Here is a 226,433-nt window from a genome sequence, read left to right as displayed (position 1 = left end):
CAAACTAGTGGAACTGTACTCAAGAAAACTATAGCATACTACTCAGTAAAACAGAGGTCTGTAAGAGTAGAAAATTTCATACAAATAATCTGTTGTTTACTGTGGGAGTTATAAGGGCCACATTTCACAGCTAAACCATGACCCAAAAAATTTCAACTCTCAATATCTTCTCAACTAATAGAACTGTACTCAAGAAAACTATGTCATATAACTCAGTAATACTGAGTGTGTTAGAGCAGAAAATTTCATACAAATAATCTGTTGTTTATTGAGGGTATCATAAGGGCGCCATTTCACAGCAAAACAATGACACCAAAAAATTTCAACTCTCAATATCTTCTCAGCTGATGGATCTGTACTGAGAAAACTATAACATACTACTCAGTAAAACAGAGTGTATAAGAACAGAAAATTTCATACAAATAATCTGTAGTTTACTGTGGGAGTTATAAGGGCCACATTTCACAGCTAAACCATGACCCAAAAAAATTTCAACTCTCAATTTCTTCTCAACTAATGGATCTGTACTAATGAAAACTATAGCATACCACTCAGTAAAACAGAGTGTGTAAGAGTAGAAAATTTCATACAAATAATCAGTTGTTTTTAGTGGGAATTATAAGGGCCACATTTCACAGCTTAACCATGACCCAAAAAAATTTCAACTCTCAATTTCTTCTCAACTAATGTATCTGTACTCATGAAAACTATAGTATACAATTCAGTAAAACAGAGTTTGTAAGAACAGAAAGTTTCATACGAATAATCTGTTGTTTACTGTGGGAGTTATAAGGGCCACATTTCACTGCTAAACCATGACCCAAAAAAATTTCAACTTTCAATATCTTCTCTACTAATGGATCTGTACTCAAGAAAACTATAGCATACAATTCAGTAAAACAGAGTTTGTAGGAACAGAAAGTTTCATACGAATAATCTGTTGATTACTGTAGGAACTATGAGAGTCCCAATTCACAGCAAAACCATGACCCAAAAAAATTTCAACTCTCAATATCTTCTCAACTAATGGAACTGTACTCAAGAAAACTATAGCATACTACTCAGTAAAACAGAGTGTATAAGAGCAGAAAATTTCATAGAAATAATCTGTTGTTTACTGTGGGAGTTATAAGAGCCACATTTTACAGCTAAACCATGACCCAAAAAAATTTCATGTTTCAATATCTTCTCTACTATTGGATCTGTACTCAAGAAAAATATAGCATACAATTCAGTAAAACAGAGTGTGTAAGAACAGAAAGTTTCATACGAATAATCTGTTGTTTACTGTGGGAGTTATAAGGGCCACATTTCACAGCTAAACCATGACCCATAAAAATTTCAACTCTCAATATCTTCTCAACTAGTGGAACTGTACTCAAGAAAACTATAGCATACTACTCAGTAAAACAGAGTCTGTAAGAGTAGAAAATTTCATACAAATAATCTGTTGTTTACTGTGGGAGTTATAAGGGCCACATTTCACAGCTAAACCATGACCCAAAAAAATTTCAACTCTCAATATCTTCTCAACTAATAGAACTGTACTCAAGAAAACTATGTCATATAACTCAGTAATACTGAGTGTGTTAGAGCAGAAAATTTCATACAAATAATCTGTTGTTTATTGAGGGTATCATAAGGGCGCCATTTCACAGCAAAACAATGACACCAAAAAATTTCAACTCTCAATATCTTCTCAGCTGATGGATCTGTACTGAAGAAAACTATAACATACTACTCAGTAAAACAGAGTGTATAAGAACAGAAAATTTCATACAAATAATCTGTAGTTTACTGTGGGAGTTATAAGGGCCACATTTCACAGCTAAACCATGACCCAAAAAAATTTCAACTCTCAATTTCTTCTCAACTAATGGATCTGTACTAATGAAAACTATAGCATACCACTCAGTAAAACAGAGTGTGTAAGAGTAGAAAATTTCATACAAATAATCAGTTGTTTTTAGTGGGAATTATAAGGGCCACATTTCACAGCTTAACCATGACCCAAAAAAATTTCAACTCTCAATTTCTTCTCAACTAATGTATCTGTACTCATGAAAACTATAGTATACAATTCAGTAAAACAGAGTTTGTAAGAACAGAAAGTTTCATACGAATAATCTGTTGTTTACTGTGGGAGTTATAAGGGCCACATTTCACTGCTAAACCATGACCCAAAAAAATTTCAACTTTCAATATCTTCTCTACTAATGGATCTGTACTCAAGAAAACTATAGCATACAATTCAGTAAAACAGAGTTTGTAGGAACAGAAAGTTTCATACGAATAATCTGTTGATTACTGTAGGAACTATGAGAGTCCCAATTCACAGCAAAACCATGACCCAAAAAAATTTCAACTCTCAATATCTTCTCAACTAATGGAACTGTACTCAAGAAAACTATAGCATACTACTCAGTAAAACAGCGTCTATAAGAGCAGAAAATTTCATACAAATAATCTGTTGTTTACTGTGGGAGTTATAAGGGCCACATTTCACAGCTAAACCATGACCCAAAAAAATTTCAAGTTTCAATATCTTTTCTACCAATCGATCTGTACTCAAGAAAACTATAGCATACAATTCAGTAAAACAGAGTGTGTAAGAACAGAAAGTTTCATACGAATAATCTGTTGTTTACTGTGGGAATTATAAGAGTCCCAATTCACAGCCAAACCATGACCCAAAAAAATTTCACCTCTCAATATCTTCTCAACTAATAGAACTGTACTCAAGAAAACTATATCATACAATTCAGTAAAACAGAGTTTGTAAGAACAGAAAGTTTCATACAAATAATCTGTTGTTTACTGTGGGAGTAATGAGGGCCACATTTCACTGCTAAACCATGACCCAAAAAAATTTCAACTTTCAATATCTTCTCTACTAATGGATCTGTACTCAAGAAAACTATAGCATACAATTCAGTAAAACAGAGTTTGTAAGAACAGAAAGTTTCATACGAATAATCTGTTGTTTACTGTAGGAACTATGAGAGTCCCAATTCACAGCAAAACCATGACCCAAAAAAATTTCAACTCTCAATATCTTCTCAACTAATGGAACTGTACTCAAGAAAACTATAGCATACTACTCAGTAAAACAGAGTCTATAAGAGCAGAAAATTTCATACAAATAATCTGTTGTTTACTGTGGGAGTTATAAGGGCCACATTTCACAGCTAAACCATGACCCAAAAAAATTTCAAGTTTCAATATCTTCTCTACCAATCGATCTGTACTCAAGAAAACTATAGCATACAATTCAGTAAAACAGAGTGTGTAAGAACAGAAAGTTTCATACGAATAATCTGTTGTTTACTGTGGGAATTATAAGAGTCCCAATTCACAGCCAAACCATGACCCAAAAAAATTTCAACTCTCAATATCTTCTCAACTAATAGAACTGTACTCAAGAAAACTATGTCATATAACTCAGTAATACTGAGTGTGTTAGAGCAGAAAATTTCATACAAATAATCTGTTGTTTATTGAGGGTATCATAAGGGCGCCATTTCACAGCAAAACAATGACACCAAAAAATTTCAACTCTCAATATCTTCTCAGCTGATGGATCTGTACTGAAGAAAACTATAACATACTACTCAGTAAAACAGAGTGTATAAGAACAGAAAATTTCATACAAATAATCTGTAGTTTACTGTGGGAGTTATAAGGGCCACATTTCACAGCTAAACCATGACCCAAAAAAATTTCAACTCTCAATTTCTTCTCAACTAATGGATCTGTACTAATGAAAACTATAGCATACCACTCAGTAAAACAGAGTGTGTAAGAGTAGAAAATTTCATACAAATAATCAGTTGTTTTTAGTGGGAATTATAAGGGCCACATTTCACAGCTTAACCATGACCCAAAAAAATTTCAACTCTCAATTTCTTCTCAACTAATGTATCTGTACTCATGAAAACTATAGTATACAATTCAGTAAAACAGAGTTTGTAAGAACAGAAAGTTTCATACGAATAATCTGTTGTTTACTGTGGGAGTTATAAGGGCCACATTTCACTGCTAAACCATGACCCAAAAAAATTTCAACTTTCAATATCTTCTCTACTAATGGATCTGTACTCAAGAAAACTATAGCATACAATTCAGTAAAACAGAGTTTGTAGGAACAGAAAGTTTCATACGAATAATCTGTTGATTACTGTAGGAACTATGAGAGTCCCAATTCACAGCAAAACCATGACCCAAAAAAATTTCACCTCTCAATATCTTCTCAACTAATGGAACTGTACTCAAGAAAACTATAGCATACTACTCAGTAAAACAGAGTCTATAAGAGCAGATAATTTCATACAAATAATCTGTTGTTTACTGTAGGAGTAATGAGGGCCACATTTCACAGCTAAACCATGACCCAAAAAAATTTCAAGTTTCAATATCTTCTCTACTAATGGATCTGTACTCAAGAAAACTATAGCATACAATTCAGTAAAACAGAGTGTGTAAGAACAGAAAGTTTCATACGAATAATCTGTTGTTTACTGCGGGAACTATAAGAGTCCCAATTCACAGCAAAACCATGACCCATAAAAATTTCAACTCTCAATATCTTCTCAACTAATGGAACTGTACTCAAGAAAACTATAGCATACTACTCAGTAAAACAGAGTCTGTAAGAGTAGAAAATTTCATACAAATAATCTGTTGTTTACTGTCGGAGTTATAAGGGCCACATTTCACAGCTAAACCATGACCCAAAAAAATTTCAAGTTTCAATATCTTCTCTACTAATGGATCTGTACTCAAGAAAACTATAGCATACAATTCAGTAAAACAGAGTTTGTAAGAACAGAAAGTTTCATACGAATAATCTGTTGTTTACTGTAGGAACTATGAGAGTCCCAATTCACAGCAAAACCATGACCCAAAAAAATTTCAACTCTCAATATCTTCTCAACTAATGGAACTGTACTCAAGAAAACTATAGCATACTACTCAGTAAAACAGAGTGTATAAGAGCAGAAAATTTCATAGAAATAATCTGTTGTTTACTGTGGGAGTTATAAGAGCCACATTTTACAGCTAAACCATGACCCAAAAAAATTTCATGTTTCAATATCTTCTCTACTATTGGATCTGTACTCAAGAAAAATATAGCATACAATTCAGTAAAACAGAGTGTGTAAGAACAGAAAGTTTCATACGAATAATCTGTTGTTTACTGTGGGAGTTATAAGGGCCACATTTCACAGCTAAACCATGACCCATAAAAATTTCAACTCTCAATATCTTCTCAACTAGTGGAACTGTACTCAAGAAAACTATAGCATACTACTCAGTAAAACAGAGTCTGTAAGAGTAGAAAATTTCATACAAATAATCTGTTGTTTACTGTGGGAGTTATAAGGGCCACATTTCACAGCTAAACCATGACCCAAAAAAATTTCAACTCTCAATATCTTCTCAACTAATAGAACTGTACTCAAGAAAACTATGTCATATAACTCAGTAATACTGAGTGTGTTAGAGCAGAAAATTTCATACAAATAATCTGTTGTTTATTGAGGGTATCATAAGGGCGCCATTTCACAGCAAAACAATGACACCAAAAAATTTCAACTCTCAATATCTTCTCAGCTGATGGATCTGTACTGAAGAAAACTATAACATACTACTCAGTAAAACAGAGTGTATAAGAACAGAAAATTTCATACAAATAATCTGTAGTTTACTGTGGGAGTTATAAGGGCCACATTTCACAGCTAAACCATGACCCAAAAAAATTTCAACTCTCAATTTCTTCTCAACTAATGGATCTGTACTAATGAAAACTATAGCATACCACTCAGTAAAACAGAGTGTGTAAGAGTAGAAAATTTCATACAAATAATCAGTTGTTTTTAGTGGGAATTATAAGGGCCACATTTCACAGCTTAACCATGACCCAAAAAAATTTCAACTCTCAATTTCTTCTCAACTAATGTATCTGTACTCATGAAAACTATAGTATACAATTCAGTAAAACAGAGTTTGTAAGAACAGAAAGTTTCATACGAATAATCTGTTGTTTACTGTGGGAGTTATAAGGGCCACATTTCACTGCTAAACCATGACCCAAAAAAATTTCAACTTTCAATATCTTCTCTACTAATGGATCTGTACTCAAGAAAACTATAGCATACAATTCAGTAAAACAGAGTTTGTAGGAACAGAAAGTTTCATACGAATAATCTGTTGATTACTGTAGGAACTATGAGAGTCCCAATTCACAGCAAAACCATGACCCAAAAAAATTTCAACTCTCAATATCTTCTCAACTAATGGAACTGTACTCAAGAAAACTATAGCATACTACTCAGTAAAACAGAGTGTATAAGAGCAGAAAATTTCATAGAAATAATCTGTTGTTTACTGTGGGAGTTATAAGAGCCACATTTTACAGCTAAACCATGACCCAAAAAAATTTCATGTTTCAATATCTTCTCTACTATTGGATCTGTACTCAAGAAAAATATAGCATACAATTCAGTAAAACAGAGTGTGTAAGAACAGAAAGTTTCATACGAATAATCTGTTGTTTACTGTGGGAGTTATAAGGGCCACATTTCACAGCTAAACCATGACCCATAAAAATTTCAACTCTCAATATCTTCTCAACTAGTGGAACTGTACTCAAGAAAACTATAGCATACTACTCAGTAAAACAGAGTCTGTAAGAGTAGAAAATTTCATACAAATAATCTGTTGTTTACTGTGGGAGTTATAAGGGCCACATTTCACAGCTAAACCATGACCCAAAAAAATTTCAACTCTCAATATCTTCTCAACTAATAGAACTGTACTCAAGAAAACTATGTCATATAACTCAGTAATACTGAGTGTGTTAGAGCAGAAAATTTCATACAAATAATCTGTTGTTTATTGAGGGTATCATAAGGGCGCCATTTCACAGCAAAACAATGACACCAAAAAATTTCAACTCTCAATATCTTCTCAGCTGATGGATCTGTACTGAAGAAAACTATAACATACTACTCAGTAAAACAGAGTGTATAAGAACAGAAAATTTCATACAAATAATCTGTAGTTTACTGTGGGAGTTATAAGGGCCACATTTCACAGCTAAACCATGACCCAAAAAAATTTCAACTCTCAATTTCTTCTCAACTAATGGATCTGTACTAATGAAAACTATAGCATACCACTCAGTAAAACAGAGTGTGTAAGAGTAGAAAATTTCATACAAATAATCAGTTGTTTTTAGTGGGAATTATAAGGGCCACATTTCACAGCTTAACCATGACCCAAAAAAATTTCAACTCTCAATTTCTTCTCAACTAATGTATCTGTACTCATGAAAACTATAGTATACAATTCAGTAAAACAGAGTTTGTAAGAACAGAAAGTTTCATACGAATAATCTGTTGTTTACTGTGGGAGTTATAAGGGCCACATTTCACTGCTAAACCATGACCCAAAAAAATTTCAACTTTCAATATCTTCTCTACTAATGGATCTGTACTCAAGAAAACTATAGCATACAATTCAGTAAAACAGAGTTTGTAGGAACAGAAAGTTTCATACGAATAATCTGTTGATTACTGTAGGAACTATGAGAGTCCCAATTCACAGCAAAACCATGACCCAAAAAAATTTCAACTCTCAATATCTTCTCAACTAATGGAACTGTACTCAAGAAAACTATAGCATACTACTCAGTAAAACAGCGTCTATAAGAGCAGAAAATTTCATACAAATAATCTGTTGTTTACTGTGGGAGTTATAAGGGCCACATTTCACAGCTAAACCATGACCCAAAAAAATTTCAAGTTTCAATATCTTTTCTACCAATCGATCTGTACTCAAGAAAACTATAGCATACAATTCAGTAAAACAGAGTGTGTAAGAACAGAAAGTTTCATACGAATAATCTGTTGTTTACTGTGGGAATTATAAGAGTCCCAATTCACAGCCAAACCATGACCCAAAAAAATTTCACCTCTCAATATCTTCTCAACTAATAGAACTGTACTCAAGAAAACTATATCATACAATTCAGTAAAACAGAGTTTGTAAGAACAGAAAGTTTCATACAAATAATCTGTTGTTTACTGTGGGAGTAATGAGGGCCACATTTCACTGCTAAACCATGACCCAAAAAAATTTCAACTTTCAATATCTTCTCTACTAATGGATCTGTACTCAAGAAAACTATAGCATACAATTCAGTAAAACAGAGTTTGTAAGAACAGAAAGTTTCATACGAATAATCTGTTGTTTACTGTAGGAACTATGAGAGTCCCAATTCACAGCAAAACCATGACCCAAAAAAATTTCAACTCTCAATATCTTCTCAACTAATGGAACTGTACTCAAGAAAACTATAGCATACTACTCAGTAAAACAGAGTCTATAAGAGCAGAAAATTTCATACAAATAATCTGTTGTTTACTGTGGGAGTTATAAGGGCCACATTTCACAGCTAAACCATGACCCAAAAAAATTTCAAGTTTCAATATCTTCTCTACCAATCGATCTGTACTCAAGAAAACTATAGCATACAATTCAGTAAAACAGAGTGTGTAAGAACAGAAAGTTTCATACGAATAATCTGTTGTTTACTGTGGGAATTATAAGAGTCCCAATTCACAGCCAAACCATGACCCAAAAAAATTTCAACTCTCAATATCTTCTCAACTAATAGAACTGTACTCAAGAAAACTATGTCATATAACTCAGTAATACTGAGTGTGTTAGAGCAGAAAATTTCATACAAATAATCTGTTGTTTATTGAGGGTATCATAAGGGCGCCATTTCACAGCAAAACAATGACACCAAAAAATTTCAACTCTCAATATCTTCTCAGCTGATGGATCTGTACTGAAGAAAACTATAACATACTACTCAGTAAAACAGAGTGTATAAGAACAGAAAATTTCATACAAATAATCTGTAGTTTACTGTGGGAGTTATAAGGGCCACATTTCACAGCTAAACCATGACCCAAAAAAATTTCAACTCTCAATTTCTTCTCAACTAATGGATCTGTACTAATGAAAACTATAGCATACCACTCAGTAAAACAGAGTGTGTAAGAGTAGAAAATTTCATACAAATAATCAGTTGTTTTTAGTGGGAATTATAAGGGCCACATTTCACAGCTTAACCATGACCCAAAAAAATTTCAACTCTCAATTTCTTCTCAACTAATGTATCTGTACTCATGAAAACTATAGTATACAATTCAGTAAAACAGAGTTTGTAAGAACAGAAAGTTTCATACGAATAATCTGTTGTTTACTGTGGGAGTTATAAGGGCCACATTTCACTGCTAAACCATGACCCAAAAAAATTTCAACTTTCAATATCTTCTCTACTAATGGATCTGTACTCAAGAAAACTATAGCATACAATTCAGTAAAACAGAGTTTGTAGGAACAGAAAGTTTCATACGAATAATCTGTTGATTACTGTAGGAACTATGAGAGTCCCAATTCACAGCAAAACCATGACCCAAAAAAATTTCACCTCTCAATATCTTCTCAACTAATGGAACTGTACTCAAGAAAACTATAGCATACTACTCAGTAAAACAGAGTCTATAAGAGCAGATAATTTCATACAAATAATCTGTTGTTTACTGTAGGAGTAATGAGGGCCACATTTCACAGCTAAACCATGACCCAAAAAAATTTCAAGTTTCAATATCTTCTCTACTAATGGATCTGTACTCAAGAAAACTATAGCATACAATTCAGTAAAACAGAGTGTGTAAGAACAGAAAGTTTCATACGAATAATCTGTTGTTTACTGCGGGAACTATAAGAGTCCCAATTCACAGCAAAACCATGACCCATAAAAATTTCAACTCTCAATATCTTCTCAACTAATGGAACTGTACTCAAGAAAACTATAGCATACTACTCAGTAAAACAGAGTCTGTAAGAGTAGAAAATTTCATACAAATAATCTGTTGTTTACTGTCGGAGTTATAAGGGCCACATTTCACAGCTAAACCATGACCCAAAAAAATTTCAAGTTTCAATATCTTCTCTACTAATGGATCTGTACTCAAGAAAACTATAGCATACAATTCAGTAAAACAGAGTTTGTAAGAACAGAAAGTTTCATACGAATAATCTGTTGTTTACTGTAGGAACTATGAGAGTCCCAATTCACAGCAAAACCATGACCCAAAAAAATTTCAACTCTCAATATCTTCTCAACTAATGGAACTGTACTCAAGAAAACTATAGCATACTACTCAGTAAAACAGAGTGTATAAGAGCAGAAAATTTCATAGAAATAATCTGTTGTTTACTGTGGGAGTTATAAGAGCCACATTTTACAGCTAAACCATGACCCAAAAAAATTTCATGTTTCAATATCTTCTCTACTATTGGATCTGTACTCAAGAAAAATATAGCATACAATTCAGTAAAACAGAGTGTGTAAGAACAGAAAGTTTCATACGAATAATCTGTTGTTTACTGTGGGAGTTATAAGGGCCACATTTCACAGCTAAACCATGACCCATAAAAATTTCAACTCTCAATATCTTCTCAACTAGTGGAACTGTACTCAAGAAAACTATAGCATACTACTCAGTAAAACAGAGTCTGTAAGAGTAGAAAATTTCATACAAATAATCTGTTGTTTACTGTGGGAGTTATAAGGGCCACATTTCACAGCTAAACCATGACCCAAAAAAATTTCAACTCTCAATATCTTCTCAACTAATAGAACTGTACTCAAGAAAACTATGTCATATAACTCAGTAATACTGAGTGTGTTAGAGCAGAAAATTTCATACAAATAATCTGTTGTTTATTGAGGGTATCATAAGGGCGCCATTTCACAGCAAAACAATGACACCAAAAAATTTCAACTCTCAATATCTTCTCAGCTGATGGATCTGTACTGAAGAAAACTATAACATACTACTCAGTAAAACAGAGTGTATAAGAACAGAAAATTTCATACAAATAATCTGTAGTTTACTGTGGGAGTTATAAGGGCCACATTTCACAGCTAAACCATGACCCAAAAAAATTTCAACTCTCAATTTCTTCTCAACTAATGGATCTGTACTAATGAAAACTATAGCATACCACTCAGTAAAACAGAGTGTGTAAGAGTAGAAAATTTCATACAAATAATCAGTTGTTTTTAGTGGGAATTATAAGGGCCACATTTCACAGCTTAACCATGACCCAAAAAAATTTCAACTCTCAATTTCTTCTCAACTAATGTATCTGTACTCATGAAAACTATAGTATACAATTCAGTAAAACAGAGTTTGTAAGAACAGAAAGTTTCATACGAATAATCTGTTGTTTACTGTGGGAGTTATAAGGGCCACATTTCACTGCTAAACCATGACCCAAAAAAATTTCAACTTTCAATATCTTCTCTACTAATGGATCTGTACTCAAGAAAACTATAGCATACAATTCAGTAAAACAGAGTTTGTAGGAACAGAAAGTTTCATACGAATAATCTGTTGATTACTGTAGGAACTATGAGAGTCCCAATTCACAGCAAAACCATGACCCAAAAAAATTTCAACTCTCAATATCTTCTCAACTAATGGAACTGTACTCAAGAAAACTATAGCATACTACTCAGTAAAACAGAGTGTATAAGAGCAGAAAATTTCATAGAAATAATCTGTTGTTTACTGTGGGAGTTATAAGAGCCACATTTTACAGCTAAACCATGACCCAAAAAAATTTCATGTTTCAATATCTTCTCTACTATTGGATCTGTACTCAAGAAAAATATAGCATACAATTCAGTAAAACAGAGTGTGTAAGAACAGAAAGTTTCATACGAATAATCTGTTGTTTACTGTGGGAGTTATAAGGGCCACATTTCACAGCTAAACCATGACCCATAAAAATTTCAACTCTCAATATCTTCTCAACTAGTGGAACTGTACTCAAGAAAACTATAGCATACTACTCAGTAAAACAGAGTCTGTAAGAGTAGAAAATTTCATACAAATAATCTGTTGTTTACTGTGGGAGTTATAAGGGCCACATTTCACAGCTAAACCATGACCCAAAAAAATTTCAACTCTCAATATCTTCTCAACTAATAGAACTGTACTCAAGAAAACTATGTCATATAACTCAGTAATACTGAGTGTGTTAGAGCAGAAAATTTCATACAAATAATCTGTTGTTTATTGAGGGTATCATAAGGGCGCCATTTCACAGCAAAACAATGACACCAAAAAATTTCAACTCTCAATATCTTCTCAGCTGATGGATCTGTACTGAAGAAAACTATAACATACTACTCAGTAAAACAGAGTGTATAAGAACAGAAAATTTCATACAAATAATCTGTAGTTTACTGTGGGAGTTATAAGGGCCACATTTCACAGCTAAACCATGACCCAAAAAAATTTCAACTCTCAATTTCTTCTCAACTAATGGATCTGTACTAATGAAAACTATAGCATACCACTCAGTAAAACAGAGTGTGTAAGAGTAGAAAATTTCATACAAATAATCAGTTGTTTTTAGTGGGAATTATAAGGGCCACATTTCACAGCTTAACCATGACCCAAAAAAATTTCAACTCTCAATTTCTTCTCAACTAATGTATCTGTACTCATGAAAACTATAGTATACAATTCAGTAAAACAGAGTTTGTAAGAACAGAAAGTTTCATACGAATAATCTGTTGTTTACTGTGGGAGTTATAAGGGCCACATTTCACTGCTAAACCATGACCCAAAAAAATTTCAACTTTCAATATCTTCTCTACTAATGGATCTGTTCTCAAGAAAACTATAGCATACAATTCAGTAAAACAGAGTTTGTAGGAACAGAAAGTTTCATACGAATAATCTGTTGATTACTGTAGGAACTATGAGAGTCCCAATTCACAGCAAAACCATGACCCAAAAAAATTTCAACTCTCAATATCTTCTCAACTAATGGAACTGTACTCAAGAAAACTATAGCATACTACTCAGTAAAACAGCGTCTATAAGAGCAGAAAATTTCATACAAATAATCTGTTGTTTACTGTGGGAGTTATAAGGGCCACATTTCACAGCTAAACCATGACCCAAAAAAATTTCAAGTTTCAATATCTTTTCTACCAATCGATCTGTACTCAAGAAAACTATAGCATACAATTCAGTAAAACAGAGTGTGTAAGAACAGAAAGTTTCATACGAATAATCTGTTGTTTACTGTGGGAATTATAAGAGTCCCAATTCACAGCCAAACCATGACCCAAAAAAATTTCACCTCTCAATATCTTCTCAACTAATAGAACTGTACTCAAGAAAACTATATCATACAATTCAGTAAAACAGAGTTTGTAAGAACAGAAAGTTTCATACAAATAATCTGTTGTTTACTGTGGGAGTAATGAGGGCCACATTTCACTGCTAAACCATGACCCAAAAAAATTTCAACTTTCAATATCTTCTCTACTAATGGATCTGTACTCAAGAAAACTATAGCATACAATTCAGTAAAACAGAGTTTGTAAGAACAGAAAGTTTCATACGAATAATCTGTTGTTTACTGTAGGAACTATGAGAGTCCCAATTCACAGCAAAACCATGACCCAAAAAAATTTCAACTCTCAATATCTTCTCAACTAATGGAACTGTACTCAAGAAAACTATAGCATACTACTCAGTAAAACAGAGTCTATAAGAGCAGAAAATTTCATACAAATAATCTGTTGTTTACTGTGGGAGTTATAAGGGCCACATTTCACAGCTAAACCATGACCCAAAAAAATTTCAAGTTTCAATATCTTCTCTACCAATCGATCTGTACTCAAGAAAACTATAGCATACAATTCAGTAAAACAGAGTGTGTAAGAACAGAAAGTTTCATACGAATAATCTGTTGTTTACTGTGGGAATTATAAGAGTCCCAATTCACAGCCAAACCATGACCCAAAAAAATTTCAACTCTCAATATCTTCTCAACTAATAGAACTGTACTCAAGAAAACTATGTCATATAACTCAGTAATACTGAGTGTGTTAGAGCAGAAAATTTCATACAAATAATCTGTTGTTTATTGAGGGTATCATAAGGGCGCCATTTCACAGCAAAACAATGACACCAAAAAATTTCAACTCTCAATATCTTCTCAGCTGATGGATCTGTACTGAAGAAAACTATAACATACTACTCAGTAAAACAGAGTGTATAAGAACAGAAAATTTCATACAAATAATCTGTAGTTTACTGTGGGAGTTATAAGGGCCACATTTCACAGCTAAACCATGACCCAAAAAAATTTCAACTCTCAATTTCTTCTCAACTAATGGATCTGTACTAATGAAAACTATAGCATACCACTCAGTAAAACAGAGTGTGTAAGAGTAGAAAATTTCATACAAATAATCAGTTGTTTTTAGTGGGAATTATAAGGGCCACATTTCACAGCTTAACCATGACCCAAAAAAATTTCAACTCTCAATTTCTTCTCAACTAATGTATCTGTACTCATGAAAACTATAGTATACAATTCAGTAAAACAGAGTTTGTAAGAACAGAAAGTTTCATACGAATAATCTGTTGTTTACTGTGGGAGTTATAAGGGCCACATTTCACTGCTAAACCATGACCCAAAAAAATTTCAACTTTCAATATCTTCTCTACTAATGGATCTGTACTCAAGAAAACTATAGCATACAATTCAGTAAAACAGAGTTTGTAGGAACAGAAAGTTTCATACGAATAATCTGTTGATTACTGTAGGAACTATGAGAGTCCCAATTCACAGCAAAACCATGACCCAAAAAAATTTCACCTCTCAATATCTTCTCAACTAATGGAACTGTACTCAAGAAAACTATAGCATACTACTCAGTAAAACAGAGTCTATAAGAGCAGATAATTTCATACAAATAATCTGTTGTTTACTGTAGGAGTAATGAGGGCCACATTTCACAGCTAAACCATGACCCAAAAAAATTTCAAGTTTCAATATCTTCTCTACTAATGGATCTGTACTCAAGAAAACTATAGCATACAATTCAGTAAAACAGAGTGTGTAAGAACAGAAAGTTTCATACGAATAATCTGTTGTTTACTGCGGGAACTATAAGAGTCCCAATTCACAGCAAAACCATGACCCATAAAAATTTCAACTCTCAATATCTTCTCAACTAATGGAACTGTACTCAAGAAAACTATAGCATACTACTCAGTAAAACAGAGTCTGTAAGAGTAGAAAATTTCATACAAATAATCTGTTGTTTACTGTCGGAGTTATAAGGGCCACATTTCACAGCTAAACCATGACCCAAAAAAATTTCAAGTTTCAATATCTTCTCTACTAATGGATCTGTACTCAAGAAAACTATAGCATACAATTCAGTAAAACAGAGTTTGTAAGAACAGAAAGTTTCATACGAATAATCTGTTGTTTACTGTAGGAACTATGAGAGTCCCAATTCACAGCAAAACCATGACCCAAAAAAATTTCAACTCTCAATATCTTCTCAACTAATGGAACTGTACTCAAGAAAACTATAGCATACTACTCAGTAAAACAGAGTGTATAAGAGCAGAAAATTTCATAGAAATAATCTGTTGTTTACTGTGGGAGTTATAAGAGCCACATTTTACAGCTAAACCATGACCCAAAAAAATTTCATGTTTCAATATCTTCTCTACTATTGGATCTGTACTCAAGAAAAATATAGCATACAATTCAGTAAAACAGAGTGTGTAAGAACAGAAAGTTTCATACGAATAATCTGTTGTTTACTGTGGGAGTTATAAGGGCCACATTTCACAGCTAAACCATGACCCATAAAAATTTCAACTCTCAATATCTTCTCAACTAGTGGAACTGTACTCAAGAAAACTATAGCATACTACTCAGTAAAACAGAGTCTGTAAGAGTAGAAAATTTCATACAAATAATCTGTTGTTTACTGTGGGAGTTATAAGGGCCACATTTCACAGCTAAACCATGACCCAAAAAAATTTCAACTCTCAATATCTTCTCAACTAATAGAACTGTACTCAAGAAAACTATGTCATATAACTCAGTAATACTGAGTGTGTTAGAGCAGAAAATTTCATACAAATAATCTGTTGTTTATTGAGGGTATCATAAGGGCGCCATTTCACAGCAAAACAATGACACCAAAAAATTTCAACTCTCAATATCTTCTCAGCTGATGGATCTGTACTGAAGAAAACTATAACATACTACTCAGTAAAACAGAGTGTATAAGAACAGAAAATTTCATACAAATAATCTGTAGTTTACTGTGGGAGTTATAAGGGCCACATTTCACAGCTAAACCATGACCCAAAAAAATTTCAACTCTCAATTTCTTCTCAACTAATGGATCTGTACTAATGAAAACTATAGCATACCACTCAGTAAAACAGAGTGTGTAAGAGTAGAAAATTTCATACAAATAATCAGTTGTTTTTAGTGGGAATTATAAGGGCCACATTTCACAGCTTAACCATGACCCAAAAAAATTTCAACTCTCAATTTCTTCTCAACTAATGTATCTGTACTCATGAAAACTATAGTATACAATTCAGTAAAACAGAGTTTGTAAGAACAGAAAGTTTCATACGAATAATCTGTTGTTTACTGTGGGAGTTATAAGGGCCACATTTCACTGCTAAACCATGACCCAAAAAAATTTCAACTTTCAATATCTTCTCTACTAATGGATCTGTACTCAAGAAAACTATAGCATACAATTCAGTAAAACAGAGTTTGTAGGAACAGAAAGTTTCATACGAATAATCTGTTGATTACTGTAGGAACTATGAGAGTCCCAATTCACAGCAAAACCATGACCCAAAAAAATTTCAACTCTCAATATCTTCTCAACTAATGGAACTGTACTCAAGAAAACTATAGCATACTACTCAGTAAAACAGAGTGTATAAGAGCAGAAAATTTCATAGAAATAATCTGTTGTTTACTGTGGGAGTTATAAGAGCCACATTTTACAGCTAAACCATGACCCAAAAAAATTTCATGTTTCAATATCTTCTCTACTATTGGATCTGTACTCAAGAAAAATATAGCATACAATTCAGTAAAACAGAGTGTGTAAGAACAGAAAGTTTCATACGAATAATCTGTTGTTTACTGTGGGAGTTATAAGGGCCACATTTCACAGCTAAACCATGACCCATAAAAATTTCAACTCTCAATATCTTCTCAACTAGTGGAACTGTACTCAAGAAAACTATAGCATACTACTCAGTAAAACAGAGTCTGTAAGAGTAGAAAATTTCATACAAATAATCTGTTGTTTACTGTGGGAGTTATAAGGGCCACATTTCACAGCTAAACCATGACCCAAAAAAATTTCAACTCTCAATATCTTCTCAACTAATAGAACTGTACTCAAGAAAACTATGTCATATAACTCAGTAATACTGAGTGTGTTAGAGCAGAAAATTTCATACAAATAATCTGTTGTTTATTGAGGGTATCATAAGGGCGCCATTTCACAGCAAAACAATGACACCAAAAAATTTCAACTCTCAATATCTTCTCAGCTGATGGATCTGTACTGAAGAAAACTATAACATACTACTCAGTAAAACAGAGTGTATAAGAACAGAAAATTTCATACAAATAATCTGTAGTTTACTGTGGGAGTTATAAGGGCCACATTTCACAGCTAAACCATGACCCAAAAAAATTTCAACTCTAAATTTCTTCTCAACTAATGGATCTGTACTAATGAAAACTATAGCATACCACTCAGTAAAACAGAGTGTGTAAGAGTAGAAAATTTCATACAAATAATCAGTTGTTTTTAGTGGGAATTATAAGGGCCACATTTCACAGCTTAACCATGACCCAAAAAAATTTCAACTCTCAATTTCTTCTCAACTAATGTATCTGTACTCATGAAAACTATAGTATACAATTCAGTAAAACAGAGTTTGTAAGAACAGAAAGTTTCATACGAATAATCTGTTGTTTACTGTGGGAGTTATAAGGGCCACATTTCACTGCTAAACCATGACCCAAAAAAATTTCAACTTTCAATATCTTCTCTACTAATGGATCTGTACTCAAGAAAACTATAGCATACAATTCAGTAAAACAGAGTTTGTAGGAACAGAAAGTTTCATACGAATAATCTGTTGATTACTGTAGGAACTATGAGAGTCCCAATTCACAGCAAAACCATGACCCAAAAAAATTTCAACTCTCAATATCTTCTCAACTAATGGAACTGTACTCAAGAAAACTATAGCATACTACTCAGTAAAACAGAGTGTATAAGAGCAGAAAATTTCATAGAAATAATCTGTTGTTTACTGTGGGAGTTATAAGAGCCACATTTTACAGCTAAACCATGACCCAAAAAAATTTCATGTTTCAATATCTTCTCTACTATTGGATCTGTACTCAAGAAAAATATAGCATACAATTCAGTAAAACAGAGTGTGTAAGAACAGAAAGTTTCATACGAATAATCTGTTGTTTACTGTGGGAGTTATAAGGGCCACATTTCACAGCTAAACCATGACCCATAAAAATTTCAACTCTCAATATCTTCTCAACTAGTGGAACTGTACTCAAGAAAACTATAGCATACTACTCAGTAAAACAGAGTCTGTAAGAGTAGAAAATTTCATACAAATAATCTGTTGTTTACTGTGGGAGTTATAAGGGCCACATTTCACAGCTAAACCATGACCCAAAAAAATTTCAACTCTCAATATCTTCTCAACTAATAGAACTGTACTCAAGAAAACTATGTCATATAACTCAGTAATACTGAGTGTGTTAGAGCAGAAAATTTCATACAAATAATCTGTTGTTTATTGAGGGTATCATAAGGGCGCCATTTCACAGCAAAACAATGACACCAAAAAATTTCAACTCTCAATATCTTCTCAGCTGATGGATCTGTACTGAAGAAAACTATAACATACTACTCAGTAAAACAGAGTGTATAAGAACAGAAAATTTCATACAAATAATCTGTAGTTTACTGTGGGAGTTATAAGGGCCACATTTCACAGCTAAACCATGACCCAAAAAAATTTCAACTCTCAATTTCTTCTCAACTAATGGATCTGTACTAATGAAAACTATAGCATACCACTCAGTAAAACAGAGTGTGTAAGAGTAGAAAATTTCATACAAATAATCAGTTGTTTTTAGTGGGAATTATAAGGGCCACATTTCACAGCTTAACCATGACCCAAAAAAATTTCAACTCTCAATTTCTTCTCAACTAATGTATCTGTACTCATGAAAACTATAGTATACAATTCAGTAAAACAGAGTTTGTAAGAACAGAAAGTTTCATACGAATAATCTGTTGTTTACTGTGGGAGTTATAAGGGCCACATTTCACTGCTAAACCATGACCCAAAAAAATTTCAACTTTCAATATCTTCTCTACTAATGGATCTGTACTCAAGAAAACTATAGCATACAATTCAGTAAAACAGAGTTTGTAGGAACAGAAAGTTTCATACGAATAATCTGTTGATTACTGTAGGAACTATGAGAGTCCCAATTCACAGCAAAACCATGACCCAAAAAAATTTCAACTCTCAATATCTTCTCAACTAATGGAACTGTACTCAAGAAAACTATAGCATACTACTCAGTAAAACAGCGTCTATAAGAGCAGAAAATTTCATACAAATAATCTGTTGTTTACTGTGGGAGTTATAAGGGCCACATTTCACAGCTAAACCATGACCCAAAAAAATTTCAAGTTTCAATATCTTTTCTACCAATCGATCTGTACTCAAGAAAACTATAGCATACAATTCAGTAAAACAGAGTGTGTAAGAACAGAAAGTTTCATACGAATAATCTGTTGTTTACTGTGGGAATTATAAGAGTCCCAATTCACAGCCAAACCATGACCCAAAAAAATTTCACCTCTCAATATCTTCTCAACTAATAGAACTGTACTCAAGAAAACTATATCATACAATTCAGTAAAACAGAGTTTGTAAGAACAGAAAGTTTCATACAAATAATCTGTTGTTTACTGTGGGAGTAATGAGGGCCACATTTCACTGCTAAACCATGACCCAAAAAAATTTCAACTTTCAATATCTTCTCTACTAATGGATCTGTACTCAAGAAAACTATAGCATACAATTCAGTAAAACAGAGTTTGTAAGAACAGAAAGTTTCATACGAATAATCTGTTGTTTACTGTAGGAACTATGAGAGTCCCAATTCACAGCAAAACCATGACCCAAAAAAATTTCAACTCTCAATATCTTCTCAACTAATGGAACTGTACTCAAGAAAACTATAGCATACTACTCAGTAAAACAGAGTCTATAAGAGCAGAAAATTTCATACAAATAATCTGTTGTTTACTGTGGGAGTTATAAGGGCCACATTTCACAGCTAAACCATGACCCAAAAAAATTTCAAGTTTCAATATCTTCTCTACCAATCGATCTGTACTCAAGAAAACTATAGCATACAATTCAGTAAAACAGAGTGTGTAAGAACAGAAAGTTTCATACGAATAATCTGTTGTTTACTGTGGGAATTATAAGAGTCCCAATTCACAGCCAAACCATGACCCAAAAAAATTTCACCTCTCAATATCTTCTCAACTAATGGAACTGTACTCAAGAAAACTATAGCATACTACTCAGTAAAACAGAGTCTATAAGAGCAGAAAATTTCATACAAATAATCTGTTGTTTACTGTGGGAGTAATGAGGGCCACATTTCACAGCTAAACCATGACCCAAAAAAAATTCAAGTTTCAATATCTTCTCTACTAATGGATCTGTACTCAAGAAAACTATAGCATACAATTCAGTAAAACAGAGTGTGTAAGAACAGAAAGTTTCATACGAATAATCTGTTGTTTACTGTGGGAACTATAAGAGTCCCAATTCACAGCAAAACCATGACCCAAAGAAATTTCAACTCTCAATATCTTCTCAACTAATGGAACTGTACTCAAGAAAACTATAGCATACTACTCAGTAACACAAAGTCTATAAGAGCAGAAAATTTCATACAAATAATCTGTTGTTTACTATGGGAGTTATAAGGGCCACATTTCACAGCTAAACCATGACCCAAAAAAAATTCAACTCTCAATTTCTTCTCAACTAATGGATCTGTACTAATGAAAACTATAGCATACCACTCAGTAAAACAGAGTGTGTAAGAGTAGAAAATTTCATACAAATAATCAGTTGTTTTTAGTGGGAATTATAAGGGCCACATTTCACAGCTTAACCATGACCCAAAAAAATTTCAACTCTCAATTTCTTCTCAACTAATGGATCTGTACTCAAGAAAACTATAGCATACAATTCAGTAAAACAGAGTGTGTAAGAACAGAAAGTTTCATACGAATAATCTGTTGTTTACTGTGGGAACTATAAGAGTCCCAATTCACAGCAAAACCATGACCCAAAGAAATTTCAACTCTCAATATCTTCTCAACTAATGGAACTGTACTCAAGAAAACTATAGCATACTACTCAGTAAAACAAAGTCTATAAGAGCAGAAAATTTCATACAAATAATCTGTTGTTTACTATGGGAGTTATAAGGGCCACATTTCACAGCTAAACCATGACCCAAAAAAAATTCAACTCTCAATATCTTCTCAGCCAATGGATCTGTACTCAAAAACACTATAGCATACCACTCTGTAAAACAGAGTGTGTAAGAGCAGAATGTTTCATATGAATAATCTGTTGTTTACTGTGGGCCTAATTTTACAACAAAACCATGACCCAAAAAAACTTCAAGTTTCAATATCTTCTCTACTAATCGATCTGTACTCAAGAAAACTATAGCATACTACTCAGTAAAACAGAGTGTATAAGAGCAGAAAATTTCATAAAAATAATCTGTTGTTTACTGTGGGAGTTATAAGGGCCACATTTCACAGCCAAACCATGACCCAAAAAAATTTCAAGTTTCAATATCTTCTCTACTAATGGATCTGTACTCAAGAAAACTATAGCATACAATTCAGTAAAACAGAGTGTGTAAGAACAGAATGTTTCATACGAATAATCTGGTGTTTACTGTGGGAATTATAAGAGTCCCAAATCACAGCAAAACCATGACCCAAAAAAATTTCAACTCTCAATATCTTCTCAACTAATGGAACTGAACTCAAGAAAACTATAGCATACTACTCAGTAAAACAGAGTGTGTATGGGCAGAAAGTTTCCCACGATTAATCAGTTGTTTATAGTGGGAATTATAAGGTCGCCATTTCACAGCAAAACCATGACCCAAAAAAATTTCAACTCTCAATATCTTCTCAACTAATAGAACTGTACTCAAGAAAACTATGTCATATAACTCAGTAATACTGAGTGTGTTAGAGCAGAAAATTTCATACAAATAATCTGTTGTTTATTGAGGGTATCATAAGGGCGCCATTTCACAGCAAAACAATGACACCAAAAAATTTCAACTCTCAATATCTTCTCAGCTAATGGATCTGTACTCAAAAACACTATAGCATACTACTCAGTAAAACAGTGTGTGTGTGTAAGAGCAGAAAATTTCATACGAATAATCTGTTGTTAATTGTGGGCCCCATTTCACAGCAAAATCATGACCCAAAAAAATTTCAACTCTCAATATCTTTTCTACTAATCGATCTGTACTGAAGAAAACTATAACATACTACTCAGTAAAACAGAGTGTATAAGAGCAGAAAATTTCATACAAATAATCTGTTGTTTACTGTGGGAGTTATAAGGGCCACATTTCACAGCTAAACCATGACCCAAAAAAATTTCAACTCTCAATTTCTTCTCAACTAATGGATCTGTACTAATGAAAACTATAGCATACCACTCAGTAAAACAGAGTGTGTAAGAGTAGAAAATTTCATACAAATAATCAGTTGTTTTTAGTGGGAATTATAAGGGCCACATTTCACAGCTTAAACATGACCCAAAAAAATTTCAACTCTCAATTTCTTCTCAACTAATGTATCTGTACTCATGAAAACTATAGTATACCACTCAGTAAAACAGAGTGTGTAAGAGCAGAATGTTTCATATGAATAATCTGTTGTTTATTGAGGGTATCATAAGGGCGCCATTTCACAGCAAAACCATGACCCAAAAAAATTTCAACTCTCAATATCATCTCAGCTAATGGATCTGTACTCAAAAACACTATAGCATACTACTCAGTAAAACAGTGTGTGGAAGAGCACAAAATTTCATACGAATAATCAGTTGTTTACTGTGGGAATTATAAGAGCCCCATTTCACTGCAAAACCATGACCCAAAAATATTTCAACTCTCAATATCTTCTCAGCTAATGGATCTGTACTCAAAAAAACTATAGCATACTACTCAGTAAAACAGTGTGTGTAAGAGCACAAAATTTCATACGAATAATCAGTTGTTTACTGTGGGAATTATAAGAGCCCCATTTCACTGCAAAACCATGACCCAAAAATATTTCAACTCTCAATATCTTCTCAGCTAATGGATCTGTACTCAAAAAAACTATAGCATACTACTCAGTAAAACAGTGTGTGTAAGAGCAGAAAATTTCATACGAATAATCAGTTGTTAATTGTGGGCCCCATTTCACAGCAAAACCATGACCCAAAAAAATTTCAACTCTCAATATCTTTTCAACTAATGGATCTGTACTCAAGAAAAGTATAACATACTACTCAGTAAAACAGTGTGTGTAAGAGCAGAAAATTTCATACGAATAATCTGTTGTTAATTGTGGGCTCCATTTCACAGCAAAACCATGACCCAAAAAAAATTTCAACGCTCAATATCTTCTCACGTAGAGCCACAATAGATCCATAGGGGTCGCGGTGGCGCAGGCCTTGAGGCCACCCAAATTTAATCTTCTCACGTAATGGATCTGACCCCAAGAAAAGTATTGCATACTACTCAGTAAATAGAGTGTGTAGGAGCACAAAATTTCATACGAATAATCTGTTGTTTACTGTGGGCCCCATTTGCTATAGTTTTCTTGAGTACAGTTCCATTAGTTGACTGGATATTTAGAGTTGAAATTTTTTTGGGTCATGGCTTTGCTGTGAAATGGGGCTCTTATAGTTCCCACAGTAAACAACTGATTATTCGTGTGAAATTTTCTCTTCTTACACACTCTGTTTTACTGAGTGTATGCTATAGTTTTCTTGAGTACAGATCCATTAGTATAACTCCCACAGCAAATGGGGGGGGTGATGTTTGAATTCGCTGATTGGTCGTTTAAGAAGGGGGGTAAAGGTGGTGTCGACGAATTCGCTGATCAATTGATTAAGAAGGGTGGGGAAAGGGGCGTGACCTAAAGCTCTCGTCCTAGTTCCTGATTGTTGATTAAGAAGGGTGTGGGCGGGGGCGGTGTAGTCGAATTTGCTGATTGGTCGTTTAAGAAGGGGGGTAAAGGTGATGTCGTCGAATTCGGATTGCCTGGGAGAGCGGCCATCTTGCACAATCTAGGTGTGTCGATGATTGATCAATAAGGAGGGGGTACGGGGCGTGGCCTAAAGCCTTTGTCGAATTCGTTGATTAGTCAATATGGAGGGGGGGCGTGGCCTAAACTCTCGTCGAATTCGATGATTATTCAAAATGGATGGGCGGGGTATGGTTGGGCGGAGTGGGGATTGCGGCCATCTTGCACTAAAAGGGTGCACATTTTAGGTTTGCCAGAACCGCCATTTTCCCTCTATTATCAGTCGTTCACAATTTTACAGAATTGAGGAGCACTAACATGCCAAAGTTTGAAATATTGTGTTGGAATACTATAAATTAAGGAAATAAATCAAGTTAGACTGTTATACTACATAAAAACTATTCGTTTTATTTTATTGATAATATCATCTTCAAAGATTCATTAGAAACAAATTTATATTTGCAATAAACAAAATGATTACTTGAATTTGAATTATGAACTTGATGTTTCTAACAAATTCTTCACCTTTCATTATTTTATGATGACATGTCAGAAGTTAGCATACATTTTTTTTAATCTTAGAATGTTCTTTTTGTAATTCGAAGCGTGAGATATTAATACGCCTTTCGATTTGTAGAAAATCAACACCTGTTGCAAATTTAAATACATACGGAAATGCTATGAAACATTATTTCTATTTTCTGCTCTTTTTTATTCAATATGAATCAAACTGTGATGGCCATAATTTGCTGTCTTGCCTGATAAATGACCCCTCATCCTCTCAAAGTAGTATTTTTTTTTGATGGCTTTAATAACATAACAGTTTTGTTACATTTGAATTAGTTCTTGTTATTATTATTACTTTTATTTTCAACAAACACGGGAAGAGGATTTACGGTACACCAATGTTCTGCAGAACATGCTTTTAGAAGCACTGGTGTACGTAGATGTTCATTAAAATGAATGTCTGTACAAAATAAATGAGTAAATAAATAAAAAATGGTTATTACCAACAGTTGTTAAGGAATCGCCTAGTTTTTAATTTTCAATTACCATACAGGTATCTTGGACGTGGCACGGTAACTCATACTATTAGCAACTTTTCTATCAAATAAAAAAGAAGCTGCACGCTGGACTCAAACTAGGGATGGATTCCTCCACTTGCAAGTAGGAACTTATAACCACCTTTTATCTGTCAATCTTGATTTCTTGAAAAGAAGAGGTCCTTATTTCGATACCGATTTTCGATTAAAATGCAGTCAAATTAGATCAAATATCTTAAGTGATCCGTTTTTGTGCAAGATCAAAAACAATTGATTTTGTTTTGGAATTCGAAGCTATTTAGATATATTTCTCTCAGTTCTTCATAAATAGGGCAAGAGAAAATGGCTGAGGTTGTTGTTTGTAGTCATCACTACATAAACACACTGTTCCACTTATATTTAATCCTGTTTTAACATTAAATAACTAATCGTAGCTTATTAATTCTCTGCCAACTAATCATTTCTTTTTTGTTTTAAACTAAACTCTTCCATTAAATAATCTTTCACATTGACATTGTTTTTAATAGATTAATAAATTGGTTAATTGGACTGTAACTGGAATCCGCTCGGTATCTTCTGATAACAATCTTTTTTTTTTTCACTGCTTTTAGAAGCGGCCGATTCACTTAATAGCATCGTGCTCCAACCACATCCTCTCCAAATCTGTTTCAGATAAATACTTTAGAACACCAGTTGAATTGATTTCCTTATCTGTAGTAATAAAGACCTGCTAAACAAATTTTAGGCAGCCTATTACAGTGCTTTAATATTAAATGAAACCACCAATTTAATTTTTCTTTTTTTGTTACTTTTAGTATATATTTAAGTAGCTCATGTTTTCTTAAAATTATATAGCTTACAATGGTATTTTTGCAGTGTTATACTGAAGATGTTGAAATTAGTAAAAGTTGGGTCAAGCATTCCCATGAACCGCATAAAAATATTCGTACATTGTGCATAAATAATGCACAACTCTTTTAATAAATGTTATTAAAGATGACAAACGCAAAAATCTACAGAGGGATTGAGGGGAATATTCCTCAACTGTTTCTGATCAGTTTCGGATTATGGATGAAATCAATGAAAATCAATCAATTGCTTATTGCATTTTCCATTTTTGAATTATTGTACACACACACCGACCAACTAGTAAAATCCACTTTTTTGTACTCCGAGACCACGTGTAACTTGATGAATAAACGTTTTTCGAGTTCAAGGCACCCCAAAACATATATTTTCTCTTAAAAGCGGAAATTTTTTATCAAAACCTTTAAGTAAACTGCTCTTTCCAGGTAGCCCATTTAACAGATTTGCGCATCACTTCAAAATTGAACATTCTGTTATGTTTCGTAATCAATTTATTCTAAAAAAACACTCACTTAAGTCTAATTTAAGGAATATAATTTTCTGATTCAGTAAACCTCGCCACATGTGTGTAGTTCCGGTGTCAACGCAAGAAATTGCTGTAATCAAACATGATCGCCTACATTTCCGGTCTAACGGCCAAGACACAGCCTTATGATTGCACAGTGAACTTGCATTATACTCAATCAGTGGCGACCATGCATGTTTACAATGTTTCAAAACTATGCAAATCTGCTGTGAATTTTGATGTTTTTTTTTTAAATGAATTATATTTTATGAATTGCATAAAACACTTATGGTAAAGTACATAATTATCCACATTATCTCTTGTGGAAAATAAGGCCTGCCTGAAAAGTAGGTATTTTGGTTCCAAAATAACCTAAACCACTGAAGCTCAAGAGGGTCTTACTGTTACATAGAGATTATATTCTAACAAGTATAACTTCGTTTTATTCTGAGTTTCATAGTGTTTACACCCGACAGTTACTCAACCAGAGGTTTTGTTAAAATTTACATTTCACACTCTCGACATACATAAAAAAAAAACAGAGTGATTTTAATAAGCTGAATTGTGCTTAGTATTGAAAATTATTATAACCTCGATCTAATAACTGAATGGTACTTGAACTGGCGAACAAAAATAAACTCAACTGAATGAACTACTGCGCAGAGATTGCACTTATAACCAGAACATGCGACATCTAATTGTCTAGGAGCAACAAGTCTGCTATCTGGGGTTCCACCTGGATAGTAGGATAAATTAGAACCCAAATATTCGACAAAGACAGAACTGGGAATACTACTTGGACCAAATTCCAGAGTGAACACGTTTACAAAACTTACGATCTACAAAACCACTTCTACGACCTATATGGACATATATGTTACACAGATTTGTAGATATCCGTCAAGCTGTCTAATAATCTGAGAATATACTCCTTTTAATTCATCAAACTCCTCCGAAGCGTCACTGCTACTTTCGCTGTTTCCAGTGATTACCTCCTTAAGGATCTCAACCATGACTGGCCAGGTTTCACAAGCGTAGGAGGTCAGTGGGGGGCAGACCAAATAGTACCTTAGCTTCTTCTCCTTTCTATCTCTAAATCTGATCTTAATAATATCTAATGTATGTATTATACACCCGCAAACCCTTTTCTATTCTTTGACTAATTTCCACAGTCAACCTTTCTCTAGGAAAAAGGAAAACGTTTGTAAATAAAAAACTATTCTATTCTTTCACCTATTTTCATCAATATGATTTTCAAGTATTGAGCAAGTTTTTAGAATATACTCAATTAATCCATTCTTTGAAATAACTGTGAAAATAACACTGGATTTGAAGAGCATTCAGGTGAATATTTTACGAGATTCGAACACAGACAAGTCTGTTCATAAAAAGCAGTACAATAATACAAAATAATTTTTAAATCTATAATAAAAACGTATGTTCGCCAAAAGTGAAGTATTTGGGACTGAAACTGTACAAAAGTCTAACATTCACCCATCATCAAAACATCAATAATTGAAATGTACTAATTTTTTCGACCTTCCCACTTCAAAATCGAATTTCTAAATTAGATTCCAGCAATAACTCCAAAAATAATTGATGATAGTAAGCACTAGTAATAACTTATACTGACAGGTTCTTTTTAAGACAAAACAGAGTGAAAACTAGCTAATGAAACAAACTGGAGCATAGAATGTCAGTATGGTATACAAATATTAAGTTATTAAAAATATCCTTGCAAATTAATGTTGTTTCAAAATGCATTAGGTTTTTTAAACATCCTTTGTTTAATTCTAAAAAAAAAGGTTTAATTAAAATCTCTTAAAGTACGTATTATTTACTTTAGTGGCAAATTTATCTGGTACTCCAGCATTTATTTTTATTTTTAATTTATTTATTGCAAATATGTACGATTGGATGTCAAATATACATAATTCAGATTTGACAGCTTACTGCTCATAAAGAAAAAGAGATGGTGTGAGTTGTATAGTTATTTCAAATTTTTAGAATTGTAACAATTGTTTAGCTCTCAAATTATATCCACTCTAAAATAATAGACAAAATTGCAACGTTATCTTATGAAAAATGTAATTATACTTTCAATTGGTGTAAGTAAATTTACTGTAGTTCTAATCCCTTAGAAATTAAAACCATTTTTATAATAAACAAAAAACCAATGGAACATTAAAAAAATTATAAAATTGCCGTTTTATTGTAGACGGTTGGGAATGACTTTTCTCTATCGAAATGAGCTGTACAATCAACACCTTTACTAAAACCTTTTCAATCAAGTTCGCCCTGTATTTAAAATTTGAAGTAGATCAGTCAACTAGAGGTATGACTTCTTGATTCTTGAAGAATCTATGTCATAGCGTTGTGTTTGTTGTTAGTCGAATGATCGTACTCTTTAAACTTGAATTAATTAATAGAAATTAAGTAGATGAGATCTATATATCAAATTGACACTGAATTTTAAAATCATGCTTAAGTTCATAGTTCTCCATTGCACTACTAGATTATGCCCCAACTACATCTTTGTAAGAACCTGCTTTAACCCGAACACCATCTATATTTCTTTGACGAAACTAAACGTTCGCAGAAAATGTGCCACTTGTACTTTGAATGCACCCAATGAGAGAATGTCGAAGTATTAAGAGTGGTTTGTCTTCTAGTAAAGCCTTTTTAGTCTTCTCTTTGTAAGGCAGAAGACTAATACGGACGGCTAAGAGTAACCAATGCCATCAAATGATAGCCTAATGACCACTTGTCGATAGCGAGTAGTTGACACGCTCAATAGTCAATTTAATTAGGCAACTTTGCAGCGGCAATCAGCTCCCATTGTGCCTGTAATTCGACGATCCCTGGCTCACAATTACACTAATGAGCCCCCACTCCAAAACTTTCTGATAATGCAAGAATTATAAAAACCATTCGGCTTAACAAATGTCCATAACTTTTAATTAAAAAAGTGGTTCCCAAGTTGAAACTGACAGAAAATTCCTGTCACTTAGATTTTCTTAGCACTTTGTGGTCACTAATTGGGATTTTCGGCAATTCATCTAATTTTTGTTAATAGGGAGCACCGCTGCGTGCCTTGCTTCGCTGGTTATCCATTGGCCTTCTACCGTTTTTCGGCCCAATACAAGATCGTATGCAATGTATTAAATGTTACATTTAAGAGTTTCAAATTAAGAAAATAATTATTACAAAGATGATCTATCTTGCCCATTACTCAGAAAGATAACTAAATTGTTTTTACTCTTCTTAAGAAAGAAAGTAATGTTATCGTGCAGCGTTTCTCTTATGAGTTTAACACCAGAAAAATCTGTTTAAAGGACTCCTGAGTAAGAAAAAGTGGTTTTTACTAAATGATCTGTGCGTTTACGAAAGATCCAATTTAGTCGCTTAAGTGCCAACAGAAGAAGTAGTATCACGTAGTGTACACAAAATACTGATTTACAAAATAGTTTTTCAGTTTTTTACGATTTTCTTAAAAAAAAAAACAGTTCCTACAGTTTCCTTTTAACTAGTCACACTCATTGGATCAACCTCTTTTTTTATTTGGTTTACTAATAACTCCAAAAAACTGTTTTTAAAAGTGTTTAAAAGTGTCTTTCCGGTATGTTTGTGTTTTGAGAGTAAAATATTTGCGCCCGTAATAGAAACTGAAAAAGTAGCTATAATGTCCAATAAAAATTATCTTTAAAGAGAAGCTATCCTCAAAAGAGTATTTTTCTTCAAATAACCCACAATTATTTCAATATCTTTTACAACTTAGCAACATAAATCACTTTCAAAAAAAAAAACGTAAAAAACGAAGGTAGACAGGATAAAATGAATTGAAGAATTAATTGTGTGTCCATTCGCACGATTTGCCGACTGTCGCAGTCCATCTGTCACAACCGGCGCGTCTCACAGCCGTCTGGCCACTGTTGTATCTATCATCTATTGATATAATTATTTGGCCACTAAGCTTGGTCTGTCAAAATAGATACCAATGTATACCAAAAAATACATTTTGTGCGTTTTAAATTTCCCTTTTTACGAAGTTAAAGAATCAATTGGAATTGTATAGCTTTTTTTGTTTTCGAGTTTTTAGCTGAAGCAAAATGTTATTGTGACCCCCATCACATTTAGAACAAAGAAAAACGGTATATTTGAACTAAGTTTGCATCGATTCTTTGGATACTTTAAATGCTGAGGATTCTTTACTCGAAAGACAACAGATTTTAACAAGTAGCTGTCTGTATTGAAGTTACACAAGTGATACTTATTACTTGTTATATAGATGGCGAGACAGTACAATATGGCACGTTAGAGAACACCTTACTATCCCCTCTCCAAAAAATAATCCCTTTAATCGGCCTTTTTTAAAAATTGTTTTGAATAAAAGATACAGATATATTTGTACACCATTTTTACAATTAGTTGAAAGAAAATCGTCACAACTGTTTGAGAGAAAATTACAAAAAACAGAAGAGTAAACTGGTTCCCGAATTTGACCAAACCTTTTTTTTAGTATCCTCGCTTAGTACCTAAACGAATTATCAAATTTGATTTTTTTTTTTTTTTTCAAGTTTTGGTGGATACATACAAAAACGCACAGATGAAGAAAGATAGGCTCTACAGCTAGCTGTTAGATGAAGTCTTGGCGTTAATAGAAATGCTCCTCTATACAATGTCAATTTAAATTAATATATCTGCAAAGTCCTGCTGAACAAAAAATGTTCCAATATGAAAACTAATACAGTAAAAGTTACGCAACAGCTGATTAACTCAGATCTATCTTGGAATCTGTTACACAGATAACCGCAACTCATTAAAGTTATTCAATTATTTTTGCATAATTACATATCATTTTTCCGCGAGGAAACCCCCATCAATAGAGGAACATCTTATTACAGGTAAATTACAATAGATTGCTTAGCTAATAGATTGTGAGCGCAATGGCAAATAGTGCTTAATTATATTTTTCCAGCTCTCCTGATATGAGATCATCGTCCATCAGCCGTCCAATTTACCAGGACACAACAGGAGGATGTTACATGAGTAATATAATACATAATTTACTCACAAAGCAGACACTAGTTTTATGACGATCCTAGATAAGTGAATGGAACGTTGAAGACTATTTGAAACACTTGCATCTAACCCAGAAATATTGGTTTTATCATTTTAGTGTTAAATCATCCATATCTTGTTCTCTACAATCCCAATTAAGGAAGAAAAAAAATCTGAAGTATTTTTTAATATTTCAATCAAAATTAAATACTAAAGTTTTACTTTTAATGTCTAGCAACAGAGTGAAATCTATACTTCATGTATTAGATGTGAATTTCAGTCACTATTTATTCAATGATTTCTAGCCTAACATCTAGTTGCTCGGGAAGTTTTCGAAGGAGTTATTTATATTTATTGAATGAAAGCAATTTTAAATATTCAAGGTTATTCATTAAATAATTGACAAATTTTTATGCAATCGTCCATTTTAATTTGGTATATTTTCCTTTAAGCTGCATTAAAATTGCAATATGATACGAGTATTTTTCTGAACAAAAACAAATTATGTATCTAATAAACATGATATTATTGTGTGATTATTTCAAGCTTTCGTAAACTTTGTTTCGTGTAGACGCTAAACCTTATTTTATTGAATTTACCTTAAACTTATCATACTGATCGTAATTAGTTAAATATAAACCTTTCCCGTAGGGGAGGAAGTGGATTAGCCATTTCTTTAGGGATCTTAGCGTCCCTGCGGGTATCCCAGTCTAACAACACAAATAACTGTTAACAACTAACACCCCAAACATGCACAATATATACATAGGGGCCTTCAAAGGTAATTACTATGCAACTATTTGGGTTTAGTGAACTCGAGATTTAGCTAGCTAGTTTCCAGTCATAACTCACACTGAAACATTTAACATTTTACAGATGCTTTCATTTGTACACAAACACTAATACGTTAAGGAGCCACAATAGATCTTTTAGATCATTTCCTTTTTAATCTACAATCTAAACAAATAAAGCCAATATCCAAATAGAAGTTTGTCCTTAAAGTTGAGGAATGTAAAGAATATTTCAGATAATGTAAAGATTCGCTGGTGCAATATACGGAGAAAGCTAAAGATTTTTCAATACTCTTTATGCCTATATAATATCTTTTTTAATAATATCTTGTTTACAATTCCTGGCTACGAGTAATCAATACTTTTTTCTGATACAGTACTGTTGATGCTGATACTTCAGAGCAGGTATTGTTATTAAATAATTAAAGTACCATAAACAGTGCAAATTTCTAGTTGAGAAAACTTAGAAAATATTTATAACTTGCAGCTAACCCCAACTCCAGCGGTGCTCGAAGCCCCGCGGACACGAACAACTTGTATAGGCTAAGGATTATAGGTAAATAAGTGAATAAGACAGCCTTTTACTTCTATATAATCATCCCTTTAGCTTGCCAAGTACCATATCTCGAGAATCAAACCTACCCACTGCTACCTAAGATATGAATTGTTGTTTAACTTTGTAAACCAATTCCATTGGCGTACTATTCTCAGTGCTTTATCCGTCGGAAATGGTTTACGATATCTGAGCATCCTTGGAGAAGCGCTAAATTACTTTTTTAAGGAATTATTTTTCCTTCTATGTAACATCCCTCACTACTTCGTCTGATGTGAAACTGGTCACAAAGATAATTCGTTTTGTGATTTCGGAAAGCCGACGGCCCCGCGTCCTAGAGGTTTTCCTGTAGCACCTCAAGTTCTAAATGTTTATTGTCTACGGAAGTTTGATGCCTATGGAGGGCACCTTCTACTACCAATAAGGCTGCACAGTAAATTTAGCCAAAAACGGTGAATATAAACCAAAATGTGCTGGCAGAAGGTAATTTATTATTGACATCAATACAGTATTATTGAAAAATATTCCAAATTCGTAATTTAAATGCTCATGAAACGTAGCGTTTATTCTAAAATTGCCTTCCTATAATAATTGAACAAAATTAAACAACAATTACTAAAATGAAGCTCCAAACTACAATCAATTTTAAAGATTAACCAAATCTTGACGTCAAAGAGAACGATCAATTTAGTCTTTAATTTTATCGAAGCTATTTTAAAGTTTAGTAAGTTTGCTTTTCAATCTTACGGGGAATAGCCAGTAAAGGAGTATTCGCTACAATAAAATTATATCACGGGCAGTGCAGAGTGATAAGAATAGATTGCGGGTAAGGCTACAATTTAATAAATGATACACCAGAAAAATAGGAAGCAAAAGGAAACGGGACAGAGTATGGTACGATATAATCAGGGCCAACCTTAATATAAGGCCAGCAAACAACATAAGTCGAAGAGAACCGGTTGAGATAGTACGGTCATTAAGAATGGACTAGAACTCGCCAGTCAATCGCTGGCAAAAAGCCCATGGCCGGCCAAGACGGACAAAGAAGCAAGGCGTTAAGGATGCTTTCCAACGTAGAAAACAAGATAGAACATAAATAACAATACAGAACATAGAGCAGTAACATAGAAAATTCTATTATTAAGATGGTCATAAGGCCTAAATAATGCCTGGTGATGAGGCCATACCTCACACTGAAATCGCATTTTAAAGGTATACCTGTATCCATATTTTACTAAAAACTAGCCTTATATGAAATTTTAAGGGAATGTTCCAAATTAAAGTTGTAAATATACAAGAAAGCAATTACTTTTAAGGAAAGAGATTTAGAAATAGAATAGTTCTACAGAAAAAAGAAAAATTGATTGAGAAGAGTGAAAGCAAATTGAATAGAATTAGTAAATCGATAATCTGCACGATTACAAGGAGTAAGAAACTAAAATTTTTGATTTTTTATTGAAAAAACTCACTTTGGTTTTGTACACCCCCGATTATTTGGGCAAAAGCTCTACTCATAAGACTTGTCTACTACTAAGGCGATCGCAAACCACGCATTTTCAGTAACATTAAGTACAGAACCAGGAAATGACAGTAGGTAAAACTAGTGTAAGCCGATAATATAGTGAATTGTAAGACGGGTCCACAGAGAGCAGCACTGTCCAATCCGACAGCCCCATCGTACACCATTTAAAGGTAATTTTCTATTTCCAGGAGTCTTGAGCTGACTTCTAAAATAGGTACATTAGCGTTAATGCAGCGGTAACAATCCCTTTTAATAAATAAATTGGTTCTCATTGCAGAGTAGAAGCTGAGTGAATATGGCTTACTCATGGCTACGTGTCTAATTAGCCTACAAATCTAGCCTATTGTTCAAATACTTGGGAGTTTTCAGATCTAATATTCAATAACTTTCTTTAAATTCTTAAATTGTAATCAAATATTTTACAAAAATTCAGTTTCTAAAACCGCTTAAAAATAATGTAAATACCACTTCACTAATTTGTTTTAATTTTCCTTTTTCTGACTCTTGGCAGAGACAATTCTCTAATTCTGTTGTACTATTAACATTCTACAGATAGTCTATACAGAATGTTCAACCGGAAATACACCATTTTAGTTACGAAAAAGTGGATTTTACTGATTGTTTCTACAGGTTTATATTGGGCCATCTTAATAAAATGTACCACTTATATTAACGTTGTTGGTAGAATAATTAACTCAATGTCTCCTGTTAATTACAGAAATATTGTAAGTTGATTTGCAGTAGGAGAACAATATTCAGTTTCAAATTGTAATACCTAATTTCATCGAATTATCATCCAACTAAGATTCTCTTAAATTTATTATGAGACTATATGCTGATGGTAAATTACATACAGTAAGCACAGAAGAAGCCTGATGGGTAATTCTAGTCTTCACCTAGGACGAAATTTTTGCTCAATTATTGTAATAAAACAAATTCCATAGGTCTATTATATGGTCTATTTGAAAGCGATTGTCTTAGCGGTCATTTAAAAAAAAAAAAATCACTTTGCGTTTAATTATAAATTTATAAACTTTGCAGAGACTTCGTGTCTTGCCACAGATTCCATAAACTAACCACTGCTACCCAAATCAGCTTCTGGAGAACGGATAGATTGAATTTCTAGCCAAGCAAAGTACTGTATTGCTGCAGGTGACCACAGTTCGCAGCTAATTGGTAGCGTGCACAGTGCATTGAGCAGGAAGGAAGCACATTCATGAGCTCACTGGGCATAAGGAAAATTAGACAGTAATTAGGTAATTTCCCCAGCAAGCTTGCACTCCCTCCTCGTCCAGGCATTTAATCTTGAATCTTTCCTCCCGCAGCAAATTGCCATTTTTAATGCTAACCACGATCTCAATAACTTACGTAATATTAAGAATTATTTGAATTATATTATTATCTGAATTGAGGAACTTTCCACACGATCTCCACACGATGACAGTTAGCCAGTTTTCTCTTGGAAAATCTCTAAAATGAATTTCCAAGTTAGAAAATGTAATTTATTTATTTAATCGGTATTGATTGAAACCATATTTCAAGCTGATAATAAAAAAATAAATAAATAACTGGTTAATGCTTCTTAAGTAATTGCAATTTTTTTTTTTTTTTTTTGGCAGGGCTTAATATACGAATACAATTATGTATCGTGGACGGGTAGAAGAAACAGAAGCATATGTTTTACAATTAACATTTTTTTCAACCCAATAAAAGTTGCTATACGCGAAATTCGAAATGGCGATTTAGAATTTACAAATGCACCCTTCATAACCACTACACTAACATCAGCCCTGTTATCAAAAAAACAAAACGACATATTACCTTTTTTATCGATTGATCTAAGTGCAGACTGTATATTTCTGTTATTAGCGTAACCATAAACAATTTAAAATTAAATTGCTGAAAGTTCAAATATATCTTTTAAAATTCCATTAGAAGGACTTCGGGTATAATGTTTCGATCAAAATTTGTCTTCCGGTACAGTCAAATAACGTAAGTTTTCAGTTTCTTACATTTTTGTATTTTACTAGTAACTTGCTATTCTGGAAGAGGCTATCTTCCATAGTGCCACATTTTTTTGTAATGTACGGTCCTACCACTTACGTTGTTAAAAAAGTAAGTTAAATTTTTGCTTAAAATCGAGTATGAAAATTTCTCGAATGGAAGAAGCCTTTTTTTTTTTGCATCAATGGATTGTTAAATTTTTCAGAAAATGGTTTCCTGGGCTTTTCTGAAAACAAATGTACACATTGTTACATACAGGCATATAGATTTATAGTTTTTCCTTTTTCAAAAATTATTATTATACACAATTTTGGGCACTACTTGCGAAGTAATTGGAATACGCTTTTCTGTAAGGTTTCAGTTTAAAGTGAAATGTACCGTTTTACAAACTGAGTAATGTTGGTGAGAATTAAATATGACTCAAATGTTCTATCTCTAGAATAAACTATATTTTTTCTCCAAAATTTTTACTTTTGACTCTTCCCTAAATGTGCCGTTTCCGTGCACAATTCTATAACTAAGAATCAAATACATTGTTCAAATCCCGAATTAGAAGAATATCTGTTTGAACGGCTGATAGACTTTACTGAATAATTCGGTATTCAGTTTTTTGTATTTCCCTTGAATATAGAAGGATCCAACGAGTTATGTTTTAAACTTGTACATCTTGAAATGCATATATATTTTCCGAAAGAATTGCATTTTAGTTTAGTTATGCCTCCACACGTTTTCTGCAAACTTAGTTTTATTAGAGAGGGCCTGAACAATAACTGAAATCATGTAAAATTTAATAAAACTTAGAAGTTATAGTGAACAATTGTGACTAGCTTAAGGTTATAGTTAGAAAAAGTAAAGTTTTAGCATAAGATTTTTTATTGCCGGTAGAAGAAAACTTGTCAAATTTTCTCCAGAAAATACACGACTTTTTGGGATATTGTGGATGTTTAAAAAATGGTTTTAACGCACAGTCTCATTGTATATATGTTGGTATTAACAGAATATATCAAACAGCTAAAGGTAACAAAGTGCTGAAAGATTGACTGAATTCCTTCCTGATACACATGGCGCTTCCGACTCTTCCTGTATTGACACTGAATGTAGTTTTTCCTGCTTTTCTTGAGATTATTACTTATATTTCCAGTAAAAATATTTCGAATGGTTTTCAGAAAATTGAAACCATTAGATTCCACCAAAAACGCTACTTTAGAACAATGTAGAGTTTAATCAGCGTATTATTGTATATTAAGCAACATTTAAATCATTTGATAATGTGGTTAGTTCCGTAGTGCTAGATAGAATATAAGATATTTAAATTATTAATAAAGTTCCAATTTTGTAGAAAGAAGAAGAAGAAGAAGAAAGAATTTTGTAGAAAAATTTTCAGATTTTGAAATTTTCCGAAATGTGGCTGCTCTGTCTAATAATTTACTGAGAAGTCCAGAAGAATCTGAGAATTCGATTTGTGATTAGTAGATGTACATATTCAGGGGAGAACCGTAGAGAAAGATCTAACCATAAACCTTAGGTAGATATTTTGCGACTACGAATTCGGCGGGATTTGATGAGATGGTGAACTAGATTTATGCAGAGTACACGTTTACATGGTACCTACCCAAGAAACTCGATCTCTTGGCCTTAATTTTCGAATTCTTCGGTTATATCTAGAAAAACAAGCTTATCTAAAGGGTACTTCGCCTATACATAATGAATCGAAGAAGACGCAAGTTCACAAAATCTTCAAAATACTAGCGCTGTTCTTCAGCAAGACTTCATAATCAGATCCATTTGACAGTGAGTTTAGCACAATCAACATACAATTTGGAAGTGACCAAACATAGTACAAAGAAGTCTAATGATTTCTAACAGTGGGTAACCTACGTGAGTTTCGGCAAGCTCAAATTTTGAATTCCGTTTTGATGTAGCCGTCGGCTTCTTTTACTGAGGATTCTGCCAAATTCTGTCTGTTGGCATCTACTATCATGTACATTTTTGAGGAGCAATGTTCACTTTTGGGGAGCTTTTGGGAGAGTTGGGTCGTCTGGATTTCCCAATTGGGGCCGACATACCAGTATTGAGTATTGACAGTGCTTACCTTGCCCATGTAGTTCATCTCGGAAGGCAGAAGGTCGGCCAGCAGCAGGGCCTCGTCGTCTAGGGCGGTGACCAGCGAGTCAGTACAGGTGTTGGTGTTTTCCAAAGAGATCTTGATCTCATCTCTACAGAGCCGAGGTGGCCGCGGCTCCTCCACCGACTGACAAGACAGCCTACCGTTCGGCACCTTCCCCTCCTTCCAAACCCCCTCCTTCTCCTTAGGCGAGCTGCAACAATAACATACCCTGGAGTGGGGTAACAAGTCTTAGTCTATAATACTACATTTACATTTCAATCTACATGGTGTACACAATCCAATCCAATCATCATTAGTTTAGCCAAACCACTCAATTAATCCTACTAACTCAGCTACTTTTAGAATGTTCTAAATCATCTCCTCTAGTTCCTTTAAACTAAACACATGCACTTCTCTCATTTTTATTTTAATCAAGGAAAACTCAATTTAGGGCTATTCCCGGGGAGAATTAAAGTGACGGCTTCCTCTAAGGTGCCATTTCAGTACATTGTACGATTCCAGCACCAGTATACTAATCAGCAATAAATGTGTTGCGAAAACACATTTTTCTTCTCAGTTTTTTGAGTATTTTCACGGCAATGACAACGCGAAAGTTTTCTAAAATGTGTTTGATCACAGCACTAAATGCGTTAAGTTAAAAGATAAATTGTTATTCGATATGTTGCCTAAAAGTTAGAACAGACAATACCGTTTTGGTTAGAATTAGGCGACTGGAATTTGTCAATTTATCGATGTTAATTTTTCAGTATTTGTGATTTACTTAAAATATTTTAGGGCAATAGTTTTTTGCTTCACAATATGTGTATTTACAGAGAATTGATTGTTAGTTAAATTAATATTTAGTTCATTTGAGGATAGGTGTAACGCAGTAACTATGAAGGAAGAAAAGAATAATGCCCATTTCAGTCATTACTTTTTTTTATTATGCCGGGTTTTCGACTTAGGGACTAGATCATCTTCAGGGCTAATTGACCATATGGTATTTTTACATTGTTATTCTAAAGTTGCTGTCCTGTCTCCTTATGAACTAATCAATCCAAAAACGATGAACAATAGTTCGTTTTTAAAACCCGATCAGGTTTAGTAGTTCTCAGGTATAAAATAGCAATTACCTACTTATTTTCACTTAATTTAATAATATTAACAAATAGGAACATGGTTGTCCGTACCATTTAGCAATTACATTAGCACAACTTAATCTGGGCACAGCCATTTTGTCATGCGTTTTTATTAAATCTATCAAAGAAACTAATACTAAAAAATACTATCTACTTTCGCTTAGTTTCTTAGCAGTTGTGGCATTGTTTCACAGAATTCGTTTACATGTTTTTTACTTTTCCATCGTTCTACATTTTTTTGATCTCATTTGACATCATAACAGTCTGTTAAGTCTTTTAAGATGGGCAAGATTCTTAAAAACACAAATTTAAAATATTTTAAGTCATCTTAAAGGCTTGACTTGGAGCCCACGTACAAGACTGAAATGAAACGAAGTAAAAAAAAAAACGTACCTATTCAAACGACCATTGTTGAAACGCTATACACGAACCGCAATTGGGACTTATGTACTCGCGGTATGGGCTTAAGCCAAGAGTTCCAAATCCACCGTCTCCAACCCGTTCAATCAAAAATACTCCGTTGTATAACTAATGTTCCTCACAATCCATTCCGAACTCCATATCCCAATCAAAGACCTAATCGGAACAGTTATCACTAAGGAACGGATTTTTATGTATTTAAAAATGCCAAATATTTAACTAAAATATGCATTTATTTTCGTCAATTATGTGGAAAATATGTGATTTTCTTAAAATATTTTCTGGAATATTTAAGTAAAATGGACATTTTTTTTTATGAAAATGGATTTTTTTTGGGGGGGGCAAGTTATAATTATTTATACAAGAAAAGAATATTTTTACAATTTATAATAATTTATTAGGAACAAAATAATTTGTTTTTACAAGTTATAATGATTTATACAACAAAGAACATTTTTACTATTTATAAAAAGATGTGTTAAATTTTCAATTTTGAAAACTTCACTCTTCGAAATTGTTTGCAACCACATGAAAGTTCAAATGTTGGAACGTAAAGTGACGACGATCTGGGCGTAAGATGGATTTGTAACGACTAAAAGATCGTTCAACATCTACAGATGTTATAGGTGCCTTGCTGAAAGAAGCTATCTCGTTGGTTGTAAAGGGTACACGATGTTCTGAGGTGACTTCTGTTCCACTGATAATATCAGAAATCTGGCAGATGGTCTCCCACCCTTTGTTCTTGCTCAGTACTTCTACCAGTTTTGATCTGATCAGATCTCCCTTACTCCCAGGTATTCCTTCCACCTTTTCGATGACTTTTTTAACGTTGGACACGTTTTCTGTCAGTCGAACATTTTGGGACTCAAGTTGGGTAATGGCTTGTGCAAGAAATACGCAATTGTCAGAAATGAATGCCAGGTCGATCCTTAAATTAGGTTTCTCGAATAAAGACTTGGCTGTATTTATCGCTACTGCTTCGTCTTCGAGATGTGAAAGGACATTCTTGATTTTATTGTAGTTTTCATAGTAATACTGAGCTGCTTCCAGCCAAGTACCCCATCTTGTCAATATTGGTTCTGGTGGAAGGCACAAGTCTGGATAGAGATCTTTTAGCATTTTAATGCGACTTGGTGCTTTTAAAAACACTTTTTTAACCACTGTGATTCACAGTCTGTGGTTCACAGTTCCTGTCAACCACCTCCCAATTATGAAAATATGCCCAAAATGAAAAATATGTACATATTTTGATTAAATATGTACATATTTTGATTAAATATGTACATATTTTGATTAAATATGTAGAAATATTTATTTATTTTAATCAAATATGTATAAATATGCGATAACATCCAAATATGTGGAAATATGTGAAATAAAAGTAGGCTCAAACGGCTTAAAGAGTGTCAGTATGAATACTTCTAGTTGAAAAACGTCTGTAAATTGCCTAGAAAAAAATATGTAAATACATACGAATCCGTTCCCTAGTTATCACTAATCCCACTTCTTTCAAAGTGCATCATAACAATCCTTTTCATCTCTAGCTTTCCTCAGCATCCATTCCTAATAAACCCTTCAACGTCTGAGGCGCCAATGGCCGCGCGATTTTCATTAATTTTCTAGAAAACTTGCCTCTCTCCTCCCCAAAACGAGGATCTCTTCCTATTGGCTGACTTTCTACAAACACTCGTTGTCGGGTCACATGGTTAAATCAAATAACGAATAACTAATTTGAATACTCTGCAACTTTTCTCTGATTTTTTTTTTTTTTTTAGTTACGTTGGTTACGTACCTCAGTATAGATAGACCTATTTGTGAGAAATCAAAATTCCGATCTATAATCATTTTAGAGGCATTCCCAGGGTAAACTGTGCCGATTTGAAGCCAGCATTTGAGAGTACTACTTCTGTTAGAAGCTCGAGCTGTGCATTGTCCAACAGAACCATTCAGCGACCTAATCGTAATGGATGCAGTAAGAGATAAAGATGAATGTGCAATAAGTTGCCGACAGGGTTCCGCAATCAGTTGACATTGAAAAGAAGCTCTCATATCACATTTCCAGCATTTTATAATTGGATGTGTTAAGAAAGGCAAGTATCTGGAAGTCTGCTTGCAACTAGAATTACACAGAGTATTTATAGCGAACTGAGCATAAATCAATAACCCAGAAATACTGGCCACATTGCCTGTCTAGCTCTGCCATGTTTATTCAGTCCGCAAGGTAACTCGGCTAGCCCCCACTACATGCACTAAATTTAAAGGCAATGAATGAAATTGGCACATTTATATTGTTTCTTCTACTTTCTCTTAGCGCTTGTGAAAAGGAAGTGTTGTAATCGCAGATTTTCCAATTTGTGTTTTTTCGAAAATAAATGTTTTGAGATACACTGATTGGTTCAAAAACAATTAATATTAAATTGATTCTTTCGAATTATACGGTATGTGAGCATAAGTTTATTGCATAAAATCGCGGAGAGTTCGAATTAAATATTTGTAGAGAGATGTTACTAATGTAAACAAATGTAAGAAATGTTATTGATGATTGATTCATTTATCAAAGGGGAAGAAAGATTATAATGCCAATTTCGGTCATAATTTTGTGTGTTTATGTTATTTGCCAAGCCATATCCTAAGTACTGTAAGTTACCAATGCAAATTCAACAATGTTGTAATAAGGTAACGAGGTAATGTAAATTTAAGTGATAATCTATGCAATACAAACGTTCACTCGTTTATTGAGGCACTACAGTATTATAAATGTGTAAACAATCTTTTTAAGGTTATACAAAAATAAGTGGTTTCAACAACTTCGAATCAACTTGTAGAAACGTGTTCCTTCAGCCCTGACGATAACCTAGATAGTTCGAAAGCTTGGCACAATTAAAACAAAAATTCGGATTGAAATTACCATTACAACATTCTCTTTCCCTTCTTGATTACAAGTATTTGCAATGTAAGTAGTGCACATTGTATTTTGATATTCAATCGGAAGTAAACGGTTTGAGATCCGCTGAACACGAAAGCGTGGGTCTGTCTGCGCTCAACATAAAGAAACTTTGGGTAAACTTTGCACTTATACAATATCTAAACTTTTCTTTCGGACATATTTCCAGGACATACGATTAAACACCCTTCCGTTGTTGACTTCCATCTCATGTGCTAATTCACCGTACTGCATCACTTCCTCATACCAGTGAGAATTAAATACATAGGTAACCAGTGTGAAGATTGAATATGAGATAACCCTAGACAAATTAATAATGAAAAGTAAAATAAAAGAATCATGGAAAACTTACGAGAGAAATACCTCAATAAACAACTGGCACGAAAACTAAATTCTCTGCTTATATTGAAGGAAGTGAACAGTGGTAGACTCTTGTAATATGCGATCTAATACACACCATACTCATATGCAATACATCTCATTGCTCAGACGTACCTAAACTGCATTAGGTAACTTTGCACCAGTGAAATGTGAACTTCCATGCTTGAAACTTTCACAGTTTAGTTACATTAATCCAAGCAATTTTAAATGGAAAGAGAGGCCTACACTATGCATCCTTGTCATTGTGTTCGTTGCATTGTCATTGCAATCAAAATGCGTTTTGATAGTTAGGAAATTGTTTTGCCTTTCAAATTCCTGATTGTGATTCCAACTGTTCATTGTGTATCACATCTCTATAATTAGGAATCAAATCAGTGAGTTTTTGAGGCAGAAGAGGCTAGCCCATTGATTTCTGATTGCTTGGGACGTGAACAGATAAGGGTCAAGGTTTGAAGACAAATTGGATGAGCTGTAGAATTAGGTATTACCATCCGAAGTGTTCATTATTGTCGAATTGTATATTTCTTTAATCTATTATCTCTTTTAACGCAAATAGTTTAACCACTTAAAATGTGATAATAAAAAGACCATTTTTGTTTTGTATTCTCTTAATTTATTCACTAACGAAAAATTTATATAGATGCCTTTTGTTTTTTCTAAAAACTGGGTGGGTGACAGCGAGAGACACATAGAAATGTAAATCATTCAATTTGAATAATTGTCGGTAAGTGCGGCAATTATCTGGTGCCGTGCAGAGACAGTGGGATGTACGATATAGTGTGCAGACCGAACCACCAGGGATCACTATCCTTGCTGAAGCCACTCCAAACTATCATTCCCAATTAGCCTAAGTAACTCCGGGTGGTTGTTCTAATTGTTACACTTAGTGAAAATTACCATTATTTCGCGTGACAAAAAAAAAATCCAAACTTGTAGGAGAATAACTTTGGAATTACTGAAATCAATTTTAACATATTAATCTCTTTATGCATGTGTAGCCGATAGAACCGAGTTTAGCTGTAACGTTCGTCAAAGTGTTTCTTTAGAAAACTGTAAGTTACTTCAGACTTTAGTTCAATTAATCTGTTGGAAAAGTTGACTCTGGCGACCTCCTGAAACAGGTTGGTCAACGTTGAATAATGCAAAAATCATTTCCATTTGCTACAATAGAACAATTTGGGAAAACATTTATTTAAGATTATTTATTCCCCAAGAACTTTCCTTTACAACTAGATAGGATCTAGTCAGATGTACAACTTTTACAGCTTGTTCAATCATAAACACAAATTTGTGTAGTAACATCCTCTTTATAACACACCTTCCATAAGACAATAGAAAAAATATATCAAAGAACCTGATGACATTGATCATTTACCTTCACTCTAATGTCCCAGACTTGACTCCATCCGATTAACATTTGTTTTAGTCCAAAAGCACCCTTTACGTGAGAATATTTAAGAACTTCACTACAGTAGAAACTGGTGAGAAGTTTTTTGACTTCTAAACCAAGAAATATTTCACCCGGCAGAAAGAATACCTTGGGACAATCAATCAAAGGTGATCAAAAAAAGGATCTACGCAGAAGTACAGAGTAAACCAAAACGTTTCAAAATGCGTTTTGAAATCTGATTATATAAAAATTTCGAGTCAAAACAATGTCAGTTGGCAATGAGTGTACTTTTACGGAGAACATGAGTAAGAGCAACTACCTATCAAAGAAACTCACCAGGTTCCAACTTGGATATTTATGATAATTTAAATGCTTGCTACAAGTGGGACCCGACAATAAAGTCAACTGAAATTACAACTTCATAGAGTTAAAATTACGCATTTCTAAACAATAATATCGTTTAAACAACAATGTAATATTAACAGGGCGAAATTTATGGCTGAATTCGGAGTATGAAGAAAATCAGTTACCAAGAAGTACAACTTTACAAACTAAAATTACCAAGCGTTCAATGAGGAAACATTTTACTTGTTAAGTCACAAAGCAAAATGTTGATGCGATTAATAATAAGATAATTAAATCAAGTGTTAACTGGACGAGTTGTAGACAGATTTTCTCCATAATACCGGCGTTCTAAGGGAGCCTTCCCTCTGGTAACGATTGATTTCATAGAAGAATGGTCAAGGAATCGATTGGAAAAATAGGTCGGTCGAATTTCCACAAGGGCATCCACGAGTTCTATTGACTATAAGGCCTTTGATCTCTTGTAATTCATACTTACTGTGAATACACATTTTTATTTTAGAGATAAATAATATATACATATATCTACTATTTGAACAAAACCTGTGATCTTTTGAAAGAAAGTTATTTCTCTGATTGTTGAGTGTGTGAACAGAATATTTAAAACAAAGTTACTAAGTTAAAACTTGATATACCATTTGAAAAACATAAAACGTTCCCGAAACTAAAAGTTAGTCCAAAATCAACCTTTACAACTTTGCAGAATTGATTAATACGTATTAAAATTTATCACTTTTATTTTTAAAATTGTCACAGGAAATTTATTCTAAGAAAACTCCCACCTTCATCTCTTAAAGAGCTACTTCCGGACAATTTACTCTTACATCATCTACATAATATCAATTAATCTTAAAAGTATTGCAGAAATGATGAGTTTGAAAACAATCCGATAAGAGTAATTTTACAAAATATAATTGTGAACTAAATTTTGTTAATTTTTGGATAACGGCTCTACTCATAATAATTTCAGTAACTGCTATTATCAAGCATTATTTAAACAACACTTCCCTTTGTAAGGCTTAAGGTAAATTAATTATTTAATTATTTGCTTTCATTTTTGAAAGGTTGTAGGAGGAGTTGATATATGCTTGAATATAAAATCTAATGGAATGATGTAGACCAAAGGTAACTTAATTCTTAACCATTAGCTAAGGCATAATAATAAATTTTTTAATGAAATAATAACTTAAGAATACATCCATGCCAAACTATTTATGTTTTTTCTCTATTTTATGTTTATTTTAATTTTTTGCAGCACTCAAATCGTAAAATTAAATCATTCTTTCACCACACAAATTTCTTAATTTTAGTAAATTTATTGCATAATAATATTTATAAGTCATATTGAATAAGTCATATTATATAAGTGAAGGGATATGAAATGAAAAATATTATAATTCTCCTTGGGAGAGAGGAAAGACTTTGCACGGCGACCTCAAAGATCTACGATATTGTACCTCCTACACTACCACTTTTTGTACCAGATGACGGATAAATTTCAAAATCTTTGAGGGTTCCAAGAATGGTATATTCTCCTCCAGCACTTGGAGATTTACCCAGGCATATAAATCTTTCTTGAATAATGGCTGTGCAGTCAGTTAGAAAGTATACTGAAGTTTTCTCCATCTTTAAAAGCTCAATGAGTCTACAATACCCCTATAGGAAACCAGTCAGTAGGCGAAATCTTTATTTATTCAGGCCGAGTCATGCCTCAAATCTGTCATTTTCTTTTATACGCTCCATTTTCTGTTATAGTTAGAAACGTAGATATGCCAATTAATAAAAGCTAAACCACAGGTTAATGACAAGTAAACTATGAGGATTTCGTTTCCGTTATATGTAGCTCTGAAAATAACTTAAAGAGCATTGTATTTTTTTATTATCACAACAGATTAGTAAATTCTCTGGACAACGTCCAAAATCGTACTTCTAAATGTTTACTTTCTTCCTTCCTTATAAGAGGAACTATTGTTTTCATTTAGGTTCTTTATTTTGATTTTTTACCAAAAACAAATCTTTAGACAAAGACTTAATTTTTTTTTTTTAAACGGTTTTGTGTGTGAGAGGACTTGAAAGTGGCCATTACTGAATTAATTTTTTAGTTTTTTGCTAGTTTTTCGAAAACTACTCTAACTATGGTCCTTAAACATCCCGGGAAATGGATATGCCACTTTTTCAGTGATCTTACCGTCTTTCAGCCGAATAACTCAAACCAACAGTGACATATCCTAACACTCCACAAAACACTGATAGGGACTCGAGAGTTAGCCGATGATATCTTGTATTTGGGCTTAGTGTTAGACAAATTCTAGCTCTTCCTCACATATAGATTGTACTTTTCACTAGAGCTCGTATTCTATGAACAAACACTGACAATTAATCATTTTAGGTCGCAGAGGATTTAGTTTTTGGTCGACTCCCTCTACAATCTATCCACTTTTAAAGTTGTATGCACGTTTGTATTCAGCGCAAACGATTTACTTTCAACTTCTACAAACAATAAGACCTCTACTTCCATCACATTTATTTGAAACATTCTTCTATCAATTTCATTTTTAGAAAAGTTTTGGTTGGGGTAATTTTAGACATTCCTCTAAAGTGCCAGTTTGGTGTATTAGTTATAAGCTGTACCGGATTATTGGAGCGTCAAAACTAAAGACAATAACTATTATACTTTGAAAAGGCTAAAAAAAAAAAGCTTTTAATTCTCATTAAACGTCCCTAGTGAAAGAGCCAGATTGAAGAATGTATAACCACAAACCACCGCAATAGTAAAAAAAAACCACAGCAATATTTCAAACTCTAAAACTTGTGAATATATTGTATTGGTTTAGTGACAGTATATTAAAAAATATTAAAAATATTAAATTAAGGATTCAAATTGGCGAGGAATCGGTCCAAATAAAAACAACAACTCGTCTTTTTGCCAACGTTTCGACAAATATATTGTCTTCTTCAGGGCCTGGATATTACAAATACAAAAATACAAACAATTTAAAGAATTTAAAATCAGTAATACAAAAATAAAAATAAATAAATAAAATACAATAAATGTTTAATATAATTATTGAAATTAATTGAATTTATTTATTTTTATTTTTGTATTACTGATTTTAAATTCTCTAAATTGTTTGTATTTTTGTATTTGTAATATCCAGGCCCTGAAGAGGGCAATATATTTGACGAAACGTAGACAAAAAGACGAGTTGTTGTTTTTATTTGGACCGATTCCTCGCCAATTTGAATCCTTAATCTAAAACTGGTGAAAGAAAACAAAAATCAAAAAAAAATTTCTTCTTAATCATTCAAATTTCAGTAGTTAGTTCTGAAATTAAAATTACTCAAATTCGTTTTTGTGTTTTGAAATCATTAAGTTATATTTGCTATTATTTTGCTGTGTGAAACTCCTTGAAATTAGTAATAAAATATCATTGATTTAGTTGTAAAATTAGACATTTTATTTAATTTCTCGTTAAATACTCCTCTGTTGGAAGTAATTACTGCTTGTTATGCCTAGATTTTTTCCTCATTCCTGTGTTGTAATGGTGGCCACTCAGAGGTAGCACTCAGCGACTACTTCTTTGAGTTTGTTTTCTACATTGGATGCATGGCACCTAGAATTGGGTGACTGGTGGAGGTCATTCCTCAGACTTTTGAAAATCTTAGGTGACTCAAGTCAAGGACTTATCTCATAGGATAAGTGTGAATTGAAGTTGTTTACACATATGTACATATAGGCTATATAGCCCAGGGTGGCTACGGATGGTTTAAGTCTTAAAGGGATAGTTTTAATACCCCTGAATAAGTGGTTTTTACAAATTGCTTTTAGGTATGACTTAAAAATCGGCAATCGCAAAATGATCGCATTCGATACCCATTTGGTTTACGGATCCAACGATTTTCCTAAACAAATGCATGTAACTATTTTACCCATTTTTTGAAATGTTTACCCAGGAAATTCATTTAAAAGCAATTTTGAAAGAGGGATGAAACACCCTCTAATGGAGCATTGCAGTGTGATGTAGTCTTATCACCTTTATAATATTATAGAAATAGTGCCACTTACTATATGACTTTTGAGTTACTTGTCATTGTCTAGACCAGAAAGTTGTCAATTTCCATTCATACAGGGTTTCATTTGAATTTGACCATAAAGTATGCTAGATCAATCATTATGGTTTGAAACTTTTCCGGTGAACTTTTTCGGGTCTTTGGGTCACTATGATTCACGCTTCTTACAGCAGAACCATTTTATTATATTGAATTTTAACATCAATAAAGTCAACTAACTTTTTATTACTAATTCTAAGTTGACAGGAAATTAAATTAAGTAAGTTGCAGCAGGATAAAGTCTTGCGAATGAATATACACAAAAGATTTATTAAGAATGTATTTTTATTTCTCTTTGCTTGAGACAAATTATTGCTTTCGGGTAGATTTTATTAAATTTGAGTTTTCATTGGGGATACAACTCTTTAGGTCCAAGGAAACGAAAAAGTGATTTTTAAAAACAGTTTACCTTGTAGACCTTAACTGTAACTTAAATGCAGAATAATCGCAAATTCCAGTTAAATATTTCGATTAGATGTTTCTAAAGTATTCCACAATTAATTTTTGAGATTTTCTTAAAAACGGCTCCTAAAATTTCCAGTAAACATTTCACAAGTGTTAATCTGAAACTGCATTTTCAATTTATTTGGGAAAATTCATTTTAGCGTAGTGCCTAAGAATGGATTAATATTAGGATTTTCTCCGAAGTGAGGTTCCAAAATATTATTTAGTACGACATTTGCAGAGAAAAGAACCAAGTTATCTGCTACAATTTCGAACGTAACAGAATCTGTTGCCCGGAAGTTTGTCTTTACTGGAGAATTTTTAGTTTTATGCGGTCAGGGCTTTGACAATGTACTTACTATATTCTACAGTACAGTGAGTAACAATAGATTCATCACTCTTATATGAAATATCATTCCAGGAAAGTCATATTTGAAGAGGGAAAAATGATGTTAGGTTTTCCTTAAAGTGACTACAGTGTACTAAGAATTAAATGTCATGAAAATATTGCGAGTTGGATAAAAATCATTTAATCAAATGTAAACCCTTCTTGAAGTTTTTGGGTGGATTTTGCCTTACTTATACTGAACACTCTTTTGTAGGCTTATCACTTTTCTTTTAATTTTTTCTTCTCTTTACCCCCTTTTGATTCGTGCTGATTTTCTATTTTGAGTTTTTATCTGAGTCAGAGTTTTGATGAGAAAATTGTATTTAGAAATTGGTTATGGTTGTCAGTATCACTCACAAAGAGAAAACCGCAAAAAGTTCTAAATTTTTATTTTGTTTAGTTGATTCTGCAGGATCCTACAAGAAGGATTTGGTCAAAATCGATCATCAGAGTTTACTAAAACAGTTTTTAAGTTTTCTATAATTTTCTAAAATGGCTCCAAATATTTTCTTTAAAGTTTGTAAGTTCAAAATACATGTAGATCTCTAACTTTTATTGAGAACGTTTTTTTAAGAAAATTTAATTTATAGGCGTTCTAAAGGAGGCGTGACTATGATCCCCTTTAGAATGCTAATTCAGTATATTGCACAGTTCTAACTCATGTGTAGTGTCAATAATAATCAAATTCGTGGTTACAATATCGAATCCTGACATTTTATATCGAGTTCTGACCGAAACTGCGAATTTAATGAATAATTTTTTCCTTATCAGTGAGGGTTTCCAGAATTTTTGGCTATTTTCTGTAAAATGGTTCGAATGATTTTTTTTTAGGTGAATATACAAATTATTCACTACTCACAAGTAGGTCTACAGTTTTGTGTAATGCAACCTACCAGGTATTCATTTTAGGAGAGTTCCGGCGGAGTAGAGATTTTCATTTTTTTATCTCGTTTTAGTGGGTTCTGTGATAAACTCTGAGGATACCATGCTTCCTTCAAGTATGTTTCCTTTTTTTTATGGTGAAGCTACATTGTGTGTTGAGATTGTCTACGCTAGGACTTACTTGGGAGCTAGATTGTGACTAGTTTCTGACTCGTGGTCGTGCGGACTGTACTGCTGTTGCTGCGAGGAAGGCTGGCGAGGTCTGCGGAGACGCCACAGGGCATCTCGCACCCGGTGCAGTCCGTGTCTGGCCGTCTTATCTTCGGACTTGCAATACCGGCTCCTCACCACTCACGTACTTAAATTTTACTCCCAAAAAAGTACTCCAAACTGGAGGTTTGACGCTACCTCCGTGAAGAGGTCCCCGGGTTATACCACTCCAAACTTACTATTCATATTTGTGGTTAATTTAATTTTTATTTGTTCAGGTTACTTGCTGCGTCTGTCTGACTTGGTATTCAAAATTAGAAAAGTAAAAAATAAAAAAATAAACTTAAAAAAAGGGAAAAATTCGACCCGTTTTCCACACAAAAAGAAAAGTCCCCTTTTTATAAAAGAAAAATTAGAAAACTGGGCCCCCAGCTGTTTTCTTAAAAGAAATGCATATTTCTCTGGACCCCTAACTTAGCCCCTACTCTTCAGAAACTGAAGTTTTTACTCGGCTTGACTGGGCATGCCCGACTTGTCGTCAAACCGAACTGCGCAGTGCCACACTCTACTTACACATCCTATATACACATATATAACATCGATTCTATCAGTAAAAACTCTTTCCAGTGCCCTTACACACTCCGTCTTAACTTCAATTATTACAATGTTTATACAATATTCTTTACACTAAACGAAAAATGTGTACCTCTCAAATACAGTTGGTTGGAAACTTAGTTACTTACCAAGTTTGTGGCTTAGATTTAAATTTGGATCTACGTAGTCAGGTAGCGAGTGACTTCTCCCCCTTGAACTTCAACAACACTCCCCTCCCACTTTTATTTATTTTCTAATTGTTTATACAAACAGGCTCTAGTCTACACCTTTTGCCACAAAAAGCTTGAAATTAAAAATAAATAAATAAAGTATCATAAACTAACAAAAATTAAAATATGCCTACAAATAAGGAAAATTACATTTATAAAATTAGATGTTTTTTAATTGTGCTCCAGAGTGGAGGGGTATTACCCCCTCCATTACCATTGCCTTACAAAGTGCCCGATACATTCTCGGTGCCATTCCCTTGAGCCATCGCCAGGTATATAAGGCAGGCTCTGTAATAACGAATAGAATTAAAAAATAAAATCTGCTGTAAACATTCACATCACGACTTTCACACTGTTTAAATCAGTACTCACTTTCCTCAGCAAAGTATGGGTATGTAAACAGGTAACGATTTCCAAAATGAAATGGCACGGATGAGTAGGCTGCACTCCTGATCAAACGAACATAACAATTTTCTTAGAAGAACGAGAGCGGTTAAGCCGGTGAATGTACGGAGGAGTTAAAATTGAGAAATTGAAGGATATAGGAAGGTTTTTGAAATTCAATGGCGTGGAATGGGGAGGCTCCAAAGAAGAAATGGCTGCGGAATTCAGAGAAAGCCACTTTAACGATAAGTATGACTGGAATGTGTGAGGGCCTCTGGGATCTCGAAGGTAAAATAGTTCATTAAACGTTTTAATTGGCCTTCGAGAGCCTCCAGAGAGGCCTCTATAAACCATACACCCATATTCAAAATTGGAAACCATTAGAGAAGATACGAGAAATTGGAGGGTTGACGAAGCTGATTTAACGTTTTAAGGGTAAGGATGGACCGTTTGGATATTTGAGCAACATGATTCTGCCGGGAAAGATATTTATCAAATATTATTACAAGATGTTTAACGGAAGGAAAAACTGGATCGAGGGTGATCAGGACAGAGTAGGAAGATGAGAGTGAGATTTACCATGGGTTTGATACCGATCAGTATGGCTTAGTTTTAGAGACATTTAACTTAAGCATGTAATGATCGACCCAATCTGATGCAAATCAGTCCTTCCTGAACTTTTGAAGAGACATTTTGCATTTTTGAGAATAAAATAAAATAGATCTGGAAATCATTAGAGCAGAAGTGATTTGACAATGTTGAATTGAGGTAGGAAAGGAGTTCATACAAAGAATGAAAAGTGTAGTTTTTTTTTGTTTTTTTTTTAGATCTATGTAGTATACATAGTGTTTTTAGGTGCCGTAGAAAACGAGACATTAAAATATGTCTCAATCCTCTTAAGCTATAGATGTATAATATTGGTCCACATAAAAACCTGTAATATTTTGTATAGTTATAAGATATATCGCTTAATAAGTAATCGATCTTCGATGCAATCCATGAATCGATTTAGTCTTGGTAGATTAGACTTCCAACACAGTTCTGTTTTCTCAGGTTACCAATCTGTCCGGTAGGACTATGTTTTATTATGCTTTTGAAATGAAGCTTCACTTCCTATTTAGAAAATTGCCGCATTCATAATATTTAAAAATGGAAACATCTGGAAGGGAAAAAACTGAGCATTTACTGGTCCTAAAAGGTATGTGAAGGATATTTTATCTGTACTTACTTTATATCAATTTGAGACCATATCAGTTTTGAGTTTTCAGTAATGCGACTTACTCGTCCCTCTTTGGCAACATCTCAGATAGTGACCACAGAACCGAGAGACCTTCCTGGCACATTACTCAATTCTTATCTCAAGAATGAAACAACATCGGTTGCCGGGGCGGAAACATTAGGATCTTCTACTCTGTTATTGCTGCCTCAGTGTTTCGGAAATATATATCTCGGCGAAACGTTCACCTCCTATATGTGTGTACACAATATATCTAGCCAAGTAGCCAAGGATGCAACCTTTAAAGTTAGCTTGCAAACAAATACGAACACAATGGATCTATCAACAGTGCCACTTGCCTCGAATGATATAGAACCAGGAGCTACGGTTGATCAGGTGAGAGAATTAATGTATTTGTAGAAAATATGTATGACTTGTACCTTCGTTGTCTTGGAGAAGGCAAGATCTTGCACGTTCAGAAGTACCTTTAAATGAATACAATAACATTAAATATCTACCCAGAGTGGGGGCAAACCCTCCGTGTACTCTTTTAACTTTACCAGAAAAAGAAAAACATTCAAATTTGGAAGTAAGTAGATCACTGTTTAGCATCCAGACTGTTATGTTCGCACACATTCTCGTAATCTATTATATAAAGAAACTCATTCTGACTGAAATTCACGCTCCCGATTAATTAGTCCTTAGTTCGTAACCAACCAAGGACTTGTTTAGAGTCCTAACCCTTCTCAATTGCGAAAATAGCTGGGACCTAGTTGTCGGTGTTGAACGTTAAAGCGGTCCTTAGTATCATAGTGTGAATAAGTATGAGAAAAGCTTAAAAGACACGACGCTGCATTGAGAGACTGGTATGATAAGGCATTATAGTAGAAATCAATGAAACGAAATCCGATAAATTGAGAGGTCACCTCATAAAACTGGTCTCAGAGAAGATAGTACTCACAGTAACAAGGTACAAGATAGTACAGTAACATGGGTATTTATTGCGCGTTTCAAAGATTTGGATTATGGTTTGTTTGTTAATTGTTTTCCTAAATTTTAAATACGTTTTACATTAAGAAAAATCTATGAATAAGCTAGCTGTAAAAAAGCTTTTTTGGCAAATTGGTCTTTGAGAAAAAGACAACAATATGTTGAAATATTTGTGGCAAAAAAAAACGACGCTGGAGAAGAAGACATTCGTAGAAACACACCAGAGAAAGGAGAACAGATACGTCCATTTAAATATTAGATCCCAACCTGCCACAGAAGTGGTGGGCGGACTGCTTCGAGCATATGATCACAAACTTATTTTTAAATTATATAAAGTATGCACAAATTTACTTCGTGAATCTTTTCTTTTTAGTGTATGAGCCTTGTGGTTCCCCCAAATTTCCCTAAATTAAGTGTCCGCTAATCCTTCCCTGTTCAATCTATTGTATTTACATACATTGGAAGGTATTAAGATCGCTAGAAATTTTTGATGTAGAAAATCGGTCATTTGTCCGTTTTTTGTGTGAGTATTTGTCGCCAGATTTGTTTTACTCTTACGAATGGGGCATAACCCCTGGTAGGTGAGCGCCAAGTATTTAATTTTTAAACCATATCACCAAATTAGAATTCATCTAGCATTATTTATTTAATTAAAGAACTGATTTGTATTTCATTTGTAGCTAATAAACCACGAGGTGAAGGAGTTTGGCGCTCACATCCTCATCTGCGAGATTAACTACTACTGTGGCAACCTAACAAGCGAACCTCTAACTTTTCGCAAGTTTTTTAAATTTGAAGTTCTAAAACCTTTAGATGTTAAAACGAAACTTTACACTGCAGAATCAAATGAGGTTTATCTTGAAGCTCAAGTGCAGAACATTACCTCTGGATCACTTATTCTTGAAAAAGTCTCGCTAGAAACTTCAGAATTATTTCGTGGTAAGGGCTTGATATCTGTTATTCAATGAAATAAAGAGAGTATGAAGCGCTAATAGCAAATGTATAAGGGAAAGTAAAATGGTTCCGTCGATTTGATAAGCTAAATTTGAATGCCTTATCTAGTTGCTGAACTAAACACATGCACCGAAGTTGGTGACCTAGAAGTGTCGAGTATGTCTTCAGGAGACAGCCGCCAGTTCTTGTACAGCCTTACTCCTGTCTGTGATCATCTCGCCAATGTCAAAGTTAGTATTTTTTTTCTTTTTTTGTTAAAAGATCAATGCCATTCCGAACAGGGCTACAGACATTGATGACTTATCTTTGTACGCAGGTTCTTTCCAAAACTACTTACATCGGCAAGTTGGATATAGTGTGGAAAACTAATTTAGGTGAGAAAGGTCGACTTCAGACATCCCAGTTGCAGAGAAGTCCTCCCGATCTGGGGGAAATTCATTTATCAGTTGACCAAGTACCGGCTATAGTCCTACTCGAAGAAGCTTTCAATTTCACATTTTCACTATCTAACACCTCGTAAGTTTTAGTGCGTCAATTATTTTGTGTTGTAATTCTTGCCAGCGGCAGATACTGGTTTGATTTCTGTCCTATTAATTGGGTCATTGGAGTGTGTGATAGTCTAGATAGAGATAATTGAAGTCAAGCTAAGATTAAAATAATCAGTGAAGTCACACTTCTAGATGACTGATTTTACCAAGTCTTTGTATTAGATGAGCACTAAAATTAGATTTTTTCCCTCATCATATGCGCCTAATACTAGTATTTTCGGAGTAACCTCATCATATCAAATAATTTGACAAGTACGTAGTACTTCCTTGTATAGATGTGAGAGGAAGAAAAAATTACAGTTTGTGTTTCTAAAGAAGGAACCTCTTCTGAATCCATCCCCAAGTCTGATTTTTACAAATTATTTTAAAATGAATATGTCACTATTATTTTCATGAAACACCGTTCGGTTGAAATCTTAGCACTCTTAATCTTAATATTCTGTAGAGTGGTTCAATGGCTCCCACCTTTACATCTTTGAAAAAGTATAAATTAGGTGAGGACAGTGTTGCATAAACTATGTTACAACTCAACTGCTGCTTTCTACCAACTTCTAAAAAATCAACCGAACGGTGTTTCATGAAAATAATAGTGACATAATACTAATAGGAGAAGTGGATTCATTGGCGAAACGAGAGGCAGGTCAATGCTTTAATTGCCACTAAACGTGTTTCCAGTTGGTGCAAGGGCGAAATTTGTGAAAAAGGTTTGTGCGTTTTATAGAACTGTGAAAAAGTAATTCATCATGAATTCGTGCCTGATGGACTTTCCATCCACTTCTACAACGAAAAAGTAGATAGAACGTACTTAAAACACCCCACAAGATCAAACTAGATAACACTCGGTCACACTCCTGCCAAAGTATGGGAAAAGTTTGTTTCATGGCATTCAATTTTTTCATTATCATTATTTTAATGGTACATAGTATGTTTCTTTGAGGTAGCTATAAATGCTGCGGTTAAGACCAGTGTTGATTAATTTTAATTTCCATCAGAATTCCTTTTGAGGTAGAAATATATTTAATGTTGAAAGAGATATTCACCGGAAGATGAACTTAGACTCCCCTCTAAATTGCCATATTGTACGATTTTAACTCCTCTATAAATGAATTACCATCAACTTTGTAGCTACATTCCGTCTTTAAAGAATCGTGATGTATCAGAATTGGGAATTTCCTGAAGGGTTTTTAGGTTCCCGCAGTTTTATCGAGAAAACAACACCAGCATTTTTTTTCCAAAAACTTATCTGTTTTTTTAAAAACCTATCACTTTTGTTGGGAATTTATGCGTAATAATTGGTTCATCGAGAGAGCTAGTTTTCCTCCCATTCATTAAAAAGTGCTGATTTCATTGCAGTAAAGGTTGCCTCACCTGAATAATTCTGAATATGTGTATTACAATAAGAGATGTGAATGTTTCATACCAGAGTTTCCAATGAACCTGCATATTACTGTTTATTTCTAGTGAACGGACAATGGAGATGGTTCTGTACCTAGACAAGTGTTCTAATTTCGCATGGTGCTCCTCGTCCGGCAAGACGGTGGGAGTTGTGGCGCCTGGACAGTCAGTGTCAATCGTAATCAAGATTATTCCACTTATGCTTGGTTTACAGGTAAAGCATATAATGTAAATACTTTGTTGTGATTCGTGATATTACAGGAAGATCTCCACAAAATTAATGAAGTGAATTTCGCATAAAAGAAGCAGTACCTGAAGGTGCACATAAAGAAAGTATGGTAGGTACTTTCTTTTACTAAGGGTTGGAAGTTTAATAAAAGAAGAAAATTTACGTAAATTTGTCATATGTGAGAAAATATTATTACGGCAATAAAACTTGATCATAATCACTCAAGGACATGAGGTAAAATAGTAAAAGAAAAATAAAATAAAATCGATTTTGAGGGAGCTGATAAGAAGGTACACACACGAGTATATATATTGTATGTATCTGTACATAATGAATTGGGCAAAGTGCATCCTGCCTATTATCGGAATGGTAAATTAAAATCTACAGCCATTACGTGTTAAGTCTACTTTATTACTATTCCATAAACAACTCAAGCACCCTCAACCAGTTCTTCGGGAAAGTTAATGATTAATCCGTATTTTTTAGAGCATATCAGGCATACGAGTTGAAGATCCATTTCTGAAAAGAATGTACGAGTTCGACAACGTGTCTAGCGTGTATGTAGTGCAATCTCTGTGATCGGCAGCTAATATTACAAATAATTCATTTTTAATGATCAAGGTAAGTTGCTTTAATTTGCAATTGTTCATTTACTTTTTCTTATTTCCATTGTATACTTGTTATTTTTTCAAAATTTAGTTTTTATTGTTACTGTATGTTTTGGATCCGAAATAAAGGAAATCATTTTTTTTTAAATTACCAAGCCAACAATTTATTTGTTCGAAGAAAATTTATTTTGAGGCGATTATACTGGAAAGGCTAAAGTTGTAACACATCTGTTTGTGGATGTATGTAGGCGTATTCACTAATGTTTGATAATTCTTCTAGAGGATATTAGATATTAACTTCTTTTAAAAAGCAGAGAATCATGTCATCTCATTGACCATTTATTTTGATCAATCTGTACATCTGCGACAACTAAAAATGAGTAAATTGCAGTAAGAGTAGTCGACTGAGAATTAATTTTTGTTTCAATAGGTGAAGGCAGGGGTACTGAATAGCTCCAGGTGCTGTGAAGGCGTCTTCATTTAAGTGTAACAACAGAGAGTGAAACTTGGTACTTTTTTACAATTACAACAAATACAGAGATACTTCGCTTACTATTAAGGTGCTTTGCCTAGTTAGAGGAAATCTCAAGCGCTCTGTACAGAATATTCATTTTCGCTTAATTATTTGTTTTAATTTTTGAAGTTTTATGTATCACTTATAAAGTGCTACACTATAACGCACTTTGACAAATGCATTTACATTTGCTGAAGGTTCTAGCAAAAAATGTCCCTTTCAAAATGCAATCACGCTGTTCGAAATGTAAGATGAGCATTGGTACATTAATTTACGCCTTTCGCAATAAACTCATTTCAGCCAGTTTCAGCATTAGCTGAAATTCCACGGACATGCGATGACATTATAATAGATGTACGATTTCTTAGGGCATGACATCTAATAAATCGGTCTTCAAGTGCTCCAGTTACTTTCGGTTGACCTCAACCTTGTCCAGCCAGTGCAAAGGCCTGTTTGGTGATTAGGTTTGGATGATTCTAGTAGAGGTTGGTCTCAGACAAGTCAGTAGCTACTGACTACGTCCAATTTTACTAGGACTGTATGTTGAGTTTTAACATTTTATTTAGAAATAATCTTTATTTTTTGGGGGGAACAAGAATTGCTGAAAGAGATAGAAGTTCAGTGAGTGTGAACAAAGTTCTTGTTTGTAATCGTTTCAAAATATAGTAAAGTGCAATTTTCAAAGTGTGTCATTTTCTTTGTAGAGCAGTGTATTTCTAGTAAGACTGCATGATATGATTTGTATAGATAAGTTTTTAAAATGTAAATCCTTGTAAAATGTATCTATATTGTAAATATGTTGAAACATACCAAATAAAATATCTTTAATTCTCAATGTAGATGATAGAAGTGGCTATAAAGTCAAACCCACTGCGGTCTAAATGATCAAGTGACAGTGTTTTATGGATAATGTAGTTACCTTTTTGGAGAATGTAGAAGTTATAAATGTGTAAGGGTGCTTGTATATTATTTTAGAGGTTGCTTGTGGGTGTTTCTAAGCACAAATTCTTTTCCCACAATGCATAGTATACGTATGTCAGTGAAAGAGTATTAACAAGGATTCTTTCATTCCTCCTCAGGAAAGGTAACCCTTTTCAGTTTTCAGAAGCTTGATTATTCATCTGTTATCAGGTCCAAGTCCTACACCTCAGCTAATACCAAGTTTAGCACAAAACTCCAATTCCGGGCCTAATCCATAATAGATTCGCAGAGCTGAAGAAACAACCAAAGCTTCTTCACCGCCATCATCCTGATCTTCCTTTCCTCACAATCCCTAACAGTCCGATTATTCTTATTCTTTACGGTGTGTAACGCCTCCAAATTCATGTCATATTATCAGTTAATATTTGCGTTTAATGCTTAGTTTCAAAATTTTTGAATACCTTCTTTTATGGGCATTGAGAGTAAGGAATCCAGCAATAGGGTTGCTGAGGAGGAAAGAAAAGAAAAAACATACAAACAACGTAGAAAGCACAGCTTTATAAACACCAAAACAACAAATCAGAAATTCTGATATAAAAGTCAGTTCAATTTATGTTCTTTAATAAAGTAGAGAGGTGACTCCACCAAGTGGCAATTGCAATTTGAGGATCAATTTCTCGGTTCCAGCACTAGTCCTCTAGTGTCAGTAGGGTACATAAGTATATTATACACTTGCTTTAGGGGCTGGACATCGCTCTTGTATTTAAGCTTGAAGTTCTGGAGAATCTTGGCCATTGCGATCAGCATACTCTGTTCAGCATATCTCCTTCCTACAAGTTCATCAAATTACAATTCAAGTAAAATAATTATGTTGCATAGTTTGGGAGAGAGGAAGCAACTAAATTATTATAGAAAAAAAACTAATTGGCTCAATTTAAGCCTATTAAATCTCTGAATGAGTTAACTTAGTCGAATAGTGTTGACGTAAGTTAAATTGCTTTTTCGGGGAAAAAGTTGCTGGTGGAAGATGTAAACAATTGTGTCGGATTGGCAGCACATTAGTGAATTCCTAAAAGTTTTAGTTACAGTTAATATTATATAGACAGTAATATTACGTGCAGAACCTTGATATCAGAAAACCTAGTAGAACCTGAACCACGTATAAAACCATATGAAATTTGGACGGCGCTATATTTACTGAAATTCAATAGTAAACGCTGTGACAAAAAACTAATAAATCATATTGAATTCATAGGATTTTTAGTGAGAAATTTTAGAATTATCACGTAAACTGCAAGTCAAATTGAGGTTCCTGACATTTGTACTTACAGACATTCAAAATTTATTTTTGCTGTATTTACAGTGAAATAAATAACATATCAATATAAATGATAGAGCTGTAAAATGTTCTGATTAGTCACTTCACAGGCATGCTAGAAGTTACCGCTTTCTTCAGTGTTACATAGGTAGTAAATCTGAAAATTCTATTCATTTGGCACATTATAGATATGCTCAAGGTTGCATACCATAATTCCCTAAGAACTCCAAAAAAATCAATTTTCCAAGGAAAACTAAATGCATAAAAGGAAATATAGGCAGGTTTGTATAGATAGTAGCAGTACTATTCAGTATTGCCGGACTTCCAGTTGAAGATTTACCAACGTAACTAGGATTAGAAACGAATATAGTGTAAAAGAAATTTGAGCTTACTTTGAGTTGAATTGATTATTGAATTGAAAATCTTAAGAGGTAATATGAACTGCAAATGCTGATGGTTTTCTTCAAAGAGTTTTGTTGACAACTGAAGACGGGGAGGATTTTGTGAGGGGAGATGGATGAGATTCCAATCAATACATCAATGTACGGACTGCAATGCCTACTCAACTGAGGTATGAACCTCAGAGCAAGAAACATCTTGATGAGAACCATATTCTAGAATTCCTTAGCGAAATGGACCTGTAGAGGTGCTACTACAAAACAAAATCTGTAAACTCACCCTAAATAAAATGTATACATACCGATACATGTTCTTGTGCCATGCCCAAATGGTATCAATATGAATGGATTAGCTTTTTGGCTGTTCTCACTTCTGGACCATCTTTCCGGCAGAACTTCTGATGGCCGATAGTACTCCTTGTCAGATTTTAGCAGGACAACCATATTCAGGTTTACATGTTCCTAAAATATTTACCCTTATTGTTTTTAATTTAGCAGGTGACACAAATATTAAAATTTTGTCTTTCTGCCATTTTCTGTTTTCGAGTTATAAGACAGACACATTCACAAACCATTTCAAAACCTTTTTTTTCATATTCAGCGTACTTCAAAATATATAATTCCAGTAATATGTCATTAGAGAAATTCTGCACGAATGCAACATTTCTTCTAACAAGAGATAAAAATTAAGTCTAAATTTCGTTGAGGTAGTTAAGTGAAGTGCCGACTAAAGTTCATATCGGATCCAATAGTGGAGCTTAATAGAACTTCCAAGTTTTTTCTGACTTCGGGGACCTCAAATATTCTTCAAAAATTCAAGTTATGGATTTATGAACATAAATGACCTTGAGATGTGGTCAGAGGCGAATACCAAGCACTTGACTGTAAATTTTTCATAAATAAGATAACATCTAAGACAAGGAAACGAATTCCAATATCACATTCGTCTTACTTTGATGGACCACTCCTCTAACCAGTTCAGCTATCGCAGTGAAAACTCGATTTCATAAATTTAACACGTTCACAATACTTGTAGTAAGTGAAAGTTACACCTTTTTTTTAACTCAAATTGTTCATTTTCATGTATGTATACAGTTTTCAAGGAAAGGTGAATTCTATTTCTTACTTCTGCAGGAATGTGGTATCCTGAGAGGTCCAGTCCCTGATCCAAAATTCTTGAAATTTCCGTTCCATTAGGATACAATCTGCAATATAATAACTCAAAATTAGATGTGAAACAATAAGATTAATATCTACTGGAATGATTACTTCTAATTGACAACTTTGCTGTAAAAATTTAATCATACTGAACGTTCAGTTATTCCTAACATGTAATTCAGGTGTCGTAAGTAAGAAATGAGTTTAATTAGAATATAAAGTTTAAAGAAACTCTTTAATTTGTTAGTTGAACGTTAAGACCATCTGAAAATATCTGATGCGAAACACTCGCATGATTTTCTCTTATTCTGTAAAGAATCACAAAATTCCGTTTAGTAGATTTCGGCTGAAAAATGCGTAAAGGAGGTGATGTTAGTATCCAAACAAATTCGAGCTTAATGCAGTATGTTCACATTCATACCCCCACAGACCATTGACTAGCATGTACATGTAACTTCCAAAGAAATCACAATTTTTGAAATTTCGCTAAAAGGTCACAAAAAGCTTACCTCAAAGTTTCTTTTATTAAACCTCTGGAATAGATCAATTTGTCTAGTGTTTTTGAGGTAATCGGAGCATCCTTGCTGACAAACTTCGAAGTTTCTTCATATACTTTCTTCTGTATCTCAGGCTCGTTAGCCATTATGTACAGACAGAATATGGTGGTAGGTACAATCTATAACATTATTTTGTTTAAAGTATGGAATTACTGTTTAAAGATTATGATAATGCTACCAAGAGAAACAAAAAACTTGGAGTGAAACGCACAGTTTTTACTACAATTCTATCTAAAAGTTCTATTCGTTCTTCAAGCTTTAAATTTTTTACTAAATCATTGGTTCACATAACAATTTACTAACTTCTTTGTGTCAATCAATAAGTTTGTTATAAAGAAGTTGGGCGATAGCAAACAAAACTGAAGAGATAGAGAAAAAAAAAGAAAAGAAGGAAACAAATCACCATCTAAATCGACATGAGAAAATAATGTATTATTACATTACAGTGCGGTATCAATCCTCGCAATGTGAGAGTAAAGTTAAAGTAATACTAGTATCATCTTCGTTCTTTCTATATAAAATAAGGTAGATCTCAAGCATTATTACCAGCATCAGTGATGAGGTTTACTGGTTTTATAGGCCGTTATCGGCGCCTATAATACGAAGGTTTTATAGTGTTATCCGATAAGCTGTTTTGCGACTTTGCTGAATAGATTTTTCAGTTTTCCGTGTTCTCAAGAACAGCTCCCACTTTGCGCTTTCAAAGGCAATCTTAACACAATGTAAGGTTATTTCAGCTTATAATATTAAACTTTTAATTATACGTAGGTCTGAAGAAAATTGGGTAAGTGAAATTAGATTTTGGAGGATAGCCATTCTGTGTATGTGTACATATATATATATATTTATAAAAGATAGCATTTTTTATAAATATTAACACTAACTGATACAAACATAGGCCTATCACTTTTTTGACACATTTTTAAATTATTTGTAGGAAACCTGTGTAGGATTGTCGTGCGAGTTTATAGAAGGAAAGAAAACAACAGAAAGCAGTATGTTCACATACATACCATTGGCTAGCATGTACTTGTACTTCCAGAGAAATCGCAATTTTTGAAATTTCGCTAATTAGGTCACTAAAGGCTTAAGCGATTGTAACTCTAAGCCTGAACTTACAACTTATTTAATATAGTGTACTATTTCACATGTAGTAAAAGAAAATGTGTAAATTAGAATTGTAATAACTACACTTATACGAAATTATTTAGCGACAATCTGATATTAATCCTGAATGAAGATAGACTTACAGTGGACAAACTGTCAGTGAACAAGGACTGCATCAGTACTAGGATATCCTTCCTTGTGAGAGTTTTATTGTTAGTCAGTTGCCTCATGAGGTAGTAGGAATCTTCCTCAGCGTCCTCTGACAAAGGGTTCTTATCAATTGCTTCTAAAGCCTCAGCGGTGAATCTTTTAATCTCTCTAAATATTTAATATATATATATATACATTCGGTGAATAAAAAAGAAAACCTAGATTATATAAAATGTAAATTTTTTGGAAAACTTGTTGTGAGCAGATGAGAGAGATGACGATCTTTAAATGATTAAACAATTCTCTGTTATACTTTTCACTTTAGACGAGAAAAAAATACAGACTTTTTTCGCGTTGGTTACTGTTTTCTTTGGATAAAAAATAACTTTTTTCGAATTTGATTTGAACGGCAAATATTCAGGCTAAGCGTGTTTGAAGAAGATACGAGTTACCGATACACTGCGTAACAGTCGTATTGTAACCAAAGATGATACTAACGTTTTGTTTGAAGTAGACCTTCTCAATCATTTTTACATAGAGTAACTTTACTTTTCCAAGAGTTAACAGAGGGCTAAAAAGAATCAATATCCAAAAACCAAATTAGCGCATGCAAATTTTGTTCTATTTATGTTTGATTATCCTCGTTGAACAAGATTTAACGCGCAGACCGTCATTTGAGAAGGCCTACATTTTCTTCCTGGGAGCTTCTTACAGCCCCACAATACGGTGAGATGAACATTGTTGTCTGTAACGGAAGAACACTGTCCGGAGGCCGGCAGTGCACTGAATAAGTCTCCAGGTGCCAATAACTTCAGAGGTGCCTGAAGTTTAAAAAAAAAAATCGGTGATTGATGAAAAATCTGAAAACTGTAAAAACCACGACAAAAGTGCTTGTAACGGCGAATAGAATCACAGAAAAAATCTGCTTCCTGTTTTTAATAAAAGGCATGGTTTTCCTAGTTTTTGTTTTTTGTTGTTTTTTTCAGTTATGGTTTAATTTATTTATTTTCTAAATAGAATAATTTTTAAAATATATCAATATTTCTATTTTACTAAATTCCATTATGCAGCTCACCGACTGTCAGCCTGAATAATTACAGATCGCATGTGTCTAGTATGACTAGTACTACTAACTTGATGATATGGTTTTCTGATTCCACCAGGCAGTTCCATTTTGGTAAATTGAAGTATTTGTACAAGCTAGTTGAGAATCTGAGGTGGGTAGACATATAGAAGACAGCACGGTTGGCCTTCAGTATGGGATCTGCCACTTTCTCATTCTCCTCCAAGAAGCCCATCCTTTTGCCAAAGCACATAGCTCCTGCAGCTAAATTAGATTTTATCAACATTTAAGTTTATGGGTAAAAATAAAACAAAGTGGTACAGTTCAGTAAGATTTAAAAAAAAATAATGCTACCAGTTGAACTTTGAACATGGTCACATTTCAGCTAATACTAGGGTTCCATTTTACGGGATACTTTTTATTTGCGATGGATTTACATAAAAAAATGACGTTCTACTTTTCCTTTAAACCTAGTACTCACACTACGCACATCTGGATCTAGTATTACTTTTGTTTCCGGGAAAATTCATTCGAGAGGATTTCTGAGAGAACTGATGCTATCTAAACCGTCATTTCTATTAATATGTATTACTTTCCTGATTTTTACATAATATTAATACCATATTTGTGGTATTTCAATGGATCGGAAATGCGACTTTACTAAATAATTTTTGTCCAATATTTCTTTTTTGTTTTGTTTTAGTATTCTCAAAACACCTACAACTATGTTCTTTATACTCCATTATCCCCATTAAATTCATCGCTATGGAAATGTTACTGAAAAATTTCTTTTAAGCGTATTTCCAAATTACATTTAGTAAACATTTGTAAAAAGTTTAAAGAAAATGGGTAAGTTAGACACAACTGCAGTGAGAAAGAAAGTTCTCAATAAGAAAGTAAAAGTGGTATATATTAATCTAATACACCTCTCTTGAATACAAAAACGAAACCAAACAGAAATTGGGGAAAAAAATGCATATGTATGATGGTTAAAAGTTCGCAATGGAGACGGAATACCACTTTTTTTACGTTTGAAATTATACAACTAGTTTCCGGTCAGTTCTCACGACATTGTCATGGGGACAATCTGCAGTTAAAAAAAAAAAATTTTAAGTGCATACACAACTTCATAAATGTTAGTTATTTAATAGAAGTCTCCAGATAAATATAAACATATATATTTCGCCATTTTGCTAGGTAAAAACAAGGCTTACATTCTAGAGTCCAAGCTCCCAAATGTGTCATAAAATTTGGTACTGTGTTGTCTTTAGTTCTGGATGACTTTATCTTCTTAATAAGAGCATCTGTGGCGGACTCGATGCCACCTGTAAAATGCGCCATGCCGCTTCGTGTCAGCATAATAGTTTTCAGTGCGTTCCTCAGCTTGTACCATTCTTCACCGTTGCTGTAAACGTAATAGATATGTACTAGAATGTATGAGAATGTCTCATAATTTATAACGGCTCAAACAAAGTTTTTTTTTTAATAACTTGAAATCTAGCTTAGGATTTACATAAATAAATCAGCTTCAAATTCAAACTTCTTCGGTGACTGAACATAGTGTGACATAGATTAGCAGAAGTCTTACATTTTTCTTTTCAAGTTGATTAATAAAACTCTGATTTATGAAAATCCGAAACCGGTCAGAAATTTAGGAAACATGCTTTGTAGTATCGGTTAAAATCCTGTGAAATGCTCATAAAAGGAAAAAATTATCAGACAAATGTAGCAACCCGACGGAGGTATAGAAAAAAGCTCTTTGCTTGAATTCAAGCGGAAATATGTTGGGTGCCGTAACCAATCATTCACTGCTCATTGCTAGTATCTCAAATTGCAACTCTAGTAATGTGACTACTTACCATTTGTGCTCTCAGTTTTGTGGGAAATGATTTCTCATAAACGTATTAGTTACGAAAAGTAATTAAGCTACCATTAATTGGTAATGGATTGCACGGGTCTGCAAAACACCTGAGAAGTTATGATAGATACTTACGTGTTTCCAAGCCCTAAGGAGGCGTCAGTTTTTTGCCTGAAAAGCTGCACAGTCTCCTGCAGTGGTCTGATCTCCGGGGTTCTGCTCTCTGTCGCGTAAATAGTGCTGACGTCGTTGGGTGAGAAGAGGTGGATGATGCTTTCCGCACCGAGTCTCTGCTTGACGACCGGCCCGTACTTGGCGTGCAGCTGGTCCAGCGTCTCATGGTAGTTGCTCTGTTCATCTAGTCCTGCATTAAATTCCTATTAGATTAATGTAATTCTAAAGAGACGGACCCTTCGTAGGGAGAATATCTCAACAGAGCCAGTCACCTTACTTTGGGCATTTATTTTTGTATTTTCTCTAAAACGGCTCTAATGATTTCCTTTAAATTTTTCTTGATGTACAAAACATACGTCAAGATGCATCACTTTTATTTAAAACATTTTTCTGGTAAGGTTGAGTGGGTTATACAGTTCGCACAAAACAATCTCCGATAACCACTCCCTCAACATTTTTTTTAACTCTCGACAAAAACTCACTGCTTCTTAAAGCACAGATCTCATCACATACGAATTTAAAGTAGATCATGTTTTCACTATATAAGTTTTATTAGCAACTTTTTGCCTGCAAAAAGTCTAAAATTGAAGAGATGCGTTCACCAGAAGTTCGTCTTGGCTAAATTATTCTTCGGTTTTTGGCAATTTTCACTAAAATGACTCAATTGTTTATTATACTTTTCATATCCACTTAATACCTATAGAATTATCATTTTTATTTGAAACATTATTTTAGCGAATTAAACTTTAGTGGATTTCGGGAGGGATGTTAGGCTTAAAAGTGAACTTTTACGTTGGCGCCATTGAGTATTACTGAACCCGTTGAGATAGGCCAGTAGAATTCTCACGCATACCAGTCAAAATAGTGGCCTTCATAAACTGAAATGAGATGTTACTTTACCACGTAAGGAAAGTCACTAAAGGTAACGCGAAAGCATTGAATGTGCTTAAATCCACAGCGCAAGGGCTTACGAAACGGGTCGTGGAACGTTTTCCATTTAAATCACGCATTTAGGTGGAGCATGCCAGTTTTGTAAAATGTGATCAAAATTGTTCGCTTCTGTCCGGTGACTATGAGATCAACACTCAAAAATATTCTCTCGGTTGAGTTAAAGTCCTCTTAACGCTAAGAGGAATTATTGATGGATTATTGTTGGAGGAAGAGAAATTCTTCTTGTAGAAGATTACGATAATTTTAAAGCAATTTTCTTGAATGACAATCTCTAGGATTACGTAGATTTCTCTAGAAGTTTTTGTTAGCTTCGGTGCCACCAGAGGAGGCCACATTGAGGTTATGGTCAAGTAGAAGTATCACTTTACAAAATTGATTTTCCAGTTATATTTTAGAATTTTCTCAAAAATGGTTCCTACGATTTTCTTTAACTTAGTGGGCTAATTGCACATTCGTTCATTTATAACTTTTATTGGAAACATTTTTCCAGAAAAATTTTATTAAGGGCATTTCTGGGAAAGAGGGTGGTTAGGTTTTCTTCTAAGTTATACTGTTTATTGAATTTGATTTTCACCTGCACAATATAATAATAATAATTTGAGTTGATGAAAATTGGCTGACCGAGAGTGCTACTTTACCGGATAGAATTTTCCGTAATCTAAGATTTTATCGCAAACGGCTCCTACCAATTTATAATATCGTGTAGATTACAAAAATTGCAGTAAGAGAAAATCAGGTGTGTTTTTATTGTTTAGGGCCGGGGTGAGCAACCTTTTTAATCAATGGGCCAATTTAAATTTTAATTTTTTTTTTGCGGGCCGCACATAGATTAACTCTTACTAATAATTTACGAAACGTCCGTATTGCATGTTTGAACAAGTCACCGACAAGTGTGTATCTCGTCACAAAAAAGTCGCGCAGACGCGGCGCGTTCGTATTGCATGTTTAAAAACGTCGTCGACAAGTAACTCGCCATAAAAAAATATTTCGGTTTAGTATGTACTACCATTTTATTATAATTAATTTTATAACAATATATTGATGGGAGAAAGTCGATAAAATAAATTCAATTTTAGAAATGCTTGGCGGGCCGCGTGTTGCTCATCCCTGGTTTAGGGTGTTACTTTGGTAGTCAATCAAATGTTTAGTTGCGCTATTACAAACTTAACAATGACTAAATAATGTGGAAGGAAGAAAGGACCGAAGACAAACCGACTTTAGAATAACAGTGTAAAAATGTTATCTGGTCAATAATCCCTGAAGATGACCTTGTCCCTACTTCGAAAGCTCGGTAAAATAAGAAAATAATGACTGAAATTAGCATTATTCTCTCTTCCTTCTGGATTAATGAATCAGATTCCAAAAAAAATGAACAATAAATTATGAAGAATTGCATCATACTTACGTCAGGTGAATACTACTTTTTTGTAAATAGAGCTTTGGTATTTAACGCAAATAAGGCCTAGAAGCTATGAAATCGTTCTTACCTAGTTTGTAGCGCCATAGACTGCCAAGAAATGGTAAGTTGACAGGTCCTGGTATTTTTCTAGTACTGCTTGCTCTTTTTAGATATTTTAACATTGTTGTTTTGGTAACTAAAGGAAGCTAGTAGCCAAGAATATTGATATTATTCACTATCTGTAATAATTATCAATCTATCGTCTTATTGGTAATCAAATATTGTTTTCTCTCTCACTCTCTCTTTTCTTCATTATCAGCATCGTTCTGGACCAATAGAACCTTTCATTACTAGATCTAATAACTTCTTACGTCATAGATGTCAAACAATTTCCATCTAACGTGAATTATGTACTGTCACTTTCTCTTACTGAAATTTGTTCCACTTATATTTTCTCAAATCTTGACATTTTTTTTACCAAATGTTTTTGTTGCTTTATGAAAATAGAAAAAAAAGGAAAATGAATCGCACTCTCTGCAAAATGAATGCCTTTACAATGTGTTTTCTGCGTTTTCAAGAAAATTAGGAAGAAAAAATAAACAATCTGTTAAGTTGATTTCCACCATGAGTTATATCTAAAAACTTAATTTAAAGATATTGTGATAGTAGCTAAACCAAGTACCAAATTTGAGCTGAGTATCAGTATTCATTTTTAAAATGTTCTTTTAACACATGCAATTACAAAAAAAAAAACTTTGCAATGTTCAACTTCGAATACTTGGCATTATTATCAACCTTTATCGGCAAGTAAGAAATATGTAAATGGTTCGAAAGTGTTGTTCTACTATTAAAACCAAGAATGTTAATATTTGTACTCAGTGTAAGATGCCAACGACTGTGTAATCTAGCCTTCTGTTTGTTGGGCTTCCGTTTCTTCATGCCTTTTTGTTCTCAGAACGCGTTCTAGGACCTGAATCGATTTTAATCAGAAGTGCTTCCATCGCATGACCTGGAATATTAATGCACTTTCATGCGAAGAATATGATTTGCAACCTCGTTTTTCTGAGAATATTTTAAAAATTGTTATCCATAAATTAGTGTTTTCCAAATGAAAGATGCTTAAGGATGTTAATGAACATAAACATTTCGGTTTCATATCTTCTTTCAATAAAGCCTCATCTAGGCCAGTAGGTACGCTGAACCGTGTGCATAGTTGGATCTATCAGCGTTTGACTCCACCACCTGCGAAACTGAAAATGTTTAAAGCAGTATGCCTGGCCATACTCTATTTCTTTTGTGTAGTTCAGGATTAGATAAGAAACAAACAACTTAAAAACCTACAGCGATTCCTTGTAATTATACACTCCGCCCTCAATTCCTCCCAATTGAATACGGCACTCCAAAACTTGAGTTGGGCCAATATTTTTTATTGACAACGTAGCTTCATTTCAAATATATTGCTGAGATAATATATCCTGACCACAGATATAAAAAATACTCTTTGCATAATAAGAGTGGAATTAGTAATGTGACGAATATTCACTGCCCCTTTGTCACCTTAGCCTCATTCTTTTGCGGGCTGTAATTTGCTGGCATACTCTATAAAGTCGGATCTACTAATCGTGAGGAGCTAGGATGGAGAAAAAATCCTATTCCTGCGGCACAACTGTTCCTAGAAGCAGTCAATAGAGACGATATGATACAAAAACATTTCAATAGCCGGGATTGAATTATTACCTACCCCAAAAAAAATCTTGTTACATCATTTTAGTTTTATAATGGAAGAACATTGGATAAAGATGAAATAATATCATAAATGACTGACAATGTAATTTAAAACCAATTTATTTATAACCTCTTTGTACATACATAAAAAAAATTCTGCTTGTGCAGCACAAGTAGGAAAGGATATCCAATTGTTTGAATGTCACATGTACAATAAAATATACTTCAATTTCATATACACAACTAAAAACATATCTAAACAAAACAGAAAATTATGAAAAATTAAAAAAAAATCAAATAAATTAACGTGCACAACTTTAAAGATTTCCATTTTTAAAGTAAAATTTAACAGACATGGTTTGATATAACAAGCTACTTGGTAGAAAGTCACTGGTTATAATTATTCAAAAAAAAAATGTCTAAAAAGTAAAAAAAAAACGAACACACAAATAAAAATTCGCAGTACTAAAATTCGCAGTACTTTTGCCTTACTGCTCGTTAATACGAAAGTGTTCGATCGTGTCAAATTTTTTTTCTGTCTAGAAAATTTTCAACTTATCTTTTTTTTATATCACTACCCGTCTGAAACTAAGGTTTGGCCAAAAATCCGTAATCGGAACGATTAAACAATTTTTTTACGGCGGAACTGAAGCGAAAAGGCCATACTTCCTCTTTTGACAGCAGTAAGAAAAAGTCAACAGAGTGAAGATAAAGCGGTCAGTGGTCAGTTAAACTAAGAGAATTTTTGTTCTTTTTTCAAAACAGCGCTTTTTTATTTTGAATACTTCAAATACCAATTTTATGTATTCAAGTTAAATCAATAGAAAAAAATAATAATAATAAGAATACATTAAAATCTCTTGCACTCCTGAGATGAGGCCGCTAAGGGAAACAATACAGAAAAAATGCGTTCTACAATTTCTTTAGCGCTGAAACAAATTTAACTTGTGTTAACATACATACAAAAACTTAAAATAAATGAATAAATTTTTAAAATGAGTGCTGAGTTTGAACAAAAAAAAAAATTTAATTGAAAGTGGTGTATTTTTCGTATAAGTTTTTACTTTTAAATTTTAAACTTTTTTCTTTTTTGATGAAATTACACTTGTATTCATTTCGTTTAAAATATTTTCAACCTTCTACTGCTGGCATAAATTAAATCTGAACTTTTAAAACACGGTTCTCTTAAGACTTACAATAGCCCGAAATACAACCTTAAATACCCTATTCTTTAAATCTTAACCCTTTCAATCTGGTCTGGCGAAAGATTATTCCCTGTGACAAGATAGTTGGGTGTTATTTCCCTACTTTGTCCTGCAGACTCTCGAGGTTTTTGCAGGACATTTGAACATTATCATTTATAACTAATCTAATTTATTCAGAAGTCATATGTGAAATTAAATTTAAAAATTTTGTAGGTAAAAATTAAAAAAGTTCAGTTGAATATATAATATTTTTATTTTATTTTTTCAAAGCTACGGACCTTATTGTATGGGCCCCATTACTTAGAGATGTCTCCTCGCAATCTCTTTAACGAATTCAATCAGTGCTCTAGGATAAACTCCATGGGACTCCCAACAACCATTCATAACAAGACCTGGACGGATCTCTAAATCAGCATCTAATACTGTGCCTGTTAACCCAACGAGCTTATTAAAAGGTGAATACCGTGCATCTGTACCACAACTACAAATTAATCATGTATATGAGCAAAACTAAACGCTAAAAGCAGGCTCAGGACTAATGAAAAGTGAGCGTGAAGCGTTTATTTTGGTAATCTACTCCAACTTCTTATGAGGATTAAGTTGGAAAATGACCCCATATCCCAGAAGGACCGGCACCCAACAGAAGAACATCTTCAGAAGAAGACCCCCTACATCACTCAATAAAAAAAAAACATCAGAACTGTCCCAAAACTATTATTATTTTTAGACAAATTATTGTCACAAAAGATATAGAAGCTGTTTTTGCATTGTAACATACACAATTTCTGCAATTCATTTCATCCTCCTTTAAATAAGTGATAAATTGCATATTAAATAAGTAATTTAATGATACATTAAAAAAGTGATACATTGCACAAAGATGAAGAACCCATCTGCAAAGTGGCACTTTCGGTTGAGGAATTTACTTTGCTTAATCACTGTCAGGTCTCACGGAGGTTCTGAGACAATATATAGTATAGTTTCCTGCAATTTTTCGTTATATTACACAAATAAAATTCATTTGTGTGCACACACAAATTTGGACTCAGGAAAAAAATATATGTTCTGGGAATACTCGAATTCAAAAATTTTGCTTGTTTACCTTCTCAGGAAGTGTAAAAAGTAGCAAAATATATATATATATATATATTTTTTCAAATAATTTACACCTCAACGAATATTTAATACGACTTTATGAGACCAAATAAATATTATTAAAAATAAATGAACAGAATAAATACGCCGTAAGTTCTAAGAAGAATAAAACTTGCATAAACAAGAAGGGTCTTAAACGTGCTATTGGGAGCCGCAGTTTACAGGAAAACAGGAATTGATAACTATGCTAAAAGGTTGATTATCATGACTGTACTATGAATACACCAATTATTCATCACTGCGTAACAATAACAAATTGAAGCATCAGATTTTCTTAGTTTAAAGTACGTAAAAATCAGCGCATATAAAAATAAAAATTCTCTACACTCAACTGATTGATCAACTCCTGATGATGGATGAAAGTCCGATACCGGTCAGAAAACAAAAAACATGCATGCTACTGCGAATAAAATCGGCGATATGCAAAAATATTAATATAAGTTTACTGTAGAACCTTATAAATACTCCTAGTAATCCAATAACCATTGATCCTAAAACCAACTATTGGGCCACGAAAAGTGACTTAGGAGACCAGCTTAAAAAGGATAAGAACCATAGAAATTGTACACTTTCCTTAAAACAACAAATACGTAAGTTCATTTCTTTTATGCGTCTTTAATTTATAAAAATGTTTCTATTAAAGACCCATCTCAGAGTTGTGACTAATTCGCATTTTAACTCGACCAAATTACAGTATGTTGTTAGCATGAACATGATTTTAAACGTGCCGAAATGTTGGCTTACTCTTATTTTCTATCTAACTACACAATATAAAGTATAACCTCTATAACATGCGATAACATCACTGCATCAAAATAGAAAAGAGTGCAAATGGTTAAAAAAATATACATATGAAGTACTTAAAAAAATCTTCTTTTTTTAAAAGTGTCTTTCTCCTTTCCTTTTTTTTACAGAAAAATTATTATGAAAATTGAAGGAATTTTTCTGCCTGCTAACAACTACTTCATTCATCTACTATTTCTCAAAACTTGTTAATTTCATATAAGTATATTTAGTTTTAAAGAGCTAAAATTAAAAAAACAAAAATTGTTACAGCACACTTATGAGTACTCCTTTTAAACTACTTCCTTAGATGAAGTAGTATGTCAATATTGAAGAAGCGCGGGGTTCTTCAAAGAGAATTAAAAAAAATGAGCGCTAACTTTAATTTCAAACAGGGTTACTGTTTCAAATAATTTTAGGGGTAATCATGATCAAACAAAGTAAGAGCAATATTAAAATTAAAAGCAGATTAATGGCTAAAAAAGAAGTGTTATTGAGCACTTTAACAAGAGACACTCTTAAAAGAAGTGTAACTAGTTATATCGTACTATTGTTAAATATTGTACTATTAGTTATTAACAAATAGTCAGCGAGACGCAAGAGGACACGAAACTACAAGCCACAATTTTAAGAGATTGGGTAAAGAAGATCTTCGATCCTGCAATGTCAGAATTTGAACTAGGTTCAGCATCCATCTAAAGAAATGATAAAAGGAGAAAGGATTATTAAATAGTCGATTTTATAAAAGTATGGAAGTTGTATTTCACGGGACTGTGTAGTCGGTCTGAAGAGCTTACCAAAAAATTATTATAATTTTTTTTGGTTACAAAATTAATAAAAAAATTATGAAGTACTCACAAGCATGCTTACCTTCTCAACCGGAGTTTTGGTCAAACTATACACTAAGTTCTGATGTTAAGGCAGACATGGCTAAATTAAATTAAAATTACCTCCTCGACAACCAAACTTGTTAAGGAGGAGGATGCACTCGGCAAAATTACCACTGAATACCAGCCGTTTTTGAAAGTACTTCTCGGCTCCCTCTCAACCAATTTTCTTTTTTCTTCTATTTAAAAACATGCCCTTCATTTTTTTTTTGCGGTAATATTTCCTAATAACTGTAAAATGAATGCAACACAAATTTTCGGAAAGTTCGGGATGCCTAAGCACAAGTTATTTGTTTTTAAAACTAATTCATATGATTCTAGTCTAACTGGTAACGAACCTGTATTTAAGAAATAAGATCCACGGATACATGTAGGGTAAAGAAGGTACTTTCCTATATACACGAACGTACATACACACACACATATATATATATATATATATATATATGTGTGTGTGTGTGTGTTACATATATATATCGGACGACAGTTACTTTTTAATAAGTAATAAATGAAAATCCAGGTCATGACCAATACCATAAAGCTGGTTTGTTCAGCCTACTATGGGGGAACGAATATTTTTGTTAATTTCAAAATAATGTCAAATTCTTCTGGAGCTCATCCAAAAGAATGAAATTCCTAGTATCAATTAGGCAGTTTAGTCTGTTCCAAGAATTTTCAAAAGAAGTGAGAGGCGTGGAGAGCTGACCGAGCCAGAAGATACTCCTTTCTGAGGCTGACTTAGCTGAGTAAACTCTTACGCAAATTGTTAAATTCGTTTATTCCTGAGCTACGATCATCTTTAATGTTTCAAATTATTCAAAAATGTCTTTTTTTATCACACGAAAAATCCAGACATTTATTACATTTCAGTTTTTGAGAGCACATCCTTCCCCTTATACAAAGTCTTTGTTACACAATTTTTAATTCAATTTTCACTTTCTTCCAAATAAAACTAAACGTTGAATTTTGAAAGTAACTTCTTCAACCAAATATTTTTCTTTCTTAAATCTTCCATTGGTAATATATTATAAAATGTACATTTCATTATAAAATAATTATAATAATTTTATATATATATAAAAAATTAATAATTTCCTTTTTTTTTACCGATCTTAAAATTTGATTCAAGATCCTCGATCAGATGTAGTACTTCCTTGCAACCATCTCACCTGCGTCGCTGGTCCAAAACCCCAACTATTCTTAGCAGCGATTCTGAAGATGATCGCTGGCTTGGATGTGGTATCTATACACGCTTCTTCTAAAGCAGAATTTGGTACAACCGCTTGGGTAGCCGGTCCAAGATATACACGCATGAAGCCAAGTTGCTGGCCCTTTTCAGAATAAATAATTGGAAACTAAAAATGCAGAATGTAAAAAATAATTTTAAAGGCGGGCACATAAGTAATGTGGATATTATTACTATTAATACTTGAAAATAAAATGTGAATGGACGTAAAGTTAATATCTTTGCGACCACCAAGCTAATGAAAAACTAAGAGTGAACACACACACGACTTTTATTAAAAAAAAAAATTATTAAAACATTACAATTAATACCACAGTTGTCAATGCGCACATATTTATTTATATATATATAAAGTATTCATATATATATAAAGTTTAGTCGACCTTAGCAACAATAGTTATAGGGCATACAGGAGAGAGAGCTTAGAATCTAAAGGTGGAATACCAGTAGCGTGCTTTATTTTCTCCATCAAATAACTTGTAAAGAAGATTTAAACGTACAGCAGACCCGCACGTAAAATCATTTTTGTGGAAAAATATTTCAAATCAAAGTGATAGGAAAATTCCAAAAATAGTTAACACTCCAAGTTTAAAACAACAGTTGAATCCGAAAAATGTTCACAAAACTGATAGATCTTACACAATCCATTTCTTTCAACTCTAGTAACTTTAGAAATCTCATAACTTTTAAATGATTTGAAGAAGATAGTTTGTAGATTTTTACATTATTTTGATGGGGCACATTAAAGGGTAGCTTGATATAGTAGTTTCTCTGTATACTGTACTGCTTGGGTAATTCAGTGGCTAGATTCAGTAAAGTATTTCTTAATATTGTATAGGTAGACCTGATACCAGTAAATTGTCTTGACTTAACAGTCAATCCACAGTAACCTGTGGATTGAATATGTTCCTTGAGAACCAGCAAAACATCTACATAAGGATGGTGAACAAATTAAATAATAAATAAGAGAAAACTCTATACAAAGTATAGAGATAAAAGGAATCCTGGAAAATGATATACCGTTTGAAAGCCCATTAAACAAGGAAACTTTGAACATTGTTAAGATCTTCCTTCGTTCGATGACTTTAACTATATTACTGTAATTTCACTAAAATATAGTATCAGTGTTAGGTCAGGACACACGCTTTCAATTTAGGCAAAATTTGACTCAAATTTTTGAATACATGAACTAAAAGAAACTGTGACTGCACGGCACTACGAGGGTCGTTTGAAAAGTCCGTGCAAAAATAAAAACTACTTAATTTTTTGGGGTAAACCTTTTTTATTTTTCAACATAGTCTCCTTTTAGGCTTATACACTTCGTCTAACGCTGCTCTAGTTTGTTGATCCCTTCCGAATAATAGGATTTGTCCAAGTCTGAAAAATAGCCATTCGTTTCTGCAATCACCTCCTCGTTTGAATAAAATCTTTTTCCCGCCAGTTATTTCTTCATATTGGGGAACAAATAGTAGTCCGAGGGAGCCAAAGTCTGGAGAAAAGGGGGATGTGAAACGAGTTGGAACCCTATTTCCATTAATTTTGGGACCACAACTGCTGAGGTGTGAGCTGGTGCGTTGTCATGATGGAAAAGGACTTTTTTGTGGGCCAATCGTGGGCGTTTTTCTTGCAGCTCGGTTTTCAAACGGTCCAATAACGATGAATAATATGCACCTGTAATAGTTTTACCCTTTTCCAGATAGTCGATGAGGATTATTCCTTGCGAATCCCAAAAGACAGTCGCCATAATCTTTCCGGCCGAAGGAACGGTCTTCGCCTTTTTTGGCGCAGATTCCCCCTTGGTAACCCATTGTTTAGATTGTTCTTTGGTCTCAGGAGTGTAGTGATGTATCCATGTTTCATCCACAGTGACGAAACGACGCTTAAATCCCTGCGGATTCTTCTGGAACAGCTGCAAACCGTCCTTGCAATACTTCACACGATTTCGTTTTTGGTCAAGCGTGAGCAATCGCGGCACCCATCTTGCGGATAGCTTTGTCATGTCCAAATGTTGATGCAAAATATTATGTACCCGTTCATTCGAGATGCCCACAGCACTAGCAATCTCACGCACCTTCACTCTTCTGTCAACCATCACCATATCATGGATTTTATCAATGATTTCTGGAGTAGTAACCTCAACAGGGCGTCCAGAACGTTCAGCGTCACTTATGCCCATATGGCCACTCCGAAAATTTTGAAACCACTTATAAACTGTTCTTATCGAAAGTGCAGAGTCACCATAATGTTTATCAAGCTTCTCTTTAGTCTCCTGAGGCGTTTTGCCTTTCATAAAGTAGTGTTTAATCAACACACGAAATTCTTTTTCGTCCATTTTTTGAAAATCACTCGACTTCCTCGATTCAAACGAATGCCAAACACAAAGAAATAGACCGATCTGGCTGAAACTTGGTGTGTGTTCTTCCAAGAGATGCTACTAACTGAACATAACCTCGATACGCGCCAGTGGTGCTATCTCTCTGACTTTGCACGGACTTTTCAAACGACCCTCGTATAACAGGTCACGTTAAGATTGAAGTTTTAAAAAAAAAACGTTTCTATATCTACAAGCGATTTGGAATCTTCGGTCCTTCGAATTAATAGGCATTTATCGAAATGCGCCACTTTTTTTTTCATTGGAGTAGTGTAGTTTTAAAGTTACAAACCTGTGTGCTGGTGTTATTTTTTATGGCTAAACAAACGGAATAAGCTGTGATTTTGCCAGAAGTATTGCTGTCCGGTGGTGCCCAAGATATGACAGCGCCATCTGAACATTTAGAGATCTTGATGGCCGATGGTGGCTCTGGGACACGTTTATAGAGCAGCACATTTTGCTGAAATTAAAGACAAAACAAAAGATATAGAAACAACTTTCCGGATGTTTCTTACTGCAACAATCACAATTACATATTACAAAAAATTCCTGTTCACACCGACTTTAAACTTCAATTATCACTTAAATGCTGAGTACATATTGTACTTTTAAATCTAAATCTATGTTCCCTCAAAAGAACCCAAAAAGTGGTTAGCATTTAAAATGAACTTATTTGTCAGTCTCACGACTAGAATAGTTAACCTAAGAATTTGCCGAAATCCTTTCCATACGATTTCTGCGGCTTGCTTCATCGGGGCTAGATAACGTATGCAACCGTTTTTTTTTTAAACAAATACTAGTTTATGACCATCAATTAATTCTAAATTTTTTTCTGACCATAGTTCACTGATTTACAAACTGGTCATCCAAGGTTTGCTAATATAATACCTGAAGCAACCTACCTCTTCTCTCTTCTTGGCGGGTGGATGATGTTCCATAGGAAGTTTGGCCAGGTCGGGAAGACTGGCCTCCTCAGAGGGTACACTTCTAGGCTCAGCGGCACCCGTGTCGTTGGCTACAGGAGTTGGCTCCTCTTCTTCGGGCTCCTCGTCTTCGTCCTCGTCCATGTGCTCCTGCGAATCTTGTACGCCGTCCATCAGCTCCTCAGCACCCCCGCCCCCGCCATCACCATCACCCCCTCCTACATCATCGCTGCAATCCTCAGATTCCATCTCATCTAGAGAGGGGTTCTCACTGATTTGACTGCCTTCCAGAGAAACCCTAACTACTCCTTCCGCCTCGTTGTGCGAGGACAGCTGTTGGCTCTTCAATGCAGCTGTCGCGAGGGTAGTTAGCGCGTCTGCCGCAGTATCCTAAACAAATAAGTTTAATGAAGTACTAGTTCTTATGAACAACCGAACTAATTCATTAAATAAATGTAAACTGACAACTGAATAAATCTATATTTATCTATATTAATCCGAAGATATCTGAGAATTGCATTTATTAGCAGCAGAACACCTGACAGTGTCCTAAAAGTGAATCAACAATTTCTAAACTGATGTTTATGCTATTATTTGATGTTATTCAGATAAGCAATTTACTATTAAACGAGTTTGTATATCTGTTTGGATCTGGCAGCACTGAGGACACTAATTGAGGATACTAAACGTTCGTGACTTCTGGTAAGAACTCTTTCGTAGAGATTCGTGAACAGAGACTCAAGCGATTGCAAAAACGTAGAGCCTGTGTAAGTGGTTCATCCCTTTAAATAAAAAACGTCTGAAACCAGAGCTCTAACAAATTTAATTACACACTATCGAACATTAAAATAAGTGTAAGATGATATCATTTATAGATATAGATTCTAGTTCATTTTTGTTTTTCTCACAGTTTGAGTTTTATTTTGCATTTCCTAGCAACAACAGCAAAAATCATTAAAATTTTTGGTCCTCCAACCCGAACATAATCAACAATTATAGAAGACAGTCAATCAAGTAAAATTAAATATCTGAATATAGCTAAGGAGACCATACCTCCTTTATTAAAGAGGGCAGTCTTTTATTTCACTGCTCCGTTCTCTAACTTTATTTATTTTCTAAAAGAGGCCTTTTGTGATTTATTTTGTAAAGTCGACGCCAAGTTTTAAAAAAATTCGAATATTTTCATTGGTGTGGACGAATGAAAAAAAAAAAACAACAATTAAAAGTGAGCACAATAAAAGCATGTACTTCCGTCAAATACAACTTACAAATGAACGTATGGAATTTTATGACTTTTTAAAGCGTGAACCAGCGCTATTAATAGAAATTAATTCTACTGAAAAGTATCAAAATTAATTATTTAAATTTTTACAATGTGTATGTTTAATAATTAGGATGGTTTAAAATTGTATTGTATGTACCGTTGTACGGTACTATTTTCGGAATAGTGTTATAAACTTATGAATTTTATAAGGTATTTTTTTATTTTATTCGATATGTCCTTTATTTTCCCCCGAATAATATAGTCCCTGTAGCTACAGCAGTGTACTGCTTAAATGCAGGTACAGAAAGTGGCGCGAACAACGATCAGTGGTTGTTACCCTCTCCAAATCCATATTCCATTATTTCGGTCCCTTTGATCTTATACAATTTTTATGCTTAAAAACTTTCCTTTCAAAACTTTATTTGAAAATGGATTAATTCTCTGCTTGGATTTCTTTTTATTCTTAAAATTAATGCATTAATGTTCAATGTCTCTTAAGTCAAAAGAATAACTAGAGAGGCATTCTGAGACAAAAAAAAAAAGATCACACCCAAAGAAACGCTGGAGAAACACTTAGGAGAAGATCTATCTAAAATAGGAGTGACCAAATGGAAACGAAAAGATCAAGACCGAAAAATTGAAGAGAAATTTCAAGTTTACGTATGACCGCAGAACCAGTTACTACACCTCAAAATTGAACGGCTCTTGTTACATTGATCACTACCTTAGTTATTACAGATTTATTCAACGATTCGCTAAGCGAAAGCATAGATTCAGCTTCAGAAAGAGAAGACGAGCCCTGCGAGGTTAAATTGTTCTGCTGAAGAGGTTCACTATCGTCAGGCGTCAAAATTGAAAGCTGGCTTAACAGTTCGTGCGAATTGATTTCCTCGTCTACTTCCATTTCGTCCACATCTCCATCGATGGTGCGCATCTCTTCGTCTCGGACACCTCCTTTCGCGTCACCAACATTGTTATCTGAAAAGTTAAATGACAAATAATTAATTTACAAGACGAGTCAAACTCCCAGTATCTTAAGAAAACTGCACTTTGTGGCACTACCAGTACTGCCATAAAGCTGTGCCCGGTAACAAATAGGTGACAAGTAAGAAACTTGATTTAGACCCCTTTTAACGAAATCCCTGAATATTCTGCTTGGTGTGACTTGTGATAATACGCTTCAATACCCAGAACTACTTTAATCAGTCCCCTAGCAGATATTTCTGAGATGGTTTTGTTGCTACTCGTAATTCTTTATTTTCTAAATGAGTATCTAAATCTATAAAAAAGAGTATATAAATCTATTGATCTGCTGGCTACATAACTTATTATGAGAGGGTCTCGCGGTAGTGAATAAAGTTAAGTAATCGCCTATTTTTTAGGCGAAGCTTTACGTTTAACTACCAATTAGGTGTCGTGGACGGAGGCGGAAGTTCATACTTCACTATAAACAATTTTTCGTTCCAAATAAAAAGTAGTCATAAGCGGGATTCGAACTTGGGATCGCCCACTAAAAAAGCCACGCTCTTGACAACTAGACCAACACCCGCCCCTCGCGGTAGTGAATAGTAATGATATACAAACATACTTCCTTTGTCATCCAGTCACGAGATAGTGAAATGAGATACGAAATTCATTCAAATTGAAAAATTCATAGATTAAAGCATTTAATGCTGTTCTGATAAGTATCTCAGCTAAAGCTAAGCAATTCAAATTAATTTAGATTACTTATTACTAGAAATTTAAATTCCTTAATTTAGAGATATTTATCAGTACTTTAATAAGTATAGCTAGATAAAAAAAAAAGAAAGAAAAAACATCGTCAGACAAAATTAAAATCAAGTAAAGTCGCATAGCGGTCATCTGATTTTCTTCAAATTTCGAGAATTTAGAAATACGTTTTAATTTTTTGATATTACTATCCATGTTTTAGAAACACATATTTCATCGAAACACCCACAACAAGCTTCTTGGTAGCAGCGCCTAAGGATCAGGAATAGCACTTACGAATACCTTTCTTTAAGTGAGTTTTCAGAATAAAACATTTCATTAACAAAATGAAAAATTAAGCTTGTTTGGAAAGTTAAACAAACAAAAAATCGGGAGCCATTTTTGAGAAAATAAGAAAAAAAAACACATTTTCAACAGATGTACTTTAACTTTGAAGTATTATAGCCCATAACAATGTCTTTTTCGGACTGCAAGGATCTCGTTTTAATACAAACTCTATTTTGCAAGTTTGATAAAATCGCTTTAATATTTGATTAAATATGAAATTCAAGAAAAACAACACTTGCAAATTTGTGGCTGGGTCTCGGCTGCAATTCTGGTCTGGAGTGCTTGATTCTCATCAGGCTGGATGCCGTTGGCCTCGTCCGAAAACAGGACCTTCGAGAGATTATCTTGTTGTTGTTCAATATCCTCACTGCGGTCACTAGAATGTGTCTGCGAATCTTCAGGAGTCATGCAAACATCGTTGTGAATACTTCCGTTCTGCTCTTTCTGTATTGATTCACACGAAGGTGAGTCAATAAGGCCGGCTTCAGCGGCCAACGCTGTCAGAGCTGCATCTGAGGCTGGACCGACTGTGGCACCTGTATATTTCAAAAAGGTTTTGTTTGAAACAATAAATGTAACTGATGGGATTATTACCCCATTTTAGATGGGGGGTCTTGATTTAAATACACTTTCTGCATAGCTTCTTTGGGAATGATTTATTTATCAAAGATTTAAACTGCCATCAGCTTATCTACACATTTCCCTGAAAACCCATAAAATGCAGATATGTTGTAGAAAAATGTTTCAAATAAATCATTATATACATATACAGTCGAAACCACCACAGATTTTTTCTGTACCACAGAGAAAATTTAAAACACTTGGAAACACGTTTCACAGAATTTAAAATTTCCTGGATGAATGCTAATGAGCAGCATTAAATAATAAAATCAGTTCAAGACAAGAGGCGTTTCGCCAATTCGAACCCGAGACTTGTGTACCAAACTTGCTCGCTATCACTCAGGTAATGTCATCCCTATGCTGGCTATTCTAAATGTAGTTGAAGTACTTACTTGGTATTGTAGTTGTTGCGGTAGTTGGTTGTGGCTTGGTGGTGAGCAGTACCACTCTGTTGGCCGTAGTAGTGGCCGGTGTGGATACTTCTGCTGAGCCACTACCTATCGAGCCTCCCCACACATTACTGTTCTGCACTAATGTCATCGTCTTCTCACCCATTTGTAGACGTAAATTCTTTAAACCACTCTGCGCAATTATACTAATTTTAAGCAGCACACTTATTTAGAAGAGAAAAAAAACGCATTAACTTTGCTAAATATAAATTAGAAACGTTCAGGTACCTGAGAGTTGGCCTGCTGTAAAATATGGGATGCTGAGCTGAGCGCTGTTTTCCCAGTGATAGTCACTGTCTTCGAACCCCCGGCGCCAGGCACTGTAATAGTGATCGGCTTACCCAAAGCAGTTGATGTGCCGCTACTGTTCGTAACCACAACCATTCTCATCGGACCGCTGCCACCTACACCCACATAAGCTGTGTTTAATATTTATCTATTCACATATTTCTAAACTGCTAAATAAGCACAATTATTTAAATAAATCTATACATCTGCAAAACACACGACTTTCCCTTATTGTAATTTATAGTTACAATTAACAAAACAACACTGAACTTAGAAAAGTTGTACTTCAAGTAAACTGAATTTTTTAAAAATTTAGACCACACTAAAGTGGAAAAAAAATATAAAGAAACCTACTTATTCAAGATATAATCATTACCGATCAGCCTTGGGAAGGAATTTAAAGCAAACGATGCAGAGCTTTCTCCTGGTTAATCCGAACCCTTTCGAATCCGTCTGAGGAACGAATGAGTGAACTCAAACGAGTTACGTTCAATCTCCTTCGTTTGGACCTTTCGCTCAAACCAGAACTCGCGAAAGTTATAAATCGTAATGATATTGCAACTGTACTGAAAGCTGATTAGAAGCCTCAAGCTTTATGAAACTATCTTAACGAAACTATCTCCTAACTCGTTATTCGCATTGTCTTACAGACCTCCTGCTAAAACGGTCTATCCGATGTGCCAAAACCGAAAAAAATACGGCCTGTTTCCTATGGCGTTGCACATATGTAGTTAGGTATACTGTTGTAAGAGCACAATAAATCGACAATTTTCTGCACTTCTTCCAACTGATTGTTGGAATAGTAGTAGTGTTCTCCCTACATGGCGATTCACCATTATAACGCAAAAAAAAAAAATCGAAGAAAATAAAAAATAATCAGATAATTTTTGTGATATGTCTATAATATAAAGTTCGCTACACAGGATTTTGAACTGTTATAGAGAGATATCTCTAATTTCTTAGAATAGAGATACATCTCGAACGTACAAAAATCAAAATCTCAAATAAACAGGTTTATTAAAATAAAAAATAAAAAATGGCATTTACAGAAAGTTTAAAGAGAAATTGCAAAATTAGTAAATTAATAGACAAGACAAATATTTTAAACTAATTAAATAAGAAAATATACTCACAAAAGCCAAATTTTATCATGCAGATAAAAGATGTAGTAAGCGGTACCACCTCCCAGACATTGCAAGCGGGGATTAAACAGTTAATATATGCTGCAGGCACTAATGCTTATCACCAATCATACAATTTACAACTTGTAATCAAAACTTCATGTTTCACTTTGGTTGGGTTTCCCCAATGTTCAGGCTAACAATTAAGCATTATAATTAACATGCAAAAGCTAGACATCGCGAAATTAAACATCGACTACACTATTTAAACCAATATAGACCTGTGTATCTCATATGCTTCAGTGTGTTCCCAAAAAAACATGCACGAAGTGTCAGTAATGTATAGTAAGAACTGACGACCCTGTAAAAAAAAAAAAACTGGAAAGATAAAAACAAAAAACCCAAAAAACACTTTTTTCTATCAAGAAATATGTCTTTTTCTGTCTTGGCGTAGTACTCTAGCTTATTCTAACCACGAGTTCAGAAGGACCCCCTTTAAACGATGTTTTTGTTTAACGCGCTTTTTCCGTAGAATTTTATAACATACATTGATACGTGCTTTTTTAAAACCAATTGATATATTAATCTAAACCGAAATTTAGATTAGTATGAATTAGTTGCTTCGATACTTTCTATGAGGATAATCGACCTCTCCTCTTAACGCAGTTTAATTTAGATGTTATAAGCACTGACCTGAGGCCGATAGTGCGCAAAAAAAATGTTCCTTGAATTAAGAAAAAATAAATAACTCCTAATAATTTAATTGAAAAAGGTTTATAATTAATTAATGAGATTTAGGGATTAGCTCAGTGGCTAGCGCTATTGAGCGAGTTCATAGCTACACTGGGGTTAGCCTCCTTCTTCAAAAGAACCCAACGAAAACCCTTCGAAACTCAGGTGGAGTCAGGAAGTGTTAGACTCAGCTTAACATGACTAGATGTCGTGAGATTGTACAAAGAGAAACCTCGCCCAGTTTAGGTTGTAGAGAGGTTGTGATAAAAAAAAATGAGGTACTTCATTTCTGAAACTTCAGTTGCCCATAATATCAAGTTTTTTGCTTATTGCTAACCATGGTGAAGAGAAGGTAAAGAAGAAAGAGGTGTTTCCCCAAAATATGTAAACATTTTATTATCTTTCAGAGGATTTTTATAACATAAATTACAAGAATTTAGAATAAACATCAAGTAAATAAGCTGAATTAATCTCTTTAGTTTGTTAGACTAGATTGGACACTAAACTGGGCGGAAGCTAGTCTGGGATCCTCTTCTTTGCCGCGCTGACTAGCATTAAAGTCTGATTTTTTCCGTATGCAAGGACTCAACATTTTTATCCTCACCGTTGATCACCTCTTTGATAACCACAGAGTCATCAGACACCTTACTGCCACAGGTTCTCTTCTTTCCGAATGCAAGAATTTCCTCACCAGGACCATCTTTCAAAGTCGCACCTAATCTACTCAGAAAGCCGTACTTTTTTTCTTTATAGCGACTTTTTAAAGCATGGTGCTTTTCTCTTCGCTTACATGTCTTCTTCTTTTTCTTGGTCTCCTCCTTCGTAATGACCTTATTATAATTGTCCATACTTCGTTCAAGCTCTTCTAGATCAACTGTGTCTATCACGTCTTTTTGTTTGCAACACTCGTCTAATGGTGACGTGGTACAAACCTCTGTCACAGAACTGAGCATAGGGTCATCACACTCTTCTAACCACAGTTTATTTAATACATCCTGTTTGTCTATTACTTGCCTTCCGCCACTCATTGGACTTACTGCTGTCTTCAATCCGACTTCCCAATTTCTATCTAGTGCTTCTATCGTGGCCCTTGTATTAGCTTCCAATTCTTCTTCAAAAGTACTAACATCTATTAACTCTTTTGAGTCCCAATCAAAAATCGCCCTCTCTATAGTTTTCAAAAAAACAAAACATTAAATTAAATGATTAATAACAATATAATTTTATCTTTACTGTAAATGAAGAAAGGTGTAAGCAAAATGGCAAAAAAATAAGTTTACTCCAATGTACGTCTTGCAACGAAATAAATGCAATTACGACCTAAATCACATTTTTTTCAGTTTTGTGATTATTTTATCTGAAATCATGTTTGATGAATAATAAAATGTTCTGTTTTAACTCCTTCAGATTTCAGATTTTCATACTTCCTGACAAATTGGTTCATTACGTAGGTGTAGTGACTGATTGAGCTTTTATCACACACTACACTTCCTATAGAGATGGCGTTCATTAAGATGGCGTAGAGAGACTACTGCTTAAAAAGCTTCCGTCACAACTATACTGACACTCTTAAGAGATTAGTTCATGGGTTTATGTAAAGAATTCAGACTTTCACTTATAAAGCGTCTTCACCTCACTGACTCTTCAGAGATTAGCCATCAGGTTTTTGAGAGAGAACTGCCACTTACAAAGTGTCAGCCACAACTACAGTGACTAGAGAAGTTTGATCATCATGTGAAATTGTCTGCCACTTATAAACCGGCATACGACACTGAACTGCAAAAATTATTTTATCAGGATTATAAGTGTAACGCGACTGCCCTTACAAGCATCTGTCATGTTATCACCACAATTGGTTCATTAGGTTGGTCTACAACGACTGCCACTTATAGAGCCGCCGGTCACCTACTACACAGATTTGATTTATCAGGTAAGTGAGGGATTACTGCGATTTATAAAGCATTTGTCTCACAAAGCAGTTCTTAATTATATTGTTTAATGAACATCACTATGTATCTTGACGAGTAAGAGGGCCGCGGCGTTTAACGCACAAGGGAATAAAAAACGCTCGCCTACTAACTAAATTTGGAATGAATGAGTGCAAACCAGTGAGTACCCCTCTTGATCCTAACTTCAAAATTTCTAGTGAACCTTCTGATGATAAAAAATTAGAGACAAGGTGCAGACAACTTATTGGGTCATTAATGTATGCTATGATGGGTACCAGACCAGATTTGAGTGCAGCAATAAGCATACTTAGTCGGTATCAAAGCAAAGCAAATGGAGATTTGTGGTTAGCACTGAAATGAGTTCTGAGATACATCAAGGGAACTATTCATTTTAAACTTGAATACAAGCGCAACGAGCTTAATAAAAGTGTACAAGGCTTCGTAGATGCAGATTGGGCAGGTAATTTGGATGATAGAAAATCTACAACAGATTTTGTATTCAAAGTTTTTGGTTCATGCGTCTCGTGGATTTCGAGAAAGCAATCTCCTGTAGCACTATGTTCGACGGAAGCGGAGTACATGGCGATAAGCCAGGCTGCTAGTGAAGCATTTTGGTTGAAGAGTCTGCTGGAAGACTTGCAGGCAGAGTGGTCAGGGCCTATAGAACTTTTTGAAGCCAATCAGTTCGCCATAAAAGTAACGAAAAATCCTGAAAACCATAACGTATGAAACATGTGGATATAAAACACCACTTCATAAGAGAGAAAGTCGAGGACGGAATAATTGATATCTTCTATATTCCCAGCAAAAGTCAAGTAGCAGATGTGCATACTAAACCTACAGGAAAGTCGAAACTTAAGGAGTTCTGTAATGATGTGGAACTAAAGAATACTGAAGAATGAATTCTTTATATGTCATAATAATAATAATTACATTGAGGGAAAATGTTAAGTATCGAAGTGTGCAATGTTAATTATTGGGTTATAGTGCGGGAATAAGTTGGGTTAATAACAAGTAATTTATATTGGATATAGATATGAAAGAGACGCTTGTGTGTTGCCATGTTGTATTGTTCATGTAGAATAGTAATTTTATATAATAAGTGTTTAAATCGTACTGTGTCGTAGTATAAACCAGAAGCCTGTACTAACTAATTTTAATCCATTTTTATTAGTATATGTGCCCGTTCTCCAATTAATTGAATTAGACTTCTTTAGTATATGTTTGTCTGTAGTAAATTTTTGTAAATCTTGTAATTCTGTTAGCCAAAAATTATAGAGTGGTTGTGTTGACAGTGTGATTTGAGTGTTGTGTTCTGTTCTTTAGCTATTTAAACCGAAATCAGAGGTTTATTCATATAAATTCTAATACCAAGTATTTATTAGTACCACATTATTCGTAAGATACACTGAAATGGCAGAAAAGGATCTAATTTCAACCCTCACCACAACAACCCTGCTGAAATAAATTTTGCCACAAAAAGTTTAAAAAAGTAATTATAAAAATAATTATAAAAAAAAGTGAGTTATAAACAAAATTACTGGTATCGTTTTTAGAAAATCAGTACCAATAAAATAAGAAAGTCAAAATGTTCTGAACTCTTGGAAAATGGGATTAGGGTTGTCTGTTGTGATAAGCGTTTGAGTTGACGTGAACTGTCTGCTATTTAAATTATTTGTCCACTTAAAGTTATACATTATTTTCTAAATAAGAATTTAATTAAACAAATTAAAGCTGCACACAAAATGCAAATAAGGAAGTTCAATTTGTGAGGAAAGCAGAGTGCTCACTACAAGCTCAAATAAATACCATTCTCCTGGAATCAAACTCTAAAATGATCGAAAACCTAAACTATAATTCATGCAACTAATACTCATTTGGATTTAAATATGTTACTCACTAAATATTTACATGTTTTATGTACCTAATAACATGCATAAAGCAAAATAAGATGCAACTCTAAACATATATTTAACCAAACCTTTCTCACTGTTCTGTGTGGTAGTGATTGTCTGGACGGGGCGAATTGGTGAACCAGAAGTCACCACAATGTACTGCTGGCCTGACGGCATGCGTAGGCCGGGTGGTTTGTTGATTATGATGGTCTGCTGCTTGTGGCCCTGGTTCACTGGTTTACCTACCGTTAACATGTTTGATGGCACTGTCTTCATCGTCGTCAACATTTTGGCATTGCCACCTGCATTTAAAAATACAGATAAAGTAAAAAGTGTCCAACTTTCTTTTATTGCTATCTATAGTATAACTGACACGCTGTCTCAAACGTTTAGTTTTCTTCAAATAAATGTATTTTAGGCAGAGATATCATTCTTTCTCTCGCAGGTATAGATGGGTATAAATTGATAACACTGTAGTACACACTTCCTTAACCATGAAATTCATGATTCACCAGAATGCAAAAACCAATTAAATTCACAATTTTTGAAAAAATGTTTCGAATAAAAGTATAAGCTGGCATACAGTATAAGAAAGTTCAAGAAACTCACTGGGGCCATTTTATGAACAAATTCCCTTTGGGGAAATTGAGATTTTTCTCGAAACTCTATTCTTAAAGTTGAACTCTCCGTTAATCAATTTTACACAAGAGTTAAAATTACAGCGATGCTTTCAGAATTACATAACATTATATAGCGGCTAATTAGAAACATGTGGTGTTATAGACTAACATGTCCGTTAGTTCTCTGATGATTCTCTAAAAAATCATTTTTCCTAAAAAAATGTTCAAAATAAAAATGATCAACAGTATTAAAAGCGATTAAATAGTAGATTAATGTACTTTTGGTTAGATAAATAGTATAAAACAAAATTAAAGAACATCGACACACTATTTTCGAAAAAATGCAAAAAAAAAAGGTTCTTTGATATCTCAAGAAGATATTAAATGTATAAAAGTATTTAAGGTGTCTTTCGGATTGCGGCAGAAAGTCTTTGTAACAAAATGGACCATTTTACATTAAGGAAATCACGAAGTTTACATTGAAGGTAAAAATCCAATTAAGAAAATCGGGTATGATCACCTACACAACTTTCTTTTATTGCAGTTTTGGTAATTAAATTTTCTTGTAACTTAAAACTTGTACTAAAAATTCATTTGCCTTCAATATTATGGTATTACATGTTCACTGTAAAAAATCATTAAACAAAAAATCTATTCAGATAAGTGCCACTTTCAGTCAGCCGACTATCCTTGAATTTGTAATTTTAGTAACATATTTAATCCTAATTGACACTTAATAGGTCCTTGCATAACTCTGAAATGGCTCGTAAAAGGGAAGTCCTCCCACCTCTAAAGCCCATACGTAAGTGCCTTCAATTGAATTTTCCCAGAAAATGTTAAATTAAAATTATACATCTACTTGTGAGCAAAAAGATACCAAATTTTAAGAAAATCATAAGAGCCGTTTCCGAGAAAATCTCAAAAAATCTCTTCAGTAAAGCGGTTCTTTCGGTTGGCTTATACCTTTGGCCACACCCAAGCGAAATGTTTTCCGTTACTTTTCATTTCTGACTTACATGGATAAACACCTACTCACAGGAAGAGTGAGAAACCTATTTGTAATATCCTCTTACGAACTCAGGGGACCTCCAAACAGATAATGCAAATGAAAACTCCAAATCTCATGTCTGCATGATTCGAATACTTTTTTTCTTAAGACAACTGACCCTCTTCGCTATGAAGATAGAAAGTAAACAAGGTAAAAGAAAGTAAACTACAAGCGCCCTTCATAAAATTAATTTTTTCAAGAAAATTTAAAAAATTGTAGAACTACTTGTAGCAATAAGTACTTATTTAAGTTTATAGAAAGTGGTAGAAGCCGATGTAGATATAACATCAAAAAAGCTGGTACGAAACGTTACACGTCTCTAGCTCTTACCGTAATTTACGTACTTACCTTTTCTGGAAATAATCACTTTTCACGAAACAGTAATTCACTTTAATATTATACACGTTATATAGAAAGGTAAATTTTTTTGTTTTCGAAAAAATTGCTAAAAACTTTAAACTTCAAAGGCGACTCAGTGAAATGGTCTTTCCGGCCAGCCAATTTTCTTCAAATTTGAATTTTTGGTTACACATTGAATCTTTATTAGTATTTAATAGGTCACAAATGCAATAAAAGAAAGTTACAAATTACGATAAGTCACTTCTAATAAATGTAAGTAATTACCTTGATTAGCATTAGCACTAACTAATTTGACAATAGTGGCGCCTTGCGGAATTCCCTTTGTTACGGGAGATGTGGTTGTACCAGGCTTACTTTGGATCAGACTCACTTTTGGCATCTGCTGTTGAATGTAAATTAACAGGGTAAATTTCACAAAATCGTTTTTAAAAAATAAAGGCGCAAGCCTTTAAAGAAAATGCACTTAGAAATCAAAGAACTGTTTAACATGTGTTCTTTCCATTTCTTTCAGCTCTGCAGGTTCTCAGAAAAATGATGATTTATGGGAGCAAGTGATCCGAACTCTAGTTGCAATTTACGGAGGAAAACATAACACCACTTTCTAATTTACACTGGTCATCCGACTTTACCAAATAGGCCCTTGAACTAAAGAAAGGTTCGGGTCGATGGAGAACATAAGCATTTATCACATTTATGTAGAATTCTAAAAGAAAATGGCTGAATATTGGGCGAAGTCATCATGCGTCCAATCCACAAAACATGACGCAAAAGAACTAGTGTGGAATAGCATTGTCTACAACAGAGCTCGTGGCGAAAAGACTACCTGCTTATGCCGATGAAGTTGTAAGGTAATATCAAATGGTTTTAGGAGAACCGTTTCACAGCTGACCTCAGCAAAATGACAGAAAAGCTATGGAATGTAATGTCACTTTTACCTTCTACCTGTTGACATCAGTGGCATGCGACAGCGTAGCCAGAAATTAACTTTGGATCGGACTTAGTGACTAGGACGTATAAATCATTCGGGTCGTTTTCCGAGCATAACGCTTCGTAGACATTCCGAGGGTTGTCGGCTTCAAGAGACACCTTGTTTGAGGTGGCTTGAAGTCGTTAAAACGGACTTAGGCACGTACGAGTGCGCAGATAAGTTTTAAGGCTACCGACCGAGAGAGAGGGTCGGAGACAGCTGCTAGAAGAGGACCAGGTCTTGTTTATACTGTAGTGCCCCAGAAATAGATAGATCGTGCATACTTCGTAGTTTCTGTACCGACAAACCGCAGAATTCTTGAGTTTTCCTACATAGTAACATGTAGAAAAATGACCTCTACTTACTGCAACAGTCATGCCTTGGCTTGTCTTAACAAGCGTCACTATCTGACCCTGAGAAACTGGCTTCTGCACGAGAATCTGAGACTTAGGTGTAGTCGGTGTCTTGATGATTCCTCGAGCCGGCGGAGAGCTAGCTGGAGTGGACATCCTAGGGCTGAGAGTCAGCGAACCTGTATTGCCCGCAGCTACTTCTGCAACATCACCTATTTTTAAATTAATTGCAAAGTTTTTTTATTTTCCTTCGAAGTTTAGTATAAAAATATACAAAGGCATATAAATTCAATCTAAAGGAAGATAGAAATATCTGGTGTGAAGCACTCTTATACGAATGTTTTAAATTCAAATTCAAATTCTAACACAGATTTTCCTTAAATTTCTATTTTTACTAACTTTTGACTTCAACAATTAGATTCATTTATAATAAAACAGTAATTTTAAGTAAAGAATGAAGTAAAAAAAAACTGTCTAACAAAGTTACCCTTCCGGTCAAGCCCCATATTTTCTCAAGATACAAATGAAATCGTAAAGTGTCATATTGGTTTTCCAACGATACACGATTTCAGTAAAGCCAGAACCGTTGAGGTGTTAACATTAGTAGAGAAAACGCTTGGATGTCGTGGAACATTTTGCACAAGTTAATCGGAACTCCTAACTAACTAAACTAATTTATAATTTCAATTTAAGAGTGCCGCAGTACAGCAGTTGGGTAGATTTCCAACTATAGCAACTGTCTTTTGGGTACTCACAGATAACATGCTTTCATTACAATATTTAACTGTTTTTGAGGAATAACTCTGGTGGGAGAGAGTAAAACCAGGTCATCTGCTTATAATAACATTTCAACATCTTTACCCTTACTTAATAAAAGACCAAGTGAATTCAGATTGTTAACAAAATTGACAATGACTGATAAAAACAAAAAAAAAAAAAAAAGAAGAGGACTCGAAAATCTCGCCCCTAAAATACCCCTTCGGACAATGAAATTTTTAAGTACAAAAGAACTGTATAGTTGACTGTTTGAGAAAGTTTATTATTTGGTTACCTGCCACAGCGGTTATCATGGGCCGAGGTACAGCAGTGCGCACTTGCTTCAGTACAGGTCGCAGGACTGGTCGAATTACGGGACGTGGTGTTGCAGGACGGGTGGTGGTTGCAGCCTGGGTGGGAAGCTTGCTGATGCCGATGGTTGCCTTGGGCGGCTGGGCTCGCTGCGTGATAGCCGGTATGTGGCCGATCGATGGTGTTAGAGGTACGTCGTACCTATTTTCAGGGAGGAGCGGAACAGAAGTATTACAAAAAAATTAAGTATATCAAATGGAAAATTGCTGCTAAAAAAATAAAAATTCTTTTTTCATTATTTTTTATTTTTACTTTTGAATCTGGAGCATGTAAGCGTCGGCGCATGGAACAGAATTCCAGCAGACTTCGAGTGCATTGGTTGTGGCCTTGACTAATTGCACCCTGCCCATTACGCTTGGCTTATCCACCTCCAAGTACCACAGATCCTTGCAGCAGACCTGTGTACAGCATCGATCACGTGAAACAAACGTCGACGATTTCATAGCCTGCCATGAAAAGTAAAATACATAAAGCCTTTCCGACATGCACCAATGTTGAACAATTCAATACTTGTTTTTCAGAAACTTATTTGTAAAAAGACCGACCAAGAGAAAAACGAGATAAATGCAGGGCTTTTTTTCTGACAGCACGCATTACTTACACTTTAAAAGAAAAAAAACTGACACGTACAAAGGGAAAAGCTTTATAGAGGCACAGCACAGGCACTTTTGCTAGCGGCTCAGAATCACATTCTGAGTGACAACAGACAACTTGCCACATTTATTTTAATGCAACGCTCTATACCTTTACTAAATGCTAGGATACGTTTTTCAGTTCCGCAACTTCTACGCCTCTACAAAAAAATATAAAATCCGTAGCGTGATATTTCCAAGAAAAGCGAAAATACTTGTCACTCTGATGGTAAAGTTGATACCACACATAATGATAGGAAGGTATACAGTAACTTTAGACATGGCAACTAGTAGTGTCGAAGAAATTTCTAAATATAAGTAAAAAAAGGATGAGGATGGTCCTTTAAGCGAACTTCCCTTGTATCCAAACCAACACGCCTACACTAAAAAAAAAAATTCGTCGGAGCCAGCGCTCCATGGCTTTGTCGAGAGGATAGAATCTACCCGGAAGCAAAAGAGTTTGCCCTGTGATATAGAATAGACAATTGATAGAATACCATTCCACAGTTTGCCACCCCTGTATTAGCGATAGCAGATGATTCCTGCTACTAAAGAGGAAGTATTCTGTTTTCATAAACTTTTACATAATAGAATTCTTTGCATCGTGGATTTTTGAGGACATAGTTAATTGTGAGGTTGAAGCTATATGTCGGATATGTTAAAACTCGAAGAGTATTAGAAATGAAAACAATGGTGAGTACCACCACCTTTTTATTTCTAGAAAAAAAGCGCTGCGAAAATAAATTATAAACTTAATATCATGTTTTTAAACAAAAGGAGTTATTAATAAAAACAGAAGTAAGTAGAAATAACACCAAACGAGATTCATTCTTCCAGCAATTTAAAAAATAAATAAATTTAAAAAAAAAGCACCCAACTCCAACCAATAAAAAGAAATAGTTACCTACAACTTTACAGCTTTGAAAACAAAAACTGAAAATAAAATCAAGCATTTTTTTTTTTTTCTTTATGGGATTACAATTTAACCTGATTGTTCCAAGCCTTTCTATAACCGTCTCGCCCTGACCAGATATAAATGCGGCAGTTAACCACCACAGCACAGTGACCAGCTCGAGCTCTTGGCACGTTCTCCTCTGCACAGTCCATCGTCAGATCTTCCCACTTCATCTCGCCTGCAAGAAATTAAATCTTTGTAAAAACATTCTAACGTTTATTAGGTAAGTAGCGGGCAAAGAGCTTAAAAGTGAAAACCAATATAGGCATAACTCTCTTATATTAGAATTACATTACAAACTACACCAAGTTTAAACCAATGTACAGCATAATAATAATAATAATAATAATAGTAATAATAATAAAATAATAATAATAATACGATACGTTTAGGGAAGGGATTAGCTATGAGGTTAGCATACTGGACTCCCACGCGGAGGTCCCGGGTTCGAATCCAGCAGCTGACCCTTAGATTTTCTCTTCCTAGGAGCTTCTTACAGCTCACTGCCCGGTGATGGACAGTGTAGTCTGTAACGAGAGAACACTGTCCGGAGGCCGGCAGTGCACTGGAAAAAGCTCCGGGCGCTAATAACCTCAGCTGTTGATGCGCCAAAAAAAAAAAAAAAAAAAAAAAAAAAAAAAAAAAAAAAAAAAATACGATACGTTTCTACTAATAAACTAAGTTTACAAAATTATTATTATTATTTTTTTTTTTTTACAGAAAATAGGCGCAAGTTGACTGAAACGTATGGGAATAATTTTGAATGCATGCACTATTGCCCCTCCACTCAATAAGAACTGTTCTAAGAGACATTTACAGTTTTCTGTTACATACATCATATTATATTACAGTAATAAACAGTACACACTGTATAAACTAATGATTTTTTTGGATTAATTTTTTATTTTTCCAAGGTATTCAGCTTTTGCAACCCTAATAAGACCTAAAAGCTGAGGCCATTTCTTCTTAGGGTTGTCGACGATGCTGTAGTGAGTTCTATGTGTAATAGATCTGGATTAGGGCTCACTTTCAAAACCCTTTATTGTTGTTTTTCTAAAGAGTTGTATTTGGGCCATTGGGGTTTGGATAGAACAGGGCTTGCAGATGATTAATTATGATTATGCTGACAAGCTGATTTTTACGCAATCATAATATTTTCTCCTTGTTTATTTATTTATTGTTATAAAAAATAAAACTATACAATAGAAAAAAAACTTTCTTCTTGTAAGACACACTAATAAATTTTAAATAACCAGGCTGCGTAAGAAATAATTACTTAGATTACTTACTTAAATTCAAACATGCCAACTGATTAGTACATTTCCACTCTTTTTCATGTGTGGATACTTTCAGATCATCCAAGACCAACGGAACCCATCCGCCGAAAACATACATCTTGTCGCTTACCACACAGGCGGTATGTAGTGATCTAGGAAGGGGCTGAGTCCCTCCCACGTCAGGTTTGCTCCATGTCATTGAACCTAAAATCCAGCGCATTACGCATTAGAAATGCAATATCATTTAGACGTGAAAGGTTTAGAAAGGCGCAAATTAAGATGTGTGCGATGGACACTGCACGCTCGTAAAAACTGAAAAAAATAATTGTACGGTACCAACTGGCATTAAGACTTTATCAGCACTGACCTCTGATTAAGACGTGTGATGTAAAGGTTAATAAACGTACTTTCAGTACAACCTTAAAGAAAATAGCTCTAGAAAAAAGTGTTAAGTTAATGAAATTAATTGTAAAACAGGATTACTTATATCTAGTATCCAGAGATCGCCCAATCTACATCCAGACATCCCGCCATATATGATCAGCTTGGCATTTCCATTTTCGTCATAGTATGCGACTGCGGTGTGAGATTCCCTTGCAGGTGGGACTGGTCCGTATGTGTTGGGTGCATCCCAGATGGTTGTACCAGGTGACTTTAATTCTAATGTGTACAAATCGTTTAGATATCTAAGAACAGAAAGAGAAAAACTTCATAGTTTAAAAGTGCTTAACATAAAACTTGTGAAAGCGGTTAGATCAGAAATAGAAATAAACTTATAAACTTTACCTGGGAACATTATTCCCCCTTGCATCATCACAATCATTGGCTAGACCACCAAAAAGGTACACTTTATTACCAATTAAAGTAAATGAGTGACCAAGTCTTGGGCATGGTGGAGGGGCATATTTAGGCATTCGGGGGCGCAATCTCTTCCATTCCCATCGACTTGCCTGGTAAAAATAACAAATGGCACATTCAGAACAATAACTTATTGCTAGAGAATTGAATAAAAGCTATGTCTGTCTTGAAAAACATGTAAAATCTTATTTTTGAAGGAGACAGGCTACAGGCATATTTTTCTAATAACCTGAAAACAACCTTTTAAAATCAATTTTTCTGAGAAAATGTTTTTCTTAAAATTAAGAGATACGGTGTCCAATTTCAGACATAAGAAATTACAACAACAAAAAAATCACCCAAAACATGAAGTTTTATGATGGAAAATTTTCATGAATTACTATTTCAACTTTTGGAGAAAATCCTCAGTTCGAATCCCGCGTGAGCTACTTTTTATATACTTAAATTTTATTTTATCTACTCTACCAACTTTAAAGTGCACATTTAACGCATATAATTTAATATGAAGCGTTTTCCTTAACAAATATACAAATAGGAGATATCCAGAGAAGTCCAGTCATAACATGCCTCTAAAGTCACCTGTCACTACTAAGTACTATATTTATTACTTATTGCTAAGAACACTAAACAGCATTATAGAACGTAAAATATGAAGAAATACTGTTTAATGCAAGTATAATTTTACAATATAGTTTTTTGAGTTCTTTGAATTTTCCATTAAACTGCGCCACCTATTTTCCCTTAAATTTTGGACTAATTGCACTGATATAAATTTATTTTTTGGAACATTTTTCGATAAAAAATATTTTTGGGGAGAGTTCAGAGGAATCTGAGAGTTCCGTTTCATCCATCGTACAAGATTAATATAGGAAAATAAACCGGACAACGCAGAAAAGACCCAATTATAGACCTTTGATTCCCACAATTTATTAATATCAAAAGAGAACTTTATTTTTAATTTAAATTCGCACATTTTTTGTTTATGTGGTCCAATTTGTTTATGTTTGCCTTCTTGCTTATATTTTATTGCTTACAAGAAATTCATGTTACATTCAAAGGCAGTTAGCCTTAAAATAAGTAGGCCACTTAGGCCCTACTTCTTTCATTTTTTCTTTTAAAATTAAAACGATATGTTAATATCCACTCACCTGTAATTCATAAAGCTCATTGGAGTATTTGCCGTACTCAACCATGCCCCCGAATACAAGAATCCTTGTGTTGTCCACAACAAATCCATAGGCAGCACATCCTGGGGGTATGTCCCCCTTCATAGACGGTATGAACCATTGGTTTGTTGCTGCTCACAAAAAATAAACATAGTTAATGCACAAGAGTTCCAGACATAAAACAAAACTGATATGAAACTCTCGCCCACAATGATTAGACCGCAATAAATACTCCACATATATCCTTCTGATACGAGGAGTAAGAGAAAGTAAAAATAAAATGCCTCAATTTCAAACGCGCTTAATGCCCAACTGCCGTGCATATGGGTGGAGAGAAATTATTAAAATTAATTTTCTGTTATGAAGAAGAAAAGAATCCATTGACCTATCTTAGCGGTCCTCGACTCAACCTATCAGCCTATGTGCTACCATGCGCTATTAATTACACGATGTAACTTACTTACAAATGTTCTTCAGAACGTAACAACATGGTAATACCCTCTAAGCACCTAATAAATCTAAGGGTCAGCAGCTGGATTCGAACCCGGGATCTCCGCGTGGGAGTCCAGTATGCTAACCTCATAGCTAATCCCTTCCCTTATAATAATAATAATTATTATTATTACTATTATAACAGACATATCAAACTAAAGTTTTCATAACTGAACTTAATATGTAAAGATTAAATGCCCGATTAAGGTTATATTCTCTTTTAATAAACTTTTGTAATAAAAATCCCTTCTTAAATTTGGGGCCAAGAGCCGTTTTTTGTTTTCCAAAGTATTCAAGTCTTTATCAAGCATCAAATAGCTCAACGGGAAGTGTAAGTTGTCGAGTACAAAAAGTACTTGTCGAGTACTTGTTCAAGGATAGTTCACTTTTAGACGAGAAACTGTATCTTAAAATGAAGAAATCAACTTTGATTACACATTTCTTCCCCTAATATTTTGACAAATATTGTCTGCTTTCTTCAAGGAATAAATTTAGGTCAATATATATATATATATATATATATATATATATATATAACTGAGAAGTCCGTTATTTTTCCACTTCTTGAAAATAGAGATAGCAATGCTGTCTCTAACTATAGGGGGATCTGGTTCAATATCATCGGTAAAGAGTACACTGAATTGTTGTTGAATAGAATGACTGATTGGGCTAATAACGGAGCGCTTAAAGCATTCCAGGTGGGCTTTAAACCAAATTAAGTAGTAATTACTAGACCACATATTTACTAGAGTTAACTTGATTTAATTGAAATTTACTAAAAGACAAAAAGTCAATGCCTTTTCTATAGAATTTTCGGCAGCTTTTAATATGGTTGGCCTTCATTCTCTTATAATAGCAATAATAATAATTATTATTATTATAATTGTTATTTTTTTTTATTATTATTATTTAAGGCGCGTCAACATCTAAGGTTATTGGCGCCCGGAGCTTTTTTCAGTGCACTGCCGGCCTCCGGACTGTGTTCTCTCGTTACAGAAACACTGTCCATCACCGGACAGTGAGCTGTAAGAAGCTCCTAGGAAGAGAAAATCTAAGGGTCAGCAGCTGGATTCGAACCCGGGACCTCTGCGTGGAAGTCCAGTATGCTAACCTCATAGCTAATCCCTTCCCTTATAATAATTATTATTATTATTATTACCATAACAGTGCTTAATTTACAACAGATACAAAGATAAAATTAAAGAGAAAAAACAACAATTTTCATCATGGATATAATAAAATCCGTCTGTCGAGTTACTACTATAAACACAACAAAATAATTCATTATCGGCAATGTGAATCAGCAGAACAATTATAGATAATATTATATTTAAACATCAGGAACAAATTTCATAGGAATTCCTCCATGATCAATTTCCTATACTGCAAAGCTGCCTTCAAATATTTACACAAATTGTCCCAATTTTTTCCATCAAGTAAATGACAAACAACCTCCTGTACTAACTCCCCCCCTCCGTTATTTTAATCTATATGGAGCCAGGGTTGGGCATATCCCAATAAAGTGAAAAACATCTTTAATTTCAAATAAATTACAGTACACATTTGCCCACCCTCTTTACTAAAAGGCTTTTATTTAAGGTACAAAATTCGGATCTGGCCTGCATAATAAGTTGTGCATCATAAAATGTAATACTATGGTCATAATCTACTCCGTATTGCAGTCTGGGATACAGTTTTTGATATTGTTCCACCCTTGTACGCGACCCCATGTTACCTTTCTCTTGTTATTGTAATGCCGAAATGAAATTATTTAAAGTGGTTCCCCTGTTAGCAACCTTTCTATTAGGGATTACGATTTCTGTAGTTGCAAGTACACTTTTGCACATCCTTCCCACCATAGGACCTTATTTGCAATTATTCGTTTGGTTTTTATTTTGAGGAATCTGTGATTCGAGAACTTGAGAAGTTTTAAAATACAATTCAAATGTAATTTCAGTATGAAAGTTAACATTGAATGCAATCCTGACTCTCCTGATGATGTAATTTGAAATGTATATTACCAGGTAGTCGGAACAACTTAAAAACAAAACAAAAATGAAAAAAACTGTAATTTTTCCAATGGGTCATATCGTTTATATCCCTAGATCTGAGCAGCATGGCACATTACAATGCGCGCCGTCACATAAAACTCGTTTAATTTTGATCGAGGGGAATTTTTTTGGGTTACTGAACAACTTATTCCAGTTGCAATTGATCGCGAATTTAGCAGAACTCTATTGATCTTTTAGATGTAGATCAAATGCCATAGATGGTGCTAAGTTGACCCCTAAATATTTATAATTACCAACAATCTCAATATTCACCCTCTCATTATTTTACTTTTCCAACTTGGAATGTCTACCTCCCCTTCCCCTACAGATTATTACTTTTGATTTGTCCAGGTTAACTACCAAACCCCACATTTTTTATCGGGTAGAGTATATCATGAGGATACTGAGAAACTGTTTACGTTTGATATTAAAAATATATTCAGATGCCTATGTTTGAACCTTCTTGTTTTATAAAGAGAAAGGTGAATTTTTTCCCTATTTTATACACACTCTGAAAATGCACCACGATTACATTCTCCGTTTATTTATAATAGACTCCCCAAAATTGTCGTCTCACATATGACCATTAAAAATGTAAACTGGTTAGCACATTTAAAGAAATTACTCAAGATATGTGGGTTGCAAGTGGAGTTAAGCTTAAAAAAATCTCAATGGAGTAGCGTGTTCAGCCTAATTCGTGAAACTATTAGGTCCCAATTTGAAAATACATTTAGAACAGGAGTTGAGAAGAATGAGCGTTATCCTTGGCGTTCAATTTAGTGAAGCGCTATTATTTCACTAGTCGTATACCACTGATATACTTCAAGTGGTTAATTATAAGAGCTTTAGCAGGTGAGTTCAATTTTGGAGATTCACCATTTGATAATGTGGATAAAGATTACTTTGATTTATGTTGTTCGCAATTAAATGATATAATTTATCATTTTATTGCTGTCTTTCCAAAATTGTCTGCTGAAAGAGTGGAATGGCTCAAGAATGTGCAATTAACGGGGGAAGATATGAAGACATGTAATGGTACAGACTGGTTTTCCCTGTCAAATTTTTGTGTTCTGATGGCTGATGTAAACAGTTCACAACAGGGGGATTAATTATGATATAATAGTGTCACACTTCTCTTGATTAAAAAAAAAAAATATCATAATTAAAAGATTGCCAAAAACTAACGATAAGTACACTTCAAGGATGAGATGAATGAAATAATAAGTTTAGAGTTATTAAACCTATGTGTCAAATAACCAAATAGTTACGTATTTTACTGGTATTTCTCCTATTTGGGTATTCACTTTTAATCCTGTGAGGTTAGACTAAAGGAGAAAACAATTATACCCAAAAAAATTAAGAAAATTAGTTTGGAGTTATGCTTCAATAGACCAAAATTCACAAACTTAAAAAGCAGTAATCACTCCAATGGTGATAAACATGCAGAAAATTATCTTGTTTTTGACAAAAAATATAAGAAAAAAATAATAATCTCACGTAAATATAAAAATTCTGCATCCAACACAAGTTTTTAAAGAAAAGTAAACATGGAAAGAAGTTTGGTGTTGAAAACAACCCTAGCTAGTTCCCAAAATCGTCCATAGGTAGCCTCTTTCAATATTAAATATGTAAACAGAGTCACTCGGGCAGAGCCATTTTTCTTTTTTTTTCAAAAATAAAAATATGCATATTACCCCAACATTTTAAATACCGCAAAAATTATATACCAAAAAAAAGGTTAAATAACATAAATTAATAAAAGCCACTAAGTTTTAAATAAAAATTCGGGGAAATCACTTCATTTAAAATACTATACAACTAACTAAACGGACGTATTTATGAAGATGATATTCACCAGTGTTATAGACGTGTAATTCATCGACTATTCCTTCGTTGCCGCCTCCAAACACCACCATAAGATCTTTGATGGCGACAGCACGGTGTCCATGCCGGGGTCTCGGTTGAAAACCAGATGTATCCGCAACTCTCTTCCACTTGAGCATGGGAGTCGCCATACTTGTTTTGCTAAACGGCGACCTTAGCTTCTTGTGCCTGTAGTACCAATCGTAGCAACTGTAACAAATATCGTATAGGTTACTCAATGGACAGGGCGTCCCGCCATGATATTTCAAGTTGACAACATTTCTTACTGAAATATACCTCACAGTACTAAAAAAAAAAAACTTTTTTAAATCATCTTGATCAAAATAACATCACCAAATATATTGTTATTTGACAAGTCAGAGAACCCTATTAATTGCGCTTCTGACTACTTAGTGGCCCTCACTCTTTAAATTCTTGAAACCTAGCAAGTAAACCGAATCGGAGTAGTCAGTGTTCGGCATGAACTAAGCGATCCTGATTATGGGATTCTTAGTTTAAACAAATAAAATGACTTCGCATTCCAACCATTAATTTATAAGGGCTTAACGGCTAATTACACCATTATGTGTAGTAAGTTACAGCATTGATCTCACGGTCTAGTACAGAATAGCTGACTCTACAGAATAATCATATAAAATCTCTCATTATTGTAAAACACATATAAATAAACCAAAGCTGTCGTAAGGTACTTTTTTCCAGTTTTAAACTTATTTATAAATGCGCTCTGTGTTTTCTATTGGCATAATTGTAGGTAGGGAGTTGGAAGCTCAAACTTTAGTATTAACACTTTTCTAATGAATAAAAAGTAGCTGAGAGTCACTACACCGGCAATCTACTACTTTGAAATCCGGCCCTTACAATAAATTAGTTTGCACAAAGGTGTCACATATGTCGCTTAAGATTTTCGGAATAATTGTTGTTAGAAAGACTGGTCCCAGACTGACTGGTGCTGGTAGCAGAAGTAGCTGCTATTTGCCATTTGAAAACATCTTAATATAATTTAGATTTCAATTAACATGATTTCCGAGAATTTGTTGGGGCTACGAAAATTTAGAAGCGACCGTTTTTCTGAGCTGGGATTCTAGTCGAAATACTTGTTACCAATTTGAGCTGAAATAGGGAGAGGAGTTCTCAGGCGATTTTGGGTATGAACTGGGTGATCCCATCCGATCCTTAGAAGCTAACTCAGTGGTGCACACCAGGTGCTGCTTTGGCATGTAACCCATCTATCATTGTAACTTACAGCTTTTGGGCGTGAGTGTGAAACCTAAGGCCATCCACTAGCCTCTGCTGATCAAGGCAAATGCAAACTTCAAATTGGATCCCATGGGTAAATGGTGAGTTTCGAGCCGGAAAGGCAGAGTATCCATGCCGACTCAATTTTATGATATGCCTTTTAGTATCACTTCTTCATACATCTTCTCAGAGTGGGAATAATTACCTCGTATCTCGTAAGGATGGCGCTGCAATCGTTTGACTCGTAATTGTAAGATTGCAATGTATGGCATTTAGCTCTTTGAGACCTCAGTATACCTTGCAGTCTTAGAGAGTTAAGCCACTGTCAAAATATTATTCTATCGGTTATTTACTTTCTCTTGCGCTAAAACAAAATACAATATTCATCCAGATTTTTAGAATTTGAGTTTTCACCATAAATCAAGTTTTGATATTTCCTGTTACGGAACAATGGTTTTTAGAGTATATTGGTTTGGTGTATCCTCCTAAATTCCAAAACTGAAATCGCAAACATTCGATTTTTTATTCTCGTTTAGATGCTACCCGATAGACTCGGCAAAAAAGTTTTAGTCAGACTCAGCCGAACGTAAGTTTTTTACTGAGTCCTTTCAGTGTTTTAATTTTTCAGAAAACAGTTCAAAAGATTTTGTTCAAAAATTATTTCAGGGAAAGGGTACGCCCTATAAAAAGGGAGAGTTAATCTAGCAGACTTTATACGCTGAACAACGGTGAGCCTTTTTGATATAAAGTCAAACCTACTTTGGATTTGCATTCACTTTTTATACAAATCTAGTTATTTGGATTTAAATATTACACAAAGTTGTTTTCTTTATCAAGAAAGTTGATGAAAATTGAAAGAAAAGTTCAATAATCTTTTTCAATGTTTGAGAATTTTGGCTACTTACTTTATTCTAAATAAACAACCTCCCCCCCAAAAAATGTATCACTCGAAAGAAAGAAATTTAAAGGCTTGAAACTTGGACAATTTATTTATATTAACTTAGTAGTAAAATGTTTTATAAGTGAAAAAAAGTACAATTAAAGAAGTTTGTAGTTTATGTTACAAAGATCTCAATGCTCAATCAACATACTAAGTTTTGTGGAAATTTTACCCAATAAAAAAATTAGTCTAGAATCTGATGAAAAAATATATCTTGCGTTACGCCAAGAATTACCAGAGGTAGCGTTACGCGCAGTTAACCGGCTTTAAAAGGGTAATAATCGTCAGTAAACATGAAGCAGACACTTCCTTCTCGCATCGTTTGAAACGAAACCATTCGTCTATGCTTTAAGTGTGTAGTTGGAATCTACCTAGTCTGAGGAAGACTCCAACAACGCTTTTCTGGAAGTAAACGGCCTTGGGGAAAGTAATAGACGCGACGAATGAGTTTAAATTAGAGGTTTTGGATGAATTTAATAAATGACAAGACAGTGGGTGATCGTACCGATTTAAAGCCGATAGAACATATACGGGATATGGCGGATAGGTTCTTAAGATGTTTCCTTTCATAAGCAAACGACATTGAGGAGCTGCATCACCTTACAAAGCCTAGGGTGAGGAAGCCACAAAGGGCATCGATCACACGTTCAAAGCATGTCTTATAAATTTTTTACCGTGGAGACCTAACGAATTATTCAATTTCTTTTATTGTAGACCGGCTACATGACGGAGACCATCTTGTTGAGTGTGAGGTACAAGCTTATTTAAACATCACTTCAAGTGAGTAATACGTACACGAACGAGTTTATAATGTGCTACCAAGCTTCCGATGTCGGAGCACCAACGACGCAGAAGATTGAAACTAAAAAGTAAATGATGAAAGTTACAGACATATCTCTACTTTTTCGGTAAGATCAAGAGTAAGGCATTCGATAAAAAAGAGCAAAATGTCATTCTCTGGTAACTCCAAAATGAATTTTCCACAGAAAATGTTTTAAATAAAACTCTAAGTACAAGTACCATGTTCAGCACTTCCTGTTACCTAATATTCTTCGAACTTAATGAATCCATTGAGCAAAACATTTATTCTGTAACAAGAGATAGATTCAATGAAGTGTCCTATAAGGAATAAATGTTTTTCAAAACGCATCTACTTTTTAAAGAGTATATAGGGGGTTTGATCTTAATACATTTATTTAGGTCTATCACTTCTAATTTGTTAGGCTTTTTTTAGAAAATACATTTTTTTTATTTGGGGGGGGGGGTGAAATTAACTTTTTGCTTACAGAACTACCACTAAAGTTAGCTTTAAAAATATTTGTTCTAAGATCCCTGTGAATTGATATTTTTTATACCTAATGAATTTGGCAAAATATTTAGTTCTTATAAATTCCTATAAAAGTGTAAGAAGTGATTAATTTTATGGAATGGGTCATTCTTTATAATAGAGCCCAATGTCACCCTAGCGGACCACCCCTAAAAGGAATTTTCCATGGAGAATGTTTCAGATAAAAGTGATAGGCCTCAACACTTGTCTCAAGTTTATTAATTTACACTTATGTTGAACTAAGATTCTTCCAGTTTGGAATTTTTGCAAAAATTTATTCTGAATAATATCACACAAGTGTTAGAAACGTAAATTATTATTGAAATCAGGGCACTTTAGGGATAAACCTACCACCCCTCCATCTACCACGGAACCCCCTAAAAATAAATTTTCTCCTAGAAAATTTTTTCAAATAAAGGTGATAAATCAAGTAGTATGTTTAGGAATACTAACTCAATTTGAAATACTAGATTTGAAATGAAAATCGAACTGAGAGTGTGGGCCAGCTGTAGGTGTACCTGTGCCGGGCCCCCACCAGTGCCTGATGTCATCACTTGGCTTGATAATGTACGGTATGTAAGATGGCGGAGTGAGCTGGTTAGTGTGTCCACCAATATCCCGTACGTTTTGAATGGATTTAATCAGCGGACTATGCCTAGGAGACGTAATGGAGAGATCCCTTTGCCCGAAGGTTGGGATTTCGCCCGTGATTATGATGGAAAAGTCTATTTTATTGATCATAACAGTAAGAAAACGACCTGGATAGATCCTAGGGATAGGTAAGTGAATTTTTCATTTCAATAACAAAAGGATTCATTACAATCGAATTTTTTCTAGCACCCCTAAATAATTTTAATTATTTCTTTAACAAGCCGTGATTCACACCTTTGTATAAAAGTGCCTTAAAAGAACTACAGTAAAAAAGTTTTAATTAAGCTAATTAATCCGCAAAGAATTTTGTTTTTGTTCACGCAGAGATATTTGTGTGATAGTGCTGCCGTCTGTTGCAAAACATTCCAAACCTGTTACCTCAATATATTTTGCACTATTAATTTCTTATAAACCAAGTAATAATCGTAAAAAACGGAGTCGTACAATAAAATTAACGTAATTTTGCGCCCAATTAAAATAATTTACATTAAAATTACTTTTTATTTATTCATAAAAACAACAGTTTTTGGAGTAATATTAACCGTACTATGATAATAGTTGATAATGGTTGTCTTATAAATGATTTCCAGAGATATTTACTTATGATTTATGTTGAATTTTAAAACAACAAATTGAGAACAAATGTAACAACTTTCGGGTATAGAAATAAAAAACGGAACAGCCTACCTGTTTAAAATCTTGCCGTTATTGGCCTTTAGAAAGAGTGGACTCTAAGGGGAAATGTGCAAGGTGCAAATCTCGTTTCTGACCTCCAAATTCTATCTTACCTGTTTGGTAACGTAGGCAGACCCTGGACAGGGATTCCTCTGAAAATTGGACGCTTTTTTATGTTATTTTGTTCCACGTAAGTACACTCTAATCGAGTGGCTCGATGCTGAGTGTGAAGATCAAGACCACAGACAAACCTTCGAGAGTTCAAACAAAACTTCGTTCAACTTCATGCGATTCATTTGCTCAAATATGAATATCATAGGCATTGAGAGAAAGTTTAAATGATCTAGGCTCTCTGCTCTGAAATACCTCACTTTGTAGCGTTGCACAATCCTTAGTACCGCACTTGGGCTGCATTGTAATAAGCGTGCAATTTATCTAAATAACTTGTTCTCTCTTCAGCATCATTTCCCGTTGACCGCTTCAGAGCGATCAGACACATTGTGGCCAAAAAAAAGTTGCCTGGGACATTTAGAAAAATAACTGAGACATTATTTTTGCATATGGAACATTTTTCTACTGGGATTAGTAGAACTTTTAAAAATTTTCTGTTTCGCTTATCTCTCTTAACATATAATATATAATAGTACAAAATTTTGTCAAAATAGTGGCGCCATAATAAGCCAGTAATAAATGGAAAACTAGAAATTCCGAGAAATTTTATAATCTGTTCTCATACCCTCTTGTTTACGCCGTCTTTACATTAATTTCCCTTTTAGAATGAACTAAGTGTGAAGTCTTGCATATTGCGAGTTTCATTATTGGGCATTAATGACTAACAAGCCGAAAAAACTGGCTCCACAATAGAGAGAAGTTAAAGCCAAGGAATGCCATCATTCAAAGAAGATTTGGCAGCCTGGGTCCCTGAGGATATTATTTAATTATGTTACTGTTCTGATTTGTGAAGATTGGAAAACAAAAATGATAAATGAACTTGCTTAATTATTCTGCTCAAATTCCTTAGGCTTTGTGATATTTACTCCATATACTTAAGAGTAAATATCATAAATAGAAAATTCAATACTACATCCCTATAAAAAAAAAAATTATTGACTTGACGTTGGCATTAGTTAATTTATAATTCGATTTTTGAGGTTAAAGTAAAATAGTTGTTTAATTCAGTGGATGTTATGAGTATTAAATAAAACAATAGTTCAATTCTGCTGTGGCAACTAATTTTTGAAATATACTGGTATAAAATTTGTTTGATATTGCGCCTAGGCTAGAATCTAACATATCAAACTTATAGGGTGTTCCGTTCTTTTCGTCTTCACCCAAAAGTGTAAGAGACTATAATGTATGGAGTGGTTAGAGTAATTATAGGATTCGTGTAATTCTTTAGTTTATTTCTTAAAAATTTAGTGGGAACGAACACGACTTTTATTTTGCAATTTTGAGAATTCGAACTACTCTAATTATTAAAATATTAAAATTTTTACTACATGTTAGTTGGTTACAGTGTTAGGTACGTCACTGTAACAAAACGGTATGTTTAAGAGAAGCGTGGCATACCTACCTCGAATGGTCTAAAATCAATGCTGTAGGAAAGAAAAAGTCTCGAAAAAAGTGATAGGCCCCGATTGTGTGAATAGATAGTATACCATAAAAAGGATTTCAATCGTATCAAATTTTCGAAATCGTATTTTTGTTTGGAAATACAAGATTTCTGTTAGCCAGAACTCGAAAAAAGGTTTATAGCACACGTACTCATCGAGTGTGTGTGGTTACAGAACATCTCCAAAGACTGAAAATCGCAGTTTCTCTTAAAAAACAAAATTGGTATTCTGTTTTGGCACTATCGTCGTTTCTGGCTTAAGATTTCGGTGATATTATTAAAGAATTTTTCAGGTTATTGTGATTGTCTTGAAAATTAATCCAATGAAACTTCCAAAACTTGAAACTTGAAAGTGAAATTTTTAATACTGTTTACTCACCTAAATAACTTTTGCTTTTTCTGTAACATTTTCCGGAAAAATTGGTTATTGGAGTTTTCAGACAACTTCAACTTTTAACATTTTTTAAAGTACCCCCGTTGAACAAGTTACCGTTCGTCACAGTATCCAGCAACTTGCAGCACAATAGCAAAAGCATATCATGAATTCAAAATTTGAAGAAAATATTTTAAAAGAAAATTTGACTTTACTAATTAGCTTCTAAAGCCTCCTGAAGGGTAGTGTTCGAGGCTTCAAAGCCTTCAAATTATTATTCTCACTTCCAAAAAGAACTGCATATGTGTAAGAGGATGTGATAACTTGTGGAATTCGGTGTGTCGTGAGCATTCGGGCTACGTTTATCGTAAAGCATGTGATTGTTTCAGAAAAAAACTGCATTTATGTGATGGTATAGGCAATATCTGATATAAAATCTTAAGTGAGCAATATTTTCTTTTTTCGAAAAATAATTAGGAAAGGCTAGTGTAGGATACAATTAAAAGGTAATGCGTACTGTTTTTCTTCTTTTTTACACTTTTGTTGACCAGGAATTTTGTAATTTGTATTCATAATAATAATAAAAAATCTTAGAGCACTCTTTTAAACAAATTTCTCCAGAAAAATGTTTCAAATAAAAGTGAGTGGTTGCATTAAGCAGGTGGTAGCACACCAAGTTAATCCAAGTACATGTTTTCCTTTTAGAGAAAATTTAAATACTTAAATGTTATTCTGTATAATCCTAATTCCGGTTCACAATTGGCGTCAAATTTGGGATTCTACAACGCTCTTATTTATTTATTTTTTTAATGATTTAAGGCGCGTCAACATCAGTGGTTATTGGCGCCCGGAGCTTTTTTCAGTATTCTCTCGTTACAGGCGACACTGTCCCATCACCGTACAGTGAGCTGTAAGAAGCTTCTAGGAAGAGAAAATTTAAGAGCCAGCAGCTGGATTAGAACCCGGCATCTCTGCGTGGGAATCCAATACGCTAACCGCATAGCTAATCCCTTCCCTGCTCTTACTATTATTTGAAATCAAGACTGCGGTACAGTACATTGTTTTAAAGGTGCTCTTAAGAGGGAAGCCCACGTTGACACTCTAATTCAAAGTCATCTTTTTTATAAGTTTCAGATACCCCTTAATAACACCCTTTATTCCCCTTCACCAGGCTCGTAAAGTTTTTTTGTTATCAATTTCTCCAGTTAAGTTTATTGAATTGAAAGATATTCCACGTCAAAATTGATTTCTCCATAAATTTCAAATAAAAGTGCTGAGCCTTTATATGTATCTCTAGTATACTTTATTTTCAATATTGGAACAATTTTGAGAAAAACACAACAAATTGAAACTTTGTTTCAGTGCACTTGGTTGACGGATTTCTGCTAAAACCTCCTTGTCCAGAAACGACAATATTATGAAAACGGAATACTAAGTTTAAGCTATTTTTAAAAGGTGTATTTCCTGTGTAAACACAACTTTGAAAATGTGACATGATTTCATATTTTATACTTACAGTGAGTAAGAGAAAGTAAAAATTTAATTGAATATCAGAATTTATTGTGTAGAATAGTTTTCGGAAATAAACATCTTAAAAAAGCCAACCTGCAGAGATATTTCGTAGAGCACAGTAAAAACTTTTGCCATAATAATCCATTTAAATTGCCCTGAAATAGATATGATTTATGACCTACTAGGATTGCTATGGATTCACAAGCGTGAATGAATGCTGTTACTAGATCTCCCATTTGTTGTAAATGTTAAAATTGCAAATATATAGTTTGAACATTATTCAAGGATAAATAAACTTGTTAACTCTTTTCAGGTACACCAAACCTCAAACATTTGCGGATTGTATAGGGACGGAGCTGCCTCTTGGATGGGAAGAAGGTTACGATTCGAATATCGGCGTGTACTATATTGACCATGTGAATCGTGAGTAGTCCGTTATTTAATTATTCTTTTTTTTCTGATAAAGCTAAGAGTAAGTATTTTATACAGATTTTAAAATTTGGAAAAACAGTTCGAAATATATTCATGTTATGAGGTTCCTTGAACGTGATAAACCAAAAAGTACGATAGTTATAAAAATCAACCTATAAAAAGAGCATGTATTGCATTCGATGTTCGATTGGGTCAAACGGTTATCCCTTATTGGTTTTTACAACGTGTTTTTGTTGTGCAAGTACTTTAAGATCGCCGTTTACACCGAAAAAAACTGATTGTGTTCAGCTTATTTGCACCCCTTTAACATAACCTCCTTAAAATCAATTTTCACAAAATTCATTTGAAATAAAAGATGCAGATTTTCGTGTTACATTTTTCACTGAATAAAGAAAAAATGTGCCATTTTTTATTTATATATAAAAAAAATTAGAATGGCAACCAAACTTTTTTGTGGCAGAGGTTTGGTTATATCGATTAATTTTTAATTTTAAAACTATTCTTTCATCTAGAATTAAAAAAATCACATACTTAATGAGATTGCTTCTGAGAATATGTTATAAAATAATTTAGTCAACATGATCTCTTTAAACTACAAAACTATCGTTAATACTTTCAACTTCGGGCGGTTCTTGGCAGTTTCAGGTCAGAAGAAACGTGAGGTTGGGTGCTAATCCGGGGTGTAATATCTCGTCAAGTCCAGGAAAACAAGTTTTTCAAACTGAGCTAGTTGCAGTACATTTGTACTTTTGAAATTAAAGAAGATAATCGATTTAACAGTCGTAATTTTCTCAGACATCCAGGCGGCTCAATTGGCTATAAAGTTCTACGTGTTAATCAAGGAGTGTAGTACAAAAGCGGACATTTAGTACAAAAGCGTAGTGAGACGACACTATCTAGTCTGGAAACGTCCTTGAGTTGTCCTCAAAGGGATTCATTTATGGCGAAGGGGCGCGCCTCAGTGGTACATCCAATAACGCGTAGGAATAAAACTAAGCGAATTATCAAGTTAGAACTTTCAATTATTTTCACATATGACTTACGCTGTAATTCAAGAGCAGCACGAATATCAAGGCTTGAAAGAGTAAGAAATAAGAAAGAAAATGAAAACTTACAAAAATGTGCTGCAGAAGGTGGAGAAAAAGATGGTACGGCCATATAAAAAAATAATGGCAGAATGGCTAAGGAAATCTTAGCTAAGGTTACATGGGATAGATCTAGTTGAAATCTGAAATTAGAAGAAATATTTGGTTGAGGAAAACCTTAGTATTGAGAACTTCCTTAAACAAAAAAATTATGCTATCAAACTCAGGGCTCCCAAAAATAATACTTTCTCTTTTAGGAATTTACATTCTAAACATGATAAAATGCCAGAAATTACCTATTTTTGGTAGAATTAGATCACATAAAGTTTGCGTATTTTAGTGATGATCACATTTTGTACTTGTAAAATTGTAACGAAAATAATTTCTAATTAAAGAGTCTGTCTTTTATTTTAAAAAAAAAATTATAGAAACTTCCAAAAAAGATAATTCTTTTACGCATGCGCCTTTTATAACAAATTTCTTACTGAACTGCTTCAAAAGGATAAATTTTTAATAAGCCCTAATTAGAATGTAGTTTCATGCCACTTTTAAGTTCTAAAAACTTAATGGGAGACTTAAAAAACATAAAACATAATAAAATTGTCAACTGAGTAATATGGTTTTAAAAATTCATTTCGTACATTATAGGTTACTTGCGGGCTACATAAAATTGGTTGGTTTATTGGATTTATTAGATTAGTATAGAAAAAAGTGAACAATAGAGAAGTATTGCAAAACATAGTATGTAATGCACATTTATGGCATTTGATGTGTATCTTTGATGAAATCCAAAACTGAAAATTTACCTTATAGATTAATAAAATTTTAGTGAAAAAAGACATGCGATTAAATTAAAAATAGGAAGTTAGTAAAAACATTAATTACCAATTTTTGTACTCTGAGACATGGTGTTCAGAGAAGTAGCTGTATGTTGTTAAATAATCGCTGCCGTAAAACAGTCCTCTTCTAGCCATTTTGAAAATTAAAATTATTCTCAGAACGCGGGTTAACACTCAAATGATTTACGCTTTCGTAATGTACCGGTAGATGGCTCCATGACTGCCAACGTTTGAATTTAAAAAAAAAAAATCTATTTAGCTTTTTTTTTCTAAATTCCATTTTATTGACACGGTTGGTAATATAAGCAAAAAAAAAAAAAACCTGATAATAACAAAATAAAGTTCTTTAAAGTAGTATAACAATTTACAAAGATACGGTGTATTTACATTAAAATGGAAGTTTGCCCGCGCAAATATATTTCTTTCTAAACAACATATTTTTTATTATTTTGATTTTTGCAAGAAATTAAAACGCTATTTTTTTCAAACTCCGTATTTCAGCAACACATTTAATTATCGTAAAACTTCCTATTAATTTATTATCAAATTAAGCTTGATAGGTTTGCATATAGGTTATACCTTCGAGGAAAGCGTATTCTCACTCCTCTCCGATAACTACCTTAATGAATTTTCCGTGAATTATGTTTTATATGCAAGTTATAGGCCTTCACGTATGCAATGAGCATTCATTGACTATAGGAAATCAGTCGTACGTTGTCTGAAAAAATAAAGACAAAACCAAAAACTAATCCTTAGAGCATAATAACCCATAGGTTCATAGCCTTCCCCCCCCCAAAAAAAACAATCCATGAAGTTTGATCGATTTTGACGAAATGCTTTTGTCAGGTCCAATGATGTCATTGTGCGATTCGCCCTAATGTATTCCCTTGAAGCGCGACATAAACAGTAAATTTTAACTGCTAAAGGTTTATGTATATGCAGAGTCCGTTATACATAACAACTTTGACTTTTAATTTTAAATTGAGTTTTTTTTTGCAATATTACAAATTGCATCGTGTAAATCTGCTACAACCTTAAATCGACCTGGATAGAATCTTAGATCCCTCTCTCATGTTGGAAGTAAGCAAAATAACTTTAATAATAGGTTATTTTTGCAAAATTTATAGATTAACGAAGAATTAAAGGTAGATAAATATCCATTTTCTCCAGCAAAATCAAATTACTGTTATCCTTAAAGGTTATTTGCTAGAAATTTGAATATTGTCAGCACTTAGGTAGATTGCAATCGTCTTAAAGTGCTAATAAATTAATAAGGTAATAAGTACTTGAAAGAAACCGTTTTCAATTCTTATATCCTTAAAAAAGTTCTGAAGGTTGTAATTAATAAACAATTTTGTGAACGAATTATTTTTTATAGAATGTACCCAGTTGGAAGATCCTCGTCTTGAATGGAGAGCAATTCAAGAGGCCATGCTTCGGGAGTACCTACATACAGCTCAGGACGTTTTAGAGGTTTGTATTAAATAAATTGATCATCTGTGTCAAAATCATTCATTTGACTTCGTTTTACTACAGTAGAATAGGTGGTTATTCTTACTATAGTTTCCATAGTGTTTTGTTAATACTACCTGCTTTTAATATCAGTACTTTGGAGGTATACAAAACGAAGTCCATTTTCAAAATTTAATTTTTTTAATGTTTCTAATACAATTTTTTTTTTTTTAATTACACAACGAGCGTCTATGTTACTTATTATCCACCAAAATAATTCCCGTGAGCATATAAGTAAAAAACCGCAAACAAATCTTTCATTTGCTCTCCTGTAAAAAATTAAAAATGTGGTATAGTGTTGTATACCTCCTAGGTACTGATATTATTAAAAGGAAAAAAGCGCTTTAAATTGTAGCTACCTCTCTCAGTTGGTAAGTATGTATCTCTCGCTCGGAAACCCTCTAACAAATATTTTTTTATGAAAAAAATCTAGTTAGAAACGACTTCATAATAGCATATATATGTTATTAAATTTCATGAAACGAATAATTTTTAGCAAAAGGTAGTTGAACTCGATATTGTATATATTCGCTCTAATGGAACTATTTTCAAAAATTGCATTTATAAAAAATCAGGGAAGGGAGTAGCTCAGGGATTAGCATATTGGATTCTCATGCGAAGATCTCGGGTTCGAACTCATTCGCTGGCCTTTAGATTTTCGCTTTTTAGAAGCTTCCTATAGCTCACTGTTCGGTGATGTATGGTGTTGTCTGTAACGAGAGAACACTGCCCGGATGCTGACAAGGCACTGAAAAAAGCTTTGGGCACCAATAACCTTAAATTTTGACGCGCCTTAAATTAGAAAAAAAGGGAATGTGGCACCTTTTTTCGTCAGCCGATTTTCTCAAAATTTGTAATTGTGTTCATTAATACTTGTTTCAGGCCAAGAAGGAGATTTACGACATTAAGCAGCAGCGACTTTACCTGGCCCAGGACGAGTACAACCACCTTACCAACGCGCTCAACACCTCGCGAACCTCTTGTAAGTTTTAGAGTTATGCATTTTATCTTCACTCTCGTTGAGTACACATTATTAGCTACAAATTTTAACGTTCGAGAAAATATAATAACTTCTTCTTTGAATTTGAAATAAATATACCTTATTGAGTTCAAACATTTCATTTTTTGGCAAACACCGTGGTAACCGACCCAAATCCCCAACTGGGAATGAATATTTACTGAATGGATATTTCAGTTTTTCAATTTGACTTATCTTTGGACGATCATAAATCAGTGGTGTCCAATTTTCGAAATGGAGTTTGCACAGGAAATACTTGTTTTGTGGTCCCCTGATTTTTTTGTTTTGTTTGTTTGTTTTCTTTTTTTGTAATGCATGGTATGTATGTATGTTTTTACAGAATATCACTTAAACATAAAGAGAATAAAGCTACATCTTGTTATTACTTTTTGGCTCTACTGTAATTTCCGATAAGGTTTTGCATAGATATACTTGAAAACAGAATTAGACGCTAGTGTAGTAACTTGGTGAGAAAAGTGTATTATGTATTTACTAAAAAAAAAAAAATACTAGTCGTCCTTTAGGCTCTAAATCAGTTGCTTGTGTAGCTAAACATGGTCAGTAAAATTCAGTTTTAAGTCAATTTGTCAATTGGATATGTTGTTGATCGATTTCCACGTGCATCCAATAAGAGGAAGAAAAAGTGGAACGCATAGATTTTTTTTGTGTTGTATTTACCACTACTATAGAAATTAAAGAGTACTAATATTTATGCGTGTATGTTAGTGTGTTCGACATCCAGCAATGCCAGCACGAAGTATGATCCCGACCTTCTGAAATCAGATGTAGCCTTGGCTAAGAGTCGGGTCTCCAGGCTGAAAAGGGAACTGCAACAAATCAGAGCAGAGATGTCTTGCACCCAACGTGGTGTTGAAACTCTTACCTCGTAAGTAAATTATCAAAAGAACTCCAATTTATGTGTATTTATGAATGAGTGATTACTAACTCCAAAATTTACTGCAACTTTTGTTTCCCTTTGCGAATATGGTTGGTTGATTTGATCGAAAACTGACAGAAAGTTTATTTTTTTACGTAACATAAGTAATTGTAGTAATAGTAAATTAGTTATTGAAATAATCTCTGGTCACCAATGATCTCAGTTGTTGACGCGCCTTAAATTAATATATAAGTACATAGTAAATGGGGAAATGATAAGGTTTCAGATGTATATGTACGATCTTAAGCAGTTTCACCCAACAAATAATTCATTTAGAGCGCTTAATAACAGTTCTCTCGTGATATTCGCATTTCATTTGGACTCGATAAGTGTAAAATATTAATTATTTCCATAGAGAAGTGTAAACTGTCATGTGAGACTTACACATGAGGAATGGATAATTGTACTGTATTATTTTACTCAAGATCTCAAAACAAAAAATAAATAAATAAGGGCTTTATGCAGTAAAGAAAGCAGTTGTTAAAGAGTTCCTGGCGTGTGCGAGTGAGCATGTAAAATTGATTCAAACTCAAGAAATTTGTTTGACAGATTCTTTACAGATTAGTTCAAAATCTTGTCAAATACTGGCTTAGAAGACTTCATGAGAGAAAATAAGGGTTGTACTAACAAAGTTCACTAAGAATCCGAGAAGACGAACATACTGAGATTAACCTTACTTTCAGCTAAAGGAGGAGTGGTTTAATAGGCAAAAAATCTTCTGAACAGAGAGTTAGAGTACTCTCAGCAAACAAAGCAAGAATCTCCTATACATCAAAGTGCAAACCTGCGTACTCGAGCTAGAAATTATCGGACGCAATGTTGAGATACGTAATTACTGACAAGGGGGATAAGCGAAGAGAATAGTACAGTATGGGGCAAGGAAGGTACCCCATGATTTGGACCAAGTTGGCATAGAAGGGTGGAAGTATGTAAAAATACCTCCTGAAGACTAAGGGCTTCCTTCCAGCTGTTTAAGATTGAGTGATAATAAAGAAAAAGATCTACTGCAAGCGTAGAATTAAAAACAGAATAAAATATTAAGTTTTAAGCTTGAGAAATAGTGGATTTCGTTGATAGTTTACCCATCATAGCGCTTATGTTTTTCTTATTCACTTTAAATGCACATGTCTCTCCCTTCATTCGCTGACTCCAGTCACTATTATTCATTCTACAAAAATGTTTTACAGGAGATTCAGAATGTCCGCTTCATAGCTCGAACTCACATTGTAATTTATACCACGCTATCCTGAACTTTTTTTTCTCTCTCTGGCATTCATTCATTGAGAATTACATCCTTTGCAGGGCATAAAAACAGCTTTCTGCCTTACATCAATAAGCATTCAAACATTCATTATTTTGCTGCTAAAACCAGCTAATTTTTAAATTATGTTAATTGTTGTCATGTAAGTGTTTAAATCAGATTTTTGGTTTGTTTTACAGTGTAGGTGAAAAATTAAATGGAGGTTGTTACAATATTACTGAAGCTCAAGCAATGGTTGCTGAAGTGCGGGAGATCCAGAGGTCACTGTCGTCTGGAGAACAGGAGCGAGGGGAATTGATGAGGTCGCTGGCCAAACTTAAGGATGACTTAACTAGACTACAACTTGGTGAGAGTTCACCAGATGTGTCCACACTGTCACTTACATCTCCAACTCTGCCGAACACTGCCGACAAATTATCAACCGCTTCGCAGACAGATCTGTCTGGAGAGGTAGCTGTATATGTACCAAAAAATGGTTTCAGTTTGTTTGTTTATTGTGCTTAATAGTAACTTCTTGTCTAGCTGGTACCTATAGGAACCCGACTAGCGGCCATGGCAAGAATGAGGCTGGAGTATGACGAGGCCAGAAAGAAAATACAGTCAATTCAGCATCAACTTGCAGACCTCGAAGAGAAGGTTACTCCTGGGCAGGTTGAGAGCGACAAGGACAGGTATATCACGCTACATTCAGAATTTTTCGGATTTGTCTTAAATCTGGAGAAGCATGGCGCTAGAGAAGTGGGAACTCTTAAAACTTAAGCGAGTTTTTTTGTTTCTCTTGTTGCAAAATCGGATCTCACTTGCGCAGTTTTAATTAAATAGTATCCGAAATAAGAGTACACTGTTATTACAGACTGCTGTTGTTCCAAGAGAAAGAACAACTTCTACGAGAGTTAAGGAGCATTACTCCGCACACGAGGAGCGATGAAGAGATGATAGACATCCAGAACGAGATCCGCAGATTGGAGCAGGACTTGAATACGGCTCTCGAGATGTCCAACAGAGCAATTACAGACAGGTACATTCTTCACTCACGCAATTTTCCCTTAAAACAGTAGGACAAGATTGCAATATGTCTTGAAAGCACTGAGAAAAAGTATATAAATGCTTAGGTTATTTTTATTAATTATTCTCTATTGTTATTTTGTGCCCAGATTGCGTCTACATGAAGAGAAACAAGTTCTGCTTGGTGGACTTCGTGACGCTCTACGAACTATGACTTCGTTGGAATCTCAGCTCCGTTCGCTTTCGGCGTCCACACTTTCTGTAAGCTCGAGCTCCTCGCTTGGCTCCTTGTCAACGACTAGTTCTAAGGGCTCCCTTTCTTCTTCACTGTCCTTTACAGACATCTATGGACCTCCACAGTGTTACTCTAGCTCTTCGGACAAACCTGTGGACATGGTGGATCTGCATAACAGGCATGTCTTTTGTTTAAAACTTTGTGTGACATAGATTAGGTTTTAAAATTGAAACTAGTATTTCTGGTTCCTTAGTTGTTTAAAGAAATTCTGAAAATATTTTCAAGAGAATGGTGTTCTAATTGTCAGATTTTTGTCCAATACCTTTGTATTGAATGCGGTGTTAGTTTTTAATAGAAGTGTCAAGTTGAGCTCACTGTGTTCTTTCAAGAAACCCGAGTCCACATTGACCCTCAGTTCAAGTGATGACTGATTGATTTTCTTTATGATTACTTTCTCTTGTTCTTTAGTTACTGAAAATTTCAGCATCTATCTTTTTGTGGATAGATATAATAATTTTTCATACTAGCCAAACGTTTCGGCGCTCTAAGCTCCATAGTCTGTTTTTAGTGAAGACTGTGAAGGTAGGCTTTATATATGTATAACAATAATACAACAAAAGTAGTCTCCATATTCAAGAGTATTATTATTATTATTACATTCAGCACATCCTTATATGAAAACTGAATTATTGTATAAATTACGCGTGCGTGCTGAAACGTCTGGCGATTTCATAAAGGACGATTTTTCAAGATGTTATATCCAGTAATGTTGTTGTTACGATGTGTAAAGCTCTTAGTGTGCTGGCACTTATTTAATTTGTAAATATAAATACAAAAATAAACATCTAAAGTTGTGAGAAATTTTGCTGCATCAATTTGTAGATTTTGCTATGCCCCATCTCTTTGAGAAGTATAGCAAAAGTTCCAATCATAATGCTGATTTTTGTTTTGAGTATTGAACTCCCTACTGAATAAGTCTTCTCGTGCATCCATTGCTTGTCGATGTCCAATCCTCTGCGACTATAAAGTTAAAGAGCGAGATCTCATTAAAATCACTGCTCTAACAAAAAATTAGCAGTAGGTGCTAAACATGTGCTTAAGCTTTCTACGAGAAGGGAATATAACTACTTAATTTATTTGACAAATGAAGGAGAAAGCATCTAAAGAAATAATTTTATGAATGTCTGTTTTTTATTATTTTAATTTTCTAGGGTTGAAAGGCTTCTAAGGGGTGAAGCTTGTGGACTTCCACCGGCCTACGAAGCACCTTTAGCGTCTTCTCAAGATAGCCGCCCTACACGGTCACCTCCTCTGTCACCTATATCTGAGATGTCGCCTACCCCACCCATTGCTTCTGTATCGGCAGCAGTATCTGATGAAAGCGTGGCTGGTGACTCGGGAGTTTTTGAAGCTTCTCAGAGGACACTGGACGTACCACTGGACACTGCGCAAGTCCAGCTTAAACTCAGGCGAGTAATTTTAATTGCAGTTAGATTCTAAGTTCATTGTAGCATAATAATAAATACACTTATGAACTCAAAAGTTTATAGCAGCTTTACTAACTGATCAGTCCTTGCTCACAACTTGAGAAGCTAACATCGTTTTCGGCACAACTGCAAGTCAGTTTGATACATCTTATTAATTTATTACACGTTCCCTAAGACTTGATAAGGTCTATTTTCATTCCCATTTCATATGAATTCTCAGACCTGATTTCAGTGTTATTAAAACATAACTTGTAAAATTCCTCTGGAATAAGGCTTTAGCGTGAGATCAGATTGTGCAACTTTTTGCGTTTATCAAAGCGTTAAATTAAGAAGCTGAGTATTTTACTTCACGTCAAATAATGTTTCTTTTTAAAAAGTGCCATTTTACTGAATCTATTTTATAATTCCCTATTATTTTCTCGAAAATCACTTCTATACCTTGCTTTTCCACTTTCTCATATAAGAGGAAGTATTAAGTCTTGTACCAACCTTGTTTTAAAGAAAATTCATTTTAGGACTCTGGAAAAGAGAGAAGGCTTACTCCAGAGTGCTTACTGAATTTTACGGTATATATCTTAAGTTAACATTCATTCTCATTGAATATTTGGTAAAAGTTTAAGTTTGAAGGAAGTATGATTTCTTCAATGATTTCCTAGCTTACGTATGAAGTGTATTCAGAAGACCGGGGGCTTTTGCTTGAACTCTTTTCGTGAAAATTGATTTTCGGGGAGGTACATTGGACATACGTCACTCTGACCAATTATAAAATAAAATCATTCATGAAATAACCTACATTATTTATTTTAATTTGTTATACATATGCAATTTTCCTTTTTAAAACTTATAATAACTTCTACTATGATAAAAACAAGTAATTAATAATAATAATAATAATAATTGTTTTATTTTTAGTTAATATATATACATACCTAATCTTATAACCAGAAAATCATATTTACACAAAGCATGGACAGCAGTCCATCTGCTTGACCAATTCAAATTCTATTTAAAAATTTACAATTTACAATGGCAGTTAAACTTACCGCATAATTTCAGTTATATTCTATGTTCATATATTCTAATAAATAGCTTGTAAGTGTTATATTCTTGTATGAGAAAGCTTCTGTACTTCCATGCTCTAATATGATAATTATATAACTTATCCCTGTCAGACCATTTAAATATTCTATACACTCTTGATTCAGTTAACGCTTTCTTTCCAAGCCATCTTACTCTGAATTCAGATAGTACAGTGTGATTTGTTCTGCGGGTTAAATAATAATCTAAACTCGATTATTAACAAAGAGCACAATTTATTTGTCCTATTACACTACGTTACACATACGTACATATTAAAATATAACCTCCCCTCTTCAATCTCGCTCCTCCAGCCCGCGCCACAGTCGCTACCCCTGACAGACACTTACATAATGAAAAGTATCTTCAATAACCGACTGGTTACACATGGAACACAAATGAATAGTTTCATCTCTAGCAACATTAAAATTCAGATTTAACAACTGTCCTCTTAATTTGAAAATAACTTTAATAAAATTTATTTTAAATTTATCAGAAAAATAATTGAACGAGTAATTATTATTTATTTTCAAAAGTGAGAATTTACTGAACTCAGCGTCCGATAATTTGCTTACGGTTGACGGATAGAATAGACACTATTGTTATTCATATTTTGTCATGTTTGTTTAAAGGTATCCTTGTTTAACAGATATTCTTCCAAAGAAAGTACCCTTCACATTGGAATAGAGAGGGCAAGAAATTTGGCAGCCTTGTACATACCGGATCAAGCTCAAGTGTAAGTTGTTTTCATTTATTTTGGCACTTCTTAATAGATTTTTGTCCAGTTTTTGACAATGTCTGGTAAAATTTAAACCAGCAAAACTATGCCTGATCTTTGAACTGCAGAGGTGCATATCACGTGAAAATCTAAGGGTAGGATTGTTGATTGATTCAAACTTGGTAATCGAATTCAACTTTGTATTGTTCCGGATTATTCTTATATATGTGATTTCATTAAGTAGTATAAGTCTTTGATTTAGAATTATTTTTAGTGATATTTAGTATCTTTCAGTTTAGTACCTCAGATATTGCATCTTATTGCGATTACCAAAACGTTAAAATAAAAAGCTAAGTAAGTTCAAAATAAGTATTTTCTCCTTTGCAGTTTTATAAAAGCTGCTCTTCTACCTGGATCTTCCCAAGTGACCAATTTCTGTTCTACGAAACCTATCTCCGAACTGGACAGACCCAGATTCTCCGAGAGTTTCTCATTGCAGGTTACACCGAATAAACTGTGTACAAAAACTTTGCAGATCAATGTGTGGTCACTTGCGCCACAAGGTCATACGGAATGTCTTGTTAGTACATTGCTTTATTATTTTTATTGTACAATATTTTAGTCATTTGAGATAGATTTCATTGCGGGTTGTTTCTGACCAACCTTTTATTTAAAAGAAATATTTATAAATTTTCTTACAATAACTTATCTTTTCATTTAATACTTTTTTACCGTTAACAATACAGGGCTGTGCACAAGTGAGTCTGGCAGACTTCAGTGCTGAGTGCGCCCTGGTTAAGTGGTACAACATTTTGAGTTTCAAGATGATGGTAGGGGAAGAAATCAGTCCTTCCAGTAAGATAGTCGCACAAAAGGAGGAGAGTAGCGACGAGTCAACTATCATCTCATCTCAGACGTCAACGTTGACAAGAAATCAAGGTATATTTTTAGTTTGACAGTGGATTGGATGGTTTTACAGATTATGAAAATACATCAAGCTGAATGAAATCTTCTTCACCTCCTCTAAAAACGTAGCTACCAGTTTTGGCCTAACATTTCTTACACCTCTTTCTGTGCCTACAAAATCCCGTAATCAAATCTGTCAGCACTCAAAAGCCTTTTCGAACAGTCCCTAAAGATAACTTCAACTTTTATTTGACATTTTTCTTTTTCGCCATAAAAATTGATTTTATGGAACAGCGATTTTAGATGTGCAACTTGCACTGCCAATATTACTGGAATTGACGACATCAGCGTTCTACGTAAAGTGCAATATTAAAAAGTCTGTAACATTTTAAAATATAATGTCTCATGAAACGTTCTTTACCACTTACATTGGTTGGCAAGTATGCATTTCTTTTCTTTAGCTGTCAATCAAATGTTTGTCCAGGCTATGGAGAAACTTCACAAGGAGTTAGTTCTAGACTAGAACAGTTAGAAAAAGAAGACCAAAAGAATCATTTTGATTTCGAGGCCGACCAGGACGAGGAAGACGAAGATGACGACGATGAAGTCGATGTAGATATTGAAGAGGGTATCGAACTAATATATAGAGATCAACTTAATCAGGTAAGAATATCCACTGTTTGGGCTGTCTTTTGTTTTTATCTTGTGAAACTATTTTGAGTCATAATCCTTATTTTTAATTTTTTTTGTTAGCAATTAGGCAACCATGAGGATGGATTGCATTCCGATATTATACTGGAGGATAGTGCAGACGATGCTGCCTCATATAGCTGTAAGGAAGACAAGGAGACGAACACGGAGTGCGTGTTTCTGCCGGAGAAAGGCTCCAAAGGTGGCGTGCAGCACATCATTAAGAGGTCGCAAACTTTTTCGCCCACTGCCACCAATCAGTACATCTGCAGGGTAATTCTACTGATAGTATCGTTAGGACTTATCAGTCAGTTATCAGATTATTTAGTATCATGTAGTAGATTTTCATTTATAGAAGTACGATAATTTTTCGTGAGCTTCACACTTTTTTTTTATTTCTTACAGCTGAACCGAAGTGATAGTGACAGCTCAATGCCTTTATATTCTCGTCGGACGAGTTCTGGTATGACTTTTGAACGTGGCACGGTCGAGAGGAGATCAGTTCGATGGCGAGGTGGCCCGGCCGGCGGACCACCGCGGCCTCTGCACTCGCGTCCTCCTCGAACGTCACTGGACCTAGAACTTGATCTGAGAGCACAGCATACTCGGCTGGACCAATTGCAAGACGATCTGGCTAGGCTTAGAGTGCTGAAAGCCAAACTAGAAGTTGCTAAGGAGAAGGGCGACGTGGAGGCTGCAGCCTGGTTATTGGACGATCAGCACTTTCTCTCTCTTATCGCACAGGTAGTAATAATTAGAAAGACTAATATTCTTTATTAAAAGAAGATGATGGTAGGTTAGTTTTATAACCACATATGTACAGATTGTGTAGTTTCTCGTGAATGAGGAATGGTTAGGGTGTCGTTTAAAAACTTGTCCTGAAGAGCCATTACTGCGCTAATGGCAGTAATTGAAGCAGATAAGAATAATAAATAAGACTAATTATTCTTTAGTGATTTTGAGGATTCTTTAGTGATTTTGAGCATTCCATGTTCAATATCGTGTCTTTTTATTAAGTCCACACTAACTGAAACCTTGCTTATGCAATTTTCTGGGAATTCTTGCTATTACAGATGAGAACATCTGTGCTGGAAAGAATAAGAGTTAGGACAGAAATTATACAACCACTTGATATTTTGAATCGAGTACAAAATTACCTGTGATGCCTTGATTGATTATGTATATTTTTTTCACAAGTCGTTAACATTATAGGCTGATAAGAAGAGTGCAGACGAGAAGAAAGTAGAAAAGCTACTGAAGAAGACATCGAAAGAAATTTACAAATTGCGTAAAAGTAAAACCGGTAAAGGAAAACCAGACCTAATAAGCTTTAAGTAAGTAACTTTGATAGTCACGTAAATTCATGTTTGAATTAATTTAATTTAATTTTTAATAGTTGAATGAATTGTGAGGTGTAAACTCTGAAATCTAGAGTTTTTAATCAATCAATAAAACTGCTTTTAAGAAAAATTGAAAAAGTGTTAGGTCCACAATGCTGGATAATAGCTTTGATTTTATGTTTGAAAAAAACTTTGAGAATTTTGAAACAGAAAAATTTGTTTTTTTTATTACAGGATGTTTTGTGTGTATTTTTCAGAGAGAAGATGGCCTTCTTCACACGTCCAACAGTGGGCATCCCGCTTGTTTCTCTGAGATCGCTGGACGTAGATTTGGAAGACCAGCCTGCAGAGCAGATAGCTCCAAGCTCTGAGTCCAGAATGCAGGACCCAGCGAGCTCGGTGGCCGGCCTCAGGGTGCACGTATGATATAGGAGGGTGACTCTTACTCTCCCCGTCCTCTCCTTTTGATATGGACATAATAATATGGGATCCCATAGTGATAATTCGAGCAAGGAAAAATTGTGATATTATAGTTGGGCGCGCGCGCATATATATATATATATATATATATATATAACATTAACACTCAAACACACACAGAGACATATATTTATATATAAAAATTATGATCTTAAAATTAAATAAATAAAATTTCTATTAGATTAATTTTAAAAAAAAGAAAACATGTATAATTTGTGTAGAAATTAATTTTTTTTTTATTTTGTTTAAGTGAGTAAACACAACAAATTATGATTACTTCATACACATATAAGTTGGAACTATGCCCGATAACAACTCGGCTTTTGTGAGCAGACTGCAGCTTACATGATTCTTCTTAAAGGGTAATCGTTTGTTCGTCCCACAGTTTTTAAAAAATTAATTTCATTAAGGGTTTTTCTGAGAGGCCAGCGCTATTATATCAGCTTCTCCATTTCTTCTGTTCGTACAGGAGTCTGAAGAGGTACTGACGATCCCAGTTAGTTTTATAACCACATATGGACAGATTGTGTAGTTTCTCGTGAATGAGGAATTGTTAGGGTGTCGTTTAAGAACTTGTCCTGAAGAGCCATTACTGCGCTAAGAGAGTCTGTCAACAGTACAAATAGGTCGGTAATCTATATAAAAATTTAAAATTCCCAATAGTTTCTGCTTATAGAAAGTGGGAGGAATTTTCTCTTTTTTAAGCACTCTCAAATCCAACCAAATTCGTTAATTTCTAACCCCTCCGCTTGAATATTCTTTAAGCTCTGACGCCTAGTGGACGCGTCCGCGTACTTTCCTGTAGAAACTAGAGGTCTTCAGGGCTTTCGACTAAAGTTGGAAACAACAAACGGGTGAGGGTTGGTTTCCTCCATTTTCCAGTGTAGTACGTCAATGATAATTGCTCTCGCCCAGTTGAGGTGGGAGAATTCCCGCTTTTAAATAGAGGCTTTGAAGGGGGGGGGCTTGTTTGAAAGGCACCAGTAAACAATCTAATGTCTTCATTATAAAGTTTAGCCACCATCTTAAGCCGTGACCGCTATAAATTTGGGATCCATAGTCTAATTAAGAGCGGGTGAGGCAAGTAAAAAAGCGCTTTAAAATTTCCTGTTCAGTTCCCCATTCGTACAATGTTGCAATGATCTTTGATCTTGTAGCATTCTGTGTTTGCCCCCTTGCATGTCTGTTTGGTGACTGAAGGCAAATTAATGTGAGAAAAGGGCACTTCTCCCAATGTTGTTCAGCTCACATATGCGAACACATGCTGTTTTCGGTGCCGTAAGAATGAGGAAGCACAGTTGGAAGTTCTCTTGTGAGTCGAAACGTAACTCTGTTCGTCCTTCGCCTATTTACTCTCCTGCACTCAATGAAATCGACAAGAAGCGAGTCGAAGCACATGCATTGAGATCTTCGACCACCTTGTTATTCTTACTATGTGCTTGATCCGAACCTTCTGCTAATACTGCCTGCTTGATACTTTACATAATCCTTAAGTCCGTACTTGGACTGCACTGTGACAAACTCTGTAATAGATTGGTAATTTGTGGCACTTCTTCCGACACCACCGCTTGACCATATTATTCCGATTTTAAATTTATGTAAGGTTTTTATAAAATAATGTCTAAAAATTGGTTCTTTATGAGAGATTTATCAGAACTAAGTGATCAACAAAACAAATTTAGAGAACTTTAAACGTGTGACTCAATTAGCCAAGATGTTCCATTTTATTTTGTCTCTTATTGTGTAGAATTTTGTTCAGTTAAAACATTTTTACTAAAAGCCTACTTTCAAGAAGATCTGGTCTTTTAAAACTGTAGTGAATTTAACAGGAAAGAGAATGTCGTTAAAGACGCACTGTTATTATTATTATTATTATTATTAATTTTATTTTATTATTATTTTTTTAAAGAACTACCTCTTAGTTGTAAGTGTGCAAGTCTGCTCATCTATGGCCCGGTTGCCCTAAAATTGTGTACCATTGTCATTACTTTCACAAATTTTGTAACTTATTTTGGGTAAATTATTTATTTATTTACAATATAACTTGTGTTAAGTAATGGCGAATGAGAAATCGGTTGCGCTGTGCTAGTCAGCAGGTTGGAGCATGCTTAAGATATAGTCTATTTTTGTGAACATATGTATACTCTTTTTTAAAAAAAAATATCTGATATTAATTTTTTTAAGCAAAACCACCGTAGTTCATTTAGTTATAACTGCTTTTGGCGATTGTGAATTATGATGGCAACAACGTGGTGGACACCCTTCTTTCTTACAACCTTCCTAGCAATGTAGCTTCAGAATTTATCTTCCCCTGTTACTTAAATATTTGATATATTACTCCCTTGTTAGCTTTCACCGGGAGTCTAGTAATCGAAAGATAAGTCATCTTTTATCCAACTATGCCACTTGAGCCTTTCCTCTGTATAACTTAAGATGATTCCTTACGCTATCGATGTTCTGCATGAATGATTTCATAAATATGGTTATTAATTAAGCTGCATCTCAAATAAAAATTTTATTAAAATAAACCAAATGTATGTTCCCTTGTATAAATCAAACTCATTAAAAATAAACCAACTTTGAACAGCCCTTCCTTAGTCCAGCAGTGTCCAATTAAAGGTTTTAAGCAGTACTCTGAGAGATAATTATTTGTTTTCTGCCTCAAAATTGATCCACTCCTCCAAAGCTGTATAAACTAACATTTATTTATTCAAATAAAATAATCCACCTTAGTGTACGTGCTCATTTCGGATTGTGCTTCGCCAGACCTTGGTATTTATCAAATTTAAAACACGCTTAAACACGACTGACGCGCTGAATGAACATTTGAAATCGGTTAGAATAAAAAAAAAAGTATATCTTAATTTTACCATTAGCTAAACAGACTAGATAGACATCCTGCGATAATTGTGTGGTATCTCGCTAAACAGATTCAGAAGTCATCATCCCAAAAGAAGTCACCGTACGATGTATGTTCTTTTAAAATAGTTGATGAAGTTTAAATAAGACTTGTTATTAGGAGCTTTTGACGATCTTGGTTGAGCCTAATCTGGTCTCTCTTTGCAAAGACCTGATGATAGACCCAGTAGAAGGTGGTCTTTCATTAGAACAGTATTTTACAAAAGTAATCCATGACCTTAAAGTAGACCTACCCCGAAGGGTTCGCCAAGTGGGTTCCATCTTAACTCACATTCTTTGCATTGTTACTGAATGATAACTATTACTTTTGAACTAGTTGTATAATTTGAATTGATTATCTTTGTATAGAAAACAGATTATTTTACATGATGCCTAACTTATAATTTCTACTGTGTAAATACCTTTAAAATTAATTTAATTCGTGAAATAATTTTGTTTATTGTTACTTCTTGTTAATATTGTTGGCCATACTTCTTAAACTTGCATTCTTTGTTTTATTGTATAGTGGTATTATTTTATTATTATTACAGTTTGAACTATTGTTATAATTATTATTATTACTATTATTATTATTTTTTTTTAATTTATTTTATTTTCTTATAGGGCGTATATAAATGTATATTTATTCGTGCTCAAATCGGATATATTTTGATAATTCGATTTCTGTTTTCTTTTGAATTCTATTTGCATTAACACGTTCACTGGGGTATGTAAACTTATGTTGATGAATACCTGGTTGGATATATATATATATATATCGATATATATATATATATATATATATATATATATATATATATATATTATATATATCGATATTCTAGATAGTACTTGGATTTTGTTCGACATTAGCACATTTATATTCTTTAATTATCAACCGATTTCTAGATTTTCATTCATCTTCAGAAATTGGTGCGCCAGATTTTTGAAAAGAATTTCGACTTCCACCAAACAAAGGTTCTGTGATATACTACTTTATCACGAAATTTTTAATTTTTTAGTTTTATTCTATGACTTCTTTACTCTGTGAGACCTTTCTCAATTTTCTCTTCTCAAACATGAATTATTTGAACTTCTACACTTAGTCTTGGGTTTCAACTTTTATATATAAGCATATAATTATATGTATATAATTATTTATATATATAATTTAAGGCGCGCCAACAACTGAGGTTATTGTCGCCCGGAGCTTTTTTCAGAGCACTGCCAGCCTCTGGACAGTGTTCTCTCGTTACAGACAACATTGTCCATCACGGGGCAGTGTAAAAAGCTCTTAGGAAGAGAAAAACTAAGGGCCAGCAGCTGGATTTGAACCCGGGATCTCCGCCTGAATATCCAATACGCTAACTTCATAGCTAATCTCTTCCCTGCGTCAGCTCTTTTTTGGCTAGTCTAACATTTCTAAATTGTCTCATATTATTTCCTGTTCTTGTTTTTCCTTTTAATTCTCCTGAGGTGGGATCTCATCTTTATAGTTTGGAATTCATTTTTATAGTATGGTGGTGAAATGTCAAAGGTCGTTCTTATATGGCTTATAAAAACGGAAGAAATGGTCTCTTGTGAAAACAACAAATGAAAATTAGCCTTTAAGGGAATGGCAAGTGATGCATGACTGCACTTCATATTTAACAATAAGTTTTGTATTTTATTATTGTATTCATTTCGACGTCATTATTCAAATTATTCAATCCGAAATTGAAGATTTAATTTTAAGTGGACTCCTAAAAGATAATTAAAGCACCAACGGACCTATTGGTTGAAGTGTATGGGACAGGCTCTGTCGAACGAACGCTATGCAAAAAACAAAATTAAAATTGAATTCAAAACATTATGAAGAAATTTGGCCTATTTTTATTTAAAACAGCGTATAATTCGATGGGAAATTGTGATCATTGCTTTAGGCGAAAGCGTGTTTGATTCTTTCTTTTAAAATGGCCAACTAATTTGAAATATCATTGGAAGTTTTACGGTCCATAAGAATCGGACGTTCAGTGATTGAAACAGCTATTTTAGTCATTGCGACCCCAGAGCATCCACGCTAGGCAGCGTACGGCAATGTTTCCTAGCAAGCTACAAGTTTTGGTCTCTTGATTTAAAGTTAGCAGATGTAATACCATCTCCTTATACCAATAACAGCTTACACCAACTTTTTGCTGCACATTGATACTAGCCTTAATCGGAAATGAGTTAAATGCAAAAAAAAAAGGTGTTAAAAAAAGTAAACGGAAGTGAATATGATTAGAAAATACGATGAATACGATTAGTGTAAAGGGAAAAGAGATGGAATATTGATTTTGCATCATACAAAATTTACATCATTATGAAACATGAAAGTATATTTTCTAATCGTTCTGCATTAAATTCGAGTTTTGCATGCATTGTGTAGTTAGGTGTGAGTTAGTAGGCCGACACTGTAAATTTAGGAGATGAAGAGAACATAATTGTCATTTATAAATATGTGAATGCTTGTTTAAAATATAAATTGTATTAAGGTAAATATTAGATATATTTTTAAATTGAGTCGTCTATTGGTTGCAACTAGCCAATCTGGGCAGTGAACGTGTTCTACGCCGGCTGCACAAAGTTAAGAACTAATTTGCTGTGAACCAGCAGAAAACTTGTATCAATCAGTGAAGTGCCGCATAGCAATAACATAGTTACAAAAATAAAGATACGTAGTTTGTTAAGAGTTCACCAAATTTGGTTATGTTATTGAAACAATGTGTATAAATTTATTTTACTATATGATGTTTAGAAGTCTCGAGTACAGTTAATATATTTCTTGTAATATATGTACATAATTCATACTTTATTTATCTCGAATATTTTTTTTTCTTTTTGAGTTAATTCGTTGTATTTTACTATATTATTATTTTTTAATTTAATATTTAAATTCAAATACAATACATGTTCCAAACAGTTTTCTTTTCTCTAGTGTTATCTATATTAAATTATATTTAAAACTTCATATTAAAAAAAATAGCGCTTCATTTTCCGAGATCATTGGTACATACATGGAGCCTTCCATCATTTCGATAGGACAACACTGTCGCGGTAGTACTTTCCTCTCAGCTATTGCGTTCCCATAGTTATATAGTTATACATAAAAGTATTTGCAACTGTTAGCTTCTTAACTTCTTGGTATGTGTCAACCATTCTCTTCTTTCTCTTCTCTAGAGTTGTTGCCGATAAATACTCGTAGATCGTTTTAGGAAAACTATTAAATCTGCTCAGATCTTGAAAGTAGTTTGTCTGTATCAAATTATAATTAAATAACTTTCGGTGAACGAAATCTAATAATCTTTTAACTAATGGCTAAGGAAAATGGTGATTTGAGGAAAAACAGAAACATCATTGTATTATTCAACTGGTCAGAATAACTGCATATGCCAGAGCTATGATCGTACAGTACTATTTGCTATTGGCGAGTATGGTCCCTACCATTTTAGCCGTTAAATTTTCCCGGAATGATGAAAACCTCCCTTCAAAAAAAAAAAAAAAAGTTACATCTGAATTGGTCTAACTTTAATCCATTCCATATCGTTATGCAGGAAAGAGTCAAATTCTATCCTTACAAGTGTAAGACTGTGGATGTCGTTGAATGTACGTTGGGCCCGTTTTAATATTGTGCCCAAGTTGGGGCCACTGTATTGAGATAATATATAAGAAACTAAGGCAATACTTGGAATAAGCTACGAACAGGTAGGTAACCAACCTTTAAGTTTTCAATTTATTAAATTTTATATTTGAACATAATATTAAATCATCGCAAAAAAAAGGTTTTTTTCCAATTCGGAATGTACCTTTTGGCTAGTTTCTAAAGTCAATATGCTATAAATGTTTTTGATCATTACATTGTTTTGTATTTCAGCAATTATGCTAAGATTCATTTTCTATTTTGAGTTCTATTTTTGTGAAGAAGGCCAATTGTATATAATTGGGGTAGAGTATAATCAATTTTTTCATATGACAAGTCAAAAAAGAACTGTGTATTTAATTGTAAACTAACTTCTATAAAACAATAGTCTAATAAAACTAACTTCATTGATTTTTAACTTACAAATAAGGCACTAATTAAAAAAGAAAAATCTAATGACAGATTATCTAACAAAACAAAAATGTAAATGTATTCTAAATTTTCTTACCTAGCTACCTACATGGATCATTTAGAACTCCCGTTCCAATTTTTTACAGAAGAATAGAGGGGACTTCTATTTATTAAAACTTATTAAATGTTTAGGAATGTTTGTAGAAGTAGGCTGTGAAAAATTCTTCTCTAATACATTTTGTACAATTGAGTGAATGTATAAGAGAGCCTTAGAAGGCTCTAATTGCAGTCTAATATTGTCAGAAGGTAGGCGATCACTTCAAATTGAATTCATTAAAAACACAAAACAAGGATAATTTGTGAACTTTGACGATTGGAGTGCATACAATGATTAAACGGTTTGCGGTGCGCTAGTGGTAGATGCTGTTGAATGAGTGGGCGCCTTAACTGGCTTCTCTAGTAGGATGTCGTGCGGCCAGGGCCAACCGTTGCTGCGGTCCGCAGTTAGTGTGCGAGCTCGCAGACTGGCTGTCTGCAAAGTGGTGGTCTCGCTTACTCGCTGCTCTACGGACTCCTCAGTTGTCATTTGTGATTGGGTCATTGGCACGCCCATTGTCGTAGAACCTTTGATCGCACTACCTGGCGCGTAACTGCAAACATACAAAATAAAAGTGTGTACTCCAATTCGACTTTCTCCAACTATTATCATTACAAAAGTTAATTTTTCTTTAGTTGAAAACGCTTAGTTCTCTCAAGTCTTAAATAAGTTAGATGAGTGGGCGTACAATAACTTATTCCTCTGCCTGCCAACCCCATTGCTATGCCAGATAATTTTAATAACTAAATCATGTACATTTTTCAGATTTCAGTGAAATCTGTAAATATATTTTTCTGGAACAATGTTTCAAATAAAAGTCTAAGATATAATACTTGTGAGCAATTTATCATTCCAAGTTTTCATGTAAGACAGCTAATTCATTAGTTAGCCGTGAAGCCCACCTGAAAAAAATAGATATTTCTCTTAACTTTTTTACTTTCTCTTACTCCTTAGAGGAAGTAACTCCTAAGTGGTTTTTAAAAAATAGTCGATTTGTGTTCATGTCTTTCTGTACATGTCTTTGTCTCAGAACACTAGCTCAATGACAAGAAATCGTAGGAAACTCAAACTTCATAAACATTCGGATACACCATAAGAGCCCTGACCGCTAATTAGCGGTCAAAATCATTCAACCGGAAGAGAAAGTAAAATCTGCTGTGTATATATGAGTAAAATAATATTACAAACGTCCTGAAACCTAAAATCAGTGTGTGTTGCTCACATGTTGACTTTTTCTTTTTCTTCTTTTATATTAGTTTTTATCTAATTATGAAATGTTTCTGCAAAAAAAAATGTGTCCATCACCCATTGGTTGCACTGGTTTGATACTACGTTCTATGCATTGATTTGGAGTATAACCGCTATCCATTGTAACTCAAATTAAAGCTCCTGCAATAAGAAAACTTAGCATCAACCCTTTCTTTACAACTTGCCTAAAATGACTAGAGAAAAAATATTTTAAATAAACATTCCTTCTACAAGTATAAAATGTTTATACTAAGTTTTGCAACGATCATTAGAACTTCTCGTGAAAATTAAAAAGAGCTGACAAATTGGTTCACTAAATTGGCACTTTCGGATGTTGAACAGATGAGTGCCAGATTTGGAGGTTCCAAATCCCAATTTAAAATGTAGACTGCATGCGATTTTCTGTTTTTAAATTTTACACAAACACTACAAACTACAACAATTTGGGGAGTGAGAACAAATTACTCAGGTAAGAAGCGTACCATGACCGATAAAATCTCAGGATCCCAAATTCATGAATTGATCCCGACTTCCAGTGTATTTTTGCGAAAATCTCTACAGATTTCTCTCATTACTTAGACTCGTGCCTGACTTGTTGAAAAGTAGTACAGAAGCCTACAAGAAGTAGAATTTGACCTTGGCCTCACAAACGTATCATTCTGGTAGTACTTTGCTCTAAACATTTTAGAAAAGCAATTAAATTGCAATATTTATGTAAACAGCTAAGAGAAAATATTGTTTGTGTGGCTAGGTTGTTGCGGAATACTACTGGTCTCACCTTGCTTACCCCTGAGCTGAGGAGACAGGAATGGAGCCGTAGTTGTAGTAGTAACAGCGTGTCTGTTCGCAGATGAAGTCCTTAATGTTAGTGCAGTCGTCCGTGTCCCATGTGAGTTCCGGAGCCCGCAGAACCACACACCCATCACCGGAGCCGCTGTCTTTCCTGTTGACAAACCAAACGAAAAAGCACCTTGTCAAAAATTAGGATTTACGCTTACACTTCTTTTACTACAATTCTTGAAGTTCTAACTCAAAAATTTTCATAAAATTTGAATTTTACTAATTTTTACTATTATGTTAGTGTTGCACAACAAAACTTATTTATGTGACAGACTGTCCTAAATGCCTTTTATATTAAAATCAATATTCTGTGCAAACAGGAAATCCTGTCTTCAGAGGTGTACTCCCCCAATGTTAATCATGTGCATGTTAATTTTAAGCGTTTCACCTTTATTTACAGTCCCTCTGCCGCTTACTTTAAACCGATATCATTTTCAGACCTCACTAACTGCTTTGGTAGTTTCTACCAGCGCGAACAATCACTTAAATAATTTCATACTTTATTTCAGCTATCACTTCTTAGCAGCAAAAATATAGGATATGAAAAAAAATGGTGTTGACGCGCCTTATATAACCGAACAAACAAAAAATTACTGATCTAATACAAACCTTTGCTCAACGGCACCCAGTTGTCGGGCCACGGGCATGTCATCGCCGGGCAGCTTTCTCATATAGTCGAAGGTTGCATTGAACGGCAGGCCGGTGCTCATCCAAATTAGCATATCGGTGCCAAGCTTGTTCCCGGAAGTCCAGAAATCGTACTTATTATACCCTAAATAACAAAACAGCATTAGTGTCATTGAGCTTATCATGTTATGACTGTGCATCTAGTCTAACACTGCGCCACTAACTTAACTCTGCCTCAATAAAACAAATACTCTGAATCTAGAGAGGGTTCTAGAGGATATGGGACGTCGCATTTCTCTCTAAAATGCCTTAATCTTTAGTTGGAACTAAGAATTATTGGAAACTTATTGAATTGGTTTTGACGAATGGTAAATATTTGTTTGCTAATTTTTGTAAAAAGATAAAGGTGGACATTTAGAAGAGATGAGAAAAAGTTAAAAATGAGAAAAATTTGCTTTTGGCACAGTAATATGATTATTATTTCTAAAAATTAAGGCGCATCAAAATTATATAGTATTTATCTGGTGCGTTAAATGAATCACAATTAATGAATTTCAAGTAACTTTTTATCGGTAAGAAAAATGTTAATGGTAAAGTATGAGCTTACGCCCCCATCCGCGATACCTAAATGGGTGGACGTTAAGCCCCGCCTGAATAATCGGCGATTACTTGATTTTTTTACTTAAAAAAAAAAAAAAATCTTGTAAAGACTCTGAACTTTAGATTCGCCCAGGGATTTTTAATCCTTATAATGAAAGAAGCAATAAGAATGAATAGTGACTTACCTGCATTACCGAGATACTGCGTGATAGAGTCCGCCTTTTCCTTGGTCTCGAATGAAGCTAGTTGCAATCCAATGGATCTACAGTACTGATAGGCCAGAAAGTAGTTCAACTCAGGTGAGTATGGGTTCATGCGGCTGATAAAGTACTGCACTCCGTCCAATTGAATTGTTGTGATCCTCTGGCCTGATAAAGGATTCGATTAGATTCACTAATTTGTCACACAATTAATTTTGTTCACATTTAAACATAACTAACTACAAATTAATTAATAATTATCATCAAACGCACAAACTACTAAAATGAAGAGTCAACCTTCAGCCGCCCTCTACACCTTTCTTTAAATTCTTTTACCGAAAGAATATTACAAATTTTAATTGGATCATCTTCATTTATTTCATACACAAAGCTAGTTAACGATCGCTAAAAATATTTTTTTTAAACTTGAAAATCTAATCAGTGAAGAGTTGACTTTGATCAAAATTAGTTCTACCTACCAAGTTGCATCTAAATTAAATACTATCAAATTAATCAAAACCAAAAGGCTATGATAAATTAGTATTAACAGATATGCAAGTATGTTGATTGATAAGCTTTAAAGTCAATGTTGAAAATATAAATATCCCCTACGATGTGATTGCTAAATGTTTAGAACTGCTAGCTAAATGTCTGGAATTGCCACATTAGTAACATATGCAAAAATATCTATAAATCTCTATAATCTAAACAAATCTAACTGCTGAAATAAATTTAAAATTGTACAGAACACTTAATTCCTGCATCCAGATCATCATAAAGATTGGAAAAACTAACATATTATTCTACAATATCCCACTCTTTTTAACTGGCTCAATTTTATTAAAAAGAAAATATTTAACAGATCATTTTATCTAATAATTATTAAATACACAAACTAAAATGTCCGTTAAGAAGCTGTACAAGGGTTGATCGTCAAAAACTGCATGAAAAAGCGTATTGTTGATAGTTAAAGCTGCTCTAAACAAAGAGATTTAGGAATGATTTTTTGTTGCGGCTAGTAAGCTGGGGAACAACACAACTTACCTTAATAGGTAAGTATTTCCCCTAAGCTTATCGGAAAATTTGAAAGCAAAAACTTTAAACTAATCAGAGTTTTTCCTTTCGAATAATCCGTCGAGTTTTCAGCTATTAGTTATTCTTGAAAATATGTAAATCTGATACTTAGAAACCAATTAATATCAAGATTGCCTTAAGTTGGATGTTCAAATTCTAATTAATGTTTATAAATGTTTATGTAAAAGAAATCTTTTAAGTAAAGAGCATCAAAGCAGTTACGAGGCAATGGCATACCAGGTATTTCTAACAATTTTATGGCAAATGTATGAGTTTATTGTACTTTTAAATATTTTGATGATTAAAGGAGGGGAGACTGTAATTTAGGTGGCCAAAATTATTTGGCGTTAATTTGTTAATGTTATACATTTATTATAGCGTAGTGCAGTAATTTTTCTTCATCATTACGTTTGCGTTTTATGAAGAACTTGCGTACCTGCTTAATTGAAAACAAAGAAGAGAAAAGAAGTCACACTTCAAAACAAGAATTTTGGAAGTACTCAATTTCAAAATTTAACAAGTTCGCAGAACTTACTTTAAGTAAGTACTCCTCCTCTTACTTTTTAAGTAAGAGGAAATAAAAGTTGTCAGTTTTACATTGTATGGGAGAATTAAGTTTTCCGTCAATTTTTGAGTGTGCCGTACTGTTCTATTGACTCTATTATTCAGTAGATGTACTTAAAAAGTAAAAGAAGTACTCATGGGCAGGAAGTGATTCATCATGAGGGCTATTAATAGAAACATCTGAAAAAGAGTACCCTGTGAGAGAAAGTGAGGACCGGAAAATAGGTGGTAATGCGCTGGGACAATGCCTACTCACAGCTGACAAAGGAAACAGAATTAAAGAACTAAGAGCAACTATAGCCACGCCCTGGTACCTGTGGCCAACCTCACTTCTACCTGCTAGCCACAACTTGCATTCTCCATTTAAATTCATCAACTTACTTATCATAGTGTGACAATCTAAAACTGACCTGCTAAAAACTTACTGATATCCATTTCAAACTGTCAACTACTTAAAAGTTAGTTAGTGAAAAGCTAGCCCATTACATAGATCTTTAACAAAAACTTAGTTTAAAATGTTAAATATAAGGGTTGATTAAACGCCAAAATGTACACAAATCAGCAAGTACCAATCATTTCATTAATATGTACTGCATTGATATCATTTAAGTCATTTTACTGTATTAATTTTCATTAACTTTTTTAAAATTTATTAGAAGTCACAGACCCTTATGCTGGCCAATTCATTTATAACAATTTTTTTGTGAAAATAATAATAAAACGTATACTTCTTCTTCATAATTAAACAGAAGCTTATTTTAACTCTATACCAAATTATTTTTCTGATTTATCCCTATTATGCCCTTTAGTCTGTGTAATCACTTACACATTAAAATAAATAGATTCACAAAAATAAAATAACAGTGAAAAGGAAAGCGTGATATTTTCTAGACTCCTCCAAATTGAATATGGTACATAGGGTCAGATTAAAGGAAATCTTTAGAGCCTTTACTGAAATCCAGAGAATGGCAGAATTTGATATTGCGATTATGTGCAAGGAAGGGAACCTTAACTGTAAGTATATTTATTTTTTTGGGATTCTCTCAAACAGCTCTAAAAATTTTATTCAAACTTATTATCAGTCGTAAAGATCAATAACTCTATTTTAAACTTTTTTCAAGTTTATTTAAAGGTATTTTTTGAGGGGGGCAGGCTCCCTTAAAGTGATCTTTAAATTTTATTTAGGATTGAAATAGCGAGGATTCGGTCAAACTGAAAAACACAACGACCCCGACTTTAGGCCAACGTTTTGTTAAATTGATTGCCTTCCTCGGGGCCTAATTATGTGCGTTTGTTGAGTTACACTAAAAGATAATACAAATTCTCTTTAAATAAATATTATATATGGTCTCAACTGACTATATAATATTAATAGAAATTAAATATGTAAGTAAATTAGCAAATTTGAAAATCTGTCGGTCGGAAGTACTCGTGCCACAGTAGACCCTTTTTTTGCGGTGGCCTTGACTTCGGTCAACCCTATTAGAATCTGATCTAAATCTATTGCTTTTATCTCAAATACTTTTTTTTTCAGGAAACTTCAACTAAGCGAAGTTCGAAAGGAGTGGGGTATTAAGTTAATCCTCGCCAAAGTACCTCAACAAAGGTCACAAAATTCAAAGTTGGTTCCATAGCGATACTCCCATACGGCTATTTCGAATTCTCATTAGTTGTCCAGACAATCGTTAAAGTTTTTCATTTTTCCGAATAAGATATGTGAACTAGCCACTTCTTCGGGCATAATGGCATCCCTGCTGGTAATCCAAAGTCTTTTACTTCAAACTCACTTAACTGACACCACTAACTCTCATACAGATCACATACTCGTATGACCTGCCGAGATAGTTGTTGCATGCAACTTTTTTGGTTTAGCGTACTCACAGACCAACTCGAGCTCATCAAAACACACATTCTCGCTACACGAACATATTTTACTCTTTACAGACTCCACTTTCTTCGCGAAAACCCTGATACTGGAGGGTGCTTCAATATTTCATTGGTAAAATCAATAGTCGTGGGTGCTGAGTAAAAATATAGTTTAGGGACTCCCTACACGAACTTTCAAATTAACGAGTAAATACAAAAATTTCCATATAACATTGCTTTAAATCCTCACTAAATTTAGTCATTTTTGAAGTAGGAAGAAAAGAATAATGCCAATTTTAGTCATGATTTTTTATTTTGCCGAGCTTTTGACCTAGCTCATCTTCAGGGCTGTATACTTTTATTCAAAGCTGTATGATAAACAAATTGAAAATTAAATTCACCCAAAACATATAAAAATCTTATTAGAAAAGAATTTATCTATTCTTTTTTATTTTTGTAATACAGGATAACGATTAATAGGTGTTAACATATTAATGGGTGACAACATAGTTTTGCTTCTTAATTAATATAAAAACTAAATTTTTACTTTTGCTAATATGCAGAATTGCAATCGTTCAAATTTTGGATATTAATTTTTGGTTACCTAGAGAACAAAATTTGAGTACGAAAAAGATTTTTTTTTAAAAAGGTGTGTGTTTATGAATGAATATATATGGGGACACCAGTTCAAAAACAAATATTTCGTTTTAGTATCCCGTTTCGAACCTTGCAGTATATTAGCGAAATAAAAATCTCTGATCTGTAAGTGTTGCTATTTCTTATTTTGTTAAGATATTCTTGAAAACGGCACCAAAGAATTTTAAAATTGGGTAAACTTGTATACTTATAGATCTATAATTTGTATTTGGAAATATTCTGTGTAAAATTTAGTTAAAGGCATTTTTGGAAGAGAAATGGGTGAAGGTGTCGTTTCAGTGTAAAGAAAGGACTCACTATCGATATGTTAATAATGTGAAACACATTAAATATGTAATTAAAAGTCCGAATTTGAAGAAAAATATTTAACCAAAAGTTTCACAATACGAATAGATTTTTTAGGTGATTTGTGATTACTAGTTTTTATTTATTTGAAAATGGTTGTATTTTCTTGAAACTTTATTAGAGACTATTTGCTAACAGTTTTATTACTTGTTTTGAAACCCCTTTACTGATTAACAACATTTTAGTAGGATTTTAAGGAAGTGGTTAAGCTCTTCTCTGAAGTGCCATTTATTGTACATTCCAACTAAATCATACATATATTTGTTCATAGTTGAACACTGTTAATAATAGCTTTTGAAATAGAGGCCATCTCTAAGTTTTATTGTTGATAAGAAGTAAACAACCCTTGTAGGCATAACGACTGCATCATTTTTCTTAAAAACAATTTGTTTATTTTTTGGTTCATAATCTTAAGAGTTTTATTAGTTGGTTTTCTAAATTTCTTAATTTCTGGAAAAAGTTACGTAATTCACATCAGATTATTTTTCTTTTTTTAGCGATTTTCTTGAAAATGAATGCAACGATTTGTTTCAAATTTGAATAGTACCTTTTTTAGTATTTTTACTGGAAGCTGGTTTTTTAGAATTTTCTTTTCCTGTAATGTTGAGCATCCTTCTAATCAGCCACAAGTACTATGTACCGATTTATCGTTCATACTATTAAAAGCTGAAATAAAATTGCAAGCACGTGTTTCTGTAGTAAAAACTGCAACTTTGGAAAAATTGACGTGATCGCAAGAATTGCTATTAGAAAAGGTTGTTAACGTGTGGAAGAGATCATTGCACCTGTAAGCTCATAACTCCGGAAATCTAACTCGCAGCCTAGCAGTGACTAAGGCGACCTTGAGAGAGTGGCCGGCAATAATTGGAGGAGTACTGGCAGCTTCATTATCTGGCCGCGGCCAAGTAAGTAATTACTTACTGGGAAGTAACTTCTCACTGTAGCCACAACAAAGCACTCAGCTCTGGCCAACCTTGCTCTCAGCAAACTACAAACCTGGTTTGAACACGACGACTTTCTTTTACTGCAATTGTTTCAATTTTAACTGAGAATGTTATTCTATTAACATTTTTTAAGCTAGATATATATGTACATCAATTCAAGTTAAAATAAAATCGTTGCATTATAAAATAAATGTATCGAAAAGCATTACTATGATAGCAAAGCATGTATTTCAGATGAAAAACTGTATTTTTACAAAAATATTTACCGATTTACGTGACTAGCTCTTAGAGAAGGTTGTTAACGTAGTATGGCAAAGATCATTGCAATAAGTTCATAACTCTTGAAATCTAACTCGGAGAGTTCTGTAGCAACAGTGATTTTTCTCAAACTTACAGCAATGCTTTTAACATTGGGTGATATTTTTTTGAGGTCGGGACAAAAAGTGTTTTGAAGAACCTTGCCCTTTAAAGATAAGCTTTACATGGCAGATCACTCAACAGAGTTTCAAATTTGAGCTTTCTATAACCTTCCTTGATAAAGATTTACAACTTTAGTTCACCAAACTAACAGAATAACTTAGCTAATAGAAAGAAGTTTTATAAGCGGGGTGTAGATTGACTACTGTCGTGGAAGAAGGAGTATTTGCTAACCTACTTTACCAAGAATTTCTCATATGAACAATTACATAAAATCCCAAGCCAATACTGGGAATCGAACCCAACACCTCGATATATCGTAGATGTGCGGTTTGCGCCCCTAACTGTTCAGTGAGCAGTGCTCAGCTATTGTGGCACCTAGTAAATTAGAAGCCAGAGCTACTCCAACTTCTTAGAATATTTATAATGAAAACTCCAAAGAGTAAAAACTCTCGAGACCATTTAGCATAAACATTCTTAATTAGCAAGGGATATCAATGAATATGTGTACTTCGTCAAGTGCCATACGATTGTGTTTTCATCTTTATGCTCTGCTTCATTTTTATTGATCTTCAACATTGTTTATAAATAATAGTTGAAGAAACGTGTTGAGTCTGTGACCTTAATTTTTTGGGAAACGGAAAACTTGTTGGGCACCAGAAAGTTTACTCTACCAAGTCAAATTAAGTACGTTTTTCTGATTTTTCCGACTGTACAATTGAAAGAGAATTCTTTAAAAAAAAGTTGTCATAAACTTCTTTTCTTTTTCATCAAAAAGTGTTACAGTTTATTACAAAAAAGAATAAATTTTTAGAGGTTAAAGAACTTTTTGACATAGTGAATATTCATCTGCTAAACAAAATTACAATCGTTTGCTTGATTACTACAGTTTGGCCGTAGGGTACAAAATACTTTTTACATCACAAATATAAATTATTTAATGAATAAATTACTGCTGAATTATTAATATAAATTACCAAATGACATGCGGACAAGAAAGGAGTGCTGTGCTATCGGTGTAATGCCAGTAGTTTATAATCAAGTAGCCGCGCTTTCTAGCGTCAACTCTATGTACTCACTTTGATAACAAGATTATTTTCAAGGAATCGCGAAAAATTAGGCGGAGAGGAAGGAGTCTTTCAGCAAAGTTACGCATTTTGTTGGCAGATTTTTACCAATACCTGAATATCAAATGCTACCCAAACGACATATCGAGTTTGAGCTTCCATGATTTTGAGTTTCTTGAGATATTCTGTCCACACACTGAATTAATAGTGCCTGTTAAGGGGGAAATGCGTTACTTCCGGGCCCCGGGCTTGAAAGGGCCCCAGAAAAGCAGATACACTTAAAATGTAAACATTTTATAAAATACAATAACTTCCTAACTTAAAACTATAAGCTTGTCAATTTGTTTTTTGATTCAGAAACAAACATTGTGTTGAAAAATTGTCCTTTTTGTTTCTAGTTTACTTACTTTAAATATTATAAATTAGTTAATACAGTACTTCAAAATAGAGAAACGGCCTCAAAAGCAGCTTCACCACTTGGTCACACAAAATATTTCATTATTTAGATGAAGAAAACAGTTTCGCAATTCTTGAATACACTACATTAATAATTTTTTTGAAAAATCGCAGGATGTTTATAATGGAAACTTAATGAATAAAGTTTTAATATTAAAAAATATAGTGGTGGAAAAATCAATGTTCAAAATATTTGTGTATTAGGTTTTGTAATAAATAGATGTTAATAATTATGAAATGTTCTCCAAAATTGATGTCGCTTTAAAGATTTTTTTAACACTTCGTATGTATGTGACAATCTTCTTTCTATGAAACAATAATTTGGTTAATTAAAAAATGATCAAAGATCTTTACTATTTTAAGAAAAGGTTCATAACATTAGCAGTAGAAAACCAAGAAGCTCGAGGCAGAGACCTTTACGGAATTATCGGAAAATGGGATGTTGAAAGTGCAGGGTTTAAGACAGGGCAGAGAGACAGAAACGCAAGAATTATTGATGTATTTTTTTTTTTTCAATTTAGACACAAATGATTTTTTTCACCCATGCTCTGATTATAGTAGGCCAGCCCTGTACTTGCAGATCTTCGCAAAAATAAAACTGCGAGGGACACACCTTGAATTGGTGTGAGAAAAGATTATTGTGAAGATGGAACTTATTACTAGTGAGTTCGCTGAGGCTGGTCACCTTTAGGGCATGCCATGAAGCGAGTACTCGACCTCCGATTACTTGCATGGATGGCCGCCGATAGCCAGGGGCACCAGCCCCGCACACGTTCTATCCAACCTATTTCTAACATGTTTCAATAATTGAAAATTACAAATACTCTGAAAAATTAATGAATTATAAAGAGTGATGCAATAAGCAATAGTGCTGCAACAAACTCTTTCACACAGTCATTCAAAAGCAATTTTACTCTCAATCAAATACTTAAACTTGATACGAAAGTTTCCATTAAAGCTAGCGTAATAACTATATGCATATCACTTCTATTTGAGATTTTGGAAAAAACTTTAGAATCTGATGGGTGATGATACCTAAATATTGTAGGATGCCATATTTGAGCGTCTTTTTTTCAACTTCTTAAAAACTGCAATTTTGCAAACTTACGATTCTTAATTTTCACCGAAAATATTCTATTTAACATGTCCTGAGTGTAAAAAAATTATCTTTGCGGATTATGTATTTTATAGTTATATATATATATATATATATATATATGTGTGTGTGTGTGTGTATGGGGAAAGTATGACTCGAAACGGAACACTCAGTACTCAGTTCTTATTTGATATTGAGTTTAGGTATCTGAAGCCCGACAATTAGCTTGAACTTAGAGCCACAAACGTCAATCGATTTTGTCTGATTTTTTTTTTCCTCAGAAAATATTTATTTAAGGGGGTAAAGCTGTGGCTGCGGAACTGAATCAGTAACCGTATTGAAGAAAACTCACAGTAACAGGTATTGATGAAGTAAGAATGAGGTCACACAATCTAGAACCCCACAAAATTGAATATTCTCTAGGGGGAAAAACAAAAAAATAATACATTTCATAACAAAAATTAATCCATCTTTTCTCGCAATTTTTATAGTTGTGATGCTTTTCTTTGAACTGAGTTCTTAATCAAACATTTATTTTACATTATTTAAATCCGAATAATTGTACTAAACTTGATTTGCCACAACTATATTAAACTAAATTTCTTAAGAACAAAAAAAAAATATGTATTTTAGCCCAATGAATGGTCGAATTTAAAGGAATCATTGGTAAAAGTTTTTGACTGCTGGGAAAAAAAAAGAAATTTGAATTTCCAGTCTAGTGATTTGGTTTACTTAGTTTTAGCTAAATTAATTATAATTTTTGTTAAAAAGTTGATATATAACTATATAATACAATGGAATTGTATTATCTTTGAAGAAAATTTCATTTTTAAGTTTTCCTTAGAATTTTTCTCAAAAATTGTTTTAAATAAAAGCGATAAACTAATAAAAGTGCTTATAATGTTTGCAGAAATAGTTAAAAGAAATTCTGTTTTGAAAAATCAGTAAAGTGGTGCTTCTTAGTTGTTGCTTGAAAACAAAAACAAAATCTCAGGAAACTAAAATATTTTTCCTGGCTTTCTCCCAGCTTTTTGGTGACCGTTGTTGAATTTTTCTTTCCAAATTAGCAAACTTAAGTCATGACATCAAGTTCGGTGCTAAATACGAGGTAACTAGTGAGCTCAAATATTAAATAAATTTAAAACTATAAGTTTCATTTGAAAAATTTAAGCAAACAAAAAAAAGTTCGATTTTCGGGAATGGGTGGGAGTTAGGTTTCAAATTCCCAAATTCTGTGCTTGAAGAAGATGGAGTGGCCGGAAATGAGAATTTCATTGAAGCGAATTTCTTTAAAATGAAACCAAAAGATTTCTTAAAAACCTTTACTAACAAGTAATATATAAGTAAGTACTCAAATACTATAAAGATATGACTTTTGTTTCTTGTAAAAATTTATTTTAGCAGGATTCATTTGATGAGGATTTTAGATGGAACAAGATTTTTGATGGAATTAGACGTGTTGTTCAAATTCTAAGTTAAAAGAAATTCGCTCTATCAGAAGATCATTTGAATTTTTTTTTTTTTTTTTTTTCTTATAGCAAGAAATTAGCACTTAATGGAGCTTTTTTTCTTCTGTAATATTGAAGACATAAATTCAATCTTAAGAAACATTTTCACGAATTTGAACTTTCTGCCTTTTTTTTTTTCATAGAGAAAGTAAAAAAATGAAATAAGAAAAAATTGGCTGTACATACCCGTTGAAAATGTGAGAGAAGAGAGTATAACGAACACGAAGGCAATCATACTGTGTAGATTAATTATACAATAATTGGCAGACAGCGTGTAGTTTCTATGGCTGTAATGCGACAGGAAGCGGTGTCCTCTTGAGCGAGGAGAGACGATGGTACAGTGGAGGTCTAGCAAGCCAGCGTCTTTATACCAGCGGACTCAAGTGCCGCAGATCCCCACTCAAGGGAGGCCAAAGCTAGCCCCACCTCGTCCCAGCTCCAGAGGGCACTGGCCACGTACCAGAAAAAACAAACCACTACGGCAGCACGGCTAAAGCACCTTCTCCGGCCTCAAGCTTTATATTCTGTACATCTGTTGGCACTGTCTCGGTCTTGTTGCTGCGGCCAACTCCGCCCTCGCCGCTATAAATATCATCTTCAGTTGCTACATCACCGCGCTCGCTTCTTTTCGGTCACTTCATCTTCAATACCAACTTACAATATACTCCAGAGCTACTCGATTTCACTTTACCATCATCACACTGTTTTCAGAAATTTGTTTTGCAAACTTAAACTACTTTCTATTATTACCTTAAACTTCTAATAGACAAATTTAGTTGGTTTAGGAAAACAAAAAATTCAGAGATGAACAGTTCAACACTAAAACAACTTTCTCTTGCATCTTTGTAACAAATATACGTAAGTGACAAACTTACTCACAAGGTTGGTTTCTCTCAAATAACGGTGAAGTTATTATTGATTCTTCAAAAAAAAAAAAGAATTTAACGCGTTTTATTGCCGAGTAGATCAAGAGACAGCCACGTCCCCGTAATACTTGAAATAAACGTCACAGAATCTTCAGTATTTCAAATCCACTTGAAATTTATTTTTTTAAAAAAATGTTTCACATAAAAATTATATATATGAGTGTGAGTATATAATTACAATTCCATTTTAAAAAGTACCGATACAGCTGTTTTTGAAATTAAAAATAAATAAGTATATTGAATAAATCGGTTTCTTTTAACTTTGGAAGTTTAGCTATGCTTTTATTACTATTCAGTATTGTATTGGGGCGAAACTACATCTTGATCTGATTAGGTTATTTAGATTCTTGTAGGGTGGCCTTAAGGCCTACGCCACCGCGACCCATATGGATCTATTGTGGCTCGAATCGGTCATTTAGACGGTTCTTTAACTTCCAGTCCCTAAGCCACCGAAAAAAAAATTTCTTGAGAAAAATTTTAGTAAAAATGAACTGAAATGAAAAATGAATTGTGGTTGAGAAATAGTACACGGTATAAAGCAAATTTTTTGGAATATTGCAAAAAATAAAACTGTACAGTCCTCTCAAAGAAAACTCAATACCCTTCCAATGAATATGCAAATGGTTGTATCGTTAGTTTTCCCGCCATATAGAAGATAGTATGTTTTGTAGCTCTGTAGTTCAAGAAATTAGAAATTAATGCCACAAAGTCTCCAGAAACACAAAAAGTTTTTTAGGAAACTGCTTCAACTAAATATGATGAGTATTAGGGTTTATGAATAATAATACATCGATACTTTCGCCATAATATTGTATAAAGCAACCATTGAAAAAAACGTAGCATCCAGTTCTGAGCTTTTATCTAAATACACACACTACCCACACGGTAAAAACATTTTTTCATATTCCAGGGATCCCAAAACCATGTTTATACTGCAGTGAAAAACTTAAAATCGTAATTTTCAAGGTGGTTACATTTTTTTTAGCGATTAAAGAAAGTAAAATTTATCAGTCAAAATAAAAAGCTAACAATGTGAAAATAACATTTATTATTTTTAAATCACCGCACTCTAGTTCTATATTTGAATAAAACGAATCAATGGTCTCAAATAATGAGCGAGCTAAATTAGAAGTGCAAGGTCCGACATGTCCAAGCGCACCTAAGTTCTTATATGGCTTAGCCATGAGCGAAAAATCTCAAGTTATGTCTAAAGACAAATTCGAAGCCCAATGCAAAACAAGTGAAAAAAAGGTACAGTAGGCCTCTTATACAATAAAGAGAGAAGAAACAAAAGGTAAAGGTTCTAGCAGGGAATTAGAGCTCATATCTTGTAAGTTTGGAAATGACCTCTGAGAAGAGATGTAGAAAAAAATACTCATAGTTAAAATATTTTTAAAAGAAATCTTAAAATTAAAATTTTATTTAACATAATGCGCTTTTCAATAAAATTATTCATATATATTTTTGGGCTTTGCGGTGAAATGTGCCTCTACACCGTCTGCAAACTTATAATTAAGGCCCTGATTCAGCTTAGGGCTCGTAGAAATAAAAATGAAATGAAGAAATTTAAAATTTAAACCACGTGAGCCATCCAGTCTATTATCATGGATAATAAGAAAAAAAAGTCGGGATGTGCTACTATCTAGTGTCAATAAATATCTTAATCTAAAAAGTATAAAATTCTGCAGTGATTTATTTAAGGAACATTAATGAACTATTTCTAACTATAAAACAACCGAATTCCAGTCCAAACTACACTAGTATAATTTTGAACGATACAAAAAAAAGAATTTATGTGTAATATTCATACGACTTGCTCTTATTAAAATCTCAAAGCTTTCTTACAATTTTGTTTTTAACTAAATATCTGTTTGTTGAAATAACAATTTCGTAAAATAAAAATCATACAAAACCTAGATTTTTAGAATTATTTTTAGTTTTTTGAACCACTCTTTCTTTTTAGTATTTCTAAGGGAGTAAAAGTAAATACATTCCTTAGATATTTCCTTAAAATTGATTTCAAAGATGCTTATAATTAACTCAAAGCAAAATGAAAGGCAGCCTGCTGTTAACCGAAAAGATATAAAAGCATTGGGCATTGTTTTCACTCTTCCTTTGTCATCCTTACACTCTAAAACGAAGGGACACCATTGCTGAGGTGGGACGTTAGTTACATTAATGCCAGAAATGATTATAACTCATTTTATAGCTAACTTGTGCTTGAGAGATATATAAACACACTAGAAATAAAACAAACAAGTTACAAGGGAGCCTATACAAAATGTATTCAGTGAAGCCGATAATAGGTAAACACTGAAAGAAATTTATAACGATCGCTAGTTAAGTGCGCCAAAGCTTCTTACGAAGAGAAAAATATCTTCATTAAAAAAGTATTGATCTTTTCATTTTTATTATTCCTTTTTTCTAGATAAAGCGATGATCATCAGACCCAAAATATTTAAATTGTTCTCTTCTATTAAAAATGCTTCTCCAGGACTGTTTCTTTTTCTTTTATGATGTTTTGCAAACTAAAATATATTTTTTAATCAAATGTGTTCGAATCATCTGATGTTTTTGTTGTTCCATTGGTGAAGGATGCTCTTCTACCCACGCCCATACAATATTCAATTTTTTTCAAAAGAATGCGCACAATTATTTTACTTGCAGACGAGGTAGTAAGCACTTCCTTATGTAAATGTTTCTTGTACTTCCTTAACGAACTTTGGCGCAGTTAACTACGGGAAACGACTTTTCCATTAACATCTGAGAATATTTTTTTTAGAGCTCATTCTTTACCTTGCTAGTTTTCTTAATCTTCTCCAGCATATGTTGGACTAAATTAAATCTGTTTTAAATCTTCTACACGTATCGTTATCTTTTCTTATCGCACCTAATTGTGAGATGTTGTCGTGGAGAAATTAAAACAATCTAAAGCTGGTTTTTGCGAACACAAGCCACATCATTTTCACGTTGAGTTAATTTAAAGAGTAAGCAATTTTGAATTCAGTTTAAGGGACATATACGAATGTATTTATTTCCCCCTCCCCCATTAGGACAGTAATCTCATTTCTTCAAAGAATAAGCGGTTGAAAAAATTGCCTAAATCAATTCCATAGAGATTTTCGTCATTTCCTGTAGGTCGCTATCAAAAAAGTCGAGAGATGCGTGTTTTACCAGCGCGACTTCTCTTAAAATCAATTGTCATAAAATAAATTTCAAGCAAGATAAAGCAATAGGCCTTTTTCCCGACCGACAGTACATATATTGTAAAGAATAAATCTTTCCAGCGATTTTCTTCAATCTTGATCTTTAGCGCCCTGCTTTTATCTCACTAATATTAGGTAGGTGGTAATAGTACTATAAATCACAGAAGGCGAATCGGTGATGGAGTACGCTGGGATTTAATTGGAGGCTAAATCAGAGCAGCAAGAATTCTATAGGCCATACCTGAATGCCAGGTATGAGGAATACAACTGAAATTTTTACAGCAACTGGGAGAGTCTTTCAGACTTCCAGCCTTTTTTTAGTGATATTATTTTTATGCCAGATAACGGTGGAATACTAATTGTCACCTCAATCGAGCAGGAAGTCAACAATACATTCACAGGATACACACTGGAACTTTTTACAATGACATGGCAAGCTCACAGCCCTTATTTTACTCCAGTTAAGCATCTCTGACATTAGCTCGGCAGGCGATTAGAGCCAACCTGATATTTGGTAAGCATAATCAGGTAGTGGCGGTATTAAAACTTGCCATCCACACCTCTAATTAAAACTCACTAAATTGTTTACACTATATACTAACTGAGTAAAAACTAACAGAAGAATTGTTCAAAGTGCTTAGTGCAGTGCGTGCGGAGGTGGAGAGGAATAAATGTTAGAGGATCAACCGAAGAAAATTATTCTCACCCACACACCAAATTTCTATATTTTTTAAAAATCTGTGCACATGATTGATATTCACAAGTTTACAAAGATAATTAGTGCTTTTAATTATTCTGCACAATAAGTTACAATAACTAAATACAAATACGTGCGTGACTTTAAAGCTCATTGACTTAACGTTTCTTTTTACACAAGGAGTGTAACGAGGTCAAACGGTTTATTTCGGTAGGTTCATCCAAACTCCAACATCTAGAAAAAAGAAGAAAAACAGTCAGTTTGACTTGTTTATTTGAATCAGATATTAATTAGTATATATTGTTGTAATGAGTACATCTTATCTCAAACTCTGGCAGCATATCTTATTGCATTTGGGATTACCTTCAGAAATATCAATCAATAATCAAAGAGAATTTACAGGCTTTTTGAACATCATCACTGTTTGAATTAAACTACACATGTGTATGTGGGTAAATATTATAATTTTTTTGCCACATTTTGATCAGTTTTGGTTCTTTTAGATCCAAATAGTACCCTACTGAAAGTAATAGCTTTTACAGTCTTGTATAGCAACAATTTCGATTTAGTTTGGGTGAGTGCTTTTAATTTCCGTCTTGATTGCCCCAGTAATATGTGATAATATGATGTAGACTGTGAGATGCGTTATAAATTGACCCAATTTCTGGACCATTATTCTAAATAAAACGGTCTGTAGATCATATTCTTGTGTTGGACAGAAATACACTTAAATAATATATACCGTTTATGAATACCACAAAATAAAACTGTCAACCATTTCAGTGCGACTTTACTTAAATTTTCCTTCTACTTCACAAATTACCAACAAAATGTCAACCATAGAAAGAGAACAAAACAACATTCTTACGCACTCGCTTTTAAAAAAGAGACTAAACCAAAAAGCACCAAATATTATTGAATTGTCAAAATAATTAAATTTAAATTTCTGTCACTTCCGTAGATTATTTGATACCTTAAAGTATTATTAACGGTCTCAAGACAGCTAAGAACTTGTTACTCAAATAAATTTTCATACATATGCTGAATAAACCACGGGAAAAGATGTTAATTCAATATAAAATTCCATTCTTAGAATTGCTCATTCAAATAAACTACTCCGTAACATCTGAGGTTTTTGATCAAAATACAAGGAGATGTGGATTTATTCTGAACGTTTAGATCTGAATACAGAACTATTTTAGATTATTAATCATGTTATCTAATGCTCTCTAAGATTTTTTTAGCTTATATTTATATAATTTGAGTGCTATAGATGAATTATAGGGCTTAATTGCTTTATAAGCTTGTAGTTCCAGTGTAACGTTTTATATAAAAATTGTATTATCCATTTATATAAATAAAAAAAAAGAAAAAGAAAAGGAGAGTTTTGGAGAAATAAGGCATACTTTAGTCTAGCAAAATTGTGAAGAACACTGAGGTCAGCTGCAGCTGGAAAACTCGTATCTACATTTTAAAATGTACAATTTAAAAACATCATTAATTAAGATGTGAAACGTATTGTTACTTAGGGTAGGAAAACTTAGACGGAAAGAATATTTCCCGTGAAAAATATTTTTGGATCAACATAGATGAGTACGTATCAGGAGTAGGAAAAATATGGATTCGTACACTCTTCATCTGGAGCCTTCAATGGTTAGCTCAACAAAATGTCTCTTTTTGAAATGGTATGACAATGACTGCGAGATACCAAAACTCGAACGACCAAGAAAGTATTATTGGGAAGGTAGTACAAAAGTCAACCAAGGGACTGTTTTAAACAAGCTGGGCAATTTGACGCACCCACAGCCATGGTTACTAAGAATTGAGCTTGCCAAGGACCGTCTAATGAGGTTACCCAAAAATCGTGCGAGGCGTAGATCGACAACAAAGAATTAAAAGAAAGGTCCTACGAGCAGAAACATCTAGTGGAGGCAAAAACCAATAACACTTAGTAGGAAAAATAAAAAAGAAAAAACAATTATATAAATGAAATAAATAAATAAGCAAAACTAAGAGATTCATCGCAGCAAAAGTCTGCACTGTCACCCTGCACAACTAAAGGAACAACCTTGTCTTTGTAGTAAGTGGCTCAGGGTAGAATGTCAGGCAATGGAACATAACTTTACATAAGATGATACTGTGATACCGACCATAGATCAGGAGTGTAAAGAACTGTACGACTGAACTAAAGTGATGATGTTGCACTCACCTTACTTGAACAGGTACCGCACTAACGTCTACAGGCTGGGCGTTAGGCCCAGAGTAATTAAGCAGCAAGTCCAAATACTTATTTTGCTAACATCCGTAGGATATTGATAGCTCCAAATTATTAAGGGAAGTTGCGAAGATAACTACTTCGACACTTGTACCCTCCCGTTACTAAAACTCCCAGCCTCCGATGTAGCTAACCACACAAACTGAGCTTTTTCCCCAATGTTACAAATCTGTGAATAAGCAAAAGAAAAAGTGTTTAAAATCAAAATGTAGCACATTGAGATTTAGGTGTGAAAGACTCACAACTTTTTCCTAATGCAATTATTTAATGCTAATTAACGAATTTTCTTAAATCAAATCGTAAACACGTACTACTTTTAAGTAGAGGACGTGGGGAGGGGGGATTTTAGTCTCACATTTTTAAACGAACTATGATTTATGATTGGGAAAATATTGTCAAGTAGTCCATCTATGTCCATAGTGATTGCCTTTGGGCATAGGTATGGCAAAATATAAATATTAACTCTTAGATTCTCTACCCTCAAAAAAAGAAATAAAACTTACAAGATTGTATGAAACAGTTAGCGACTAAGCACTTCTGTTTATACCTTTTCTTCAACTTAATATTTTAACAATGCTTTAAATGTCCATCCATATCGTGTGGTTAATAGAACGGTCCTTTTTTTTATGCGGCAATTTAGAGAGTTATTCTCTGTAAATGATATGCTCAGTTTACATACTTACTCAGAGCATTGAGATTTTTTTAAAAACATCATTGGTTCCACTTTGATAGGAAAGTTGTAAAAAAACAAATGCCAGTCAGTAAAGTCGCACTTCCAGTTGAAGGAATTTAAATAAAACCTGATAGTCAGTTGCGGTTTTTCGTTTTTGATATATGCCATTTGTTCACACTCAGGCTATTCCCGTAAAAAGCTTCTTTTTTTTATGGCGTCATGAAGCGAATTTTTTTAGTGGCCCTGGTAGTTCAATAAACCTTTCATAAATGTTTAACGTCTCATTGCCATCGAAACAAAAGAAGATAAGTGTTCTTATAAATAAAAAAGCTAACTCACCAGTAACTTGAACTTAAGAATACTTTTCTAAAAGTTTATCAGCAAAATCTCTATATCGTTCCCTTAGAAGTTGTACTGTCCAGTCTTTGGCGCGCTCTAAAGTTTCTCTAAGTACTGTCATATCCTGCTCCCTCTTGCATTTCCTTAATTCGCGCATTTGTGAAAGATCTAGGTTTACATCTTCATCATTCGCCAATTGAATTAACTTGCATATATTCTCATGTATTTCCTTTGTAGTGGCATTTCTGCAAAATAAAAATAAATAAGTACTTAATTTTCTGCATATTCAATATTTAGTATAATAGATTAACAACCCTTGTTTGTTTTTATGAAGTTTTGGTCAAGTAGAATTTCCAGGAAAACCTACTAAATCTCTTCACCAACCCAAGTTTCAAATAAATGTGAGAAACAGAAACAGGCATAATAGATACTAATCCACACCAGGCTGGTTGAGAGTAGTCAACTCTCCCAACCTCCACAGGAAGAAAGTCTCACCATTAGCGTATTCTCCTTACGGGCTTTATACTCTATAAGTACCTTATATTCTATGAGTGTAGTACTTAAATAATTTTGAATGAAATTACTATTAATTCCAACGGTTACAATTTTAATCCACCTTATCCTTTAATCAGAAACTCTTTTTGTACATTCTGTTAACATAAAGTTAAAGATGCTGGAAAATCAGCTGTATGCATGCAATTTTAAAACCACATGCAGAACAATAATCATTAACTGTACGACAATAACTGTTCGGTTAAGAACAATATACCACGAATTGTAAAATTTTTATAAGTACACCTCTTCTTGCAAATTTACAATTGTACTCATTTTGGCTGAAATCAATAAAAATGAAACTATGGCAAACTTAATTCTTGACAGCGAATAGTAAACTTCCTAATTCCAACTAAAATTGGCCTTGAGAGCTATGAAATGGTAGTCTTGTTCTTTATGAAATTTCTTGATTACAAATAAAAATATATTGGGTGCACTAAAGATACTACGAAAATATAACATTTATGTTAGCATAAAAAAAAGAAAAAGAATTACCGGTTTATAAGGTCTTGTGTCTCATCCAACACTTCCCAAAAAAGAAGTGTCCTCTCTTCTTGAGTGAAACTGCGCTCTAATAGATACTGACGAAAGGCTGTGCGCCCTTCTGTGCTGGCCAGCAGGTTGTGGATACTATTGGTCCACCGGTCCACCTGCTGTCGGGTGCGGCCACCTTGCCCTGCACAGCTCATCCTGCTGACAGGATCTGTCCCTCACTCTGACTAATTGACCGACACAACTAAAGTAAACATGACAATAGTTCAAACTGATTATATTAAGGTTATACGAAATAAAAGTCGTACATATATATAATGATTACATATAAAAATTTTAAGAGGAACTACATTTGAGATATTGCCATTACCGTACCGCCTTGAAACTCTAAGAAAAAGGTGCAAAAGTAAATCCTGCTTTTTTCACCCATTCACGAGCGGTTCGTTACTGAAAGCATTATCGGAACTCATCTGATAAAAATACTTCTTCTCATTTTACTCTATCCAAGATTAACACAATTATAGAGTTATCCGCAGCTAAAATGAAGGGATAATAACTAATAACAGACCAAGTGTGCTCATACAGTTATGACCAAGGACCCATTAAGCGCTATTCCTATCCTGGAGCCTTTTTTCCCGTATAGCACTTGCGCAGCATTGGACAAACACGCTAGAAGTGAGTGACACGAGCGTCCTGTTACTTTGGGTTGACACCTGTGTGAATATAAATTAACTATCATAAAGGCAATTCTTGCCAACTCTAAACTGTGTCAGCTAATGTTAAATATATATCAAGTGTTTTATGTTATTTAACTAAAAATTTCACACAGTACACACATAACAGTGTGCCATTACATCAAGGACCGTTCAAGAAATTAAGTAAAAATTCTGTCCGTACTAAAAATAAAAAGAAACTTACTTTGTAGCATCTTCGCAGAACCTTTATTATTTTACTATATTTGGTATCAAATAAGAAAATGATCAAGACGCACGAATCCTTCCCGGTAACATCTTCCAATTTCGTGCTGATTGCAGTCTCACTCAATTCATGCCGACTGATATGTCCAACTAAGGGCCACCAAAAATAGAAGAGTACCAGACATGCCAACGTTGTAAACACCTAATTAGTACAATTTAAAATTTAAAGAATACTAGCAGGAAAAAAATAATGTTCGATTTTAACAAAAATTTAATCTCTTTACGTTTAAGATGTACCATTCAGAAAAAAAGTTTACTAACATGTGATGGACTTAGTTTCTGTGGCCCCCCCTAAGAGAATTACTTTTTCTTTTGCTTTACCATATATATTATAGATCGACGAGGGTGGGAGGAAGCCAAAACCACTGTGACATAAAGAATCAATTGTTACATCATTACCTGTATTTATTCATAGAATTTTGTTGTATGTAACGTGTAAATACATAATTTTTAATCAGTGTTTGACGAAAAGTCAATTCGCCTATGAATAAGCTAAACTCAAATAGTTGCGGGTGAAGTCTTCTTTGTCTTCTTGCACCTCCCTTCATAATCTTTTTCAGTATTCCTGTTAGCTTCATCCTCTCTTCGTAGCCTAACCATTCCAACCTTACCTATTTTTATATCTTACTAATTCAGGTTGTTCATATAGTTCTCTTAAGTCAGCGAATACACTTATGTAACACTGGGCTAGCCAATCATCTAACTTGAAGCGCGTATCTTTCATAATACTTTCACCAAAATTTGAACAGAACCTAATAAATTATAATTTATTTCTGAAATTCTTCAAGCACTATTGACTAGTTTGCAAACTATTCAGTAGTTAGTAGTTCTTTGCTCTTCCACTAGATAGCATAGGTCAGTAGAATTAGTGTATTATAAACCTTTATTGAATATTTGTATTTAAATTTCGTTTCCCTTCTAAAAGTTAAAAAGGTTCATTCAAATATAGTCGAGGAATAGTGTTTCATGCAGTTGAAACTAAGTTGTATTAATTTTGTTCTAGTCAAATCCAGAAGTTTGATTCTGTATCCCATCGAATCTAAAACTTCTTTATAATAAGTATCCATTCATAAATAATTTATATTTTTTCACATTTTTAATTCTGAATACGTAAGTAATTCAACTTATTGTTAAATAGATAGTGAAACCATGGATTATATTGGAATGAAAGTTGAAACGACAAGCTTAACTTTTCACTTTTAAGTCCAGAACTGCTTATAATAAATATTTGAGTGTACAATAAGTATACTGTATTTTACGAATTCTAATGTCCGCAAATGTCTAAAAAAAAAAAAATTCAGAATAGAATAATTGAGTAATTTAGTTAGAGAATTAAATTGACCAAGAAAGAGGTAATTCACTTTTTCTTAAATAATTACTTCAGATATTAAATAGTAAAATATAAATCACAACTTAAATATGTATATGTATACCTTTTCTATGTTTTAAGGTTAACCATTAATATTGTTAGATTCATCCCAAGCGGGAAGAGAAATTATAGCCTTTTTTAATTTTTTTGCTAAGCTTTCGCACCAAGTACATCATTATCTTCAGGGTTTATGTTGACTAATTAACATTGCACAACGATCTTCATTACATTAGTAAAGTGTTAACCAGTTACCAAGTAAAAAAATGTTAATGCACAGTTTAATATTTTTTTTTTATGTTTAAGGCGCGTCAACATCTAAGGTTATTGGCACCCGGAGCTTTTTTCGGTTCACTGCCGACCTCCGAACAGTATTCTCTCGTTACAGACAACACTGTCCATCACCGGACAGTGAGCTGTAAGAAGCTCCTAGGAAGAGAAAATCTAAGGGTCAGCAGCAGGATTCGAACCCGGGACCTCCGCGTGGGAGTCCAGTACGCTATCCGCATAGCTAATCCCTTCCCTCACAGTTAAATATTAGTGCAATGTTAATTATTCAGCAAAAGCACCGAAGATGTTATTATTCTTAGAGGTTCTTCAACTTTGATTTTTGTGTACACTAAACTGATTTGATTGAAATTTTCGGGATTGACATTCCATGTCTAAGAAGAATAATAGAAGGAAGGGATTAGCTCAGTGATTAGTATACTGGATTCCCACGTTGAGATTCCGAATTTGATTCCTGTAGCTGGCCTTTAGATTTTCTCTTCCTAGGTGTTTCTTACAGCTCCATCCGGTGATGGACATGGTTTTTGTGGCGGAACTGTACTGAAAAAAGCTACGGACGTCAATAACCTCAGATATTGAGTGCCTTAAATTAAAAAAATAAATAAAAGTAATACAAGCGGAATATTGTGTAAAGGATGTAGTACGCTGATTCCTGCTCTTACTCGGAATAACAAAACTCGATCTTTTCCTTTATTACATAATTTAGGGTGTTACCCAGTAAGCTTTTTTCTCCATTATTTGATACGTGTTAGAGCTAACTACTATTCTACGTGTCGGAGAGCTACCTACTACTGCTACAATCCGTTGTTATTTGTACAGAGACATGGTATAATGTTTACTCTGTCACTAACTGTTATGAAAAGTTGGTAATTTTAAAAATAATACTATTTTTACTTTTAATTTGTTTATTGCCATTTATATAAATGGCCCTATTATTATTATTAATTATCATTATTATTATTACTTTAAAAAGACTTCTAATATCGATATGAGATCGTAACAGTTAGAGTACTCTTCAATGGAGACTTTGCTAATAGAGGACTGGCCTGAACAGCTCATTTGATTCTGCAATCGAAGATTTCTAACTTTTGTATAAAATGTGAGCTTAGAACAAGTATCGGCCGTGAGTTGACGATTTACAATTGACCTCGAAATTTCTACATTCCACTAGATAAGACGATTTCCTGATCCACAAATGATCAGAAATCTCTGCGTTCTTATCTAATTTTTTGTTCCACAATTCATCATCAATTTTAGAATTCAAGTAACTGGGCACTATATTACTATGTGTAAAACATGCTCGAAAATTTCGTCTCTTAACAGATTAAACAACATACCTATGCTTACTGATCTATTTTGGGATTAATATGCTCTACTATTGAACATAACGTTCCTCTAAACTCTAAATTTGACTGGTAAAATGTAATTAGAAACACAATAATAATAATATTCAATCTAAATTAAAATTTAAAGGTTTAAAAAAGTCATGCTTTTTTCTGTAGGATATAGATCTTGGGCCTAATCTCATCTAATTCACTTTGGTATTGCGTCCCTAACTCGTCACATAATTTTAAAAGTAATTACGAAAGGGGGGTGCATTTTCACCACTCTTATAGTTTGTCGCCCGTCACACCTTATATCACTAGTCCATTAATTGTTTTGAATATTTCTGCTGCAGCTTAAAAGAGGATAAGTTATAAGTAAAAATTATTAATTTTAAAAATGCTTAAGTGGGAAGATTTTTGGAACTGGTATGGTAAGATTGTGATACTAATGTTACAGAGATTTAGAGAGAGGAAGGTATCGTAAGGTATGAAATTAAACATTACTAAAGATAATTATAGTGAAATTTGCTGATACATAAATATATATTTTTAACATCACTACTAAAATAATGTAAGATAAAGCATATGTAAGCTCTGCAAGTCAGGTAACACTGAAATCTAGCCAACTTACAACGTGGTCGTTTCAAAACGTTTCCCAAATTGATAATTGGATTGTTTTTTAATTCCAGTTAAGTTTCTGTTTTTGGTAAAATGGAATTCAAATGAAATTGTGCAATGGATTCCTCTGAACGAGTCATTGAATCTATTAATTCAAGCAAGTTCACAATGAAAAAGTGCCATTCAAAAACTATCAGACTTACAGTGGATTTGAGTCAAACCGATAAAGACGGTTGTGCTATATTCAATTATCAAGATCTTGTGAAAGCAGAGAAAGTGAGTTATTCATTTATTATACGAAGTGAAATAAATCAGGTAGATTTAGAAGGATATACACAAAAATCACTTATTCTTCCAAAATGTACTATACTAACTTCTTGGCACTAAAATTAATGCTAGGTCTTTGCTATTCATGGATTCACTATTCCAATCAGCTAAAATTTACCTGTTTCAGACACTCAGTTTTCTGCAATATCCCTCCATCGCATTTGGCCTGCTCTCTTTTCTTTCCTAGTTCATAGTACAGCACTTTTTGATAATTGCAGTGTTTTCTAAGCGTACGTGTAGCCTTCTTACCGCTGTCTTGCTAACTGTATGTACGTTTCTGTTTCCGAATGGTTCTTGGCATCATAGTGTTGTGTAGTCTATATCCTTTCACTGTTAATGGACCTATTTTTCTGAGATTTCTTCTCTCATACTCGAGTAGCTACATTGTAGGGTTGGAAAAGGTCAAAGCTTCAGCTCCGTATGCAGTATTAGGCGTAACATTTTATTCACAGGGCGTTGGTAGTCAGAGACTTCCTTTTGTGTACAAGAGACTTTATTAACATTTATTGGCGGTTATGAGCCTTTGGGTATATCTAGTTTAGTATGACAATCTCTACCGGATCTGTATGTTTTGTGATGTCAGTGCAAGTGTTGTTCATGTTCTTAGATTGGGAACCTGTAACGTAGAAACGATAAATTTCCTGAAAAAGTGGCTATTCCTTCTTTCCCCATCACTTTCCTAATAAGGAATTAAAGTGACAGTGCCATGTTTCTTGCTGCTTAGCCCTAAGGATATCAAAGTCTCTTACATGGCTGAGGACTTTATTTATTTAAGTTATTATTTAAGTATTCAAGTTATTCAATATACGATGTGTGCGTTTAGATTAGGTATCTTTAAATATTTCAGAATATTTATATAATATCTGTATGTACAAATACTACTTACTTTATTTTGATGTGGTGACATGAATGTCATTATTATACTTTTTGCTATTGCCGGAAATAGGAGAGATGCCGATTTCGAACTTATACTCTTTTAAAGTTGAGATTTACCTGGAAATAATTTTTTAGAGGTTTTCTGAATGCAGAAGAAATGTCTTTAGTTTAGTTTGAACCAATAAAAGATTGCAGGATGTTTAAACTTAATGTTTAAAACCACGTATTACTAAGGTTTTGGTACAAACCTGTTAACAGGAAGTTATATATATTGTGGCTGGATTTTTCAGTGGTTGCGATTTAATTTAGAACTTATATAGAAATCACGTTAAGACGTATTATTTGAATAGAAGTCACCTGTCGAGAACAAAGTTCGGTTTTATTTAGTTTGTAAGATTGTGGCTCTTTTAAATAATTTGGTAAATACTTAAGCCGCTGGAGCAGGCTGGATGTGCGTAAAAGAAGGCCATCAGGATACTTCATTCTGATGGAGATGGATACTGATACTAGAGGGCTTCGATCCGGAGAATGGGAAAATAGGAAGCGCTGGAAGTAACTCATTTGACGGCATTTTTGTAAGAATAAAGCCGGATAAGTAAATACGTAGTGAATACTGAGGAAAATCGGACAACATCGGCATATTTTGACTCATTTGATATTTGACTTTTTTTTAATTAAAAAAATAACATTATTATCTTTACTTTGAGATTACAACACGCCACACATATGAAGCTATCATTTTTAATTTGAAACATTCTTTATACAAATTATTTTTAGGAGAAGTAAGGCTTCATCTTAAGTTTGAGCTGCTAGTGTCATGTGTTTCATCCAGATTTTTTTTTCTCTCCTGCTTACAGGAAAAATTAAATATAGTATATGAACCCAAGCAGCTGAATGGTGCGTCAGATCTGTTTAATAGTGAGGACGAGGAAGCACTTAAGAAGATTGCGCTACAGTATGAAGAAAAATATGTCAGTTATAGTTTTGTGATCTGTAATATATTGACAATGTCATTTTGATGATTTTGATTTCATGATGTCATTTTGACAATCGCACTTACTTATCTACCAATCGTTGCATCAGATGAAGTGTCAATTTTACAGGGAGGAGGCAGTAACATGCGATACCAAACCTATACTGAACTTGGTGCTGGATATGATGAAAATGATTCTTTCATTGACAATACAGAAGCGGTAAGTTGAGCTCACTATATTAGTTGTTTATACTGTTCGGCGTTTTTGAACTAGCTCAGTGTTTAGAAGAGAACAGTTCAGTTAAACCCGTATGGGGAAGTGGACTAGCCACTTCTTCTGGGAGCTTGGCATCCCTGCAGGTTTCCCACACTAACAACACTCCAACACTTACATCCCTCAACACTCCAAAATAGTAGTGTGGAGAGGGGCTTCTGGCGGAAGTATGAAGACTTTATTTTTCACTAAAAAGTGAAACACTCAGCCCTTTGCACTGATAAGACGTGCGGTTTTGCTTTTCTTTTTTTTTTAATTTTTTATTCGACAAAAGATACACATTTGATATGCGATGCATTTTTTTTGTAGCACGCAGTGACCTACAAGTAGCCTTGTCGGAGTAAAAGCGCACTAAACTTAGTCGAGTAGCTAATAATGAACTTTTTCTTCTGTCTGATGCCTGTTGTTTTCACCCACTATTTCTGATACGTATTGTATATCCATTCTTTGACGGCTGCACTTAAAAGGCATTTCGCTGAGCTGCTCAAAAGTTTCGGATTCCTTGGAAGCACCACACGATCTTTCTTCTAGCAAACTGCTATGTAATCATGCAGGAGTAAAACAAATCTTGTTACTTATCAAGTTTTGAGGAGGAAAATTCTGGTTGCGATATGAAGGCTAATTCTTTAAGGGAAAAGTCTTGTTAGGGAAACTGCAAGGAACGCTTCCTCATCTCGCCACATTAGGAGAAACAATACAATGTTGTTGCACTCCTCCCTCAAATTGGCTATAAATATATTGTTGCAGGTAGAAGAAGCGCTACCCGATAATACCGAACCAAAACGAGGTGGCTTCTACGTGAACACTGGCAAACTCGAGTATAAGAAAGTTTATGATTATTTTGATATTAAGAAGGTCAAGGTAATTCAAATATCCTCACTACTTTTTAGGGAATGATTTTTTGTGAGTGTGGGTGAAGAAAATATAGCAGTAACGTGAACATGCTGAATCTGACAAACTATTAAGTTTTGATGAAAATATCCAATTAAGGAAGGTTGTGTAAAATTCTCCTCAAAAGTACATTTCAGGCTATTTTACAGTTCTAACACCTGTAAATATTAAATAAGAATGAAATTAGTTTCCGAAATTCCGAGTTGGAAGAAAATTAGTTAACCAGAAAAGAGACTTCAGTGATTTTTTTTTCTATTTGGTTCGAAACATAATTTTTGAAATTACGTTTTTCTAAAGTAATATTTTGATATCTCCAGAAACGAAATTATTTGATAGTAATATCTAAAAAAGGAAAATCAAAGAAGCACAAAGAATTTAATATTTCGTTTAGCTAACACAATCGCATTTTATACTAAAGTTTTGGTAAAAATATGTAACCTCCATAAAAACTTACGGTAAAAAAGTTAAACGTCAAAAGATACACAAATTAGCTGATACCAAATATTTCATTCATATTTCAGCTCGTAATTTCAACCACTTAAAAAGGTTAGAAAAAGCCTGAGTGTTTTAGTTAAATTTTCTGATTTCTCTTACTACTTTTGGGGCTTTCTTAGTACTTTAACTTCGCCTTTGAACAACGTTTTCATGAATCCTAACAGAAGATATTAAGAACACATAAAATCTACTTTTTGAACGTTTATAACATTCATATCATTAAAGTAATTTTACTAAATGAAAGTAATAGATATATATTTTTACAGTCATCTTAACTTTAGAAATAATCTATCGTCCAGTATTTCAGACAATTCCAAACTTCAAAAGTCTATTCTGTTAAGTTACACATTCGGTTTACAGATTTCCTTAATATATAGAATGAGCAATACTTTCAATATTACTTGATATTGTGTACCTTCATACGAGCGTAACTTTCACTGGAGAGATTTTTAAAAGAATGCTTAGAGTTGCTGCCCTTAAAGAACTCATAAAAACAAATTATTGAGAAATCATTTCGAATAAAAGTGGGAAAGTAGTTGGAAAACGTAGAATGTAAGAAAAAACTAAAGCTACCAAATTGGTGACTATTAAGTAATGACAAAGTGGTACCAACTTGGTTAGAAGTTGTAGAACGTAATAAGTTTGCGAAAAGTTAATGGGGAGTGGCACATGTTAGTGGGAAGATGATGGAGACTGAAAGAAAAGTTTTAGAGGAGTGCTAATAAGTTTTTTGGAAGAAGGTGAAAACGTAAGAGAAAGACAGGAAAGTGATACTAAGTTGCTTAGAAGAAAATGCAATTTAATGGGATATAAAAATGTAGTAGGGATGGAAACTGTGTAAAAGAATTTACACTGCGATTACAATGACTTAAAAGGTATAAAAATGGAAAAAATGTCGGAGTTTTTCAACGTTGCACTTATTCGTGTAGTTTTTGACGATTACGCCCTATACCTATATAATTTTATTTTATTTATTTATTTATTTGCACTGAAGAATAATCTTCATGGCAAAGGAGTTGGAACATTGGCAATAATAACGTACAATGTGTCATAAAATACAGATCACAAAAAGTAAATTTAGTAAAGACAATAGTGAAAAACTGAGTTAACAATCAGAAAAATTCATAATACTAGTTTTACAATATATAAACAGGAAATGATTTTTATTTATTTATTTTTTTAATTTAATGGCATTAAGAATAAATAAAAATATGTCTTTGATTTGGCTTGAAGAATTAGTGGCTAACAGGTTTGTTAAATTATCAAGTGCAGAATCATCATGTGATTTTAAATACTTATTGATAAATTTTAATCTGTGGGTCCTCAACTCGGGGCATATAAATAAAAAGTGATACAAATCGTTTTGACCAAAGTTACAAAAGTCGCACAATTCATTTGGAAAAAAACTGTAATCTCACATCACGAACTAAAATTCTAGGATGTTTTTTAGAGATCATGCGCAACTGCGCTAAAATCCTTATCTTTTCAATATTTCCCTCTATCTGAAGATAAGACATTTCATTAGAGCCAAGAGGACTGACAAATCTATAGTGATCATTAAATCTGGAATTTATAACAAATTCAACGTCTTTGCTCAACAGGTGATTTTTAAATGCGATTAACATATCACTTTTACAGGCTGAAATCTCTCTAATGTTCTGGTTAATTAACCGTTCACAACCAATAATAGTCAAATAGTGTTTAAGATGAGTGTACCAGTTGGAAGGAGACTACATTATTATTGTCTAATTGAGCTAATCTAGAGTAACACATCTTTGGTAATTTATTATTATCCATTTTTAATAGTACAATCCACCAGCTAAGCATTCTACTTAAGATTTTTAATTGAATATGAATTCGTCCTGACTCTACTCTAACAAAGGCACTCGGTGTCTGAATGGGTAGTCTTAAAATTGATTTAAAAAAAGAAACTTGGCCTTTCTCACATTGCTATACCTATATAATGTACATATGTGATATTTTTATTATTATTATTATTATTATTAAATTTATTTTTACTTTAGAGGAAGCGATTGCTAGAGTCTGAATCAGAAGATGATGATGAAACTTCTTCGGAGGAAAAAGTACGTAAAAGATGGTTTTAGAATTTTGTGTTCTGAATGGTGTTATAAGATAAAACCGTCCAAGACGCTAATGACCTTAGAAGTTGATATGTCCCCCCACAAAAAAAATTAATGTTCTTTTCCTTTCTTGTTCGTATCACTAGAATATTCTGTCTGTTTTGCTTTAGAGAACCAGAGGAGATGGCCGTAATGAGAAGGCTGATAGAGTGGATGAACGTGATTCCAAAATATCAAATGGTAAAAGAAACAATAAACCGAACAAAATGGCACAAATGAAAACTGTGGACGAAGGTGAAATAAATTTACAAAGACAGTGTAGTTAATTGTAGGTGTGAGTTGGACTACCCGTCAGATATTGGATAATATCTGTTTCTTTTAATTTTTCGTGTTTTAGTATCCAAGGAAAGCATTAAGCCTGCTCACGGCAAGATCCACAGCGGCAGTAGCAGCTCGGATACTAAAGGCCCCAGTGTCAGCAACGAATCCAGCAATTGCACCGGTAACTACCTCTATTTCACTCTTTATTACCTTTGATGGTTGCAATTATTACCATTCTTATTAACTAATTTCTTTCCAACACATTCGTATGAATTTCCAAATAAAGATTTAAACGGGTTATTCTGAACTTGGTTAATAACTAAATTTATACAAGCAGTCATTTTTGTTTGAAGTTTTTTCCCGATACCTTTGGGGAGGGGGGTTGCGGGAGAAACTGAAACTCTCAGAAGTGGTTTAATTCTCTTCTACACAACACTTATTAGGTATACGTATGAATACTATTCTATTTGTCATTGCGCCTGATAATAAAGATTTCCAAAATCCCTCAACCGTGCGATATTACGAAATGATTTTATCTATTCTTACACCTAGATAAACAAAAATTTCACGGTAAAAACATGGTTAAAAGAAATATTGCAAACATTTCAAGTTTTAAGATAATTGGTTTACGAAATTGCGTCTTTACTGAATGCGTTGTTGAGATTTTCGGAATTTTCTTTTATTTAACTATTTTCTTAACAGTCATCCTATCGGACATTTGCGAGCTATTTCTCAACCACTAGACCGTCAATAATTATTTAATCTTATATACTAATACCTCACTTTGTGTCGTGGTTACGTTCCAAAAAAACACGACGCAAATTGAAACGACGCAAAGTAAATTAGGATTTTCTCTAGCAAACCATGTCAAGATCGAAGATAGGTTCCAGGGTTACGAAAATACTGCTTTTTAAAAAGAAAATTGAACAAATTAAACATTTAAAAAGCAAAAATAATATAAAATTTTATTACATACATACAAAAAACAAAAAAAAAGTATGTTGTATTCAATTAAAACAAAATTAATTTATGAAAAACCAAATTAAAATTAATCACTGTCTGATGAGTCCATAGTGGTTGTTGTCGTAAGTCGGCTTTCTTTCACAAAAAATTGGTCCAATGTTTGCTGAACAGCTTTTTTTTTTAACGTAAAATAAATTTCCTTGTAGCAATTGATATTCGTAGCTACCGCCTGGGACACTTTCTAAAACAAAAGAAATTAGAAACAAAAGTGTTGCTATCTTTTAGAAAAAAATGAAAATTTCAATCGAACCCAAAACAACGCAACTTCGAAAATCTAACGACGCAGAGTGAAAATTAGTACTAATTAAGCAGCGTTGCAACTTCGAAAAAACGCAAAACGAAACGACGCAAAGCGAGGTATTGGTGTATTTAGGAATTTAAGAAGTGCCTCAACGAGCATAAAGCTTACTCTTTGCAATAGTGTTCATTAGAATTGCATTAGTGTTCCTACGATAAAAGTGGAACAGAAGTATAGCCGTGACCACTTGTTTGGATTCAACTTTCTGTAGTTGATAAAAACTAATTGTAAATATTTAGTTACTAAAATTGATTTATTTTATTTGCAGGTGCAGATGTATATGAAAATTCAGCTCAAATTGATGTAAAAAATCCGCCGCTGGATAAAGGCAAGTTTTAGACAAATCGCTTAATCTAGTCGAGATTTGTGTTTTATACAACGCTTTAAGGCAAATGTTGCGCACTTTGAAAAATACGTTTAGAACCTCCACTGTATAGCGTTCAAGCCGCTTTCATTAGCAGCTGATGATCGCAATCTTAGGTGTCAGTAAATGACCTTCATAGGCATAAAGGTATTAAGCTTAGATGACCTCAAGGAAGTGATATCAGGTAACGCGGGTGTTGAGTATTGTGGACCGTAGAATGTAGTCGATTATCATTTCTTGCAGGGTAATAAAGTGCAAGCGATGATTGAAATACAACTACTCAGCTCAAGTGTTTCTGCTAGGTTTTGGGTGAATTTCTTCTGTATGGAAGTTGCTTCACTAATAAGGACCAATCATTATCTTATTTTTCAGAAGTTCATGCCGCAGGGTACAAAGGTCAGAATAGTGATTTAAACGAAAAGACTGAGCACGACAGTGGAGACACGAATGCGGCAATCTCAAATTCAGGTACGTCTTAAAAAATTATGTTTTATCAAATTAAACTAATCAGTAATAAAATGATTACTTCACTAAATTCAAGTAGAAAACCGTGGGAAAAAGATTAAAGTTCTGAAACAAAAAAATTAATCATTCGTTATTTATCAGATAAGCTATACGAAATTTTATTAATATTTTTAGTCTTAGTGAAATAATGTATTCAATAATATCGGATGGCCCAAGTCTTCGACACCAGAGTTTTCCTTCAAAACTGTAAAGAGGCAGAAAAAGAAGTCGAAACAATATTCCCATAGTTTACAATTTCTCTAGCTTACTTAGCTTACTGGTCAGGGGAAGTTTTGCGATCCTTATTAAGATTTTAAAATTTAGTTTTAACCGATTGCATATAGAGATCCTCACGTTTAGTACATACTCTTATTTTAATAAATTTACGTGACTTATTGAACAGTTTTTGCCCGGTTTTTCGCGATTTTCAAATAAGTAGTTCCATTGATTTTATTTTAAACTTCGTGTATTATGTCTCACTTAACTTTTATTTGAAACAGTTTCCTAGGAAAATTGATTTTTATGGAGGTTTTCTGAGGACTACCACTTAAAAAAAAATCCATTCAAGTACCCTAAACTGTACGACATACAGATCAGCTAAATACTTAATAACAACCAAATTTTGTCATTACAAGCCTAGTTACAATTTCAAGTTAGAAGGAAATAGGTTCGCGAGAACCTTGAAATTTCTTCGCATTTAAGGTTTCTATTTTTTTTTGTTTTTGTTTACTTTCTCTTATTTCTAGAAAGAGGATGTACTTATTGTGATAGTATCAAATTTTCTAAATTGGGTTTTCAATGAAAATACAAGTTATAGGATCCCTTGAATAGAATAAAAAAATGTTTCTGGTCCAAATGATTTTGTATGTGTGTATGTATGGATTGAGTGCTTTGTAAACAGAATATTACAAAAATGAAAAGTCGTAGAAAGGTTCAAACTTTGTTGTCAGAATACAAATTATGTTTCTACTTCAAAATTCAATGGCTTTGCATTTCTTCTGTATAAAACACACAATCATCTTTCAGCAGTTATTTAATATCTTTGATAATCTGTGCACCACATACAAATTAGAAATGGATTCACTTAGAAACTATGCGTATTGTCTATTTTTGAAGTGTTGCGAATGTATTGCAAATGTTCCTGATCTGCCCCCTAACTACAGAAGTCTTCTGCTCTTCAAGGTTCTTATAACATTGCACAAAATAACAGTTATTAATATCAAAAGTTCGGTATGTAAAACTAATGTGATAGATAGTTGTATCACAAGTTTCCCCTAAACTTGAATTCTTGTTGCCTTTAATATTATATAAATTCACTTGAATAAAACTATCGACTTGTGACAAGCTACATAAACTTGCCAGAACTTCTTTAAAGACTAGCGTTCTCTAAAAAAGAAGGCTCCAAAAGTGAAAGGCCGAAATACTTATAAGCTAAGATTAAAGAAACTAGTTCGTATTTTTTATCGTGAAAGTGGCAAAACAACGTTGTGTAATGTCGCACCTAACGACCAGACGATTATCTTTAAACTTAGAATTTATGGCAGTAGTTTTAATTATTGTTGAATTATGGCACATTAGAGGAAAGTCCTACAACAAACCTCAACGACCTAATTTGCTTTTTCCAAAAAATTATTTCAAATATAAAAGTGTCAAATTTACATTCAAGAACATACAACATAAAAGCCTCTTGTGGCTGTGGTGCCGCGGGGCTTGGGTCCCGTCCCGCTACTGATCTTAATCCTAATACATAATATACAAACTTTTTAAAGAACTTTTGTCGTCTGGTTGATAGCACCTAAACGAAATACCAAATCCTGCGATTTTCAGTTCGATATATAATGAACATAACTACATACTCTATTTATTCTGTTTTAAAAAAAATCACTTTTTCGGAATCAAAACACCTCAAAACATGTATTTCCTGTCAAAACTTAAACATATTCAGAAGGTTTTGTTTGGAAAACGATTGAATAACAAACCCACTGAAGCCACTGTCAGCGTAGCAACAAAATAGCCTACAATTTGGGGCGGGTGTTGGTCTAGTGGTCAAGAGCGTGGCTTTATAAATGGGAGATCCCCAGTTCGAATCCCGCGCATGAAACTTTTTACTTGCAAGAAAAAATTGTTTATAATAAAGTATGAGCTTCCGCCCCCGTTCACGATACCTAATTGGTAGTTGGGCGTTAAGCACCGTCTGAAAAAACAAGCGATTACTTTACTTTTACTTTTAGCTTACAATTTCGCGGGATTGTGTCCTGAGATCTATTTTTTTTCTACTAGCTTCAACAGCTGGGTTAGATTTCGCTATTTCGCTTTCAACATTGTGTCTCAAAGAAGTTACAGTTACAGCAAAATCTTCAGTCCTGTCTGCTTAATTAGTCGTAAGAGGTAGAAGCTTCTGGATGACGCTTGAAGGCACCGGTTTGTCGACTCCAAGGAATCAAACACTCAGCCTTTCAAACTCTGTTCTACGCTGTTTTCCTCCCATTGCTAACAAAACTGTATATTTAAAGGCTGGTTGCTCTCTCAGTACGCATTAGCCAGTATAGAGTCAGTCACCTAACGGTCACGCGGTCTTCTAGGAAAACTAAACAATTAGTAAAAATGCCAAGTTTAAAAAAATAATCTTAAGATAAAGCGTAATAAATTTGTGAAAGTAAGAATGTTTCTCTTCATAATTATAACCGTTGTCATTATTATAACAGTTTTGGAGGAGATCTGCTGACGCTACAACTTGGGACATCATGAAAACTAGTTTTATTGAATGGAGAAACTAGAATTATGCAGACTGGGTTGTATTATTGTTGCTAATTCGTCCACGACACCTAATTGGTAGTTGGACGTTAAGCCCCGCCTGAAAAAATAGGCGATTACTTTACTTTATTGTTGCTAATTATAATTTTCTTATTTGGCCATCCAGAAACAAGTAATTCGGCCGACAGAGATGTATTCCAAAAAGACGAGCCTCCAAAACTTCCAGAACTATCGCCAGAAATACTAGTTGTTATAAATGAATTAAAAAGCCTCGCAGGCAATTTTAAAAGTTCACAAAGGAAATTTTTCACTGATCCCACGAATACCCTTCTCTATAGGTACACAGTCATCTATCATTTCAAATATTATTTTAAATTTAACATTCTTTACACTCAGTTATTGGTAAAACCTGATGATTTAAAATTTAAAGCCATGTGTTATGGGCGATTCGAATTAAAAAAAAGTGCTGTATAGCTTGAGCATGATTTTCGAGAATTGACTCTCATTTGAGGTCACACCATTCAACGCCATGGGTATATCAAAATGTGTGCTTACATGGCATGACGGACGTTAGATGTGTATAAACAGTAGCTGTAAAGTCAAATCTACTGCCATGTCAATGATCTATTGTGGCTCCATTAATGTCAATGTTTCTTCTTGTTAAGACGGTCCGGTAGGACAGTTGCATAAGATTTTAAATGTAAACAAAGTGTAGACTTTGTAAGTGTGACAGTGAGCTTTGAGCAGGGGTCCCCAAACTGGCCTACGGGCCACATGTGGCTTGACGGACATTTATCCGGCCCCCGCCGCACTTCCGGAAGGGGCATCTCTTTCATTGGTGGACAGTGAGAGGAGCACTATATGTGGCGGTGACTTAAAGCGCTACGTCGCTCATGTACAGTACTACTTCTGATGACGCGGGATGCACGCGTCACGGCTTCGAAAACAGTGTAAAATAATAGCAGAAGCAGGAAGAAAGGCAAAGCACTATGACTAAACCGGAGATTGACCATCTCATTAGCCAAAAGCAGGTCCACAATTCCCACAGAAATACTGGGCAGATTGTTGATTTAAGTTTACTTGTCCGGCCTTCCAACGGTCTGAGGGACAGTGAACTGGCCCCCTGTGTAAAAAGTTTGGGGACTCCTGGCTTTGAGCTATAGGTTTGTGAGTTCCGGTCAGTGAGAAAAACAAAGTGAATTTTTAACGTAACTTCAATTTTTACCTTTTTCTCGGCTTCAAAATATACTGACTTATGAGATGTGTAACTGTGCACTGTAATGTGTCGTGCATCATGTTTAGTTCGTTTGTTACGCCTCAAATCAGTTAGACCGGGTGGATACATGACATATGGCTCTCAATTAAACATAATACAAGGCAGCTATTTTAAAGCCAGGAACAAAGCGATCGCAAAAAACGCCAAGCGGCCCATATAGCAAAATCGGACGAAGTAATGTGCTTCCGAATGTCTAGGTTGTACTGGGCTGCCGAAAATAAAAAATTAAACCCCTAAATAGGCGTAAGAATACAACGAGTTTGTATTAAGACTCATTAATGGCTAAGCTATTTGACGAGTTAGGTGTTCCTTTGCTTACTGGACACTTTAAGTAGCTTGTTATTTTGTAAAATTTGTCAAATAGAATTGTAATAATTTCATCAAGAGGTAATTCTCAATGTTTAAACCAGAATGTTTAGTGTATGATCATTATTTGAGTGTTTTTACAAATGAGTATTCTCTCTCTTTCTCATCTCTTTATCTCTCTTTTTGTTTGGGAGAGAGAGAAACTGATTGAGTAAGCAAGAGAGCAAAATATCTGAAAAATTAAATTTCTCAGGAAGCTCAAATTTTATTTCGTCCTGATACCTACCTGATCTGTTAAGAATGTATTTTTTCTTAACGAGAGACTTTACTAAAGAATTTAAGTTTTTCAAGACATTAAAAAATCTCCCACATTTTCTAAACCGCTGTTTTAATATTTTACATAATTTTAACAGTGTTAATAAAAATCTATTGGTTGCTAAAATACCAAATTTGAGAAAAATTGATTAACTGGGAGTGCCACAAATCGATCAGGAACTATCCTTGAATTTGCCGCTTTCCGTTAAATCCATTCTGAATGTTCTCAGACTGGCTGCTTTGCACAAACGGCGGGCACTCTCCCAAGTAGTGTGCACCGTTTTTCTTACTCCCTCACTCTATATTGTTGTACTGCCCAAGAACTGCTCAACTGTAACTGCTCAAGAACATTAAGATTTTAAAGCCAGGAACAAAGCGATCGCAAAAAACGCCAAGCGGCCCATATAGCAAAATCGGACGAAGTAATGTGCTTCCGAATGTCTAGGTTGTACTGGGCTAAGTAACAAGTAATCCGTAAGAACGCGTGACTGAGTTTTAACCTCGTTATATCTGAGATTGAATCTACCCTTCGTTAACTCCAATGAGTATTTTGTTTTCCTTCACTATAAGTCCATCTTTCTATTTTTTTTTATTTTTTTTTTTTTAATGGTCACTCGCTATCAAAATGACAAGTTTTTTGTTTATTTTTATAGCAGAATAGTCAACTGAGATTTAGTTAAATATTCTAAAAAAAAAAAACTACATTTGTAGTTGAAAGAGAGTAGTTAGAAACTTGTGAGATTGATTCACAGCAGATTAAAATATATATTTTGTATATGTAAAACTTAATTCTTTTAAATCAAACATTACAGTAATGTCATGCAGAAAACTGTTGTGTAAAGAATTTATTAATCTTAATATCTTAATGTTTATTTATTGTATTTTTTCGGATTTGATATAATTGTCTATTTGAAAATTTCAGGTTGGAGTCAACTTGTCGAAAGGAGCTCAGCAATTCTGGAAGACATGCTGTATATTCTTATCTAGCCCACTTCCTGCCCTTCACCAAATCTACATTAGTTTCAAGAATAAAGAAAATTTTTGTTGGAAATGGGCAATTAGAGTCTTTTATAATCAGGTTCTACCCTTATTGTGTTATTGCTATTAAGTTGACCACAATGCTCTAAATTAGCATACCATTTATTTGTCCAAACATAATAACGCTGGGGCTGCGCGTGCTTCCAAAAATTGGGTCACATCACTGTAAAAAGCGACATAAGTAACTTATTGTACTTTAGCAAATCTTTCTACAGAATGCCTCTCACGTCCGTTCTCGCTCATCTGGAGATCAAGTCCAGTTTTCAAAAATAAATAAATCGAAATATGATTCCGCTCACCAAGCACTGAGGGTTCCTCTGGCAAACCGTAGTCTGGAATACTCGGTAATCTTAATGAATAATGGCTCTTGGTCATGCCATTCAGTCTTCCTCTCTCATGATCGTATGGTTTACTATGGCTTCATTTCTTAAAAATGGTTTACTAGCTCAAAACTCGAAAATTCACCCGCAAAACTGCACATTTGCACGCGCACACACACATATATATTTATATATGTATATATAAATATCTAAATTTATATATTTATATATATATCTGTATTAAATATATAACTTGACTAAACCTAACCCAAAAAACTGTCTAAAATCATTTTGAAATACTATAAAATCTTTTATTTATCGCAAAGAACATGAAAGTTCTTAGAGAGACACTTCTTAGTCTGAGTAAGAGAAAGTGTGTTACGGGTGATAAAAACTGAAAAAATAAATAAAATAAAAAATTGAAGCTTTTTTAGAATTTTTTTCGACTAACTAACTTACTCATTCCCCAAAAACAAAATCGTGGTCATTGAACGTACCAGGTTTCTTTCGTAATGATACACTAGTACTAGTAACAGTTGGACTAGAAGACGCAAGTATCTTTTTAGTTAAGGTAGTCGTGATTTGTGGCATCTAATCGTAAACTGCGTGCCGAAATAAATTTCACTACCTTGAAGAAGAATAATTACTGTCTTAAAATTTTTAGTTTAGTAATATTAACCAAATAGTAAATTATTTCAATGGGCAAAAAAAAGATAGTTGTAGAAGATACTTTGAAACGTTTTGCCAAACTACTCTTTTTACTTTAGCAAAATGATTGACGACTGAGGTGATGGCTTCCGAGGTGAAGAAAGGCGTACTTTTGAGGATCCTGTAATAGATCACTACGATTTTACAATAAGTATTACATTGAATCGAAAAGAAGGGGGTCATAGGCTTGATTTTAGACAAGTTTGGGTTTTTATATAAGGCAGGTTCAATGACCATCGGTATAATCCGTGTAGTGTGGGGTTAGAAAAGTCTCACAGACCATCTGTCCATCGTAAAAGGCGACTAATATGAGCAATACGATAAGTAACATCTGAAGGGTGAGGAGAAACCATAAGCCATGTTTGTGTGGTCGGACCTTCCACTATTCTAAACCTTCAACTGGGGGCTTTGGTCTTGCTACGAAATGTTACCACTAAAAGTGAACTGCCAATATGAGGTTCTGGCCTCCACGTTTATAAACAGAGGAATGGTTGTAAGTAGTATGTTTGGGTATTTCGCCTTGATGGAATTAGAGTCCTATGTTTTTTATTTTGACGGAGCATGATAGTCTGGTTTATCTGAATAGTTCCGCCATCTTCTTTACCGTCCCCAAAAACCTCCCCATTGGTACACTGACGAAATCTTAGGGCCAGTTTTGCTATCCATGATGAACTGATCATGCGAGTGCTATCCTCCAGTATTATTTTTTGTTGTAGGGAGTTAATTTTTACATGACATTTTTAATTCATGAACTTTTATTTACTTTCCCCACAGAATTAAAAATGTGGTCACATCCTTTCCAAAAATTAATGATGATTATGAGTTACAACGCCAGAGTTTGGAAGAGGCCAAGTAAGTGAATATTTATTTAGTAACTGCATCAATTGTCTACATCAGAATTTATTATATTATTTTATGAATAAAAAAAGTATATGACCAATATGGAGTTGATTTTAACTTTATTTTCAGGCCTTATCTAGAGAAAGCTGTACAGATAAAAGTCAGACAGTTTGTAGTAATGACAGGCAAGAAAAAAGATTCTCTCGAGACGTACATAGTGGATTTCCTGAGCAACATCGTCCCGTTTTGGCCTTGCGGTACCATTACAGTTAGCAACCTGCACAATCTTGTCGTGGATGCTATTAAAATGTAAGTATTAAATTGTCATATTATCAAATTTGAGTTTTCACTGAAAAGACATTTTTTGACAATTTTAAGAAAGAAATTATTACGTGTATGTGCTCTGTCTGGTTAGCATAACTCAAAAACACTGTAAATTCCTCAGAATTTTGATCTGATATTAATACAGAAGATCCCATTGGAGTAATGTTTTGGCCAAAATCTATGACTGGAAATCGATGAATTTTACTGAATGAATTTTTAATTTATTTGCTGCCATTTTTTAAGTTGGCGCTTGAAATTTTCTTAGTATACTCATTACACACATTTTTTGAAACAACTGAAAGACTCACTAATTTCAAGGGATTATAAGAAAGATGTGCAATTTACGTCCAGTACTACTTTAGTGTAATGTCAAAGGGTCTGCCATCTATATTAAGTTAATGAGAATTAAATTTATTGCCAAATTCCACGATTTTCAGAAAGCGCATCCAGGCGACTTTCTTTTAAATTGATTAATTTTGACGGGATCGAATTCACAATAATTAACTTAAATCATTAACTGCTGTTAATTTATTCCACAGGACAAGAACATATCGAAAACACTATTACTAATTACTACATTATTTTATCTGTTTAAATGAGAAAAACTAAATCATGTAAGTACTAAGTATGTGATGCGGTAAGCAATTTAAACACAATACATACCAGCTAAACTGCAACGTAATCTCCATTTGGTACACCACTATTCAATATTAATGCACATTCCTTCTAGGAATAAAGGCTCGTATCCTAAATGTAATTAATGAATACTTTATATAAGTTAATATACTTACTACTCGTAACAAACTATCTTTTTGGTTTAAAACTTTTTTTCGTAAAAACTGATTTTAAGTGGATTCTGAGAGAGGGTTTTCTTTTCCTTACACTCTGGTGATAGACCTATTCACTATCTGGTAATAGACAGTGAACTTTGTAACAAGAGGACACTGAAGGCCGGCAGTACATTAAAAAAGGCTCCGGACGACAATGACTGTAGGTGGTAACGCACCTTAAATACAAATAAAAAATTAAAATTTTATAAACATTTCAAGAAAATTTGTCCGAGTAAATTACAAAGAGAGAAATTCGTGAGAGTTTTCACACCTGCTATTTGTCTACTTCTAGGGAAGCAGAGGCGTACAACATGACCTACTCTCCTGGATTTCCGTTTCTGAAGGACTCAACTTCTCCTGCTATGACTTTTAATGATATACTCTTTTCTCAGTCAAAGAAGAATACTGCTTCTGATGAAGAGCCGGCAGTGAGTAAGTCATTGCCGGTGGTAAGTACAGCTGACACTGCAACAGCAAGCTCCAAGGAGGTAGGTCTTGAACTAAATTCTGCACCTGTGAAGATCACCTTTTTTGCAAATCTTAAAATTTAATAATATAACTGTCTACAGATAAAAGTGAAAGAAGATACACAGTTAGCACCTATGACTGTACCCGCCACAACGGATAAAGAGAAAGTTTCAGTTGTCTTGAAAGTATCGCACAAGAAGCAAAAAAGTAGCGGAAGTAAGAGAGATTCAGGGAGATGGCCACCCCAACAGGGCACCAAGAAGTTGGATGAACGAATTTTGGAGCGAGACCCGGAGTCTAGAGATAAACACCTATCAAAGGTAGTGTTCAGTGTTAGTTGCTTACTGTTGTTAAGAAGAAATTTTTCGATACACTCAAAAATTCTTTACTTAAATTTTTACCGGAAATACATGTTTTGAGGGTATTTAAGGCTTGAAGAAGGCTGGTTTTGACACATAATGCCTGTGGGTTTGTAAAAACTGAATGTCACAAATGAAAAATCGGAGAAAGCCTCCAAGTCTGTTTTTATAATATTGTATTGTACAGCTTCTGCTCCCCGTACACGATATCAAATTGAGCTGTTGTGTATTATTCCTTTTCTGAAAAAAATAGGTGTTAACACTACTCTTACTCAATGTCACTGATCATTAAAAATATTGAAAATGTGGTTAGAAACGCAGCGCTGGATAGTATCACTGTCTTTATCCGACGTAGCATGTTTATTGTATCCATGACCAGTATCGGACTTCCATCCATCAGAGATTTATTAATAGTTTTATTTTGAGAATGCGATTTAATCTATTTATCTCACCCTGCACTTCATGACTGACTTATGGTGAGTATGTGTGTTATTTAAAATCCATAATGAACAGTAACATTACTAAATTTAATAAAAATTGTATTAATAAAACGTGCTGTGTACAAAATATGCTTGTACACTGTTCAGCATTTACTTAACAAAAAAGTAAAAATTGTTTCAGTACTGTTCAGCAGATGAAAAAGTGCAGATGCAGCTGGACCAAGTAATGCAAGATCTAGTTGTGCTGAACCAAATGAGCTCGGACACCACCTGTAGTACAAACAATAAATAAAGTATGTATTCAAATTTATATTTTAGATTGAATTTTAATTGGGAATGCAAAATTTAGTTCCGGTGTTAGAAATGACGACCATTTTGCAACACAAAAAGAATTTTTTTACCTTCTCTGATCACTTATTCTCCAAAGATAATGCTTTGTTTATCTTCTTCTTCTTCCCATGGTGCTACAGTCCTATAATAGGACCTGGACCTCATTTAAGAGAGAGTGCCACTCTTCCCTATCCTCGGCTTTTAGGCGCCATCTTCTTACACCCACCTTTCGCAGATCTCTTTCTACGTCATCTAACCATCTTATCCTGGGACGACCTCTACGTCTTGCGCCTCCCGGGTGTCCATATAGTACTTTTTTAGGAACTCGATGATGGAGCATCCGTTCAACCGGCCGAGCCACCTCAGCCTGCCTTTTTTGATACAAGAAACTACGTCGGGTTCTCCCTATAGTTTCTTGAGTTCTTGCTTTGTTTATATTCCATGAAATTCCATAGAAATCAAGTTTCTCTACCTCATTTTGAAGTCGTTAGAGTTCGATTAAGTGGTTGTTAGAAATAGGATTAGGTGCTATCATGTAAACCCGTTAATTAGGTTCTGGTCAAAGTAAGCCAACCACATAAATGCCACTTTACAGAAGTTAATTTTTCAGTTTTTTAAATTCTGTTATTTTTCGAAAAATGACAGAATTATTTTCTTAAAATTTGTGTATACTCTAAATATCCCTAATACTCAATAAAGAGCACGTCATAAACCTGAAACGTCATACTTCACTTAACAGAGTCAGTTTTATGTCAGAGAACCGATGTCCTTTTCAAACAGCCAATTAACAAGTACATAAATAATTGCGAGTATTTTACATTTTATTTTGTTTCAGAAAGAACGATTTTTAGAAGATATCAAACCAAAATTGTATTCAGAGGAATTGAGCGCGAGCTAGATTCTTCTTGAAATGCTGTAAATGTATAACTATTACGTATATTTTAAAAAATGTATTATTTTTTATGTTAACATAAAGTTAAAGTTTATATATATATGATAGCGCAGTTTGTGTGCGCACCATAAGTTTTTTCTCACCAACCTGGAAATTATGAAAAAAGTTGAATGTAAATAAAATCAATCATTAAATTTTCCAATTCTTATTGAACGAGCCTTATGTTGCTTGTTAAACGATAAGAAATATTTTTGAAGTATTATTAAAAATGGCATTAATACTTGAAAAATTACAATTGAGTTCACTTTTATCAATATCATGGAATGTCATTAAATTATAGAACTTTTAAATTGTTTTGACATCTTTAAATTTATATAAAATCAAAACTGCATATTTATCGGCACTAGTTATCAGTGCATATATATGTGGGTTCGCTTGAATACTATCTTGATCTATCTATGTAGGTACACACCCAGCAACTAACTCCAACTTTTTAGTAACAGGTACTTCAGTTGTTTATTTGCCAAATAGGAACATTTCCAACATGAAGCAATTTCAATATTAAATTTGTTGCAGTGATATGTAAAGTTTAAAAAAATAAAAACACTAAAAAATTTCTTCAAATAAAATGGAAAAAGATTCACTGAAAGAAAAGTAGAAAGTGGTAATTTATTTTATTTTTTATTTATTTTTTTTTAAGTACTTGAATAAATTAAATACCGTGTCAGTATTTTTATTTCATGTTTGTGTTGTCAGAATTTGTATTATCTTCTGTTTGTATTAATTGGAATTGTTTTTGTTAAATAAAATTAGAACTTTCAGTACCGAACTTTGTTCCACTATAAAAATATATTTTATTGGAGTAAGCTAACAGCGAAAACCCTCTGAATTTTACATGAACAATAAATTCACTACTATTCTATTCTCTTAGCTGCAAATAAATATTAATAAAAAATACATAAACGTTACAAATTTGAATGAATTTGAAAACAACAAAATTTAACCTTCAATATCTCGTTAAATATTATCTCTAGAACAATGCAATTTGTGCCAGTTATACACTCATGTTTTCTTTACAAGACGGAAAAGAATTCATTAACATCTGATAAACACGAAAAAAGATATAAACGTTTTTATTTTTTAACGAATCAGAAACGAATTTGAAGACGACAAAAATTTAAACTCAAATTTCTCATGAACTATTATCACTAAAACATTGCCATTTATACCACATATAAAGCTAACTTTTCTGTAAATTTTGGTAAAAAAATCATTGAAATCTAACAAATACAAAAAGATTTATAAATGTTTGAAATTCGAATGAATTTGAAACCTCCAAAATTTAAGCTTCAATGCTTCGTTAACTAATATTACTAAAACATTGCAATTTTTGCTAGTTATACACCTATGTTTTCTCTACAATGCGGTAAAGAATTCATTAATATCTGATAAACATGAAAAAAGATATAAACGTTTTAAATTTGAACAAATTCGAAACGAAATTGAAAACGTCCAAAATTTAATCTTGAATATCTCTTGAACTATTATCAATAAAATATTGTCATTTGTACAACACATAAAGCTAACTTTTATCTACAATTCCGTAAAGAAATCATTGATATCTAACAAATACAAAAAGAGATATAAACGTTTGAAATTTGAATGAATTAGAAAACAACAAAATTTAACCTTGAATATCTCGTTAAATATTATTACTAGAACATTGCAATTTGTGCCAGTTATACACACGTGTTTTCTTTACAAGTCGGTAAAGAATTCATTAAAATCTGACAAACACAAAACTAGACATAAATGTTTAAAATTGCACCGAATTCGAAACGAAATTGAAAACGTCCAAAATTTAATCTTGAATATCTCTTGAACTATTATCAATAAAATATTGTCATTTGTACAACACATAAAGCTAACTTTTATCTACAATTCCGTAAAGAAATCATTGATATCTAACAAATACAAAAAGATATATAAACGTTTGAAATTTGATGGATTTCGGAAACGAATTTGAAAACGTACAAAATTTAATCTTGAATATCTCTTGAACTATTATCATTATAACATTGCCATTCATACCACATATAAAGCTAACTATTTTCTACATTTTGCTAAAAAAATAATTGAAAACTAACAATCACAAAATAGATATGAACGTTTGAAATTTGAATGAATTTGCAAACGTTTAAAATTTTTTACCTTCAATATCTCGTTAACTATTACCTCTAGAACATAGCAATTAGTACCAAATATACCCCTAACTTTTCTCTACATTTCGGTAAACTACTATAAGAGATATAAATGTTTGAAGTTAATTATATTTCGAAACGAATTTGAAAACGTCAAAAATTTAATTTTGTATATCTCATGTACTGTGATTATTTGAGCATTGCACTTTATTCTTTTTATAGAGCCAACATTTTTCTACATTGCGGTAAAAAAATATTTTTTTTTTTAATTTTTTGATACCCCATTATTGGTGGTTTGTCGCGTACCACTGGTTGGGAAACGCTGAATTAAATTATTCTTTAGAACCTTTCGCCCCCCCCAGATAAAAATTCTTGTAGGATTTGATCGCAAGTTAAATTGGGTTCCGCTGTAGGATCCAATTGATACATAAAGATTCAGCTTCCTTCGGTTTTTTAGATATTTTGTTTGCTAAACGCATATAATTTTCTCGTAACAACTTTTTTGGACCTATGAGTTCTCAAAACTGATATTTCTGATGAAAATACTCCGTTTTGGCACTGCTTGTCCTGCAACTGATACAGCCTCTATCTCTAAAGACAAGTCGTAGATTTGGTCCGAGGGGCCAAGTTAGTTTCCATGACAACGTTGAGGTCATGGTTGTGGATGTTTGTTTTTTGTAGTAATTTCAATTTATTGTGCTAACTCACTAAATTTGTAATATTTGTTTACACCTAGAATAAATCATAAATCTTTTTAGAATTTTTAATAGCGCTAGGATCGTTTGACCATTTGGAGCGCAGACACGTAGTTTCTGTTAAGTATAAAACGGGAATACTTTTTATCTGAATACTCAGAAAAATACCATATACAGTGCTTATATATTATGACAACACAAGTCTTAAGTGTTCATGATAACGATATTTACGAATTTAGAGTGCATTAACTTACTGTGTACGTTGTCTTGTTAGATGAGGGTCAAGTGGGTCCATTGAAGACTAATAGGTGTACATTAGTTTGTGCCTGTAACTCTTTTATTCTCTGTATCAACTTTAAATGTAGACCTGTGATCTGTGAGAAAGTGTCCAGTTCAACTACTAACAATGTAGCTATTTCTAAGGTGTGGAAGATGGAAGATGCTTGTATCCTGTCGAAAATACTAATTGCAGCTTTATATTTCATAGTTTCACGGATAGGTATGTATAAATTAATTCATGTTAAATTACTATATTATAATCAGTGTTTTGCTTTTTTCCGTATTATTCTAAAGAAATTGTATTAGCGAATTATTAGAACGAAACTGTAGGTGAAAAGTCCCCTGGCCTTCTCAAAACCCATCAATACCCGTCTGGCGACTGTAAGGATCAAAGGTAGAAACTAGACTTCTTAAAGATATGTCTTTCTACTGATGCGCCATTCAAAATGAGGTGTTGACGAGCAAAGGCTAGTCGCGATATTTGATGCATAAGCGGTTCAAGGATCATAGAGGTAACCAGGAGTTCGAACCAACTTCGTCAGCACTCCTTTAGTTATTATTTCCTTTCTCTCCACAGTGTTGCGCATAGTAGTATCCATGCTTAGATGTAACAGTGTGACTAAAACGAAATATCTGTATTTCTTCACGTGCTGTTCCACCACTGACGTTAAAAATTTTGAAACGTTGGGAAATTTACCTTGAGATATTGTGATTCATCCTAAAAAAAAAAAGTCAGTAAGCATAGAAATAAAATTCTAAATCAAGTTCTGAAAGTTAAATGTAAACATTCCTCTTATCAAGTGTAATTAGGTTGGTCCATTCTGTGGAAGCTCCTTCATCACATTAAAATGACCAACCCTAAAATCTATCAAGGCTCTCCACTTGTACTTACTTTCCTGTTTTTTTTGTTTTTTTTTAAATTAAAGTTGACAAGAATTAGTTGCAAGATACTTTTATTTTACAGTCTTGGAACGATTTGTTTTTCACAACTGACCGCAATAAGTCTTACTACTTTAAACAATCACTTTTTAACTATTAAATAGTTTTAAATTTCCAGGTTTGACAATGATCATGCATATATTATAGACTTTGTTTCCACTAATAAAATTGCGAGTATATATTTATATATATGTATAATAATTGCTAAATATCCTTATTTCTGATTCATTTACCATGCACTGATAGTGAGTGTTGAATTAATTTTTTTTTTTTACGTTTTCAAATCATACTTTATTATTAAAACATTAAATATGTCAAAGTAGGAAAAATCTTATATATATTTCGTTTGACTACATTAATGAGCTCTTCTTTTGAAGAAGGGAGACACAAATAATTTTCCTTTCCAGTTATACATAAATCATAGTGGATATATAAATAAGTAGGGTTTTTTTCAGGTGACAGATCCTGACTTTTGTCTCAAGGAATGCAATCAAATACTTAATATACGTTTCAGTTTTGGAATTTAAACTTTTTTATGGAAAATTACTACAATGGATATTAAACAATTTTAAAGACGAATGTTTGTTTCTGTGAGCCTCGACTACGTTACGGTTGCGCGTTTAGATCATCTCCTGTCGGCTGTGATCGACCAGCAATTATTGACTTATTGGCCAAACCTGCTCTAGACACATTACTGTTGAACGTTGGTTTTTATGAACTGTTAAAGGTTATGTTCAAATTGGAAACTTTGTGATATGAATACACATTCAAGACGGATGCCCCAAGCCATAGGACATATTGCCACAAATAGTTACCTTCCGATTCCTTTACTGGTATTGTTCTCTGTACCGAGAAGGTTGACCATACTCTATTTAGACTTAATTCTTAGAGGATTAATATGTCAGGAAATTATGTGATTAAGACGGACAAGAGTAAGTTAATGGTTTGATCCCGCTGAACTAATCTCTTTCATCTTAGCTTTTTTTTTCAATTCATAAATAATCTCGTAGTGCCCTCAAATTTATTGTTTTTTGTGGTGGTTATTGCAGGTGAAGTAATGTACACTCGAAAAGGATTGCACGAGGTATTATCGATTGTAATGATTTTCATGATAGTTTGTGGGTCTGCTGCTGCGCTTCAACCTGCTTCTAATGTTACTATTCGTCAGGAACCTGGTAGTAAGTTTATTTTATAGCTTGCTTATTATATTGCGTAATTAAGCCTTTTTCTAAAACTCGAATACTTGTGACTGGAAAACCGTCACTCAATCCGTTTTTTATACAATGCCATAACACCATTGTACAATTGTTAAAACCAGCGTCAAATAGTTCGCAGATCAAGAAAAACTTCCTCTTCGAAGAAAATAATCACGGTAGCATCAGCAGATGTAAATAGTAGTTGCAGTGAAATAGTACATATATACCGGTAGATACAGTCTGGGTTTGCTAAAAATGCTCAAAAATTCTAGTTGAATTGTTTAATATGTATAAAAACTCTCTACAGAATCTTAAGATTAATATATTTTTTTTTCAAATGAGACGGGTATTAAACCGTAGAAGTTGTTTTTTTATTCTATCCATTAGTAAAGGTAATATTGGCTCCAAGCAAATTTAAAACACCTAAATTTAGCGCATATTAAATTTTTTTTTCTTCGCCAAATACTACAGTCCACGGTGACTTAATTGGTAGTTAGACATTAATCCCCGCTTGGTAAAATAGGCGTTTCACTTTACTTTTACTACAGTTTAATATTTCTATAACCTCAATATCACAAAATAGTAATTCAATAATATTCACAATTCTGTTCGCAGTTTGCCCAAGTCTTGACATCAGGAACTCAGTAGAAATGTTTTCTCAGCTGAAAGGATGCAGAGTTGTCGAAGGATTTGTCAACATTGTACTTATAGACGACGTCAGCGAATCTGACTTCAAAAATATTACATTTCCTGAATTGAAAGAAATAACAGGTTATCTACTGCTGTATCGGGTGAATGGTTTAAAATCAATTGGCACGTTGTTTCCAAAACTATCGGTAATCAGAGGCAACATACTCTTTCTAAACTATGCCCTGATTGTCTTCGAAATGCTGAATCTACAGGTCTGTGTATTTTTTATTATTTTTACTGTACTTAAATGGTTAATAGGTGTTTGAATTGAGGGTGCCCTCTAGTGACTCAAAGTGTATTATATTAATTAAATCCTGATTACTCATTCTGTGCTCACGTAAAGTCACACTCGTATTGAGAAGGCTTATCCCATTATAGTTATGACTATAATGACCATATTTTTTTGGGGGCCAATAAAGGACATATCGAAGAAAATAAAAAATTCCTTATAAAATTCACAAGTTTATAACATTGATTACGAAAGTAGTACAATACAGCAATGCATACATTACAATTTTAAACTATCTTAATTGTTACACATACACGCACATTGTAAACACTTTAATAACTTAATTAATTAAGTATAATTAATTTTTTTTTTAATAGCGCCGGTTCACGCTTTAAAAAGTCATGAAATTCCGTACAGTTCATTTAAAAGTTGTATTTGACTGAAATACATGTTTCTAATGTGTTTCCTTTTAACTGAGTTTTTTCATTCTCCACATATTCGCCAATAAAAATATTCGAATTTTTTTTAACTTTGCACCGACTTTACAAAATAAAGGACAAAAGGCCCATTTTAGAAAATAATAAAGTTAGAGGACAGGGCAGAAAAATAAAGGACTGTCCTCTTAAATAGAGGACGTATGGTCACCGTAATTATAGCCTACTTATAAATCTTGGCCATCAAACATTGTTACAAATATTGATTTTATTTAATGTTCATATTACTTAAGGAATTATTTCATTTTATTATGTTGGTATTTTTTTTATATACTTTGTGTAATTATTATGATCTGAAATTTTGAAGTTATAATGGTTATCTAGTTGGACTATCGTTTAATAAATAAGTCAGTTAAGTGGTTTCGACGATTTTTTGGGTATCTAAACAGCCTGATAAATATTTTTCACATGTTGAAAATGTGGTTAGGTCCACAGTGCTGGGAAATATCTCTACTTTCCGTCGTAGCCGGCATGTTTATTGTATTTCTGATCGGTTTCGGAATTTCATCTATCATCAGAGGTAGATTATTAGTTAAGTGTGGATATTTCGACTTCTCCTGCGGTAACGAGTTTCACTTACGGAATTTAACGTACTACGTTGGAACTATCTGAACATTTCACCCTGAATATTCAGGGTACCCAATTTGAAAGTTTGATTTATATTTCTATGGCAAGAAAGGATATTTCATCCTTAAGCATCAGTTACTATTCAGGTTTCCAAACCTAGGAATGAATGGGGACCATCAGGATGTACATACTTAGTTTGTAGTAGTAAGGCTGGATTTACTTCATTGACTATTGTGAAATGATTTTCCGTTAAGATGAAGTAAGTATTTGTAGGAAGATTTTAGATAGTGATGTTCAGAGGGTCTTCAGTGGGCGTATCTTTCAATTGGACCTCTCCAAGACAATTGAAGACAATTTTAACTTAATACCTAGCCCCAATTTATAAATCTTCAATTTTTTTATATTTTTTTTTATTACAGGAGGTGGGATTAAGTTCACTCACTAACATTCTTCGAGGCTCTGTGTATTTTGCTCAGAATCCTATGCTGTGTTTCGTAAACACAATAGATTGGAATATAATAGCCCCAGGTTGGAAGGAATATGAGTACATTACGGTAAATTAACTAAAATGAAAGTAACATCATCGCTTGCATGTAATTATTTTATCTAAAGTGGTTGTTCACATATTCACCATTCATTGCAAAAGGAATTAATTAATTGTGTTATTTATCCTGAAATCTGTGTCCACAGGGTAATAAGTTACATAGTGAGTGTCCTTTGTGTCCAAGCCATTTAAACTGTCCAAACTCTTCAAGAAGTGGTGAGCCGTTGTGTTGGAACACTCATAATTGTCAGAGAGGTATTTTATTTCTTGAAAATATATTTTATGAGTTTAAAGAGCCAAGAAATTTTATTTGATGTTTATTGCACTTCAGGTGTTCTTAATTCACCATTTGCTTCCAAATCTGTTGCACTGCCTTTTTTTCAAGCCGGCCTTGTATCAATATCTGAAGAAGAATGAAAATCCGAAATATTATTTCGGAAAAACTTTATCACGGCCCTATTGTTACATAGACGGTAGACATTAGTTAATAGCGTAAAAGTGTCCTATTTGTAGCAGTGAATCGCTTTGTCATCATTTTTTGAATCTAAGCAATTAAAATTTGCTGGAAATGTAGTAGTAAGAATGCTATATAACATTTTAGAGGAATGCTCAACAGAAACTAAATATTCTGCATGAATATTGTAGTCTGAACGCTCTAGAGGTTAATTTGATGAAAACTGTCGTGGTACCTTTTAAAAAATCTGGAAAATTGAAAACCCCGAAACCCTTATATTATAATAATGAAATCGTTACGATGAAAAGCAGTTTTGACTACCTTGGCGTACCTTTTTCTTCTTTTTTACAAAATGTCAAGTTTAACCAAATTCAAAAACAAAAGAAAAAGAAACATTTACCCTTAAGAATAAAAAATAAGAACCAAAAAGTAATGAAATAAAATTAACAAGCTGTCACACTTTCAGCATGTATTAAAAATATAAATAAATAGAGATATGCCTCTAGGGAAGATTTAACACAACATTTCTTAATTTGAGGGCCTTAGAAATATAATAGAAAATTTTATTGATTTTTGAAACTGACTCTGGTACCAACAAGTTACAAAATATTAAATTCACATCCAAGACGCCACTAACATATTCGGAAATATGGAGCTTACGGAAATTATCAAATAATTTACATTCTAAAACAAAATGTTCTAAGCTATCCAAACTACCCGAATTACACAATGGGCAAATCGACTCTGGAGAAAACTTATAAGCTGTCCCATTATAAAAAAGCCTATTAACCTTCTTTCCCATTAACCGCAACTGACAAAATATTCTAAGTTTATTTATATGTATATTATACGTTAAATACTCTTCTCCCAATCCTAGGGTACTTATATTTCTAAAATACATATTGTAATGAGAAGTCTCTGCCTTAGAGATATCTTTACATAAAAGATTATTTCTACACGCTTCGATTAGGGAAGAGTAATTATCACAAAGCAGTTTCAAGTCTTGTGCCAACCAGACATCCTGTGCCCCAATCTCGAATAAATAAGTACTAAACTCAGTAACCCAATTAAAGGGCATCTTTTTGCTATCACTTAGCTGCAAAAGCCTATCATAGCACATTCTGGGGAGGCGGTCATTACCCATAGCAAGTAATTTCCTCCACCAGCCCAGCAGCCGTTTGAACACATTAAATTTCAGATGAATCCTACCAGATTAAAGGCGGACATAAAAATCAGGAGTGGAACGCGGCAAACTCAAAAGAAGCTTAATGAAGCGGACCTGCGCCCTTTCAACTATTTCAGTATATGGAGGGGACCAAATTTCTGCACTATATAAAAGCACATTGACCACAAGACTATCAAACAATTTGATGCTTGATTGCCAGCTGTCACTTTTTACTGACTTGAGGATATCTAACACTCCTGGAATAGCCAAAGAACTTTTAGTTAAAAAATCTGAAGCAGATTTAGCAAATTTAGCTGAAGAGTAAAGCGGCACACCTAAATATGTATAATTTCTTTGTACCTCAATCTCTAAGTTATTGAGAAAGAATTTCTTTAAATTTTTTAATCTACCTCCTCTTTTAAAAGGGACTATAACAGTTTTTTTATGGTTAACGTTTAAGTGGTTCTCTTTACAATAATCTTCAAGAATCTTAAGTTTCCTCTGTACATCGTGCCACGAGAAGCCAATAATTGCCAAATCGTCGGCATACAGTAATAGTAACAGGTCGCGGAGGTTGTTAAGATAAACTCCCTGTGCTCCCCTACTAGTAAAATACTCTACAATATTACAAAGGTACAGACTGAATAATAAAGGGCTCAGAATTTCCCCCTGGAGAACTCCAGACGTGACATCTATCATCTCCACTAGCCCAGCCCAGCAGCCGTTGTAATCTACCCGAATTACACAATGGGCAAATCGACTCTGGAGAAAACTTATAAGCTGTCCCATTATAAAAAAGCCTATTAACCTTCTTTCCCATTAACCGCAACTGACAAAATATTCTAAGTTTATTTATATGTATATTATACGTTAAATACTCTTCTCCCAATCCTAGGGTACTTATATTTCTTGTTATTATCAACATACATCCTTGCAGAATTATACAATTTTTTAATAACCCTGATAACCTTAGGACTCATGCCCAATTTAAATAATTTTACCCACATTAGATCATGCGAAACACTATCAAAGGCACGGCGGAAATCTACGAATATCACATAAAGTTCCCTACCCTTTTGTCTAAGATGGATATTTATAGCAGACGATATCACAAACACAGCATCACTGCATCCCCTTCCCTTCCGGAACCCCATCTGTTCCTCGGGTATAATTTTATTCTCGTCAGCCCAATTGCTTACTCTGTTATATAAAACTTGTGTAAAAATTTTTGTTAATGAGTTCACTAAAGCTATTCCGCGATAATTAAAAGGGTCTCTGGGATTTCCTTTTTTATAAACCATTTTCATTCTCAACATACTCCACGAGGCAGGTATTTCTTCAGCGGACCATACGTTATTTAAAAGATTAAGTAAATAATTAATCAAGTTATCCGAGAGAAATTTGAAGGCCTCATTTGGAACGCTGTCTGGACCAGGGGCTTTATTAACCTTAATGTTGGCTAAAACTCGTACAAGTTCATCTCTAGAGAATTCCGAATCCATTTGAGGGTCAAACGTACCAAAATAATTATCATCACTTAAAGTTCTAGGGGGGTAAATAGAATTATAGATATTCGACCAATCGGAAATAGAAATCTCATTCATATATGTTTTTTTCCCTCTGAATTTTTGTATCGTTTGCCAAAATTCTTTAGAACTACGCGTATCTCTAAAGGAAGATTGTATTTTTAAAACATAATTAGATTTAGCCGTCCGAATTAAATTTCTATAATATTTTTTAGCCTCCAAAAATAACAGAAGTGATTCACGGCTAAAGTTATTCTTTTTACATAACATAAGAAGATTTTTAACTTCCCTTTTCGCATCATAACACTCTTCAGAAAACCACTGATTCTTATATGTGTTAATTTAAGATAACTTAATTTTTGTAAATTTTTGTACATGTGCAGGACAGTCTCCTTGCCACAAGATGTATCTTTCTTTAGGCAAATAAAATATATTATTATATAACATTTTAGTTGTAATAGTCTGATGCTCTTTGTTGATAGTGTGTCCGAAATACTGTGAAGGTTCTTGCAATGTAGACGGCAAGTGTTGTCACCTCCAGTGTCTGGGAGGTTGTGAGGATGGACAGAGTTCAGATCACTGTATCAATTGTAAAAATGTTCTATTCGAGAACAAGTGTATTTCCAAGTGTCCAGCAAATACCTACGAGGTAAGTACGATAAAGAATTCTCACAAATGAAGCATCCACGATTTTTTCATACCGAAATAATTCCTTTCTAATTGACCCAATTTAAACGAGGGAAGGGTTCTCTTGCGTTGCCAGTCCTTCATCAAGAACAATTTTAAAAACAATTTAAATTCATTCATAAAGACATTCAGACACTGTTTCGTAACGTCGTGCTTCTAATGAATTGATTTTCCATCAACTTGAATTTAAACAATTCTTTCAGTACTATATAAGTGATGGTAGCGATGTACATTGTTCTGATGAGGTACATTAATGGGCACGCTTAAGCTTAAGGCTACAATTCTGCTAAAACCTAATTGACCCACTTGAAACACTTTTCAATCGTCATTAATAGGTTTTTATGGAAGTAGTTTGTGTAGCTACAGATTTGAAAGAATTCAAGTAGCATGTAACGTAATTAAAAAGAATCCTAATAACTAAAAATCGAAATAACTTTAAGTTATGCTAGTTAATATACTTTTTGAACAATAAGATCTTTCATTCTTTTTTTTGGGGGGGGGGGAGGATATTTTGAATTATTTGTAGTCCTATATTAATTTTCAATAATTGCCGGAAGACTAGTCATTGATTGGTTTTGTTGAATTACTAATTTACTTCACTTCTATTTTATACTATTTTGTTGCTGATACTCTTGTGACATGGTTAATGCTAAATACAATAAATAGATAATATAATCTTCTCATACTTTATAATAATAATACTTAAGGGCCTCGAAATGGTATTCTAAGTGCAAATGTCGGAAGCTGGCAATTTAAAGTCCATCATTATATGTTACAAAATTTTCATTTTCACCGTATAATTTGTAAGTTGGGGTTTGTTTCCGATCTAGTATATAAGTGCAAAGTTGAAAACTCACTCATTATTGAAAAGTAATACCAAGAAAAGCGAACCCTTTAAAATTAATGATGACCTTTCATAGTAGGGAATAGAAGGCATCTTCCATAGTGTATGAGTAAGTGACTATTTGTCTGACTTGGTTATGTTCAGTCTATATACCTTGCTCGTATTCAGGCACGGACCTTGCTTCAAAGAAGCTAAATTGTTTTTTTTAGTAAATATTATTATTGACCACCTCAATCTGTGTCTACCATAATACGGTTCAAGAGTCAAAATTTTTCTTTCAGTATTTAAATCGTCGTTGTGTATACGAATCAGAATGTTATGATATGCCAAAACCTAGAGAAATTACTGGTTACAATATGCGTCCAAACCCATGGAAACCATTCAAAGATAAGTGTGTTCTTGAGTGCCCATCCGGCTATCTGGAGGTAGAAGTTGAAATAAATGGACAAAAGAAACTTCGTTGTGAGCCATGCAAAGGTAAGTTAATGATGTTTAATGTTTCGTATTGAGAGTGAAATGCGAATTGATGCTGTGGCGCGTAATCTAAAGGGATTAAAAATTGGAATTTTTAATTTTAATAGGTATTTGTAAGAAGGAGTGTCCTGGAATAAAAGTGGACAACATTGCATCTGCACAGAAAATGAAAGGTTGCACGCTGATCAAGGGCTCGCTAGAAATCCAGATACGAGGAGGCAGTAAGCTTAATTATTTTCAGTTTACTTTTACTGCTAATTGACACCTAACAGTGCAACTACTTTGTTTCTATTGAGGCAGCATTATTGGATTAAAGTAAAGCCTTTTTTTTTTTTGTTTTTGTTCCCCTCCCAACCGAACCACAGTGTAAAATATTGTAAAATAATTGTAAATTCTTAACTTATAGTATATTTTTAACAATTAAATACAAAGAGTGCTTTATCTACGATTTCATTATAAATTGCCTAGCGACTGACTTCACTACAAATACGTAATAATTCGGGAGATGGTATAACTACTAATAATTTATTTCATGTCAGGATTATTTAGTTGATGCCTCTAATAATTGGAGTGCGTAATTAACGGCGAATAATTATATTTTGTATATATTGTAACGAAGTTGACCTGGGCGGAGAAGAAAGGCCTAGATTGTTCTAGAGGTTGAACGACCAAAGTCAGTAACAGGCCGCCACTGCATAAACAAAAGGGCGGTATCTACTTGTGGCAGAAAAGAAAGGCCTAGATTGTTCTAGGGGTTAAGCGACTAAAGCCGGTAACAGGCCACCACTGTGTAGACAAAAGGGCCGGTCTTTATTGAACTAGAAAGGAAAGGGCTAGATTGTTCAAGGAGTTAGTGACCTGGGTAAAAGCCAGCTAAGAGAAAGGCCTCAGTTGGGGTGGTGGCATATGTGTTTCCCAGCCTGTGATTGACAGGTGAGAGGGAGACAGACGGAGTTGGAGAGAGACGGAGAATGGGAGGAGGCGGCTCACAGCTGAGGTGGTGGCAGTATGTTTTCTCCAGCCAATGAACATCAGGAGGGCGTGGAAACTTATGCTCAGAGAGTTGGAGGAGGGCAGTCCCAGTTGGAGGGAGGCACGCAGTTAAAAGGAGGCAGACACAGCTGGAGAAGTCAGTTTTTTCAATCTAGTTTCAATCATAGTGTTAATCGAGTTTCAAGCAAGTTTTAAGGAGTTATTAGAGTTTATAGTCAAGTTTATGAGTTAGTCTTGGAGAGTCAGAGTTGCGGAGTGCTTCAGTGGTAGCTAGTTGGGCAATTAGTCAGTTGATGAGTAGAGCTGTGTTAGTGTAGCTGAGACTAGTGCAATTCGGTGCAGTGCGGACCAGTGGTCAGTCGGGGAACAGTTTTGTGGCGTTACGAAGTGAGTAAGTAACAGTAAACTGTTGTGACTGTTGTAAATGGTGACTGTAATGAATAGCGTTAGTTGCTTGTAAATGTTAATGTGAGTAATGTTAACGTGTTAATAAATCAGGTTATTACTTACAACTTTAGCGAGTTTTATTATTTAATCAAACCCACATATTTAATAACTAGTGGCAGGCATTAGTTGTGTAAGTAAAGTTTTTTTTATTTTGGGAAAAACTTTACATTGGTGTCAGAAGTGGGATATAGTAGAACCGCTAAACGAGTAAGTGTGATTTTACTAGTTGGGTGAATTGCCGGAAAGTTTTGAAAAATAGACGAGTGTTATATGCCAGTGAGTACTAGGAAGCGGAACATGGAGGAGTTAATGACACTGATGAAGGAAATGAAGGAAGGCATGGAAAAGCGCCAAGATGAGACGAACAAACGCCTAGACGAAACAAACAAGGGCCAGGAAAAGATGAAAGAAGAACTAACAAGGGATATAACCAGGCAAATAAGTAGGATGCAAGAAGAAGTAAATCAAGTCCAGAAGGAAATGAGAGACGGCAAAGCCGAGATGGAGAAGAAAATCGACGAGGTAGAACAGTATGTGAGGCAAAGATTGGAGAGTGCCGGAACCGGTCACCCAGAAAACGAAGGCCCAAGACCCGTGCACGGTGCCGGACCACGAATCAAACCGCCAACCTACGACGGAACTTCATCGTGGGCCAATTATGTACTGCAGTTTGATGCGGCAGCTTCTGCAAATAGTTGGACGGAACGAGACAAGGTAACATCTTTGATAGTTTCGCTGCGGGGAGAAGCTCTGGACATCCTCCAGAGTATTCCAGAGGCTCACCGACAGGATTTCGGTCTCCTGACGGGGCACTTGGAGAGGCGATTTGGCGACCGGCATATGCAGGAGCTATACCGCACGCAGTTTAGGACAAGGCGGCAACAACCAGGGGAAGCTCTCCAGCAGTTCAGCGCGGATATCTACCGCTTGGTGAGAGCTGCGTTTCCTGGGGTAGATGACGAACTATTGGAGGGATTTGCGGTGGACGCCTTCACGGACGGCCTAAAGGACCCCGAATTAAAGCAGGCGCTTAAGTTGGCCAAACAGAAGACGCTCGGGGAGACGCTGGCTCGAGCTCTGGAGTTTGAGACAGTAAAGAAGAGCATCCAGAGGGATCCAGTTCGGGTGAGACAGACCTACTTAAAGACGCCCGCCGCTCCAAGCACAGATGGTGCGAACCACGGAGTTGAAGAGGTTCTGGAGCGATTCGTACGAGAGATCCGAGGACTGGTGCCCTCTAATCTAAACAGAAGGAACTCCCTGAAATGCTATAATTGTCAGAAGTTTGGACATGTGAAGAGGCAATGCACACTTCCGTCTCGCAAATATCAACAAAAAGAAGAAGACCGTCAGGGAAACGACGAGCTGTCGGCTTAGTGGGGCGAAAGCCGGCTCATTTCTCCTTTGCCCCAACGCAGATAAAGGTGTCACGGCTAGAGTGTGAAGATAGCAGCCTACTGTTGGAAGGAAAGATAGCAGGGAAAGCCTGTCAGATGGTTGTAGACACTGGAGCCACCCATACTATTGTCAGGAAAGGCTTTATACCGAATTTGAAACTACATACTCCGTCAAGAGGGTATCTCATCGTGACGGCCAACGGAGACAGCATGGAAGTCGCAGGGGAAGCCCAAGTCACCATCGAGGTGGGTACTAAGCAGATTTCCCATCGGGTGGTCGTAGCGAATATCTCGGATCCGGTCATATTGGGAATGGATTTTATGAATTCACACAAAGTTGTCCTGGATTTCGATGAAAGATCCATTCGAATTGGGAACGAAGAAACGATACTCAAGATGTCCAAGGAAGATGTTGGGGTGATAAGACAAGCAACGCTATTGGAAGACCTTGTGTTACCTGCACGCAGTGAAACCATAGCCACCGTTTCATTGGAGGAAAAACCAGGAGGAGTACTGGGAGTGTTAGAGCCGGCTTCGCAGCGCGATAACGGCATACTCATAGGACGGACGCTCATCTCGGCTAAGACTAATACAATACCGGCTAGACTTTTGAACACCAAAGACTTCGACCAAAAACTGAAGAAGGGAACAATAATCGGTAGATGCGAGGAGGTCCATATGATAACCGGCTCTGAGGTACCCAATGCAAATCTGGTTAGGGAGCAATCTACGCCAAGGCCTAGGGTCGTAGACGAATTCACAGAAAGTGCAGTTGTTGATCTGAGACCTCAGGAAAGGGAAGCAGCTAAGCAGCTATTACACAAATACCATCATGTGTTTTCCTGCGGTGACCACGACCTGGGAAGGACGAAGACAGTGCAACACCGCATCAACACCGGCGATCACCAGCCCATTAAGCAGGCGCCACGAAGGATTCCGTTGGCCAAACAACAGGAGGTCGACCAAATGATAGAGGACATGAAGGTACGAGAGGTAATCCAACCTTCCAGCAGTCCTTGGGCTTCTCCCGTGGTGTTGGTCAAGAAGAAGGACGGCTCTACCAGATTTTGTGTTGACTACCGCAAGCTCAATGACATCACGAAGAAGGACAGCTATCCATTGCCACGGATAGACGATACTCTGGATACCTTAGCGGAGGCCAATTGGTTCTCGACTCTGGACCTAAAGAGTGGCTATTGGCAAGTAGAGATACATCCAGAAGATCAAGAGAAAACGGCGTTCTCGACAGGTACCGGCTTGTGGCAGTTCAGCGTAATGCCATTTGGACTCTGCAATGCACCAGCGACTTTTGAGAGGCTGATGGAAACCACTCTAAGAGGGCTACATTGGAGGACCTGCCTAATATACTTGGACGACGTGATCATCTTCAGCAAAACCCTGAAGGATCACCTTAAGCACCTGGGAGAGGTGTTGGAAAAATTGTCCAGCGTTGGCTTAAAGCTTAGCCTGAATAAATGCCATCTATTCAGAAGGGAGGTGAAATACCTAGGACATATTGTTTCCTCCGAAGGTGTGAGAACGGATCCCGAGAAGACCGAAGCTGTGAGTGCGTGGCCGGTTCCAAAGGACAAACGAGAAGTGAGAAGCTTCCTGGGGTTGTGTACCTACTACAGGAGATTCGTTCAGGGTTTTGCGGATATAGCCAGGCCCCTTCATCGGTTGACTGAAAACGAGCAGCCTTTCGAATGGACTCCGAAATGCCAAGAAGCATACGAGAGACTAAAGAATTCCTTATTAGCAGCCCCAGTCTTGGCGTACCCAAGAGCTGGTTGTGAGTTCATCGTGGACACAGATGCCAGCATGGTTGGGATAGGGGGTGTACTATCGCAGGTACAGGATGGCGAAGAACGAGTAATCGCGTACTTCTCCAAAACCCTCTCTAAGGCTGAAAAGAACTACTGCGTCACTAGGAAAGAGCTTCTAGCTATCGTGAAGACGCTGGAACATTTCCATAAGTATCTCTATGGGCAACCGTTCCTGTTACGGACCGACCATGCATCCCTGACTTGGCTATTGAATTTCAAGAATCCGGAGGGTCAGGTAGCACGCTGGATAGAGAGACTTCAAGAGTATCAATTCAGAATAGCCCACCGGAAGGGAAAACTTCATGGTAATGCCGACGCCCTTTCAAGACGGCCGTGTAACCCTGAGTGCAAGCACTGTTGCAGGACGGAGCAACAGGAGCAGGGCCAATGTAAAAGAACCATCGTTCTTCCAGGAGTGGAATGGAGCCCTGAGGCGATTAGGGAGGAGCAACTCAAGGATGAGGACATCGGACCAGTGCTCAAGTTTAAGGAAGATGGGTCAAGACCGGACTGGGAGGAAATTGCGCCCGGAAGTCGAGACGTGAAGTGCTACTGGGCCCAGTGGGATTCGCTCACCATTAAGGATGGGGTGTTGCTGCGAACCTGGGAAAGCGCAGACGGAAGGGAAAAGAAAAATCAAGTGATTCTGCCAGCATCAAGGAGGGAAGAAGTGCTAACAGAAATGCACGGAGGTGCTACCGGAAACCACTTTGGAGTAAGGAAGACACTGGACAAGCTGAGGCAGCGGTTCTACTGGGTAGGCTATCACGAGGATGTTGTAGACTGGTGTCGACGTTGCACTAAGTGCGTAGCAAGTAAAGGGCCCAGCCGAAGAACCCGCGGTGCAATGAGACAGTACAATGTGGGAGCGCCGTTCGAAAGGATAGCCATCGATATAGCGGGACCTTTTCCTAAATCCAAGAGAGGAAATCGCTATATTCTGGTCGCAGCGGACTACTTCAGCAAGTGGACAGAGGCTTACGCTTTACCAAATCAGGACGCGTCCACGGTAGCTGAAGCTCTAGTAAACAACATGTTCAGCCGTTTTGGAATACCACTGGAATTGCACTCCGATCAGGGAAGGAATTTTGAGTCCAATCTGTTCAAGACGGTCTGCGAGATCCTCGGTGTCAGGAAGACGAGGACCACACCGCTGCACCCTCAGTCCGACGGCATGGTGGAACGATTCATCAAAACCTTAGGAGGCCATCTGAGGATGTTGGTAAACGAACATCAGGATGATTGGGACGAACATATACCCCTCATAATGATGGCGTACCGATCGGCCGTTCACGAGACCACTGGCCGAACACCTGCGAGCGTTGTGTTCGGTAGGGAGCTGCGGCTACCCAGTGACCTGTTATTTGGCGGCCCGAAGACGGAAGAATCGGATATGGATAGTTATGCTGCGGAACTTCGCCGTAAGTTGAGAGATATACATGGAAAGGTGCGCGACAGGATAAAACTGGAAAGTGACCGGATGAAGACACGGTATGACATGCGGGTCACCGGAAGAACGTTCCAGGAAGGCGAGAAAGTTTGGTTGTATAACCCAGTACGCAAGAAGGGAAGATCCCCTAAATTACAGAACAACTGGGAAGGACCTTACACCATTGCCTCACGACTCAACGACCTGGTGTACCGAATTCAACGCACGCCCAGATCCAAGATGAAGGTGGTACACTTGGACCGATTGCTGCCCTACATCACGAAGGAGACTTCTGTTCGGGACGAACAGTTCTAAGAGGGGGGCAGTGTAACGAAGTTGACCTGGGCGGAGAAGAAAGGCCTAGATTGTTCTAGAGGTTGAACGACCAAAGTCAGTAACAGGCCGCCACTGCATAAACAAAAGGGCGGTATCTACTTGTGGCAGAAAAGAAAGGCCTAGATTGTTCTAGGGGTTAAGCGACTAAAGCCGGTAACAGGCCACCACTGTGTAGACAAAAGGGCCGGTCTTTATTGAACTAGAAAGGAAAGGGCTAGATTGTTCAAGGAGTTAGTGACCTGGGTAAAAGCCAGCTAAGAGAAAGGCCTCAGTTGGGGTGGTGGCATATGTGTTTCCCAGCCTGTGATTGACAGGTGAGAGGGAGACAGACGGAGTTGGAGAGAGACGGAGAATGGGAGGAGGCGGCTCACAGCTGAGGTGGTGGCAGTATGTTTTCTCCAGCCAATGAACATCAGGAGGGCGTGGAAACTTATGCTCAGAGAGTTGGAGGAGGGCAGTCCCAGTTGGAGGGAGGCACGCAGTTAAAAGGAGGCAGACACAGCTGGAGAAGTCAGTTTTTTCAATCTAGTTTCAATCATAGTGTTAATCGAGTTTCAAGCAAGTTTTAAGGAGTTATTAGAGTTTATAGTCAAGTTTATGAGTTAGTCTTGGAGAGTCAGAGTTGCGGAGTGCTTCAGTGGTAGCTAGTTGGGCAATTAGTCAGTTGATGAGTAGAGCTGTGTTAGTGTAGCTGAGACTAGTGCAATTCGGTGCAGTGCGGACCAGTGGTCAGTCGGGGAACAGTTTTGTGGCGTTACGAAGTGAGTAAGTAACAGTAAACTGTTGTGACTGTTGTAAATGGTGACTGTAATGAATAGCGTTAGTTGCTTGTAAATGTTAATGTGAGTAATGTTAACGTGTTAATAAATCAGGTTATTACTTACAACTTTAGCGAGTTTTATTATTTAATCAAACCCACATATTTAATAACTAGTGGCAGGCATTAGTTGTGTAAGTAAAGTTTTTTTTATTTTGGGAAAAACTTTACAATATTTAAAAAAAAAAATTATTCATGTTTGATTTAAAAAAATATATATATATTCAACACGTAGTCCATTTGTGTTACAGGCTATAGCAACGATAATTATGGATCAGTTTGACTCGACAGCTCCCTGTAAAGCCTCATCATCTTCACATGATAGCCACCCTGATTTTTTCATTTATAAAGTCCTGTACCACATATTTCTAAACCACGCTGGAAGTATTTTGTATAGCGCATTTCCCATTCGGTTTCATGTAAAATAGGTGCAGCCTTAGCTAAGAAGTTAGCGTATTGGATTCTCACTCGGAGATCCCGTGTTCACACTAATGCAATCCACAATCTTTCACAGTAATGCTTAACTTGAGTAAAATTCCCGATATATCCTGTCCGAATTTTCGTGAACCCTTCAGTCTATTCCCTTCATCCTGTCAATACTATATTTTGTTTAGTAATAGTCTCTTCTTTTGTAGGTAGCGCAGTGAAGGAGTTAGACGATAATTTAAATATGATAGAAGAGATTACTGGCTATTTGAAAGTTGTTAGATCTTTTGCTATCATTTCTCTCAATTTTCTGAAAAATTTGAAAATTATCCATGGAGAAACGCTAGAAAGTTCAAAGTAAGCATGTTTTAAAGTTGAAGTTGAGACAAGCATTTCACCAATTTGAGATTCATTCCAAACATTAAGTCGAGAGTTTCACATCATTGTTTTAGCTAAACCTTGCACGAGGTCCAGTTAATGTCCCTTTTCCCAACACAACTTAACAAAGAACTAAACATTACTTAATCATGGCCGAGCAACAGTTCCAGTTGAGGCAAAGGTTCTGTCAAGTCCGGAGCAGTTTGGGGTGTTAAGTCACCATTTTGTACTGGCTTTTCCTTCCAAGTCAGTTTTTACATACTTTCTTATATTTTTAACAAAGTTGGAACAGAACTGTCAATAGTTTGAACCCTAAAGTTTCGCAGCAAAGGTGAATGTACTAACCACAAACCGTTCATGGAAATCAATTTTTATTCAAGGAATTCCACACCACTTGGTTATTGTAATCGGTACTCTAATCCTTTCTAAGATATATTACGCCAGAAGAGCCCTAACTCTCTTAACACTAATTTTACATCTCATTAACGAATGAATCACACAAGGTTTTGTAACAAAACCTGTAGAAAAATCTTAAGTGACAAAAACTTAAGTGACTGGATATGCCGCGATAAACATCATCGTAAGATGCCATTATCGTTTACCATTTGATTGACAGAGAATGCTACATCAATTGCAACATTAAGTATTTGCCTTACTACGTCAAACGACTGGTTTGGGACACAGAAAAGGTGGTCTGCGGTTTAGTTGTGGGCCAGCTTCCTTGCACCTTTGCACCAATGTTTGGGCTAAGAGCTCAAAGAATCGCCATGTGTAGGATGCCGACAGGGCATAATTTCGCTGAGGCTACCTTCCCAATTGCACTTTCAGAAATCTTGCATTTGCGACGTATTCCCCAGGCCTTCGACAAACGATACTTATTTAAAAATACATAAATAAATAAAAAAACCTGCATTTTTAGTCCCTGGCAAAGTCCAGGAGGTGGTTTTTCAGTGATTCTCTAGCTTAGATGCTAGGCCATAAACTGTTTCATTCACTCTTTTTCAGTACAGTTTCATCACTAATTGAAGCTCTGCGAGGCATTGTTCAGTAAATTGATGTTTCAGATGCTATCTAATTTTGATGTGCCTACTTTCATTCTAAAAATTATTTATTTGGTTTTAATTTATTAGTTGAAGAAAAATCTCATTCCTTACTATTTTTCTGAAAAATTTCAGGTATGCCTTAGTGATTTTAGATAATCAAAATCTTATGGAACTTTGGGATTGGGAGAAGCGAGACAACAACCTCCACATTATGAATGGAAGACTGTTCTTTCACTTCAATCCCAAGCTGTGCCTTTCCAAAATTGACCGTTTGCGGGAGATAGCCAGTCTACCTGAGTACACACCGCTAGAAGTGGCCAGCAACAGCAACGGAGATAAAGTGGCATGTGCGTTTTTTTCAATTGGTGTTTGAATTATTGGTATATACTTACCTGTTTTTACTAATTATTCGATTTTGCGGGTTTGAGGGAAAAAGTTTGGACCGTTTAAACAAAACACAGCTAAACATTTTACCACTGTGTTCTGAAATTTTAACAAAGAGACATCTTATTCTTTGGCCCCCTTAGTAGAACTCCAGGCTCTGAGATGAGCTGACATTGAATAACAATTATCTAGTTCATATGCGAAAGATACACAGGAAAAAGACCACTGTGCTTCATGCTTTTCTGAGGGGTCGTAAGGGACCTTCTCTAACCGTCTTTTTGGAGTATGTGCTCCTTGCTTCAACTTGGAGGGGAAAAAATGCCATTGATGGATTATAAGATGCCTGCAAAGATCTATGATCAAGTATCCTTGAAGTAATCAGTTTTCAGTAATCGACCTGATCGTCTTTAAAAGACTTTATGAGCTTCTGAATAAATGCTTTGACCTTGACAATGGATTCCAGGTCAAGAAAGTGCTGGGAAATGAACGATAAAGTAGGCTTTGTTCTGCCCTGTGCTTCACTGAATCAACACATTTTTCCTCTATCCGTTGGAGGAAATTATTTGTCACTTCACATTATTTCCCACATAGTTATTGTCATTTTAATTCTGGAATTCTATTTCATAGTTGAAGGAGCTTTATTTCGTAGATTCCTTTTCACTTCAATAACGCCGTTTAGTGCGAATATAAAAATTCTTTAATGACTGTGGCTTTTCCTGTTGCAATACAAAAGACTAGATTAGTCCTTGTATACCTCCTGCAAATATCCTCTTCTGAAGATCCGATCCAGTTGGTTCTAAGGTACTGAGTACAATTATTCTTATTTTCCAAGTTATTTTCTTACTTATACTTATTATACTTATGTATTAATTATTATACTTATATATTTTTAAGTATAATAAGTACTTATACTTAATTTCTTATTAACAAGGAAGTTCCAAACCAGGTCCAGTTTACCCCGTCAAGTATTTGGTCTACCACGTTGAACCCAGGTCCCATTATGCATAATTTACTCTCAAAAGAAGATTGTAGTTGCGTAATTGTGTCGCTATATTCTGTAAACAGGTGATGTGAAGGTGCTGAATGCTACCGTCTCAAAAACAGAATCAGAGAGTGCGATCTTGGTGTGGGAGCAGTTCGAGCATTATGATCCACGCACCCTTCTAGGATATGTAGCCCATTACATTGAGGCACCCTTTCAGAATGTGACCATGTACGATGGAAGAGACGCTTGCGGAGGCGATGGGTAACTTATTTGAATCTAGTACTACTGCTAATGTCTTAGTATTCTTTAGGACTTTTTTGTATGATCTAAGAAGGGCAGAGTTGGCTACTTTTTTAAGATCTACCGCTTTTTTCAAATAATTTTTCCAGAAAACAATTATTTGTGGTGGCGTTTTCGGAAAATATGAGGGTTAGGGTCAAATTGAAGCTTACGATTATAAGTTTAACATGCAGGGTGTCCAGCAGGTGACTACTTGTTGTAAATTATTTTGTTAGATGGATAGTTATGGACGTTTCTTCTGAGGGTCGCTTCGACACCACCGAGACTGTGATATTGCCTCACCTAAAATCTTATACACAGTACGCATACTATGTAAGCACCTACACAATTGCTACAGAGAAGACTGGAGCCATTAGTCCAATTAAATATTTCCGTACAAAAGCGAGTGGTAAATAGTTATTATAGTATGAAGTATTGTAAAATCTCCTTCGGAGAGTTGACCGTTCATTTTCTTCTCTGTGACTTTTTTGCAGTTCCGTCTTCGCCACGACGCTTATCGGCCTACTCCAACTCAAGTTCTGAGCTGATTATAACATGGAAGCCACCGATGGAGCCAAACGGAAATGTGACATATTATAACGTGAGTGCTCGCTGGGAGAAGGACAGCGAAGACTTCATAGAACAAAGAAACTATTGCCTTGAACGTCAGTTTTGATTTGTGGTTGATTTATTATTATTAATGATGTATTAATATTTACTTATTTTTACTTTCTTTTAGCCCTCTCTAGAGCTAATATTTCATTCGTATAGATAAGTTAAGCTCTTTTCGCGCATGCTCCTGGAAAGACCGTCGTTGAGCTTAGCAGTTATAGATTCGACATAGGCTACAGGTATTTTTTAGTGTAATCGGAGTGTTCTGAAAATGAGTTATTATTTTATTTACTCTGAATTCAGTGTTAACCTTAACTGATCCGTGTCAACATAATTTCTTGCAGTTCCGCAATTTTCTGATGCATTTTCGGATTTTCTTAATGATGACCTCATAGGAAAAATCTGTAGTTGGATATCATATTAGATAACGACCATTAATATTAATTTTACCATTAGTTTTTTATTGTGTCAGTTAAATTTATTAAATGTTCTATAAATTACGCAATGCTCGTTAAAAGTTTATCTCTTTTATTTGACACATTGTCGAATTTGTTTTAAAGTTTGTCCTCGAGTAACTGTAATTTGTCCCTCAATACAGGACATTGAAAGGATACAATAGACACTAAAAAGTACTATTATTTTAAGTTCCAAGAAAATCGGTTAACCGTAATTGCAAATTTAGCAGAAGTGGTTTCTGAGATTTTTCCCCGACTTCCTTCTAACTTCTTATTATAATATCCTCGCGTTTATAAAATTTTTAAGTAAGGAAAAGTCGTGTGAATATTTCACATCATAATTGATTATATCTTTGTTTCAGCAATAACATTGCCAGACACAAGTGGAGCTACCCAAATAAGTAAGAAAGATCCATTTCCACAGAAGGATAGTGATGAACGTGGTATTTGGCAATTAAACACTTGGACAAATCCAAATTGTTCTCAAAAAATTGCTGACAAAAGGCAACGAGAAAAAGAAATTCATTTGGAAGACAGTTTACATGATTTTATTTACGTTAAGAGGTAAATTTATCGCTTAATTCGTACTTCTCCAAAGACGAAGGTCAATGTGTTTTGTTTGATTTTCACAATTTAACTATTTTTATGGAAAACAACTCAAGCGCTAATCTCTAAAATTGAGATACTAATTAGCGCAAATAATATCCATCATTTTTTATTAGAAACATAATTCTGAAAACTATTTTTTGGGAAGTTTGCCGTACAAGATCGTGGGCGCGAGTCTGAGAAGTCAGAGGCTCTGTTGACAATAATCCAATCATTAATATTAATCGGATAATATAACTACATTCCTAACCGTTTTGTTTGGTTTTGCTTTTAATTTTTAAAAAATTATAATTTAGAATTAAAAATGGCTGAAAAGAAATTTTGTTTCGTTTAGATATTTGTAAACTGTTGCTTTTATGATAAAATGTGTTAACCGTGATTTCAGGAGTGTTTCAGTTCGTAAAAAAAGAAGTCTGGAAAAAGGTGATTTGGACAATATGACAATTAAAGATTATAATGCACCAACAGATGGTACGAGTTTCAATATCTAAATCTAAATGTATATGTATACTTATATTACTCATAATACTCATTTATTATTCTGAGTCAATAACTCAGTTCGCCCGAGAAGCGTGAGGCAGTAAGATACTATCTTCTGCCAATTTTGATAGGTGGCAGAAAACACAAAATAGTCAAAATGGATAATGTGTTCATAAAAGTCAGGAACCTCCGCTATATGTTACATAAAATTTTGGATAAATTTTCCTTTTTGTTTATTTTGCAAAGTTACATAACTGCTTTATAGATTGGAATAAGCAAAACATTCATTATATTCTGATATGATTAAGTTGGAACCGTAACTACCGCAGGAGAAATCTTTTTAAAGAATGCTTATAGTTGCGGTCCCCAAACAATTCACAAGAACCATTTTCTTGGGAAAACGTTTCGAATGAAATAGGAAGGCATTTGTAAGTGAATAGCAAAATTAAATTGCGATTTCAGTTCTCCCTTTTAACAGGAGTAAGAAAAATTAACTGCGATTACAGAACTTTTTACTAAAAAGGTAAAGAGAAATTAAACATAAAATACTCACGATTGCAATATTTTTTCTTTTTAACTGTAAGAGTAGGATGGCACTTTAATGTAAAGTTAGATCCAATTCTTCCTGCCAAATTTAATAAAAATGGGCGAATAATATTGATAATAGTTTAAAAGGGGTCTTATTTAAGTGGGGCAAACTCCCTTTCTAATGCTAAGATTCACAAAAGCTGTAACCAAATAGAATTTCGTTTCGAATAGCAATTCATTCATATAAATCGGTTCACGCATCAATAATTTGAACGATTGCAGTACATCCCTTACTCGTAAGAGCACCCATTTCAACTAGAAAAACCCTAACTTCTTCACAAACTTTATCGAAACCAGGCTAAAATTTACAAAGCAATTAAAATTAATAGTTTTAGAGGGGGCCTTACTTCCGTGGGGCAAACGTCTCTCCTTAACTGTATTCAGCGTCAAGACCGACAACGGCCATATCTTTTATTTAAAATTTAACCTCCTGTATCTCACTACATTACTAGAACATTGCAATTCATACCACTTGTAGAAAACATTTCTCCACAATTCGGTAAAAATGCACTAGTGGTCAAGAACGTGGCTTTGATAGTGGGTGTTCCCCAGTTCGAATCCCGCGTATGACTACTTTTTATTGGTTTGAAAAAATATTAGTAGTAAAGTATGAGCTTCCGCCCCCCGTCCAAGACACCTAATTAGGTAGTTGGACGTTAAGCCCCTCCTGAAAAAATAGGCGATTACTTTTCTATATACGAGTATATATATGTATATCTTAAAGCATGTCTCTAAAATGGGCCAATCTACAAATGTAAAAATCTGCGCGTTATATTATTAAGTACTAAGGTGTACCTAAAAGCTAATAAATCATTGCCACTTGATTGTACAATTTTCAATTTTTAGGTAAAGTGGAGTATCATACTGAAATAGTTAGCGGGGCGAGTTTGGTGCTAAGGAATCTGCGGCACTTTGCTCTATACACCATCACAGTGAGAGCCTGCAGGGAGTATGAAGAAGACGAAGACCCACGCAAAGCCAACAGATGCAGCCAACCAGCTTTGGTCACGGCTCGAACTCAGAGCTTACGTAAGGAACCGTTTAGTATATTTTTATGTTGTATATAGTAGTGGTACTCAAAATATTGTACAAGCAATGCGCTTACATAATGTATCAATGGTTCTTAACACTATCCAATGAAATTGTAACTTTCCATTTTACAAAAATTTTTAGTAAAAGCACCACAACCGTTTCCAATAATTCACGATCGTTTCATTCTAATATAATTAGTGTGAAATTTTAATTTTTAAGAAAATACAAAACAGAAAACCTTTTCACGAATAATTATTGTTTAATAGTTAATTGTAAATCCAGCTCTCAGCTCACTTATCTATTCTTGTTGAATTGTGTAATTTATCATTGTTCGTTTACAGAGATAGTTCGAAACCGATTTCGCAAAAGTTAATTAATAGAACAAAAGAAAGTTAAAGGGGATGGTTTATCTTTGAAACAGCGAGTGTATCTAAAATTTAATCTAATTTTACTGATTGAAAACGACAGACAGAGTTAAATCCTTTATTTTCTGCAAAGTATCTTTATTCTAGTGTGATAATTATTTTTGCTCATTTTAAAATGAAAAATATTATCAAATTAAATATTAATTTCCTCCAAGCGGCCGGAAACCTTGATTTTAACAATTGTGATACGTCTAATCTGTAAGAACATGTTTGTCCATTTCAATTTCTTATCACCGAATACAACTACTACTGTGGTATTTGTTTATTTAGGTTGCCTCTTGTAAACTTTGGGTGTTTTAATTATTATTATTTTGCTGTGCAGCTTCAGCTGATAATGTGGACAACCAGTTTCCAATCTTGGAGCTCTCTAACCGAAGTGCAGGAGCGGTCTATTTGAAATGGACTGAACCACAGAACCCCAATAGTCTTGTAGTAACATATCAGATAGAGTACCGCAGGACTGATATTCAAAATGTTAGTTTCTTACTTCTTTTACTAGTTATAAGTAACGTTTATTAGTTCGTGTATTGAAATAAGCAAGTATAGAAACAACAAATGAGAGCAACTCATAGGTTTTATATATGAATATATATATATTATAAATATACATCACAAGGAAATCAAATAGTAAAAACATGGTGACTGCAACCCATTACCTTTCAGGCCGAGCTAAAGGTATATGTACGCGTCCGTTTACGTAGTAAACAATATCTATCAGAAGCAGTAAATACATTATTTAGAAGCTACAACATAATATTTGCCGCGCATAGAGCTCGACAAAATGCATTAAAAATCAAATATTATACTCTATCCACAACATAGGCTTAACAATTAATACTTTAAAATAACTGTAACAGCTTCACATAGCTGCAAACATAGGGGAGCAAACTTTATACAACATTGTAGAAGCAAGACGAGAGGGGCCTAGAAGAGAATAATAATAATAACAGTAACTCGGCGCTAATGTCCAAGCTGTCGATGCGCCGGAAGAAAAAAAAAAAAAAATAACAGTAACTACATTAGAGACGATAGTAAATCGTGAAAGATATCTTTTTCAATTAATTGTATAACGAAAAACAAGTTACTTTAATCCGTAGTAACAGTATTATCTGTTCAATGCATGTTCGCTGGTGAATACGACTCTGTATCCGTGTAACCAATTTGCACTACTCTATTAAGTTTCTTTAGTAACAAAAGACTTTGTCACTTTATATCATATCAAAGAGTGCCTTATAATTAGCGAAGTATAAAAGCTGCACTTATCACATCGGCACATCAAAACGAGCCACTGAATAAGGCACGCTTCTGTTCCAAGAAGTTTGGCACTTATAGACCTATTACCAAGAATACTAGTTTTTAATGTATCACTGGTTCTAATCTTATAGAATTTAACTATACGTTCAGTAAAATTTACCTGATGTATTCTCTGTTACAGTTTAAACCAACAGTAGAGTGTATCACAAGAAAGCATTTTCAAATAGCCGGAAATGCCCATTTACTGAGCAACTTACATCCTGGAAACTATAGTCTCCGACTTCGAGCCTCTTCCCTTGCTGGGGTTGGAGAATATACTTCTTTCAAATACTTTTCCATTGAGGTAACTATTCATAAAGTAGCAATTTTGCGCTTATTGCTTTCTCTAGCTGCTTGTATAGCGATAAATAGATAGAGAATCTTGAAAGCTGTAATCCACAAAATAGTGAAAACTTAATTTTGAAAATATTTTAAGATCGCAATGCTTACCAGCAGTAAGAGAAATTACTTAAATATCTACAGTACCCACCTTATACTTTTTCCTTGTTACTAAGTATTTTTAATATTATAGGAAACCTCTACCATCTCTGCGTACCAGCTGTACGCAGTGATCCTAATCACCACTTCCGTCGTCAGTCTGATGTGTATCATGGCTTTGTACTTAAGGAGACAAAACAGAATCCCTAGCAGAAAACTGATTGCCTCTGTAAATCCAGAATACGTCCCTACTGGTGGGTTTCAAATTATTTTATTGTAATTTAACTTAATGATGTAAATTGATGAAAATAATTTATTGAACGCAAAACTAACTTCAAAATAGGAACTCTAAAACTTAGAAGTTCGGATCCACAATGATGAATAATACTGCTAATTTTATCTGTTATTGTGTTATTTATATTTGGGACCATTTTATGGTTTTCCAACTACCTTTTAAGATTGGTACAGAGGTTTGGTTGAACTTTTCCATTCTAAGCTACTGTCAACATCTCACTAACATTTTTACTACTAACAAGTTTTAGGACTTACACTGATAAAAGTTTAATCGCCTTTTGCTTCATACTCAAAGAAAATTTCGCTGTAATAAATATTAGATAGAAGTATAAATGGTGCCATAAATGCTATATTTCAAAGTCGGTAAACTAGTATTGTGGCGTTAACTAAAGGTTTTTAGTTGCTAAACTAGTGGTAAAAGGCATTATTACGATCGAGTCAAATTTCTTTAAAAATAAAGTGAAGTAATGTAATTGCCTATTTTTTCAGGTGGGCTTTACCTCCAACTACCAATTAGGTGTCGTGGATGGCGGCGACTAGCAAACATACTTTACTGTAAATTTCTTTAATTAACCATTAAATAAAATCCAAGGCCTAAGACCGGGAATCGAACCCCGTACCACAATACGTATTAGCTTTAGAGGTCTCGCCTCTAACCGCTCGGCTACAGTAGCGCCTTGTCAAATTTCTTTATATAAGAATTTATACAAGAGTTTTCATCTCAATAAATAAAAGTTTTTATTAGGACATTTATCATCTCAGTGCTGAATGGATTTTTCATTTTTTGAGATTTTATCGAATACTTCTTTTTTTATAAACTTTGAACACTAATTGCATAAATGTAGATTATAACTTTGATGATTTTAATTCCTCCTAAGATTAAAGATAGGGACGGGACCAAAGAGGCTTATTGTGCCTTTCCCGTTGGATAGTACTCCTCAACCAAAGAGGTAGAGGGCTTTACCTACTAGTTCTTTTCGCGGTAATATCTCCTTCGGTCTCAAAGATCCAAATGTTTCATAGCTCGACTATTCGATTGCAACGCGATCGAACAACAAATGAGCTAATAAGTCCCACCTTGAACAGATGCTTCCTGAACCTGCCATGCCCTGTGATTAAGCCTATGATCAGAGAAATTTTTTTCTACCCAAACACAGAGTCTCTTTGGTAATTTGTTTACTCAGCCAAGGCATCATAGTTTTGCTGTGTTTGACTCCAGAGCACATCACCCAGTTCTTTTCATGTTTTCTCCAGATCCAGTATCTAAGAGTCACACGAACTGCACCCTTGGTGATTCCCAGACAGTAGGGACACTGCTAAGGGCCCTCGTAATCAATGGGCAGGCCAGTTTCTGCACCCTGGCTAGAGCCTTGATGGCCGTTTGTTGTACAGTCTTCTTCCACCACACTAATGCACGCAAGGTGATACTTGGAATGACTGTCCGTGTCCATGTATACAGCCAGTGGGTCATTTTGGGGCTAAAGTCCCAAGTCTTCCCACAGGTTCTAGTAAGACAAAAAAGAGCCTATTTGCCTTTAGTGTATCTTTATATAGATGTGCTTTCCAAGTGAGCCTGGAATCTAGAACAACGCCCAGACACATCACCCGATACAACCAGAGTTTTGTCAAAAATTGGAAGATTTTTATAGCTCTCTATGTTCCTTCTTATAGTAATGGGGACCAGAGTAGTCTTAGAAGGGATCACAGTAAGCTCTGCCCTTCTACGCCAATTTTCTTTAATCTTGAGTTCTTCCAGCATGAGCCCAGCAACGATTGTCTCGTGCTTACCCCTGACCACCACAGAAATATCATCTGCTTAGCCCAGGACCGAGAGCCCGCGAAGGTCTAGCATCTCAAGTAAGTCGACTGAGACCATGCACCACAAGAGCAGAGATAAGAACCCCCGTAGGGTACCCCTAGCAGACGTTAATTCCTTCGTGAGGGGGGAATCAACGGTCACCTGTGGCAGACCCCCACTGGCACAGGAAGGCTACATTACAATCGGGTTTCGTCCGGTGCCCTAAGGTGATCGTTACCGCACATATATTTTACTGCCCTGTACGCATTCATCCTCACGATTCCTCATCTTAGCTTGGGTAATGACCGGGGGGGGGTCAGGAAAGGGATAGAAAGGGTCAAAGGAGGGTTAGAAGCAAGGATTAGCAGTGGGGGTATACCACCACTATGCCCTATGTGTACCGTGTAAATGTAGTGGGCTGTTTCAGTGTATGTTGCTAGTGTTCATGTTTTTAGGCTGGGATACCCACCCACAGGGACGCCAAGTACCCTGAAGAGGTGGCTAGCCCACTTCCCCCTAATGGACGGAAACTGAAACTCTGGTAATCATTTGTACTTCCCTCTAAAGTGTCATTTTAATGAAATTTTTGGTCCTTTCACTAATAATGCTAACGAGAAAAGACTAAAATTCCGAATTATAAAAAATTGAAGTGACTGAAGAACGCATTTTCTGAAGGAGTTTAAGAATTTTAAAGAGAGAGAGAGAGTGAGAGAGAGAGAAAATAGAAAATCGTACAAGTGTTTACCGCAGATTTTTACTTCTCTTTTTACTGCTGGTAATTAGAAATGTTATTTTCTTGCAGACTTTTGAAGTAGAGTTTTCCCAAGAAATGTATGTTTTAGAATTCCTGCCGTTCAGAAAACTTGTTTTTACAAATATGTTGGTGTGGTTATCAAAAAATAGCATAACGCTTAAATTTTGCATTGGTTTGTTAGCTAACTAGGCGATACTACCATAGGTTTCGGTAAAAATCTACTGGAGGTGCTCTTCACTGAATATATTTATCTATTATTTTGCTGATGCCTAAATTGTTCGCACTATACACTTGATCTATCACCTATATTTGAAACGTTTTCCTGGGAAAATTCATTGTAGCAGGGTACGGAGAGGAATGTATTTAGTCTTCTCTTCTATCATAGTATTTTTAATTTTCTTGGTTTCTAGGTCGTCATGCAATGTACTTTTATTATAGAGAAAATCTAAATTAGACGTTTGAGAATTTCAGAAAGAAAATGTCGTTTGAATGTTTTTTAATTGGATTTTATTTTTGTTGCAGTATATGAACCAGATGACTGGGAAGTGGCAAGGACTAGAGTTGAATTAATCAGAGAAATAGGGCAGGGATCGTTTGGCATGGTCTATGAAGGACTGCTGAAAAGTACTGAAAGTGGCTCTGATAGGCCGTGCGCAGTTAAAACTGTCAATGTTCAGGCAGCCGATCGTGACCGGATAGAATTTTTAAATGAAGCCTCAGTCATGAAGTTAGTCAGCTTTCTTTAGTCCAAAATTTCCAATTTTCTTAAGGCACGACATCTTTGGCCTTATTACGTCCTGTTTGATGAACACGTACCAGTCAGTGATACACAGCATCCAGACTTGCCTGTAACCTCCGCCTAACAGAAGCTTAGACCGATTATATAGTATTCATATTTAAAGTTATAGTATACAAGCTGCTTCTGAAATGGCGCAAACCTTCTAAGTTAAACAATTTATGAGTATTTTTCATAGTAGAAAAGTTGGATATAAATTAATTAATGGGGAGATGTAATGTTAGGTGAATAAATGTTTCACAGGGCTTTCAACACACATCACGTAGTTAAACTGTTAGGAGTAGTGTCACAAGGCCAACCCACGCTTGTAATCATGGAGTTGATGGGACGAGGAGATCTCAAGTCGTATCTACGGTCACACCGTCCTGATAGTGGAGAAAACTCTTTAGTCTCACCTCCGTCACAGAAGGTACCTCATGTTTTTTAAAACTTTTTTTTACCAAATATGGTAAGGAAATTAAAATGCTTAACGAACTATGTTCAATAATATAAAATAAAATTCTTAAGAATCTATAATTTTTTTCAATGTAACTTCTTGGAATCTTATACTTCGTGTGTTAATGTGTTGTTTTGGGTTACAGTCAGCGACAGTTGAATTGATTTGTAAATTTCTTATGTTCTTCTCTAATAAAGTGCTGACCGACTTAGCATACAAAAGACCTATAACTTAATTTCATACGTTTTCTCAAGCAGATTCACTTTTTTAAGGTTTTTAAGAAATATTTATAACATTAACATACCTCTAATAAATGCCTAGTAAAATTAGTGTTCAGTTCTAACAGGGACAGTTTTTCTTTTTTTTCTCACTAAATCGGTATTTTAATCTTATTAATAGGTGCATTGAAAAAATCTTTAAGCAAGATTACAGGAAAACTTTATGTAATAGATTATGCGGATTTTTTTTTTTTTTTTTTTTAAGTAAAAACAGCTTTTAACCAAACTTTTTCGCTTTTCATTAAGAGACTGTAAGTATAAACTTATTAATTTTGTTTGAAACTTTCTAAAAATGGATTTTATTGGAGTTCCGAGGAACCGACGAGATTGCACTTTATTTTAACTCACTGATTCAATTTTAGAGAGAAAAGAAGAACGTAACTTCTAGACAATGTAAACCCAGAATCTGCATCAACTATTATGAAGTTCTTTATCCATTTCTTTGTATTTTATCCGAACCTATAAGCTGCGTGAGGAAACTCTTTTCAGTAGAGGTTGTTTAGTTTTGAGAGACTTTAAAAAAAAAAAAAAACACCAAAAATTACATAATTAAAGCAGTAAGATAGCAGCGATAATTAGAAATAATAATTGCAGTAGATAGATATACAACGTGTGCCTTTGTAATCATTTTCAGAGAATCTTGCGGATGGCAGTTGAGATAGCAGATGGTATGGCATACCTAGCCGCTAAGAAGTTCGTACATAGAGATTTAGCTGCTAGAAACTGTATGGTAGCTGAGGATTTGACGGTAAAAATTGGCGATTTCGGCATGACTAGGGATATATATGAGACCGAATACTATAGAAAAGGTAGTTAAATTCATGGACTTCGTTAATTGCATTTGTCGTGTTTTATTTTGATTTTCTTTACATTTCTTATCTGGCATCGTTTGCAAGAATAACTTTTATTTGAAAAACGTTTCTTGTAGGAATTCCTTGATTAGACAGACTCTTGTTGGAACCAAGATACCGCCTCGAATAAGAGGCTTGTTGTGCGTCCTCTTTTAAGTTTAGTAGGAGAAACATCCTCTTTCTGAAATGTCCTGGGCTTTCTTAGCAATTATTTTGCAAATCACCTCCTTTAATCTCCAGGTTCTTAAGGTCTAATGTCCTAACTTACCGATTGCAGCGCAGTGGCAGTTTTTTCCTTTTCCTGTCAGAGTCTTCGTAACGGCGAGGGGAATTATTCTTTCTTATGGGACATCCTGTGAAGATATTTTCTGATCCTTTCCCGCCCTACACAAATTAAGTTGGCATAAGCACTCAGCCTAGACCTGGTCAAGACTTGCAGTTACCGGCCTAGAAGGAAATAAGAGACCTTGACAGAGGCTAGTGGGATGGACTTGTTATGTCGCTTGATGGCGTCTCCTCTTTAGTTCCAAGCTACAAGGAACAATCAGCAGGCATGTGTCTATAGCCCAATGGTCAGATTGCCCAAAACCATCTAAAGGCTCCCCCCCTTATCGACCGACGTTAGGTTACAGCGGTCAGACTGGGACTCTAAAAACAAGTCCCTGCTATATCTATTCTTTCCTGATACCTCCATATTTATCCGAATTTTGTGGGGGGGAGTCATTAGCTCCGTTCTCCGTTAATGAGTTTTTGGTAAAATAATAAATAATTTACTTACCTCTTTGTTAAAATTGAGTGTATATTTTTTCTTTCTAAAATAGCTTTGGTTTTTTTTAAGCTTTGTGCTTAGAATTTGTCAACAGTAGTTAGGATCAATCAATTTTCTGACGGGCTATTGAGATGTGAGTTAATGGTTAATTTTTGACGTTACAATAGTATGGTGATTGCAGCTTATTTTGCAAGTCCTACAGCATCTGCACGACTTAGTTTGTTTGGATTTGAACCGAAAGCTTCTAGTAAAGCCTTATTATGTCATGGTGGCCGTCCCGAATTTGTCTTTCTTTATCACCGCGAATTACTTTTTGAAACCAGCGTTGGACAATTTGCTAATCAAAGACATCTTCCCCTGATAAACCTGTCTAGTGGTTTCTTCTAAATTGGATAAAATTATTACACATCGTACGACAAAGTCGCAGTATTTAAAAATGCTTACAGTTCTACTACTATTTTAGTGGGATATCATGTGTATGAAACCGTCTACAGACTGTCAAAATATAATATGGTTTTTGTTAGGTCAAACCACAATACGAGTGAGAATCTTCTTGGAACAAATAGAATTTTCTTTTGTACATGCCTATTAGCTTAACAGCGTATTAGAGCTGTGAGAAGTGATGTCTTATTATTAATCACTGTCATGTCATTGAAAATAGAAAGTTTAATTAAGTCACTAATTATTAATTTTATTAAGAAATTAATTCAGTAATTTTATTTAACACTGTAAATTTCTCTTTTTACAGAAGATTCTATTGCTTGTTGTATACTTAGGTTCGAAAGGACTGTTGCCCGTGCGTTGGATGGCCCCAGAAAGTCTGAAAGACGGCGTCTTTACTTCATTTTCTGACGCATGGAGTTACGGTGTTGTGCTGTATGAGATGGTAACTCTAGCTTCACAGCCTTACCAAGTATGTTCCTTCTAAACAGTTTCTTAGTTTTTACTCCCTCTTATTGTTATGTGTTTGTGTTTTTTTTTTGTGCTGACTTAATGCTGTTTTGTAATCCCTGTATAGAAAAAAAAGTCTAGCGAATGGTTTCTGTCTATCACTCACACTGCCTCACACTCTCTCTCTCTCATACGAATATGTATCTGCAAAATATTAAGAACTAAATTTGTCACCAAAAGCCCAAATCCAAAAAAAAATGATCCGGTGTCGTTTTAATAATTTTTTTACGATTTTCTTGAAAAATGCTCCAACGATATTCTTTTAACTTTTTATATTTCTAAATAATTTGGATATAACTCTTTTATATGAAATATTTTTGCTGACGAGGGAAGAGGGAAAGAGTTCTGAGGAGGAGTGATGTTAACTTAAGAAATACAAAGAATACCCGTGAGTATTGCACAAGTTTTTTATGCTAATTTTGTTGATGATATTGATATTAAAATTATTTGCAGGGTTTGACAAACGACCAAGTGTTGCGATATGTAATCGATGGAGGTATAATGTCCAGACCAGAGAGGTGCCCCGACAAACTGTACACTGTGATGCGACTCTGCTGGGACTGCAAACCTACTAGCCGTCCAACATTTCTAGAACTTATCGAGTTTCTAGAGTCAGATGTGGATCCTACTTTTTCTGCAATCTCTTTCTACCACAGTCCTGAAGGTCGAGAGGCTAGATCGGCGGCCCAGCCACTATCATCCTGCGCTATAGCTTCTGAACTCACACCGCTTACTGCCTCCAGGTAATTGTGTGTTAGTAATATTCTGTTTTGCGTTGTCCATTTCAATGCCACTGCAGTACAGTGTGTAGTCAGAGCAACTAGAAGAGATACTGCAGCCTAAAGAAATGTGACGTATTTTGCTCTTTTATATGTTTTTGATGAAACTCAACTTTCTAGATTCTACTTTCTCTTGCTTCTTCAACTTCTATGATCCTTTTTGCTTAAGAAAGCAACTATGCAAGACCCACACGTTATGTCATCATTTTATTAGTTAAAATTGTGTTTTATTAGGTAAAATAAAGGGGTCTCTTAATGAGGCACCGTCCCTACGGAACCTGGATTTGGTAAAGATTAAAAGTTAAAATAAAACATACTAGAACTGTAGGTTTTTAAAATTTTTAAGTGCATTATCATCTGAGGTCATTGGCGCCCATAGCTTTTTTCAGTATACTGCCGGCCTTGGGGCAGATTCTCTCATTAAACACAATGCTGGATTCGAAAACGGGATGTCCGCGTGTGAATCCAGAATACTAACCACGTAGCTAATCTCTTCCCTAAAATATTTAGTATTTTTTAAATTTTTGTATTTAAGGTACGAAGCATCTGAGGTTATTGGCGCCCGGAGGTTTTTTCAGTGCATTTCCGGCCTCCAGACAGTGTTCTGTCGTTACATTGTCTATAACTCGACAGTGAGATGTAAGAAGAAAGAGAAAATATAAGGGCCAGCACTGGATTCGAACCCGTGATCTGCGCGTTGGAGTCCAGTATTCACTAACCACCCAGCTAATCCTAATAACTAACTTTAGTTATTATTTAGAATTTCAGTGAGAGAAATGCTAATTTGTATTTCAATCTAGAATTTATTTTTTCAGAGATGCTGATGATTTTTCATTATCCGATGAAGAAGACGACTACAAGGAGCCGTCAACTAGCAGCAAGTTCAGTAATGGATCTACAGCTCCAAATGGTTACGCTATGTCACATACTCACCACCGTAACTCCCATCAAAATCGAGAGCTAAACACTACAAAGTGTTAGCCGGGCATTGTTCATACGTTTAATGGGAGATCTGAATTGTAATTGGATCAGCTAAGTTGATTTAGGTGGATTGTATATAGTTTGTTGGTTTTTTGATAGGTATTTTTCTAGGCATACTTCGTTATTTTATGTTCTCAAAGGACTACTCAAATGATTAAGAAACTTTTGGGAGATTTCCGTACCGTGTAAAAATTAAAATATTAAGAAACTTTCGCAAAATAGTAACAAGTTTTGAATGTTATTTTGATAATTGAGTGAACGATCTGCAAGCTGTGGCCTCTACTTTATTTATTTTGTTTCTATATATTGCTGACATTTCAAATTTACGTCGATTTTCACGAATGTTTGGCTTCAGATTTGTGTTGAGAATTAGAACTAACAACTTCTGTCACACACTACAGTCACTAACACTCCGTAGTCAATATAGTTTGGATTACAGAAGCTTAATAAAAGGAAGATCTGATTCTCTATATAAAACTGTGAGAAAAAATCACGAATTTTAACTGAAATCTGATAAGCTAATGTCTGAAAAGAGACGGTGTAGTTTTCACGTGACTCTTTATAAGTGAAGAAAGTAAAATTTTCTACACCAACATATTGACCGAATCCTGGAGATGAATGAAAATCCGAAAAGCAGTCAAAATGAAAGAAATAAGTGTATGTATAGACGGATAATTTCATGTTTTACTAAGTTAGCTATATTCATACTCCAACAAGACTTAAGGATCATAGCAGTTAATGTTAGCTCTTGTCAATAATATCTTTTAAATTAATCTACGAATTAATATACCAATATATTTGTTACATTATTAGTCGTAAAAAGTAGGTTGATTTTTATCAAAATTATTTAGGATCAATAATTTTTATAAATTTTTAAACAAATTTTATATATATATATATATATATATATATATATATATATATATATATATATTTAAAGGGCAGAACTAAAAATAATGTAGGCATTAAGAAATACACAAATTTGAGATCTTAGTTTGAACTAGTTCTGAATAAATAAAAACAATATTATTACTAATCCAGAAAGAATATAAGACTTTCAATGCTGGGATATGTCAGGGATATCGTTTTTCCTGAACAGTCTGCTTTGTTTTGTGGTCTTTGACCAGTTTTGGGGGCTTTCTTAAATTTTCAGCATCTCTTCATGAAATGTGAAAGGCGTTTTACTTGAGTGAAACCTTATTAGGCATTAAGTTTACTCACTGGTTTCGACTAAATGTTTTGTATGACCAAATTAGAATGCAAATGAATCAATTTGGGCTTGCCAATGTTAATTTTTTTTTTTTATACTTTTAAATGAATAGTCATTCTTGATTACATTGTTGGATCGTCATTCCGAACAGTGTCATTGATTTTGTTCTTGTGATTCTTTAATTCTAACTGGTTCTGATTTTCATTAATCTTCAGAGATTGATTCAAAAGGTTCGTGCAGAAAATTTGAAGTATTTAAACAGGTTCATCTGTAAACTATACTGATTATGATTTCGTGTAGCAAAACAAAAACTTTTAAAGAGGAAGTCACTTTCCTGTTATGTGTAGAAGTTGAAATGTATATACTCTGAAAATGAATGAAAAAATACTAGATTTAAGAACACAAACATACCGTATTAAAATCATTGATAAAATACAGTGTTTTTTAGGTAGTTTTAAAAGCAAGAATAGTCTTTAAAAAAGAATGGATACTTCATATGACTACCGTTACTTAGATTAATTTTTAGTTAAAGTTTAATCGATAACGCTTGGTTTAATTGAATAGCTAGTTCACTGGCCTTTTGAAGCGCAAGTTCAAGGTGCCAGGATTTCTAGTGATTTTAGCGCCCCGGGTGTAAAACAGAGAGTAACCTAAAAAGCCACCTCAGATTGTATTTTTCTACTGATTGAGACGCCATGGTAGCCGAGCGGTTAGAGGCGAGACCTGTAAAGCTGATATGTGTTGTGATGCTGGGTTCGATTCCTGGTCTTAGGTCTTGGATTTTATTTAATGGTTAATAAAAGAAATTTACAGTAAACTATGTTTGTTAGTCGCCTCCGTCCATGACACCTAATTGGTAGTTGGACGTAAAGCCCGCCTGAAAAAATGAGTCAGTTACTTTTTTTATTGATCGTTCAACATTCTTCTGAAGACCGAAGTATGTCGTCTGAAGAATGAGTATATGACTGTGGCATCACTCTATTTTGGATGACATGTTGACAAAGCATTAACCATACCAAAGCTGATTAATAATCGACACCACATAGGCAAACTATTGCAGAAAATATCTCTGATGACTTGCAAAATTGTAACAAATGCGCTTTCAGTACCATGAGATTACCCCCCCCCCCAAAAAAAAACATTACAAACATCTATTTGTTTTAAAATTTCTTTTCCTATTGAATTTTGTCTAAAACTTATATACGGGTACGATTCTATTTATTTTTACTTTATTTCTATGAATATTATGTGCACAAATATTGCTTCTTTTTTATTTTAAACTGCAAAATATTTTGCCCATATTATTGATAATTACTTATTACACAATATGTTACTTACTTGTTTATAGTAAGTTGTGTTTTCTTTTCAGAATTGCAAAGGTATTGGTAGAGAACATAGAAGTGTAGCCGAACAACCTTTCATTCATATTTATTTAACTACCAGCTAGCTATTAAGGGTTAATTAGTAATACCTCATCAGTCAAAATGATTCGTCTTAGTAATTTTTTTATTTTTATTTTTTTTTTCAAATTCTTATTTAATGCAAAAAAAGACGCCCTAAATTGCAAACGTGACAGCCTAGCCTCGGGAAGGATATATTCAAAATTGTTACTAAAGATGTTGTATATATTGTGAATTTTATTAAATTAAATTATATATATGAAAGAAGAATGCAATTTATGCGTCATTATCGGAGTTCCTTTTGAGGGAAAGTATCGCTATTTATGCCAAATTTTTAAAATTGGGTAAAAGAAATACATACATATTTTCTTGAATGCAGGTGTATGTTCTGCTTGTTGTGAGAGAGAAAGAGTGAATAAAATATATCAAAAATTAAAAATCGCTGGAACTTCAAACTTAGTACTCCGATTAGAAATCATCGTTGCTACACTAACCGATAATGGCTTGGCCGCAATCTAACAGAAAGTACTTCACTGATTTTTTCACGCGCGATTTTTTTAGAAAATGACTGGCCAAAAGGTTTACTAATAAACATTGCTGAAGAGTGCATAAGTACAATTGAAATAATCTTTCTATGTCTTTCCGGTCTATTCAGTTCAAATCTTTTTTTGCTATGTTTTGATTATTATTTTTTAAATATTTATTTAGAAAGTATGTTAAAGTATTCTTAGTAAGGAATTGGACGTTTCTTATTTGTATAAATACCTGTCAGTATTGAGTGGCGTTACTTAGTAACTGCCTTATTTATCAGACGTCCTGTTCTCAGTTTAGCTGTAAATTCTCCATAATTGGATTTGTTCTCAATTATATCGTATTTACTACGTATTGTTGTACAGTTTCAAGATTGTCTTAACAAAGTTTCTGTAACTAACTATCAGGTATCATCGTAAATATCGAAAAATTAATTTAAATTAAAAAAAAAGTTTCAAATACATAAAGAGATGAATACATTTATAAAAATTATAGATGGTTAAATATTATTCCAAAGTCGTCTTTTTTGTAACACATAATTAACAATTACTTTTTTAAAAATAATTTTTTTTTGTGTCTGAGATAGAATTGAAAAAAAATGGAGTTGAAGAGTTAGTAACTCTGTTCAGATATCTGTATCACTTATTCTGATTTATGAATTAAAATTACAATTAACGTGGTGGAAATGAAATAAAGAAACATTATAATGTGACGTATTGTTTTTTTATCACTAACAACTATTTTATATATATATATATATATATATATATATATATATATATGTGTGTGTGTGTGTGTGTGTGTGTGTGTGCGTTGTGAAACAAGAGCCGCTTTTCTTTTATTACACTTAAATTACTATCTCAGAAATTGCTTCGTACGTAGGATTTTTACTAATTGTAAACTACATGAAAACAAAATTGTTGAAGCTCAGTGGTTTCCAACGTGGAGATTCCGGGTTCGATTTTAGATTCTCTTTTTCTTACAGCCCACAGTCTGGTGATGAAAAGCGTTGTCTGTAACGAGAGTATACTGTCCGGAGGCCGGCAGTACACTGAATACAGCTCCGGGCGCCAATGACCTTAGTTGTTGAAGCGCCTTGTGAAGTTGAAGAAATCTTTCTCGGGAAAATGTTTTAATAGTGTCAAATAGTAAATGTTAAGATAGATCAACAGTATTCCATATTATGATTCAGAAAAAATCGTTATTGATGTTTCTGAGAAAATCACAAATATAACAAATCTGTACATTAAATTGGATTTCTAGCTGATAAATTATAATATAACCCTTATTTTCGGAGACCCCTGGTAGAACCTTTACTAAATTTAATTGAACAATTTGAAACTTTTCATTAATTAGTTATTTTGACTACACAACCACAGGCCGATTTGCTTTACCTCATTGCAATATGCTGAATTAGAATTAAATGCAGACTGCGAGCTGGCGATCTGTGACTTTCAGTGCTAGTGTGCTGAAGGTATCTTTCAAGTGTTACAATTTGTGGTAGACAATTATCTTGCATACAAATAAATTATCGCCGACTAAGTAGGGAACACCTATCTACTTATTGCTGCAAATTTGCTGGAGATCAATCAAGAAGGATACTCTTTAGAATACGTCTCGAAAGAAATCCCATGAAAAAAAAAATTCTTAATACTGGAAAACCTCCGATTTCTTAAAATTTACATTCTAAACAAAAGATCTCATTAAGTGCTTCTGTTGTTCTCAGTTGACCCAAGCCAGTCTGGCGAGTACAATTGCTACCGAGCATATGGTTGGTTAGCTTATGAAGTTGATGTTCCTGGGCGCTTCCAGACACGTCTATTTCCATCGGACCCTTAGGTCACTTGCTCTCCAGTAAGGACCACTTTTTTTTAGGAACAAGTTATGCTGTAAGAAATGGAAACGCAGCTGCATAGATCAGTGAATTTTTATAATTTTGAGGTAAATGATTACAAAAACAAATGGAAACAAAACATCTTTAAGGCCCTTGAATGCTAGAAAATGTCTTCCGATTGATGTCGTTATTTCGGTAGGAACTTGTCAACCATAAGTGCCTAGTTTTGTGTTTTTAAAAATAACTCCCGCGAGTTTCTTTTTAACTTCGTAACTTATACTAGATGTTAGAATGATAACTGCAAAGCCAGCAAAATCCACTACTACCCAAAATATCTACTATGGCCCTTTTCATTTTATATAAAATGCACTAACATAATATGTATAAAGTGTAAGTGGTGTTGAGCTAGATTTAGCCTGTGTGTAACAAGCAAACCCAAAAACAAAATAATACCAGGCAATTTGTCCGCTGATGGAACTAGAAGGGGCTACCAAATTGGGACGGATGCAATTCTCTTACAAACCATTTCTGCTCTGGCTCTACCCACAGTAGTTTATCTTGATGACTTCTCATGCGCATTACTTTCGAGCAAACTTGGCGGAATGGAGGGGAGAAATCGCATACAAATGGATTCCTACAGAAAAAGATTAATAAGAATCATTAACAAACATTAATGTGGCTACATTACTCAATTTCCGAACTATACGAATTTTTATTTCAGATTTCAAGTGTTGCAATTAGCGTCTTCTTCCTTAGTAATCTATCATTTTAGGAACAAAAATAATAAAATTTTGTACCAGCGGATAAACAATTTAAAGGGATGGGGTCTATCTGTTCTGATGACTAAAGGAAAGGAGAACATGTTAAACCATCCAGATGTGAACATCTTCCGAGTTGTAAAAAAATTTATTAATCAGAATACATGTACGTTAAAAGGTCAAAAGAAATTCTACATTAAGGATACAAATTCATAAAAATTTAAAATGAAAAAGATTTAAATCAGCATAGAAAACCGCCTGCCGAAGATTAGTCATTCTGGTTCTTAGTAAGCATCTTTTATAGATAAGCTCTTTGACTTGACTAAAGTGCAGATTAAAACTATCCACGACAAGTGGTAGTAATTAGATATCGGTAATTTCACGGACATCTGA

General features: G+C 34.3%; 8 protein-coding genes across 25 annotated transcripts; 4 read left to right on the top strand and 4 right to left on the bottom strand.

Moving 5' to 3' along the window:
* Window positions 1–53,749: 53,749 nt before the first annotated feature.
* LOC141462296 (trafficking protein particle complex subunit 13) lies at window positions 53,750–60,003 on the top strand. Its single transcript, XM_074144019.1, has 8 exons — window positions 53,750–53,912; window positions 53,983–54,326; window positions 55,601–55,859; window positions 55,983–56,104; window positions 56,191–56,390; window positions 57,884–58,031; window positions 58,533–58,667; window positions 59,085–60,003. The coding sequence occupies exons 1-7, from the start codon at window positions 53,864–53,866 to the stop codon at window positions 58,623–58,625; spliced, it is 1,215 nt and encodes a 404-aa protein (XP_074000120.1). The 5' UTR covers window positions 53,750–53,863; the 3' UTR covers window positions 58,626–58,667; window positions 59,085–60,003.
* Window positions 60,004–60,632: 629 nt separating this feature from the next.
* LOC141462295 (probable cytochrome P450 CYP44) lies at window positions 60,633–70,469 on the bottom strand. Its single transcript, XM_074144018.1, has 9 exons — window positions 70,311–70,469; window positions 67,834–68,062; window positions 67,055–67,245; window positions 65,912–66,104; window positions 64,771–64,945; window positions 63,473–63,639; window positions 62,932–63,010; window positions 62,108–62,267; window positions 60,633–60,919 (listed from the first exon to the last, which is right to left on the bottom strand). Exons 1-9 carry the CDS (start codon window positions 70,402–70,404, stop codon window positions 60,759–60,761), a joined length of 1,449 nt encoding a protein of 482 aa, XP_074000119.1. The 5' UTR covers window positions 70,405–70,469; the 3' UTR covers window positions 60,633–60,758.
* A 1,582-nt stretch (window positions 70,470–72,051) lies between these two features.
* Hcf (Host cell factor) lies at window positions 72,052–115,554 on the bottom strand. Of its 8 annotated transcripts, none has more exons than XM_074144008.1 (19): window positions 115,414–115,554; window positions 104,657–104,874; window positions 100,241–100,389; window positions 99,021–99,184; window positions 98,718–98,920; window positions 98,247–98,438; window positions 96,990–97,135; window positions 95,623–95,816; window positions 95,294–95,511; window positions 94,255–94,454; window positions 93,187–93,304; window positions 90,981–91,196; window positions 85,138–85,313; window positions 84,853–85,042; window positions 84,079–84,375; window positions 82,506–82,759; window positions 80,497–80,907; window positions 79,887–80,054; window positions 72,052–77,332 (listed from the first exon to the last, which is right to left on the bottom strand). In XM_074144008.1, exons 1-19 carry the CDS (start codon window positions 115,500–115,502, stop codon window positions 77,102–77,104), a joined length of 3,834 nt encoding a protein of 1,277 aa, XP_074000109.1. In that variant the 5' UTR covers window positions 115,503–115,554; the 3' UTR covers window positions 72,052–77,101. The 8 variants fall into 8 exon arrangements, with proteins under 8 accessions (XP_074000109.1, XP_074000112.1, XP_074000110.1 ...); XM_074144011.1 differs by having other exon boundaries at window positions 72,052–77,308; XM_074144009.1 differs by having other exon boundaries at window positions 90,990–91,196.
* Window positions 108,730–133,871, top strand: kibra (WW and C2 domain containing protein kibra). The gene is made up of 18 exons (XM_074144017.1): window positions 108,730–108,967; window positions 113,325–113,434; window positions 116,746–116,840; window positions 117,762–117,861; window positions 118,624–118,783; window positions 120,275–120,545; window positions 120,618–120,766; window positions 120,949–121,113; window positions 121,250–121,513; window positions 122,547–122,804; window positions 124,549–124,635; window positions 125,005–125,197; window positions 125,364–125,556; window positions 126,008–126,186; window positions 126,277–126,486; window positions 126,619–126,957; window positions 127,426–127,547; window positions 127,811–133,871. Exons 1-18 carry the CDS (start codon window positions 108,840–108,842, stop codon window positions 127,977–127,979), a joined length of 3,192 nt encoding a protein of 1,063 aa, XP_074000118.1. The 5' UTR covers window positions 108,730–108,839; the 3' UTR covers window positions 127,980–133,871.
* Window positions 133,872–134,680: 809 nt separating this feature from the next.
* On the bottom strand, window positions 134,681–149,421 carry LOC141462297 (uncharacterized). Of its 6 annotated transcripts, none has more exons than XM_074144020.1 (5): window positions 143,666–144,279; window positions 138,598–138,780; window positions 137,795–137,957; window positions 137,133–137,288; window positions 134,681–135,650 (listed from the first exon to the last, which is right to left on the bottom strand). In XM_074144020.1, exons 1-5 carry the CDS (start codon window positions 143,727–143,729, stop codon window positions 135,392–135,394), a joined length of 825 nt encoding a protein of 274 aa, XP_074000121.1. In that variant the 5' UTR covers window positions 143,730–144,279; the 3' UTR covers window positions 134,681–135,391. The 6 variants fall into 6 exon arrangements, with proteins under 6 accessions (XP_074000121.1, XP_074000122.1, XP_074000123.1 ...); XM_074144021.1 differs by lacking the exon at window positions 143,666–144,279 and adding an exon at window positions 148,793–149,421 and having other exon boundaries at window positions 134,682–135,650; XM_074144022.1 differs by lacking the exon at window positions 143,666–144,279 and adding an exon at window positions 145,457–146,077 and having other exon boundaries at window positions 134,682–135,650.
* Window positions 149,422–153,434: 4,013 nt separating this feature from the next.
* On the bottom strand, window positions 153,435–158,856 carry LOC141462298 (uncharacterized). 2 transcript variants are annotated; one of them, XR_012463185.1, is made up of 5 exons: window positions 158,685–158,856; window positions 157,770–158,010; window positions 156,723–156,967; window positions 155,645–155,879; window positions 153,435–153,669 (listed from the first exon to the last, which is right to left on the bottom strand). XR_012463185.1 is itself a non-coding variant. In XM_074144028.1 (4 exons), the coding sequence occupies exons 2-3, from the start codon at window positions 157,961–157,963 to the stop codon at window positions 156,736–156,738; spliced, it is 426 nt and encodes a 141-aa protein (XP_074000129.1). In that variant the 5' UTR covers window positions 157,964–158,010; window positions 158,685–158,855; the 3' UTR covers window positions 153,435–153,669; window positions 156,723–156,735. The 2 variants fall into 2 exon arrangements, 1 of the variants encoding a protein (XP_074000129.1); XM_074144028.1 differs by lacking the exon at window positions 155,645–155,879 and having other exon boundaries at window positions 158,685–158,855.
* A 3,212-nt stretch (window positions 158,857–162,068) lies between these two features.
* On the top strand, window positions 162,069–181,038 carry LOC141462311 (ubinuclein-2-like). Of its 3 annotated transcripts, none has more exons than XM_074144054.1 (17): window positions 162,069–162,207; window positions 162,412–162,616; window positions 164,401–164,514; window positions 164,647–164,736; window positions 165,538–165,651; window positions 168,201–168,260; window positions 168,428–168,551; window positions 168,655–168,759; window positions 170,168–170,227; window positions 170,636–170,731; window positions 173,688–173,859; window positions 176,341–176,496; window positions 178,259–178,336; window positions 178,454–178,633; window positions 179,771–179,966; window positions 180,048–180,266; window positions 180,927–181,038. In XM_074144054.1, the coding sequence occupies exons 2-17, from the start codon at window positions 162,458–162,460 to the stop codon at window positions 181,035–181,037; spliced, it is 2,034 nt and encodes a 677-aa protein (XP_074000155.1). In that variant the 5' UTR covers window positions 162,069–162,207; window positions 162,412–162,457; the 3' UTR covers window position 181,038. The 3 variants fall into 3 exon arrangements, with proteins under 3 accessions (XP_074000155.1, XP_074000156.1, XP_074000154.1); XM_074144055.1 differs by having other exon boundaries at window positions 162,164–162,327; window positions 170,639–170,731; XM_074144053.1 differs by having other exon boundaries at window positions 162,164–162,327.
* A 3,731-nt stretch (window positions 181,039–184,769) lies between these two features.
* Window positions 184,770–220,349, top strand: InR (Insulin-like receptor). Of its 3 annotated transcripts, none has more exons than XR_012463186.1 (25): window positions 184,770–185,362; window positions 187,131–187,259; window positions 187,893–188,179; window positions 189,677–189,811; window positions 189,948–190,056; window positions 193,429–193,595; window positions 194,759–194,954; window positions 195,059–195,172; window positions 202,832–202,979; window positions 204,176–204,390; window positions 205,493–205,673; window positions 205,928–206,100; window positions 206,186–206,356; window positions 207,121–207,322; window positions 207,750–207,835; window positions 209,279–209,461; window positions 210,212–210,363; window positions 211,325–211,486; window positions 211,715–211,874; window positions 214,989–215,193; window positions 215,506–215,671; window positions 216,611–216,785; window positions 218,345–218,509; window positions 219,001–219,290; window positions 220,142–220,349. XR_012463186.1 is itself a non-coding variant. In XM_074144051.1 (25 exons), exons 1-25 carry the CDS (start codon window positions 185,296–185,298, stop codon window positions 220,305–220,307), a joined length of 4,176 nt encoding a protein of 1,391 aa, XP_074000152.1. In that variant the 5' UTR covers window positions 184,770–185,295; the 3' UTR covers window positions 220,308–220,349. The 3 variants fall into 3 exon arrangements, 2 of the variants coding, with proteins under 2 accessions (XP_074000152.1, XP_074000153.1); XM_074144051.1 differs by having other exon boundaries at window positions 218,373–218,509; XM_074144052.1 differs by lacking the exon at window positions 184,770–185,362 and adding an exon at window positions 185,747–185,873 and having other exon boundaries at window positions 218,373–218,509.
* The last annotated feature ends 6,084 nt before the right edge of the window (window positions 220,350–226,433 follow it).

Source organism: Rhodnius prolixus, unplaced genomic scaffold, assembly GCF_049639745.1.
Source record: "Rhodnius prolixus isolate KJV_2025 unplaced genomic scaffold, Rpr scaffold_30, whole genome shotgun sequence".
NCBI lineage: Eukaryota > Metazoa > Arthropoda > Insecta > Hemiptera > Reduviidae > Rhodnius > Rhodnius prolixus.
Note: the sequence above shows the minus strand (reverse complement) of the source record. Positions and strands in the feature narration are given on the sequence as shown.

Coding starts and splice junctions, on each gene's coding strand:
- LOC141462297 (XM_074144020.1), bottom strand. CDS start 143,729: ATGCTCAACATTACAGGAAAAGAAAATTCTAAAAAACCAGCTTCCAGT. Junction 137,958..138,597: donor GCAGTATCTCGGTAATGCAG/GTAAGTCACTAT, acceptor TTTGTTATTTAG/GGTATAATAAGTACGATTTC. Junction 137,289..137,794: donor CTGGGTGCCGTTGAGCAAAG/GTTTGTATTAGA, acceptor GTTTGTCAACAG/GAAAGACAGCGGCTCCGGTG.
- Hcf (XM_074144008.1), bottom strand. CDS start 115,502: ATGGCTAGAAGAGGACTGTTTTACGGCAGCGATTATTTAACAACATAC. Junction 97,136..98,246: donor GTTGGCATGTTTGAATTTAA/GTAAGTAATCTA, acceptor AATTTCTTGCAG/GCGAGATGAAGTGGGAAGAT. Junction 95,512..95,622: donor TACATGCTCCAGATTCAAAA/GTAAAAATAAAA, acceptor CCCTGAAAATAG/GTACGACGTACCTCTAACAC.
- LOC141462295 (XM_074144018.1), bottom strand. CDS start 70,404: ATGTTAAAATATCTAAAAAGAGCAAGCAGTACTAGAAAAATACCAGGA. Junction 66,105..67,054: donor GGGAGCTTGGACTCTAGAAT/GTAAGCCTTGTT, acceptor AATCTAATTTAG/CTGCAGGAGCTATGTGCTTT. Junction 63,640..64,770: donor TCACTGACAGTTTGTCCACT/GTAAGTCTATCT, acceptor ATAATGTTATAG/ATTGTACCTACCACCATATT.
- LOC141462311 (XM_074144054.1), top strand. CDS start 162,458: ATGGATTCCTCTGAACGAGTCATTGAATCTATTAATTCAAGCAAGTTC. Junction 168,261..168,427: donor AAACTTCTTCGGAGGAAAAA/GTACGTAAAAGA, acceptor GTTTTGCTTTAG/AGAACCAGAGGAGATGGCCG. Junction 170,732..173,687: donor TGCGGCAATCTCAAATTCAG/GTACGTCTTAAA, acceptor TTGGCCATCCAG/AAACAAGTAATTCGGCCGAC.
- LOC141462296 (XM_074144019.1), top strand. CDS start 53,864: ATGGAAACATCTGGAAGGGAAAAAACTGAGCATTTACTGGTCCTAAAA. Junction 55,860..55,982: donor AACTTCAGAATTATTTCGTG/GTAAGGGCTTGA, acceptor TGCCTTATCTAG/TTGCTGAACTAAACACATGC. Junction 56,391..57,883: donor TTTTCACTATCTAACACCTC/GTAAGTTTTAGT, acceptor GTTTATTTCTAG/TGAACGGACAATGGAGATGG.
- kibra (XM_074144017.1), top strand. CDS start 108,840: ATGCCTAGGAGACGTAATGGAGAGATCCCTTTGCCCGAAGGTTGGGAT. Junction 118,784..120,274: donor GGTGTTGAAACTCTTACCTC/GTAAGTAAATTA, acceptor TTTGTTTTACAG/TGTAGGTGAAAAATTAAATG. Junction 122,805..124,548: donor CAAGTCCAGCTTAAACTCAG/GCGAGTAATTTT, acceptor CTTGTTTAACAG/ATATTCTTCCAAAGAAAGTA.
- InR (XM_074144051.1), top strand. CDS start 185,296: ATGGAAGATGCTTGTATCCTGTCGAAAATACTAATTGCAGCTTTATAT. Junction 206,101..206,185: donor TTTCCGTACAAAAGCGAGTG/GTAAATAGTTAT, acceptor ACTTTTTTGCAG/TTCCGTCTTCGCCACGACGC. Junction 215,672..216,610: donor TCTCACCTCCGTCACAGAAG/GTACCTCATGTT, acceptor AATCATTTTCAG/AGAATCTTGCGGATGGCAGT.
- LOC141462298 (XM_074144028.1), bottom strand. CDS start 157,963: ATGAGCTGTGCAGGGCAAGGTGGCCGCACCCGACAGCAGGTGGACCGG. Junction 156,968..157,769: donor ACACAAGACCTTATAAACCG/GTAATTCTTTTT, acceptor TTTATTTTGCAG/AAATGCCACTACAAAGGAAA.